Source organism: Dendrobates tinctorius, unplaced genomic scaffold, assembly GCF_039654945.1.
Source record: "Dendrobates tinctorius isolate UK_male_01 unplaced genomic scaffold, ASM3965494v1 ptg000098l, whole genome shotgun sequence".
NCBI lineage: Eukaryota > Metazoa > Chordata > Amphibia > Anura > Dendrobatidae > Dendrobates > Dendrobates tinctorius.
This window is the reverse complement of record NW_027361766.1, coordinates 14,825,318-15,113,675: the sequence shown is the minus strand read 5'-3', so window position 1 is coordinate 15,113,675 and position 288,358 is coordinate 14,825,318. Positions and strand designations below refer to the sequence as shown.

General features: G+C 43.3%; 1 protein-coding gene across 6 annotated transcripts; it reads right to left on the bottom strand.

Annotated features, from left to right (window-relative positions):
* Positions 1-106,594: 106,594 nt before the first annotated feature.
* Positions 106,595-233,525, bottom strand: NGF (nerve growth factor). Of its 6 annotated transcripts, XM_073587124.1 has the most exons (5): positions 233,084-233,215; positions 123,815-123,897; positions 118,456-118,577; positions 113,902-113,984; positions 106,595-107,445 (listed from the first exon to the last, which is right to left on the bottom strand). In XM_073587124.1, the coding sequence occupies exon 5, from the start codon at positions 107,431-107,433 to the stop codon at positions 106,735-106,737; it is 699 nt and encodes a 232-aa protein (XP_073443225.1). In that variant the 5' UTR covers positions 107,434-107,445; positions 113,902-113,984; positions 118,456-118,577; positions 123,815-123,897; positions 233,084-233,215; the 3' UTR covers positions 106,595-106,734. The 6 variants fall into 6 exon arrangements, with proteins under 6 accessions (XP_073443225.1, XP_073443221.1, XP_073443219.1 ...); XM_073587120.1 differs by lacking the exon at positions 113,902-113,984; XM_073587118.1 differs by lacking the exons at positions 113,902-113,984; positions 123,815-123,897 and having other exon boundaries at positions 233,084-233,525.
* Positions 233,526-288,358: the final 54,833 nt, after the last annotated feature.

The window sequence follows — 288,358 nt, the reverse complement described above, 5'->3', positions numbered from 1 at the left end:
TTGTATCTGGTGATATTGTACCCTTTTTCAACTTGTTATTTTATTGGGTAATCCATACAGAGCCTGTGAGCGTCTGTGTATGCCTCATGAAATATATACGGAGATTTACTGTTATCCATAAACTGTATAGAGCTGTACGCTTCCTATACAGTACCATATATCTGCTGGTATTTTGAGTGCATTTTCAAAAACATGAGGAAGTACGGTGGACGAGGATGCGGATGTGGGCATGGAGGGCCACCTGGTACTGATGGTGGTGGTGGTGCATCTGCTGGTAGCGCCAAAAACACAATAGCAGCTAAGGCAGGAGGTGTTGAGCCAGCGTCATGGTGTAGATCTGAAAGGCCTGTAAGGCTCCCTTTTCTGGGAGTAGCTAGACTGCTTTTAAAGCCAGAGTATCAGGAACTGTTTGTGGCTTACATTGCTCAAACAGCCTCCAGCTCTATCGCCTCCTCTTCTGAAGTTGTAAAAAATGGAAGCACTGAGTCGTAACTGCAGGCTTCTGGTCAGGAGCAACCCCTTTCCTTGTGTCCTTCACCCACACCAAAAGTGAAGGATGTGGAAGCACACACCTCAGATTACTCCATGGAGCTCTTTTCACATACCATGCCTGGGTTAATTAAAAATAGGGCCCATCGCATGCTGCGATTGTCTCGGTCCGAGGAAACGTTCAGAAAAAAAATCGGATGATGGGAGCTTCCCCATAGAATAACATTGGGACGAATGCAATGCGATTTTTTTATCGCATTGCATTCATCCGATTTATTCGCTAGTGTGACTCCAGCCTTAGGAAGTAAATTAAGGTTGACAAGCTTCAGTAATAAGAATTGATGTTTTTGGCACTGAAATGGGCACTGTAGGTGTGTTTACTGTCTTCCACTCCCTGCCGACTTTGCTTCCCCATTGACTTGCATTGGGTTTCGTGTTTCAGTCGGCCTCCGACTTTTCCCTATGGTCGGCCGATTTCGTTCGCCTCGACTTTTGCGAAAGTCGGGTTTCATGAAACCTGACTCAACCCGAAAAAAGGCAGTCGCTCATCTCTAGTCTTCACCATTTTTCACTATTGCTCGAGTCCCACAGCTCCATCTTTTGAGTACAGCTTCAGAAGCTACATCACACGGTCTCAATGCAAGTCTATGAGAGCCAGAACAAGACTCTCAAAGACTTATATTGATTAGTGACCTCCAGCTCGATCCATGAAACACTGGAGCAGCCAGCAGGTCACAAAGTGCAGGAGACGGACCAAAGCAATGGCAGAAACAGATGAAAATACCAGATGGTGAGTATCAGACAGGGGTTTAGGGGATTTGGATTTTAAGCACCACTCCAGTGGTGGAATTTAAAAAAAACGCTGAAAGTGATGGTATGACCCCAACAGAGACCTGTTCTCAACAAAATCAAGTATCTGTGGGATTCCATAAAGAAATCAAAGGATTTGCACAAGCCTACAACTACCAAAAATCTGCGGATAGTTTACCATGATGTTTGGAAGAACCTCCTGCCTAGATTCTTCAAAAAATGTGTCTAAGTGTACTTAAAAGAATTAATGCTGTGATGCTGTTTTGAAGGCAAAGGTTGATCACACCGAATATTGGTTTGATTTTGATCTCTCTTTTGTTCTTTCGCTTTACGTTTTGTTATTTGATTTAAAAAACTATTAGCATTTCTATTAGTGAAACCATTCTTTTATTGCAACACTTTCACCACCCCTACCAAAAAGTTTAAAACATTACCTTATAATACAGTATTTAATGCATTTAATTTGTACACAGCATACTGTATATATTATCTACCACAGTCCAAAATTACTTTTATCATTATTATACAGTAGTTATAATTTATTACTGATAATGATTATACTGTATATCTATACGGAGTCCAGATTTTCAGGACATTCATTTTAAAATCTTAAAAAACAGAAGACGGGGCTCCATAGTTCAGTTGTAACTGCTCTCGCAGCAGGCAGAAAACATGGTATTACAGCATTCGTCAAAGCTTTTCGTGGACTTCAAAGGTCTGAGAAATGTTCAGTGAGTGCTACAAGATACTCAACAGGTTGTGATATTTTTTACTGGACTAGCATGAAAATTATTTCTTGATGTTGTTATACATGACTGTATTCTCAGAAGTCTTTTATATGGAATGTTTTAGAAATTCAACAATCCACTAGTTTGCTTTGATATTTAGGATAATCTTGAGACACATTACCTTTATAGCTACGTAAAGGTGATGATCAAGAAGTCTCATAAAGACACAAAAAACAATGAATAAATATGCATTGTCAATATCGCATGAAAAAATGACTTTTAATAGATCATCACCCAAATGTATTAGAAATATGGAATTAAAATTAAATCCAATATACATGTACATAAACTTAGTTTATTGTTTGAAATTGAAAATCTTCTTCTGAAGCTTTTGAAATTGATATAGAGTATGATTAAAAATTTCACTCATTTGTACAATATATAATTTAGCATAGGTAAATTCTTATCATAGGGGTTGTCCAGATGGTACAAATTATTTTTGAAAAGGGGTTACATTGGTATTAATTAAGATCTCTCACCAATCTCCAACAACTCCTGGTCTATAACAGTTTCTGGGTCCCCCTGATGTTTGTTTCCAAATCCCATCTCAACATGTACTAAATAAAGGAAATGCCCAGAGCCAATTACTTGCAGTAGTAGTCACACCCACTAGCCAGTGAATGGGTGAGAGGGCATTTTCCGGCCATTTCTAGTATGTAGAGACAGGACCAGGAAGTGCGACTGATGGGAAGCACCAAGTAAAAGTAAAAAGGGGGCAAATGAGGATCAAGGAGGTTACATACTTCTTATTTTATACCAGTCTGAGTAGTCTTTAAAACGTTATTTAATGGCTGCCCAATCCCTTTAATGCTTTCACAATACATTGTTTTTGTAAAAAAAAATTTATAAAAACAGCACATTCTAATGTGGAAGCCTCGCATTTATAAATGGATGAGTGGCATCCTATAGGTAATATCCATTTGTTTTGGTAAATCAGGCTGCCACAGATACTTCACCTGTGCACAAAAAAAAATGAAAAATGGCAGCACTCAAGCTCACTGGCCGCTTATGATAGTAGTTTTATTCCAGTAACCTATCATCAAAAATTACAACTATCACTTTGTTGTACTTAGTGCTTCTTTTTTGGTCGACAAATGCATTGGAGCAACCCAACTAGGAGGCACTCAATTCTTTTTTATTTCATTGAGTGTTGTCTGCTCATATTTTTCACCTATGTCAACCACAGGTCGACAAACATGTTATAACCCCGGTCTCTTGAAAAGATGACAAATTGTCCCAAATGAAATAAATTCAGCCATACTGCCTCTATGTACTGATGATCCATATATTTATCTGGCATCTCTTGCCATGAATGTAATGCCCACTCTGGACGATCACACATGCATCACCAGTGCACATACTCCACACACCAGCTCAAATTTAATTCTAGGAGGACATTGTAACCCAAGGGACCACTATATATTGTATCGTAATAAGAGTAGAGAAATAGAAATAAAGCCAAAAATAAACTTTTCCACAGTGAAATATGACTGGCATCTTGACATTGGATTTTTCCAGACGGGCAATGTCTTCAAGTCTTTGCCCTCATCTGGATTTATTTAGGAAAACTGTGAACTAGTTTGACTCTGCAATCTTTTAACCATTTCTGACAAAACTCAGCTATTCGCCTTTGTAACCTGAACTTGCAGTCATTTTGAAAGAGTTTTGAAAAGTGTTATGTGCACATTTACCGATCATGTTGATGGATGCTATTAACATCTGTTCATCTGGTGCCTGTAAACCATATACATCAAACCATGTGTCGGCTTCATAAATGTTGTCTATAATAAAGACACACTTTTAATACTTTTTAGTACTTATATAAGATTTTCTGGCACTTAAGTGCATGCTAAACTCTTTTATGGAATACGGCACCTTAAAACTGACAGCGTTTGACTTTGATTGGTGCATGATGATTTAATATTCCAAGGCTCGTTTGAAGATGTAAAGGTAAAGGGGAACAGTTAAATGAGGTTGTCTACTGAGCATTACACCTTTAAAATTCATTCATTTTATGTATAAAGTGTAAATGCTTTCAAGCCTGAATATATTTACACCAAGAGAAGTGTCAATAAATCCAAAAATCCTAAATGCATTGTTGATATTTTCAGTGCACGTGTATAATATGGAATTAATAATTGTTTCAGCTATGCTTTTGCATTTTGTCTAACGGCTTTTTCACACCTCTATAATATGGGTTAGTGCTAGAATCGAATATTGGCGGATCACATACGAGGAATGCATTCCCTAAAAACAAAATACATGAAAAGAAGTAATAATGGTAATTTTGAAAACACACCTCCAGAGATATTGAATCTCAGTACATGAAGGCACACGCTAAATGATGCTTTCTATTGTAAAAATAGTTTTTGCATCACCACATTTTGAGAGCTAGATTTTTTCCATATTTTGAACCACAGAGTCATGTGAGGTCTTATTTTTTGCAGGACGAGTTGACGTTTTTATTGGTGCCATTTTCAGGCATGTGACTTTTTTTATCACATTTTATTCCGATTTTTGGGACGCAGAATGAACAAAACCAGCAATTCTTGAATTTCTTTTGGGGGTTGTGTTTACACCGTTCCGCGTGCGGTAAAATTGATAAAGGAATTTTAGTCTTCTGGTCAGTATGATTACAGCGATACCACATTTGTCTTTTTTTTAAGTCTTGTCGCTTTTATGCAATAAAAACAATTTTATATAAAAAATAATTATTTTTGCATAGCTTAATTCTGCGAGCTATAACTTTTTTATTTTTTTGCTGATGATGCTGTATGGAAGCTCATTTTTTGCAGGACAAGATGATGTTTTCAGTGGTACCATGTTTATTTATATCCGTCTTTTTGATTGTGCATTATTGCACTTTTTGCTTGGCGGTATGATAATAAAGCATTATTTTTTGCTTTGTTTTTTAAGGGGTTCACTAAAGAGGTTAACTAGTGCAATAATTTTATAGGGCGGGTCGTTATGGACGTGGTGATATGTGTACTTTTATTGTTTTTTTATTTAGAAAAAACATAATTTATTAGGGAATTTTTTTTTTTTAATTTATTTTGTGATTTTTTAAAATTATTTTTACACGTGTTTTTTTTTTTTACTTTATTATATTGTCCCGGGGGGGGGAAATCACTGTCTTTTGTCAGATTGCCGATCTGACACTTAGAACAGCGCAATGTCAGATCGGCGATCTGACAGGCGCTCTGCAGGCTTCCTCCTGCCTGATCTCAGCAGGCAGTGAGGAAGACGCCTCCTTGCAGGACCCCGAAGGCCTCCGTGGCCATATTGGATCCGGGGGCCTGCAGGGAGGAGGACTCTTGGAGTGACGCAGCACATCGTGCCGCTCCAGGGGTCCCAGGGAAGCACTCAGGGAGCCCCCTCCCTGCGCGCTTTTCTCCTATGCTCCCAGTACACTGCGATCATGTTTGATCGCAGTGTGCTAGGGGTTAAAGTGCCGGGGGCAGTCCGTGACCGCCCCTGACACATAGTGCTGGGTGTCAGCTGTGATAATCAGCTGACACCCGGCCGCGATCAGTGGTGCTCCCCCCGTGAGCGCCGCTGATCGCCTGTGACATAATATTCCATCCTTGGGACTTAGGTCCCAGGTCACATGGACGGAATATTACGTCCAATGTAGGAAAGGGGTTAAGGAAATAACAGACCAATCTGTGTTTTTTGCCACTGAACCTCCATCCAGGCATGGTCATGTGTGATAATGGGTGTAACCTGGTGTGAAGGCTGTGAAGCTTAGCAAGCTTTGCACATGTCCTCAACTTGGTAGTTCAGCGGTTTCTGGAAACATACCCATATTTGTCAGAGCTTCTGTTCAAAGTACGTTGCGTCAGCACCCATTTCCGCAAGTTGGCATCAGCTGCTACCACTCTGGCAGTGCTGCAGCAGCGCATACAAGTGCCAGCTTGATGGCTGGTGTGCAACGTCAACGCGCGCTGGAACTCTACACTGCACATGCTGGTAAGGCTTTGTGAGTAGAATAGGCCAGAGATTGAGTTCCAGGTCCAACATGTGAGTCGGTGTTGTGTTCAGCCTCCGCACATAACAACTGAAGAGTAGGCACGGATATTTGACATTTGTGCTGTTCTCCAAGAAATGAAAGACTCCACAAAGATGGTGAGCGGCAATGTCGCCATAGTCAGCACATCTATTCTGCTTCTGTGCATACATAAACAGTTGCTGCTCACAATTAAACATGAAGCTTTGCATACAGTTCAGGTGGGGATGGAAGACATAACACAGAGAGATTCTAGTCAGCCAAGCCTCACCTTATCTGCTTAGAGTGGATTGGGTAACAATGAGGAGGTGGACGGTGAGAAGCAACAGGAGCTGTTGGCTAGCACAACAGAGGCAACTAGCAACAACACATTCATCCCTTCTCTCTTACGTGAATAGGCTGAGAATGGGAATGAGGAGGAGGAGAGGGAGGAGGAGATGGAGTCATTATCACGACGGAGACAAGGAAATGTTGGCTGTATGGAGTTTTGGCACATATGGCCGACTTTACGTAATGCTGCCTTTCCCATGACCCTCGCGTTACATTCATCTTGAATAAGAAAGAGTACTGGTTGTTCACCCTGCTAGACCCACACTACAAGGAGAACTTTGCAACTTTTCTTCCTGAGGCGGAGAAGTCTTCTAAAATGGAGCTTTACCAGAAGGTCACTGTGAAAAACATGTTGAAAAAATTCCCATCAGACAACGCTATCGGCTGGGGGAAATCTTCCTTGCCTATCCAAGGAGGAGAGGTCAGGGAGACACAAAGCAGAGGCAGGGGTACACCTTCAAAGGCATGGGCCAATTTTATCACACCAGTCCAATGTACAGGGCCTGAAGACCGGGTATTTTTGACAAGGAGGGAAAAGTTTTTAAAGATGGTCAAGCAATACCTGGTCACACAAGCCAGTGTACTCCTTACTTCCTCTGCGACTTTAAACTATTGGGTCTTAAAGCTGGACACTTTGCATGAACTGTCCCTCTATGTCTTGGAGGTGTTGTGCTGCTCTGCCGCTAGTGTCTTGTCTGAGTGGGTTATTACTGTCTCCGATAGTGTAATAACAGACAGGTGCTTTTGCCTGTCAACTTAAAGTGCTGCCAGGCTCACTCTCATTAAATTAGCAAAGCCTGGATTAGCCCTCACCTTTTCACACCACCAGATGGCAGCAGCACATAAAGTGTTTTTAATATTCAATATTTGAATGAGGCCTGTCAGTTGTTGCCTTTCAGGGGTCTGTGGATGACCCTCCTTATAATTTATGATTCATCCAAAGAGCTTAAAACAGTTGTTATTGCAGTATGGTGGTATGTTAAACTCACAAAAAGCGTTTAAAAATATTTCTGGATTAGATTACTCATCCACAGATTATTATGAGCTTGCTGTCACATTTTAGTGGTATAAAACAGTATAAAAAGTAACAAATTTGGCTTGGTAACATTTCTTACACATACACTATTCTGTAGTCGGGGGTACATTTTTCGTCATTTATAACACTCAAGTAAGCTTAAACAAATTTTGCTGGGTTAAATTTTGCAGCCATAGAGTATTATGTGGTCTTGGGTACATTTCTATGGTTTGTAACACTCTCAAAAATTATTAAAAATTTAGTTACATTTAGGTTACATTTCTCACCGAAACATAATTTTGAAGTACATTTTTTATAATATACAACACTTCAAAAAAGAGTAACAAATTTTTGCTGTGTTACATTTCTCAAACATACATTATTCCGTTTCCTGGAATACATTTTGTTGTTATATAACCCTCAAAAATTTTGTTTACAAATTTATAGGTATTATATTCCCATTTTTACACTATTACTTGTTCTTGGGTACATGCTGTTGGTACAGTGGGTACAGAAAGTATTCAGAACTCTTTAAATTTTTCACTCTGTTTCATTGCAGCCATTTGATAAATTCAAAAAAGCTCATTTTTTTCTCATAAATGTACACTCTGCACCCCATCTTGACTGAAAAAAGACAGAAATGTAGAAATTTTTTGCAAATTTATTAAAAAAGAAAAATTGAAATATCACATGGTCATAAGTAGTGTTGAGCGATACCGTTCGATACCCAAAAATATCGTATTGGATGGTATCGCCCGATACGAAAAAAATATCGGGTATCGCCGATTCCGATACCGGAAGTCCCATTCAAGTCAATGGGACTTCCGGTATCGGAATTAAAAAAAGGCCTTTATTTCCTTGTTGGCTAATTCTACATAATTGAAAACAAATAAGAATCATGTAGAATGTATTGTGGGAGGTGGAGGAGACATTAAAAGCATAGTGGTTTATTCAAATCACATGGCATAGCATTAATTCCAATTTTTTTTTTCAAGACGTTCGGAGTTAAAAAGATATTGACTATGTTAACTTTTTTATATTTAGTCAGATATGTATGTTTCGCAACTTCCATGCTCTTCACCTTCTTTTGTACTTCTCCCACACTTTCTCCTTCATGATCCGCAGCATTTTTTTCATCAACTTTTTCTTCACCTTATTCATCTTCTTCTTCTTCACCTTCTTCCCATTAATTTTTTTTTTCCATTCTTCATATTCTTCTTTTTCAGCTATTATTAATTTTCATATGCTATTTCTTCATCTTCTTCCTATTCTTCTTTTTCTTCATTTTCTTATGGTGACAGGCATTCCTGTAGTACTTATCTATAAAAGTTATAAGATTACACCTTACGTTCTGCCTGTCACAAAAGATTTACAACAGGATTTGTCCTTGTTCAGTTTGGCCTGCAGCAGCAGGCATTTTCCAGGGGCACCACGAGGAGGAACGGACTCACCCCCATTTACTGCTTAGTCTTCTTCTGCTTATAATTTTGATTTCTTCTATGCTGATTTTTTGTCTTATGCTTAATGTTCTTCTGCTTTCTGTTCTTCTGCTTTTGCTTCTCCTGCTTCTTGTTCTTCTGTCTTTTGTTCTGTATCTTGGTGGTTGTCTTCATGTTCTTTGTCCTCTTGGTCTTATTATTTAGGGTCATATTTCTGGTCTTCTTTGGTGTGGTCTTCAGGGTCATCATCATCAGGGTCATCGTCATGGAGATCAATAAGGATTACCAAAGACAATTTCAAAAAGCTTGATCTCGGAAATGTAGCAGAAGGCACAAGAAGGCTGAGAAACTGGCGAGAACCAGCAGACAGTGCTGGCACCCGGATGGGTAGCAGAAGGAACAAGAGCCAATGGCACTACCGAGGACCAACTGACGGTGCTGGACAACGGTTACTAAGCAGAAGGTACCTGTGCTAAAAAGCACTACCAAGGACCAGCTGACGGTGCTGGACCTCAGATACCGAGATGGAGGCACCTAGGCCAAAGGCTGTGGCGAGAACCAGCAGACAGTGCTGGCACCCGGATGGGTAGCAGAAGGAACAAGAGCCAATGGCACTACCGAGGACCAACTGATGGTGCTGGACCACGGTTACTAAGCAGAAGGTACCTGTGCTAAAAAGCACTACCAAGGACCAGCTGACGGTGCTGGACCTCGGATACCGAGATGGAGGCACCTAGGACAAAGGCTGTGGCGAGAACCAGCAGACAGTGCTGGCACCCGGATGGGTAGCAGAAGGAACAAGAGCCAATGGCACTACCGAGGACCAACTGACGGTGCTGGACCACGGTTACTAAGCAGAAGGTACCTGTGCTAAAAAGCACTACCAAGGACCAGCTGACGGTGCTGGACCTCGGATACCGAGATGGAGGCACCTAGGCCAAAGGCTGTGGCGAGAACCAGCAGACAGTGCTGGCACCCGGATGGGTAGCAGAAGGAACAAGAGCCAATGGCACTACCGAGGACCAACTGACGGTGCTGGACCACGGTTACTAAGCAGAAGGTACCTGTGCTAAAAAGCACTACCAAGGACCAGCTGACGGTGCTGGACCTCGGATACCGAGATGGAGGCACCTAGGCCAAAGGCTGTGGCGAGAATCAGCAGACAGTGCTGGCACCCGGATGGGTAGCAGAAGGAACAAGAGCTAATGGCACTACCGAGGACCAACTGACGGTGCTGGACCACAGTTACTAAGCAGAAGGTACCTGTGCTAAAAAGCACTACCAAGGACCAGCTGACGGTGCTGGACCTCGGATACCGAGATGAAGGCACCGAGGCCAAAGGCTGTGGCGAGAACCAGCAGACAGTGCTGGAACCCGGGTGGGTAGCAGAAGATACCCATTCAAAGCAAAGTAGCCTGGCCGCAAGCCGGCCGCAGTTACCGAAACCCACAGTCCTACAAGGGTTCCATGTCCCATTGGCACTACGGATCCAGCCTTCAGTGCCAGTTCCCGCAGCCCACATAGGAGTCACCTAAACTGCAGGCACCGTAGAGTCGGCTAACCCGGCCGCAAGACGACAGGACAACGGATTGGTGGCATAGTGACCTTGACACTACCCGGAAACAGCAGGCGTGCTGGAGCCAGGCTGGGCAACAGGGAGTCCCCGTGCCAAAGACACTGCTGAGAACCAGCTGACGGTGCTGGAACCCAGATGGGTAGCAAAAGCTACAATAGCCAATGGCACTACCGAGGAACAGCTGACGGTGCTGGACCACGGTTACTAGGCAGGAGGTACCTGTGCTAGAAAGCACTACCAAGGACCAGCTGACAGTGCTGGACCTCGGATACCGAGATGGAGGCACCTAGGCCAAAGGCTCTGGCGAGAACCAGCAGACAGTGCTGGAACCCGGGTGGGTAGCAGAAGGTACCCATTCAAAGCAAAGTAGCCAGGCCGCAAGCCGGCCACAGTTACCGAAACCCACAGTCCTACAGGGGGTCCATGTCCCATTGGCACTACGGATCCAGCCTTCAGTGCCAGTTACCGCAGCCCACATAGGAGTCACCTAAACTGCAGGCACCGTAGAGTCGGCTAACCCGGCCACAAGACGACAGGACAACGGATTGGTGGCATAGTGACCTTGACACTACCCGGAAACAGCAGGCGTGCTGGAACCAGGCTGGGCAACAGGGAGTCCCCGTGCCAAAGACACTGCCAAGAACCAGCTGACGGTGCTGGAACCCAGATGGGTAGCAAAAGCTACAAGAGCCAATGGCACTACCGAGGAACAGCTGACGGTGCTGGACCACGGTTACTAGGCAGGAGGTACCTGTGCTAGAAAGCACTACCAAGGACCAGCTGACGGTGCTGGACCTCGGATACCGAGATGGAGGCACCTAGGCCAAAGGCTCTGGCGAGAACCAGCAGACAGTGCTGGAACCTGGGTGGGTAGCAGAAGGTACCCATTCAAAGCAAAGTAGCCAGGCCGCAAGCCGGCCGCAGTTACCGAAACCCACAGTCCTACAGGGGGTCAATGTCCCATTGGCACTACGGATCCAGCCTTCAGTGCCAGTTCCCGCAGCCCACATAGGAGTCACCTAAACTGCAGGCACCGTAGAGTCGGCTAACCCGGCCGCAAGACGACAGGACAACGGATTGGTGGCATAGTGACCTTGAAACAGCAGGCGTGCTGGAACCAGGCTGGGCAACAGGGAGTCCCTGTGCCAAAGACACTGCCGAGCACCAACTGGCGTTGTTGGAGCCCAGGGACAATTATGGTGTAGGCCGAGGCCTACTTGATGGTAGTTTTAGATTGTTTGTAGGCTACAACAGACTGTCAACGTGCTCCAATTAGGCATCTGTCTCCACTCTGTTTCCAGGATTTCACGTGACCAACAACACCGCCAGTTTATGCGTACAGCAGCCGTCTGCCCAATCCACACGTGTTGCTGTGTTACTGGGATTCTGTAATGTCAGCAGATCCCCTGATGTGTGTCTGCCACTGTCTCCTGCTCTGTCCACATTCCCACCGCTTGCAGTGGGAAGGTGGACAGCGCAGGAGACAGTGGCGGACACATATTGGGGGATCTGCTGACGTTACAGAACCCCAGTAACACAGGAACACGTGTGGAATGCATGGATGGCAACTGTGAGCAGGAACTGGCGGTGTTGGAGGTCAGGGGAAATACTAGAGACAGAGTGGAGACAGAGGCCAAATCAGAGAATGTTTAAATCTGAAGTAGTTACAATTTGGAGGCAGCAGCAGTTTGCCCTCCACACAGCAGGGGATTAGCTGACGTTACTGAACCCCACTTTCACATGAACGAGTGTGTTTTTCTGTGTGGACAGCACTTCCAAGCACCAACTAGCGTTGTTGGAACCCAGGGACAATCATGGTGCAGGCCGAGGCCTACTAGGAGCGAGGTGTAAAGCAGAGGTATTTTGACTTTGGAGGGAGCAGGACACTTTGCCCTCCACACAGCAGGGGATCAGCTGACGTTACTGACCCCCACTTTCACATGAACGAGTGTGTTTTTCTGTGTGGACAGCACTTCCGAGCACCAACTAGCGTTGTTGGAACCCAGGGACAATCATGGTGCAGGCCGAGGCCTACTAGGAGCCAGGTGTAAAGCTGAGGTATTTTGACTTTGGAGGGAGCAGGCCACTTTGCCCTCCACACAGCAGGGGATCAGCTGACGTTACTGACCCCCACTTTCACATGAACGAGTGTGTTTTTCTGTGTGGACAGCACTTCTGAGCACCAACTAGCGTTGTTGGAGCCCAGGGAGAACCAGGGTGCAGGCCCAGGCCTACTTGGTGGCAGTTTTAGATTGTTTGTAGGCTACAACAGACTGTCAACGTGCTCCAATTAGGCATCTGTCTCCACTCTGTTTCCAGGATTTCACGTGACTACCAACACCGCCAGTTTATGCGTACAGTAGCCGTCTGCCCAATCCACACGTGTTGCTGTGTTACTGGGATTCTGTAATGTCAACAGATCCCCTGATGTTTGTCTGCCAATGTCTCCTGCTCTGTCCACATTCCCACCACTTGCAGTGGGAAGGTGGACAGCGCAGGAGACAGTGGCGGACACATATTGGGGGATCTGCTGACGTTACAGAACCCCAGTAACACAGGAACACGTGTGGAATGCATGGACGGCATCTGTGAGCAGGAACTGGCGGTGTTGGAGGTCAGAGGAAATACTAGAGTCAGAGTGGAGACAGAGGCCAAATCAGAGAATGTTTAAATCTGAAGTAGTCACAATTTGGAGGCAGCAGCAGTTTGCCCTCCACACAGCAGGGGATCAGCTGACGTTACTGACCCCCACTTTCACATGAACGAGTGTGTTTTTCTGTGTGGACAGCACTTCCGAGCACCAACTAGCATTGTTGGAACCCAGGGACAATCATGGTGCAGGCCGAGGCCTACTAGGAGCCAGGTGTAAAGCTGAGGTATTTTGACTTTGGAGGGAGCAGGCCACTTTGCCCTCCACACAGTAGGGGATCAGCTGACGTTACTGACCCCCACTTTCACATGAACGAGTGTGTTTTTCTGTGTGGACAGCACTTCTGAGCACCAACTAGCGTTGTTGGAGCCCAGGGCGAACCAGGGTGCAGGCCGAGGCCTACTTGGTGGCAGTTTTAGATTGTTTATAGGCTACAACAGACTGTCAACGTGCTCCAATTAGGCATCTGTCTCCACTCTGTTTCCAGGATTTCATGTGACTACCAACACCGCCAGTTTATGCGTACAGTAGCCGTCTGCCCAATCCACACGTGTTGCTGTGTTACTGGGATTCTGTAATGTCAGCAGATCCCCTGATGTTTGTCTGCCAATGTCTCCTGCTCTGTCCACATTCCCACCACTTGCAGTGGGAAGGTGGACAACGCAGGAGACAGTGGCGGACACATATTGGGGGATCAGCTGACGTTACCGAACCCCACTTACACATGAGCGAGTGTTTTGTCTGTGCGGACAGCACTTCTGAGCACCAACTGGCGGTGTCAGAGCCCAGGGAAAATAAGGTAGTAGGCCGAGGCCTACTTGGTGGCAGTTTGCGATTGTTTCTAGACTACTACTAACTGTCAACGTACTCCAATTAGGCCTCTGTCTTCACTCTGTTTCGAGTATTTCCGCTGGCTTCCAACCACGCCAGTTGCTGCTCTGAAATGCCGTCTGCACAACCCACACTTGTTCCTGTGTTACTGGGGTTCTGTAACAGCAGCTTCTCCCTAGAGGTGAGTCAGGCAATGTCTCCTGCTCTGTCCACATTTCCACTACAAGTAGTGGGAATGTAGACAAAGCAGGAGACATTGCCGTGCTCAACTCTGGAGATGAGCAGATGTTACAGGACCCAGGTACCACAGGAACAAGTGTGGATTGTGCAGACGGCACTTGAGAGCAGAAACAGGCGGTGTTGTAGGCCGGAGGAAATACTCAAAACAGAGTGGAGACAGAGGGCAAATCAGAGAACATATTAAATCAGAGGTAGTCAGAAGTTGTAGGCAGCAGGAGAGTTTGCCGTACACACAGCAGGGGATCAGCTGACGTTACCGAACCCCACTTACACATGAGCGAGTGTTTTGTCTGTGCGGACAGCACTTCTGAGCAACAACGGGCATTGCTGTAGCCCAGGAAATAAAGTTCAGGTCATAGAAACATGAAGACAACAGGAGACCTGGATCCTGTTGACAGCCAATTATTTATTCTGGAAGAGGACTGGCAAATTCAGGTGAGATCCAGGCCTTGTTCATTTTCACAAAAGTAAGCCGGTCAACATTATCGGCGGATAGTCGCGTGCGACGGTCTGTTACCACACCACCTGCAGCACTAAAGACACGTTCCGATAATACACTGGCAGCAGGGCAAGCCAGCCCCTCCAATGCATACTGGCTAAGCTCTGGCCATGTATCCAGCTTAGAGACCCAATACTTGAATGGGGAAGAGCCGTCTGGGAGAACACTAACAGGGCACGACAAGTAGTCTGTCACCATCTGACGGAAACGTTGCCTCCTGCTGACTGGAGCCGTCTGTGATGGTGTAGCCGTTTGTGGCGGTCCCACAAACCTTTTTCACATTTGGGCCATACTGGCCTTGCCTTGTCCTGCGGCACTGCCTCTGCTACCTCTTTGTGCAGAGCTTCCTCCACTGCCTCTACCCACATGGCTGCTTTGAAAAGCACTACCAGCAACACTTGTGGGGGGAATGGAGAACATGATGGCCTGCACAAGTGTTTCTTGGTACTCCCGCATTTTTCGCTCCCGGTTCAACTGTGGTATGAGGCTTTGTAAGTTGTCCCGGTAGCGAGGATCTAGGAGGGTGTACACCCAATAATCAGCCGTGTGGAGAATGTTGGCGATGCGGCGGTCATTTAACAAGCACTGCAGCATGAAATCAACCATGTGCTGCAGACTGCCAACTGGACCGGAAACGCTGTCCCCAGCTTGAGGCAGCATCTCTGCCTGCTCAGCATCACCCCACCCTCGCTGTACACACTGACTACTAGAGCCTTGTGTACCTCCCTCCTCTGGAGAGATGTGTTCCTCCTCCTCCATTGACTCCTCGTCATCCTCCTCACTAAGTGTCCCCTGCCTGGGCCTTTGTGTGGAAGCACGTTGCGCAGACTTGCCAGAAGCAGATGGCATTTCTGACTGCTCATCCTCGACCTCTTCAAAAACCTCCTCACTTAGTGCTTGTAAGGTTTTTTGAAGCAGACAGATGAGGGGGACAGTCATGCTGATTAGTGCATCATCTGCACTGGCCATCCGCGTGGAGTCATCGAAGGCACGCAAAACTTGGCAGATGTCCCTCATAGTGGCCCACTCAGTGGTGGTGAAGTGTGTCCGGCGCACAGTGCGACTTGTTTGCGCCTGATGCAGCTGGTACTCCATTACTGCTGCCTGCTGCTCACACAACCGCTCCAACATATGTAACGTTGAATTCCACCTGGTGGGGAGGTCACATATGATGCGATGTTCTGGCAGGCGGAATCGGCGTTGCAGAGATGCAATGCGCGATCTTGCCATGCTGGAACGCCGCAAGTGAGCACACTCTAGGCGAACCTTGAGCAGCAGTGCATCAAGATCCGGATAGTCCCTCAGAAAGCTCTGCACGACCAAATTGAACACGTGTGCCAGACATGGTATGTGAGTGAGGTTGCCTAGGCCCAGAGCTGCCACTAGATTTTGGCCATTGTCACTCACTACCAAACCTGGCTGGAGATTCGCTGGCACAAACCACACATCGCTCTCCTGCTTGATGGCATTCCAGAGCTCCTGTGCTGTGTGGCTCCGATTCCCCAAATAAATTAATTTAAGGACGGCCTGTTGACGTTTGGCCACACCTGTGCTCATATCTGGCCTAACAGGCTCACGCAGTGCTGATTCCGAGGAACTAGAGTAGGAGGAGGACTCAATATGTACAGACTGCATTCCTGCAATCCTTGGAGTTGGCAGAATACGTACAGAGCCACTCTCCAGATCTGTACCCGGCTCCACAACATTGACCCAATGGGCAGTGAGGGAAAGGTATCGTCCCTGTCCATGGCTACTGGTCCACGCATCGGTGGTCAGGTGGACCTTGCTACCGACGGCATTTAGTAGCGCATTTTTAATTTTTCCCTCCACATGCTTTTGCAGGGCAGGGACAGCTTGCCTGCTGAAATAAAAGCGGCTGGGCACATTGTATTGTGGAACTGCCAATGACATAAAGTTCCGGAATGTGTCAGTCTCCACCAGCCTGAATGACAGCATCTCAAGGGCCAGTAGTTTGGCAATGCCAGCATTCAGAGCCAGTGCTCGGGGATGGTTTGCCGAGTATGGCCGCTTTTTCTCCCATGCCTGTGCTACCGATTGCTGGTGAGTGGCCTGGGAGGGTGCTGATGACTGCGAACGTGGTTCAGTGGGTGGAATTTCACTGGGTCTCGGGACAACAGTGGCAGTGGTTCTTCCATGGCGTTCCAGTGAGGAAGCCGAACCAGCTGTGTGTGAGCTGGAGGAAGAGGCCCCAACATGAGCTGAAGAGGTGGTAGGTGCTGCTGAAGGTTGGCCTACATCTTCAGTGTGTCTGTGTAACTCCACCTCGTGCTTGGTACGCACATGTTTCCACATATTTGTGGTATTGAGGTTGCTCACATTTTTCCCTCGTTTCACTTTCTGATGACACAGCTTGCATTTGACAAAGCAAATGTCATCTGCAACTGTGTCAAAAAAAGACCACGCACTGCAAGTCCTGGGAACACCCGTTTTGTGTTTTGGAAGAGGATTGCTCCTCACGGGTGCCAAAGTGGAGGCTACAGGCAACCAAGTCTGCCCCCGCCCTCTCCCTCCTCTTTTGGCCGTTCGGGGAATCTCTTCCTCAGAGCTGCTCCCACCACCTTCCTGTGGCTGACGCCATGATGGGTCAAGGACCTCATCATCTCCACTCCCCTCTTCAAGCACCGGCTGGTCCTGGGTTGTCTCGCCAGCACCGTACGCACCAGAAATTGGCAACTGAGTCTCATCATCATCTGATGCATACTGAGGTGTGCTGACCATAGGCACTGGCCCACCCGCCTCTTCAGATTCAGAGGGACAAAGCAGTTGCGCATCACTGCATACTCCCTCTTCTTCACGCTCTAGAATGCTGCTTGGCTGGCCACCTCTTTCCAAGCCAACAGATTCTGAGAACAGAAGTAAAGATTGAGATGGCTCCTGTCCAGGGCTCTCAGACTGCCTGGGCAATTTGGCAGGTGGTGAAGAGACAGATGGTTGCTCTTCAGTGCTCTGGCCTTGGGAGGATGCGGAAGTCATTGAAGTGGATGCGTTAGCTGCCATCCATCCGACAACGGCTTCAATTTGTTCGTCACGCAGCAGTGGGGTACGGCAAGGTCCTACAAAGCTGCGCATGAAGGACTGTTGCCTGGTAAAAGTGGGGGATGCCGGGTCACTGGTGGCCGCAGCAGATACCGAATCCCCACGTCCTCTCCCTGCTGAATCCCCCCGTCCTCTCCCTGCTGAAACTCCACGGCCACGACCACGTGCCTTACTCCCTGCCTTCTTCATCTTGGTAGACTGATAAAGATAGGCAGAAAAGTAAAAAAGGGGTGGCTTAGTGTTCTTATTCCTGAACACCTGCTAACCAGTATAAGAAACACTAATTTGGCTAAGAGTGTGTGTACTACACTTTAATATGATCTAATGTGGCCTAGACAACTGTAAAGTGGAGTGTTTGGTGAACTTTATTTCCTTTTTTTTGGGTGGGGGGAAAGGAAAGGATGTGACCAAAGTTTGAAAGCTATAGTATCACAAACTTTTTGGAGCGATTACAATGCAGGAAGCTAACCTACAATGCAATTGAAGAAGCTCCAAAAAATAGGGTGATACTAGCCTGGCTGGCCCTGAAGGGCACAAGCCAGCAAAAAGGCGCCTCTATCTAATCCTATATAGTGTTTGCAACCAACCAATGACAATGGAAGCGGTTGGAAGCACACTAATATAGGAGCAAAAATCTGGCTAAATTTGCTGCAAAAAAAGGACTATGTATGAGGCAGTGACGCACGCTGAGCGGACTACAGCTAGCAGTGGCTGTAGAACACACTGCAACGTGAGCTGCACTCACACACAGAGAGACCTATCAGACAGCCAAAAACAGTGCAGAGAAATGGGCTATAGCACTGAAAGGCTGCTGAAAGGCTGCACTGTCCACTCCTTTAGTGTTTGCAACCAACGTATATGGATACGTATGGAAGCACACTATACAGGAGAAAAAAAAAGCAGCAATAAAAGAAAAATGTGTATGAGGCAGAGACACACGCTGGCCGGCCTACAAGCAGACGTGCCTGCAGGACACACTACACAGCGTGGGTCTGCACTCACACAGCCCTTGCAGACAGCTGTGAAAACAGCGCTGCTAGGGAAAAGCAAGCTACAGTGGTGGTTTATGTAGCCTGGGTTAAGCACTATATGTTTTGTGGAATCGCTATTTCTAACTGTCCCTCACAGTCTTCAACAGCAGCCTGTCCCTAACTGAATTCACAGCAGAGTGACCAGAAATGGCGACTGCAGTGCTTTTTATAGTGCATCATGACATCATTTCAGCAGCCAATCACAGCCATGCCAGTAGTTAACATGCCTACATGCCTAACAGGATATGCCCACACTTCTGAGGATCCCCATTGGCTGAATCAAATCGAGCAGGCTCCTAGCATTATGGGAACTTCCGATTCCGGTATTCGATTTGAAAAAAGTATCGGAACTAAGTATCGGAATTCCGATACAGATAATATCGGCCGTTACCCGATACTTGCGGTATCGGAATGCTCAACACTAGTCATAAGTATTCAGACCCTTTGCTCAGTATTGAGTAGAAGCACCCTTTTGAGCTAGTACAACTATGAGTCTTCTTGGGAATAATACAAGTTTTTCCACACCTGGATTTGAGGATCCACTGCCATTCTTCCGTGCAGATGCTCCCCAGTTCTGTCAGGTTGGATGGTGAACGTTGGTGGACAGTCATTTTCAGGTGTCTCCAGAGATGCTCAATTGGGTTTAGGTCAGGGCTCTGGCTGGGCCAGTCAAGAATGGTCACATAGTTGTTCTGAAGCCACTCCTTTTTTATTTTAGCTGTGTGTTTAGGGCCATTTTCTTGCTTTCTAAGGTGAACCTTCAGCCAAGTCTGTGGTCCAGAGCACTCTGGAAGAGGTTTTCATCCAGGATATTTCTGTACTTGGCCCCACTCATGTTTCCTTCAAATGTAACCAGTCGTCCTAACCCTGAAGCTTAAAAACACCCCCATAGCATGATGCTACCACCACCATGTTTTACTGTTGGGATTGTATTGGCCAGGTGATGAGCAGTGCCTGTTTTTCTCCACACATACCACTTAGAATCACCAAAAAGTCTTATCTTCATCTCATCAGACCAGCTAATCTAATTTCTCATAGTCTGGGAGTCCTTCATTTTTTAAAAAACTCTATGTGGGCTTTCATATGTCTGGCACTGAGGAGAGGCTTCCATCTGGCCACTCAGCCGTAAAGGCCATAAAGGCCTGTGTTGTGAGTTCATTTTTCACTTCACCAGTGAGGTTTGATAAACTCCCTCTTCTGGTGAAGGAAGGTAGTGAGGCTGATTACCAAACAGCTGAGGAGGTAGATGATGACTGGGTCACAGGAACTGATGACTGGATATAAGGCAGCCAACGCCCTGCTGCCTTGCTGGTGATTTTCCTGCTGGATTCTCGGAGACCAGTCTGATTTCTGCTTCTCAAGCTAAGTTTTGCTCTGCTTTTTGTACAATTTAGTTCTGGTTTTGTTTGCCTTGCTTTTTTTGGAGTTCAGCCATCCCCGGCCGGGGGTGAGCTGAATTCCATTTTTGTCTCTGATCTGTTGATCTCTGGCTCTGTCTTCAGAATATACCTGTGTGCTGATATAGTCTTTTTGAAGCCTAGCGACTTCAGGGCCTGTTATTCCTATCAGTCTGTTGGTACATTTTTGGATAGGGTTTTTGCGGATTGCAGACAGCAGCTTTTCTACCCTGTCCTATTTAGTTAGCTTGGGCCCCATCATTTGCTCAACCTATCTTTCTATCTGGTTAGTGCTTTTCATCTTGCTTCACAGTCATTATATGTTGGGGGCTGCCTATTGCTTTGGGGTCTGCTCTGGGGCAGTTTAGATTTTCCCTTTCTGTCTTTAGGCTAATTTAGTTCTCCGGCTGTGATCGAGGGGTCTAGGGCTCCGTAGGAACCCCCCACGGCTACTCCTAGTTGTTGTAAATAGGTTCAGGGGTCTGCAATCTGATAGCTGCCAACTTCTCTGGTTTTGTGGACTTAGCTATTATTTTTGTTTTTTCCTCCTTCGGTGACTCATCCATAACAGGCCTGACTGGTGGAGGGCTGCAGTGATAGTTGACTTTGTGGAACTTTCTCCCATCTCCCTACTGCATCTGCGGAGCTCAGCCACAGTGATCTTGGGGTTCTTCTTTACCTCTCTCACCAAGGCTCTTCTCCCACAGTTGCTGAGTTTGGCTGGAAAGATTTAATATATAAAAACAAGTGCAGTGCTTAAAAAAGGTTACAAAAGATTAAATAATTGTTATGCTGGGAGCAGGTGTAATAACCTACTGCTAGACAGCAAGAGCAGTGTGGGTCACACTTTGTGTTAGCCGTCGCCCCGGCCGCACACCCAGTGGGCCGGGTATACTCTTCACTCCCTTCCCGATCCTGGCGGTGGGCTTTAACTGAGCCCTTCTCATTTGGTTGGTGACCAGACAAACAAACAGCAGACAGGGCAAATGCACCAGGAAAAGAAACCGCAATGCAACTGGAGGAACTAAGGTGCACAATAGAGATGAACGACTTTGCCTTTTTTAGGGTCGAGTCGGGTTTCATGAAACCCCACTTTCTCAAAAGTCGAGTCGAACGAAATCGGCCGACTATAGGGAAAAGTCCAGATTTTCATGTGCCCCGGGCCAAAGAGTGTCAGTGCGCCCCTTTAACACATACCACAATTCATGATGCTCCGATACGGCACAGAAATATAGATTTAGTACAATGAAAAATACTACACTTCTTACGTGACATGACTGATATCTATTTTAAATTCTACAATAGCTCAAAAAACGGACAGTATATTACTCCATACAGTATTATGGCCACCACATAGTGCGCCATACAGAATAATGAGCCCCATATATTTCTCCAAACAGAATATTTGGTCCCATATAATGTTCCATACAGTATATGATGAGCTCCACATAAAGCTACAGTATATGATGGTCCCCATGAATGATGCTCCAGTGTCTTATGGGCCCAAATAATGCTCCATATAAAATGGGCCCCATTTCTAATGCTCCAGTGTATAATGGGCGCCATAGATGCTGCTCCAGTGTCTTATCGGCACCATTTAGAATGCTCCAGTATATGATGGGCCTCATGTATGATGCTCCAGTGTCCTATGGGCCCAAATAATGCTCCATATATAATCTGCCCCATTTAGAATGCTCCAGTATATGATGGGCCTCATGGATGATGCGCCAGGGTCTTATGGGCACAAATAATGCTCCATATATAATGGGCCCCATTTCTAATGCTCCAGTGCATAATGGGCCCCATAGATGCTGCTCCAGTGTCTGATCTGCCCCATTAAGAATGCTCCAGTATATGATTGGCCCCATGGATGATGCTCCAGTGTCTTATGGGCCCAAATAATGCTCCATATATAATGGGCCCCATTTCTAATGCTCCAGTGAATAATGGGCCCCGTAAATGCTGCTCCAGTGTCTGATGTCCCCCATTTGGAATGCTCCAGTATATGATGGCCCTCATGGATGATGCTCCAGTGTATGATGGGCCCAAATAATGCTCCATATATAATTTGCCCCATTTAGAATGTTCCAGTATATGATGGGCCCCTGTTGTGAGTTCATTCTCTGGTTCACCAGTTGTGAGTTCCCCTTCTGGACTTCCTCTGGTGGTGATAGGAGGTGGTGCGGCTGGTTTGATTGGTGGAGATCTGCCACCTGAGAATGTGGATGACGATTGTATCTCAGGATTCTCAGATTAGATTTAAGACAGCCGACGCCCTATTCAGTTGCTGGTGATTTCTTCCGGCTTGTCAGCTCTTGGTTTTCAGCTCTGTTCCAGTCATCTAAAGCTAAGTTTTTCTGTTATTGTTCACACTTGATTTTGTTGGTCTATTCAGTTTTTTGTGTGGTCTGTCAGGCCCGGCTGGGGGCTGAGCTGAATTTCCACTCTTATTTATCAGTATTTTGCCAATTGGCTTTTTGTCCCTTACTAGTTCGGTCTTTTTTTGCTCTGTCTCAGAATATTTCAGAGTGCTGATATAGTGGGAGAAGTCTAGTGACTTCAGGGTTAATTTTGCTATCAGAAGTGTTGGACATTATTTTTGTAGGGTTTTTTGCAGTTTGCAGACAGTGTCTTCCCTTTCCTTTCCTGTCTAGTTAGTTTGGGCCCCATCATTTGCTCAGCCTATTTTCCTGCCTGTGTTTGTGCCTTCATCTTGTTTCACCATCAATACATGTGTGGGGGCTGTCTATTCCTTTGGAGTCTGCTCTGGGGCAGTTAGTTTTTCCTTTTCTTGCTTTAGGCTTATGTAGTCCTCCTGCCGTGACGAGGTGTCTAGGTTCATCATAGGCACGCTCCACGGCTACTGCTAGTTGTGTGGTAAGATCAGGGATCTGCAATCTGCATAGTTACCAACCACTCTGGTTTTCTGTGGCTTAGCTTATTTTGCCTTTTTCTCCTCGGTGACCCATTCATAACAGAATCACCAGCCATACCGCAGATTCTAGGGTACTCAAAAGCAGGAAAGAATTGTAAAAAGAAAAAAAAAGTGTCAGAATTTACTTTTTTATATATGTATATTTTTTCCTCTTTTTCTCTGGGGCCATAGGAAGATTTTATTTTTTAATGGAGATTAAGCAATTGTCTGATCGTGTGGAGGAGCTCACTGCTGAAGTGCGGGGAATTTCCACCTATCTCGCTCATTCTCATGCTGCTGAACCAAGGATCCATACTCCTGATGTGTTTTTTGGGGATAGTTCTAAATTTTTGAATTTTAAGAATAATTGTAAATTATTTCTTGCCTTGAAGCCTAATTCATCGGGGAGCTCTGCGCAGAAGGTTAAAATTGTCATCTCTTTGCTGAGCGGCGATCCCCAGGATTGGGCGTTTTCTTTGACACCTGAAGATCCTATTCTGACTAATGTGGATGCATTTTTTCAAGCCTTGGAGTTGTTGTATGATGAACCTAATGCTATTGATCAAGCTGAGAAAGCCGTATTGGCATTGAACCAGGGTCAGGATTCTGCAGAGTTATACTGTCAAAAATTCCGAAAGTGGGCGGTCCTTACTACCTGAAATGATGGTGCCTTGGCAGCTCTCTTTCGGAAGGGTTTGTCAGAAACCGTAAAAGATACTATGGTGGGATTTCTTGTTCCCTCTGGTCTTGACAATTCTATGTCATTAGCCATTTAAATTGATCGGCGTTTACGTGAACGCAAAACTACACGAGAGGAGTTGCCACCTTTTGGACAAATGTCTGAACCTATGCAATGTGATAGAGTTTTGTCTAGGGTGCAACATCAAGAGTTTAGAAGGCATAATAAGCTGTGTTTTTTCTGTGGAGACGTCTCTCATACTATTTCTGTCTGCCCAAAACGAGAGAAACGTTTTGCACACACATTTGCTGTGGGCAGTATACAACCTAAGTTTCTTTTGGCAATTACTCTGATCTGCTCCTTATCCACATTTTCCATGAAGGCTTGAATTTGGACTTTGCTAAACGTTGTGGTTTTTCCATGACGCCTCTGTGGACACCTATTCCTTTGAGGGGTATTGATGCTACTCCTTTGGCGGAGAATAAACCACAGTTTTGGACCCAGGTGACGATGCGGGTTGCCCCAGACCACCAAGAAAATTGTAAATTTTTGGTGCTACATAATTTGCATGATACTGTTGTTCTGGTTTTTCCTTGGTTGCAAACTCATGATCCAGTTTTGGATTGGAAATCTGGGTCTGTGGTGAGTTGGGGCTGTCAGTGTGTTCTTAGGGACTCTCCTTTTTTCTCCACCTCTACTCAGTCTCATGATATTCCTGATTATCTAGCCAATTTTGCTGATGTATTTAGTGAGAGCAAGTCTACATCTTTGCCTCCTCATAGGAGTTATAACTGTGCAATTGAGTTGATGCCTGGGTGTAAATTTCCCAAGGGTCAGCTTTTCAACTTATCAGTACCCGAACATGATGCTATGCGATCCTATATTATGGAGTCATAGGAGAAGGGTCATATTAGACCATCCTCGTCACCTTTCGGTGCTGGGTTTTTTTTGGTGGCCAAGAAAGATGGTTCATTAAGACCGTGTATTGATTATCGTTCCCTTAACAAGATGATGGTTAAATATCAATACCCGTTACCTCTGATGTCTGCTTTATTCTCCAGAGTTAAGAGTGCCTGCTGGTTTACTAAGCTTGACCTCAGGGGGGCGTATAATCTTATTCACATCAAGCACGGGTATGAATGGAAGATGGCGTTTAATACTCCGGAGGGACATTTTGAGTACCTGGTGATGCCTTTTGGGCTCACTAATGCCCCTTCTGTCTTCCAGTCCTTTATGAATGATATTTTCTGTGACTTTGTGGATAAGTTTTTGATCATCTATCTGGATGATATTTTGATCTTTTCTAGTGATTGGGATTCTCATGTGGAACACGTCCGGACTCTGTTCCGGATTTTGAGGGAGAATTCCCTGTTTGTTAAGGGATCGAAATGCCTCTTTGGTGTACAGAGGATTTCATTTTTGGGATTTATCTTATCTCCATCGACTATTGAAATGGACCTGGCCAAGGTACAGGCCATTTATGATTGGGTTCAGCCTACTTCTTTGAAGGCCCGTCAGAAGTTTTTGGGTTTTGCTAATTTCTATCGTAAATTTATAGGTAATTTTTCTGGTATTGTCAAACCACTGACTGATCTGACCAAGAAGGGTGCTGATGTGCTGAATTGGTCTCCTGAGGCTATCTCAACATTTCAGGAGCTTAAGCAGAGATTTACTTCAGCTCCAGTTTTACGGCAACCTGATGTGTCACTTCCATTTCAGGTGGAGGTAGATACTTCTGAGATTGGTGCAGGAGCTGTTTTGTCCCAAAAAGACCCTGTGACTTCTAAGATGAATCCCTGTGCCTTCTTTTCTCGAAAGTTCTCCCCATCTGAATGCAACTATGACGTGGGGACTCAGGAATTGTTGGCCATGAAGTGGGCATTTGAGGAGTGGAGACATTGGTTGGAGGGAGCTAGACATCAAGTTGTGGTCCTTACCGATCACAAGAATTTGATTTATCTGGAGTCGGCCAAACGCTTGAATCCTAGACAGGCTAGATAGGCCTTGTTTTTCACGCGTTTTAATTTTGTGGTCTCTCTTCTTCCGGGCACTAAGAATGTTAAGGCAGACACCCTTTCTAGGAGTTTCTTTGCTGATTCTCTTAGTGTGACCGAGCCTACTACCATCCTAGGTGAGGGGGTAGTTCTTTCTGCCATTTCACCCGATTTGAGACGAGCCCTGGAGGAATTTCAGGAGGATAAACCAGAAAAAATACATTTTGTAAATTTCCTTGAAAAAATGAAAAATTACTGCTACGTTTTTAAACGTCCTAGAAGGCTAACAAAATAAATTAGCGTTTTAAAAATGGTGCTTATGTAAAGCCGACATGTGGGAAATGTTATTTATTAATGTTTTTGTGTGGTATGAATATCTGGATTAAAGGGATAATCATTCAAAGTTTGAAAATTGCAATTTTTTTCATGTTTTTGTCAAATTTCTGATATTTTTTATAAATAACCACAAAACATATCAACCTAAATTTAATATTATCATAAATTATAATGTGCCACAAAAAACAATCTCAAAATCAATGGGATTTGTTGAAGCGTTCCAGAGTTATCACCATATAAACTGACAATGGTCAGAATTTAAAAAATTGGCCCTGTCACTAAGGGGTTAAATTACATGTATATTTCAGGAGTAACACACAGACTCTCACAGGCTCAGTATGGATCACACCATAATATAAAAAGAAGATCCGCAAGAAATAATCACACATGTGGGCCAATGTTCCAGGTGTCAATGATGCACTTAGAGTGGTGGGTGGAGGAGGACTTTCTGGCACAAAGGGTCCTGTATCAACAGATACCAGGTATATATAGCATAGTCTAAACATTAAAAATGTACGTATATATTTCAGGAGGCAGACACAGACACTCTCAGGCCCAGTATGGATTCGACAAGAATATAGAAAGTTGAAAAAGGGAACAGTGTCACCAGATACCAGGTATATATAGTATAGTTTAAACATTCTAAATCTCTGTATATATTTCATGAGGCAGACACAGACGCTCTCAGGCCCAGTATGGATTAGACAAGAATATAAAAAGTAGAAAAAGGGTACAGTTTCACCAGATACAAGGTATATATAGTATAGTTTAAACATTCTAAATCTCAATATTTATTTCGGGAGGTAGACACAGACGCTCTCAGGCTCAGTATGGATTACACCACAATATAAAAAGCAGTAAATGAGTAATGGATCAGAAGCATACAGCTGTATACAGTATAGGGGTAATTGTAAATCTCCGTATATATTTCCAGAGTCAGAAACAGACTTTCACTGGCTCAGTATGGATTAGACCAGAATATAAAAAGCAGTAAATGGGTAATGTATAACAAGCGTACAGCTGTATACAGTGTTGGGGTAATCTTAAATCTCCAAATATATTTCCGGAGTCACCCTCAGATGCTCACTCAGTCTGGATTTGACCATAATACAAAATGCTGAAAAAAGGTACTGGATAACAAGATAGCAAGTATATATATTATAGGGTACAATTTAAATTTAATTTAAAACGCATTTCAGATACAGTGTATCCTTCATCAGGTATCATAAAACAACACTATACAAATCCTAATACAGTAGTATAAAATTCAGTTACACTTACAGTATATATAGTAGCAACCCTTTATCCCAGTCTCAGAAACTTGATTTAGGGTGTGGACCAAATTCAGGAACACACCCACTGATTGATCCAACCTTGACAACATAGATGCAAGAAGGAAAAAAAAACCCAAAAGGAAAAAAAACCAAGAGAGAAATATCCATTTGGATATAATGTTCCCAGACGATATATCCAAAACGTTTCTTTCTGGTTTAAAAGAGCATTCCTATTTGCAACACCAGAAGGTATCTGCTCCACCGGAGTTACTTTAAGTTAAAAATTTTGTTATGTTTAATTAGCAGATGCCTTGAGAGACAATGCTTTAAAAAGCCATTTTTTGCTCTATTTCTGTGACCATTAATGCGGGACCGCAGTGTCTGCACAGTGTGTCCCACATATTGCAAACCGCAACTGCATGTGATTACATATATAACAAAATCACTGTTACAGCTGAGTCTTTGTGAAATCTCAAAGACCTCACCAGTACTATTACATTTGATAGTTTTAGCCCCATGATCTAGGATCCCACAGGTACAACATTTTTTAGAGGTGCATTTAAAAACTCCGGTTCCTTGAGAAACACCACATAAAATTTGATCCGTACTTTTTTTTATTGTTTTTTCCTTTTGAATCCAACTGTTTTCTTAATTTACAGGGGGCCACCAAATTTTTCAATGTTTTCCCCCTTCTATATGTAATCCCTGGTTTATCAGGGAGATGTTTTCCCAAAACAGGGTCACGCTTCAAAATATACCAATATTTTGAAAGTACAGTTCTTATTACTTTATTTCCCCTATTGAATGTGGTCACAAAATTCAGTTTCCAGCGATCATCACTTTTTTCTTTACCAATGGTCAAATTATCCCCCTTCCTATTTTTTCCTTTTAAACATTCCTCCTGTGTTTTTACTTTTTTATCCCTATATGCACTAATTATCAAATTTTTGGGGTATCTTTTTTCCTTAAATTTTCTTTTTAGAATTTTAGACTGAACTACATAATCAGATTCTCTTGTACAATTCTTTCTTATACGAAAAAATTGGCTGTGGGGAATACTAACCTTCCACTTCTTGTAATGTTGACAACAGCTGTTTCCTGTGACTTGCAATCGATTCAGTATTACCAGTCATGTGAGTTGTACTTGAGAAATCAGTCCACAACATGGTCATGAAACCCCTGTCTCCAACGCCAGTTCAGCTGTGTGCACCACGAACACCTCTTCCATTTTGCCCACTACGGCTCATGGGAGAGCCAGCACCGCTGCTGTGTGCTAGGAATGCCTCAAACAAACGGTTTACCAGAGTTGCTTGTTTGTTAGCCAATATTATCTCTAGGTTCTCCTGTGGCATGATGATGTGTAATTTGCCTTTATAGCGTGGATCGAGGATGCTGGCCAACCAGTAGTCATCATCCTTCATCATTTTGGCAATTCGGGGGTCCCTTTTTAGGATCTGCAAGGCATAATCTGACATGTGGGCCAATGTTCCTGGTGTCAATGATGCACTGCGAGTGCTGGGTGGAGGAGCACTTTCTGGCAAATCCACATCCCTCCAGTCACGCACAAACCCTGTACCTCAACTTAGCACGCCAACATTTTCTCTTGCCCCCTGAGAAGCATCCTCCTCCCCAAAATAATCATCCCCCTCATCCTCCTCCTCCTCTTCCTCTTCTTCCTCCACCTCGTCCAGGTCAGTAGCCCTCGCTGACAATGGCTGACTGTCATCAAGGCTTCCCTCCTCCTCTTCCTCCTCCTCTGCTGCAAACACCTGATCCTTAATGTGCATCAAAGTTTGCATGAGCAGACGCATAAGTGGGATGCTCATGCTTATGATGTCATCTGCTCTTACCAGCCGTGTGCATTCCTCAAAACACTGAAGGACTTTACAGAGGTCTTTCAGCTTTGACCACTGCACATCCGACAATTCCATGTCTGCCCTCAAACTTCCTGCCCATGTATCCTCCCACAAATGCATTACAGCCTGCCTCTGTTCGCACAGCCTCTCAACCATGTGCATGGTGGAGTTCCAACTTGTTGTAACGTCTATGATTAGGCAGTGCTTGGGGAGGAGGAGCGATCGCTGCAGCTTCTGCATGCGACTGGAGTGTACGGGCGAGCGACGGATGTGCGAGCACAGTCTTTGCACCTTATGGAGCAGGGCTGTTAACTCCGGATAATTATTAAGGATGCACTGCACCACCAGGTTCAAGTTGTGAGCCAGGCAAGGTATGTGTCTGAGTTTTGCAAGGGCTATGGCTGCCACAAAATTCTGGCCGTTATCACCTTGCCTGACTCAAGATGTAGACTGCCCAGCCATGACTCAGTTTGTCGCTGCAAGTAGTCAGCCAGTACCTCCAGTACCTCTGTGCTGTGTCTGTTGTTGCCCAAAGACATCATCTTTAAAACAGCCTGCTGCCGCTTACCACTAGCTGTTCAATAGTGGGACACCTCGTGTGCAAACACTGGCAGCTGCAGATGGAGTGCTCGTGCGACTGCGTTCTGTCGATGAGCTTTCGCTTCTGGAGGAGGAGGGTCTAACAGCTACAGCCAACTGTTTCCTATACCGTGGGCAAGGCAGCACTGTTCCACCGCCGCTGTCCCCTGTGGAGCCTGCATCCACCACATTAACCCAGTGCGCAGTGATGGACACGTAAAGGTCCTGGCCATGCCTACTGGCCCATGCATCTGTTGTGAGGTGCACCTTTCCACTCACTGATTGTTTGAGTGCATGGACAATGCGGTCTTTCACATGCTGGTGGAGGGCAGGGATGGCTTTTCGAGAAAAGAAGTGCCGACTGGGTAGGTCATAGCGTGGGAAAGAGTAGGCCATGAGCTCTCGGAATGCTTCGATTTCAACCAAACAGAAGGGCATCATCTCTAATGAGATCAGTTTGGCAATGTAGGCGTTCAAAGCCAGTGTATGCGGATGAGAGGATGAGTACTTTCCTGTCCTACTCAGAGTGTCTGGTAGGGTGAGCTGGACTTGAGAGCTTCATATGGAGGAACTAGCGGTGGACCTGACGGCTAAAGGTCCTTCCGCACTTCTTACAGATAACCTTTGCCTCATCAATAGGATTTTGGACAAAAAAGTGCCACACTGCCCTCTTCCTACTATGGTATAAATTTTCAGGGCTTGCACGCTGTGCTAATTTGACCATCTGGCCAAGCAGTCCTGCAACTCTTTTGACTTTTTTACCAGGTTTTTGAACAGCTACGGGCTTGCCAGATAACCACTCCTGCGATGTCGATGCCTGCTGTGGATCCTTCTCCTCTTCTGAGCTATTGCCAGCGGCACCCTCTTCCCCCAATGGATGCCAATCCGGGTCAACAGCTGGGTCATCCATCACCTCCTCTTCAATTTCATCTGCACTTTCCTCTGGGACTCTGTGTAAGGTGGTATAGTATACGGGAAGGGACACCTGAGTTTCATCAGGGTCTGATTCTGGCTCAGTAGACTGCGAGGGAAATGTAGTGCTCTGAGTCAATGTACTAGCAGTGGCTGTGCATCAGTGCACTCCATGTCAGATTCATCTTGGACTGGAGAATTCAGGATTTGACTTGATAACCCAGGCATGGTATGTGAAAAGAGCTCCATGGAGCAATCTGAAGTGTGGCCTGCCGCATCCTTCACTTTTGTTGGGGTTGAAGGTCACAAGGAAAGGTGTTGTTCCTGACCAGAAGCCTGCACCGACGACTCAGTGCTTACAGTTTTTGAAACTTCAGAAGAGGAGGCAATAGAGCTGTAGGCTGCTTTGGCAATGTAAGCCAAAACTTTTTCCTGATGCTCTGGCTTTAAAAGCGGTTTGCCTACTCCCAGAAAAGGGAATCTTACAGGTCTTCTTGTGCCAGAAGATGCCGCAGGCTCAACACCTCCTGCCTTACCTGCTATTGTGCTTTTGGCATAACCAGCAGATGCACCACCACCATCATCAGTACCAGCTGCCCCCCGCCCACGTCCGCAGCCTCTTCCACCATACTTCCTCATGTTTGGGAAAATGTACCAAAAATACCAGCAGATATATGGTACTGTATGAGGAGCGTACAGCTGTATAAGGTGTATTGAAAAATTTAAATCTCCGTATATATTACACATTTCTTTAGTCACAGACGCTCTCCCAGTATGTATTTGACCATAATCCAACCAGCAGATATACGGTACTGTATCAGAAGTGTACAGCTGTATGCGTTTTTGGGGAAAATGTCAATCTACGTATATTTGTTTCCGGAGTCACACACAGACGCTCTCCTAGTATGGATTTGACCGTAATCCAACCAGCAGATATACAGTACTGTATCAAAAGCAGACAGCTCTATACGGTGTATGTATGGAAAAATGAAAATCTACATCTATTTTTTTCCGTAGTCACACACAGATGCTGTCTCAGTATGGATTTTACCGTAATCTAAACAGCAGATATACGGTACTGTATCAGAAGCGGACAGCTCTACATGGTGTATGTATGGAAAAATTAAAATCTCCGTCTATTTTTTTACGGAGTCACACACAGATAGCATGTATTTGTCCATGATACCAGCCGGTACACAGTAGTGTGTGAGGAGCGTACAGCTCTATACGGTGTATGTATGGAAAAATGAAAATCTACGTCTTTTTTACATAGTCACATACAGATGCTGTCTCAGTATGGATTTTACCGTAATCTAAACAGCAGATATACGGTACTGTATCAGAAGCGGACAGCTCTATTTGGTATATGTATGGAAAAATGGAAATGTCCGTATATGTATTTACGGACTCACACACACACGCTGTCTCTGTATAGATTTGACCGTAATCCGACAGCAGATATACGATACTGTTTGAGAAGTGGACAGCTCTATATGGTGTATGGAAAAATGGAAATGTCCCTATATGTATTTCCGGAGTCTCACACACGCGCTGTCTCTGTATAGATTTGACCGTAATCCAAACAGCAGATATACGTTACTGTTTGAGAAGCGGACAGCTCTATATGGTGTATGAATGGAAAATTTTAAATCTCCATCTGTTTTTTTCCGGAGTCACACACACGCGCTGTCTCTATATAGATTTGACCATAATCCAAACGGCAGATATACGATACTGTTTGAGAAGCGGACAGCTTTATATAGTATATGGAAAAATGGAAATGTCCGTATATGTATTTACGTACTCACACACACGCTGTCTCTGTATAGATTTGACGGTAATCCAAACAGCAGATATACGATACTGTTTGAGAAGCGGACATCTCTATACTGTGTATGGAAAAATGGAAATGTCTGTGTATGTATTTCCGGAGTCTCACACACACACGCTATCTCTGTATAGATTTGACCGTAATCCAAACAGCAGATATACGATACTGTTTGAGAAGTGGACAGCTCTATACGGTGTATGGAAAAATGGAAATGTCCGTATATGTTACCCGATATTTACCTTGGATACCAGCTCTCAGCGCGAGCACGCTGGTATCCAAGGTACACAGCGGGTAACTAAGCAACGCGAGTGCTTAGTTACCCGATATTTACCTTGGATACCAGGGTCCTCGCTGGTCCTGATCACTGGTGTGTCTGCCTGTTTGGCAGCTCACCAGTGATCATGTAGTGATGCACCAGCGATCCTGACAAGGTCGTATTGTTATCGGGATCGTTGGTGCATCGTTTGGTGTGACGGGACCATTACCCTTGAAACAATTGTCAGCTACTTGATAATTACTGTGGGTACACACTGCATGTTTGCTCTCCTTCAGATGATCTGCTTCAATTACCTGTTCACAGCTGGGGGTACAGGCAATGATCTAATACTCCAAAACTTTGATTATGATTACCTCCACAGCCACCCGCACAGTATGATGCCTGACAGTCCAACATACACAGTATGATGGCCAACACAGCACCCCAGCACCCAGTTTAATCGCCTCCTAGCTTTCAGTCACAGTAAAATGGCCTCCAGAGTTGCATCCCTCACCTATACAGTATGATGGTCACCACAGCCATTAATCACAAAGTATGATGGCCCCCAACAACTATCTCACAAAGTATAATGTTCCCACATTACCCATACTTAGTATATTGGCTCTAACAGCCCATACACACAATATAATAACCCCATCATTAGTATCATGGCCCTCAAAGCTTTCACATACAGTATGATGCCACAAAATGAAAAAAATGCTCACCTAGCCTTTTTCCTCTGTTTCACTACTCCAGTTTGTGTTGTGATTGAACTGTGTCTCTGCGCAGCAGGCACAATCTAATGATGTCAATGAACCTGCTTTGTAGGGTGCCAATGGCATGCATCCTGCAAATATATATATACTATTGAATTCCAGATACTGCACATGGAAGCGTGTAGTGCCATTTGGCCATATGCACACCCAACTCAAGGGCTCCTAATGGCCACGTGGTCAACCACTATAGGCAAAAAGCCACTGTATGCACACTATATTGTAGTTCTAAAAATTACAAGTTCTCTAAATGCAAGACTGAGCATTTTATAAAGACAGGTAAACACTCACAATGTAGCAATTGTAACAACATTTTGACTTTAATCTTTTAATCAGAATATACGTAATAAACCTGAAAATTTTACAGCTTGGAAACACATTTTTCAGAGTGTTTACAACTACAGAGTTATGTCTCAAATCTGATGACGCTCGCATAAACTCCAAAAAAAAGGCTTTGGCTCAAATGCTCTACTCTCTGTACAGAGGCATGCCTCACCGTGTTCTCAAGACAAATCTTTAAGGGCAATTATCTTTAAGAGCTTAAATGGTTTCCTAAAGCAACTCTGACATCAATGAAATGAAGTTACACGTCCACACTGATATAAATATATACACTAAGGTGATGTAAAGAATGTGTTACTATGTACGCATACGTATACAAAGGGTTGTAGGGTTTGGACAACTCCTTTTCATATACCCAGTAAGAGAATTGTTACTTAAAGAGGCCATATCGTCTCCTGGGAAATTTCATGATGTAAAAAGATTAAATATTAAACATTTATACATACACTATATATATAAATAGGAAAAGTAAATAATTTATTCTATTGGTTGCTCATTACATCTTTTGGATTTTAAGAAAGGGAAAGTGGAGTCATTGTCATCTGGCTCTCCACTGACATACTATTTTGACAATTTGTGAGGGAAAACCAATGTGCAGCAATAAACACATGGACAGTCTGTGCTACTGTATTTCTTCTCGTTGGATGAAGTTATACAGTATATGTCACAATGTAAAATGGATTTCTGTGTATTATGAAGAGAAGAGAAGGCCAATAAGAGAAGGCCAAAACAGTGGCAACAGTCAACATATGTAATCATTCCCTTCATTATAAGTGATTCTGGTTATATTTGTTTGTAAGTAAGAAACTTAGATTAAACCTTTACAAGCAGCTATGTCCTCCTCCAGTGGATTGACTTTTTATAATCATTCGTGTCCTCTTCTAATATTAACCTATAAAGAAAACAGAGTCCATCGGCAAGCAAATAAGAAAATTGTATATGCTTTATTAAATGCAAACACGGTTAACATATGATAATTAAAATCCAAATCATAATGGACATAGAAACAACATCACAGGGACAATGAATGGAGAGTAGTGATGAGCGGGCCTGCTCGCCACTACTCGGTACTCGCCCGAGCATCTCACTTCTTGAGATGCTCAAAGCTCACGGAGTATTTCCGGGGTTGCTGGGCGGGAGCTTGGTTCCCCTCCCTGCATGTTTGGCTCTCTTTAGACAGCCAATAAACATACAGGGATTGTCTACCACACACTGCAATGCTGCAGCCATATTGGTTGGGGCATTACAGTGAATGGCTGGCCGAACAGCATCATCAGATTTATATCAGACTTGGCACCGCCATGCTTATCACAGTCTACTCCGGAATCAGACAGTGTAGGGAGAGTTGCTGCTGAGTTAGGGAGAGATTTTCTTGTTTCTTAAGGGCCCGTTACACATAGCGATATCGCTAGCAATATCGCTGTAATGTCACTGGTTTTGTGACGTAGCAGCGATATTGCTAGCGATATCGCTACATGTGATACATACCTCCGACCGGCTCCCCCACTGTCCATCGCTGATCGCGCGAGAACGTCCTGGACCATTTCTTGTTGGGCGCTTCCTGCTGGGCTTCCTGTGGTGCCGACGAGTGGACGCGGGCGGAAGGACATCAGGATCGCCGCGTCTGACAGGTAAGCAGCGACCCCTGACCACTGTTATGTCGCTGATGAGATCTGCCTGTGTGGCAGCTCACTAGCAACCACTTAGCGATGCACCAGCGATCCGTATCGTTGTCGGGATTGCTGGTGCATCGCTAAGTGTAACGGTACCCTTAGTTAGTGTAGGTATACCACAATATATTCTACACATATCCATCTCAACTAACAGTCCTTCTGAGGACTAATCCAGCTGCATAGATATCAGTGCTAGACAGGCATGCAGTGTATGTGGCAGACAGCAGTGCATATAGCAAGAGGGTCCTTTCCAGTTCTGTCTGCTGCTGCTTTTACAGATATTTCTATTCATAGCCCCAGGTATCAGGGGCCAGGAATAATTTTTTGGATCTTAATTCTGATTATTTGCTTAAAAAGCAATCCAGAGAACTAGGTTTTTCTGCTCCATTTGTGTGTTAGCACAACAGCATACAGTCAGACACTTTCCATATTACAGCAATAAAAATCCATCTATTTAAAACTATGGTTTGTCCGTCAAATGGATCACATATAAGTGTGCTCAAAATTGTGCCATTGCTGGCCTCCATTTAAGTTTTGTTGCAGTGTGTTAGCGAAGTTATTGACACCAGTTTGCGGTTAAAAATAGTTACCTACAGGCCAGCTATTTACAACTGTGGATTACCATCACACGGATCACATATATGTTCGCCCCAAATTCAGCCATTTGTAGTGAACGTGTAAAATATTGTCCTGCATTGAAAATGGGCAAGACGCATGGCAAGGGTTGGGGAACTGGACGTGATGGTGATGTGATGGTGCATGTAGAGGCAGAGGCTGCGGGCAAGCTAAAATTGTGCAACAACAAACACCCACATCTTCTCGCCCGACCTTCCTGTCCCAAGTACTAGGGGACCGCAGCACACCACTATTAAACCCAGAGCAGTGACAAAAGATTGTTGGTTGGATAGAGGATAATGCTTCCAGTCACTTTGCCACCACCACCACCCTGTTTTCCACACGGTCAAGTCTCAGTAGCCATGAGTTTGGACTGCATATTCCTCACCCTGATCCTCTTTTCTCCCACTGTGCCGAGTGCCCAGAGACAACTGATACCACACTTGGACACTCCGTAGAGCTGTTCACTTTTCCATTTTTAGATTTGTGCCTCTCGCCCGGTCCAAATATTTGAGCAGCCACGGTCACACAAAAGCGACAGTGTGAAAGTGTGACAAGAGGTGGACGATGGTGAGAAACAATTACGAGAAAGACAGGAGGATCAGGGTGCGAAGGGGAAGACGAGGTGGTGGATGATATAGTAACTGACCCAACCTGGCAGGAGGACATGCAGAGCGAGGATAGCAGTACACAGGGGGAGGTTGGCATAGCACCCTAACAGGCAGGAAGAAGCAGTGTGGTGGCCGCTGACAGAAGGCGGGCAACTGTTCCTTCTAACACCAACATGATGGAAGTTGCCAGTACAACTGTTAGGTCTTCCCAAGTCTGGTTGTTTTTTAAAGACTGCTGATAACACAAAAATTACCATTTGCACCACCTGCCAGGCCAGCATCACCAGGGGTAGCAAAAAATACCAGGCTGACCATCACCAGAATGATCAGGTACATGGCAGCGAAGCAAACATCTTTGTGGGCTGAACTCCAGGGTCCAGAATCATTGTCTGCGGGTGACACCACTGCTACTTCTGCTGGTGTGCATGCAAGCCAATCCCCTGCCCATGGTGCATGCGAAGATTCTTCCTGCCCTGCACCTGTCGTTGCACACACTCAACTAGCACCATCAGCAAGCACATCCATGTCCTTGTCCCAGTGCACCATTCAGTTGTCCATACTCCAGTCCTTGGAACACTAGCGCAAATACACAGCCAATGCCCCACAGGCCACACTACTAAATTCCCACATTTTGCAACTGCTTGCACTCGAAATGTTTCCTTTTAGGCTCGTGGAGACAGAAGCTTTCCAAAACCTGATGTCGGCGGCTGCCCCTCGATACTTGGTCACCAGCCGCCACTATTTCTCCCGTTGTGCCACCCCCGCATTAAACAAGCACGTGTCCCACATTATTAGCTGTGCCCTCAACAATACAGTTACTGGGAAAGTCCACCTAATCATGGACACGTGGACAAGTGCTTGTGGACAGGGACGGTACATCTCGCTGATGGCCCACTGGGTTAACAAAGTGGAAATGGGGACCCAGTTGGACTCTGGGATGAAACATTTCCTCCTGACACCGAGGATTGTGGGCCTTAGGTCAAACAGGGTTGCCCCCACAGTCTACAATTCCTGCTCCTCATCCTCCTCTACCTCCTCTTCAGCCTCCATCTTCAAAATGACCACATCAGTCACAAGCTGAAAGCACCTCAGTACTGGCCCAGCCAAGCAGCAATAGGCTGTGCTGAAGCTAATCATAGAATCATAGAATCGTAGAGTTGGAAGGGACCTCCTGGGCCATCTGGTCCAACCCCCTGCTCAAAGCAGGATTTGCTAAATCATCCCAGACAGATGTCTGTCCAGCCTCTGTTTGAAGACTTCTATTGAAGGAGAACTCACCACCTATCGTGGCAGACTGTTCCACTCATTGATCACTCTTACTGTCAAAAAGTTTTTTCTAATATCTAATCTGTGTCTCCTCCCATTCAGTTTCATCCCATTGCTTCTAGCCTTTCCTTGTGCAAATGAGAATAAAGATGATCCTTCTACAATGTGACAGCCCTTGAGATATTTGTAGAAAGCTATTAAGTCTCCTCTCAGTCTTCTCTTCAGCAAGCTAACCATTCCCAAATCCTGCAACCTTTCCTCATAAGACAGGGTTTGCAGACCGGTCACCATACTGGCCGCTCTTTTCTGAACTTGCTTCAGTTTGTTGATGTCTTTTTTAAAATGTGGTGCTCAAAACTGTACACAGTATTCCAGATGAGTTCTGACCAAAGAGGAGTAGAGGGCAATAATGACTTCACGTGATCTAGACTGTATGCTTCTGTTAATACATCCTAGAATTGCATTTGCCTTTTATGCTGCTGCATCACACTGTTGACTCATATTCAGTCTGTGATCTATTAGTATACCCAAGTCTTTTTCATATGTGCTGTTGCTTAGCCCTATTCCTCCCATTCTGTATATGCTTTTTTCATTTTTATTGCCCAGATGTAGTACTTTGCATTGTTCCCTGTTAAAAACCATTCTGTTAGTTGCTGCTCACTGCTCCAGTTTATTTATCTGTCTCTCTCCTCTAGTATTTGCTATCCCTCCTAGCTTTGTGTCATCATCAAATTTAATCAGTTTACCCTCAATTTCTTCATCTAAATCGTTGATAAAGATGTTGCACAATACAGGGTCCAGGACAGAGCCCTGTGGTACCCCACTTGAGGCATTCTTCCAACTGGATGTGCAGCCATTTACAACCACTCTTTGGGTCTGATCACTAAGCCAGTTATGAATCCACCTAACAGTTGCCTTGTCCATTCCATACTTAGCCATTTTTTCAATAAGGATTGTGTGAGATACTTTCTCAAATGCTTTGCTGAAGTCAAGATATACTATATCTACAGCATTTCCCTGATCCACCCAATCAGTGATTCTGTCATAGAAGTAAATTAAGTTAGTCTGACATAGCTTATTAGTTACAAACCCATGCTGACTCTGTTTAATCACTTCATTCTTATCCAGGTACTTACATACATGTTGTTTAATAATTTGTTCAATGATCTTTCCTGGTATAGAAGTCAGACTCATCTGCCTATAGTTGCCTGGGTCCACCTTCTTCCCCTTTTTGAAGATAGGAACAACATTTGCTCTTCTCCAGTATTCTGGGACTTCTCCTGTTCTCCAAGAATTTTCAAAGATTATGGAGGGGGGTTCAAAAATTTCTTCTGCTATCTCCTTCAGTACTCTGGGGTGTAATTCATCTGGACCTGGAGACTTGAATTCATTTAGGTTAGCTGTTTCCTCACTATCTTTCTGTTTATAGATATCCTGGATTTTTCTATTCCCTTAATAGGACAGTGAAGAACAGTTGATGTTACATTTCCTTTCTGAGAGAAAACAGATGCAAAATAGGAATTAAAAAGTTCGGCCTTCTCAACATCCTGTCTTACCATTTCATCATTTTCATCCTGTAAAAATCCTATAGCATCTTTGACTTTTCTTTTACTTTTGACATATCCCCAAAATCCTTTATTATTGCTTTTGTCGTCTCTTGCAAGCCTCAATTCATTGTCAGCTTTAATAATCTGATTTGTGCCCTGCAAGTTCTGTATACAGCATTATATTCTTCTTTAGATATGCCTCCCTCATTCCATTTTATAAACATTTCTTTCTTCCTTTTTAGCATGTGCTTAAGTTCTGTGTTCATCCATCCTGGTTTCCTTAAATGCTTCCTATTCTTCCCTCTTTTCAGAATTGTTAACAATTGTGCTTTGAGAATTTCATTTTTCAAGATTTCGCATCCTTCCTGGACATTTTTGTCCTTAAGGATATCCAGCCATTGGATCCCTCCAATTCTCTTTCTGAATCCCTTAAAATCTGCCTTTCTGAAATTTAACCTTGACGTCTGAGTCTTCACAGGTCTTCCTCCTCTAGTTATCCTAAATTCTAAAATATCATGGTCGCTACCTCCTAGGGTCCCAGCCAGTTTTACCTCTTCAACCATTTCATCCCTGTTTATAAGGATTAGATCCAAGGTAGCAGTTCCCCTTGTTTTCTCCCCTACTTTTTGGAAGATAAAGTTGTCAGCAAGAGAGGATAAGAATTTCCTTGACCTGTTAGTTTTGCCTGAGAGAGATTCCCAACAAATGTCTGGATAGTTGAAATCTCCCATGACAACTATGTCATATTTTTTGGAGAACTTGGCCAATTGATGCATAAAGAGTTCATCCATATCTTCAGCTTGCACAGGCGGCCTGTAGTAAATGCCTACAATGGTGTCCTTTCCATTGTTCTGTCCTTGTACTCTTACCCAAACAGTTTCCACAGAACTCCCAGTCTCTGAAGCTTCAATCTCTGTGCAGATATACTCATTTCTAACAAACAATGCGACACCTCCTCCTCGTTTATCAAGTCTGTTTCAAGCAAATAAGTTGTATCCTTCTAGCCTTGTATTCCAATCATGTGTATTGTCCCATCAAGTTTCAGTGATTCCAATGACATCATATTTCTTTTCCTGCGTTAGTAGTTCCAATTCTCCTTGTTTGTTGCCCATACTTTTTGCATTAGTTTCGAAAAATTTTAGTTTGTGATTGGTTTCTCTTTCTCCAATATTTTTATCATTTAGATTATTTATTATCTTTGTTCTTCCTTTCCACTTCTAATAGCAGATTTGTGAATAGCATTTGTCCGGTGTATGGATTTTTCTGGCCTTTTGATTACCTTGTCACATTGTTCTAGGTTAAAGCTCTCCTGAAATATACTTAAGTGACAAACTGCACAAGGCTGAAGAGTTGTGGACAGCTCTGAAAGAGCAGGCAGATCTATGGATAACATCGCTTACCCTACCTGAGCCATTGTGTGTGATAATAGCCGGAACCTGGTAGTGGCTCTGAGGTGAGGTGAACTCACACATGTACCATGCCTGGCCCATGTGCTTAACCTCATGGTTCAGTGGTTTTTGAAAACCTACCTGGAGCTGCTGGATCTGCTTGTCAAAGTATGCAGCCTGTGTGCCCATTTTAGAAAGTCAGCTATAGCTTCTGCAGTGTTTGTAGCTTCCTGCTCACCGACTGGTGTGTGATGTTCCCACCTGTTGGAACACTACACTGCAGATGTTGGGAAGGATTTGTAAGCAGAAGAGGGCAGTTGTTGACTACCAGCATCAACACGGCCATCAGTAATCAGTTCAGACTCCACACATAAGACTTCACAAGTGGACATATAGGCAAACATATGTACCATCCTCCAAAGCTTTGAGGACTCCACCAAGATTGTGAGTGGCGATAATGCCATAATTATTATCACCATCCCACTTCTCTGTGTTCTGAAATGCTCTCTGCTCACAATCAAAGAGGATGCATTGCAGGCGGAGCACGATGAGATGTAGGAAGGAACCATACAGGATGATTACACACAGCCCAGCCTCATCTCATCACAACATGGATTGGGTGACAATGAGGAAGACGGTACTACAAGCACAATTGTCATACTGTCTGTTCAGCGTGGATGGCCTGAGGACAGGGAGGAGAGCATGGTCAGTCGTCCTCTTGTTGAGGACATGGAAGTCTTGCCTGTTAGCAGTCTGGCAGGCATGGCTGAGTTTATGTTGCGGTGCCTTTCCCGTGACTCTCGCGCTATCAAAATTTTGGGTGACAGGCATTACTGGTTGGTGACAGTTCTGGACCCATGCTACAAGGAGAACTTTCTATCTCTTATTCCTGAGGTGGACAGGTCTGCTAAAATGGGGTAGTACCAGAAGGACCTTGTTGCAGAATTATTAAAAAAATTCCATCTGAAATTACTGGTGGCAGAGTTACAGTTCGTTGGACAACCAAGGACTACAGGCAAGAGAGACACAACTCCAATCCAGCAGAGGCAGGGGAACACTGTTAAAGTTCTGGGAGAGTTTTCTCAGACCCTTCCATCGCGCATGCCCTGAAGTATGGCGTACTCTCACAAGGAGTGCAAAGTTTGAGAAGATAGTGAGGGAGCACCTTGCTGACCGTACCAATGTCCTCCGTGATTCCTTTGTGCCTTGTAATTATTGGGTATCCAAGATGGTCACGTGGCATGAACTGGCTCTCTGCTCCTACAGATCAAGATAAGGACTTGGGTATTCTAGTTACAAGTAAGCTGAGCAACAGTACACAATGTCAAACAACAGCTGAAAAACCAAACATGATTTTAGGATATTTAAAAAGAGAGATAAAATCCCGCAATCCCAACGTCATATTACTCATTTATAAATCACTGGTGAGGCCACATCTAGAATATGGGATCCAGTTTTGGGCTCCACATTTTAAAAAGGATATTCAGAAGTTAGAATCAGTTCAATGATGGGCAACTAGATTATTACAAGGGATGGAAGGCCTCTCATATGAGGAGAGGTTGGAAAAGTTTGGCTTGTTTAGCTTAGAAAAAAGAGGGGATCTCATTTACATGTATAAATATATGTGTGACCAGTGCAAAACACTGACACATGACTTGCTCCTTTCAAGGACCATGCTGAGGATTAGGGGGCACTCATTATGGGTGGAAGAAATGTGATTCCGACAGCTAAACAGGAAAGGGTTCTTTACAGTTAGAGCAGTCAGACAGTGCAGTGCCCTACCACAGGAGGTAGTAATGACAGACACTATAACAGCTTTTAAAAAAAAGGGTTGGATGATTTCCTTGATACATATAACATTGCCGGTTATAGATAGATTAGTGAGGAAATGTACAGTTGGTGGAGAAAGGTTTATCTTGATGGACCTAGGTCTTTATTCAAACTATGTAACTATGTAGAAAGCTGCGCATTTTGGGACCTACTGAAGCCACTGCTGATACCTTTGATATGAGTACAATAAATGATTTATCTCCTTACCTGCATATTATATGTACCTTTTATTGTACTCTTCTAGCAGCAGACTATTCAACTGTGATATTATTTATTTTGTCTTTGTCAGGGGTATACAGGGGTGACACTCACTTGTATTGCTCCTTGTTTTTAACTTATATTTTATAAATAGTGTGTATTTTATTAATAAAGAATGTAATTTATTCATTGAAATGTATACATTTTCTGCTTCCAATTTTTGATAGGGTTTATACTGAAGTTGAAGTCAGCTAGTTCAGCTACTAATGTCTAACCTATAGCATTCAGCTTGGCAGTAGTGAGCACGTACTGTATGTCAGAGGGTTGTTGTTGGTATATACCTCAAACTCTTTACCGTAATCAAGATCTCTAAATAATTCACAGATAGCCCATTTTATGGCCAGGAACTCTAATTTCCCAGAATGTAAATGGTAATTCTTCCCAGCCTCTGTCAATATTCTGAAACCGTGGCCGATGAATCTCAATTTGCCACTTTGATGCTAATACAGGGCAGCTCCAAGTCCCACTTGTGAAGTATCACAATGAAAGATAAATGTTTTTTTAAAGTCAGGATATCTTATCAAGGGTGGCTTTAGAAGGTTTAGAACACTATTTCTTCCAATATCTCCTGGTGACTCAAAATCCAGATAATTGGCTGATGAGCAGAAACCGAGTTTCTTCTTTTGGACCGAATCCTGCTCTTGATATCTTTCTTCTCCATTGATGTTGCTGAATTTGTACCCTCCACACCACCCAAGAGGATGCATAGTGGAGCGGCAAACCGGGAAACGTTCTTGATGTAAGTTCAGAAGCAGGGGAGGAAACCTTACTCAACTCCCCACAGTATATGGATGCTTGTTTTTTAATGCCACTACTGGAGCAATTTCTGCTGGGTCCATGGTGTAGCCATCTCCAGACCTTAATTTTCCCAGGAATCAAACTTGTCTCTTTAACAGTTCAGACTTTTTGGGGGTTAACTTGACTCCATGTTGTTGATAATGTTGGAGTACGGTCCTCACGTCTTCAACATGTTCAGCGAAGGTCTTTCTATGTATCACATTGTCATCTAGGTACAGCTGAAAGATATCATCTCTTACCTTTTCTGCTACTCTGGAATTCTGCAGGGGCAGGGCTGAGCTCAAACGGTATATGGATCCACTCACACAATCCCTATGGTGTGATGAATGCTGTTAAGGGTCTGCTGGATTCATCGATAAAACCTTGGTGGTATGCTTAACCCTGGTCAATGAAAGAGAACCTGGTACTTCCTGACAAGCTATCCAGCATGTTTTGAATTTTTGGTATTTGGTACCGATCAGGGAATGAATATCTATTTAGTTCCCAGTAATCACAACAGAGTCACAAATTGCTGTCATTCTTCCTTAGTGCTCCTACTCACTTGCGAGAGACTCGCACGATTCAAGTGCGAGTCTCTCGCATGAAAACCTGGCACTGCCACCGGCACTGGGACCGGAGCATGCGGCTGCATAGAAATACATGTAGCCGCACGCTCCGGGTCAGAGTGCCGGCAGCAGTGCTAGGTTTTCATTCTCGTGCGAGTCTCTTGCACGTGAGTATGAGCCCTAACACAGACAATAGGAAAGGAGTAGGATGACTTAGATTTTTGGGCCCAGCCTCTGTTAATTAGATCTTGCAGGTATTATTTCACTTTGTGCTGTAATGGTTTAGACACAGAGATGTAATTTCTAGTTACTGGGATAGTGTCCTTAAGGCTGATCTACAGGTGAAATGATGAGATACAGCCTACATCAGAGTCCTTAGAGAATGGATGACACTCTTTCCTCAACATCTGTCTAGCTACTGGTAGTTCCTCCACACTGAGGTGTTCCAATTGTACTGGGGGATCCCAAGGTCCTTGGGTTGATCGTGTAGGTCTCTCCCCTGGGCAAACTTTTCTCCTTGATTGTGAAACTGTATTCTCCTTGGGAACCTGGCTAGATACACTGTCTTAATGGTTTCAATGTGACCTAACAAAGTCTTCAGGTTCAGTCTAACTTCCTGCTTTGTTGTATTCATGTGTAGCATGTTTCTACCAAACAGTTCTACTTTATCTTAATCAGACCATATGACATTCTCCCAATACTCTTCTGGATAATCCAAATGCTCTCTAGCAAACTTCAGATGGACATGTACTGGCTTACTCATGGGGACATGTCTGGCACTGCAGGATCTGAGTCCCTGGCGGCATAGTGTGTTATTGATGGTAGCCTTTGTTACGGTGGCCCCAGCTCTAATTAAGTCATTCAATAGGTCCCCCGTGTGGTCCTCAGATTTTTGCTCCCTGTTCTTGTGACCATTTTGACCCCACAGGGTGAGATCTTGCGTGGAGCCCCAGATCGAGGAAGATTAACAGTGTTCTTGTATGTCTTCCATGTTCTTATTATTGCTCCCACAGTTCATTTCATCACACCAAGCTGCTTGCCTATTGCAGATTCAGACTTCCCATCATGGTGCAGGGCTACAATTTTGTTTCTGGTGTCCTTCAACAGCTCTTTGGTCTTCATCATAGTGGAGTTTGGAATGTGACTGTTTGAGGTTGTGGACAGGTGTCTTTTATACTAATAACAAATTCAAACAGGTCTCATTACTACAGGTAATGAGTGGAAGACAGAGGAACCTCTTAAAGAAGAAGTTATAGGTCTGTGAGAGCAAGAAATCTTGCATTTATTTAGGTGACCAAATACTTATTTTCCACCATAATTTGCAAAAATAAATGTTGCCAAATCTGACAAGGTGATTTTCTGGATTTGTTTTCTCATTTTGACTCTCATAGTGGTGGTCTGCGTATGAAGTGGAAGAACTTGCACCATTGGTGGCTGACTAAATTACTTTTTCTCCCCACTGTGTATAGTATAAAGGACCCTACTTCCCAGAATATAGTATTAAGGTCCTCACTGCCCTATATACTGTAGAGTATTTTGGCACCACTGCCCCATATGTATAGTATTTAAATCCCCACTGCTTCCCACATATATATAGTATGATGGTCCACATTGCACCATACAAATAGTATGATGGCCCCAGTTCCCCCATATATATAATAGAATGGCCCCAGTTTTCCCCATATATATGTAGTAGGATGGCCACAGTTCTCCCCATATATAGAGTATGATGCCCCAGTTCCCCCATATATAGTAGGATTGCCCCAGTTCCCCATATAGTAGGATGGACCCAGTTTCCCATATATTTAATAGGATGGCCCCAGTTTCCACATATATACAGTAGGAGGGTCCCAGTTCCCCCCATATATATGGTATGATGGCCCCAGTTCCCCCACATACTTAGTAGGATGGCCCCAGTTCCCCCATATATATAGTATGATGCCCCAGTTTCCCCTTATATATAGTAGGATGGCCCCAGTTCACCCATATATACAGTAGGAGGGTCCAACTTTCCCCATATACTTAGTAGGAGGGTCCCAGTTCCCCCATATATATAATATGATGGCCCCAGTTCCCCCATATATAGAGTAGGATGGCCCCAGTTCCCCCAATATATATAATAGTATGGCCACAGTTCCCTATATATAGTAGAATGGTCTAAGTTACCCAATATATATATAGTAGGATGGCCATAATTCCCCCAATACATATATAATTGGATGGCTCCAGGTCCCTCATATAGATAGTATCATAGCCCCGTTCCCTCATATATATAGTAGGATGCCCCCAGTTCACCCATATATAAAGTAGGAGGGTCTCACTTTCCCCATATATGTAGTAGGAGGGTCCCCATTCCCCCATATATAGTTTGATGGCCCCAGTTCCCCCATATATAGAGTAGGATGGCCCTAGTTCCCTCATATAAAGAGTAGGATGACCCCAATTCCCTATATATAGTAGAATGGCCCCAGTTGCCCCATATATATTGTAGGATGGCCCCAGTCCCCCAATGTATACACTGCTCAAAAAAATAAAGGGAACACTAAAACAACATAATATAACTCCAAGTAAATCAAACTTCTGTGAAATCAAACTGTTCACTTAGGAAGCAACACTGATTGACAATCAATTTCACATGCTGTTGTACAAATGAAATAGACAAGAGAAGAAAATTATTGGCAATTATCAAGACACCCTCAATAAAGGAGTGGTTCTGCAGGTGGGGACCACAGACCACATCTCCGTACCAATGCCTTCTGGCTGATGTTTTGGTCACTTTTGAATGTTGGTTGTGCTTTCACTCTTGTGGTAGTATGAGACATACTCTACAACCAACACAAGTGGCTCAGGTAGTGCAGCTCATCCAGGATGGCACATCAATGCGAGCTGTGGCAAGAAGGTTTACTGTGTCTGTCTGGCCTGTCTCCTTTATTGAGGGTGTCTTAATAATTGCCAATAATTTCCATCTGTTGTATATTCCATTTGCACAACAGCATGTGAAATTGATTGTCAAACAGAGTTGCTTCCTAAGTGGACAGTTTGATTTCACAGAAGTTTGATTTACTTGGAGTTAAGGTACTTTCACACTTAGCGATGCACCAGCGATCCCGACCAGCGATATGACGCGGTCAGGATCGCTGGTACATCGCTAAGTGGTTGCTAGTGAGCTGCCACACAGGCAGATCTCACCAGCGACATCGCAGGGGTCGGGGGTCGCTACTTATCTGTCAGACGAAGTGATACTGACGTCCTCCCGCCCGCATCCACGTGTCGCTCGTCGTCACAGCAGGAAGCCCAGCAGGAAGCTGATGACGAGAAACAGTCCAGGACGTTCTCGCGCGATCAGCGACAACCAGCGGGGGAGCGGTCGGAGGTAAGTATCAGACATAGCGATATCGCTAGCAATATCACTATAACGTCACAAAAACCAGTGACATTATAGCGATATTGCTAGCGATATCGCTTAGTGTGACAGGCCTTTATATTCTGCTGTTTAAGTGTTCCCTTTATTTTTGAGCAGTGTATATAAATACCTGTCTGTGTTCATCATCTCATGAAATATATTTACATCATGAAATATATTTACATTTGACCAGCTTGCTTTATCTGAAATTGCCTGTGCCCCCAACGACCAATGTGCCCCAGGTCACACCATATATATAGTATGATGGCCCCAGTTCCCCCATATATATAGTAGGATGGCCCAGTCCCCCCACATATATAATGGGATGGCCCCAGTTCTCCACATATATATAGTAGGATGGCCCCAGTTCCCCCATATATATAGTAGGATGGCCCAGTCCCCCAAAATATATAATAGGATGGCCCCAGTTCTCCCCATATATAGTAGGATGGCCCCAGTTCCACCATATATAGTAGGATGGCCCCAGTTCCCCATATACAGTAGGATGGAACCAGTTCCCCCACATATAGTGTGATGGTGCCAGTTCCTCCATATGGTTCCAGCAACACATTATTAGCACAAAGGATTTATATTTAAAAATATGGGCTGGTGGCAGAAGCACAGAATTATAACAAAAGAATTTGAATATAAAATTTGGTCTGGTCCCTGTACAAGACTATTATCCCAAACTATTTGAATTATGAAATGAGGTCTGGTGCCTGCACCAGACTATTATCACAAACTGTTTGGAGTATGAAATGAGGTCTGGTGCCTGCATCAGAATATTATCCCAGATTATTTGGATTATGAAATGAGCTCTGGAGCCTGCAACAAATTATTAGCACAAAGGATCTTGTGTGATCTTGTGTGATCGAAACGTCGCCACAGAAGGCAGAATAATGGAAAATCCACGAACCTGTGAAGCGCTGTCTCTACTCTGTTTGTGATGTTTGAACAGTGATGTAGTCCCTAAAAAAAAGTTGTTGCAAAAATGAGGAGTTGCTGTTTTACTTTTAACCCTTATAACTTCCTAACAAAAAAAATTTTTGGCTCAAAAATTGTGCTAATGTAAAGTAAACATGTGAGAAATGTTACCTATTAAGTATTTTATGTGACATATCTCTGTGATTTAAGGATATGAAAATTCAAATTTGGAAAACTGCGATATTTTCTAAATTTTTGCCAAATTTCTGGGGTTTTTTTTTTCACAAATAAACTCAAGTTATATCAAAGAAATTTTACCACTATCATGAAGTACAATATGCCAAGAGAAAACATTGTCAGAATCAGTGGGATCCATTGAAGTGTTCAAGAGTTATTAACTCATAAAGGAACAGTGGTCAGAATTGTAAAAATTGGCCTGGTCAATAACATGCAGACCATACTTAGGGGTAAAGAGGCAAATGCTGGAAGATCGATTTCACACAGGACAGAAGTCTATCTAACAAACTGACAAGTTCACTCGCAGCACTATCAGGAGCACAGTGACCCTGAGAAAATGGCACCTGCAAAACAAGATTTCCACTTTTTATAAGACCAGGGACATTTAATCTTCGATACCAATCACAGAAGACGTTGTGTCATTACGTTGTGGATGGTTTTTGCACCATGTTCACAATAACCACTATGCAGTTCTGGCAAAAATTAAGAGACCACCACATCAGACCTTGGTCAGACCTCATCTGGAATATTGTGTCCAGTTTTGGGCACCACATTTTAAAAAAGACATCAACAAACTGGAGCAAGTTCAGAAAAGAGCGACCAGAATGGTGACCGGTCTGCAAACCCTGTCTTATGAGGAAGGGTTGCAGGATTTGGGAATGTTTAGTTTGCAAAAGAGAAGACTGAGAGGAGACTTAATAGCTGTCTATAAATATCTAAAGGGCTGTCACACTGTAGAAGGATCAACTTTATTCTCATTTGCACAAGGAAATACTAGAAGCAATGGGATGAAACTGAATGGGAGGAGACACAGATTAGATATTAGAGAAAACTTTTTGACAGTTAGAGTGATCAATGAGTGGAACAGGCTGCCACGAGAAGTGGTGAGTTCTCCTTCAATGGAAGTCTTCAAACAGAGGCTGGACAGACATCTGACTGGGATGATTTAGCGAATCCTGCTTTGAGCAGGGGGTTGGACCAGATGGCCCAGGACGTCCCTTCCAACTCTACGATTCTATGATTCTATGATTCTATGATCAAAACCCTGTCATGGGCAGCCCATTCTCCAGACCTGAACCCCGTTGAAAACCTCTGGAATGTAATCAAGAGGATGATGGATAGTCACAAGCCATCAAAGAAGAACTGCTTACATTTTTGCGCCAGAAGCAGTGTGAAAGACTGGTGGAAAGCATGCCAAGACGCATGAAAGCTGTTTTTAAAAATCATAGTTATTCCACAAAATATTGATTTCAGAACTCTTCATGAGCTAAAACATTAGTATTGTAGTTTCTAAATGATTATGAACTTGTTTTTGCATTATTTGAAGTCTGAAAGCACTGGGCTTTTTATTTTGACCATTTTTCTCTGTCAGGAAAAAAAATACAAAATTTATTGCTTGGAAATTCAGAGACATGTTGTCAGAAGTTTATAGACTAAAAGAACAATTTACATTTTACTCAAAAATATACCTAGAAAGAGAAAAATCAGACAAGCTGAACATTTGAAAGTGGTCTCTTAATTCTTGCTGTATATTCCATCACTTCTATTATAATATTACTGTGTATATATTCATATACTTTTCTATATACTATGGTTCTTCCTTAGAAAATATGACCTCTTCCATTAGGTTAACCCTTTGAAAACAAGTATGTTCTACGATAGTAAATGAACCCTTTAGAAAATTCAATTTCTTAATCTTTTAGCAGGGCTTCATAATTCTCTCATTCCTATTATACAGTAGGTACGGAAAGTATTCAGCCCCTTTAAATTTTTTTACTCTTTGTTTTATTGCAACCATTTGTAAATTCAAAAAAGTTCTTTTATTTCTCATTAATGTACACTCTGCACCCCATCTTGACGGGGGAAAAAAAAACAGAAATGTAGAAATTTTTGCAAATTTATTAAAAAAGAAAAACTGAAGTATCTTATGGTCATAAGTATTCAGACCCTTTGCTCAGTATTGAGGAGAAGCACCCTTTAGAGCTAGAACAGCCATGAGTCTTGGGAATGATGCAACAAGTTCTTCACACCTGGATTTGGGAATCCTCTGCCATTCTTCCTGGCAGATCCTCTCCAGTTCCATCAGGTTTGATGGTGAATGTTGGTGGAGAGACATTTCAGGTCTCTCCAGAGATGCTCAATTGGGTTTAGGTCAGGGCTCTGGCTGGACCAATCAAGAATGGTCACAGAGCTGTTCTTAAGTCATTCCTTTTTTACTTTAGCTGTGTGCTTAGGGTTATTGTCTTGTTGGAAGGTGAACTTTCGGCCAAGTCTGAGATCCAGATCAGTCTGGAAGAGGTTTTCATTCAGGATATCTCTGCACTTGGCTGCATTCATGTTTCCTTCAATTGCAACCAGTCATCCTGTCCCTGAAGTTGAAAAACATCCCAATAGCAAGATGCTGCCACCACCATGTTTCACTGTTGGTTTTATAATGGGCAGGTGATGAGTAGTGTCTAGTTTTCTCCACACATACCGCTTAGAATTATTATCAAAAAGTTCTATCTTCGTCTCATCAGACCAGAGAATCTTATTTCTCATGGTCTGGGAGTCCTTCATGTGTTTTTTAGAAAACTCTATGCTTGCTTTCATATGTCTGGCACTGAGGAGAGGCCACGAAGGCCCAACTGGTGGAGGGCTGCAGTGATAGTTGACTTTGTTGAACTTTCTCCCATCTCCCTACTGCATCTGTGGAGTATCCGTGGGGCTCAGCCAAAGTGATCTTGGGGTTCTTCTTTACCTCTCTCACCAAGGCTCTTCTCCCATGATTGCTCAGTTTGGCTGGACGGCCAGGCCTAGGAAAGTTTCTACTGGTCCCAAACTTCTTCCATTTAAGGGTAACGGGAGTCCCTTGAATACTGCAGAAATTATTTTGTAACCTTTGCCAAATGTGTGCCTTGTCACAATTCTGTCTCTGAGCTCCTTGGCCAGTTCCTTTGACCTTATAATTCTCATTTGGTCTGACGTGCACTGTGAGCCGTGAGAGAGGTGTGTGCCTTTACAAATCAAGTCCTATCAGCTTAATTAAACACAGCTGGACTCCAATTAAGTAGAAGAACCATCTCAAGGAGGATCACAAGGAAATGGATAGCATGTGACTTAACCTCTTTAATGACCGCTGATACGCCTTTTCACGGTTAAGGGTACTTAAACCACAGTGCCACTTTTTAACTGCGCTAAGGTTTCAGGTTATCGTGCCCCCCAGTGTTGGAAATTCTCTGGAGTCTCAGCTGCTGGGAGTAAACAAGACCACTTAGAACACGACTCGGGTTGGTATTTACCGACCCCGGTGTTGCGATCGCCATTATTAACAGTATTACGGCTACCGCAAAAAAAAAAAATCTGATTTGCCATTTAATTTCTCTCTCCTCTGATGTGATCTCACACCAGAGGAGAGAGAAGTAGGGTCTCCCGATCACCCCCCCCCAATACCTCCAGAGTCCCTCCATGCCCCTGTGTTGTCCCCCAGCATCTACTTCCAGGAGAAAATGGCAGGCGCATGCGCAATGTGCCCGACGACATCTGTCAGCTGGTACCCGGCAACAATAGGGAATTTTTCTTATTGGTTCATTTTGATGACTGTGATAGACCCTAGGTTACACCCCACCAGAGCATCATCGAGCATGTGGCCCAGATGCAGGATTGGATTGCAAAAGTGATGCTGATTGTGAAGGAGAGCCTCCTTCAAGCACAAGAGGCCCAGGCAAGATTCTCCAAAAAATAAGGAAAAAAGCAGCACACTCTGCTTACTGTATCATAAAAAACCTAAGTCCTTTATTTCAGAAAAACATACATGGACAAGGGTTTATGAGGGCAGGATAAGTGCAGGCATGCAGGCAAGAAACAGGACTACGGCCGTTTCGCGTTAAACACGCTTCCACAGGTCAAGATCCAGATGCAGGATTTGATTGCAAAAGTAATGCTGATTGTGATGGAGAGCCTCCTTCAAGCACAAGAGGCCCAGGCAAGGTTCTACAGTACAATCGGGCAGCGAGGCCAAGACCGTTTATCCCTGGAGACTGGGTATTGGTGTTGATACCCACTGTTGAAAGTAAATTTCTGACCAAGTGGCAGGGACTTGATGAGGTGGCAGAAAAATTAAATGATGTAAACTGCAAGGTTGAGCTGCAAGGGAGAAGATAGCCGTACCAACTGTACCACATCAATCTGCTTAAACTATGACAAGACAGAAAACTGGCAGAAGCTAAATGCCTGGGGGCCAATCATGAAGCCAGGGTCGAAGATGTCACAGTGGACAGACCCTGTCATTGGCCTAGAAACAACCTGTTTTCCGAATTACCAGAACGTACACAGGTTGTTGAGCATGAGATTTTGATGGACCATCATGTGCAGGTGAATAAAAAGCAATTTCAAATCCCCGCAGACAGCTGCAAGGTGGTTTCGAATAAGGTGAGGAGAATGTTGAACTTGGGCATCATCGAGGAGCCAAAGAGCAGCTGGTCAGCCTCACTGTACTTGTGCCGAAGCCGGATGGAGAGTGGCATTTCTGTAATACCTACAGGAAGCTATTTTGAGGTGTCCAAATTTGACGCATATCTGATGCCCCGGGTCGATAATCAGATTGAGAGGGTAGGGTCAGCCAGACATATCATTACCCTGGACCTAACGAAAGGGTACTGGCAAACTCTCCTGCACTGCAAATAGAATCTTATCAGCAGTTATTAACAAAGAGCTGCTCACCTTATGGTATAGAGCGAAAGCATGTAGTGTATGTATCAGCTGCTGCAGATCCACGAGGCTCCACCGCAACCTTTTACAGAGACGTTATAAAAGGAAAATTGTGGATTAAATCTGCGCTGCCGTAATGATACAGATTCAGAAGTAGTAAAAAACGCTTTCAAACACGTTGAAATAAACCACCAGAGTTTTTATTACTTCTGAATCTGTATCATTACGGCAGTGCGGATTTAATCCACAATTTTCCTTTTATAACATTCCAAAAAGTAAGGTGCAGCGTGTCTGGATGACATCATGATCTTAAGCCCACATTTGGAATGTCACCTGCCGAAATTCCAGGCAGTACTGGATGCACTGAGGAGGCAGGGTTTACCTTAAGCCCAAAGAAGTGCACCTGTCATGCTGCAGCACTGCAGGTAAATGCAGAGTAATGCGAACTCCACTAGATGGCAGCAGAGTGGAGAGAGGGTTGAAATCCTGCTCAGAGCAGACAATAGCAGAATAGTCAGACAAGCCGTGTAGATACCAGAGAGTAGCGAAGTACCAAGTGGAATCCCACACACAGACAGAGAAGGGCAAAAAGGTCAGTACCGGTCCGTAGCAGAAGTACCAGAAGTAAGGGGACAGAATCAGGTCAGAGCCAAAGCAGAGTAAAGTACCGGGGAGTCCAAACACACAGGGACACACAGAGTCGGGACGGGTAGGAGAGGGGTGCACAGACACGGGCAAGTAAGCTAAATGCAGAAGGACAAATCAGGGTCTCACCAGAGCCCACTACAGAAGCCATGGGCAGGAAATATAAGTGGTACTGCCTGCAGGATGCAGCATAGAGAAATAGCAGACTGTTGTGAGCTCATCTGTTCATTCATCTTTTGTGTCCAAGGATCTCCCTCTTCTGGTGAAGGAAGGTAGTGAGGCTGATTACCAAACACCTGATCAGGTGGATGGTGACTGGGTAACGGGAACTTCTGACTGGATATAAGGCAGTCGACGCCCTTCTGAGTCGCTGGTGATTTCTCTGCTGGATTCTTGGAGACCAGTCTGATTCCTGCTTCCCAAAGATAAGTTTTTGCTCTGCTATTGAACTTATTAGTTTTAGTTTTGTTTACCTTGTTTTTTGGAGTTCAGCCATCCCCGGCCGGGGGTGTGCTGGATTCTTTTTCCTTGATCAGTGTTCTCTTTTGCTCTGCTTCCAGAATATTCTGAGTGCTGATATAGGGTTTGAAGTCTAGTGACTTCAGGGTCCTTTTTGCTTATCAGTTGTGTTGGTAATATTTTTAGCAGGGTTTTCTCGGATTGCAGGCAGCAGCTTTTCTATCCTGTCCTTTTTAGTTAGCTTGGGCCCCATCGTTTGCTCAACCTATCTTTCTATCAGTGTTAGTATTTTCATCTTGCTTCACCGTCATTATATGTTGGGGGCTGCCTATTGCTTTGGGGTCTGCTCTGGGGCAGTCAGTTTTTCCCTTTTCTCTCTTTAGGCTTATGTAGATCTCCGGCTGTGACGAGGTGTCTAGGATCTTCGTAGGAACACTCCACGGCTACTGCTAGTTGTGTGATAGGATTAGGGGTCTGCAATCCGCTAGTTTCCAACCTCTCTGTTTTTCTGGGCTGAGCTTGTGTTTTGTTTTTTCCTCCTCGGTGACTCAATCATAACAGAATCATCAGCCATACCACAGATTCTAGGGTACTCAAAAGCAGGAAGGAATTGTTTAAAAAAAAAGAAAAGGTGTCAGAATCTTTTTTTTGTGTATATTTTTTCCTCTTTTTCTCTGAGGCCGTAGGAGGAATATTTTTTTTCTCTTGGAGTTTAAGCAATTGTCTGATCGTGTGGAGCAGCTTGCTGCTGAGGTGCGGTGAATTTCCGCCTATCTTGCTCGTTCACACGCTGCTGAACCAAAAATCCCTACTCCTGATGTGTTTTTTGGGGATCGGTCTAAATTTTTGAATTTTAAGAATAATTGTAAATTATTTCTTGCCTTGAAGCCTAACTCATCGGGGAGCTCTGCGCAACAGGTTAAGATTGTCATCTCCTTGCTGCGCAGCGATCCCCAGGATTGGGCGTTTTCTTTAGTACCAGATGATCCTATTCAAACTAATGTGGACGCATTTTTTCAGGCCTTGGGGTTGTTGTATGATGAACCTAATGCGATTGATCAAGCTGAACAGACCCTGTTGGCATTGAGCCAAGGTCAAGATTCTGCAGAACTGTACTGTCAAAAATTCCAAAAGTGGGCGGGCCTCACCACTTGGAATGATGGTGCCCTGGCAGCTCTCTTTCGGAAGGGTTTGTCAGAAACCGTAAAAGATACTATGGTGGGATTTCCTGTTCCCTCTGGTCTTCACGATTCTATGTCATTAGCCATTCAGGTTGATCGGCGTTTACGTGAACGTAAAATTATACGGGAAATGCTGCCACCTGTTGAACAAATGTCTGAACCTATGCAATGTGATAGAGTTTTGTCTAGGGCACAACGTCAGGAGTTTAGAAGGCGTAGTAAGCTGTGTTTTGTCTGTGGAGATGCCTCTCATATTATTTCTGTCTGCCCTAAACGAGAGAAACGTTTTGCACACACATTTGCTGTAGGTGGTGTACAACCTAAGTTTCTTCTGGCAATTACTCTGATCTGCTCCCTGTCCACATTTTCTGCTAAAGCCTTTGTGGATTCAGGAGCAGCCTTGAATCTAATGGATTTAGATTTTGCTAAACGTTGTGGTTTCCCTATGACACCCCTGCGGACGCCTATTCCTTTGAGGGGTATTGATGCTACTCCTTTCGTGAAGAATAAACCTCAGTTTTGGACCCAGGTGGTAATGCGGGTCGCCCCAGACCATCAAGAAAATTGCAGATTTTTGGTGTTGCATAATTTACATGATACCATCGTGCTGGGGTTCCCCTGGTTGCAAATCCATAATCCAGTTTTGCATTGGAAATCTGTGTCTATGGTGAGTTGGGGTTGTCGGTGTGCTCTTAGTGACACTCCTGTTTTCTCCACCTCTCCCCAGTCGCATGAGGTTCCTGACTATTTGGCTGATTTTTATGATAATAATAATAATAATAATAATAATAATAATAATTTTTATTTATATAGCGCCAACATATTCCGCAGCACTTTACAATTAAGCGGGGACATGTACAGGCAATAAATTCAATACAAGTTAAATACAAGTTAAGACAATTCAAACAGTGACATTAGGAGTGAGGTCCCTGCTCGCAAGCTTACAATCTACAAGGAAATGGGGGGACACAGTAGGTGAGAAGTGCTTGTTAATTCAGGTCTGGCAATTATAATAAATAGGGATTTTCATATAAAGCTGCATGATCCGGTCATCAGCCCGTGTGTTTAAGTGCAATAGACAAGTATCAAGTGCAGTTATCGTGTGCATGGAGGGTGTGGAGACAGATGAATAGTAGGGTGCAGATTCAGAATAATATTTGGAAGGAGGGAACAGGGCAAAGTTAGTTTGCTGAGTAGTTGATGTGGTAGGCTTGTTTGAAGAGATGGGTTTTCAAAGCGCGCTTGAATAGGTCAGGGCTAGGTATCAGTCTGATCGTCTGGGGAAGTGCATTCCAGAGAGCTGGAGCAGCACGAGAGAAGTCTTGGAGACGGAGGTGCGAGGTTCGGATTACGGGGGATGTTAGTCTTAGGTCATTTGTAGAACGGAGGGCACGTGTAGGGCGATAGACAGAGATGAGAGAGGAGATATAAGGTGGAGCAGAACAGTGGAGAGCTTTGTGGGTGAGAGAGATGAGTTTATACTGGACCCTGTAGCGAATAGGTAGCCAGTGTAATGACCGGCACAAGATGGAGGCATCGGTGAAGCGGATGGACAGAAATATGACCCTGGCTGCCGCGTTCAAGATGGATTGGAGAGGAGAAAGTTTGGTAAGAGGGAGACCGATCAGAAGAGAGTTGCAGTAGTCCAGACGAGAATGAATAAGAGCGACAGTAAGAGTCTTAGCAGTTTCAAAGGTGAGAAAAGGTCGGATTCTGGAGATGTTTTTAAGATGCAGGTGACAAGAGCGACTGAGTGATCGGATGTAGGGAGTAAAGGAAAGTTCAGTGTCGAATATGACCCCAAGACAGCGGGCATGCTGCTTGGGAGTTATGGTTGAACCCTCCAGGGTTATTTTGATGTTAGGTAGAGTGAGGTTAGTAGAGGGGAGAAACACAAGAAGTTCAGTTTTGGAGAGATTTAGTTTCAGATAGAGGGAGGACATGATGTTAGAGACAGCAGACAGACAATCCTTGGTATTTTGAATTAGGGTAGGGGTGATGTCAGGGGAAGAAGTGTATAATTGGGTGTCATCGGCATAGAGATGATACTGGAACCCAAATCTGCTGATTGTTTGTCCAATAGGGGCAGTGTATAAAGAGAAGAGGAGGGGGCCTAGCACTGAGCCCTGCGGGACCCCGATAGTAAGGGGACGAGGAGAGGAAAAGGAGCCTGAAAAAGATACAGTGAAGGAGCGGTCAGAGAGGTAGGAGGAGAACCAGGAGAGGGCTGTGTCCTTGAGGCCTATAGAGCGGAGCATAGTGAGGAGGAGCTGGTGATCCACAGTGTCAAATGCGGCAGAGAGATCCAGGAGAATCAGCAGGGAGCAATGACGTTTCGATTTAGCTGTTATTAGATCATTAGAGACTTTAGTGAGGGCAGTTTCAGTAGAGTGTAAAGAGCGGAAACCAGATTGTAAGGGGTCGAGAAGAGAGTTATCCGAGAGATAGCGGATTAGACGGGAGTGGACCAAGCGTTCCAGGAGTTTAGAGATGAAGGAAAGGTTAGAGACAGGTCTGTAGTTAGCAGTGCAGTTCTGGTCCAGGGATGGCTTTTTAAGTAAAGGGGTTATGATGGCATGTTTAAATGAGGAGGGAAATATACCTGAAGAAAGAGAGAGGTTAAATATTTTAGTCAGGTGAGTGGTGACCACTGGTGAGAGAGACTGCAGGAGCTGTGAAGGAATGGGGTCACTGCTGCAGGTTGTAGGCCAAGCAGAAGCGAGGAGCTTGGAAACTTCTTCTGAAACAGGCTCAAAGATGTCTAGTGAGCTTGAGGTGCGGCCGGGAAGGGGATCCAGGCACTGAGGAGATTGGGCTGAGATATCCTGATGGATGTGGTTGATTTTTTCTAGGAAATAAGCGGCCAGATCCTCACCGCTGAGGTTGGTGATGAGGGCCTGTACGTTAGGTTTCAGGAGGGAGTTTAAGGTTTCAAAAAGTCGTCTTGGATTGTTGGATAGTGAGGTGATGAGGGTGGTGAAGTAGGATTGTTTGGCCAGATGAAGGGCAGAGTTATAGGTTTTGAGCATGAACTTATAGTGGGTGAAGTCTTCTGCTAAGAGAGATTTTCTCCACTGCTGCTCTGCACACCTTGAGCAGCGCTGAAGAAAGCGTGTTTGCGTTGTGTTCCAGGGCTGCCGTTGTCTGTGTCGGGTCTTTCTGCGTATAGAAGGTGCTGCTTCATCTAGGGCATTCTTCAGTGTATTACTGAAGTGTGACAATGCTATGTCTGGAAAGGAGAGGGTGGAGATGGGGGCTAAAGATGTGTTTAGTGAGAGTAAGTCTGCATCTTTGCCTCCTCATAGGAGTTATGACTGTGCAATTGAGCTGAGTCCGGGGTGTAAATTTACCAAGGGTCGACTTTTTAATTTATCTGTACCCGAACATGAGGCTGTGCGTTCTTATATTAAGGAGTCGTTGGAGAAGGGTCATATTAGACCATCCTCTTCACCCTTGGGGGCTGGGTTTTTTTTTGTGGCCAAGAAGGATGGTTCATTAAGGCCCTGTATTGACTATCGCTCCCTTAACAAAATTACTGTTAAATATCAGTATCCGTTACCCCTGATTTCTGACCTATTTTCTAGAGTTGAAAGTGCTTGCTGGTTTACCAAGCTTGACCTCAGGGGGGCGTATAATCTTATTCGCATTAAGTATGGGGATGAATGGAAGACAGCGTTTAATACTCCGGAGGGACATTTTGAGTACCTGGTGATGCCTTTTGGGCTCACTAACGCCCCTTCTGTCTTCCAGTGCTTCATGAATGATATTTTCCGGGACTTTGTGGATAAGTTTCTGATCATCTATTTGGATGATATTTTGATCTTTTCCAGGGATTGGGACTCCCATGTGGAACATGTTCGGACTGTGTTCCAGATATTGAGGGAAAACTCCCTGTATGTTAAGGGATCGAAATGTCTTTTTGGTGAGCAGAGGATTTCAATTTTGGGATTTATTTTGTCTCCGTCAACTATTGAAATGGACCCGGCCAAGGTACAGGCCATTTATGATTGGGTGCAGCCCACTTCTTTGAAGGCTCTCCAGAAGTTTTTGGGTTTTGCTAATTTTTATCGTAAGTTTATAGCCAATTTTTCTGTTATTGACATGCTCTGGAGGAGTTTCAGGAGGATAAGCCTGAACGTTGTCCCAGTGGTAGGTTGTATGTTCCTGACCAGTGGAGGAGGAAAGTGATGTCTGAGGTTCATTGCTCCGCGTTGGCTGGTCATCCAGGTATTTTTGGTATTAGAGATTTGGTGAGTCGGCCTTTTTGGTGGCCTGCCTTGTCTCGTGATGTCAGAAATTTTGTGCAGTCCTGTGGGACTTGCTCCCGATCTAAGCTTTGTTCTCGTTCTAGTGGGTTGTTGATGCCTTTGCCGGTGCCCAGGAGGCCACGGACCCATATTTCAATGAATTTTATTTCTGATCTGCCTGTCTCTCAGAGGATGACTGTTATCTGGGTGATTTGTGATAGATTCTCTAAGATGGTCCATCTTGTACCACTCCCTAAGTTGCCATCTTCCTCAGAGTTGGTGCCCTTGTTTTTACAACTGGTGGTTCACTTGCACGGGATTCCTGAGAACATTGTATCGGACAGAGGAGTTCAGTTTGTCTCTAGATTCTGGAGGACCTTTTGTTCCAAGTTGGGAATTCAGTTGTCCTTCTCCTCTGCATTTCACCCTCAGACCAATGGGCAGACAGAGAGAACAAACCAGACTTTGGAGGCTTATTTGAGATGTTTTATATCTGCTGATCAGGATGATTGGGTCTCATTTTTACCCTTGGCCGAATTTGCTTTAAATAATAGAGCTAGTTCTGCCACTTTGATGTCATCCTTTTTCTGTAACTTTGGGTTTCATCCTTGATTTTCTTCAGGGCAGGTGGAGTCTTCTGCCTGTCCAGGGGTTGACACTGTGGTGGAAAGAATGCAGCAGATTTGGGACCAAGTGGTAGATAAGTTGTCTCTTTCCCAGGAAAAGGCCCAGCGGTTTTCTAACCAGGATAGGACCATTGTTCCCCGGTTTAAGGTGGGTGATATGGTCTGGTTGTCATCAAAGAATATCTCTATGAAAGTGACTTCTCCAAAGTTTAAACCTAGATTTATTTGACCTTACAAGATTTTGGAGATTATTAATCCGGTCTCTTTTCGGTTGGCTCTTCCTGTCACATTTAAGATTCATAATGTGTTTCATAAGTCCTTGTTGAAGAGGTTTGTTGAACCAGTGGTTCCTATGGCGGCACCTCCTGACCCTGTGTTGGTTGAAGGTAACATGGAATATGAGGTAGAGAAGATACTGGATTCCCGTCTGGCTAGACGGAGACTCCAGTATTTGGTTAAATGGAAGGGTTATGGTCAGGAGGATAATTCCTGGGTCTCTGCCTTGGATATTCATGCCGAAAGATTGGTGCGTGCTGTTCATTGAGCTCATCCTGATCAGCCCGGTGGCTTGGATGAGGGTTCGGTGACCCCTCCTCAAGGGGGAGGTACTGTTGTGAGCTCATCTGTTCATTCATCTTTTGTGTCCGAGGATCTCCCTCTTCTGGTGAAGGAAGGTAGTGAGGCTGATTACCAAACACCTGATCAGGTGGATGGTAACTGGGTAACGGGAACTTCTGACTGGATATAAGGCAGCCGACGCCCTTCTGAGTCGCTGGTGATTTCTCTGCTGGATTCTTGGAGACCAGTCTGATTCCTGCTTCCCAAAGATAAGTTTTTGCACTGCTATTGAACTTATTAGTTTTGGTTTTGTTTACCTTGTTTTTTGGAGTTCAGCCATCCCCGGCCGGGGGTGTGCTGGATTCTTTTTCCTTGATCAGTGTTCTCTTTTGCTCTGCTTCCAGAATATTCTGAGTGCTGATATAGGGTTTGAAGTCTAGTGACTTCAGGGTCCTTTTTGCTTATCAGTTGTGTTGGTAATATTTTTAGCAGGGTTTTCTCGGATTGCAGACAGCAGCTTTTCTATCCTGTCCTTTTTAGTTAGCTTGGGCCCCATCGTTTGCTCAACCTATCTTTCTATCTGTGTTAGTGTTTTCATCTTGCTTCACCATCATTATATGTTGGGGGCTGCCTATTGCTTTGGGGTCTGCTCTGGGGCAGTCAGTTTTTCCCTTTTCTCTCTTTTGGCTTATGTAGATCTCCGGCTGTGACGAGGTGTCTAGGATCTCCGTAGGAACACTCCACGGCTACTGCTAGTTGTGTGATAGGATTAGGGGTCTGCAATCCGCTAGTTTCCAACCTCTCTGTTTTTCTGGGCTGAGCTTGTGTTTTGTTTTTTCCTCCTCGGTGACTCAATCATAACAGCAGACCTGACACCGGAACCACGCAGAGAAAGTTAACCCCTGAATGACCAGACCAGGAAAGGAGAAACAAGACCCAAAGCCCGGTCTGGATCATGACAGCACCATGTCAAAATGAGAGACAAAATATTTTGGCTACATTGTTGGAAGAGGTGAAATAAAACCACAAGTAAATAAGTTGGAGGCAATCCAAAATTGGTCGCAACCAATCTCCAAGAAACAAGTTTGAGCATTTCGAATTTCACGATGATAACCGCCCCTGACTGATCTTCTAAAGGGCACGAAGACATCAATAGCCAAATTGTCCTCTGAAGTGGAGATGGCGTTCCAGGAATTGAAGCTCGCCCTATGTAAACAGCCAGTCTTGGTCACACCTGACTTCACTAAGTAATTTGTGGTCTAAACGGATGCCTCCAAGGTCAGCTTGGGAGTTGTTTTGTCCCAGGAAATAGATGAGGACGAACATCCAGTCCTATACCTGAGTAGGAAGCTCTCCTCCTATGAAAAGATCTAAGTAGATAAAGAGTGCTTGGTCATCATATGGGCATTTGACATGCTGAGGCCTGTTAGGCCGTAAGTTTAGGCAAGTGTCAGATTATGCACCCCTGAGATGGATGAGGGAAAGGAATGGGAAGAATGCTTGGGTGACAAGGAGGTTTCAAGCGCTACAGGACTTTAGTAGTTTTCATGTGGATTAATGGCCCAGGAAACTTTATGATAACGTAAGTGCCCTGTCCATACTTCCCTTTTAGTGAGTGAAGGTGCCAAAACCTGCGACTTTGGGCAGAGGGGGATATGTGACGAAGTCACTGGCAAAGTACTGGAGGTGAGATATGTTTCACTGAGGCTATTAGCTTCAGTGATTTGAAACCCAGAAGTTGTGCTTCATCACACAAAGTGTTGAGAGGGGTTAAGCAGACATTTTAAAATGGCTGGGTTTTTGAGAACAACCAAAGAACGAGTGGGAGATTCTTCTCCACATCTCCACCCCAGGGTGTGATCTCTGATTTAAATAGCCAGCCTTTTGAGTCATTAGGTGTCTGGTACATCTGGACAGTGCAACTCCAGTGCTATGTTTCCTGACAAGGAAGCTGAACCTGTGTATGTTGATTTTCCCTGAATGGGCGGATCTGTGGCGCCCTCAGGAGTATGGTCGCCACAGTGGCTTTGCCTTCCTCCAGGGGAGGGTAATGCCAGGCTTGGAGGCAATGATGGGTCTCTCTCACAGTCAATCTATGCATGCAACACAGTTCCACTCCAGGCCAGCAGGGGGAACTCTGAACCGGGATTAAGGGGAGGAGTGCTCTCTGAGGGCCAAGAGGATGGGGTGGTTAGTTAGTTAGTCTGCGGAGGGTGAAGTGTGCAGACGTGTGGAAGGAGCACTGAGATAGAGTATAGAGGACGAGCTCATCTCTGGAGAGAGTGCATTAACTGGAGCGTGGTCTCCACAGTTGTACGGATACTAACGGCCCTGCAACAGACACCAGAGGATTAGAAGGCTGTAAATGCCCTGCTCCCATCTAAGACTTGAGGGCACAACAGCAGCTTGGATAGTGAGCCGGGACTCAGGAGAGAGGAGTCCCCAAGAGAGGCTACAGCTGTCTGCCGTGCAAGTGAGGTTCTTGAGAACATCTGTCCGGAGGAACTCCAGTGTAACTCAGTACTGGGAGTACTTCATTTGAATAAGCGCTAGTAAGGAGACTGCACAGCCCATCTGCTGAGAGAGAATCCCAGAATTGCGTCCAGGCTAGCCTGCTCCAATACATCTGTAATCAGGACCCTGGACTGCAGTTACCAAGTAAAGGTACAGAAATTGCACCCCGCTGTGTCTTGTCTGCTTCCTACCTTTCTGGCATCGCTACATCCCCGTGCCAACCACATCTACACTGCCCTGGGACTATAGCTACACCTGTGGGGAGCTTTTACATCTTTGCTGCACCATACCATCAGTCCCAGCGGATCTGCATGCAGCGTCGGCTTAACACCTCCCTTGCCAAGCACCACAGGTGGTGTCACGAACTATTCATCTAACTACATTCCACCATTTACAACATCTTCCTATTACTTGGGTGCCCAGGGCCACGGTCCGGGTCACCACTGCTGTGACACATCCCACTGAGACCGGCCCGGTACCGAGTACCCTGCAGCCCTGGGAGGGCGACCCAACTTGGCGTCATGAACAGGATTACGGAGCCCGGTATCCCCGGGTCCTGTGTGCCATAGACTGTGTTTGTGTAAAAGACTGTGTGTGATATTGGCACCAATTGCCGCCATTGCCGCGTTGCTTGGCGCGTGCGGGAAGAAAAAGGGGCAGGCCTTCATGGGCGGAGCCTACCACAGAGCGCGAAGAAGTGAAGTGAAGAGGAGGAGCTGACGCCTACAGCCCGGAGCATTGGGCCTGTGAAGCGGTCGCCGGTGAGCTCACACAACACCCGGCCCTGGCTAACGTTAACTAGGGGGGAAGAGAATGTTCTCGCCACACGACAATGCAGCAGTGGACGCCGCCGCCAACCCCGCAGCGCCGCAAGGAGAAGCTCCCGCCGCAGCGGTCCCCATAATGCCGCTGTCTATGCCCTACATACCGGGAGCGGCCTGGTTACCGCATTACTCGAGTGAGTCACATACCCTGAGTGAATTTAAAGAGAGACTGTGCAGTTGGTTTAAAGTCTACCCTCTGTCTGAGAGCCAGAAAGTGAATATCCTGATAGGACAGCTAATGGGTGCAGCGCAGAGAGAACCTGCAGGAGGTGCTGCAAGCAGTTAAGCAAGTTGATCCTGACAGTGTGAAGGAGGAGGATAAGCTGTTAAAGGAGCAGTTCATTGAAGGACTCCTATCCAGTACCCTTAGAGGACATTTGCGTATCATAACCCTGCAAAACCCTGATCTGGACTTTGCTGATTTTAAGGACAGGGCTATTCGGGTACTGCAGGAATCCACTGACAGCCGTCCAGCGCCCCCTAGGCGCCCAGCGATCACTTACCACCAGGAAGCAACATCTTTCCCTTCCATCCCTGTAGAGGCTGATGCACAGACTCTGGATAAAGATCCAACTGAGGAGCTGCGTCTTCAGATCCAGGAGTTGACCAAAGGGATAGCTGCACTTACCAAAACCGTGCAGTCCCTTCAGGTGGCCTCCAAGGAGAAGATCCAGCTTGCTTCCCGTCCAGAGGATGTCCCGTGGCTCCGGAGGAGTAGAACTCCGCCACTTCGAGGGAGGAACAACGATCGCTGTGACCAGGACGGACGTCCCATCTGTCGTCGCTGCTACAAGGCAGGCCATCTTGCAAGAATTTGTCCTTTAAACGAGCAACCCCTGGGGCAGAGGGCCAACCCCCAGGAGTAGGACCACAAGGCCCAAGGAACTGGTGAGCCAAGTATGTGGGAGGGAGACCGATCCTTCCTGTGGTGATTGACGGCATCCCCATGAACGCTTTGCTGGACACTGGCTCCCAGGTGACCACTATGCCGTACATTCTTTACAAGAGGTATTGGGCTGATTCAGAACTTACCCGTGGCCCAACTGATGAACTGACAGTAGTTGCCAGTAATGGTCAGTCTTTGCCACAGATAGGATATAAAGAAAATACTGTTAAAGTGATCGGGTAGAGCTGAACTCTCAAGGTCTGTTAGTTGTTGATATTGACCGACGTGAATGTAATCCCATGATGACTCTTGGTACAAATGTAATTGAAAACTGTCTGTCCGAGGTTATTGTCTTGTTGCAACAGGTGGCTGAGACTGCTGGTTCCAGTGAGCAACGAGTCCTGCAGAAGGAGATCAGAGCCCTGATGCAAAGACAACAGGTGGAACTCTCTGGCGGAGAAATTGGCAGTGTCAGAGTGAGTGTTCCCTTCCCCATTGCAATTCCCCCAGATGTGAAATGTTGGTTTGGTGTCGGGCAGCTATAGGTCTTAGAGGGAGAGATTACCAGGCATTGGTAGAACCAGTATACTCTGATAGCAGGCCCACTGTTCTGACAGCCAGAGGGGTGGTTGATGTACGAAAGGGGAGAGTACCTGTACGCCTTTTGAATTGTAGGGAAGAGGAGGCCACGATACCTCGGTACGCCACAGTTGCTAAGCTGCTCACTGTCAATAATAACTCTTTGCAGGCAGCAGAAACCCTTGGTGTCATCCGATCAGCTGGAGGACAATGGCTCTGTAAAGCAGATGGAGGAGTGGTGCCAGCAACTGCAGGTGGGAACTGACTCTACACCCTCCTACCAGAAAAATGGGGTATACAGAGTGACACAAGAGTATGAGCGGGTATTCAGCAAACACCCACTAGATTTTGGGCAGGCAAAAGGGGTTCAACATCACATCCCCACTGGAGACCATCCACCCATAAAGGAGAGGTACCAACCTATACCCCCAACACAATACCAATGTGCTAAGAGTATGTTGAGGAAGATGAAGGAAGCAGGCGTTATCAGAGACAGTTGTAGCCCATGGGCAGCTCCCATAGTTTTTGTAAAGAAAAAGGGTGGAACCATGAGCATGTGTGTTGATTACAGGAAAATTAACAGCATTACACATAAAGACGCCTACCCACTACCTAGAATTGAGGAATTATTAGCTGCACTTAAAACTGCTAATTACTTTTCCACCTTAGATCTCACTAGTAGGTATTGGCATGTTCCTGTGGCAGAGGCAGACAAGGAGAAGACAGCGTTTACCACTCCAATAGGTCACTGTGAATTCAATTACATGCCATTTGGACTCTGCACAGACCCAGGAACATTTCAACGGCTGATGGAGTGCTGAATGGGACACATGAACTTTGAGACGGTCCTGTTGTACCTGGATGATGTCATTGTTTTCTCCAAAACCTATGAAGATCATCTGGAACACCTGGCTGAAGTGTTTGAAGCTTTGTCCAATTTTGGCCTGAAGGTGAAGCCCTCCAAGTGCCACCTCCTGAAGCCCAAGGTGCAGTACCTCGGTCATGTGGTCAGTGCAGAAGGTGTGGCACCAGATCCTGATGAGGTCACAGTCATCCGGGACTGGCTGAAGCCCAGCAACCTTCATGAAGTAAGCCAATTCCTTGGACTGGTAGGCTACTACCAAAGATTCATCAAAGGCTTCACTGAAATAGCCACCCCTATGCAAAATCTTCTGGTGGGGCAGTCCAAGAAGACCAAACAGAAAAATTCCACCTTTGAATGGACTGAAGAGTTGGAAAGGTCCATCACCAGATTGAAGGTGGCTCTCACAGGAGATGAAGTTCTGGCCTACCCAGATTATGACAAACCCTTTGTGCTGTACACTGATGCCAGCAACGTGGGACTAGGAGCAGTACTGTCGCAGGTACAGAATGGGAAAGAAAGAGTGATCTCCTACGCCAGCAGGAAGCTGCGCCCCACTGAAAGGAACCCTGACAACTACAGTTCTTTCAAACTGGAGTTCCTTGCCATAGTCTGGGCTGTCACCGAAAGGTTCAAACATTACCTAGCCTCCACCAGGTTCACTATCTTCACGGACAACAACCCGTTGACGCACTTGGACACTGTAAAACTAGGAGCACCTGAACAGCGATGGATGGCCCGGGTGTCTAACTATGAGTTTACCATCAAGTACTGGGCAGGGCACAAGAATGCCAATGCTGATGTGCTGTCCAGAATGCCTAACCTACCAGATGCAGGAGAAGACCCTGAGGCTCTTGAGGAAATAGCGTTACCTCCCTTCCACCGGCCACTTGCGCCCAGCGTGCTCAAGGAGTGAGAAACCGACGGTCTGGCTTGAAGGAGGTCACCCTGAATCCATTGCCCCATCATGACTGGGCAGAAACGCAAGATAGTGACCCTGCAGTCCGCCTGGTGAAGGAGCTACTGTCACAAGCTGACTCACGCCCAGAGTCAGATGCTCCTGAAGAAACCCAGCAGTTGTGGAAGGAAAGAGGTCGGCTGTTCATTTATGAAGGGAAGCTGTGTCGGAGGAGTATCAATGCCTGCACTCATGAGCTGGTTTGGCAGGTGATAGTCCCAAAGAGAGAGGCATCAATGGTCCTGGAAGCATACCACAATGGAGCTGGACACTTCGGATGGAAGAAGTTGGAAGCATTGCTCCGAGAGAGGTTTTACTCTGCTGGTATGAAGATAGCCATTGAGAGGTGGTGCCGGGAGTGTGGACAATGTAACCTGCGCAGAAAGGATCGAAACAGCCAGAGAGCTCCTCTGCAGCCAATCATCACCAAACAGCCACTTGAGTTGGTAGCCCTGGACCATGTGAAGCAGGTTCCAAGCCGGTCAGGCTACATCTATGCTCTTACCATTGTGGACCACTACTCAAGATTCCTGGTAGTTGTGCCTTTCAAAGATCAGACAGCCAGGATAGCAGCCAGAGCATTCCAACAGCACTTCTGTAGACCACATAGATATCCTGAAAGAGTGCTTACAGATCAAGGTGCAGCTTTCGATGCAGAAGTGTTCCAAGAATTCTGTAACTTGTATGGTTGTAAGAAGATCCGGACAACACCGTACCACCCACAGACCAATGGCATGTGTGAGAAGATGAACCAGGTAGTGATTGACCTACTGAAGACTTTGCCCTTGGAGGAGAGTAATCTGTGGCCAGAGAAGTTGCCAGAACTGGTAGACCTCTACAACCATATTCTAGTGAATTCCACCAACTGTACCCCAGCCTACTTAATGAGAGCAAAACCTGGTAAACTGCCTATTGATTTGGACATGGGAGTCCTTACGCCCAAAGTAACGTCACCAGATGCTGACTGGGATACAGGAAGACAACAACAGTACAGAAGAGTTCAAGAATGTGTGGAAAAGAGTCTAGCCCAGGCAAGACAAAAGCATGAAAAGCTTTACAATCAACATCCACCTGCCGTTCCTTTGTCGCCAGGAGAACAAGTCTTAAAAAGGAAGAGAAGATTGCACAAATTGGATGATCAGTGGGAATCTGAACCTTATACCATTCTGCCCTCAAACTTTGATATTACCAAGGTATGCCTTATTAGCAAAGATGGAGGAGAAACCTCAGCAGCAATATCAAGAGATCGCCTGAAAATATGTCCTGACCTGCTGAAGGAAAGAGTGGAAGAACCAGATAACATCCAACCTATAGAGGAAGAAGAAAAGGTCAGCACCATACTTGGAATACTGCGAATTGGACCAAAGTAAATGATGCTATAGTGGTGCCAGTGTTGACATTTCCCCAATTGGTAGCACAGGAAGACGTGACTCAAGGAAATCCTGAGGATCAGGAAAATCAGGCAGCAGATGCCACACCAGCAGTGGAGCCAGAGAACCCTCTCCCTGCCAGTGGTGAACCTGTTATGCCCCTGGTGAGTCTAAGAGTTCACAGACAATCTAGGATCTCTGTGCCATGCAGAACCCACAGTAGTGTATCCAGTACATTACCCACTACACCAGTATTACGCAGGTCTACCCGCATTACACAAGGGATACCACCCATCAGATATCGTATATAGATAAATGTAAATGTTGAAATTGTATGTGTATATATGTAACTGTTTTTCAAGTTTTGTGCCTACAGGTAACCTGTAAGAGTTTCCTTTAGATTTGCCAGTTTTATTTTATGGACATTGTACCACAGGACTTGTGTGGTCAAAAACTTTCCTGTATATATTTCAACATTTGCCCAGGAATGGACCATGGACATTGATGCTGGACTTATCATCATAGGACCATTTTTGAAGCTCTTGGTTTTTGTAACTTTTTCATTTTTAACTCTTGTACAATTATTATTGTTTAACGGTTTATATTTGTCATGTTTTTGTTCAGCCCAGGAGTGCTGACTTGCACTAGGGGGGAATGTGGCACCCCCAGGAGTATGGTCACCACAGTGGCTTTGCCTTCCTCCAGGGGAGGGTAATGCCAGGCTTGGAGGCAATGATGGGTCTCTCTCACAGTCAATCTATGCATGCAACACAGTTCCACTCTGGGCCAGCAGGGGGAACTCTGAACCGGGATTAAGGGGAGGAGTGCTCTCTGAGGGCCAAGAGGAAGGGGTGGTTAGTTAGTTAGTCTGCGGAGGGTGAAGTGTGCAGACGTGTGGAAGGAGTGCTGAGATAGAGCGTAGAGGACGAGCTCATCTCTGGAGAGAGCGCATGAACTGGAGTCTGGTCTCCACGGTTGTACGGATACTAACGGTCCTGCAACAGACACCAGAGGAGTAGGAGGCTGTAAATGTCCTGCTCCCATCTAAGACTTGAGGGCACAACAGCAGCTTGGATAGTGAGCCGGGACTCAGGAGAGAGGAGTCCCCGAGAGAGGCTACAGCTGTCTGCTGTGCAAGTGAGGTTCTTGAGAACATCTGTCTGGAGGAACTCCAGTGTAACTAAGTACTGGGAGTACTTCATTTGAATAAGCGCTAGTAAGGAGACTGCACAGCCCATCTGCTGAGAGAGAATCCCAGAATTGCTTCCAGGCTAGCCTGCTCCAATACCATCTGTAATCAGGACCCTGGACTGCAGTTACCAAATAAAGGTACAGAAATTGCACCCTGCTGTGTCTTGTCTGCTTCCTACCTTCCCGGCACCGCTACATCCCCGTGCCAACCACATCTACACTGCCCTGGGACTATAGCTTCACCTGTGGGGAGCTTTTACACCTTTGCTGCACCATACCATCATTCCCAGCGGATCTCCATGCAGCGTCGGCTTAACACCTCCCTTGCCAAGCACCACAGGTGGCGTCACGAACTATTCATCTAACTACATTCCACCATTCACAACATCTTCCTATTACTTGGGCGCCCAGGGCCACGGTCCGGGTTACCGCTGCTGTGACACATCCCACTGAGACCGGCCCGGTACCGAGTACCCCGCATCCCTGGGAGGGCGACCCAGATCCCCACAACCACACAGACTGTGCTGTTTGTTACATTTTGTTTTCACTTAAGGGGACTTTACACAGAGATATCGCTAGCGATATCGCTAAAGCGTCACCGATTTTGTGACGCAGCAGCGATATCGCCAGCGATATCGCTACATGTGATACTTACCTCCGACCGGCTCACTCACTTGCTATCGCTGATCGCGCAAGATCGTCCACATCCATTTCTCGTCATTGGCTTCCTGCTGGCGCCGACGAGCGAGCTATGGACACGGGCGGAAGACGGCGGTCATCGCTTCGTCTGAAAGGTAAGTAGGACCGCCGAGCATCGCTACATTGCTGGTGAGATCTGCCTGTGTGGCAGCTCACTAGTGACCATTTAGCGATGCACCAGCGATCCTGACCGGGTCGTATCGTGGTCGGGATCGCTGGTGCATCGCTAAATATAAAGGGGCCTTTAGGCCAGAAAGGCCTTGTTTATTTTTGCTAACTCTGCAGTGGCTTATGCAGCATTCTTAATAAACCAGTGGGAGTTTTAAAGAGACAGTATTCCTTAGTCTTCCTATGTGGGCAGCAGAGTGCCATAGTTTGCAAAATTGCCCCACTGAATTATTGGAGCTCAGCTAAAGTGCTGGAGCATGATGGTCAATAAAATTAAAAGAAGTTTTCAAAGAGTGGACTGGAAATTTTGTGCAAATGGCAATTTAGACAAGACCATGTTACTGTATGTTCAGAATAAATTCTTTAGAAAAATAATGTAATGGTGACTCAGAATTTGAGACGGCAGATAAGTTTAAATGTTATCTAAAGTTAATGGTTGTGTAACCAGTTATTTCACACGAATGAAAACTGCCAGAGGCCTAATATAAAAGCCAGCTTCACAGGGTCTGTTTCAGCAATGTCTCTAATGTAACACGTTAATAGGAATGTAAACTGAAACCTGATATTACGTTCTTCACATGGGTGGCATTTTCCCTCAGAGTATTAACGTGTGTTCCCATGATTTACTTTTCATGCATATAAGAAAAGAAAGAAATACCCGTATTACTTGCTGGGAGGGTGCTTGTATGATCATTTATTTCTAAAACTTGCAGTATGTTTTATATTTATGAGACATCAAATGCATTTTATAATCCATGAGTCTTATTACTGAGCCTTCAACAACTGCATACTGCCATTAGTGCATACTGCAGCCCTCCACCAATTGGCCTTTATGGCAGAGTGGCCCGACGGAAGCCTCTCTTCATTGCAAGACATATGAAAGCCTGCACAGAGTTTGCTAAAAAATGCATGAAGGACTCCCAGACTATGAGAAATAAGATTGCTTCTATTATAAAAGTGATTTCTCAATGTGAACCGCTAAATTGGATTAGAAGTCTTGTGACTGAGAAGTGGACCTGAGCGGCACTAGACACCAAGGAAGATTGAGATTGTTGAGTATAGTACACCACACATACACTACACCATATATATATTTACATAAATAAAAAGTGCTGAGGGCGTGCTTCCTTAATATTTTGATTAATGAAAATCTATGCTGCAGCCACACTAAATTTGGATTTAGTTTACAGCTAGTAAAACATTTTTAGTTTTTGTTTTCCAAACTAAGCGTTGAGTTAGGTACAGTTCTAAGTCTAAAACAGAAAAAACCTATTTTATAATAGTAAATGCTTGAATAGATATACATAAAAAACTAGAAAAATTGTATCTATCTATCTATTGTATATACTGTATATATATATATATATATATATATATATATATGTATATATATATATATACACAGTCATATGTTAAAGTTTGGGCACCCCTATTAATGTTAACCTTTTTTCTTTATAACAAATTTGGTTTTTGCAACAGCTATTTCAGTTTCATATATCTAATAACTGATGGACTCAGTTATATTTCTGGATTCAAATGAGGTTTATTGTACTAACAGAAAATGTGCAATCTACATTTAAACAAAATTTGACCGGTGCAAAAGTATAGGCACCTCAACATAAAAGTGACATTAATATTTTGTAGATCCTCCTTTTGCAAAAATAACAGCCTCTAGTCGCTTCCTGTAGCTATTAATGAGTTCCTGGATCCTGGATGAAGGTATTTGTGACCATTCCTGTTTACAAAACAATTCCAGTTCAGTTAAGTTTGATGGTGCCGAGCATGGACAGCCCGCTTCAAATCATCCCACAGATGTTCAATGATATTCAGGTCTGGGGACTGGGATGGCCATTCCAGAACATTGTAATTGTTCCTCTGCATGAGCGCCTGAGTAGATTTGGAGCGGTGTTTTGGATCATCGTCTTGCTGAAATATCCATCCCCTGTGTAACTTCAACTTCGTCACTGATTCTTGCACATTATTGTCAAGAATCTGCTGATACTGAGTTGAATCCATGCGACTCTCAACTTTAACAAGATTCCCGGTGTCGGCATTGGCCACACAGCCCCAAAGCATGATGGAACCTCCACCAAATATTACTGTGGGTAGCAAGTGTTTTTCTTGGAATGCTGTGTTTTTAGCCTCCATGCATAACGCCTTTTTGTATGACCAAACAACTCAATCTTTGTTTCATCAGTCCACAGGACCTTCTTCCAAAATGTAACTGGCTTGTCCAAATGTGCTTTTGCATACCTCAGGTGACTCTGTTTGTGGCGTGCTTGCAGAAACGGCTTCTTTCGCATCATTCTCCCATACAGCTTCTCCTTGTGCAAAGTGCGCTGTATTGTTGACCGATGCACAGTGACACCATCTGCAGCAAGATGATGCTGCAGGTCTTTGGAGGTGGTCTGTGGATTGTCCTTGACTATTCTCACCGTTCTTCTTCTCTGCCTTTCTGATATTTTTCTTGGCCTGCCACTTCTGGGCTTAACAAGAACTGTACCTGTGTTCTTCCATTTCCTTACTATGGTCCTCACAGTGGAAACTGACAGGTTAACTCTCTGAGACAACTTTTTGTATCCTTCCCCTGAAAAGCTATGTTGAATAACCTTTGTTTTCAGATCATTTGAGCGTTGTTTTGAGGAGCCCATGATGCCACTCTTCATAGGAGAATCAAATAGGAGAACTACTTGCAAGTGGCCACCTTAAATACCTTTTCTCATGATTTGATACACCTGAAGTTCAAAGCTCAATGAGGTTACAAAACCAATTTAGTGCTTCAGGAAGTCAGTAAAAAGTATTTAGGAGTGTTCAAATCAAGAAAATGATAAGGGTGCCCATACTTTTGCACCGGTCAAATTTTGTTTAAATGCAGATTGCACATTTTCTGTTAGTAAAATAAACCTCATTTGAATCCAGAAATATAACTGAGTCCATCAGTTATTAGATATATGAAACTGAAATAGCTGTTGCAAAAACCAAAATTGTTATAAAGAAAAAAGGTTAACATTAATAGGGGTGCCCAAACTTTAACCCCTTAAGCCCCAAGGGTGGTTTGCACGTTAATGACCAGGCCAATTTTTACAATTCTGACCACTGTCACTTTATGAGGTAATAACTCTGAAACGCTTCCATGGATCCCGGTGATTCTGACACTGTTTTCTCGTGACATATTGTACTTCATGTTAGTGGTAAAATTTCATTCAAATAACTTGCGTTTATTTATGAAAAAAACGGAAATTTGGCAAAAATTTTGAAAATTTCGCAATTTTCCAACTTTGAATTTTTATGCCCTTAAATCACAGAGATACGGCACACAAAAAACTTGATAAGTAACATTTCCCACATGTTTACTTTACATCAGCACAATTTTGGAGCCAAAATTTTTTTTTGTTAGGAAGTTATAAGGGTTAAAAATTGACCAGCGATTTCTCATTTTTGCAACACCATTTTATTTTTACGGCCCATATCACATTTGAAGCCACTTTGAGGGGTCTATATGATAGAAAATACCCAAAAGTGACACCATTCTAAAAACTGCACCCCTTAGGGTGCTCAAACCCTCATTCAAGAAGTTTATTAACCCTTTAGGAATTTTTTGAATATTTAAAAAAAATGAACATTTAAGTTTTTTTCACAAAAAAAATATTCAGGTTCAATTTTTTTTATTTTACCAAGGGTAACAGGAGAAATTGGACTGCAAAAGTTATTGTGCAATCTGTCCTGAGTACGCTGATACCTGATATGTGGGGTGGACCACTGTTTCGGCGCATGGCAGACCTCAGCAGGGAAGGAGCGCCGTTTGACTTTTTCAATGCAAAATTGGCTGGAATTCAGATCGGACGCCATGTCTCATTTGGAGAGCCCCTGATGTACCTAAACAGTGGAAACCCCCCACAAGTGACCCCATTTTGGAAACTAGACCCCCCAAGGAACTTACAGCGGTACAATTAAAAAATCATATTTTTTCCACAAAAATGATCTTTTCACCCCCAATTTTTATTTTGCTAAGGGTAACAGGACCATAAAAGTTATTGTGCAATTTGTCCTGAGTATGCTGATACCCCATATGTGGGTGTAAATGACTATTTGGGCGCATGGCAGAGCTCGGAAGGGAAGCAGCGCCATTTGACGTTTTTGGCAGGAATTGAGATCGAACACCATGTCGCGATTGGAAAACCCCTGATGTACCAAAACAGTGGAAACCCCCCACAAATGACACCATTTTGGAAACTAGACCCCCCAAGGAACTTATCTAGATGTGTGGTGAGAACTTTGAACCCCCAAGTGCGTCACAGAAGTTTATAACGACCGGGCGTGAAAATAAAAATATCGTATTTTTTCAACAAACATCATCTTTTAGTCTCCAATTTTTTTATTTTCCCAAGGGTAACAGGAGAAATTGGACCCCAAAAGTTGTTGTGCAATTTGTCCTGAGTATGCTAATACCTCATATGTGGGAGAAAACTACTGTATGGGCACACGTCGGGGCTCGGAAGGGAAGTAGCGACGTTTTGGAACGCAGACTTTGATGGATTGGTCTGCGGGTGTCATGTGCGTTTGGAGAGCCCCTGATGTACCTAAACTATAGAAACTCCCCACAAGTGACCCCATTTTGGAAACTAGACCCCCCATGGAACTTATCTAGATGTGTGGTGAGCACTTTGAACCCCCAAGTGCTTCACAGAAGTATATAACGCCTGGGCTTGAAAATAAAAAAATAATTTTTTTCCACAAAAATTATACTTTTGCCCCCAATTTTTTATTTTCCTAAGGGTAAAAGGAGAAATTGGACCCTGAAAGTTGTTTTGCAATTTGTCCTGAGTATGCTGATACCCTATATGTGGGGGTAAAACACTGGGCGCATGGCAGAGCTTGGAAGGGAAGGAGCACCATTTGACTTTTTCAACGCAGAATTGGCTGGAATTGAGATCAGACGCCATGTTGCATTTGGAGAGCCCCTGATGTTCCCAAACAGTGGAAACCCCTCAATTATAACTCCAACCCTAACCCCAACACACCCCTAACCCTAATCTGAGTCCTAGCCCTAACCCTAGCCCTAACCCTAGCCCTAGCCCTAACCCTAACCCTAGCCCTAACCCTAACCCTAATGGGAAAATGGAAATAAATACATTTTTTTAATTTATTATTTTTCCCTAACTAAGGGGGTGATAATGGGGGGGTTTGATTTACTATTTATGGCAGTTTTTATGTTTGGCGGCTGTCGCACGCTAAAAGACGCTTTTTATTGTAAAAATAGTTTTTGCATCACCACATATTGAGAGAGATAATTTTTCCGTATTTTGACCCACCGAGTCATGTGAGGTCTTATTCTTTGCGGGACGAGTTGACATTTTTATTGGTATCATTTTCGGGCACAAGACATTTTTTGATCGCTTTTTATTCCGATTTTTGGGATGCCGAATGAACAAAAACCAGCGTTTCATGAATTTCTTTTGGGGGGGTGCGTTTACACCGTTCCGCGTGTGGTAAAATTGATAAAGCGGTTTCTTCGGGTCAGTACGGTTACAGCGATACCTCATTTAGGTCTTTTTTTATGTTTTGTCGGTTTTTTGCAATGAAAATAATTTTATATAAAAAAATAGTTATTTTTGCATCGCTTTATTCTGCGAGCTATAACTTTTCTATTTTTTTGCGGATGATGCTGTATGGCAGCTCGTTTTTTGCGGACAAGATAACGTTTTCAGTGGTACCATGGATATTTATATGTGTCTTCTTGATCGCGCGTTATTGCACTTTTTGTTCGGTGGTATGATAATAAATCATTATTTTTTGCTTTGTTTTTTATTTTTTAAGGGGTTCGCTAAAGGGGTTAACTAATGGGACAGTTTTATAGAGTGGGTCGCTATGGACGTGGTGATACCAAATATGTGTACTTTTATTGTTTTTTTTATTTTCAAAAAATGAATTTATTGGGGAATATTTTTTTTTTTTTTTACTAATTTATTTAGCGATTTTTTTAAAATTATTTTTACACTTTTTTTTTTTTTTTAATTTTATTACATAGTCCCAGGTGGGATATCACTGTTCTGTGACAGATCGCTGATCTGTCACATCACAGATCACTGTGACAGATCAGCAATCTGTCACAGGCAGTTCTGCAGACTTCCTAATGCCTGCGCTTTGCAGGCAGTAAGGAAGTCAGCTCCCTACAGGCCCCCGAAGGCCCCGTCACCATCTTGGATCCAGGGGCCTGTAGGGAAGGAGTCCCCTGCAGCAGCGCTGTACATTGCGCTGCTGTGGGGGGCTCAGGGAAACACTGACGGAGCCCCCTCCCTGCCGATGCTTCCCTTTAACCCCCGGTACACCGCAATCGTGTTTGATCGTGGTGTACAAGGGGTTAACATGTCGGGGCGGTCCGTGACTGCCCCTGACACATTGTGCCGGGTGTCAGCTGTGATAATCAGCTGACACCTGGCCGCGATTAGCGGCTCTCACCACGTGGGCGCCGCTGACGCATTAGACGTACTATCCCGTCCTTGGGAATTAAGTAAATTAAGTCCCAGGGCACATGGACGGGATAGTACATCTAATGGCAGAAAGGGGTTAACATATGACTGTATATATATATAAATATATATTCACTAGCTGAAGAGCCCGGCGCTGCCCAGGCATAGTAACTAACTACGGTTAGTTATAACAAATTATAATGAATATGTATATATATACATATATATATATATAAAGCTGAGTGTAGAGCCCCGCCCACTCGGCATAGTCACATAGTCACATTCACTATAATATCCCACATCATCCCGTCAGCCAGAGCCACCGGACAACTACCCCTAATATCCCACATCATCCTGTCAGCCAGGGCCACCAGACAACTACCAGTAATATCCCACATCATCCTGTCACAGATGCCGGACTACTCCACCTAATATCTCACATCACCCCATCAGCCAGAGCCACCTGACTACTACCACTAATATCCCACATCATCCCGTCAGCCAGAGCCACCGGTGTTATGATTGAGTCACCGTAGGAGGCAAAAACAGAAATGCTAGCTAAGTCCAGAAAACCAGAGCAGTTGGAAGCTATCGGATTGCAGACCCCTGATCCTATCACAACAACTAACAGTAGCCGTGGGGGGTTCCTACGATGCCCTAGACCCCTTGATCACAGCCGGAGAAATAAATAGGCCTACAGAAAGAAAGGGGAAATCTAAACTGCCCCAGAGCAGACCCCAAAGCAATAGGCAGCCCCCAACATATAATGATGGTGAAGCAAGAAGAAAACACTAACACAGACAGAAAGACAGACTGAGCAAAAACGGGGCCCAAACTACCTAGATAGGAAAGGACAGGAAGGCTGCTGTCTGCAATCCGTGAAAAACCCTATGAAAATAAGAGCCAACAGACTGACAGTGAAAAAGGCCCTGAAGACGCTAGGCTTCAAAAAAGCTATGTCAGCACTCAGGAATATTCTGAAGACAGAGCAAAAGGCAAAAGGAGATTCAGCTCATCCCAGCAGGGAATGGCAGAATCCAGAAAAGCAAGGAAAACAAAAACAAAACATAAATGCAAACAGGCAAAGCAGAAAATTTAGCTTTAGGGAAGCAGGAATCAGACTGGTGTCCTAGAAGTCCACAGAGAAATCACCCGCAGGGCAGAAGGGCGTCGGCAGCCTTATATCCAGTCAGTGACTCCACTCAGCCAGTCATCCTCATTAGTCTCAGGTGCCTGATAATCAGGCTCATTACCTTCCTTTACCAGAATAGGGAGTTCACCAGATCTCAGTGACGAAGGGGAAAATGAACTCACAACACACCGGACTACTCCCCCTAATATCCCACATCATCCAGCCAGCCAAAGCTACCGGACTACTACCACTGATATTCCGCATCATTCCATTAGCCAGAGCAACCGGACTACTACCCCTAGTATCCCACATCATCCCGTCAGCCTGGGGTCAGAACCAGAGCACTGATTGGAACGTCCTAACTTCCATACTGGGAATCTCTTTAAGGGAGGCCTGGGGTCAGAACAAGAGTTCTGAGTGGATTTGTCCTGACTTCCATACCAATGATCCCTTTAATAGAAGCCTGGGGTGAGAATCAGAGCACTGAGGGATTTACCCTAACTTCCATACCGGAGATCCCTTTAAGAGAGGCCTGGGGTCAGTATCAAAGCGCAGTGTGGATTTGCCCTCACTTCCATACCGGGGATCCCTTTAAGAGAGACTGGGATCAGAACCAGAGCGCTGAGTGAATTTGCCGTGACTTGCATACCAATGATCCCTTTAACAGAACCCTGGGGTCAGAATCAGAGCGTTGAGGGATTTGCCCTATCTTCCATACAGGAGATCCCTTTATGAAAGCGTGGGGTGAAAATCAAAGCGCTGGATGGATTTGCCCTGACTTCCATACTGGAGATCCCTTTAGGAAAGGCCTGGGGTCAGTACCAAAGGGCAGAGTGGATTTGAACTAACTTCCATACCAATGATCCCTTTAAGAGACCCTGGGGTCAGAACCACAGAGCTGAGTGGAACGGTCCTAACTTCCATACCAGGGATCCCTTTAAGAGGGAAGATGTGCATATGGGATGGAGGATGTATTATGGGGCAGGGAGGGGGGGATTCATTTCTGTCATGTGCGCTCTGCTCCTTTCAGGGGGGCAGACAATGGCTGGGAGCTTATGTTCCCCAAGATGCTAGATTTCTTCCACCATGTCAGTGTCTGCTGAGGTGTTGTCAAGTGGGAAAACTTGCTCATAGCAACCAATCACAGCTCAGCTACTTTTAACCAGCTCTGGTGAAATGAGAGATGCTTATTGATTGGTTGCAATGAAAACTGTTGCTCATAGCAACCAATCACAGCTCAAATTCTTTTGAACAGCTCTGGTAAAATGAAAGATGCTTCGTGATTGGTTGGTGGTTGGTGATACACACACACATACATACATTCATATACGAGGGGAGATCCAAAAGTAATGATAATCAATAATAAACACAATGAATATAGTAAAAAAAAAAATTATTTTTCTACATAGTCTCCTAACAAGTCTATACATTTAGTCCATCTCTTTTCTAACCTTAGAATTCCCTTCGAAAAAAATTCTTGATCTTGACCCTCAAAAAACTCCCCAACAGCGGTTATCACGTCGCTATTGTCGTCAAATTTCTTGCCCCGGAGGTGTTCCTTGAGCCGAGGAAAGAGAAAGAAGTCACTGGGGGCTAGATCTGGTGAATAGGGGGGGTGTTCCACCAGTTCAAAGCCCGCTTCTTGAATGGTAGCCATGGCAACTGCAGCTTTGTGAGCCGGTGCGTTATCTTGGTGAAACAGCACTCCAGTCCGCAGTTTGCCGTGCCTTTTCTTCTTGATAGTCTCCCGCAATCTTCTTATTTGTTCTGCGTAGTAGGAGCCCGTAATAGTGGCTCACTTCTCCAAATAGTCCACCATAATAATTCCTTCAGCGTCCCAAAAAACGGACGCCATAACCTTCCCTGCTGAGCTTGACACTTTGAATTTCTTCGGCGTCGGTTCGTCGGCTCGTTTCCATGTCATCGATTGTTTAGTTTCGGGATCAAAGTGGTGGATCCAGGTCTCATCCATGGTCAAAAAACGTGACAAAAAATTCTCCTTGTCTGCTTGGAACTTTTCGAGATTTGCTATTGAAATGTCAACTCGTTTCTTCTTTTGCTCGTCGGTTAACATTTATGGCACCCAACGTGCGGAGACCTTTCTCATATGCAATTCTTTTGCAAGGATTCTTTGAATACTGCCATATGAGATCCCTGTGACCTCAGCTACATGCCTGATAGTCACTCTTCGATCTGCCAACACAACTTCTTCAACTTTTTTCACGTTTTCTTCATTGAGGGACGTGGATGGGCGTCCTTCGCGATGTTCATCTTCCGTCAATGTTCTTCCCAGCTTAAATTCCTTGGCCCAGCGTGCAACTGTGGAATATGGAGGATAAGAGTCCCCCAATGTTTCCACCATGTCGCTGTGTATGTCTTTGGTAGACATTTTTTTCAAGCAGAGGTATTTGATGACAGCTCTGAGCTCGTTTGTTTCCATTTTGATGTTCACTCCTTGGCAGTTCATATTCAAATGAATGTAGCTCCCGGGAATCGTGGCCTATTTAAGTGATATTTTTTTCCTGGACTAGTGGGTACCTAAGAGAGAAGAAAACATTTTATTTTAATTTCTGTGTGCAATAGAAATAACCGATTATCATTACTTTTGGATCGCCCCTCGTATATATATACATATATATATACTAGCTGATGAGCCTGGCATTGCCTGGGCATAGTAACCAACTGTGCTTAGTTATAACAAATTATGATTATATTGCACATAAAACATCTCACATCATATATTCAACACTACAGATTTGCAACACAAATTAGCTAAACAATTACCCAAGTATTGATAGTATTTTATTTTCAACTCATTCAAGAGCCTTTTGATAAACAGCATTTTTGGTTTTTCCTTTCAGTGCAAAGATGAACAGATTTTTGGCAGTTCCAACTCTTGAACAGAACACGTAAAGTTGACCATGAGAAAAGCATGGAGATTGCAAATCGATCCCTAGTACTTTCAAGGACTGTCCCTGAGCATTGTTAATGGACATTGCAAATAATAGTTGAACTGGAAACTGGAGGCGTTTAAATTAAAAAAACAAATCAGATGGAATGAGTGGAATTCTTGGTATGAAAATGTCCTCTCCTTTGGCACATCCTGTTTCTGAGCTGTATATCTAACCCTATCCTGTGTGATAATGTCTGCTGAGCTGTGTACCTAATCCTCTTCTGTGTGATACTTTCTGCTGAGCTGTGCATCTAATCCTATCGTGTGTTACTGACTGCTCAGCCGTGCATCTAATCCTATCCTGTGTGATACTGACTGCTGAGCAGTGTATCTAATCCTATCCTGTGTGATACCATCTGCTGAGCCGCGTACCTAATCCTATCATGTGTGTTACAGACTGCTCAGCCGTGTATCTAATCCTATTCTGTGTGATACTGACTGCTGAGCCGTGTATCTAATCCTATCCTGTGTGATACTGACTGCTGAGCTGTGTATCTAATCCTATTCTATTTGAACTGGAAACTGGAGGCGCTTAAAATAAAAAAAAACAAATCAGATGGAATGAGTGGAATTCTTGGAATGAAAATGTCCTCTCCTTTGGCACATCCTTTTTCTGAGCTGTGTATCTAACCCTATCCTGTGTGATAATGTCTGCTGAGCTGTGTACCTAATCCTCTCCTGTGTGATACTTTCTGCTGAGTTGTGTATCTAATCCTATCCTGTGTGATACTGACTGCTGAGCCATGTATCTAATCCTATCCTGTGTGATACTGACTGCTGAGCCGTCTATCTAATACTGTTCTGTGTGATACTGTGTGATGAGCTGTGTATCTAATCCTATCCTGTGTGATACTGTCTGCTGAGCCGTGTATCTATTCCTATCCTGTGTGATATTGACTGCTGAGCTATGTATCTAATCCTATCCTGTGTGATATTGACTGCCGAGCTGTGTATCTAATCCTATCCTGTGTGATACTGACTGCTGAGCTGTGTATCTAATCCTATCCTGTGTGATACTGGGCTCCCCCTGCAGTCGGTGTCAGAGGTTGTTCAGTGTTGGCACGGTAATAAATTATGTTATTTCCAGCTTTACAGAAGGACGATAACACCATAGAAAAAAGAATAATAGGCAAACTTGTTTGGTGAATTGGAATGCGTGGGATTAAATTTTCACCTCATAACATAGTCTATGACGCTCTCAGGGTCCAGACGTGTGACTGTGCAAAATTTTGTGTCTGTAGCTGCGATGGTGCAGATGCCATTCCCGGACATACATACATACAAACATACACACACACATTGCGCTAAATATATATATATATATATATATATACACACTAGCTGAAGAGCCCGGTGCTGCCCGGGCATAGTAACTAACTGTGGTTAGTTATAGCAAATTAAAATTATCCTCCATCCCATAGTCCCGTGCCCATATACCCACCATACATATCCACGATCCCATAGGCCCGTGCCCGTATACCCATCATGCATATCCTCCATCCCATAGTCGAGTGCCCATATACCCATCACACATCCTTCATCTCATAGTCCCATGCCCATATACCCGTCATACATATCCTCCATCCCATAGTCCAGTGCCCATATACCCATCACACATCCTCCATCCCATAGTCAACCATTATGACATCTTAATGAGCAGCGGGGCTTGCAACCTATGATGACATCAGCATCGCCATGGCAACCATTATGACATCATAATGAGGGGCGGGGCTTGATACACACACACTTTTTCCCCATTATATAGATAGGGGCAAAACTGTTTGGTGAATTGGAACGCACGGGGGTTAAAATTTCACCTCACAACATAGATTAGGACGCTCTTGGGGTCCAGACTAGTATTGATCATTCCGATAACGCAAATATCGGGTATCTGCCGATATTCGCGGTATCGGAATTCCGATACCGAGTACCGATATTTTTACAATATCGAATACCGGAATCGGAAGTTTCCATAATGCTATCAGCCAATTGTGTTAGCCATGTTAACTAATGGCATGGCTGTGATTGGCTGCTGAAATGATGTCCTCATGATGCGCGGTCTGAGCGGGCCTGCCGTGGGTCTGTACGGGCCTGCCGGGGGTCTGTGTGGGCCTGCCGGGGGTTTGTGCAGGCCTGCCGGGGGTCTGTGCGGGCCTGCCGGGGGTCTGTGCGGGCTGCCGGGGGTTTATGAGGGCCTGCCGGGGGTTTGTGAGGGCCTGCCGGGGGTCTGTACGGGCCTGTCGGAGGTCTGTACAGGCCTGTCGGGGGTCTGTGCGGGCCTGCCGTGGGTCTGTGTGGGCTGCCGGGTATCTGTACGGGCCTGCCGGGGGTCTGTGCAGGCCTACCAGGGGTCTGTGCGGTCTGCCGGGGGTCTGTGCGGGCCTGCCGGGGGTCTGTGCGGGCCTGCCGGAGGTCTATGTGGGCTGCCAGGGGTCTGTGCGGGCCTGCCGGGGGTCTGTGCGGGCTGCCGGGGGTCTGTACGCGTCTGCCGGGGGTCTGTACGGGCTCCCGGGGGTCTATGCGGGCCTGCCGGGGGTCTGTACGGGCCTGCCGGGCTTATGTGTGGGCCTGCCGGGGGTTGTGTGTGTGCAGGCATCGTCTGATGGGACTACAAGTCCCATCGGGCTATGCCTGCTACAATGACAGTGATTGACACATTAGCCAATGATGGGACAGTAGTAGTCCCATCATCCGGCTAATGTGTTGAATGTAAAAAAAAAAATCCATACATACTACTTACATACATACTACATTCATACAACATACATACATACTTCATATATACTACATTCATACAACATACATACATACTACATACATGCTACATATATACTACATTCATACAACATACATACATACTACATACATGCTACACATATACTATATTCATACAACATACATACATACTACATACTACATACATACTACATATAAACTAAATTCATACATCATACATACTACATAATACATACATACTACATATATACTACATTCATACAACATACATACTACATACATACTACATATATACAACATTCATACAGCATACATACTACATAATACATACATACTACATATATACTACATTCATACAACATGCATACTACATACAAACTACATATATACTACATTCATACAACATACATAATGCATAATACATATTACATACATGCTACATATATACCACATTCATACAACATACATACTACATACTTACTACATACATACAACATACATACTACATACTAGATACTTACTACATACATACATACAACATGCTACATACATACAACATACATACCACATAAAATACATTCATACATTCATACAATACATACATATAGACATACAGTACATATAACATAGAGTACATACTCACCATCACTTGTCACTTTGATCCCCGAAGCCAGTGTCATCTCACTGTAAAAAATATTAAAATAACAAACAAGCAATATACTCCCTGATCCGCAGAAATCCACGAGTGTCCCACAACGATCTCCTGCAGTGCATCACTGAGAGGTTACTATAGTTCACTGGTCTCACTTTATGCAAAAGCTGCGTGGGAACTTTCTCACACAGCAATGCCAAAAGTGAGACTAGGGACTATTTATTACAGTGAAGGAGGAATACAGTGCGGAAGGATACCTACCTACCGTCATTGTATTCCTGGTGCCCCTAGAGAGCGGTCGAATCAGCTGATGCTGATGTTCTCCACGGGAGATCGTCGTGGGACACTCGTGGATTTCTGCGGATCAGGGAGTATATCGGTTGTTTGTTATTTTAATACTTTTTACAGATGACACTGGCTTCGGGGATCAAAGTGACAAGTGTGGTGAGCATGTACTCTGTTATATGTACTGTATGTCTATATGTATGTATTGAATGTATGAATATATTGTATGTAGTATGTATGTAGTATGAATGTTGTATGTCTGTAGCATGTTTTATGCATGTTGTATGTCTGTAGTGTGTATGTAGTATGTACTATGTATGTATGTTGTATGAATGTAGTATATATGTAGTATGTATGTATGTATGTTGTATGAATGTAGTATATATGTAGTATGTATGTAGTATGTATGTATGTTGTATGAATGTAGTATATATGTAGTATGTATGTATGTATGTAGTATGTATGTATGTTGTATGAATGTAGTATGTTGTGAGTTCATTTTCCCCTTCACTACTGAGGCCCGAGGAACTCCCTCTTCTGGTGAAGAAAGGTAGTGAGCCTGATTGTCAAGCACCTGGGGCTGATGATGATGACTGGCTGAGTGGAGTTAATGACTGGATATAAGGCTGCCGACGCCCTTCTGGCCTGCGGGTGATTTCTCTGTGGACTTCTAGGAAACCAGTCTGATTCCTGCTCATCTAAAGCTAAGATTTCTGCTTTGCCTTTTTGCATTAGTGTTTTGTTTTCCTTGCTTTTCTGGATTCTGCCATTCCCTGCTGGGGTGAGCTGAATCTCCTTTTGCCTGTTGCTCTGTCTTCAGAATATTCCTGAGTACTGACATAGCTTTTTTGAAGCCTAGCGTCTTCAGGGCTTTTTTTACTGTCAGTTTGTTGGCTCTTATTTTCATAGGGTTTTTCACGGATTGCAGACAGCAGCCTTCCTGTCCTTTCCTATCTAAGCTAGCGTGGGCCCCATCTTTGCTCAGTCTATCTTTCTGTCTGTGTTTTGTTCTTTCTTCTTGCTTCACCGTCATTATATGTGGGGGGCTGCCTTTTGCTTTGGGGTCTGCTACGGGGCAGTTTAGATTTCCCTTTCTGTCTTTAGGCTATGTAGTCCTCCGGCTGTGATCGAGGGGCCTAGGGCATCATAGGAGCCCCTCACGGCTACTGCTAGTTGTGTTGATAGGTTCAGGGGTCTGCAATCCGATAGCTGCCAACTTCTCTGGTTTTCTGGACTTAGCTAGCATTTCTATTTTTGCCTCCTACGGTGACTCAATTATAACAGTAGTATATATGTAGTATGTATGTAGTATGTAGTATGTATGTATGTTGTATGAATGTAGTATGTATGTATGTTGTATGAATGTAGTATATATGAAGTATGTATGTAGTATGTATGTATTATGTAGTATGTATGTATGTTGTATGAATGTAGTATATATGAAGTATGTATGTAGTATGTATGAATGTAGTATATATGAAGTATGTATGTAGTATGTATGTATTATGTAGTATGTATGTATGTTGTATGAATGTAGTATATATGAAGTATGTATGTAGTATGTATGTATGTTGTATGAATGTAGTATATATGTGTAGTATGTATGTATGCATGTTGTATGAATGTAGTATATATGTAGTATGCATGTATGTAGTATGTATGGGTTTTTTTTTTACATTCAACACATTAGCCGGATGATGGGACTACTACTGTCCCATCATTGGCTAATGTGTCAATCACTGTCATTGTAGCAGGCATAGCCCGATGGGCCTGCTCACACACACAACCCCCGGCAGGCCCGCACAGACCCCCGGCAGCCCGCAGAGACCCCCGGCAGGCCCGCACAGACCCCAGCAGCCCGCACAGACCCTCGGCAGGCCCGCACAGACCCCTGGCAGGCCCGCACAGACCCTCGGCAGGCCACACAGACCCCCGGCAGGCCCGCACAGACCCCCGGCAGGCCTGTACAGACCCCCGAGGGGCCCGTACAAACCCCGCCCGCACACACAGACACACACAGTGTCCGCACACGCACCACCCACACTCTTCCCCCTCCCGACCTGGATGTGCAAGTAAAGAAAGGGTTTATTTTCATTCCGATATTTGTGCCCCATTGACTTGCATGGGTTTCCGGTTTCGAATCGGCGATACCCGATACTTTTTAGGTATCGGTCCGATCCGATCCAATCCGATCCGATACTTCATGATATCGGATGGTATCGCTCAACACTAGTCCAGACGTGTGACTGTGCCAAATTTTGTGGCTGTAGCTGCGACAGTGCGGATGTCAATCCAGAACATACACACACACATACATACATACATACACACACTTGAGCTTTATATATATATATATATATATGTAGTATATATAGTGGTGAAAATAAGTATTTTGCAAGTTTTCCCATGTAGAAAGAATGGAGAGATGTATAAATTTTATCGTAGGGACTCTTCAACTGTGGGAGACAATCTAAAAATAAAAAGCAGAAAATCACAGTGTATGATTTTTTTTAGAAAACTAAACTACATTTTATGGCATGAAATAAAGTATTTGAGATAATGGAAATTAATATCTGGTACAGAAATTTTATATGGAATTACAGAGGTCAGATGTTTCCTGTAGTTCTTTTTTTTTTTTAACCATACAATACCAGTGATTAGTGTCATAATAACATCCAAATAAACAAAAAATAGACTTACAAACTTGAGCTCAGTCTAATGAAGGTGCTCCCACCACCCCAACACACGTTTCGTGATAGTCACTTCCTCAGGAGTCACGTGTTGGGGAGGGGGGATAAGTGTATTATAGTGCAGACAAACCAATGAAATTGTGATAACGCATGTGTAAGTTCTTGACGCATCCTGTAGTTCTTGATCATGTTTGCACACACTGCAGAAGGGATTTTGGCCCACTCCTCCATACAGATCTTCTCCAGATCTTTCAGATTTCAGGGCTGTTGCTGGGCAACATTGAGTTTCAGCTCCCTCCTAAGATTTTCTATTGGGTTCAGTTCTAAAGACTGGCTACACCACTCCAGGACCTTGAAATGCTTCTTATGGAGCCACTTCTTAGTTGCCTTGGCTGTGTGTTTTGGGTCATTGTCATGCTGGAAGACCAAGCCACAACCCATCTTCAATGCTCTTAATTCAATATGGTGCAGTTGTCCTGCCCACTTTGCAGAAAAGCACCACCAAAGTATAATGTTTCCTCCACCATGGTTCATGGTTGGCACGGTGTTCTTGGGGTTGTACTCATCCGTCTTCTTCCTCCAAACACAGTGAGTGGAGTTGATGCCAAAAAGTTTTATATTGGTCACTTGTGACCACATGACCTTCTCCCATGCCTCCTCTTAACAAACTTCAAATGGGGGGTGACATGCGCTGGAGTGAGCAAGGGAACCTTGCATGCCCTGCAGGATTTTAATCAATGACGGCACAGTGTGTAACTAACGATAATGTTTGAGACCGTGGCCCAAGCTCTCTTCAGGTCATTGACCAGTTGCTCCCAGGTAGTTCTGGGATGCTTCCTGACCTTTCTGAGAATCATCCTTACCCCACAGGCGAGATCTTTCATGGAGGCCCAGACAAAGGAATATTGACATTCATCTTGTGTTTCTTCCATTCTCAAATAATTGTGCCAACAGTTGTTGCCTTTTCACCAAGCTGCTTGCCTATTGTCCTGTAGCCCATCCCAGCCTTGTGCAGCTCTACAATTTTGCCCCTGGTGTCCTTAGACAGCTCTTTGGTCTTGGCCATGGTATAATCATGTATGGTCTAATGAATTGTGAAACCATGCAGAAGAGCAACAATATATTTTTTTTTTAAAAAGCAGTTCAAAAGAAGTAAAGATTCATAAGTGAAAAGATGCTAGTTGTACTTCCCTCAGTTGATGCCCAAATTTGCAGTATCCCGAAACACAGTGTCTGCAAATTGAGATTCTGGCTTGGCTTTTATCCTAAGTCATGTGACAAGGCTCATTAAAGGGTCAACATTGACTTTTAGGATTGCTACTTCCAATAGGTGGCACTAGAGTTCTAGTCCTCTTCCTCTCTGAAGAGGCAATTTGCATAATTAGCACATTTCCCAGAGGAGCTTTGCGGCTTTAAGTCTCCTCATCTCAACATGCTTAGCATGTCATTCTCCGCAAGGAGAAATGATACTTCTTGGATATCGGTCAGACGTCTCTCTCACAGCCAAACCAGATCTCACACTTTGCACTGACGAGGGGCAGTAACCTGAAACACAGTGCCTGCAAATTGAGATTCTGGCTTGGCTTTTATCCTAAGTCATGTGACAAGGCTCATTAAAGGGTCAAACATTGACTTTTAGGATTGCTACTTCCAATAGGTGGCACTAGAGTTCTAGTCCTCTTCCTCTCTGAAGAGACAATTTGCATAATTAGCATATTTCCCAGAGGAGCATTGCGGCTCTCCTCAACTCGACATGCTTAGCATGTCATTCTCCGCAAGGAGAAAAGATACTTCTTAGATATTGATTTGGTAAGGTACACACCGGTCTATATAAGATCTCACAGCGCACGTCAGATTAAATGAGAATCATGAGGTCAAATGAATTGTCCAAGGAGCTCAGAGACAGAATTGTGGCAAGGCACAGATCTGGCCAATAATTTTTGCAGTACTCAAGGTTCCCAAGAGCAGAGTGGCCTCCATAATCCTTAAATTGAAGAAGTTTGGGACCACCAGAAATCTTCCTAAACCTGGCCATCCAGGCAAACTGAGCAAATGTGGGAGTAGAGCCTTGGTGAGAGAGGTAGAGAAGAACCCCAAGACCACTGTGGCTGAGCTGCACAGATGCAGTAGGGAGATGGGAGAAGTTTCCCAAATAAACTATCACTGCAGCCATCCATCAGTCAGGCCTTTATGGCAGCATGACCTGATGGAAGCCTCTCCTCACTGTAAAATATATGAAAGCCAGCATAGAGTTTGCTAAAAAACACAAACACATGAATGACTCTCAGACTATGAGAAATAAGATTCTTTGATCTGATGAGACGAAAATAGAAAATTGTTGGTGATAATTCAAAGCGTTATGTGCGGAGAAAACCAGGCACTGCTCTTGATCTGCCCAATACAATTCCAACAGTGAAACATGGTGGTGGCAACATCATGCGGGGGGTGTTTTCCAGCTGCAGCGGCAGGGCAACTGGTTGCAATTGAAGGAAACATGAATGCGGTCAAGTACAAAGATATTCTGGATGAAAACCTCTTCCAGAGTGTTCTGGACCTCAGTCTTGGCTGAAGGTTCACCTTCCAACAAGACAATGACCCTAAGCACACAGCTAAAATAACAAAGGAGTGGCTTCAGAACAACTCTGTGACCATTCTTCACTGGCCCAGCCAGAGTCCTGACCTAAACCCAATTGATCATCTCTGGAGAGACCTGAAAATGGCTGTCCACCAACGTTCACCATCCAACCTGACAGAATTGGAGAGGATTTGCAAGGAAGAATGCAGAGGATCCCCAAATCCAGGTGTTAAAATCTTGTTACATCATTCCCAAGAAGAGTCATGGGTGTACTAGCTCAAAATGGTGCTTCTACTCAATACTGAGAAAAGGGTCTGAATACTTATGACCATGTGATATTTCAGTTTTTCCTTTTTAAGAAATGTCTCCATTTTTTTGCAAAAAATTCTACATTACTGTTTTTTTCAGCCAAGATGGGGTGCAGAGTGTACATTAATGAGAAAAAAATGAACTTTTTTGAATTTACCAAATGGCTGCAATGAAACAAGGAATGAAAAATTTAAAGGGGTCTAACTCCTGTAGATATCAGATACTTTGCTGGCATGGTGTGCTGGCCAAAAGAAGAGATGGAAGCTGCAGATGTGAAGATCCAGAAGTTCCTTACAATGCAAGGAGGTTTCCACCCCAAGTCTAACACCCAAAAATTGTATAAAAACAGAAAAGAGGGTGGTCGAGGCTTGATATGTGTCCAAGCTAGAGTAGAGCGAAACGGGTCGAAAAAATTCAAAAGTCGCCGACTTTTGGCAAAGTCGGGTTTCATGAAACGAAACCCGACCCTAGGATGAGGTCGGCCACGAGGTCGGCGACTTACGCGCCAAAGTCGCGTTTCAAAAGTTTGTTTTGCGCTCTTTTTCAGCCAATCAGGATCCACGGACAATGTGGGCAACGTGATGACCTAGGCACGGGTCACCACCATCTTTCAGAAGGGCATGCAAGTGATTGGCTTGCTTTGGTGGGCGTCACAGGGGGTATAAAAGGGCGTGCACGCCGACCGCCATCTTACTTCTGCCGATCTTAGTATAGGGAGAGGTTGCTGCTGATTCTGTAGGGAGAGCGTTAGGCAGGGAAGAAGACAAAAGAACTGCTTCTGCTGCTAGCGATTTGGCCTGCACAACACACAAGTCACTGTGTGTGCAGTGCAAGGGGAGGCTATATTGTGGTGTATCAGTGGTGTTGGTTGTTGGGCTGCCTTCTAAGGCTTCCTGACACGCTGGCATTGCTGTTTACCCACTGCTCCGCAAACTGCTTTTTTAAAAGCAATCCAATCTCCCTTATCCTCTAGTCACTTTGGTCACAGCTGTGCCATCGAGCGTGTCACATAGCGCTCAGATATCAGTGGGCCTCACACAATCCACAAGTGTCCAAAAGTGTACGCAGAGATTCAAAATCTCCATTATCCTCTCGTCACTTTGGTCACAGGCAGCTGTGCCATCGAGCCTGTCACATAGCGCTCAGATATCAGTGGGCCTCACACAATCCACAAGTGTCCAGTGTCCAAAAGTGTACGCAGAGATTCAAAATCTCCATTATCCTCTCGTCACTTTGGTCACAGGCAGCTGTGCCATCGAGCCTGTCACATAGCGCTCAGATATCAGTGGGCCTCACACAATCCACAAGTGTCCAGTGTCCAAAAGTGAACGCAGAGATTCAAAATCTCCATTATCCTCTCGTCACTTTGGTCACAGGCAGCTGTGCCATCGAGACTGTCACATAGCGCTCAGATATCAGTGGGCCTCACACAATCCACAAGTGTCCAGTGTCCAAAAGTGTACGCAGAGATTCAAAATCTCCATTATCCTCTCGTCACTTTGGTCACAGGCAGCTGTGCCATCGAGCCTGTCACATAGCGCTCAGATATCAGTGGGCCTCACACAATCCACAAGTGTCCAGTGTCCAAAAGTGTACGCAGAGATTCAAAATCTCCATTATCCTCTCGTCACTTTGTTCACAGGCAGCTGTGCCATCGAGCCTGTCACATAGCGCTCAGATATCAGTGGGCCTCACACAATCCACAAGTGTCCAGTGTCCAAAAGTGTACGCAGAGATTCAAAATCTCCATTATCCTCTCGTCACTTTGGTCACAGGCAGCTGTGCCATCGAGCCTGTCACATAGCGCTCAGATATCAGTGGGCCTCAAACAATCCACAAGTGTCCAGTGTCCAAAAGTGTACGCAGAGATTCAAAATCTCCCTTATCCTCTCGTCACTTTGGTCACAGGCAGCTGTGCCATCGAGCCTGTCACATAGCGCTCAGATATCAGTGGGCCTCACACAATCCACAAGTGTCCAGTGTCCAAAAGTGTACGCAGAGATTCAAAATCTCCATTATCCTCTCGTCACTTTGGTCACAGGCAGCTGTGCCATCGAGCCTGTCACATAGCGCTCAGATATCAGTGGGCCTCACACAATCCACAAGTGTCCAGTGTCCAAAAGTGTACGCAGAGATTCAAAATCTCCATTATCCTCTTGTCACTTTGTTTACAGGCAGCTGTGCCATCGAGCCTGTCACATAGCGCTCAGATATCAGTGGGCCTCACACGATCCACAAGTGTCCAGTGTCCAAAAGTGTACGCAGAGATTCAAAATCTCCATTATCCTCTCGTCACTTTGGTCACAGGCAGCTGTGCCATCGAGCCTGTCACATAGCGCTCAGATATCAGTGGGCCTCACACAATCCACAAGTGTCCAGTGTCCAAAAGTGTACGCAGAGATTCAAAATCTCCATTATCCTCTCGTCACTTTGGTCACAGGCAGCTGTGCCATCGAGCCTGTCACATAGCGCTCAGATATCAGTGGGCCTCACACAATCCACAAGTGTCCAGTGTCCAAAAGTGTACGCAGAGATTCAAAATCTCCATTATCCTCTTGTCACTTTGTTTACAGGCAGCTGTGCCATCGAGCCTGTCACATAGCGCTCAGATATCAGTGGGCCTCACACGATCCACAAGTGTCCAGTGTCCAAAAGTGTACGCAGAGATTCAAAATCTCCATTATCCTCTCGTCACTTTGGTCACAGGCAGCTGTGCCATCGAGCCTGTCACATAGCGCTCAGATATCAGTGGGCCTCACACAATCCACAAGTGTCCAGTGTCCAAAAGTGTACGCAGAGATTCAAAATCTCCATTATCCTCTCGTCACTTTGGTCACAGGCAGCTGTGCCATCGAGCCTGTCACATAGCGCTCAGATATCAGTGGGCCTCACACAATCCACAAGTGTCCAGTGTCCAAAAGTGTACGCAGAGATTCAAAATCTCCATTATCCTCTCGTCACTTTGGTCACAGGCAGCTGTGCCATCGAGACTGTCACATAGCGCTCAGATATCAGTGGGCCTCACACAATCCACAAGTGTCCAGTGTCCAAAAGTGTACGCAGAGATTCAAAATCTCCATTATCCTCTCGTCACTTTGGTCACAGGCAGCTGTGCCATCGAGCCTGTCACATAGCGCTCAGATATCAGTGGGCCTCACACAATCCAAAAGTGTCCACTGTCCACAAGTGTACGCAGAGATTCAAAATCTCCATTATCCTCTCGTCACTTTGGTCACAGGCAGCTGTGCCATCGAGACTGTCACATAGCGCTCAGATATCAGTGGGCCTCAAACAATCCACAAGTGTCCAGTGTCCAAAAGTGTACGCAGAGATTCAAAATCTCCCTTATCCTCTCGTCACTTTGGTCACAGGCAGCTGTGCCATCGAGCCTGTCACATAGCGCTCAGATATCAGTGGGCCTCACACAATCCACAAGTGTCCAGTGTCCAAAAGTGTACGCAGAGATTCAAAATCTCCATTATCCTCTCGTCACTTTGGTCACAGGCAGCTGTGCCATCGAGCCTGTCACATAGCGCTCAGATATCAGTGGGCCTCACACAATCCACAAGTGTCCAGTGTCCAAAAGTGTACGCAGAGATTCAAAATCTCCATTATCCTCTTGTCACTTTGTTTACAGGCAGCTGTGCCATCGAGCCTGTCACATAGCGCTCAGATATCAGTGGGCCTCACACAATCCACAAGTGTCCAGTGTCCAAAAGTGTACGCAGAGATTCAAAATCTCCATTATCCTCTCGTCACTTTGGTCACAGGCAGCTGTGCCATCGAGCCTGTCACATAGCGCTCAGATATCAGTGGGCCTCACACAATCCACAAGTGTCCAGTGTCCAAAAGTGTACGCAGAGATTCAAAATCTCCATTATCCTCTCGTCACTTTGGTCACAGGCAGCTGTGCCATCGAGCCTGTCACATAGCGCTCAGATATCAGTGGGCCTCACACAATCCACAAGTGTCCAGTGTCCAAAAGTGTACGCAGAGATTCAAAATCTCCATTATCCTCTCGTCACTTTGGTCACAGGCAGCTGTGCCATCGAGACTGTCACATAGCGCTCAGATATCAGTGGGCCTCACACAATCCACAAGTGTCCAGTGTCCAAAAGTGTACGCAGAGATTCAAAATCTCCATTATCCTCTCGTCACTTTGGTCACAGGCAGCTGTGCCATCGAGCCTGTCACATAGCGCTCAGATATCAGTGTGCCTCACACAATCCAAAAGTGTCCACTGTCCACAAGTGTGTGCAGAAATTCTAAATCTCCCCTGTCCTATAGACACCTTTTACCTTGTTTTACATTACTATATAGTTTGTTGGATTTTGTCTACATTTCTACCAAAAATGAGGAAGGCTGGTGGAAGAGGCCGTGGAATTGGGCGGGGGTTGGCAGCTGGTAATGATGGTGTTGGTGGTGGATCTGATGGTAGTGGCAAGAGCAAAATAGGACCGAATGCAGGAGGTGCTGACCCTGCGTCATCGTCTGGCTACATAAGGCCTCGAACGCTTAGTTTTCTAGGAGTTGGCAAACCGCTTTTAAAGGCAGAGCATCAGGAAAAAGTTTTGTCTTACATTGCTGACTCAGCCTCCAGCTTTATCGCCTCCTCTTCTTCAGTTGTAAAAAGTAAAAGCACTGAGTCGTCATTGGAGGCTCATGTTCATGAACCACACCTTTCCTTGTGTCCTTCACCCCAACCAAGATTGAAGGATGACGCAGGCCATACTACTGATTACTCCATGGAGCTGTTTTCACATACCATGCCTGGATTATCAAGTGAAATGGTGAATTACCCAGGCCAAGATGAATCTGACATGGAGTGCACTGATGCACAGCCGCTGATGGATGATTCTGCTGGTACATTCACTCAGAGCACTACATTGTCCTCGCAGTGTACAGAGCCAGATTTTGACCCTGATGAGACTCAGGTGCCCCTTCCCGCACACTATACCACCATACACGGTGACACAGAGAAAGGTGCACATGACATAGAAGAGGAGGTGATGGATGACCCAGTTGTTGACCCAGATTGGCATCCATTGGGGGAAGAGGGTGCTGCTTCAATAGCTCAGATGAGGAGCATCCACAGCAGACATCGACATCGCAACAGCTGTTATCTGGCAGGCCCGGAGAACTCCAAAGACAGGTTCCAAACATCAAAAGAGTTGCTGGACAGCTTGTCCAGAGGGTCAAAAGATCACAGCGTGCTAGGCCGCAAAATGTCTGCCAAAGTAGGAAGAGTGCAGTGTGGCACTTTTTTGAACAAAATCCTCATGATCAGGCCAAGGTTATCTGTAAGAAGTGCGCAAAGACCTTTAGCCGAGGGAAAAATCTGAAAAATTTGAATACCAGTTGCATGCTTAGACATTTAACCATCATGCACTTGCAAGCGTGGACACAACACCAAACCTCAAGTGCCACATGTGCAACTGATCACAACGAAGGTAGTCAGCAACGCTACATTGTTTCCCCCACTGTAAGCCCACCGGTTAGCACAGCAGCAAATGTTGAGGTGTCGTTGCAAGGCCACAGCAGTCAGGGAATCCCACTGTTATATCAACGAAAGACTGATTCTAGGCCATCAGAAAGAACACCAACTCCATCACCATCATCAACCCTCTCTCAGTCCGCCCTGTCCACCGCTACTTCCACCATATGCAGCTCTCAAGTCCAGCTCACCCTCCCAGACACTATGAGTAGGTCAAGAAAGTACTCAGTCTCTCATCCACGTACACTGGGTTTGAACGCCCACATTGCCAAACTAATCTCGTTTGAGATGATGCCCTTTCGGTTGGTGGAAAGCACAGCTTTCCGCGAACTCATGGCCTATGCAGTACCACGCTATGACCTACCCAGTCGCCACTTCTTCTCTCGCAAAGCCATCCCAGCCCTCCACCATCATGTGAAAGACCGCATTGTCCATGCACTCAAGCAGTCAGTGAGCGGAAAGGTGCACCTCACAACTGATGCATGGTCCAGTCGGCATGGCCAGGGCCGTTACGTGTCCATCACTGCGCACTGGGTTAATGTGGTGGATGCAGGGTCCACAGGGGACAGCGGTGGTGGGACAGTGCTGCCTAGCCCATGGTATAGGAAACAGTTGGCTGTAGGCGTTCGACCCTCCTCCTCCTCCTCCTCCTCCTCCAGAAGCGAAAGCTCGTCCACAGAGCGCAGTCGAACGAGCACTCCATCTGCAGCTGCCACTGTTGCACATGATGTGTCCCCCTATCGAGCAGCTAGTGGAAAGCGTCAGCAGGCTGTGTTGCAGATGATGTGTTTGGGCGACAGACACACCGCCGAGGTGCTGGCCGAGTACTTGAAGTGACAAACTGAGTCATGGCTGGGCAGTGTACATCTTGAGGCAGGCAAGGTAGTTAGTGATAACGGCCGTAATTTTGTGGCAGCCATAGCCCTTTCAAAACTCAGCCACATACCTTGCTTGGCTCACACATTGAACCTGGTGGTGCAGTGCTTCCTCAAAAATTATCCGGAGTTAACAGCCCTGCTCCAGAAGGTGCGAAGACTGTGCGCGCACATCCGCTGGTCGCCTGTACACTCCATTCGTATGCAGAAGCTGCAGTGATTGCTCCACCTTCCCAACCACCGCCTCATTATCGACATTGCAACAAGGTGGAACTCCACCCTGCACATGGTGGAGCGGCTGTGCGAGCAGAGGCAGGCCATAATGCATTTGTGGGAGGATACACGGCCAGGCACTTTGAGAGCAGACATGGAGTTGACAGGCGTGCAGTGGTCGAAGCTGAAAGACCTTTGTAAAGTCCTTCAGTGTTTTGAGGAATGCACACGGCTGGTAAGCGCAGACGACGCCATCCTAAGCATGAGCATCCCACTTATGCGTCTGCTCATGCAAACTTTGACGCACCTTAAGGAGCAGGCGTCTGCAGCCAATGTTGATGAGGAGGAAGAGGAGGAGGGAATCCTTGATGACATTCAGCCATTGTCTGCTCAGGGACCTCTCCTGGACGAGGTGGAGGAAGAAGAGGAGGAGGAGGATGATGGGGATGATTACTTAGGGGAGGAGGATGCATCTCGTGGGGCAAGTGAAAATGTTGGCGTGGCAAGGTCTGGTACAGGGTTTGTGCGTGACTGGAGGGATGTGGATTTGCCAGAAAGTGCTCCTCCACCCAGCACTCGCAGTGCATCATTGACACCGGGAACATTGGCCCACATGTCAGATTATGCCTTGCGGATCCTAAAAAGGGACCCCCGCATTGCCAAAATGATGAACAATGACGACTACTGGTTGGCCAGCATCCTGGATCCACGCTATAAAGGCAAATTACAAAACATCATGCCACAGGAGAACCTTGACCTAATATTGGCTAATAAACAAGCAACTCTGGTAAATCGGTTGCTTGAGGCATTCTCAGCACACAGCAGCGGTGATGGTTCTCACACGAGCCGTACGGGCCGGGGGCAGCTTGGCAGAGGTGTTCGTGGTGCACATAGCAGAAGTGGCGTTGGAGACAGGGGTTTCATGACAATGTTGTGGACTGATTTTTCAAATACCGCTCACACAACTGGTAATACTGCATCGATGGAAAGTGACAGGAGACAGCAGTTGTCAACTATGGTTACAAACTACTTTTCCTCCCATATCGATGTTCTCCCACACAGGTCATTCCCCTTTGACTATTGGGCCGCTAAACTGGACACCTGGCCTGAATTGGCCCAATATGCCTTACAGGAGCTCGCTTGCCCAGCTGCAAGTGTGCTATCGGAAAGAGTCTTCAGTGCAGCTGGATCAATCCTGACAGAAAAAAGGACCCGTCTGTCAACCCAAAATGTGGATGATCTAACCTTCATTAAAATGAACCACGCATGGGTTTCCAAGGATTTTGTCCCACCTTCCCCTGATGACACATAGGGTGACAGAAAAATGGCTTGCTTTGGTCCACCTCTTCCTGGTACTTCACCTATTTCGCCTTTTGCATCAGTTGAATGTCCAACATCAACATATGCCACTTTCTAAAACTCCCTAACTGTGCTGCCTCCCCCCCCATGGCCGGGGTCACCACCTAGCGCACGACACCGTGCGAGTGCCGTTGCCCTGGACAGGTGGGTAGGCCGACTCTTGGGCGCGGGCACTGGCACAGGGTCCCTCATAGTGCAATCAAGTGTCTCTGACGGTGGTGGTGCACACCCGCCGTCAGACACACCGCTGTACTATGAGTGGCCCAGTGCCAGTACCGACGCCCACGAGTGGGCCCCCCTTGCTTGGCCAGGGCCCCAGCATTTGCAATCTTTACCTCTTCCTGCTCCTCCGCTGTGTAATCTGGGCGTCAAATCCATACTGTGCCTGACACCGTCTGAGCCTGCCTCCTGAGACATATATTTTGAATGTGTACGCTATCCATACATGTTATCCGGGGATACGGTACCCCTTCTAACCTTTGTGCAATGACGTGCAATCCATACTGGGCCTAACACCGTCTGAGCCTGCCTCATGCTGTATAGACATATATTTTGAATGTGTACGCTATCCATACATGTTATCCGGGGATACAGTACCCCTTCAAACCTTTGTGCAATGACGTGCAATCCATACTGGGCCTAACACCGTCTGAGCCTGCCTCATGCTGTATAGACATATATTTTGAATGTGTACGCTATCCATACATGTTATCCGGGGATACGGTACCCCTTCTAACCTTTGTGCAATGACGTGCAATCCATACTGGGCCTAACACCGTCTGAGCCTGCCTCATGCTGTATAGACATATATTTTGAATGTGTACGCTATCCATACATGTTATCCGGGGATACGGTACCCCTTCTAACCTTTGTGCAATGACGTGCAATCCATACTGGGCCTAACACCGTCTGAGCCTGCCTCATGCTGTATAGACATATATTTTGAATGTGTACGCTATCCATACATGTTATCCAGGGATACGGTACCCCTTCTAACCTTTGTGCAATGACGTGCAATCCATACTGGGCCTAACACCGTCTGAGCCTGCCTCATGCTGTATAGACATATATTTTGAATGTGTACGCTATCCATACATGTTATCCAGGGATACGGTACCCCTTCTAACCTTTGTGCAATGACGTGCAATCCATACTGGGCCTAACACCGTCTGAGCCTGCCTCATGCTGTATAGACATATATTTTGAATGTGTACGCTATCCATACATGTTATCCGGGGATACGGTACCCCTTCTAACCTTTGTGCAATGACGTGCAATCCATACTGGGCCTAACACCGTCTGAGCCTGCCTCATGCTGTATAGACATATATTTTGAATGTGTACGCTATCCATACATGTTATCCGGGGATACGGTACCCCTTCTAACCTTTGTGCAATGACGTGCAATCCATACTGGGCCTAACACCGTCTGAGCCTGCCTCATGCTGTATAGACATATATTTTGAATGTGTACGCTATCCATACATGTTATCCAGGGATACGGTACCCTTTCTAACCTTTGTGCAATCACGTGCAATCCATACTGGGCGTGAGAACGGCTGGCGAGCTGTTAAGCAAGCTACAGCACCTGTCCAGACAAGTACAGGGATTCCCTAGCGAGGAGACTTATTTGATTGTTTTCTATGTTGGGACAGCAATTTTTGGGGAGCACTATACTCTGGAGAATGATAGATGGGGCCCACCATACACTGGAACATTCCAAAGGTGGACATCAGACACTGGAGCAGCATTTACAGGGCCCATTATACACTAGAGCAGTAGAAATGGGGCCCATTTTGTTTGGAGCATTATTTGGGCCCATAAGACAGTGGAGCTTCATCCATGGGGACCAACATATACTGTAGCATTATGTGGAGCTCATCATATACTGTTTCAAACATTATATGGGACCAATGATTTTGTATGGAGAAATAGATGGGCCTCGTCATGAGATGTAAAAAGTGAGGTATTTTTCATTGTACTATACCGCTATTTCTCTGCCGTATCGGAGCATGATGAGTTGTGGTATGTGTTAAAGGGGCGCTCTTTCGCCCAGGGCACATGAAAACCTGCAGCCAGCCCTCCCCCCCCCACAAATTTAGCCAAATAACCCCCATTTTTCAGTGCGTAACTTGTATTATGAAGTTAATTAAGGTTGACAAGCTTAAGTAAGAAGAATTGATGCTTTTGGCATTCAAATGGGCACTGTAGGTGTGTTTCCTGTCCTCCTCTCACTGCCGACTTTTATTCCCCATTGACTTACATTGGGTTTCGTGTTTCGGGACGACCCCGACTTTTCCCTATAATCGGACGATCTTGCTCGACCCGACTTTTGGAAAAGTCGGGTTTTACGAAACGAAACGCGACCCTAAAAAAACAAAAGTCGCTCAACTCTAGTCCAAGCCATCATCACGGTTGAAACAAAGAGTATCGAGTAATATATAATTTAAATGGTGCCAAAGGGAGAGATACTGAGAGAGAGTCTAAGGCAGCAACAACAACATTCCTGGAATGAAGAACAGGAATATAAAATACCATGGCAAGCAGCTGCACAGGATGTACGATTGATAGAAAGCCGAGGTGGCTAATATGGGAAAAATCTTACTAATGGCTGGTAAAAGCTGGGCTCCAAGTTAGTACAGATGAACTGATCATAGTGGCACAAGAACCATCACCAAATGCCAGATCCATAGAAACAGGGATCTACCATACAAGACAAGACCTAGGTGCAGTCTAAGCAAAAAAGGCCTTGGAAATAGTCCAACTCATAGTTGCAGGATGCAACATTCAAGCAGAAAAGCCTTAGGCTGTGTTCACACACAGCGTATTTTAGCGGTTTTTACCGCGGTTTTCACTATAAAACCGCTAAAAATAAGCTTCCCAGTCATTTCTATGCATTTTGCACTTTGTGCACATTGATGCGTTTTTTACCGTGAAAAAAAAACGCATCGCGATAAAAAACGCAGCATGCTCATTAATTTTGCGGATTTTTCCGCGGTTTTGGGTTCTTCCATGCGGTTTGAAACCGCTGCGGAAAAAAATGCATCAAAACCGCTCAAAAACCACCGCGGAAAAAGAGGTGCGGTTTCTGGGAAGGGATTCAGGTTTTTGAGCAGAAATTTTCTGCAACGTGTGCACTTAGCCTTATACCGAACAGCACAACCAAGTAGTGGGAATTGTATACCGGAACATCTGCACAGCAAATGAGCTAAGTCCTCCTGAGTCCAGATGGGAGACCCCAGAAAAAGTTATGGAGAATGTAAGGGCTAAAATCTTGTGGGATTTCAAGATGCAGATGGATAAGCAAGTGTTGTCTGGTCTTCTACTGATGGCTGTGAGGTTTTTTTCATCCATAATGTTTTTTTCTTGCACTGTTAAATCTCTGTTGTTGTTGTTATGTAATTGTGTATATTTTTTCTACAACTGTATTATGTTTTGTGGTTCCATGGTCATTCTGTTTCTTGTCTGTGAGAGCTTTATTTGTTATTTTAGCTTGACTATTTATTTTGCCCATAGGATACGCCACTCTATTTGGTCATTCAACCATACATTTAATTAGCCTTTCTTGGGCACCTTTCCACTTTAGTAAGTTTTGAATATTTTTACTTGATGTATATTGCAAAAACACTAATTTTCACATATTTTATTGTTGTTTCAAAAACACTTTTCATTACACAAAATAACTTTAACCCCTTCACGCCGCAACCCTTTTTCGTTTTTGCTTTTGTTTTTCGTTCCCCTTTTTCCCAGTGCCATAACTTTTTTATTTTCTGGTCAATATGGTCATGTGAGGGCTTATTTTTTGCAGAACGAGTTGTACTTTTGAAGGACACTATTGGTTTCACCATATCTTGTACTCGAAAACAGGAAAAAAAAATCCAAGTGCAGTGAAATTGCAAAAAAAGTGCAATTCCACAACAGTTTTTTTTATTTTTATTTACCATGTTCACCAAATGCTAAAACTGACCTGGCATTATGATTCTCTGGGTCATTATGAATTTGTACATGCCAAACATGTAAAGATTCTTCTTGTTTAATTCTGAATGGGGCGAGAGGGAGGGTGATTTGAAATTTTACATTTTTTTAGATTTTTAAGGGGGCCAACACTATCATTTTTTAGTTTCTTACTATTTATGTAGTTAAAGAATAAATTGTGAAGTTGAACGAAATGTATTGGTTATTTTAAATTTTTGTGGAAATTCAAAAACTGAAAAGAGGGGCGTGCAATATTATTCGGCCCCTTTACTTTCAGTGCAGCAAACTCACTCCAGAAGTTCATTGTGGATCTCTGAATGATCCAATGTTGTCCTAAATGACTAATGATGATAAATATATTCCACCTGTGTGTAATCAAGTCTCTGTATAAATGCACCAGCTCTGTGATAGCCTCAGGGTTCTGTTTGAAACACAGAGAGCATCATGAAAACCAAGGAACACAACAGGCAGGTCCGTGATACTATTGTGGCAAAGTTTAAAGCCTGATTTGGATACAAAATGACTTCCAAAACTTTAAACATCCCAAGGAGCACTGTGCAAGCGATCATATTGAAATGGAAGGAGTATCATACCACTGCAAATCTATCAAGACCCAGCCGTCCTTCTAAACTTTCATCTCAAACAAAGAGAAGACTGATCAGAGATGCAGCCAAGAGGCCCATGATCACTCTGGATGAACTGCAGAGATCTACAGCTGAGGTGGGACAGTAGGATAACATTCAGTCATACACTGGCAAGAAGAAAGCCATTTCTCAAAGACATCCACAAAAAGTATTACTTAAAGTTTGCAACAAGCCATCTAGGAGTCACACCAAACATGTTGAAGAAGATGCTCTGGTCAGATGTAACCAAAATCGAACATTTTGGCAACAATGCCAAACGATATGTTTGGCGTAAAGGCAACACAGCTCATCACCCTGAACACACCATCCCCACTGTCAAACATGGTGGTGGCAGCATCATGGTTTGGGCCTGCTTTTCTTCAGCAGGGACAGGGAAGATGGTTAAAATTGATGGTAAGATGGATGGAGCAAAATACAGGACCAAAAGACCTGAGACTGGGATGGAGATTTGTCTTCCAACAAGACAATATTCCCAAACATAAAGCAAAATCTACAATGGAATGGTTTACAAATAAACATATTCAGGTGTTAGAATGGCCAAGTCAAAGTCCAGACCTGAATCCAACCGAGAATCTGTGGAAAGAGCTGAAAACTGCTGTTCACAAATGATCTCCATCAAACCTCACTGAGCTCGAGCTATTTGCCAAGGAAGAATGGGCAAGAATTTCAGTCTCTCGATGTACAAAACTGATAGAGACATACCCCAAGTGACTTGCAGCTGTAATCGCAGCAAAAGGTGGTGCAACAAAGTATTACGTTAAAGGGGCCAAATAATATTGCATGCCCCACTTTTCAGTTTTCCCCAAAAATTTAAAATAACCAATAAATTTTGTTCAACTCCAAAATTGTGTCCCTCTTGCTGTTGATTCTTCACCAAAATTTACATTTGGTATCTTTATGTTTGAAGCATATGATGTGGGAAAAGGTTGAAAAGTTCCAGGGGGCCGAATACTTTCGCAAGGCACTGTAAGTGATTAGAGGACTTTATTCTTCGGGTCGGTGTGATTACAGCGATACCCGATTTATATTGGGTTTTTATGTTTGACTGCTATCACACACTTAAAAACTCTTTTTTTTGCCAAATAAAGTTTTTGCATCGCCATATTTACAGAGCTATCATTTTTCTTTTTATCTGCTAGCTGAGTCATAATAGGGCGTTTTTTGCTGAACAAGTTGATGTTTTTATTGGTACAATTTTTGGACACAGTACATTTTTTGATCACTTTCCTATTCCAATTTTTGGGAGGCAAAATGAACAAAATGCAGCAGTTCAGAAATTTTATTAATGCCGTTCAACATGTGATAAATTTGATAAGACAATTTTAATCTTCGGGTCAGTACAATTAGAGAGATACCTCATTTATTTCATTCTTTTTTATTTTTTGTGCTTTTAGAACTTGAAAACTATGTTATAGAAAAAATAATTGTTTTTGCATCATTCTAGTCTGATAGGTGTAGCTTTTTTTTTTCCTCTGATAGAACTGTATGGCAACTTGTTTTTTTTGCATGACAAGATGATGTATTCAGCGATACCATTTTTATTTCTATTTATGCTACTTTTTTATGGCATTCACTCAAGGGGTTAACTAGCGGGGCAGATTTATAGGTCAGGTCGTACCAGATGTGGGGATATCAAATATGTGTACTTTATTTTTTTTTCTTTTGTTTTTTTAAATAAATACATGTATTTATTAGACTAATGTTTTTCTTTTTTTATTCTTTATTTTGTGATTATGTTTATAAATGTTTACAATTTTTTAAAACTTTTTTTTTAATTTTTTTTTTCCTAGTTCCAGGATGGGACATCAACTTTCCCGTCCTGATTACTGACCTAAGGGCTCATCCTCACTTGTCAGAGACTCGCTCGATTCTCGTGCAAGTCTCTCGCATGAAAACCTGGCACTGCCGCCGGCACTGAGACTGGAGCGTGCGGCTACATGTATTTCTATGCAGTTGCACGCTCCGGTCTAAGTGCCGGCGGCAGTGGCAGGTTTTCATGCGAGAGACTCGTACGAGAATCGTGCGAGTCTCTCGCAAGTGAGTATGAGCCCTAATACTAATACTCTACATTGCTTTTGATTGTGATCGGCACTTCGTACTTGTACATCGGTTTTACATGTACAGCGAATGTCGTAAAGGGGATATTGGTACTCTTACCACAATGTAAACAGGGAGGAGAAAAATCCTAAACTTTTTTTCCCCCTCAAGAGTTGGAACGATGTTGGCAATATTATTATATTTTTTACATGACTTATTGATCTTTTTTTATATGCTCATATAGAGGAAGATCAGTCTATCAAATGGAGAGAGGCGGGGAGAAGCCAGTTGGGGACTGCATTGAATTAGCCAGCTGAAACACCATAGTCCCCTGTTTGCCCTTCAATGTATGTTTCCTCTGAAACACTTTTGCGTTTCAAATTAAAACATGCCTGGCAAAAAAAATAAAATAAAAATAACATATAAATGCACGATGTATAATATTTATTTTTTATAGCTTGCCAGCCTGTTTCCTCATGCCTTCTGGTGTTCTCAATTACCTTTTACGAAGTCAATTTTGCAAGAAATAAAATCTGACAATATTCATGCAATCAGTGAGGAACATCAATGCAAACGATTTCTTTTTGTCAAATGGATCATAAGAAAAAAAACACCAACTTCTATTAAATCGTTGTGGCATCCTTTTTAGTTTTTTTTTTTTTATTTCAAATTTGTAAATTAAAGGGGTAAACCTCAAAATGTTATAACCAGAATAGTAAAGCATAAAAAAAAAAACCAACCCATTTTGAAAAGTATTTAATAAATAGTCTCTTTTTTTTACAGTAAAAATTTTAAATATATCATGCAGTCCATATAATTTAAAATAATTTACAGGCTGAGGTAGGGGTGGGGAGAGGATGGAACAGCAAGAAGTGTCTACTTATGGTCGGCCCTTCCTGCTGAGTACACAGACACATGCTGTATCTATCCGAATGAACCTCCACGCTGCTTGCTTCCCTTCCATCGTCAAAGCTTTGACAAATGTATGCGTCGTGGTGCAATAGGAGTTCCAATGCTTTGAATCAATACCACGACATCCACTTGAAACTGGCTTTGGATCTCTACACCTGGTTTCAAAAAAGTACTGCTTAAAAACGTTATTATTAATATTGACTTCCCCCAACACAGTTACTTCTTTGCCCTTGATATCAGTGGCCGTGGTTTTTTCACCAACCCACATACTGACGCTATCGCATACTGAATACTCCCCACGATGAAGCACTGGATGCACCGTTCTTTTCGCTCTGATAGTTTTATTGAGCGATTCCTCATCATCCAAATATTCCAAGTTTCGTAGGTCCTCCGACAATGGTGGAGGTTGGGTGCTAAATAAAACCCTGGGAGAGCGAAATTTCCTCTTTCTGAAAAGTTTAGGGTCAACTGTAATGTTGTGAGAAGATGCAGGTTCATTTGTCTCTAGTCTTCCATGATGTCGGTGAAGAGACTTCGTTCGATGCGTGTGATGATGCTGAATACGATGTTTTGCTGATGAGCCGGCTGGGGCATGGTCTTTAGTCTTTGGTGCAGCCTGTATGCCGATCAGAAATGCAATAATCAGAGTGTAGTACAACATGGACATTACTCTTTCCGCCTAGAAATGAAAAAAAAGAAAAAAACATAGTAAAAAATATGACAATAACATTGATTGCACATTGTCAGTAACATTATCAGCAATAGTCCTGTGTTGCACAATTCAGTAAGATATTTGTATGCAAAAATTAGGGGAACCATTCCTAAAATTGCATTAGTGAGTACCTGTTCAAATTAGAAATTTTAAAGGGAAAATATAAAAATAACAAATAACCCTGATGTTATATGATAAAATTTTGGCTACCCCAACAATACAATATGCATAGAACATGAAAGAGGTTGTCCACGTTTATCAAACGTCTGCCCATAGGCTCAGATAAATAAGACAACTAAAAGAAACGGTAACTGGCTGCAGCTCCATTGATCTCACGGCCACAGCCAAACAAAGACCAGGACAGCAGTGTTGGATCTAGCTGGGGCAAGTAAATCTCAATTTAATTTTTTTTTCTTTTGCACCAAATAGAGCTTGTTGGCAGAAGATAGCTGAAAGCAGACAACCACTTTAATAATAAAATGGTGTGCAGTAAGTTATAGAGCTCCTGGTAGAACACGTGTAGCAGCAATTATGACTTGATGTTTTAGACTGGTCCTCCATGTCCCAGGCCTCGCTCAGCACTGTATCTCAGGCTTCGTGTAAATACATAAATAAAAAGGTGAGTCCAAAACATGAAAATGTTACCTGGTTTTGTCTTCCCTGCTATTGTATACAGCTAAAAATATGGAAACTGCTAGAAAGAAGGTTAAATAGAGTCTTAAGTTTTATATTTTAGATCAGAACATGGCGTGAACCCAAATTTAGAAAACTACATCTAACTGCCCTTAAATGGTCACTGTTATTTATTCCATTGGATGTAACATAAATCAATACTCCAACCAAATAAATATATATTATCTAAACTTATGAGCCATTTCTTTCACTTTTGTTGAACCCATTAATCTAACTAAAAATAAAATAAAATCCATATTTCTGAAAGCAAAGATGCCATATGAATAGGTAACTATAATTTGGTCTCTCAGTGGAGTCAATGGAGATAGGAGGATATGCGAGTAGCAGAGAGACTTTCTAGAATTGATTATTTATCTCAGCTTATGCTGTATTCACAGCTACACTGGTCAGACCTGCTCTGCAATATCATCCATGGTGCCACTGGCCTCTGAAAGAGAGCTATATAGAGATAGAGGAGCAATAACTAACTCGGAGACAACTGAAAACTACAGATAGAGAATGGAAGAATTCAATGTGAAAATGTTCCTATATATTGATGGCAATAAAACTATAGCAAATATAACGGTTTAAAAGCAGATTAAATTGGTCTACTGTATAGTCATTTTATGTATTATACTTAGGTCACCACTTAAGTGGTCTCTTCTCGTGACATTTAGCTCCCTTTTATCCATTGATAAGGTAAGGGGAATCAGTCATCACAGGGAAAATGGTCATTGTATTCTCACTTCTGTCCGTGAAAATAAAGCCTTACATTTCTCAATAAAATAAATTGCTTAAACCAATTGGTTAGAAGAGACGGAAAAGGCCTTTATGGTGCAAGCCTTTGATTACCAGTAGAAAGTCCGGAGAGATCATTTTCTATGCCCTATTAGGTTATGCGAAGCAGACAACCTCTTATAAAGGAACCTTTCACCATAAAATTGCAGTTCAGTCTGCAGGCATTATGCTATAAAGCAGGGAGAGCGGAGCAGATCAATATATAGTTTTGTGAGAAAAGATTCAGTATAATCTGTGTCTTAGTCATTTAAATCTCTGCTCATTCTGGGATTTTTGGTCCAGTGGTCGGTGCTATCATTGATTGACAGCTATATGTATACCCGATACCTTCCCTCACGTAATCTCCGGTCCTCCCAAGACCTCCTTCTCTCCTCCACACTTATTCGCTCCTCACCCAACCGCCTCCAAGACTTCTCCCGAATTGCCCCTATTCTCTGGAATTCTTTGCCCCAACAAGTCCGACTATCAACCACATTTGAATCTTTCAGACGGAACCTGAAAACCCACCTCTTCAAGAAAGCCTACAGCCTGCAATGACCCCGCTACCTCCTTCTCTCTCACCACTACCGGTGATATCACCTCAACCAACATCGGAACCGCTGCAACCCCCCAACCTACTGTCTCCTTCCCCACCATCCTGTAGCATGTAAGCCCGAAAGGGCAGAGTCCTCTCCCCTCTGTATCAGTCTGTCATTGTTAGTTTGTTTACTGTAAGTGATATCTGTAATTTTTATGTACAGCACCATGGAATCAATGGTGCTATATAAATATAATAATAATAATAATAATAATAATAATAATAATATTATGTATACTTATACAAAGAAAGCTGTCAATCACTGATAGCACAACCTACTGGACCAAAAATCCAAGAACGAGCAGAGGATTAAATGATGAAAATACAGGTTGTACTGAATCTTTTCTCACAAAGCTATATATAATCAATCGTCTCAGTCCCTCCTGCTCTATAACATCGTGCCTGAAGACAGGGCTGCATTTTATGGTGACAGGTTCCTTTCAAGTTCCTAAATATTATCCAGTGACATGTCTTTGTAAAAGAACTAACATAATAATAACTAGATAAAAAGAATCATTCTACTTGATTCTGAAAAACATAGACAAAACCTAAGATGAAAACAAAATAACCAAATACCCTGTAGTGAACAACAAAATAGTGCATGAAAATCATATAGGATACTTGTTAACTAAGTACCCTAAGTATCCTATGTTGTTTTCACGCATTATTGCCAATTATTTATTTACTGAAGGGTATTTGCTTAATTTGTTTTCATCTTCGGTTTTGTCTGATTAGTGTGAACATGCGCCTACATGTTGCATGCACACCAACTTATATTGGAGTTCATCGCTTTAGGTTTTTGTTTAAAAAAAAAATAACAGGTAAAAGTTAAATAAACATTTTGTAAAAACAGAATATAATTATGCTGTCAGTTTGTATTAATGACAGGAATTGAGATAAATGGAAAGAATGCCTTCTATAGCCTGAATCACTGGTGATACTAATAAGATTTCCTTTACAATACGTAACACACATTCACTGCAGATTTACTCCGATATAGAGACAAAGACAAAAGATCAAAACTTGTCAATCAATCCGTGGTTGATAAACAAAGATTCTCTTTTCTAACCCTTTAATCCTATAAATTTGCTGCAATCCCATAATCCACCTGTTGAAAAATGATTACGTTGTCTGTAAAAAGTCATTTATAGATGTTTGTCTTGCCCAGAATTATTATGTCTACTACCACCTACACACATTGCTTACTCTCCTTATGGCCAAAGTAATACAGATCAGATGGCAAATTATGTGTGCCTGAATTTTAGCCCTGTTAAAGTTAACAAGTGACCTATTTGTCATGAGGAAGCTATTATGGAGGCCAGAAAATCAAAGCGTGGCCAGTTTTATACAGCACATCAAACACTTTCTGCATTTTTTTTTCTTGTGTGGAAATATCTGCAATATTCTAGTGTATAATCCAGAACAGCACTCACAGCGAGAGCTAGTCCAGCAAAGCAAAGCCGTATATATACACACTGCTGCATCTGTTTTGTTACTGTAAATACTGTACATATATAGCCGTGGAACAAAGCAAGAAAATAAAACACATCAATGAAAAAAGTAAATAAAATAGGCAAAGCGCACATTTACATGGCACCTTGCATATCAAGGTATCGGGAAGTTAAAGTATTAGGCAAAGATCACAGTTCAGTAATATACAGTATGTGCTCAGATCGGTATACCCAGCCTGACTGGTGTGTCTTCTTACCAGAGCTAACTGCCTGATTTAGGCCGCGTTCACACGATCAGTATTTGGACAGTATTTCACATCGGTATCTGTAAGCCAAAACCAGGAGTGGGTGATAAATACAGAAGTGGTGACGTGTTTCTATTAGACCGAGTTCACACGTGGCGTTTTTTTTGCATTTCCACGGCGGTTTTAACCGCGCGATTTTGCCGCGAAAATGCAAAAAATAAGCATCCCATGCATTCCTATGGGATTCCGCAATGCTGTGCTAATGCTGCGGTTTTTACCGCGGCGGAATCGCTTCGCGGTAAAAACCGCAGCATGCTCATTAATTTTGCGGAATCGCGGCGATCCCGCACCCATAGGAATGCATTGTTCTGCTTACTTCCCGCATGTGGCTGTGCACACCATGCGAAAAGTAAGCAGAACATTTGCAGATGGTACCCACGGTCCGGAGGAGAGGAGACTGTCCTCCGGGCTTTGGGTACCATATCCCTGTAAAAAATAGAATTTAAAATAAAAAATATTGTTATTCTTACCTTCCGGCATCCCGCGCAGCCTTCCCGCCTCTCTCCACGCTCCCGTTCCCAGTAATCCTTCGCGAAAATGCCCGCGATGACGTCCGTTCTCGCGGGATCGCGAAGTCTCGCGGTCATTTGCGCGACGTCATCGGGAATGACCGCGAGACATCACAATCCCGCGAGAACGGACGTCATCGCAGGCATTTTCGCAAAGGATTACTGGGAACGGCTGCGCGGGACGTCGGAAGGTAAGAATAACATCATTTTTTATTTTTTTTACATTTCATCTTTTACTACTGATGCTGCATAGGTGGCCTCAGTAGTAAAAAGTTGGTCACACTTGTCAAACACTATGTTTGACGAGTGTGACCAACCTGTCAATCAGTTCTCCAAGCGATGCTACAGATCGCTTGAAAAACGCTAGCATTTTGCAAGCTAAATACGCTTGCAAAATGCTAGTTTTTCTACGGGAAAATCGCGGGAATTTAAAATGCGATTTTCCCGCGGAATGGAATTCCGGAATTCTCGCGGTAATTTCCGCGAGAGTTCCAGTACGTGTGAACTTAGCCTTATACTTTTCCTCTGATTGTTCCACTCCTAGTTTACAAATGCTGTTGTAAAATACTGATTAAATACTGAAGGTGTGAACTTGGCCTTGGATTTATAAAAAGAAAACCCTCTCTCTGAAAATACCGATATAAAGCAAAAAAAAACAAACAAAAAAAACATTTTTTCTCAAAATTCTCATATTTTTCATCACTTAAATAGAAAAAAATAATGAAATTTTATCCCTGAAAATTGCAATAACCTGGACAATCATATTTCCAGATCAATTTTACAGCAAAATTAACACTGTATAAACAACTGCATTCCCAACCAAAAGAAAACAAAAAACATCTCGGAATTGCATTTTTGTTGCTACTTCATCCCTCTTGGAATTCTGAATTTTAGTATAATAAATGGTGCCATTCAAAATGACAGAGCTGGGTGCAGCAAAAAAAAAAAAAAAACAAGCCCTAGCTACGTCAACAAAGAAATAAAACAGTTCTGGCTCTTTGAAAAATGTCCCCATCGTTAAAGAATTAAAAACAATTAAACAGCTTCCAACATAATAACTAATAATATCTAAGCTTGTGTTAGAGTGCGAAAGGCTGTAGAGAAAATGTTAAGGGGTACTGTATGCCAAGGAAGGAAGAAGATGGAGCACTAGAATCACTTGACCAAACGTAAAAAAAATATGTCATTCTTAAAAATTGCACAATGCTTTAGTCAAGTGTATTTGTTGGAAAATGTTTGGTGCAACAACTCCATTCCTGTCTATGAGTGTTTAGTTGCTACATATTTATGCTGTTTATAAAGTAAGAACAAAAAAACTCCCAAAGGCTCACACAGGGAGAGAATGTGACTGTATTTCCTGTTTTCCTGTGTCTGTGTATGAGAGAAGCAGCCTGCTGTAGATGATGCACAGATAGAGACACACAAATGATTTATTCCTGATCTATTAAGCTTATCATATATTGTTCCGGTTTGTTCCTGAATAAAGAAGCTCTGTTATCACACGCTTGGAGAATATCCTGAATAATCCACTGCCAACAATATTGTTGGAGTTTTAGACGCTAAAAGATAAAAATAAGCTGAAAAGGAACCTGTCATGTACAGAAACATTATTTATTTGCAGATATGGGGTTAATCAGTAGTTAAATGGCATGACAGAACCTGTCACATGCTGCCATGCTGGATGTATCAGGCACTAGCTGCATTATCTCATCCAAAGGAATACATACAGTGCTGTGCAAATTAATTGGGATAAAGCATTTTTTTTAAGTAAAATCATAAGTTGGTTACCAGTCAGTGATTCAAACCAGTTTTAACTGCTTTGAACAGGCACTCACACCTGTTCAAAGCAGTTAAAACTGGTTTGAATCACTGACTGGTAACCAACTTACAATTTTACTTAAAAAAATGCTTTTTCCCAATTAATTTGCACAGCACTGTACTTGTAATAGCTGCTATAGGCAGACACCTGTCAATTACAACATACTTAAACTAAAAAAGACCCTCCTACTATATGCAAAAATGTATTAAAAATCATAAAAAGAGTGAGACATAAATATAATAGGGTCACAGAGGAAAAGTGGGCCTATAACAACCTCAAAAAATGCCCCTACCTTGCCGTGGAAGTTGGCACCCTAATATAGCGATATGGTGTCCCCGCTCATCGTCGTTTCTCCCTCCCTGACTCTTTTGGGCACTAGATATAAACACCAGAAAAGTGTGATAAGGTGACAATAATAGTGAAAACAATAAAGTAATTTTCACATTGCAAAAAAGAAGCCATCAATAAGATGGTTTTTGAGCATTAATAAAAAAATTGTATTTGGTCACTGTTACAAAAGAGGACCAAGTTAGCTCAAATACCGTACTTTGTGGATTATAAAATGCACTGGATTATAAGATGCACCCCAAATTTTGAGTAGAGAAATAGGAAAAAAAAACTTTTTTTAATAAAATGGTAGTGGCTGCGGTGAAGCGGGGTCCCAGGCAAGAGTGGCGTGTTGCTGCAGGCCGCAGGCTGGGATGAGGGGGTGGTTCCGATGTGCATGGCTGCAGATGAAAATGACTGCGGTGTTCTGAGGTCCGCGGCGCTCCGCCGGCATTTTGTGAATCCCGGAGCCCCCTCGCATATCCATTACTGGGATGTGGTGGCTTCTGGGAAAATGGTCGCTGGGGGCGGCACATGCTCAGATTGAGATCTTGGCAGCAAGATCTTTGGTACCGAGATCTCGGGACAAAATCTCGTTGCCGAGATCTCAATCTGAGAATGCGCTACCTTGGCGGCCATTTTCCCAGAGGCCACTGCATCGCAGTAATGAATATGCGATGGGGCTCTGGGATTCACAAAATGCTGGTGGAGCCTCCCTGCACCACAGAGCTGCACAGCCATTTTCACCTGCAGCAGCGCACATCAGAACACTCCCTCATCCCAGCCTCCAGCAATGCGCCACTCTTTCCTCCTCCAGGAGTGACCCTGTGACCCCACTTCACTGCAGCCTGCAAGGTATATCCTCCTTATAAGGCGCACCCCCATTTTCCCCCAAAATTTTGGTGAAAAAAGTGTGTCCTATAATCTGAAAAATACAATAGATAAAAATACTAAAGGGTCACAATCCCTAAAAGATGTTATCAGATTACTTGCTGGTATACAGATATATAGATACAGTGCAATGATATTACTAGATAGTTTAAAAGTCAGTGGTATGTCAGGTAGAAAGGTTAGATAGACCACCTCAATCAGGTCAGATGATACAGATACATCTTATATATTCAGCCAGCAAGTTTCACAGTGACCAAAGGATATTTCTGGACTCAAAATATACAAATATTAGGATTTAGTATATACTAGCTGAAGAGCCCGACGCTGCCCGGGCATAGTAACTAACTACGGTTCGTTATAACAAATTATAATGATTATATCTATATATAAAGCTGAGTGTAGAGCCCCGCCCACTCCGCATAGCCACATTCACTATAATATCCCACATCATCCCGTCAACCAGAGCAACCGGACTACTACCCCTAATATCCCACATCATCCCGTCAAAGCCAGTAAAAGTAGAATAGTGAAATTGCACAGAAACGTGGTTCACTAAGATCCCAGGTTTTCTACTGATCAGGCTGATAATCTCACTTATTAGTAAAGTAGAGAAAACTTCACACACATTTTCATGCACCAAAAACTTGTAATTTGTCCGGCTGAGTTGCTCATGGATGTACAGCATCTGTATGCAGTATAGTATCATATTTAATGGGTTGTTATGGGAAAAGCATTACGTGTTATATGGGTATATTCAGGTGAATTACGGGGAAAGTAGCACTTTAAAAAAACTAACAGCATCGGAGCACAATAACACATCAATAATGCATAAAAGTGTCTGTGAGAAAATATTAAATCCACATGACATTTAATATGTGCACTTTCCTACATTCATGTGTGTCACTTAATGATACCACACGGGAGGGGGGTATTAATTTCTGTCATGTGCTCTCTGCTCCTTTCTGGGGGGGACAGACGATGGCTGGAGCTTACGCTCCTGGGGATGCTAGATTTCTCTCACCATGTCAGTGTCTGCTGAGGTGTTGTCAAGTGGGAAAACTTGCGCATAACAACCAATCACAGCTCAGCTACTTTTAACCAGCTCTGGTGAAATGAGAGATGCTTAGTGATTGGTTGCAAGGAAAACTGTTGGTCATAGCAACCAATCACAGCTTAACTTCTTTTTATCAGCGCTGGTGAAATGAAAGATGCTTCATGATTGGTTGGTAACGCACACACTTACACACACATTGATTTTTATATATAGAGATAGTATACTCCCACATCCAATATAAATATTATGCAGGAATGCAGGGAGTCACCTAAACATTATTATTAAATATCCAGATACAAACACAAGAAGAGACAAAGGGATAATATTCTCTAAAACTCAGATTAATGATCACTGGTTTATGCACAACTTCATCAATCAAATAAACAATGGTGCATAAATACTGTTGTGCTCAAAAGTTTACATACCATGGCAGAATTTTTGTATTTTTGGCCTTTTTTCAGAGACTATAAATGATAACACCAAAACTTTTTCTCCACTCATGGTTAGTGGTTGGGTGAAGCCATTTATTGTCAACTACTGTGTTTCCTATTTTAAATCATAATGACAACCCAAAACATCCAAAAGACCCTAATCAAAAGTTTAGATACCCTGGTGATTTTGGCCTGATAACATGCACAGAAGTTGACACAAATGGATTTGAATGGCTGCTAAAGGTAACATCCTCACCTGTGACCTGTTTGCTTGTATTCAGTGTGTGTGCATAAAAGCTGAGTGAGTTTCTGGGATCCAGACAGACTCTTGCATATTTCATCCAGCCACTGTTTCTGTATTGAGAGTCATGGATGTGTGCACATTCCCGGAGGAAGACGCAGCGTCCACTGCTTGTCAGTTTGTTTACCATTGGGTTTTTCCTCTTTAATGCCCCATATTCTTGTGAAAGTGACCATACCAAGACGTGCCTCACTAAATATCCACAGGATTCCCACGAATCCTTGACACTCCTGTATTGTTTGTAATTGATAAAGGCCAATGTGGCCGAAAGGTTTTGCCTTGACTACATTAAAAAGTCAAAAAATTCATCTTTAAGTTGAGTGCCTAGTTTATTTTTATTACTTCATGGTGTGGGATCCTACTATGGCACCTTTCTTAGTAGTGCGCACGGTTCTCTACTGGTTTGATTCTCTGACTGTGAATTAGATGGGTTGTTAGCAACATCTGGTGAGAATTTCATGTCAATAGCACCTTTAGAAATATATTTACTTAGAAAGTTGGTGACATGTTCAATACTTATTTCACCCGCTGTATGTTGTCAAAATTTATTGTTTAGGCACATAGCATAGCATGCAAAAAATGGAGGTTTTTTTTACTCCTGTAGCATAAATTTGGATTGAATAGATTGCAAATACCATGTCACATTTAGCGAGCCCGGTTGGTACAAAAATACAGCAGAAATATACCACATGTGACCCTATTTTGGAGAATACACCCCCTTTAAGGACATCTTTGGTTTGATCTCTTTGCCTTTGTGGAATGGATGGGCTGATAACGACATCTTATGAGAATTTCATGTCAATATTACCTTTAGAAATATATTTATTTATAAAACTGGTGACATGTTCAATACTTATTTCATACTTTGTAAGTTAATTTTCTCCCTGTAGCTGCTGCTTATGTAAGGAAACATGATTTTAACACTATTTACCTGCAGATTAATCCTATATCCAGGCTCTGACAGGCTGACAGAGACACAGTTGAATCTCTCTTTGGACCTTTGTGAAGACGCGTACCGCCATCTCCCTATATGAGCAGTAGTTGGCCAATATAGATGATTCTTTGAGTACAGTCAAGGCAACATCTCATCCATCATTTAACAAACAGTTTCTTCTTATGTTGAAGCAGAGATATATGTGAATGAGGGTATTTGCATGTAGCAGTGGGCCCCAGAGTCAGTGTTACTGGTGGGATCTTGCCATCCTAGTCTGACACTGCCTATATTTGCTGTTAAAAACTATTCTGGACGGCCATGTTCCCTTGAAAATCAGGTTTTGTTTTAAAATAACTTCAGCATTATTAAAAAGTAATAAAAGTATTTTACAAGTAAAACAATACATTGACTAAACATTTCAATCTGCTTAGATTAAATTAATAAATTATCTGTGATTTTGTGTGGAAAACTCAACTTCTCCATAATTAATAATACTAGTAGTAATAATTAAATAATGGGTCTAGAGAAATATATAAAGTTGTCTATATTGATTTTCATATTATGACTGGTTGCGATAACATTTATCAAAATTTGAGTTATCCAACTGGGGCTCTTATTGCTCTTCCAAAGTTTTTCGTTAAAAGAACAATGTGTACACACAGTGTTCTGTAGCTAATAAAGAACATTTATAACTTGCAGTTGTAAGTCAAAAAATGACTCAAGTTAAGCAGTAATTCTTGAGATTTAATTTTTGCACAGATTTTTACAATCAAATCGAAAAAGGTAAGAAACAAACCAGGCCTGGACAAACTATCTTCAAAGACCCTATTTCAGCTGTATTGGTTTCCTCTATACTAGATTTGTCCTCAGTTGTATTCTTCATAGATATAAACTGTCAAATTTCTTACCTTTGGGTGTACAGTGTACAAAGCTGCTCTGTCCACGAGGCCTTTATTCCATCCAAACACTGGGCTGAGTTGAGGCCCAGCATACCATCTGTACAGGGAGGTGTCTTGGAGGGGCCTTGCTGCTAATGGAATACAACAAATGACAGTTAACTAGTTGAAAAGCAAAATATTATGGAGAATCCATACAACATTATAAAATTGAAGCAAAAAAAAAAAGTTTACCAACATAGTGTTAGCTTAGCCCTTGTCCTCTAAAAGGAAGAGATTAGAATGAGACAGAAATGAATCCTTCAAGGTCTGACTATTGGGCTACACCATTTCCATAAGTGTCTTTCATTTCTAAAGGAGTTAGAAAAACAACTCATCAGAACCAGAGCTTCCAGTGGTCCTAGTTGAATGGAATTTCTCTTTTCTCAGCCATGAAAGGCTGGATATTCCTACACAGAGAATAAAAGAATATTCAGAATTGAGAGCCCTCAGTGGTTGATACATTTTAATGGCTAACTGAAAAGATGGTAACACATTGCAAGCTTTCTAGACTACTCAGGTCTCTTCATCAGGCTAACCTAAATATTATTCTATCTACTGGTTAACATGGCACAAAGATATATATCTTTCCTGTACACAGAGAATAGACATTTTAAATTATTCCATAGACTATGCTGAACATTATCTGAATAACTTACAGTTTGTTAATTTAAAGCAACATAAGAAAAGTACTGGTTCTTCTTAAAAGCGGCTAAGTATAAAGTCTTACAGACAATGCTCCATGGCAGAAAAGCACGTAAATTATTTCTAAGAGAGCATTAATTAGAAACAAAAAGTTATGAAAGCATTCTGGCAACTAAAAGTGTCTATGTGGAATTATTATTGAGTAACGAAATGATCAATAACCTCATGTTCTACAAATACAATTTCCAAGAATGCTTTCCTTACAGATGGAGATTTACATTTGCGCTCCAAATAGTTTTGCTTTAGAGCCAGAGGAAATGATCTGATATCACGCTCCTGTTTTTATTGGAGGTGTAAACTGCCAGCGTGCTCCAATGTCTCGTTCTAATGCCAGATCTCAGGGCTTGAAACCGTGCCGAATCTTGATGTGGTTTGTGTTTTTCAAGCGTCATATTGAGTAATCATTTTTAGCGGTCATTCTTTTCATTGAGCACGGATATATTCAACTGTTAAACTATGCATTATTTTATTTTACTAACAGCATTTCTTGACCTTTTGTTCATTCCTTCAAAATGCTAAATTCTTAACTGAAAAAAAAAAAATCACTTATATTTCAGGTGTACAGTTTCATACCAAACCTGTGTGTCAAACAAACCCTATTTCCGCAGATGCTGCATGCAAGTTACCTCTTCAGAAGAAAAAAAAAAATTATCTAGTGCACCTATTAGCAGTAACTTCTCTTAACCTGAATTTACACTTAAACTGATCCAACAGACTCCTACAGTAACAACCCCTCGTTGATAATAGTTTAACGTGTTTGGGTTGAACAATGTGTCCAAAAATGCTCCTTCATCATGCGAATGAGCAAATGAATTCTAGTTCAACTTTCAAAAATTATGAAATGTAAAATGGAGATTTGCCCGTTCAACGATTAAACCGACCAAAAGGAGGAGTGGAAATTCAAGTCCTAAATAAGGTTGACCATGACCAAGGCTTGTTCAGTAGCAAAATTTTTGCTTTGCTAATTTCATAAAAGTTTCTTTGTACAGTATTATACAAACATTTCTGTTGATACATTATGAATGTATTCAGAATAAATAGTATCACTTTTATGATTTGAACATTAAACACACCTACACTGGAGATTAAGACTGTGTGAAGACCGTGCACAATGATCGATGACTATTCAACCATTTTTTTTTCAATTCTTGTTTTGTATAAACACTTTCAGACATCATTTATAAGTCATGAGTTACAATCACATGATTATTCATCAATGAAACGATTATCTGCTTGCATGAATGAACCGTTAGTCAATGCAGACCCATAAACGAGCCTTGCAACCTAAGATCATTAGACAACTCAGTATCATTCTAAAGGAAAATACACTCATCTGTAGATAGCTGCTTCAGGGTTCTTGACTCTTCTCAGCACAAAACAGGGTACTGGTGGGTCAAGTAAGTGACAAGTCTTTGATGTTCTTTTAAAGAGAGTTTTGTTTGTTCTTACAGAGACCATCAGCTGGCATAGGAAGTCTAGAACCCTCTCATACAAATTAGATGACTGTGAGCAGCTATCTTAATTGTCTCTCAAAAAAATGCATAGGAGCACTTCCTTGACTGAGCGGTCTTCTGCTCTGTACCAGACAAGTCTGAAGGAAGTTTATCTTACGAATAAAACAAGGATCAGAAGTCTGATATTAGACAAGGCCTTTGCTCACACGACAATCAATTGTCCAAGACTCCCAGCTGAACCCATTGTTATTGGTAGTGTCAGCTGAGTTTAGGCTAATGTATATTTAGTCTAATGTGGGGGCTTAACAGGACAGGCAGTGCGCCATGAGAAAAAATATGCAAATTAGTTATCTTAAAGGGAATCTGTCATCAATTTTTTTGCCTATCAGCTGCGGCCACCGGCATCAGGGGCTTATCTACAGCATTCTGAAATGCTGTAGATAAGCCCCCGATGTTGCATGAAAGATAAGAAAAAAAGAGTTAGATTATACTCACCCAGGGGCGTTCAGGGTCCGGTTTGGGTCCGAAGGGAGTTGCAGTCCAGTCCGGCGCCTCCCATCTTACAGTATTGATGTCCTCTTCATTCCTGGCCATCGCGACTCTGGCGCAGGCGCATTGCTCTTTCCTGTTGAGGGCAGAGCAGAGTCCTGCAGTGCGCAGGCGCAGGACCTCTTCCGGATGTCTTCACATGCAGGACACACTTCCGGGGCATAGCCTGCCCTGGTAAAATACCGACGCATGCGCAGTAGCGATTATACGTTTCGCCCACAGTTGGGCAAAGCATACTGCACAGGTGCCGGTGGCCTTTACAATGCGCAAGCGCGGAAACCAACCTTATCTGTGCTATTCACAGATCAAGATTACGTGCAGCAAGCCGAGGAGGGGGCGGAAAGAAGGCGACTAAGCCACGCCCATCGGATCGGACCGCGGCGATTTGCATACATCCCCAACAAGATAAAAAAGGTATTTATGCCTCAAAGGTCCAGGGTCAGGGGAGTCAAAAGCCCTAATAGAATCCTTATGGGATGCGCAATTGGGTGATATCTTTACATGATATCACTAAATATGGGTGACAGATTCCCTTTAATTTACCAAATGGCTGCAATGAAATAAAGAGTGAAAAATGTAAAGGTTTCTGAATACTTTCTGCTCCCACTGTAAATGATCTTTACAGAACTGTGGAATATGTTGATGCTACTAATGCAAATAATAAATCAAATTAAAATTGAAGTTTAGGCTACAAAATATCTGCAATCATTTTCAATACGTAGCATATTTTTGGAATTTATTTTATCATTTAATGCTAAGTATATGTATCAAATTTAAATATATGACCCAATAAAAATTCAGATTTTTTTAGTTGCATGAATAATTTAGATTTTTAATAGAAAAATTACATAATAGTATTAGAAACCCGACTATAGTTGGAAATTCTACTTATTTTAACACATTTTATTTCTGCAGGAGAAGATTTATTTCTGGCCCCTGAAAATTGGATTTTATGTAGCCTATATGGAAATTATACAATGGTTTATTATACTCTCTGAGCCAATATAAGAAGCTATTTCACCAACTATAATTGAAACCATGTCCATGTTCTATACGTGTACTCATTGAGACAGTCTGGTTTACAGTGGTAATAGCTTTTTAAAGTGTCTGTTGGCACAGAATCAAACAGGTGGAGAAAAATCAACGGGATAGCCACTTATTGTCTCAGGGAACATTCACACCTCTTTTGAAGTATGTTACCCAGATATGGCAAATTTTAAAAGTTTTGTTGTAGTTTATTTTCTTTTTGCTATGTTTTAACATTTTTAAAATAGGATGCAAATCACTGATAAATACTTATAATCATAACTATAAATTGGGCACTAATAACCTGCCTTAATAACAGTCATTAATCGCAGTTGGTCTGTGTTTATAAACCGTTAATAGGAAGTCTGAAAAGGTTTCCTTTATTTAATCTAGCATAAACATAAGAATGGGTAATTAAGTATCACTGAGTTATTGCAAATGTTGTCAGATGTCAAGGATCCAAGGAAGGAAATCGAGTGAGGAACGGCAAGTAAGCTGCAGTTAACGTTATTGAGGTTTCTGATGATTTAACTGTAACTGACAAGCAACTAATTTAGTCACATTCCACTAAGGTCTGATTTTATGGGTTGATTGCAATTGCAAACAATCTATTAGACTTTGGGTCCTCTGGAAAAATTAGACAGGACAGAGTCCATAATTTACTGAAGATACAATTTTTCACTCTCAAGAAAATAGATCTTTAAAGCAGCTAATCTTACCAAATAACTCATCTCAGCTCCCAGTATTTTGGGTATGGTGTGATATAAATGCCCCACGTTTGCTTTACACATGTGCAAGACATATGACATGTACTGTTACATGTGCTTGCCTTTATTCTGCATGCTGCAGATATTTTTAGGAGGTGATCCAGCCATTTTGGAAAGCATGGTAAACAACTGCAATAAAAAAAGTAGTTTACCAACTCACCGCTACAAACTGGATAAAAGGATGAATGCCTGCATTTCACTGGTGTGTCAAGTCATCATGTGACTCCTGGGGGATCTGGGATCAGAAAGTCACAACGTTTGTTAGATCGAAGGTCCTTTTCAGGATCCGTTGGTTGTTTGCTTTGAATTGGAGTTGATTTACTTTCAATCAGTGCTGAAAGGGTTAATAACCTTTTTCCTTCTGGCTGTGAACTTGGAGCTTGAGTACTCAGCTACAGCACCTTGTGACCACTCCCTTTCACTGTATAAACCCACTGATAGCTTCATTCCTTGCCCATTATAGTTGATCCATACTGACCTCTTTGAGGGAACCAGTCTCTTGATAAGCTGAGGTGTGCGTTACTGCTACAGTTGCAGTAATGAAGTTTCCTGTTGGAGGAGCTAGGTAGTGTTATTTGTTGTGTGTTTTCCCACTGTTTGTCATACCTTCCTTGTGTCGTCTTATTGTAGTAGTGGGACAATTGTCCGCTGGCCTGTGCACTAGACAGGGTAAGTTCAGGGCAAGTGAGGGCTTAGGCATGTGGTCTCGCATGGGGGGGGGGAATTACCCATCTAGGGACAATAGAGAGGGCAGGGATCAGACTCAGGTTTATGTTAGGAGATAACCCCTATCCCTTCTTCCTATTGTCAGGGTCTCTTTGTACATCTTACCTGGCACTGTGGTGCACACTGGTCATCCTCTTTTGCCCCATCGAGACACTGCAGCAGTGGAACATTTCAAAGGCTGTAGACTTCTGTTTAAAGTATAAATCTATAAATATTCTACATATATAAATCTCTAAAAAGGAGAAAACGGAGTAACGGATACAAAATATATGCAAAAGTATAAATTTTATTAATACTCACATCAAGTGCTGACAAGTATACAAGTTGACTAAAATAGGGGGGATAAGCCCCAATGATACAACAATCAGGACAGACAAGGACAGGGTAAATAAAATGATACCAGTGCTCGAAATCTACATGGCACAACATACAGTCAGCCCATGGGCATTGCACATAACAGACATGTGTCTAATGGTAAAAGATAGTCAAATATGGCATACTCAATTAAATGTGTATTGTACATAGTTGTACATGTCCAGAGCGCCAAAAAAAAAAAAACCATCCAGAGGGGTCAATGTGCAAGTCCAATGGACACTGAACATAAATGAATCAATGACATGTGGAAGGATTCTTACATAGTAAATAACATATGTATCAACATATCAAAACTGCGCAATTGTGCCAGAGAGAACCCGGGAGACGACCCGCCCAGCGGTCCAAATGACCGAAGTGTGGAAACAAGTAAAGGCAGGCTGCTTACCGGGGAGCAGAGGAGGTGAAGGCCCATGCAACGACACCCGACGTACGTTTCGCGCCCGCCACAGGCGCTTTATCAAGGGAGTGTTGACTGAGGTGAACCACCATGTTTTTATGCAGAAAGACCTCCCACTTGAAAGCGGTCACATGGGGCAGGTCTACCAACCAAAGGCAGCGGACAGAGCATGCGCAGTGCAGCTCACTCAAACCAGGAAGTGATCAATAGTATGGTCACAAAAAAAAAAAAAAAAATATGGCGGGACAAAACCGCACTCATATAAAAACTAGATAGCATCGTTACCCTAGACGCCTGCGCAGTGTATTGCGTTGACAAAAAGTGTCAGAGCTCAATGAATGATAAAGATGTAATCAGACCATAATAGCGGCGCATACTCAGTGCAACACCTCAGTCCTCCAGGAGATGGGGCAGGCGTCACGCGTCAGGGAAAACAGAGGGAATTTAACCCCGTGTATAACCTGAGGCGGGCAGACGCCCAAACCCATATCGGAACAACGGGTGAGCGCAGGTATGCGCACTAAGGTCACAGCATAAAGAATCAGGAGAAGAAAATTAAAAAAAAAAAACAAAAAACAAGTAAAAAATAAAAAATAAATAATAAACCAAGACATCTTTGAGATGGAATTTTTCCATTGAATCAAAATTAAATTGCTGTAGACAAATTGTATGAGATGTGTATATAAAACTGAGAATTTAATATGTGAAATTGTAACAGTGGTGGTTGTGGACCTGCTGCGCCACGGAGAAGAGAGATCAGGAAAAACGAGAAGGCAAGCAGAGTCGATATCAGGTGAGACAAAATAAGGAATACGCCAATACAGGAAGCTAGAGTCTGAGCTATTAGAACCTGAGCTCAGGCGAGGAATGGAGGGTAGAGTCGCTAGATACATCATCTGCTGACAGGTGATAGACCAGAGAAACAGATCTCTGCAGGAGCAAATGGATAAAAGTTCCGGCAGAGTTTACCTGCACCCCCTTTTGACTCACAAACAGCAGAGCTGGAAGAGAAGCAGAAGGCAGCTCAGAGCGATGGTCAGGTACTGGCTGGAGCAGAGCAAAACACGTGTTGAGTAGGACAATGCTTGTTACGGGCTGGCGGAACTCGCCAAATAATAAAGATGGCATTTAGGTGCGTTCGCAGCCCGGGGTCCACCGTGCAGATGTGTTAACTGCTGCTCGGTAATGGCGGATGCGATATGATGGTATAATATTGGAACACATGGGGTTAACCTCACCCAATGTGTACAGAGGCGTACTCCGTTATCTCACAGAGCCGCACAACCGCCAAATAATAAATGCCGTAGCCTGTTATTGCTCACAGAGCTCAGCAGTGTGAGCGCTAGCGTATAGTCACAGAACTCAGCCCTTAGACCGCAGGACTGAAGTCCCTCTAGACCGCTAGCGCTCGGCACCGTGACTGCGATGCCAGCAAGGGTTAAATAAATTATGCGTGCAAGTGTGCACAGTGCCGCTCAGGTGGACGCCACTAATCGCCCTGGGTTGGGCCAGATAAGCGCACAGGTTGCGCAAGGCATTGCACCGGCGTGGCTGTCACTTGCCGCGGTTCAATAGTGCCCTGCAGTGGGCGACACCATCAGACGCAGACGGCTGGTATGCACTGTGGCCTATAGACTAGCCACTGACAGGCCCTGACTCGGACTCCAAACCCTACCAACATACGTATCAAAAGGGAAGGGGTTTCATAATGAGTCAATCACCAGATATATGCATCCATCATCATACACTCCAAACTATTTGAGTCTATACTAGCGCATGGCCGAGTGGCAATGCAACCCTTTTATAGCAGCGTCCTTCCGGAACCTTCCTGACCTTCCTGATGGTCCAATCTGAGCTGGAGAAGGACCTGGAGCATGTGTCTCTGATCTCCAATGAGAGATCATCCCATGGGCATGCTCAGTGGACCGAAAGGAGGCCTTAGTCCCTGGAGTAGCTCGCTGCTGACCAGCCTCCGTTGTTATAGTTGGACCAGAGGTGGCAGCAGCAACTAAAGCTACAGAGCTGGTCTGAGCAGAGCGCCTGGATCGACGAGTCTGCTGAGCAGCCTCCTGTGCAGCCGGAGAGGAATGGGAGACTGCAGAATGCAAGACTCGGGATTTCTGCTGTGCAGCGACCGGAACCCGACGCCTAGGGCCAGGGTAACAGAAATTATCTTAACGCTCTATTAAAATAGTGACTTTTGCTAGCTATTGTATGTCCTCAAGTTGATAGAAATGATAATCGATTTGTATTTTTTGCACTGGAGCTATAAGAATGTAGTTTTCATTTTAAAGAGTTCCCACTTGAGCAAGAGAAAAGCTTTCCAGTCCTCTCTCCCCTCTGTTTGGAGGCATGACTGGCCTTTGCATTAGTTTTCTTGAACTACTGAAATAAAAGGGAAGCACTTACAGTATAAGTTGGAGGGAGCACATATACAGCATGTCTATCAAAGTCCAAAACACAGAGAATAAGTATGGGTTATTGTGTTTCTGAGTTGCAGATGAGCAGTAATATTTCCTCTGGGTCAACCATATTTAAAAATAGCTTTTAGAAACAGAAAGACTTCTGTTTTAAAAGTAACCTTTTGGCAATTTCAAAAAAATCTTACCCTGTCAGATGTTTTGCAAATTTGACAATCACTTGTCACCCAGAAGCCATGGCAACGCTGTGATTTTACTTGTATCTCTACTTGCCCTATATTGCTGTGACGTTCCATCTTTACTTTTCTTTTGTGTTGTGTTAATTGTTATACCAGAACAGGAATGTTTGGCAGAACCTAAGTTCAGAAATAAATTATCCTGTTACCTTCTCACATAAAAGCCAATGTTCAAGTCAGTTTATAGCAGACCCTAATAAAAATGCTGCACTGGCTAGTAAGTAATGAGTAGGTTATAACTTTAAAGGGACTGTCAGTGCAGAATGACTGTTCAAACCAAGTACAGGTGATTGATGCGTCATGGTGTGGCCAAACATTTAAAGGGAACCTGTCAGCAGGATTGTGCTCAGTAACCTACAGACAGTGTCAGGTTGGCACCATTATACTGCCCCCTTCATCAAGCAGGTGCCTGCACTGTAGCATGATAAATTGCCTGTTTTCATGTTAGACAATTTTTTAAAACATTTTTACAACCAAACTTTATCTCTATCAAAATGGCGGCAGTGGCCATGCCTGCGCAGTGGCACCTATCGCTACATTGATACATGCTACACACCGCCGTAATTTTTGGAAGAGAAAAAAAAAATAGGTTTCATCAAGATGGCATTGGCGGCGCCTGCGCAGTAGCATCTATCGCGTTACAATAGATGCTACTGCACAGGCGCAGTCACCAGTGCCATTTTGATTAAGCTATAGTTCTGTTATAAAAAAAATAAAATTATGTCTAAATAAAATGAAAACAGGCATATTACCCACTGCATTAAGCTACAGTGCAAGCACCGCCGCCTGTGCCTATCTGATTGTCAATTTTCTTTTTCAAACCATAATTCTATGCAGTATGTAAAATAGGGGACAGGTCACTGAGGGATCAGTGACTTGTCATAAGCCATACAGATGAATATCTAAGCAGAGCACCACATAAAGACCCCCCCCAGGCCCATCCCAAAATACGAGAATCTCTAACTGAAAATTGCAAATAAAGATTAAACAACAATCACAAGACGGATTTCATCAACCAAGGTATAACAGAGCCAACCTGACAGTGTCTGTAGGTTACCGAGCATAATCCTGCTTTAATTGCACTGTCCAATCTACCTCCTCCCTTCTCAGGCTCCACTAAGCCAGAGAGCTCAATCAAAGAAGAGCAGGATGGAAGGGATGGGTGGAGATAGAGGAAATACAAGCAAGATGGAAGGTGTAGTTTCATGTTTAGCCACATCATGATGCAATGAATGCCTGTACTTGGTTTCAAGTCATTCTGTGCTGACAGAATCCATTTAAGTACATCATGGTCTTTTTCAGTTATATTACACACTTTCACAATAAGCCATATTAATGGTCAATCACTTTAAGGGGCTTTTCCATCGTAGCAAATTATCATCTATCCAATGAATAGGTGATTACTTTTCACCTTCTGACACACCCATTGGCCTAGAGACGTAGCTCTTAATGGGGTATTTTCACAATTCCACAGCTTAGTGTGTCTTGGATGTAGTGACTGACAGTTTAGTAGTCCAATCTAGTGCAGGGACATGCTGAGCGGTCTGTATTTTGATTGACAGCTCAGCCATCCAATCAGACTGGGAGGTGCTGAGCTTCCTTCAGGTGCTCCCTGTTTCAAATGATTGCTTAACTAATCTGTCAGTTCCAGATAGCTGCCAGTCATAGCTTTCAGCTTAGTGTGCTGTTTTCTCTATGCTTTGTGCTCTTAATTCAGACATTCTGATCTTCTGTTGCCGGACCCAGTATTTGCCTATTGACTACCCATTTGTATTACCCCCTTTGCCCTCACGCACTCTTACTTTGGAATACCGACTCTGGACTATGACCTTACTTCGCCTCTGTCTGTTCCCTCTATTTATCACGTACGCTCCTGGCTCTAGACCTCGGACTCCTTGACTAACCTGGCTCACGGCTTGTCCGTGAGAAAGGACACAGTGTCACGGATTTTCCCATCTCCAAGATCCTATTTCAATATGAAATTTCAATTAGAAATTTAGTATAGTTCTTTTGATTGTTTACTCCATGTGCAGGAAATTGCAGTAACTTGGGTATCCATGGTTACAACCACTCTCAACTAATTGTTACTATATCAGTGGTTGTAACTAGTGATGGGCAGGAGTACCTGAGTAGGGTGCTCAGGTATGCACAAAGTATTACGGGTGCTTGAGTGAGTGACATGTTCGAGTCCCTGCAGCCACATGTTTCACGGCTATTGCCTGTGTTTGTCAGGCAATACTCACATGTTTTGTGGCTTTTTAACAGTCGTGAAACATGCGGCTGTGGAGACTCGAACATGTCACTCAAGTACCCGTGATACTCCGTACATACCTGAGCACACTAGATTTACTCGAGTAACGTGCATTTGATCACCTCACTAGTAATAACCGTGGACACCTAAGCTACTGCATTGCCCTGTACATGAGCAATATAGCGCATCAGAAGAAATATATTACATTTCTAATTGGAAGTATTTGCTAATGTTATTATTACACCCACTACACCTTGGGATAAGATATTGAAGATGGGAATATCCCTTTAGGTTTCCAGTTTGGGACTGAGAACAGTAGCCAAGTACAGTGCAAGCATCTAAGCACCTAAATACTTGTACATACTTTTCGTTTGTATTCTGTATACTGCAGAAGTAAAAGAAAAAAAAATACAACTAAATGAATACTAGATGTATTATTTTTCCAAATCTATTCTGAGTCCAAGCTTCCTCCTGCCTGCTGCTGATACAGATTTTGAATTTACAGCATTACAAATGAATTTGCACAGTACAGCCAAGTGTGAATCGCACCTATATTTGCAGAATTCTGGAGAGCTTGTGAATATTTGTGGTTTTGTCTTACAATGAAGAGCCAGTTTTACTGCTTTTACTGAAGGTTGACTGCAAGCAATGGATCTTTAAATGATTAAAGCAAAAAGTATTAATTGACAATGGGAAATTGAAAAAAAACCAGACCACTTTGTGAATTACTGGTTCATAGGATGACTATCAAATACTCATATCTCCAATGTGAAAAATAAGTGCCATTAGCATATGTAAACAAAATTTTTAAGGTTATTTTTTATAAACGGTTGTCCTATGAACAATACATTAGTAAGAAAAATTTATTTTCCATGTTTTATTATTTCTTATTCAGATTTAACTAGATTTTTCACCTGACTGTCATGATAGCACTGTTCATGGAAGCCAGGCAAGGTAGTGGTTAATAGAGCTCCCAAGGTCCCAGAGTCTGGGGGGAAGAGTGGAGAGGCACACAATCCAAACTGCTTGAGGTCTAGTGTGAAGTTTCCACAATCAGTAATGGTTTGGGGAGCCATGTCATCTGCTGGTGTAGGTCCACTGTGTTTTATCAAGACCAAAGTCAGCGCGGCCATCTACCAGGAAATTTTAAAGCACTTCATATTGGTCTCTGCAGACAAGCTTTTTGGAGATGGAAATTTCATTCTCCAGCAGGACTTAGCACCTGTCCACACTGCCGAAAGTACCAATACCTGGTTTAAAAACAATAGTATCACTGTGCTCGATTGGCCAGCAAACTGGCCTGACCTTAACCCCATAGAGAATCTATGGAGTATTGACAAGAGGAAGATGAGAGGTACCAGACCCAAAAATGCAGATGAGCTGAAGGCTGCTACCAAAACAACCTAGGCTTCCATAATCACCTCAGCAGTACCACAGGCTGATCGCCTCCATGTCACACTGTATTGATGCAGTAATTGATGCAAAAGGTGCCCCAAGTATTGAGTGCATTTACTGAACATACATTTCAGTAGGCCAACATTTTGGATTTTAAAATCATTTTTCAAGCTGCTGTTAGTAAATTAGAATACTTTATGAGATAATGACTTTTGGGCTTTCATTGACTGTAAGCCATAATAATCAACAGAAATAAACATAGATCTCTCTGTTTGTAATGACTCTACAGTTGTGCTCAAAAGTTTACATACTACAGCAGATTTTTTGCTTTATTGGCCTTTTTTCAGAGAATATAAATGATAACACCAAACCTTTTTCTCCACTTATGGTTAGTGGTTGGGTGAAGCCATTTAATTTATTGTCAAACTACTGTGTTTTCTCTTTTTAAATCATAATGACAACTCAAAACATTCAAATGATCAAAAGTTCACATACCCCATTTCTTAATACCGTGTATTACCCCCTCTAACATCAATAACAGCTTGAAGTCTTTTGTGGTAGTTGTGGAGGAGGTTCTTTATTTTCTCAGAAGGTAAAGCTACCCACTCTTCTTGGCAAAAAAGCCTCCAGTTCTTGTAAATTCTTGAGCTGTCTAGCATGAACTGTGCACTTGAGATCCCCCCAGAGTGGCTCAATGATATTGAGGTCAGGAGACTGAGATGGCCACTCCAGAACCTTCACTTTGTTCTACTGTAGCCAATGACAGGCCAAATTGGCCTGACGTTTTGGATCATTGTCATGTTGGAACGTTATCAGGTCAAAATCACCAGGGTATGTAAACTTTTGATCAGGGTCATTTGGATGTTTTCGGCTGTCATTAAGATTTAAAAAGAGAAAACACAGTAGTTTGACAATAAATCGCTTAACCCAACCACTAACCATGAGTGGAGAACAAGTTTTAGTGTTATCATTCATATTCTCTGAAAAAAGGCAAAGAAAACAAAAATTCTGCCAGGGTATGTAAATTTTTGAGCAAAACTATAGTTAATATGAGATTCACTTTTTGTATTGAAGAATTGAAATAATTTAACTTTACTATGATATTCTAATTTTGTTAGGAGCACCTGTAGATTGTGAGCATCAATGAGGACAGCAATGATAATGTCTACACAGCACTGGTGAAACTAAATAAACAAAATAATTATATTCTGTAATTCCGTGGTTTTTTCTTCTTGGTGTTGCAATTTTAATGCTTAGGAGTGTATTTTGGTGTGGATATGTTAGAGTGTTTACCTTGCTTATTTAGTGGTTTTGTCTTACAACACATCTTATTTTATGCTTTCTTGCATGTACTGATCCAGTATTATTTCCCTTGTTATTGATATTGCGATATGCCCGGTACATTCCCGATTAACTTTTTTCACACTTCAATTTATATCACAGTGATCCTGCTTACATTATTGTGTAATTTTTTTTAATAATTACCTTGAAATCCTTGTACATCACTTCTTACATTTGCTATATAATGTACATGACTATTTGTATTTACCCACTCCCTAGGATTAGGATTACCAATTGTTAACCATTCCTTTTCATCTACGCTCTACACAACATTTAGAGATATGCATATATGTATATATCATTCTGAATTTTGCACAGATGTATCCATGTATGTTTCTTCCAAAGTATCTTGCATTTAATTTCAGTGACTTTGAGAAAACCCCACGAGAAGGTCTGAATGTCGCACTAGGTCACCATATGCTTATGTTTCAATAGATTTCTGATCAGGTTTGTCTACTGTATGTAAATAAAGTAAACATTTACTGGACTTATACAGGGGTCACGCTAGTCACCTCTTTCTTCCTCCCGCTACATCTTGTGTATAGTCCTATCCTGCTATACTTCTGAAACATCTATATATTTTACCTCTCCATAGAGAACCTAACAACAAATCACAAAAACAAGACCATATCTGCTGAGCAAAGCTCTCTTTACTTTGATTTACCTGTTTTTTTATACTCAGAGATACTTTGAGATATTACAGAGCATAATAATTCATGTTTCCGGCCTAAATCGAACGAACCCACCAAATTTGAATTTCAACAGATTCATTAATCCTTACTTATGATATTAAGGAATAGGACAAAAGTTGTTTAATGGGATAGTAGCAAATCAAAAATCTACTGTTCCTCCTGATATCTGACTATGTTTTACAGGAAGATCAACCCCTTAACGACCGCATATATGCATTAAAATTATGGCCGTTAAGGGTTCTTATTCCCTCTCTGTTATTTTTAAACGGCTCTGGGGAATAAGGGATTAGCACCTCCGAAATGTACATTATAGAGAACACCCTCCAGTATCAGCAACAGTTGGTTTAGCAACCGATCGAGGCCGATTAACCCCTTAAATACCGCTGTCAGTCGTGAAGGCGGTATTTAAGTTGTTGCAAAGGGGTCACAAGAGCCGCTTAGTAACTATCGAACCCCTGCAATGAGAATTACGGGTCCCGATACTTACCAACCCCAGGCTACTGTGGCCTGTGAGATCAAGCAATAAGCTGGCTCTCACAGGCACCAGTCAGTGAGTCACTGACCATCTGTTACACTGCTGTACATGAGAACAGCAGTATATTAGACAAGTGATCAAAAGAACAATTATATATGTCCCACAGTGCAACTAAGTAAAAAAGTGAAAAAGTAAAATAAAATGTCAAAGTAAAATACACAAAAAAGAGTGCACACAAATCCCTAAAATCTGTTTTGCCCCTCAAAGCGCAGCATCTGTGATAAAACAAAAATAAACAAAAAAAGTACACATAATTGGTATTGCCGCATCCAGAATGACTCGCTCTATAAAAGTGAAGAAAGGTAGGTTTTATGTGGTACCACAATTAAGACGCATGTCGAAACGCGTTGGTCCTAATGCTGCTTTGTATGCACTGTGCTGCTATGTGCTAGTGTTGTATTTGATGGATCACTATGCTATGATGTCTGCATTTTAAATGGCCCATTAAAAGCTATATTTTACTACAAGGTCACAGTCTCTTGCTGGATCCTACCTTTCTTCTGTTCCTGCACCGGCTGCTCAGCCTATATCTGTGCGAGTCCTGGACCTTAGAAATCCATGCATTAGCATGGTGAGCTGCCTTATTTCACTTTTTGCACTCTATAAAACTGGCACATCATTTATTCCGTATGGTGAACGCCGTAAAAAAAAATAAAAATATGCCAAAAAAAGTCGCTTTTTCATCATACTGACTCACAAAAAAGTGAATAAAAACATCAAATCGTCCTGCAAAAATCAAGCCCTAATATGGCTCATTCAGCAAAAAAAGTTACAGCTCTCAGAATATAACGATGCAAAAGAGTTTGTAAAAAGAGCAAACCCCAACTTAAATGCTCTGCGTAGAACAAGAATGTGATCCAACCTTATTCTGCAATTGATCAAAATATGTTATGTACCCCAAAGTGTTAGCAATAATAACCCTACTTTATCCCGCACAAAACCAGTCCCTGCTCAGGTCTGTCACCTGTTACTGGAACTATAAGGGGTTTCCACGTTACTGGTAGAACAAAGTATCTGGAGAAGCGACATGGCTCCTGCCCCTTCAAATAAAATCCAGTGAATTCCGCTCTCTCAAATCCAAATGCCCTCTACTGAGCCCCACTTTGCCTAACCCACAGTACGTGGCCACGCTTCACATTATTGTAATGGAGAGAAGGCACTTAATTTATGTGTGCGTATCGGAAGAAGCACAAGCTGGGCACAATGTATGGGGGTTCCCCAATATATAGGAACTCTACACTGAATGGGGGCATAATGTATGGGTAGTAGAATGCCAGATTTGCATATCTCCAGAAAAAAAGCCTCGCTTGGATGTTACAAAATAGTCACTGCAGCATAGATGAATTCATTTAGAGGTGCAGTTTTGGGTTTTTTGCTGCTGTTCTGTCACCTTAGGGGCCCTGCAAATTTGTGATAAAGCTCTATATTTTCAATATAGTAGGACTTGGAATATCTTTTTTTGGATTATTACTTGTTTTGGTATTCTTAGTTTGGTATTATCAATATATTTATGATATTTCTTTTCTATGTAGGTGGTTTACCTTGCAAATGTAGCCCACAAACTATTCTAGCAAAATCTGTGCTCCAAAAGCCAAATAGCGCTCCTTCCTCTTCAGCCCTAATGTGTGGCTGAAGAGTAATTTCTGACATCATATGTGACATCACCGTGTTTGGGAGAAATTGCGCAAGAAATTGTGGGATCTACTTTCACCTAGTAATTCTTGTGTACTTGACAAATTTGCAGCAAATAAAAAAATTACATTTTTTCAACTAAAATGTCATATTTCCACATACCAATGGTATAAAATTCTGTGAGGCACTTATGGGTTCAAAATACTCACTACACCATTAGATGAATTCCTTGAGGGTTCAAGTTTCCAAAATAAGGTCACTTTTTGGGGGGGTTATGCTGTTTTCACATGTCAGGGGCTCCTCAAATGCAACATGGCAATCACAATCTGTCCCAGACAAATAGCGCTTTTTCCTTTCCTAGCTCTGACATGTGCCCTAGAAGAAGTTTTTGACCATATATGGGGTACAGGCGTGTTTGGGACAAATTGTGCAACAAATTTTGGGGTCCGTTTTCTCTTTTTATCCATTGTGAAAATTACAAATTTAGGACAAAATCAAGTTTCATGAAAAAAAATGAAAATGTTTTCATTATGATGATCTAACATTATCAAATTTATCAAATTCTTTGCAGTACATGTGGGTTCAGAATGCTCACTTGAGTCCTTAAGGGCTCTCCAAATGCGACATGATGCTCACAGATCATTCCATCAAATTCTGCATTCCAAAATGTCCCTCCTTTTTCGAGCACTGACGTGCACCCAAGCAGTAGTTTTACTCCACACATAGGGTATCCGCGTACTCAGAAGAAATTGCGCAGCAAATTTTGGGGTCCATTTTCTCCTGTTACCATTGTGAAAATACAAAAATTGGGGCTAAAAGTACATTTTTGTGAGTAAAATGTGATTTTTTTTATTTATATTCACATCTCTAGGTTATAAACTTCTTAGAAGCACCTGGCGAATCAAGGTGCTCACCACACATCTAAATACATTGCTTCAGGGGTCTACTAAAACAAAATTGGGTCACTTTTGTGGGGTTTTCCATGTTTAGGCACATCAGGGGCTCGCCAAATGTGACATGCCTTCCGCTCTCGATTACAGCTATTTTTGTGCTCAAAAAGTCAAACAGTGCTACTTCCTTTCCAAGCCTGCACCCAAATTGTGGATTTCCCCCACATAAGTTGTATCAGCATATGCAGGAGAAATTGCAGAAAAAATTTTAGGCTTCATTTTTTTCCTGTTACCCTTGTGAAAATAACAAATTTAGAGCTAAAGTAAAATTTTTGTGATGAGTTAAAAGTTCATTTTTTTCTTCCACATTGCTTTAGTACCTGGGAAGCACTGGAAGGGTTAATAAACTTGGATGTGGTTTTCAGTACTTTGAGGGGTGCAGTTTTTAGAATGGTGTCACTTTTGGGTATTTTCTGACATCTAGGCCCCTAAAGTCACTTTAAATGGATGCAGTCCCTAAAAAAATGGTTTTCTAAATTATGTTGGAAAAATGAGAAATTGCTGCTGAACTTTTAACTCTTCTAACTTACTAGCAAAAAATGTTTTAAAACTGATGCAGATGTAAAGCAGACATTTGGGATATGTTATTGATTAACTATTCTGTGTAACATAACTGATTTAAGGGCATAAGAATTAAAAGTTTGATCATTGCAAATATTTTCGCCAAATATAAGATTTTTTCAAGTAATATCGAACAAATGTTACAAGTATTATGAAGTACAATAAGTCACGAGAAAACAATCTCAGAATCAGTGGGATCCGTTGAAGTGTTCCAGAGTTATAACCACATAAAGTTTCAAATATTTGGCATGGTCATTAAGTAGTTAAGTAGGACTATGGCAAGTGCAGGTTACACATTAGTTCAGTGTTGCCAAAAGAGACTCATATTGCAGCCCAGTCAAAAAGTAATATAAAAAAATGTCAAAAAACACTTTACCAAGCGGAGACACTGCATGGTGTCTCCATATCTGTTTGACATTTTGGTGGAGTTTCCCCTTCTTTCCCCTGTGCAGATGCACAATCCACCATACTGTATAATGTCTGAAAACAAATATAGATAAACATATGTACTGTATTCACAAATTCCACTTTTTGGACCACCGATATACATTAACCCCTTTCCGACATCAGGCGTAATAGTAAGCCAATGTCGTACTCCCTCCCTTTGATGTGCACTCTGGCACTGAGCCCACATCTTTCCCGACACATGACAGCTGTTTTGAACAGCTGACATGTACCTCTAACAGCCACGGGTGGAATTGCGATCTAACTGGGGCTGTTAATCCATTAAATGCCACTGTCAATCTCTGACAGCAGCATTTTAATTCGCGCTTCTGGCAAGCATGCCAGAAATCCCGCCCATCTGCGCCCATTAGATCTCCGCGAGTCACTGATGGGTTGGCATGACAACCAGAGGTCTCCAGCTTATCATCGCCTGTATGTAGCAGAGCTGATCCGATTATGGCAGCTTCTAGACTATTGAAGCATGTCAAAAGTAAGAAAAAAATGTTTTTTCAAAATATTGAAAAAATAAAAATAAAAGTTCAAATCACCCCCCTTTCACCCCATTCAAAATAAAACAATAAAAAACAATGAAACACAATTGGTATGGCCATGTTCAGAAATGCTGATCTATCAATATAAAAAAAATTAACCCGAACGCTAAACGGCGTAACGAGAAAAAGTCAAAACGCCAGAATTACATTTTTTTTGTCCCTGCAACATTGCATTAAAAAGCAATAACGGGTGATCAACAGATCATATCTGTATGGTATCATTAAAAACATCACCTCGGTGTGCAAAAAATAAGCTCTCACGAACCCAAGATAATGAAAAATGGAGACGCTATGGGTATCGGAAAATGGCGCAATTTTTTTTTTTTTAGCAAGCATTGCAATTTTTTTTCACCACTTAGATATAAAAGAACCTAGACATGTTTGCTGTCTATGAACTCGTAATGACCTGGAGAATCATAATGGCAGGTCAATTTTAGCATTTCATGAACGTGGTAAAAAAAAAAACAACTGTGGGATTGCACTTTTTTTGCAATTTCATCGCACTTGGAATTTTTTTCCCATTTTCCAGTACATGATATGTTAAAATCCAATTGTGTCATTCAAAATTACCACTCATCCCACAAAAAACAAGCCATCACTTGGCTGTATTGAGCAAAAAAAATCAAATAGTTATGGCTCTGGGAAGAAGGGGAGCAAAAAACAAAAATGCAAAATGAAAATACCTCTAGCGGTTTAGGGATTAAAGATGATTGATTCTTTTGAAATTCAAATTAATAAGATTCATCCAATATTAAACCCCTTAACGACCGCTGATATGCCTTTTAATGGCGTCAGATAAGGGTACTTATTCCTCAGCGCCGCTTTTTAACGGCGCCTAGAAATAAGGTTGAAGGGCCCCCCAGCGTCAAAACATCTCCGGGGTCTCTGCTTAAAAGGGTAGCTGAGACCCTGAAGAGCATGCGTTGGGTTGGTTTTTATGGACCCCAGTGTTGCGATCATCGTTATTCACGGAATAACGGCAACAGCAAAAAAAGTCTGAAATCATATTTATTTCTCGATCACATCAGAGGAGAGAGAAAGTAAATGCAAAATTGCGGCTTTTTTTTCCGGTCGTCGTTATATACGGTTAATAACGGTGATCACAAAAGCGGGGTCCATAAAAACTGACCCGAATCATGTTCTCTGGGGGGGTAGCCGAGACCCCGAGAAATCCAACTCTGGCGGGCGCTATACACTTTTTCCACAGCACCGTTAATTAACAGCGCTGTGGTTTAAGTACCCTTAACTACCACCGTTAAAAGGCATATCGGCGGTCGTTAAGGGGTTAAGGGCATAAAAATTAAAAGTTTGAAAATTGCTAAGTTTTCAAAATTTTTGCCAAATTTCCATTTTTCATAAATAAATGCAAGTCATATCAAAGATAACAAGAAGTACAATATGTCACGAAAAAACAATCTCCGAATCAGTGGGATCCATTGAAGTGTTCTAGAAGTATAAGCTCAAAGTGACAGTGGTCAGAATTGTAGAAATTAGTTTGGTCATTAAGTACCAAATTGGCTTGGTCTTAAGGGGTTAAAAAAATCTTGAAGAAGACAGGCAATATGTGCATTGGGGTAAGGGATGCAGATGGCACTTTGTTTCCAAAGGCCTTTATCTAGTTAATGTTTTGACCATATATACGGCGATTATATGGCTACAACATTTATACTGCACTATTAGCTTCATATAATATTCCTCTGGCTATAACACTAATCACTTTTGGATCCAACTCTCTTGCTTATATGCTTCACCATACCAATTTAATTCCATCATAAATGACCACTTGGTTTGATGCCTATTTATTATTGTTTGTTGGTATACATCTCTGTATATTTTTGTGGAGATTATCCAAGTCAGCAGTATGTATATTTTGCTGTGTCCTCTTTTTGGCATGAGGCGCCAAAGACAGCTGCTTAACGGGCAATGCCATAAATTAAAGACTGAATGAATCTACTTGCTATATCCATGGGACAATTAATACAGATCTTTCATGATATGGACACATGCTAAATTCTTTATAACACATATGGTGAGGGCAATTTACTTCTCATTTCTAACATTAGTATGCCATTTATATTTTATGTTTAGCAACCTTATATTTTTATTTATTCTGCGATACAGACGTCATTTTCCTACGAGGTGCTCCTTAAATTGCCAGCTATTAGTAGCAATTTAAACAGGTTGATGCTTTTTAGCCGTTATCTTTGGTGTGTGGAATTGATGATTAAGCAGTTGCCTTCATTATAGTAATAGTGCAGAGATTCTTTGTATTCAGATCGCTCCCCATCCATCCCATCATTCGTGTCAGTGAGGGGGAGTAGGGATAAACTTTAAAAGTTTATTGTCAGGGCTGGTGTTCTGGTGCTTTAGGTAATTACTTCTATTCCCTGCAGTGTCCTATACAGGAGAACCTGCTGGGGCTATGTGTGAAGCTGGAGGAGTAGGACGGGATTAGGTGGAGATACAGGTCTGTTCTCACTTCTGGTTTGCAGCCCAGCACGAGACATGATGGGAGACATAGCCAGAAGAGAGCAGATGATTCAGACTAGGTAATGATCATTATGACAAAAGAGCTGGTGCCATGGGACAGGAAGTAAATCAAAAAGGCATAAAACAAAATGAAACTTTAACAACTTGGCAGAAAAGGTATATGGGGTTTATTTAGGGGAATTATCCTTAAAACAACACTCAAGCGTTTTTTCCATCACTGGAGTGGTACTTTACATGTAAGCCCCATGCCCTCATTTTTTACTTACCTTCCATCGGCTTCACCTTCTGCCAATGTTGCTCCGGTCCCACGGCGCTATCTTGTGCCTGTAACTTCTGACTGTCTGGAAGTCAGAACTTACGACACAAGAGCTCAATGCAAGTTTATAAGAGCCAGAATGAGGCTTTCAAAGAAAAGTATTGAAAAGTGACCTTCAACATGCTGGATGAAACACTGGAGCTGCCCGGCAGGTAGCTTTTCGCCAGAGACTGATGGGAGCAACAATGGAAAAAGATCAAGGTGGCAGCCGGTGAGTATGAAACGGGGGCAGAGGAATTACATTAAAAGCACCACTCTTGGGGTGCAATAAAAAAATGCTTGAGTGGTTCTTTAAATCATTTATAGCAAACTAGTAACTGAGTAAAGGTAGTGGGTAACCTCTTTAAACGTGACAAAAATGCTAAATGATCATAGAGAAACTAAATGCTAATACATTTATTTAATAACACAGTTATTGAAGGAACATAGCATGACACTTATTCTAAGTATCTTAGAGTAATTTGCACTAGAAGATATGTGGTTAGTCCTCTGTCTCTTCATGTAATCCCAGATAGACTCCATGTTGAGATCAGTGCTTTGTGGGGGGGTCACAATATCACTTCCAGGATTTAAACTTCCAGGTAGTATCCTTCTGTATCTCTCCGAATTGAGAACATCATTTATTGTGACCACATTTCCAACTCCATTTGCTGTAATGCAGCCCCAAACTTACAAGGAACCTCCACCATGCTTCACCGATGCCTGCAGACATCGAATATTATATAGCTCTGCATGGGATTACATAAAGAGACAGAAGGATGTGCTAAAACCGACATCAACAGAAAAACTGTGGTTAGTTCACCAAAATGTTTGGAACAATTTAGCTGCAAAGTTCCTTTAAAAAAACTGTGTGCAAGAGTGGATGCTGTTTTATAAACTAAGGGTGGTCACAACAAATATTGATTTGATTTAGATTACCCTCTTGCTCCTTCGCTTAAAATTTTGTTCATTGAAAATAAACCATTAACTTTTATTTGTAAATCATTCTTACTTGGCAGCATTTTTTCCAAACTTGCCTAAAACGTTTGCATAGTACCATATGTGAAAAAACAGATTACGTGTTCACGGTAATACTAGGCAAATATAATACTGCTCTCCTTCTGCCCAGTGTAGATGGTTAAGCAGTAGGGCTTTTAGTAACCAAACTGATGTACACCGATAATACAGGTGCAAGGGGACAGTATATAGTCAATACACAATGATTTGTAGCATGTTCCAACATTAAGATTTCTAAAAAGATGCAGAGAGCCCATGAGCATGACAAATTAACATGTAAAAGGTTATTTCCACTGAAGGACAGTTTGATAATTGCAACAGCATGCCCTGTGGTTTATAGAAGAGAGCTTTAGTGGCTAATTAGAGCAGAAAGCCCTTGGATCTGAGCCTTGAGCTTCCAATTAAACAAAGGGAATCAATTACCCAATTAGAGTCTATAGAGATCAAAATCTAAAAAGAAAATTTAAACCAAACTCTGGTAAGCTTGGAGGCAAAAATGTTGACCATATTATTAAAGTGAAAGAGAATTTGAAACACAAATGTCAAACTTCAATTGGAGAAGTTTTCTGGGCCGAGAAGAAAATTTTCCAGTGACTTTATGTGACTGGAGACTGCTGAATCACGCTGCCAAGATACATCAGTTTTCCACGTGCAAACAAGAGGTCATTTCACTGCATTTTTGCAATTTGCATACTTCTAGAAACATGCCGACTGGAGTATCCCTCACTTTTCAATTATAGTATCAGAGGACAGTCTAGTTGGCCCATGACCGCAAGTATGTAATCCACATGCAAGAAGTTACTTGACCTCACACATTCATATTACGAATGAATAATATGTGCTAATAAATCATATCATATTTCTCCTGTACAAAATTTAAGATATTCTGAAAACTACATACAAAACAATAAAAACCATAAAAGGGGCAAACAGATAAACAAAATGTACAAGGATTCAATAATCAGCTCTATTGCACATTTTTGTGAGGACACCTGTAGAAAAAAATGCAGTGGAAAGGAAAGCTGCATTTTTGGATGAGGAAATATGGCTTTTATTGTCTTATACATGCAAAATAGGCATCTATTGTGCAGTGTGAGCGCATTTTTAGGCATGATTTGAATAAGCCTTCATGGGAAGTCAAATTCCAGAGCACTGCCCTGTAGGCACTTAAGAAGATGCATGCACTAGAGTAGAAGTCAAGGGCAACTTGCAAAGTCTGTAATTAGATTATTCACAGCTGCACCAACTGGTCCATTTAAAAAAACGCAGGTTACCATAAACATCATGGTTTCTGCTCACAGCACGTGTTTAGCAGGGAATTTTAATTTCTTGAAGCTTGGTCAGATTGTTATAAAAAAATTACTCCCAAAGAGATTTTTTTAACCACAACAACTCATTGTTAAAGAGCTCCATATTAGAAGAAATAACATATATTATGCACATTCCCAGATGTCTTGATCCATATTAACACCTCTACCTATCTATTTCTGTTATTTCTACTTCTGACCGCTACTATGAAACCAGCATTCCCAATTGTCTTGATCATATATTCACACTTCTACCTATCTGGGTGTCTGTTTTAATTTCCTTCCCTGCTGTGTAACTAGCAAATTGTTTATATCTACTCCCTTAGTATGCTTACATATACCATTACAATTTTGGCTACACTAATCCATATTCTCCATCAATATCCCCAAAGCCCATCACCTACCACATCTGCCATCATCCTCCTAAACATCAGTTCTCTCCTTTTAAAAGAAAAAACAAACCAAGCACTTTTCTTCTTACTTGTGCTCCCTGTTTCACCTCACTGCTGGCGATATACCTCCCAATCCTGGACCTCCACAGTTAATGTACTCTATTATTTGTGTTTCCATTCATTTTTGAGCTACCAGAAACTACAACCACCTCTACAATCTAAAACTCATCCACTTGACCATTGCTCCACTGCTGCCCCTTTCTGAAACACTATGAAATGCCTGTTCTAAGCTCCATGTCATTTACAGCTTCTTTATTTCTTGCAATAAGAAACATGGCTGAAATCCACTGATGCAGCCTCTCCTGCTGCGCTATGTTATGGTGGTCTTCACTTCACCCACATGTCTATCCATCTAAATAAACGAGGTGGAGGAGTTGGCTTTCACCTTTCTAACAACTGCACCTTCAATCCTATCCCACCTCCAAACTCCCTTATCCTGACTTCTTTTGAAGTGAACTCTGCCCATATCCATTATCCATCCAATCTCCAACTGGCCAACATACTGTATACCAACTTCCAGTTCCTGCCATCGCATTTATTGACCATTTAGCCATTTGGCTTCTTCACTGTATTGGTTCTGACATTCTCAAAATCATAATGGGCAACTTCAATAGTCCACTTGACATTTACTATTTGGCAGCCTCCAAACTCTTGTCACTTGCTTCCTCCCTTGGTCTCACACAATGGTCCCCATATCCACCTAGTCAGACATAGACTAGACCTCATCTGCACCCATTTATTTCCTATCTAACCTAACCTCTCCCCCTATCTGATCACCATGTACTCACTTTGTCATCCCTGTCCTCTTCACCTGCTGCCCAGATTCAACACCTAGCACACCCCTATAGAAACCTCTCACATCTTGACACATACTCTTTCTGACTTTCTTCCACCACAGTCTATCATATCATAGCTTTTTGGCATAGATACAGCTACTATTTTCCACAATGCCAAACTTGTAGCAGCTAATGATTTGGCCGCCCCTCTTGTACATAATGAAGGGTGATAAATAGAGAACTCAGGCACACCAACTACACGAAAAAAGCTTAGGCAAGTGTCCAGGGTTGGGGAGCGGTGCTGGACGAAAATACTCTCACAGGAAGCCTTTACCACATTTAAACCAGCAATTCTCATATTCAAGTTGGCACCCAACTCTGACAAAACATGACTACTCTGCAACCCTAATATCTCTTTATTCCATAACCTCAAACAATTACTCAATACTTATCTCCCTTTTCCATTCACCATTGCCCACTTAGACCTCCCACATTTCTGTAGAAGGCTGTCACACTTTTCAATTATAAGATCGACCAAATCATACAAGTCTTTCTGTTCAATCATCACAATCCCTTCATATAACTGACCAATGCCTTCACCTCATAACCTCCCATCCAATCAGTGAAGGAAAGTTTACTTCTCTCCAAATCACACCTCAGGACTTATTCTTTTGACCTTGTCCCACCCTACCTTCTCTCTACCTCATCACCCTGCTTATCCAAGTCGAAACCCATGTCTTCAACCTATCGTTAACCTCTAGTATTTTCTCTTCTGCTCAGTGCTACCTGAGGTGAACTGACAGCATGGGAAAAAGTTCAGAAACTTTTCCACACTAATCAGTTAATCTCCGGTCAGCCGGAGCACCTGCGCAGACATGATTTAAATCATTCTGCAGTGGTTTATAGCGGGACGGTAGCATTAGCACCAATCCCCATTGTAAACTAGTTAACCCCTTGTGATGGATTGCAGCGGGGGACCTGACTGAACGGCGGAGAGATATTTATATTGCTGTTTTTCTATTTTATTTTTTTTACAGAACAAGGGCTTTTTTTGGATTGGCAGAATAATAAATTTGGTCAAAAACTTTGTGTATTTATTTCATTAAAAGAATTTTTAATTAATGTGTGTGTCTTTAACCCTTTACTATTCTAGGGATAATAATGGATAGGTGTCTTATGGACACCTCTCCATTATTAACCCAGCTTAATGTCACCTTTCAATATCAAGGTGACATTAGCCCATTATTATTAACCCATGAGGCATTGCTAAAGGCCATGGGAATAGAGAGGCTAAGTGCCAGAAAAGGTGCATCTTATAGATGCACCTTTTCTGGGGTGGCTGGGGGCAGATTTTTTTTAGCCGGGGGGGGCAAAAACAATGGTCCCTGTCTAGGCTATTAATATCTGTCCTCACTCACTGGCTCTCTCTCTGGCAGAGAAAATTGCCAAGCAATTTTTTTCCGCAATTGTAGCCTTAAATTTATCTCCTAGAGTTCCAAATTTTTCCTAACAAAAACTACTAAATTGATTAAACACTGACATATATAAATTGCTTTGATATGACACGGTTTACTATATGTAAACCATATGACATATCATATCGGGTTCGGGAATGATTTTACAGAAGGCGGCAATTGATTTAGGCTGGTTTCACATTTGTGGATGGAGGAGCTGCAGACTTCCTCTGTGAAGCTCTGCCCCCTGCCGCGCCTCCTCCGGTCAGCTCCGCCTACATCTGCATGCGGCCTGCTTTACCTATCTTTAGCATTGGGTATGCAGGCCATGCGAATGTATGCTGATGCCTTCGCATGAATCATTCTAACTATGCGGTAACTAGCGTCGAACGCAACAAGTTGGAATTTTGTTTCGGTGCCGCATTGCCAAAACGATGCATGCAAAGGCAACTGCATACAGCGGCATGGCCTGCGTACCCAATGCTAAAGATAGGGTACGCAGGCCGCATGCTGATGGAGGTGGAGCTTCACGGAGGAGGTGCAGCAGGGGGAAGAGCTTCACGGAGGAAATCCACAGCCCTTCTCAGCACCTCCGTATGCTAGTGTGAAACTAGCCTTAGCAGCTATTATGCCATGTAGAACTCTATGAACTATAAATATATATATGTGTGTCTCAATGACATGTGTATGTATATATATACTAGCTGAAGAGCCCGGCGCTGCCCGGGCATAGTAACTAACTGTGGTTAGTTATAGCAAATTATAATTATCCTCCATCCCATAGTCCCGTGCCCATATACCCATCATACATATCCACGATCCCAAAGTCCCGTGCCCATATACCCATCATACATATCCTCCATCCCATAGTCCAGTGCCCATATACCCATCATACATATCCGCCATCCCAAAGTCCCGTGCCCATATACCCATCATACATCCTTCATCTCATAGTCCCATGCCCATATACCCATCATACATATCCGCCATCCCAAAGTCCCGTGCCCATATACCCATCATACATATCCTCCATCCCATAGTCCAGTGCCCATATACCCATCACACATCCTCCATCCCATAGTCAACCATTATGACATCATAATGAGCGGTGGGGCTTGCAATCTATGATGACATCAGTGTCGCCATGACAACCATTATGACATCATAATGAGGGGCGGGGCTTGATACACACACTTTTTCCCCAAAATTGTTTGGTGAATTGGAACGCGCGGGGTTAAAATTTCGCCTCACAACATAGCCTAGGACACTCTCGGGGTCCAGACGTGTGACTGTGCCAATTTTGTGGCTGTAGCTGCGACGGTGCAGATGCCAAACCCGGACATACACACATACATACATACATACATACATACACACACACACTTGAGCTTTATATATATATATATATATATATATATATATATAAAGCTCAAGTGTGTGTGTATGTATGTATGTATGTATGTCCGGGTTTGGCATCTGCACCGTATATATATATGTGTTTTCTATGTGTATATATCTATTCTTTCGTTTCTAACATCAGTGTGATTTTACTGTACAGCGCACTGAATTGCCTGCTTTTAAAAAAAAAAATGGTTCCGTCGAAAAACTGAAGAAACGGTTGGAAAAATGATGCGACGGATCAGTTTTTTTGCCAGATCCGCTAGCCAACGGATTGTGACCGATGGCAAAAAACGGAAGTGTGAAAGGGGCCTTACGTGGATCATTGTCATTTTTATTTGTATTTTGCATGTAAACCAGTTTCCCATGTACAGCAACATGGAATAAATTGTGCTCTAGAAATAAATAATATCAAATTAAAATTGGTAAAAATGTACAATCTTAGTTAGTTATGAACAAACCGATTTGATGCTAATCAAAATTGTGTCAAATTTTTGGGAACAAGCTGAACCCAGGGAATATAACCATTTAGACATTGTAAAAGATTGCACCAGCCAGACAAAGAGAACATGACCTTGAGTAAGCTTCATCAAAATGCCTTTCATCCATCTCTTCTCATAGCCTCAACTCATTTGCCATGCTATGCTATCACAACCTGCATGAAGGCAGAAGAAGGAAATGCAAAAGCCATTTTGTGGTGAATCTGGATGTGAGCTGATGTTACAGCTCACAATTTTGCCATAGAGCTAGGGAGAGAAAGCTATAAAACACTGAATAAACTGTATAAATAGTGCATGTATGACAGCACATCAATGAAGATTAGTGTGAGGAATAGAGACCATTATTAAACATTTTTCTTGGAAATTGGAGGATTTGGATCTTATTTAATTTGCAACAAATAGATTTAAAGGCAATGAATACCAGAGAAAAAAAAGAGAAAAAAGTGACTTTAAGAAAAATGAAAACAACATAAGATGATAACTGAAGTGTTTACACCATTTAGGACAGACGCATGGGGACTTAAGAGTGATATTATGCATGAACTCTTAACCCCTTCCCGACCTTTGATGTACAGGATACCACCTGATGATTTTGTGCTCACAGAAGCTGTTCAGTTAACATCTTAGTTGACATCCGGCTCTCACTGCCAATAGCGGTGCCGACACTGCTCCCAACAGTTTAGCCCCATAAATTTTTTTACCAAAATTAATCGTTGCATTTAGAAATCAGGGCGAGGGAAGGGGCTCCCCTATGAACGGTGCCTCAGCAACATCATCTTGAGGGCTCGATCTTTACCATGGTGACCCGAGGTCATCATGACAACATTTGGATCACCAGACTAATAAGCTTGTTAGACTATACTCAGAGCATGATCTAATAAGTTTGTGTGTCACTGCAGTGCTGACAGTTATAAAACGATGCCGACAAAATTTTTTTCTATAAGATAGTTTTCACTGTGTAAAAGCACCAAAAGCATAAATATATATATATATATATATATATATATATATATATATATATATATATATATAAATAAATGTGGTGTTGTTGTAATCGTTCTGACCCAAAGAATAAAGCAGCCTTATTATTACTAACACTCCTGAATTGTTATTTTGTGTTCATTCTGCCTCCCAAAGATCACTGTAGGGCTCAGCTCACATTTATTCTGCGCTCTGCTGAACACTTATACCGAGGTTTTCATATAAATCCCTGAGATACGTGATTCATACACAACCTCTTGGTGGAAGATTCCCTATAATGGGGAGACCGGGTACGCCTGCTGGTCTGTGATCAGGCGGTCTGTCTTTTTAGGCATGCATAAAAACTTGATCGGCCAGTTTTCTTAAAAGAAAGACAACGCTGAACACAGTCCAGACAGAGTTGAGAGTAACTTTGCTGCCTCATTATTGTGAGTGGATCCCTCTGGGGTTTCATCTGAATCATGTCATTCAGAAATTTAGATGGAAACCTCAAAGTAAGTGCTCAGCGTAGAGCACAGAATAAATGTGATTCAAAATGTTATGTAAAATGTTCCCAATAAAAGCTTCAACTCAATCCACAAAAAAGCATGTTGCCACTCAGGTCCATCATCTGTTAATGGAAGTATGTATCTTCCATGTTACTGGAAATACAATGGATCTGGAAAAGTAAAATGGCTCCTTGTCCACCAAAAGAAATTCAGCAAATTCTGTGCTCGAAAATCCAAATTCTCTCCCTTCTGAGACCCACAGTGTGCCTAAACCACATTTAAAAGTAGTGGAGAAACAAATTGCTGTTGTCCTGAAGAAAAAGTTGAATACTTCGAAGCTTGTTGAGAAATAAACCTCTTATACCCGAATTTATACCCGAATGGACATCTTTCACCTTTTTCCTACAGCAGCAAAAAGTAACCCATTTGTTTCTCCACTACTTTTGCTTTTACCTTCTTGAGGGTCTGCAGCAGCATTTTCTTTTCAGTGGTTGTGTGCACACAACCTGACCAGCTGAGCATAATTGTGCAATTCTTTTAATGTTTTTACCCAGACAATACCCTATATGTGCTTTGTGGCTCTCCAGCTCTTTCCCATTTAAACTACATTTAGCGTCCACATGTTTGACATTTCCGCAGAAATGAGATATTATAATATATATATATATATATATATATCGGTGCATGTCTTCAGAAGCACTAGCTGGGCATTATGTATTGAGCATTACAAAAGCAGTTTGCAATTTTCACTCAGCAACATCCACTGCTGCTTGTTTCAGGAAAACACCCATGGAGCCATAATCATCACTACAGCTGTAGATAAATTCCCAAAGAGGTATAATTTCCAAAATGGGGTCAATTGAGGGTGACCCAGCTCTTCTAGCATTTAGGAGCTCTGTACATGGAGTCCACAAATTTATTCTAGGAAAATCTGTGATCCAGGAGGCAAATAGAACTCTGTCCCTCCCAAGTCTCACCCTGTGGCTTCGGCCTGTTTCACATTTCAGTTTTTTGACGTCAGTCAAAATCCGCCAGTGTGTGAAAAAACGGATCCGTTTCCGTTTTGCCACAAACGGATGACACAGGATCCATTTTTTGACGGATCCGTTTTTAGCTGATAGTTCATGAAATTTAAAGTGACATGACGAGAGAGAGAGATTTTTTTGCTGCCAGAATGGAATTTGTGGTTAAAATTCAAGAAAGGAAATTGGTTTTGGCATGCTCAGTATAGAAAGGCAGATCCATTGGCGGATTCCGTCAATTAACAGCTGCCAACGGATCCGCCGCCCATAGGTGTCCATTATAACGCATGGCGGACAGCGACAGATCCGTTGCTATCCGCTTTTTCGACGAACACAGAAAAACGTTTCATTGTCCGTCCACCCAAGACAGCAGACACCAAAATTATGATGGATCCGTCAAAAAGTAGATGCAACGGATGACCATCCGTCAAAATCCACCGCAATGCAAGTCAATGGGAAAAAAAAAGGATCCGCAAAAAAAATGGCGGAGCCATTTTTTTTGCAAAACGACGGATTTTGACTGACATAAAAAAAAAAGAAGTGTGAAACAGGCCTAAGCAGTACTGTACAGCCACATATGGGGTATTTCCAAGTTCAGTAGAAATTGTGGGACAAATTTTGGTGCTATTATTAGCCATTTCCTCATGTGACAATCAAAAATCTGGAGCTAAAACAAAATTTTGGTAAACATGTAATTACTTCTTTTCTTTCAGTGCACAATGGTAAAAAAAAATCTGTGACACACCTATGATGTAAATATGATCATTTTACCCATACATGAATTCATTGAGAGGTGTAGTTTGTAAAATGGGGTCACTAATGTAAGGTTCTGCTGTTCTGGCACATCAGTGGCTCGCTCAGTGGGGCATGGCACCCGGAAACCATAACAATAACATCTCTACTATTATACGGCACTCCTTCTCTTCTGAGCTTTGCACTGTGCCTGAAAAGCATTTCTTGATTACATGTAGGGTATTGGCACACTCAGGAGAAATTGCACAGCAAACTGAGGTCTATTTTTTGCCATTAACCCTAATAAAAATTAAAAACTTGGAGCTAAAATAATTTAGGGTTAAAAATGTAATTTATATTTCTTCAATGGTAAAATTCTGTGAGGCACCTGTGGTGTCAAGATGCACACTGCACTCCTACATGGATTCATTTGGGGATGTAGTTTTCTAAATGAGGCACCCTCAATCCATTCCATCAAAATCTGAACTCTACCGTTGCGCTTCTACCCTTCTGAGCTTTGCATTGTGACTCAAAAGTAGTTTTACACCACATCTGGGGTATCGGGGTATTCAGGAGAAATTGCATAAAAAGTTATAAATAAAGTGGGTATAACTTTATTGAATATAAGCACAGTAAAAGTCATTTAAATTAAACATAGGGAAGTGACAAAGAGGCTCCGTACATCAAGGTCAGTAGAACAGTTCTAAATAAAACAGCAAATTCCATACACAAGAGGCTAGTGCTGTGAATGAGTGGTATGGAAAATCAATATAAACAAAGAATTAAATACCCAAGTGCGATATCAGCATAGAGGTGAATAAGGTAGTTACCAGACCTCTTGAAATAAAAAGCCCTCTGCATTATATATCAATGGTCAGAGACAGATCAGCAATGCTAGGGCATGTTTCCACGTAGCGGAAACATTCAGTATTTGCTGCGGATTAAACCTGCGTACAGCCGCAGCGTTTAATCCGCAGCGGCCAGATGCTACAGCATAGTGGAGGGGATTTTATGAAATCCTGTCTCTACTATGTGCCCGAATACGCGGGTGACACACCCGCTAAATCTTGACATGCGGCGTATCTTTTTAGACCGCAGCATGTCAGTTTACCTTAGTCTCTGCAAGGTAAACAGCCTACTGTATGGATGCGCTGCGGCGATTCCGGATGTGTTCAATGAGCACATCTGGAATCACCGCATGGTCAGAAGGGGGTGGAGCAGGGTTTCCGTTCCATCCAAAGCACAGACTTTATGGGACGTGCAAACGTACCCTAAAGTTAGAGTAGATATGATGGATCCCACTCCGGTACAAAGACACATACAAAATGGTATAGACGTGTCATAAATAGGCGCTGTAAGTCTATAAAACCTTGATTACTGCTGCTCTCCAGAGTTATCATTTATTTTTTTGTATGCAACATGGTTACAGAAATATGGGTCTTTAGTCAAGGGGCCTGGCTCACAGGACTCTGCAGGGGGAATGTCTTTATACTGTTCTGCAGAACCACACAGTGATCAACATTCTTTTGGTTTGGATCTTAAAAAACAGCACTAAATAAAATGACCCAGAACTCTAGAACAGCATCAAATAATAATAAAAAAAAAACCTCAGGGGAGCAGTAAGAATAAAATAAGATGAGAAACTGCCCATTTCTGACTGATTATAGATTGGTCTATAGAGGAGCTGTCACTAATATTTTTAGACTATATTATTATATAGGGTCAGTAATAAAATTATTTTCTACAAACTTCTGTCAAAGGGCATCAGTAGGCACATATTTCAAAAGCAATATTGAACACTGAAAGTTTTACAACAATTGTTATATGTGATAAATTAATACCACAATGGGAAGATTTTCTTTTTTAGAAAATTCTCAGGTTGATTCTTCAGCCAGGAAGAGACATGTTGAGACACCAAGCAGCGCAAAGAATTGCTAAGGGGCTTGAGAAATACAGTAACGTATACCATTTCTCCTTATAAGTACATATTTCCAAAAACTTTTTCTAAATGATCTGTCTGCTGGAACGAATACAAAAGCAGAAAAGGAGTCTTCACAATAATTTCACTGTGAATAATTTCTAACTGAAATATGATAACATGCTATATCTACGTTTCTGCTAAAGATCTTGATTGCGAAATAACTTTCTGAATTTGCAAATAGCTGGTTTCCATGAAATTGAAACACAAGTGGCCTTAGGTATAAAAATATTTAATTGGTAATTGCTTATCATATTGAGTGAGGGATCATGCACACAGCAGCCTAGTGCATGGACAGCTTACTGCTGTTTGACTCCATACATACAGTGGGGAAAAAAAATTATCTAGTCAGTCAGTCACAAAATGTGCAAGTTCTCTCACTTAAAAAGTTGAGAGAGGCCTGTAATTGACATCATATGTAGACAACAACTATGAGAGTAAAAATAAGAAAGCAAATCCAGAAAATCAACTGTTGCTCAGTAATGAGACAAGGACCATCCTTGAAGAAGGAAAATGCCATTTTCCGAAACGCGTAGGAACTGGTCCTAATTGTTCTTTGCACTAAGAAGGAAGTACCATGCGACCGCTAAGTGTCACGTGACTGAAGATGTCACGCAGGTCCTACAGGTCCTTGAGGCATACACGTACCTACGCGAGTACCATTGGACGCTGCATCCAAGCGCTTGTCACCAGTCGGGACAGCACTCTCTGCATTTGGAAGCTAGTGAAAACTTCACTTATCTGCAAGCTACCAGCGATCAATATTATAAGACCAATTCTGTTTGACTAAATACTTTTCTTTTCCCCACTGTATTTGAAAGATTCTCCCTTGGAAATTGACATATATGGCACAACTTTTTTGTTTTATTTGTCTCATACAGAATTGGACTTAAAAAAAAACAACTGTATAACGCCTTATGATATTGAAATCAAAAGCCAAAAATGTTAATGGCCTCAAGTATCTTTATGTGATCCCTATTGTAAAACCCTAGAAATGAAGACAGTCATATGTACATAAGTTCTCTGGAATGCAGGGGTCTAAATGTTTAGCATGTGATAACAGTCATTATTAAACCATGTTGGATAGCATGGGCAGTAGCGAGAATTCACAAATGAATCATCAATGCCTTGTAATATTCTGTGTGCTTCTATGTAAAGTTTTAATGTATAACCACCACATGCCTTCTCTATAACAAATCAATGCCCTTACCACATAAATTTCTTTATCACCATCACTGATGAAAAACATACTATTTTTTTCTCCAAATAAAACCTCACCACTTCATTACATTCCATCTCCACTCTAACCTCACCACAATGCTTATTCCAGCCCTAACCCTCTCTCTAACCTCTCATTATGCTGTAGTGCTTTCCCTTCTGCTTTCAAACATGCAACAATGACACCTATTTTGAAGTAGCCATTCCTTGATCCAACCTTAACGCCCAGCTATCACCTCGTATTGCTACTCCCGTTTGCCTCTAAAGTTCTTGAAAATCACGTCTATATTGAACTTTCATCCACCTTCTCATGTAACTTTTTGACAACCTAAAATCTGGCTTTCGCCCTCACCACACCACTGAAACCACCTTAACCAAAGTTACAAATGACTTACTAATTATTTACCAATACTCTATACTCCTTTTTGACCTGTCCTCTGCCTTTGACATGGTTGACCACTCCCTCCTACTACAGATCCTCTCTTCCCTTGGCATCAAAGATCTCCTGGATCTCCTCATACTGCACATTTAGAGTCGCCTATTCCCAAACGATCTCCTTATTTCACCCTCTCTGTGATAGTGTGTCTCATGGCTCAGTCCTGGGACCCCTGCCCTTCTCCATCTATACTTTTGGCCTGGGAAAAGTTAAAGTCCCATGGCTTCCAGTACATGATGATGACACTCAAATCTACTTGTCTGGCCAGGATGTCACTTCTCCGCTGTCCAAAATCCCAATGTGTTTTATAAAACGCCATGTGGACAAAACCAAACACATCACCTTTCTTCCTTCTCAATCAGCACCTCTAACAGACCTATCATTAATGACATACTGCAATTATTTCCCCTTTACCACTAGTTTGCTAGCTTGGTTTAGCCCTACAATCTGCCCTGTCAGTCAAACCCCATATGCAAGCCTTTTCCACCACTTGCTGCCTACAGCTCAAAAATATTTCCAGAGTTTGTCCTTTTCTCAAAATGAATCTACTAAAATATTTGTAAATATCCTCATCCTCCACCTTCCCCTTGATTACTGCAACATCCTCATCTGTGGCCATCTGACTAACACTCTCGCACCTCTCAAGTCTGTCGTTATTTCTGTAACCCAATTAATCCACCTCTAAACCCACTACTCCTCTGACAATCTCTTCAATGGTTTCCAGTTCCCCTCTGGTTTCTAGTTCACGTGTCCATATCACGTGTCCATTATCTGTCTCTCCCATATATCTCCAAACTAATTTCCCCATATGTGATCTTCAGTAATCACAAGCCCTCCTTCTGTCCTCTACTCCTGGACGTCCATCAGTGTGTGGAACTCAGTGCCTCCACTTGCCCAATTTATCTCCCACATTTAGTACCTCATCCATTCAAAAAAGGCTACAGCCTGCAATAACCCCAAAGTCACCTCACTACCACAAGAGGTTTTGCAACATGCAGGTTGTAAGTCAATAAATACAGGGTCCTCTCTCCTTCAGTACCTATCTGTTATTTACCTAAAATGTTTTAAAGGGAATCTGTCAACCCATGGGACATTTATAACCTATTAATATGGGCATACAGGTGATATAACTGTTAAACTAGCCCTACCTGTATGCCTCATTTTAGCAGTCCTGCTGTTGGGAAAACATATTTTAATAGTTTATGCTAATGATTTCTTCCAGGCTTCATGGCTAGGATTATATATATACTGTATATGTATATACATATATACAAAAACACTCACACATGATTCCTAGTGAAGACTATGCAGGGAGGAAGTGGGGGGGAGCACCTCATAGTTGCATATGCCTGACGTCACTGGAGCTGAAGTCTCAATGACTCGTCAGCATCTGTGCAGAAGATTCCTGAATACGTGACCCATAGAAGGGAGGAAAAGGTATGGATTGTCGTGGGCATGCAGGGTGCAGGCATAGAATTTTTGGGCATATGGTGCGTAGAAGAAATACCTGCCTCCTGTCTTCATTATAATATCACCCCACTCCCATACACATCAGTGTCCTGTGATGTACAGTTGTGGTACCGGAATCCCGTGCCTGAACCGTGAACTCCCTCCACAATCCTTAGTTTTTCCTCCCTTCTATTAGCAGTGTATTCAGGGATCTTCTATGCAGGAGCCAGTGAGTCACTTCAACTTCTTCTCCAGTGGCCTCCGGTGTATACGAAAGACAGGAATCAGGGATTGCTTCAAGGCACCATATGCCCCGAAGCCTGGAAGAAATCATTAGCATAAAGAAATAAAATAAGTTTTCTAAACAACAAGACCACTAATCTGAGCTATACAGGTAGGACTTCTTTAAAATTTCTATCACCTGTATGCCCATATTAATAGGTTATATATGTTTGAGGGGGTGAAAGAATCCCTTTAAATATTCAGCTCCTTTTTCACATGTACAGGACCCTGAAATAAAGTGTGCTTTAAAAATATTAATTCTATACAATGAATAAAAAATACTTTGGCACAAAAGTGAAGAATGTAGGTAGAATCTTTTTTTCTTACAATATGAATTTATTCAAACGAGCCCGTTCAAAACAGAAAAAAAAAGCCAATGTTTCGGCTAATTAAGGTGTTTGTCAAGGTATATCTGTATTAGGAGGATCTAGAGTGTTGCGTAAATAGTCTCACTGTGGCCATAATTTTATTTCCTTACTTTAAATTAATGCATCAATATACATGGCGTGCACCATATGAATTTTTTGCTGGGCCCAGCATACTCTGAAAGTATGCAGTGAAAGGTATTTATGGTGTAATTGCACATTTTCAACCGCCACTATAATACTTCCATTTTCCGGCACTGCTCTTTCTGCCGATTTTAAACAGGAAGTCGGAAGAAAAAAAGATCACCTACATCTCTACCTATGATATCCACTGCAGCCTAAGATATTCATAGGAAATTATCAGGTAGGCTCAATTTTCCATAAATACAGAAGATATACTTGCCAACTGTCCTTAAACATACCCAAGTCACCCAGGACTGACCTTTTGGACAAGTTGGCAAGTCTCTTAGACACCACATAAATCTCCTGCAAGGAGTGCCCCAGTGTCCAGACACAGAGGGCAAGAATGAGCTCATTTTCTATACCAAGTAACAATTATTGTGTGCTTCTTGTGACGGCATACTAGTGTTTATTTCCATGTTGCAATTAGTCCCTTTACAAAGATAGTTAGAAAATATTTGCAAAAAAAATGTCAGCAGCATCATTTTTAAAATAAAAACAGGAAAAAAACAAGATAAAAAAATAAATAGGAAAAAAAAAAGAGAAATTAAAAAGCCAAAACAGAAAATCCATCACATTGCCTGATCATCATGTTTCATTTATGATATAACAGTTAATCCCTTTTAGCCTAGGAATACACTTATTATCTCAGTTCACATTCCATTACTTTAACTCCTTGTTGTAGAGGTTATTATTATTATTAAATGTTTAAAGGTAGCCAGGCCATGGATTTCCTTTCAACCCCATAATACTTTTCAATAGAATTCCAATTATTTAAAAGGGACTGTAAAATTACAGCCAACAACTTTTAAAATGTGTTTCCCACTTAGTAAATAGTAGAGTTGAGCGACTTTTGGTTTTTTAGGGTCGCGTTTCGTTTCGTGAAACCCGACTTTTCCAAAAGTCGGGTCGAGCAAGATCGTCCGATTATAGGGAAAAGTCGGGGTCGTCCCGAAACACGAAACCCAATATAAGTCAATGGGGAATAAAAGTCGGCAGTGAGAGGAGGACAGGAAACACACCTACAGTGCCCATTTGAATGCCAAAAGCATCAATTCTTCTTACTTAAGCTTGTCAACCTTAATTAACTTCATAATACAAGTTACGCACTGAAAAATGGGGGTTATTTGGCTAAAGTTGTGGGGGGGGTGGGCTGGCTGCAGGTTTTCATGTGCCCTGGGCGAAAGAGCGCCCCTTTAACACATACCACAACTCATCATGCTCCGATACGGCAGAGAAATAGCGGTATAGTACAATGAAAAATACCTCACTTTTTACATCTCATGACGAGGCCCATCTATTTCTCCATACAGAATCATTGGTCCCATATAATGTTTGAAACAGTATATGATGAGCTCCACATAATGCTACAGTATATGTTGGTCCCCATGGATGAAGCTCCACTGTCTTATGGGCCCAAATAATGCTCCAAACATAATGGGCCCCATTTCTAATGCTCTAGTGTATAATGGGCCCTGTAAATGCTGCTCCAGTGTCTGATGTCCACCTTTGGAATGTCCCAGTGTATGGTGGGCCCCATCTATCATTCTCCAGAGTATAGTGCTCCCCAAAAATTACTGTCCCAACATTGAAAACAATCAAATAAGTCTCCTCGCTAGGGAATCCCTGTACTTGTCTGGATTCCTCGTCGTCCCCATCTTCCATCTCACTGCACAGTATTTCAACTTTGCAAGTGCTGTGATCCTGAGCAAGCAGGGGGGGCCCACTCGTTGGCGACGGCACTGGCACAGGGCCCCTGATAGTACGGTGGTGTGTCTGATGGCGGGTGGGCCGAACCTGCACTTTCATCTGCAGCTTCCTCTTTGTCACCGTGTAAGATGGAACTGTATATGGGAAGGGTAACCTGAGTTTCATCAGGGTCAGATTCAGGTCGTGTAGCGTGCGAGGGGAATGTAGTGGTCTGGGTCAATGTACCAGCAGATTCATCGAGCAGTGGCTGGGCATCAATGCACTTGTGTCGCCCCCAGGAGTACGGTCGCCACAGTGGCATTACCTTCTTCCTAGGGAGTGTGATGTCATGCTTGGGAGCAACGAACAATCTCTCTAGCAGGTTTACTGATTGGGCGGCGTTATTCCCACGAGTCATGACCCTCCAAACAGCGTTCATGAAGGCAAAGTGTTTGTTTTACGTGGGCAGTATGGTTGCAAAGCTGAACCTTAAAGGAATGTCCAGAAGGGCACCACCAGGAGTGGAGCCTACGGTTAAATTCGACTCCACCTGGGAAACCTCAACCATGCCAGCTACAGAACAGATGCACACATTGCAAGCTTAATTCCGTTAACGAACGAGACGCCGTCATGCCCCGCGGTCCGAGTCCGGCTTACTAGAGGGACACGTGAGGCTCTGGCACATGAGATTGGCCAATAACTGGTGTGTCATGCCCTTACATGTCCGTGGCTGCATGTGTGCTACACTGAAAAGGCCAGCGTTTGTCGCTTACAGGTGCAGATAACCCGCTGAACAACGTTAGTGATGGGGATCACTGATTACAATTATTACCTGCGAACAAGGATTTCCCAGTAAGTGCAGGTCAACCGCAGTTCCGGAATTAGGCCTAACCGTCATTCCTGAAAAAATGAAAAACTTACGTATGCAAACCACAGGTGCTGTAGCTTGCTTAACAGCTCGTCAGCCGTTCTCACGCCCAGTATGGATTACACGTGATTGCACAAAGGTGAGAAAGGGTACCGTATCCCCAGATAACATGTATGGATAGCGTACACATTCAAAATATATGTCTATACATCAGGAGGCAGGCTCAGACGGTGTTAGGCCCAGTATGGATTGCACGTGATTGCACAAAGGTTAGAAAGGGTACCGTATCCCCAGATAACATGTATGGATAGCGTACACATTCAAAATATATGTCAATACATCAGGAGGCAGGCTCAGACGGTGTTAGGCCCAGTATGGATTGCACGTGATTGCACAAAGGTTAGAAAGGGTACCGTTTCCCCGGATAACATGTATGGATAGCGTACAAATTCAAAATATATGTCTATACATCAGGAGGCAGGCTCAGACGGTGTTAGGCCCAGTATGGATTGCACGTGATTGCACAAAGGTTAGAAAGGGTACCGTTTCCCCGGATAACATGTATGGATAGCGTACACATTCAAAATATATGTCTATACATCAGGAGGCAGGCTCAGACGGTGTTAGGCCCAGTATGGATTGCACGTGATTGCACAAAGGTTAGAAAGGGTACCGTTTCCCCGGATAACATGTATGGATAGCGTACACATTCAAAATATATGTCTATACATCAGGAGGCAGGCTCAGACGGTATTAGGCCCAGTATGGATTGCACAAAGGTTAGAAAGGGTACCGTTTCCCCGGATAACATGTATGGATAGCGTACACATTCAAAATATATGTCTATACATCAGGAGGCAGGCTCAGACGGTGTTAGGCCCAGTATGGATTGCACGTGATTGCACAAAGGTTAGAAAGGGTACCGTATCCCCAGATAACATGTATGGATAGCGTACACATTCAAAATATATGTCTATACATCAGGAGGCAGGCTCAGACGGTGTTAGGCCCAGTATGGATTGCATGTGATTGCACAAAGGTTAGAAAGGGTACCGTATCCCCAGATAACATGTATGGATAGCGTACACATTCAAAATATAGGTCTATACTTCAGGAGGCAGGCTCAGACGGTGTCAGGCACAGTATGGATTTGACGGCCCAGACTACACAGCGGAGGAGCAGGGAGAGGTAAAGATTGCAAATGCTGGGGCCCTGCCCAAGCAAGGGGGGCCCACTCTTGGGCGTCGGTACTGGCACTGGGCCCCTCATAGTACGGCGGTGTGTCTGACGGCGGGTGTGCACCACCACCGTCAGAGACACTTGATTGCACTATGAAGGACCCTGTACCAGTGCCGGCGCCCAAGAGTCGGCCTACCCACCTGTCCAGGGCAACGGCACTCGCACGGTGTCGTGCGCTAGGTGGTGACCCCGGCCATGGGGGGGGAGGCAGCACAGTTAGGGAGTTTTAGAAAGTGGCATATGTTGATGTTGGACATTCAGCTGATGCAAAAGGTGAAATAGGTCAAGTCCCAGGAAGAGGTGGACCAAAGCAAGCCATTTTTCTGTCACCCTATGTGTCATCAGAGGAAGGTGAGACAAAATCCTTGGAAACCCATGCGTGGTTCATTTTAATGAAGGTTAGATCATCCACATTTTGGGTTGAGAGACGGGTCCTTTTTTCTGTCAGGATTGATCCAGCTGCACTGAAGACACTTTCCGATAGCACACTTGCAGCTGGGCAAGCGAGCTCCTGTAAGGCATATTGTGCCAATTCAGGCCAGGTGTCCAGTTTAGCGGCCCAATAGTCAAAGGGGAATGACCTGTGTGGGAGAACATCGATATGGGAGGAAAAGTAGTTTGTAACCATAGTTGACAACTGCTGTCTCCTGTCACTTTCCATCGATGCAGTATTACCAGTTGTGTGAGCGGTACTTGAAAAATCAGTCCACAACATTGTCATGAAACCCCTGTCTCCAACGCCACTTCTGCTGTGTGCACCACGAACACCTCTGCCAAGCTGCCCCCGGCCCGTACGGCTCGTGTGAGAACCATCACCGCTGCTGTGTGCTGGGAATGCCTCAAGCAACCGATTTAACAGAGTTGCTTGTTTATTAGCCAATATTAGGTCAAGGTTCTCCTGTGGCATGATGTTTTGTAATTTGCCTTTATAGCGTGGATCCAGGATGCTGGCCAACCAGTAGTCGTCATCGTTCATCATTTTGGCAATGCGTGGGTCCCTTTTTAGGATCTGCAAGGCATAATCTGACATGTGGGCCAATGTTCCCGGTGTCAATGATGCACTGCGAGTGCTGGTTGGAGGAGCACTTTCTGGCAAATCCACATCCCTCCAGTCACGCACAAACCCTGTACCAGACCTTGCCACGCCAACATTTTCACTTGCCCCACGAGATGCATCCTCCTCCCCTAAGTAATCATCCCCATCATCCTCCTCCTCTTCTTCCTCCACCTCGTCCAGGAGAGGTCCCTGAGCAGACAATGGCTGAATGTCATCAAGGATTCCCTCCTCCTCTTCCTCCTCATCAACATTGGCTGCAGACGCCTGCTCCTTAAGGTGCGTCAAAGTTTGCATGAGCAGACGCATAAGTGGGATGCTCATGCTTAGGATGGCGTCGTCTGCGCTTACCAGCCGTGTGTATTCCTCAAAACACTGAAGGACTTTACAGAGGTCTTTCAGCTTCGACCACTGCACACCTGTCAACTCCATGTCTGCTCTCAAAGTGCCTGGCCGTGTATCCTCCCACAAATGCATTATGGCCTGCCTCTGCTCGCACAGCCGCTCCACCATGTGCAGGGTGGAGTTCCACCTTGTTGCAATGTCGATAATGAGGCGGTGGTTGGGAAGGTGGAGCAATCGCTGCAGCTTCTGCATACGAACGGAGTGTACAGGCGACCGGCGGATGTGCGCGCACAGTCTTCGCACCTTCTGGAGCAGGGCTGTTAACTCCGGATAATTTTTGAGGAAGCACTGCACCACCAGGTTCAAGGTGTGAGCCAAGCAAGGTATATGGCTGAGTTTTGAAAGGGCTATGGCTGCCACAAAATTACGGCCGTTATCACTAACTACCTTGCCTGCCTCAAGATGTACACTGCCCAGCCATGACTCAGTTTGTCGCTTCAAGTACTCGGCCAGCACCTCGGCGGTGTGTCTGTTGCCCAAACACATCATCTGCAACACAGCCTGCTGACGCTTTCCACTAGCTGCTCAATAGGGGGACACATCGTGTGCAACAGTGGCAGCTGCAGATGGAGTGCTCGTACGACTGCGCTCTGTGGACGAGCTTTCGCTTCTGGAGGAGGAGGAGGAGGAGGGTCGAACGCCTACAGCCAACTGTTTCCTATACCGTGGACTAGGCAGCACTGTCCCACCACCGCTGTCCCCTGTGGACCCTGCATCCACCACATTAACCCAGTGCGCAGTGAAGGACACGTAACGCCCTGGCCATGCCGACTGGACCATGCATCAGTTGTGAGGTGCACCTTTCCGCTCACTGACTGCTTGAGTGCATGGACAATGCGGTCTTTCACATGATGGTGGAGGGCTGGGATGGCTTTGCGAGAGAAGAAGTGGCGACTGGGTAGGTCATAGCGTGGTACTGCATAGGCCACGAGTTCGCGGAAAGCTGTGCTTTCCACCAACCGAAAGGGCATCATCTCAAACGAGATTAGTTTGGCAATGTGGGCGTTCAAACCCAGTGTACGCGGATGAGAGACTGAGTACTTTCTTGACCTACTCATAGTGTCTGGGAGGGTGAGCTGGACTTGAGAGCTGCATATGGTGGAAGTAGCGGTGGACAGGGCGGACTGAGAGAGGGTTGATGATGGTGATGGAGTTGGTGTTCTTTCTGATGGCCTAGAATCAGTCTTTCGTTGATATAACAGTGGGATTCCCTGACTGCTTTGGCCTTGCAACGACACCTCAATATTTGCTGCTGTGCTAACCGGTGGGCTTACAGTGGGGGAAACAATGTAGCGTTGCTGACTACCTTCGTTGTGATCAGTTGCACATGTGGCACTTGAGGTTTGGTGTTGTGTCCATGCTTGCAAGTGCATGCTGGTTAAATGTCTAAGCATGCAACTGGTATTCAAATTTTTCAGATTTTTCCCTCGGCTAAAGGTCTTTGCGCACTTCTTACAGATAACCTTGGCCTGATCATGAGGATTTTGTTCAAAAAAGTGCCACACTGCACTCTTCCTACTTTGGCAGACATTTTGCGGCCTAGCATGCTGTGATCTTTTGACCCTCTGGACAAGCTGTCCAGCAACTCTTTTGATGTTTGGAACCTGTCTTTGGAGTGCTCCGGGCCTGCCAGATAACAGCTGTTGCGATGTCGATGTCTGCTGTGGATGCTCCTCATCTGAGCTATTGGAAGCAGCACCCTCTTCCCCCAATGGATGCCAATCTGGGTCAACAACTGGGTCATCCATCACCTCCTCTTCTATGTCATGTGCACCTTCCTCTGTGTCACCGTGTATGGTGGTATAGTGTGCGGGAAGGGGCACCTGAGTCTCATCAGGGTCAGAATCTGGCTCTGTTCACTGCGAGGACAATGTAGTGCTCTGAGTGAATGTACCAGCAGAATCATCCATCAGCGGCTGTGCATCAGTGCACTCCAAGTCAGATTCATCTTGGCCTGGGTAATTCACCATTTCACTTGATAATCCAGGCATGGTATGTGAAAACAGCTCCATGGAGTAATCAGTAGTATGGCCTGCGTCATCCTTCAATCTTGGTTGGGGTGAAGGACACAAGGAAAGGTGTGGTTCATGAACATGAGCCTCCAATGACGACTCAGTGCTTTTACTTTTTACAACTGAAGAAGAGGAGGCGATAGAGATGGAGGCTGAGTCAGCAATGTAAGACAAAACTTTTTCCTGATGCTCTGGCTTTAAAAGCGGTTTGCCAACTCCTAGAAAACTAAGCGTTCGAGGCCTTATGTAGCCAGACGATGACGCAGGCTCAACACCTCCTGCATTCGGTCCTATTTTGCTCTTGCCACTACCATCAGATCCACCACCAACACCATCATTACCAGCTGCCAACCACCGCCCAATTCCACGGCCTCTTCCACCAGCCTTCCTCATTTTTGGTAGAAATGTAGACAAAATCCAACAAACTATATAGTAATGTAAAACAAGGTACAAGGTGTCTATAGGACAGGGGAGATTTTGAATTTCTGCACACACTTGTGGACACTTTTTGATTGTGTGAGGCCCAATGAATATCTGAGGGCTATGTGACAGGCTCGATGGCACAGCTGTGACAAAAGTGACTAGAGGATAAGGGAGATTTTGAATTTCTGCACACACTTGTGGACACTGGACACTTTTGGATTGTGTGAGGCCCAATGAATATCTGAGCGCTATGTGACAGGCTCGATGGCACAGCTGTGACCAAAGTGACTAGAGGATAAGGGAGATTTTGAATTTCTGCACACACTTGTGGACACTGGACACTTTTGGATTGTGTGAGGCCCAATGAATATCTGAGCGCTATGTGACAGGCTCGATGGCACAGCTGTGACCAAAGTGACTAGAGGATAAGGGAGATTTTGAAAATCTGCACACACTTGTGGACACTTTTGGATTGTGTGAGGCCCAATGAATATCTGAGCGCTATGTGACAGGCTCGATGGCACAGCTGTGACCAAAGTTACTAGAGGATAAGGGAGATTTTGAATTTCTGCAGACACTTGTGGACACTGGACACTTTTGGATTGTGTGAGGCCCAATGAATATCTGAGCGCTATGTGACAGGCTCGATGGCACAGCTGTGACCAAAGTGACTAGAGGAGGAGGGAGATTTTGAATTTCTGCACACACTTGTGGACACTGGACACTTTTGGATTGTGTGAGGTCCAATGAATATCTGAGCGCTATGTGACAGGCTCGATGGCACAGCTGTGACCAAAGTGACTAGAGGATAAGGGAGATTTTGAATTTCTGCACACACTTGTGGACACTGGACACTTTTGGATTGTGTGAGGGCCACTGATATCTGAGCGCTATGTCACAGTCTCGATGGCACAGCTGTGGCAAAAGTGACGAGAGGATAAGGGAGATTTTGAATTTCTGCAGACACTTGTGGACACTGGACACTTTTGGATTGTGTGAGGCCCACTGATATCTGAGCGCTATGTCACAGGCTCGATGGCACAGCTGTGACAAAAGTGACTAGAGGTTAAGGGAGATTGGATTGCTTTTAAAAAAGCAGTTTGCAGAGCAGTGGGTAAACAGCAATGCCAGCCTGTCAGGAAGCCTTAAAAGGCAGCCCAACAACCAACACCACTGATACACCACAATATAGCCTCCCCTTGCACTGCACACACAGTGACTGGTGTGTTGTGCAGGCCAAATCGCTAGCAGCAGAAGCAGTTTTTTTTTCTTCTCAGCAGGACAAAAAAAAAAAAATTGGGATTGCTTTTAAAAAAGCAGTTTGCGGAGCAGTGGGTAAACAGCAATGCAGGAATGTCAGGAAGCCTTAGAAGGCAGCCCAACAACCAACACCACTGATACACCACTATATAGCCTCCCCTTGCACTGCACACACAGTGACTGGTGTGTTGTACAGGCCAAATCACTAGCAGCAGAAGCAGTTTTTTTTTCTTCTCAGCAGGACAAAAAAAAAAAAATTGAGATTGCTTTTAAAAAAGCAGTTTGCGGAGCAGTGGGTAAACAGCAATGCAGGAATGTCAGGAAGTCTTAGAAGGCAGCCCATCAACCAACACCACTGATACACCACTATATAGCCTCCCCTTGCACTGCACACACAGTGACTGGTGTGTTGTGCAGGCCAAATCGCTAGCAGCAGAAGCAGTTTTTTTGTCTTCTAATCTTCCCTGCCTAACGCTCTCCCTACAGAATCAGCAGCAACCTCTCCCTATACTGAGATCGGCAGAAGTAAGATGGCGGTCGGCGTGCACGCCCTTTTATACCCCCTGTGACGCCCACCAAAGCAAGCCAATCACTTGCATGCCCTTCTGAAAGATGGTGGTGACCCCTGCCTATGTCATCACGTTGCCCACAGTGTCCGTGGATCCTGATTGGCTGAAAAAGAGCGCAAAACAAACTTTTGAAACGCGACTTTGGCGCGTAAGTCGCCGACCTCGTGGCCGACCTCATCCTAGGGTCGGGTTTCGTTTCATGAAACCCGACTTTGCCAAAAGTCGGCAACTTTTGAAATTTTTCGACCCGTTTCGCTCAACTCTAGTAAATAGGCAATCAAGTTGGTTTCTAGTAACAAATTCCATTGATGCATTTTACAATGAATCATATTCATAATCTCTGAAGTCACATTAGTATACAGAGCTCCATTTTAACACATAGGATGAAAGCTCTTTAGAGAAATTTGACCAACATCAATTAAATAAATGCTAGTTCACAATACTAAAGTATAAGGTATACACTTCACAGCATGGACAGCAACTGCAAGGGATAAATTATCTCCTTTGACTCAATCTTGCACCTTTTGTTGTAAGCTGCAAAGTGAGCATAAATCACACCTGAACACAGTCCACACTCCCCAGACACACAACATGCTGCTACCATTCATCAATCACAGGAGTCCTCAAAAAATTATAATTGTCCAATAATCTTAAAGCCATACTTTCTGAAAGGCTATGTATTCTTTAGAGCAAAAGGACCAACCTTATTAAAGTTGTAAGCTTTAACATAAAAAATACACTGTTTATAAAAAAGGTATACAAGAAAAAACGTTATAAAAGGAAAAGTAGCAGAAATATCTAAAAGTTTCCATCTAAAATTATTCTTCTGTTTCCTTGAGGGAAGGAGAAAGGATTAAAGGATCACAGCAAGGTGAAGCTGATCCCAACATGCGAACACATTTTCCTTGTGTAACCCATATTTTTATATTCTAGGTCCTAGTTTCCAGCATGGTTTAATTTGCAATATTTAAATTCCAGATCTGTTACTGGACTGTGAGCTAATTAGGGGAGAGAACCTTGAATATTAAATACCTTATTTCTTCTGAACAAGCCCCTCCCTATAGTAAATAGAAAATGCACAGCCTGGCCACAAAGGAGAATCTGCCCAAGCTTTGAAGCTCAGGTTCACCAGGCTAAGATGTCAGATATGACAGCTTCTGTAGTCTCAGGGATGCCCTTCAAGATTCCAAGTTCCTGTAGTAAGAATAAATAAAGGTTATATGTAAATTGCCTCTTCAGAGAGGAAGAGGACTTGAACTCTATAGCGCCACCTGTTGGTAGTAGCGATCCTACAAGTCACAATCAACCCTTTAACGAGTCTTGTAATATGACTTAGGATAAAAGCCAAATCAGAATCAGAATAAAGGTTATGCTCTTTGTGTAGTGTCAATCATATGAATGTCAAACTTAAACTAATGTCATTTGTCTGATATTATATTTTCCCTTACATACAGTAAATACTATAGCTACTGTACATTAAAGTAGCAAGTCCATAGGACTCATTTTTACCTCAGATCTTACAAATCTGCTACTTTATTCTTGCACCTCCTTTTGCCAACCTAAAAACAGGGCCACCTTCTAAAGGAGAGGGGGCAAATAAGAGTGGAGTAGCATATAAGAAGTATCGAAAATCTCATGTGAGTGTCGGTGTTCTAAGCATTAAAAATAAATGTTTATTCATCGCACAGAACTAAAACTAATAGAAGAATATAAGGAGAAGTCAAGAGTTAAAACTAACAAACCTTCAAGTCTAGAAAAGAATGTAAAAAATGCCTCCACCACCAAGAACAAAAAAAAGCCTGCAGAGTTTGTTAATCAAATGCATTTGGTTTACTTTGAAAAGTATTTCATGTGTTTTGGGAGGTCTTGGTAGATGATAAAAGTTGAATAGTTTTACAAACTAGAAGAAAATTGATCAAACACTACATTACAAAACTTGGGTACATCCAGACAAAGAAATGTTCATAAGCTGTATTATAAGTGAAGAAGAGCTGATAAAGGGGGCAGTAAGAAACATAGGGTTAATGCCTTAAGCTGGTCATACACTGGAAATTTTAGTCTTCTAAGCAACTTATCTTTTTGGGTTACTCTGTAAATGTTGTCATTCCTGAAATAAAAAGACAAATTGACAATCTTGGCTTCTGCCTTGATGTATGAGACAGACATCAATAGGAAACAAAAATGTTGCTTGGCACAAACAAGTATTACTATCAACTGTGTTTGACAAAGAGCAAATAATGTCTAGCACATGGATCCTTTTTTTTATTATAGGACTGACTTGTGGTCAGTATCTGACAGTCTTTCATGTCACAGACTCATCATTAAGAGGCCAACAAGAGTCATAATACATGACAAAACCACTACTGTATAGCCAGCTTTAGGTCAGTTCTGAAGACTCTTATAAGGGCTTTTCTTTCTACCACATTTAATCAAGAGGATAGAAATTCAGAGGTCGAAAGGTTGTGTTAGTGGTGGGGAGTTAACATTTTGTGCTTTTGCTCTTTTTTTGGATTTCATGGGTGCAAGAGATACGCAAAAATCTTCATGTGAAAACATTATGTTAACAGTCTGACTTGAGCATAGTCTCTTCTTCCACTGTGTGAGAAAATTTGTATCATGATAAATCTTCAATAACTTCTGTATTTGTTTAGTATATCTATCTCACCAAGACAGCTTGCCCCATTAATCATCCATTACCATTTCATCATTCAGAATTATTGATGTCATAAGCAGAATGATAATGTGGAAATGATCAATTTTACAGTGGAATTTGTAGCTGCATTTAGATTTTGCAATTTCATGTGGATTCTCTAGATTCCTTTGAGATCTTCACAAACCGCAGTGATGAACACATTAAAAACAAAACAAATATGCAATTATCTAGTTTAGTCCTTGCAGCAGGTTTAAGATTTTACATGATGGAGGGGGTTGAATAACTAAGCACCAACAAACCATTAGAAAACGATATCTCATTAAGGTGTATTGTCTCGTTTGATCAACAAGATAAGTTGTCAATCTAAAGCCCCCGTCACACACAGCGAGATCGCTGCTGAGTCACAAGTTTTGTGACTTTTTTTTTATATTTGGTCTCCCGCTGGCCAGCACGCATCACTGAGTGTGGCAGGAGTGTGGCAGGAGAGCAACGATCAGCGAGCTCCCAGCTCGTATCCAAGGTAAACAGTGGGTTTCTAAGCACCGCGCATCGCTTAGAAACCCTCAGTGTACCTTAGATACCAACGCGCTGGTGCAGGAAGCTGACAACCAAGGTAAACAGCAGGTTTCTAAATGCCGCGTGGTGCTTAGAAACCCAATGTTTACCTTGGTTACCAGCTCCCTGCACCAGCGCGCTGGTATCTTAGGTAATAATAATAATCTTTATTTTTATATAGCGCTAACATATTCCGCAGCGCTTTACATTATTCATCACTGTCCCCGATGGGGCTCACAATCTAAATTCCCTATCAGTATGTCTTTGGAGTGTGGGAGGAAACCGGAGTACTCGGAGGAAACCCACGCAAACACGGGGAGAACATACAAACTCCTTGCAGATGTTGTCCTTGGTGGGATTCGAACCCAGGACCCCAGCGCTGCAAGGCTGCAGCGCTAACCACTGAGCCACCGTGCTGCCCAGGTACACAGGTACACAGGTACACAGCGACGTGCGCGCTTGGCATCACTGGTGCTGATCGCTGGTGAAGCTGCCTTTTTGGAAGCTCACCAGCGATTCTGTAGTGTCACACCAGCGATCCTGACAAGTTCATATCGTTGTTGGGATCGCTGGTGAGTCGCTATGTGCGACGGGGCCCTTAGTTATGCTATACCATGCAATAAACACATGAATAAAATATATCCATAATTTTACCCACAGACGCGAATATGTTCACTGATCATGGATATATCCATGGATTGTGGCAAACTCAGAATATATAGAGTGGCATGTAAAAGTTTACGCACAGTTATTGTGAGCAAATTGAAGATTAAATGATCTCTAAATTTAAAGATGACATTTCCTTTGACATGTTAAAAATTACAAAAAAGAAAATGGACTTATACAAAAGTTTCACCACCTTTGGAGATGTGTGTGCTCAGATAAATTTGACTAAGGTTTCAGACCTTAATTAGAATGTTAGGGTTATGGCTTGTTCACTATCATTGTTAGGAAAGGTCAGGTAAAGCAAATCTCCCAGCTTTACCCAGCCTCCTCTAACCTTGTGCCAAAAAACAGCAGCCACAGGTTCTTCTAAGCAGCTGCCTAGCACTCTGAATTGTGGAGGCTCACAAAGCAGAAGGCTATAAGAAAATAGCAAAGTGTTTTCAAGTTGCCCTTTCCTCAATTCAAAAGGTAATTAAGAAATTGCAGTTAATAGGAGCAGCGAAAGTCAAGATAAGGTTTGGAAGACTAAGCAAAATTTCACCGAGAGCTACTCGTAGGATTGCTAGAGAGGCAAGTCAGAACCCCCGCTTGACTGCAAAAGACCTTCAAAAAGATTTAGCAGACTCTTGAGTTGTGTTACACTGTTCTCCGGTTAAAAGACCTCTGCATATGATGGCCTTCTTGGAAGAGTCATCAGAAGAAAACATCTCCTGCTGTCTCAACATAAAATACAATATCAGAAGTATGCAAAATAACATGTAAACAAGTTTGATGCATTTTAGAAACAAGTCCTGTGGACTGATGAGGTTAAAATAGAACTCACAATGATTAAAAGGTATGTGTGGAGAAAAAAAGTACAGAATTTCAGGAAAAGAACATTTCGCCAACCAGTAAGCATGGGGGTGGATCAATTATGCTTTGTGGTTGTATTGCAGACAATGGCACGGGGAACATTTCATGAGCAGAGGGAAGAATGGATGCAATGAAATTTCAACAAATTCTTGATGCAAACATAACACCATCTGTAAAAAAGTTGAATTTGAAAAGAGGATGGCATCTACAAATGGACAATGATCATAAACACACTTCAAAATCCACAATAGACTACCTCAAAAGGCACAAGCTGGAGGTTTTACAATGGCCCTCACAGTTCGCTGATCTGAACATTATTGAAAATCTGTGGCTAGACCTCAAAATAGCAAGGCATGCAAGACGACCCAGGAATCTCAGAGAACTAAAAGAATTTTCCAAGGAAAAAAGGATGAAAATCCCTCAAACATGAAATGAAAGATTCTTGTGTGACAACAAAATGCGTTTACAAGCTGTGATACTTTCAAAAGGGGGTGGTACTGGGTACTAACCATGCAGTATGCCCAAACTTTTGCATTGGTCCATTTTCCTTTTTTTGACATTTTTAAAATTTAAAAGATGAGAATATATATTTTTTTTTTCCTAAAATAGAAACAAAATGTGTCATCTTCAACTTTGGGCCTTTTAGAGATCATTTAATCTTCAGCTTGCTTAACTGTTAATAATAGCAGCAATTTCTTATTTTTTTTAAACTCTTTTTATTGAAGGATTCCACATGATAAGATTACAAACATAACAATGCAGTGTAAAGTCAAAATAATCCATACCATCACCGTCCACAATGACATAAATGTGAATAAACAAACAAAACAAATGGAACATACCATTTGAGATAATGTCCACTATGAAGCATTGCACCCACAAACCAACAGGTTTTTTATCAGAGTTCTGAACTCGTACCAGGTTAAGTTATTATGGAAACGCACCCGAAACCCACATATACCATCACTTTCATACCCTGGGAGGGATATACATAAGGGTTTGTATCGCAAGATTGATGAAATCATGGCATTATGAGTCAAGTGCGTTAAGGGTGAGTCACAATCTCTCCCAAATCTTATGGAACTTCTGGGGATATCCTCCGTTTCTATATAATATGTTCTCATATGGCTTCAAATCGTTCACTAATTTTTTTCCATTGATTAAATCGAAGGAGACTTCCCCCCCATCCACCTCAATGCTATTGCTTTCCTAGCCATAAAGAGAACTTCCCCAAGAAATATTCTATCATAATGCACAAACATCTCCTAATCCACAACCTCCAGAATACACAACTCCGTACTACACTCCATTGGTATCCCAATTATCTGTTCTTGTGTAGTTATTACATCACTCCAATATCTTCGTATTATTCTACAATTCCAAATAAGATGCCAGAAGTTCGCTCCGGTTTCCCCACACCCATGACATTCATCAGTTGCCCGTCTACAAAATTTATGTAATCTACTTGGGGTCAGATAGGATTGGTGAAGTATATATAATTGAATTAGCTTATTATTTGCAGCTGGCAACACTATCGTTTGTGCCTCTAGGGTATCATTCCACTGATCATTAATGATAGAGGGGATTAAGTTCTGCTATTTACCTTCTACAGCAAGTTGAGTGGATGCAATTCTGGAATTTAGCAAAAAGGTATATAGGGAGAATACCACACCTGTGGGTCCTTGAGTTGATAATACTCCTATCATTGAATAGATATTTGCCTTCAAAGAAATGGGACCTGGTACATTATGGCGTGTCTCAATTGCAGATATCTATAAAAATCACTATGAGGGATCCCGAACTTTACATGAATTTGATCAAATGATAATAAAGTTTCATTTTCAAAAATCTGATTGAGTGTTGTTATTCCATTTTGTTTCCAGAAAATGGGGTCTTGTAGATTTTGGAGGTGCGGGAACTCGGGATCATCCCACATCTGAGTTTCCTCAACTTTATCAAAATAGCAGCAATTTTGACCAGGGGTGACCAAACTTTTACAGGCCACTGTAGATATAGCATGGAAAATATTACACTTCCATTGTCATATAAAGCCTTTTGACACAGAGCTACTTTGTCCACCTGTGAAGCAGTATTTGTCACTTTGCTTTGATTTGCACCTCTTTAGTCATACAAAATATACATCCAGCAGGGGTGGAGTTGCTGTGATGTGACATACTAATGTTTTCTTTATAAGTTGATTTTTGATTGTATAGTATATTATTAGAGATGAGCGAGAACTAAAATGCCAGGGTGCTCGTTACTTGTAAAGAACATTTCCTAATGCTTGGATGCTCATTTCGAGTAACGAGCATTAAGGGAGTCAATGGGAAAACCAAGCTTTTTTTCTGGCAAGACCCTGCAACAAGATTCGGGAGGTCAGTGAAAATGGTAAAATGGATGGGAAAAGAGCGGAATGGAAGTAGAAGAGCATGGTTAAGACCCCTGGCAGCATCACTGACTCCCAGATCGCTGCTGAGAACAATGGGGTCACACTTTTACTCCACTTAAAGGACTGACAATAAAACATTCCAAACCGACGAGAATTGCAATTAACAGGAAAATAATTTTAAGAAGTATTTTATCGTTTATAATGACTTGTATATAAAGCAAAATTTTAAAAGGATTTCTAAAACATATATAATTTAAGTAAACCAAAATTGATTATTTATTAAAAAATAGGAAATGTCTGGGTAATTTATAAAGGAAGCAAGAAATGCCAAAAAAGGGACTCAGATCCACCCTGTATTAGTCATAAAGGAGGGCCTCATATACATTCTGTTCAAATTGTTACATATTTGTGCTCCTTGACTCGTAAAGGCTATGCACTTTTGAAGGTTATATACCAAGGAAATATACTCCAGACCACGGAATAGTCTATGGGCGAGTAATATAATACCGATAAGGGTATATGCACATGGAGAGTAAAATTTTTGCACCATTTCTGCATCTCTTGGCAGGAAAAATGCAACTGCAAAAACACAAAAGTTTTGGTTCTTTTTTACCTACATTTTTGATTGATTTGAATGATGTGAATGGTGAAAAATATACAAAAAAATGGATATGCTGCAGATTATTTTGTGCACCAAATCTGCAACTCAAAAATACTCAGGTTTTGCTTAAGGTTTTGTCACAAATCGGCACATAAAAACACGACAAAAAAACACCAAATCTCCAATGTGTGCACACAGTCCAATTTTTTTAAAAAGCGTTTTCGAGTATACCCTATGCAATGCAATACACTATGGATGAGCAATATAATACCGATATATTTTTTAACAACTGTTTTGAGGCTTTTATAGTAGCGAAATGTACCAAAGAAGATTCAATACCCTATGAGTGAACAATATGATACTGATAAATTTGGAATAAGTTTTTTGAGGGTAATATACCATCAAAATGTTTTCCAGATCATGGAATAGACTATAGGTGAGCAACGAAATGAACCCAAGAAGATGTAATACCCTATGGGTGAGTAATTTAATACCAATAAATATGGAACAAGTTTTTTGAGCGTTATATATTAAACGAAATGTATTCCAGACCACGGGATAGTCTATATGTGAGCATTAAAATACAGATACATTTTAAAAAAGTTTTTGGAGGTTTATATAACACTGAAATCTACCCAAGAATATATACAATAATAAGAATAAGAAACAGAATATTGATACATTTTGTAAACAGGTTTTGGGAGGTTTATATACAAATGAAATGTACTCCAGACTATGGAATAATCTATGGATGAGCAATATAATACCGATAATATTTTGAACTAATCTTTTACGCTTACATAGCAAAGAAATTTATCCAAGATGAGGAACAAAAACTCTAGACCACGGAATAGTCTATGGGTGATCAATACCAATAAAATTTTGCACAAGTTTTTTCAGGGTTATATATGAATGAAATGTATCCAACAACACATAATAATACTGAAGTTTGTGTGGCTACTAACCTCTGTTGCGCTAGCCACCAGTTCCTCCTTTTCCTCCTCCTCAGCATCCACCACCTCACTGTTACCCAAATCGCACTGAGCAGATGACACGAGGCTGGTGTGGTGATGTTGTTGCTGCAGCACTACCAGAGCGTCAGCAGTTGTAGCTGACTTGCAGAAATGGGCGCCGAGAAGGCGTACCTTGAGCAGAAGCTCTGGAACTTTTGTTTGTTTTCAGAAACCACTGAACTACTAAGTTGAGCACATGTGACAAACATGGTATGAGTGTGAGCTTGACAAGCTTCACAGCCACCAATTTACGCCCATTATCACACATGACTATGCCTGGTTGGAGGATCAGTGGCAAAAACCACAGATCTGTCTGGTCTATTATTGCTGCTGATTTTTGCATGGCACAGGTTGCAAATGGCCATTTTCTTTGTCTCAGAAATCTATTTAATCTCTTTCCAAAAGTTGGGTGCAATAATATGCCCAGGTCGGACTCTCCATGTTTGGTGCAGGCTCCGGGGCTGAGCCCACACCTTTCCGGGCCCATGTCAGCTGATCTATACAGCAACAGCCGTGGGTGGGATCACGATCCACCCGTGGCTGTTAACTAGTTAAATGCCACTGTCAATTTCTGACAGTGGCATTTAATTCACACTTACCAGAAGTGCGTCTGCGTCCTTTATCCCGCACATCGTTGACCCAGTCACATGATTGTGAGTCACCGATGGGCAGGCATTACAACCAGAGGTCTCCAGCAGACCTCTATGGTTGTCATAGCCAGATTACTCTGAGCACCACCCAATGGACAGCGCTCATAGCAAGTAAGCATTTCTGCTACAAACAGGTGATCTGATCATCGCCTGTGTGTAGCAGAGGAGACTAGACTATTGTAGCTATACAAATAAAGGTTCAAATCACCCCCCTTTCACCCCATTCAAAATGAAACAAAGATAATCAAATATACACATATTTGGTATCGCCGTGCTCAGAATCGCCTGATCGATTACAATTTATATATTTGATCCAAAAAAGTAGGCAGTGTTTTTAAAAAAATATGAAAAGATGTTACAAAATGGGAACAAAACAATATAGTATATATAATCACATAAAATAAGAAGGATAACAAAAGACTAGGTGCTAAGTCTCTATTATTATTATTATTATGCATTTATATAGGGCCATTTATTCCATGGCGCTTTACATGTGAAAAAGGAGAAATATAGACAAGTATAATAAACTGGTGTAAGACAAGGGACACACACATACATAAGGAGAGGGGACCCTGCCTGTGAGGGCTCACAGTCTACAGGGATGGGTGAGGATACAGTAGGAGAGGGTAGAGCAGGTCGTGCGGTGGTTCAGTAGACTGAGGATCATTGCAGGCTGTAGGCTTGTCGGAACAGGTGGGTCTTCAGGTTCTTTTTGAAGGTTTCCGTTGATGGTGAGAGGTTGATGTGTTGCGGCAGAGAGTTACAGAGTATGGGGGATGCACGGGAGAAGTCTTATATGCGGTTGTGGGAAGAAGAGATAAGGGGGGAGTAGAGAAGGAGATCTTGAGATGATCAAAGGTTGCGTGTGGGTAGGTACCTAGAGACCATGTCACAGATGTATGGAGGAGACAGGTTGTGGATGGCTTTGTAAGCAATGGTTAGGGTTTTGAATTGGAGCCTCTGGGCCATGGGAAGCCAGTGAAGGGCCTGGCATAGGGGGGAAGCTGGGGAATAGTGGGGAGGCAGGTGGATTAGTTGGGCAGCAGAGTGTAGGATGGACTGGAGCCGAGCCAGAGCGCTAGAGGAGAGGCCAGAGAGTAGGAGGTTGCAGTAGTCGAGGCGGGAGATAAGAGCATGCACTAGTGTTTTTGTTGTTTCGTAATTGTGGAATGAGCAGATCCGGGAAATATTTTTGAGTTTGAGGTGGCAGGAGGAGGCGAGGGCTTGGATATGTAGTTTGAAAGAGAGCGCAGAGTCGAGGATCACCCTAAGGCACCGAGTGTGCGGGACTGGGGAAAGAGAGCAGCCATTGACATTGATGCATAGGTCAGGTGGAGGGGTAGAGTGAGATGGGGGAAAGATGATGAATTCTGTTTCGTCCATGTTCAGTTTGAGAAAGCGAGCAGAGAAGAAGGCTGAGATAGCAGACAGACATTGTGGGATTTCAGTCAGTAAGGAGGCGAGGTTGGGTCCAGATAGGTAGATCTGCGTGTCATCGGCGTAGAGGTGATACTGCAAACCGTGGGATTCTATGAGCTGTCCCAAGCCAAAGGTGTAGATGGAGAATAGTAGGGGTCCTAGGACAGAGCCTTGAGGAACACCAACAGACAGGGGGCGAAGTAAGGAGGTGGTGTGTGAGAGGGAGACACTAAATGTTCGGTCTGTTAGGTATGATGAGATCCAGGATAGTGCCAAGTCTGTGATGCCAAGATATGAGAGAGTCTGTAGCAGGAGGGAGTGGTCTACGGTGTGGAAGGCAGAGTACAGGTCCAGGAGAAGGACAAAGTAGTGTCGCTTGCTCTTGGCGGTTAGTAAGTTGTTAGTGACTTTAGTTAGGGCAGTTTCAGTTGATTGATGTGGTTGGAAGCCAGATTGTAACCGGTCAAAGAGGGAACAGAAGGAGAGGTGGGAGGACAGTTCAAGATATACATGCTGTTACAGTAGTTTTGAGGCGTAAGGGAGAAGAGATATCGGGCGATAGTTAGACACAGAGGATGGATCAAGTGAGGGCTTTTTGAGGATGGGTGTGATTGAGGCATGTTTGACGGATGAGGGAAAGACACCATTTGTAAGTGAAAGGTTGAAGAGGTGTGTTAGAGATGGGATGAAGACTGTGGCCAAGTTAGGGATGAGGTGAGACGGGAGTGGGTTGAGGGCACAAGTGGTGAGGTGTGATCTTGACAGAAGGGTGGAGAGCTGATCTTCTGTCATGGTAGAGAAGCTGGCTTTTGCAGAACAGGGCTGAGCGGCTAAGAGGGGCATTGGGGGCTGCGGGCCAAAGTTTCATCTGATCTTGTCGATCTTCTGCTTAAAGAAGGAGGCAAAGTCTTCAGCAGAAATGAGAGGAGGGGGAGGAGGTGTTGTGGGACGGAGCAGAGAATTGAAGGTGTTGAAGAGCTGTTCAGGGTTGTGAGACAGGGACTATATGAGAGTTGCGAAGCAAGTTTGTTTTGTGGCAATGGCTTAGAGCTTATCAGAGGGAAGCACTCCTAAGAGCATTTCCTTAAAGCAACCGACAGAACCGCAGAGCTCTGCTTCTTCTAGAACTGACAAATGACAAAAACCCAAACTATGATTTTTATTAGATCAAGATTATGCCCACATACCTTCCCTTGGTGAGCTCATATGGGGGGCTGGTCATGGGATGCGCTAGGTGTTTAGAAGATTATGAGATCCCCAACTTTCAATATATCTTCACCCTTGGGGGTCCCAGGTGGAAGATATTGTTTTCATGTTTCCTATCATGATTCTACCTTTCTATAGAAATGAAACATGGCAAGGATAGCATCATCCATCTACGATATTAAGTTGGAGATATTAGTGTAGCCTTATGGTGATGTGAATGAATACATCATGTTCATCACCTAGCCATGATGCCAAAAGTATACCTCGCATGAATATCTGATCAATGCAAAACCACAGTTCATCACTGTCTCCAGAATGTCAGAGATCATTCATCTGAAGAGAGAAAGCCATTGCCTCGGGAATTTTACTTCTCTGCCTATACAAATCCTAGACTGTCACACACTTAACATTATGGCTGGTCCATACAATCAGGGCAACTGTTACCACCCATCTTTCGTGTCTACCTCTTTCCTCATAGACTGTAAGCTTGCGAGCAGGGCCCTCATTCCTCTTGGCATTTGTTATAATCTACTGTATGTGATTATTGCTATGCTGTAATGTCTATTGTCTGTACAAATCCCCTCTGAAATGTAAAGTGCTGCGGAATATGTTGGCGCTATAAAAATAAAATTTATTATTATTATTATTATTATTATTAGACTTGGTCGCTGGCTCTCAGCAGATCCCCTGTTGTAATTACCTATTTACAGCAAGAGGTCTTACGTCTATGGAGTTTGAAGTGTCAGCTCTTTCTGACTTACCCAGTTATAATTATCGCCATATATTCAATGTGAGGGTAATATGTCCCCTCTCCTGAGAGGTCTTTATGGATTTTACAGTTTTTCTCTACGACAGCTAGTGTCACAGCAGAACAGATCGGCATGCGCGACCATTATGTATGCCAATGAAGTGGCACGTTTGAAAGTTTCAAAGAAAGAAAAAGCAAGGTCTGAAAAGACCAGAAACAGAAACCTATGAGTGAAGCCACATGAGTATAGATGATTTATGGTTTTAAAAAATAAACTCACAAATTCTATCAGTGCCATAATTTGAAGTGCATTTAGAATACAGCATGGTGGCTCAGTGTTTAGAACTGCAGTCTTGCGTTGCCGGGGTCCTGGGTTCAAATTCCACCAAGGACAACATCTGCAAGGAGTTTGTATGTTCTCCCTGTGTTTGCATGGCTTTCCTTTGGGTTCTCCAGTTTCCTCCCACATTCCAAAGACATACTGATAGAGAATTTAGATTCTTCTAGACCCATTGGGGACAGTGATGATAATGTATATAAAGCGCTGCAGAATAGGTTAGCGCTATACATGCAAAGCATAAATAATAAAAGGATCCATTTTTGGTGTATTCGCACTTTAAGACAATGAGAGTACAGAGCTTGATGAATTGCTTCAGGAAAGCTTTTGAAGACATCTTCATGTTTAAGCATTTAGGGAAATATTTCTACAGTGAAAGCCAAAAGTTCTTTGCTTGTAAATCCAAACTGCAATCAATGTTTCTTCAGCAGCCAAAGTGTTTTTTTGTAAATACATCTCCTACACAGCAGGTGCAAAAAAAAAAAAAAACGCACAGCCTTCTGGCACAATGTAAAAACTTCAATATTTGACACGCATAGAAAGATGTACTGGAACAACAGACTATACAATAATCAAGTGCAGCATTTCACATTGGCAAGAAGTAAAAAAAAAATTGTCAGTGCTGGCCATATACTGATATATAACAGCCTTGGTTCAGGCGTATTTGTATAGACTCATCAAACAATATACAGGGCTTATGTTTGCCATATAGAATAGTGCATGTACGTGATCTGTATGATCATTGTGAGAGTTAATTTTTTTTTATTGCTGAACCAAACACAACCGCTCTGAAATTCTGTCCTGTGCAGAAGGCATTGTATGTGAATGCATTATAAAATAACAAGTAATCTGTCTGGTCAAACAAGTGGTTGAGCAATTGGGAGGTTTCCCAAACCATTCTCTATGACGTTTCCATGGCTTGTCACAGCATGTTACCGCATAGTGATATACAGAGATTTTTGGATAGGTGCAAGACGTCACTTTGCTGTGCATTGTTATTATAGTGCTATTATATGCGCTCAGTTTTCCAGTAATTATACAGAAATACTAGTGGCGCTTAATTAATTTATTAGTATTACAAATAGGCTTAAAACCAATCCTGACAACTCAGTGTAGAAAAAAAAAGAAAAAGAAAATTACAAGTGGTTGTGGTTTCTATTACAGTTTATAAAGGTCCTAAGCTTAGTATTCTGTCTAAACTTCTAAATCTTTACTAACTCAAAATCATTTAGTAATTGGCAGTATTAGAAATGCTTACTAACACTTAGTAGAATATTCTGGGTGTAGAAATTTGGATTGCCAAGCAACTACCTAGCTTCCGGTCTAGAGGGGGGCATCAAAATATTTGCCCTATTAACTGCAAGTGGTTTGATGAGGCTAAAGGCCCCGTCACACATAGCGATCTCGCTAGCGAGATTGCTGCTGAGTCACAAGTTTTGTGACACAACAGCGATCTCACCAGCGAGATTGCTGTGTGTGACAGCGATCAGCGACCGGCCCCCCTGCAGGTATCGCTGATCGCTCTTGGAAACCTCTGGACATTTCTTCCATCGCTGGTCTCCCGCTGGCCAGCACGCATCGCTGCATGTGACAGGCTGGAGACCAGCGATCAGCTGGTAACTAACGTACACATCGGGTATCCAAGGGACGCAAGTCCCATAGAAACCCATAGAAAGTCCCATAGAAACCCGATGTGTACGTTAGTTACCAGCGTGCTGATGCAGGGAACTGGTAACTAACGTACACATCGGGTATCTAATGGACGCACATCCCTTAGATATCCAATGTGTACGTTAGTTACCAGCTCCCTGCATCAGCGCGCTGGTAACTAACGAACACAGCGACGCCGCGTGCTCGGAGTCGCTGTGCTGATCGCTGGTGAAGCTGTCTGTGTGACAGCTCACCAGTGCTCATGTAGCGACTCACCAGCGATCCTGACACGTTGATATCGTTGTCGGGATCGCTGGTGAGTTGCTATGTGTGACTCCAGCTTAACGTCCCGAGAGTCTCACCAATCACTCAGCTCAGGAATATGGATACAACAGAAAGTACAGGCCTATTATTTATTGTATGAACAATGGGGTCTTAAATCAAGGATCTCCTTCGATCTTTGAGTGGTATCGTACTGGAGAAAAAAAGCATGGAGAAAGGCTAAATTTATAGACAAGATATATTTGCAGTTTTAAAGGTAGGTTTTTGAATAAAATAGGGTAACATTTTAGGTAGGACAATATTAACCCCTTTCTGTCATGTGACGTACTATCCCGTCCATGTGCCCTGGGACTTTATTCCCAGGGACGGGATAGTATGTCACAGCAATCAGCGGCGCCCACGTGGTGAGCGCCGCTGATCGCGGCCGGGTGTCAGCTGATTATCACAGCTGACACCCTGCACAATGTGTCAGGGGTGGTCACGGACCACCCCGACACATTAACCCCTTGCACACGGCGACCAGACACGATCGCGGTGTACCATGGGTTAAAGGGAAGCATCGGCAGGGAGGGGGCTCCCTCCCTGCTTCCCTGAGCCCCCCACAGCAGTGCAATTTGCAGTGCTGCTGCAGGGGGCTCCAGGTCCCCGAATCCAAGATGGCGACGGGGACCTTCGGGGGCCTGCAGGGAGCTGGCTTCCTCAGTGCCTGCAAAGCGCAGGCATGAGGAAAGCCTGTGCAGTGCCTGTGACAGATCGCTGATCTGTCACAGTGATCTGTGATGTGACAGATCAGCGATCTGTCACATGACAGGTATGTCCCCCCTGGGACATTGTAATAAAGTTAAAAAAAAACAAGTGTAAAAATAATTAAAAAAAAAAAAAAAAAAATCGCTAAATAAATAAAAAAAAAATATTCCCTAATAATTTTTTTTTTATTTCCAAAAAATGAAACAATAAAAGTAAACATATTTGGTATCGCCACGTCCGTAACAACCCGCCCTATAAAACTGTCCCACTAGTTAACCCCTTTAGCGAACCCCTTAAATAAAAAACTATGCAAAAAATAATGATTTATTATCATACCGCCAAACAAAAAGTGCAATATCGCGCAATCAAAAAGGCGCATATAAATATTCATGGTACCGCTGAAAATGTCATCTTGTCTCGCAAAAAACGAGCTGCTATACAGCATCATCAGCAAAAAAATAAAAAAGTTATATCTCACAGAATAAAGCGATGCAAAAATAATTATTATTTATATAAAATTGTTTTCATTGTATAAAAGCGCCAAAACATAAAAAAAGACCTAAATGAGGTATCGCTGTAACCGTACTGACTCGAAGAATAAAAGGACTTTATCAATTTTACCGCAGGCGGAACGGTGTAAACGCACCCCTCAAAAGAAATTTATGAAACGCTTTTTTTTGTTCATTCTGCGTCCCAAAAATCAGAATAAAAAGCGATCAAAAGAAGTCACATGCCCGAAAATGATACCAATAAAATCGTCAACTCGTCCCGCAAAAAATAAGACCTCACATGACTCGGTGGGTCAAAATATGGAAAAATTATAGCTCTCAATATGTGGTGATGCAAAAACCATTTTTACAATAAAAAGCGTCTTTTAGCGTGTGACAGCTGCCAAAAATAAAAACCCGCTATAAATAGTAAATCAAACCCCCAGTTATCACCCCCTTAGTTAGGGAAAAATAATAAAATTAAAAGAAAATGTATTTATTTCCATTTTCCCATTAGGGTTAGGGCTAGGGCTAGGGTTAGGGCTGAGATTAGGGTTAGGGGTGTGCTGGGGTTAGGGTTGGAGTTATAATTAGGGGGTTTCCACTGTTTGGGCACATCAGGTGCTCTCCAAATGTAGCATGGCGTCTGATCTCAATTCCAGCCAATTCTGCATTGAAAAAGTCAAATGGTGCTCTGTTGTGAGTTCATTTTCCCCTTCACCATTGAGGTCTGATGAACTCCCTCTTCTGGTGAAGGAAGGTAGTGAGGCTGATTACAAAGCACCGAGCAGAATGATGATGACTGGGTGACTGGGATTGCTGACAGGATATAAGGCAGCCGACGCCCTTCTGCCTTGCGGGTGATTACTCTGAGGGATTCTTGGAGACCAGTCTGATTCCTGCTCCTCAAAAGCTGTTTTCTGCTCTACTTTTTGCATTTGTGTTTTGGTTTTGTTTTGCCTTGTTTTTCTGGATTTCTGCCTTTCCCTGCTGGGTGAGCTGATTTCCTTTTTGCTCTGTCTTCAGATAATACCTGAGTACTGATATAGTCTTTTTGAAGCATAGCGTCTTCAGGGCCGTTTTCCCTATCAGTCTGTTGGCTCTTGTTTTTGAGAGGGTTTTGGCGGATTGCAGACAGCAGCTTTTCTATTCTGTCCTATTTAGTTAGCTTGGGCCCCATCATTTGCTCAGCCTATCTTTCTATCTGTGTGAGTGTTTTTTCATCTTGCTTCACCGTCATTATATGTTGGGGGCTGCCTATTGCTTTGGGGTCTGCTCTGGGGCAGTTTAGATTTCCCTTTTTGTCTTTAGGCTATGTAGATCTCCGGCTGTGATCGAGGGGTCTAGGGCACCGTAACAACCCCCCACGGCTACTGCTAGTTGTTATTGTTAGGTTCAGGGGTCTGCAATCCGATAGCTGCCAACTTCTCTGGTTTTCTGGACTTGGCTAGTATTTCTGTTTTTGCCTCCTACGGTGACTCATTCATAACAGTGCTCCTTCCCTTCCAAGCTCTGCCATGCCCCCAAACAATGTTTTACCCCCACATATGGGGTATCAGCCTACTCAGGACAAATTGCAAAACAACTTTTGGGGTCCAATTTCTCCTGTTACCCTTGGGAAAATAAAAAATTGGGGGCAAAAATATCATTTTTGTGGAAAAAAATGATTTTTTTATTTTCACGCACAGGCGTTATAAACTTCTGTGAAGCACTTGGGGGTTCAAAGTGCTCACCACACATCTAGATAAGTTCCGTAGGGGGCCTAGTTTCCTAAATGGGGTCACTTGTGGGGAGTTTCAATAGTTTAGGTACATCAGGGGCTCTCCAAAGGCAACATGACACCCTCAGACCATTCCATCAAAGTCTGCATTTCAAAACGTCACTACTTCCCTTTCGAGCCCCGACGTGTGCCCATACAGTAATTTTCTCCCACATATGGGTTATCAGCGTACTCAGGACAAATTGGATAACAACTTTTGGGGTCCAATTTCTCCTCTTACCCTTGGGAAAATAAAAAAAATGGGAACTAAAAGATCATGTTTGTTGAAAAAATACAATTTTTTTATTTTCACGCCCGGGCGTTATAAACTTCTGTGAAGCACGGGGGGGTTCAAAGTGCTCTCCACACATCTAGATAAGTTCCTTGGGGGGGGTCTAGTTTATAAAAAATGTTGTCATTTGTTGGGTGTTTTCACTGTTTTAGTACATCAGGGGCTTTCCAAACGCGACATGGTGTCCGATCTCAATTCCAGCCAAAAACGTCAAACGACGCTGCTTCCCTTCCGAGCTCTGCCATGCACCCAAATAGCGGTTTACAGCCACATTTGGGGTATCAGCGTACTCAGGACAAATTGCACAATAACTTTTAGGGTCCTGTTACCCTTGGAAAAATAAGAATTGAGGGTGAAAAGACCCATTTTTGTGGAAAAAATATGATTGTTTAATTGTACGGCTGTACGTTATAAACTTCTGTGAAGCCCTTGGGGGTTCAAAGTTCTCACCACACATCTAGATAAGTTCCTTGGGGGGGTCTAGCTTCCAAAATGGGGTCACTTGTGGGGGTTTCCACTGTTTAAGTACATCAGGGGCTCTCCAAACGTGACATGGCGTCCGATCTGAATTCCAGCCAAAGTCAAACGGCTCTCATTCCCTTCTGAGCTCTGCCATGCGCCGACACAGTGGTTCCCCCCCACATATCAGGTATCATCGTACTCAGGACAAACTGCACAATAACTTTTGCAGTCCAATTTCTCCTGTTACCCTTGGTAAAATAAAAAAAATTGAACCTGAAGTATTTTTTTGTGAAAAAAAGTTAAGTTCATTTTTTTAAATATTCAAAAAATTCCTGTGACGCACCTGAAGGGTTAATAAACTTCTTGAATGTGGTTTTAAGCACCTTAAGTGGTGCAGTTTTTAGAATGGTGTCACTTTTGGGTATTTTCTATCATATAGACCCCTCAAAGTGTCTTCAAATGTGATGTGGTCAGTAAAAATAAAATGGTGTTGCAAAAATGAGAAATCGCTGGTCAACTTTTAACCCTTATAACTTCCTAACAAAAAAAAAATTTTGTTCCAAAATTGTGCTGCTGTAAAGTAAACATGTGGGAAATGTTACTTAAGTTTTTTATGTGCCGTAGCTCTGTGATTTAAGGGCATAAAAATTCAAATTTGGAAAATTGCAAAATTTTCAAAATTTTTGCCAAATTTCCATTTTTTTCACAAATAAACGCAAGTTATATGAATGAAATTTTACCACTATCATGAAGTACAATATGTCGTGAGAAAGCAATGTCAGAATCACCAGGATCCATGGAAGCATTTCAGAGTTATGACCTCATAAAGGGACAGTGGTCGGAATTGTAAAAATTGGCCCGGTCATGAACGTGCAAACCACCCTTGGGGGTAAAGGGGTTAAGCGCCAATATTGTTGATCAAATAGGGTTTTCTTAGAGTTTATAAACTGATCCTTATGATAGGTCAGCAACATCAAAGCTCTTGGATTCTGACTCCCTGCACCTCATTGATCAGTTGATTGAAGGGTCCACAGCTCATCAGAACTGGCAATGCTTTGCACATTTTATATTGGCTGAGAATGGTACTGCCACTGTCCTTCAAGTGCCAGTACCTTTGTGCAACAGACCCTTCTAAAATCTCTGATCATAGGAGTGTTGAAGTCAGATCTTCACCGATCTGATTACCTATGCTGAAGAAAGTACAGTGCAGGAAAACAATGAGCAAGGCACATAATTAAGCTCATGCCTAGTTGTACATACAGTATGTTATTGTGTGAATGTCTACAATATTTTATGGCTGCATGGTACACATATACACAAAACACACTACAAACTGTAAGAAATGTTGAGCTAAAAGGTGCCAGAATTTGGCACAAATTGCACAAAAAAAATGGTGTATATAGTGTATGCCAAATGTATGATGTATGATTAATACCTCTTAGAAAATACCTCTAGGAAAGAGCCTAGAAAGATGAGTGTGAGTAATATATTTTGGAAAAAACTTCAATTCAAAGAATGCCATCCATGAGGTGGTATAATGGTAAGACTTGTCTGCTAATGTTTTCGCATGTCACACAATATGCTTCGTCATGATAAATATGGCTTACTTTTTGTTTGTCTAGGTTAGTTTTACCCTGTCTATCTTTATAAGAAAAAAATGGGCAGATTTATTAAGTGTCATAAAACAGGCAGTCTGCACTTCGGAGACAAAAATAAACACATCTAATTGCACCGGTGTTAATTGATGTCTAGCATTTCCATGGGTTAATACTTAATAATACTTAGTAATTGCGCCATGTGAAAGCTAAGTAGGCACCATATAGTGCCATGAACTTAAATAGGTTCTAAAAATACACAAGAAAAAATTAAAGCGGACAAGGAAAGACTTAAGCTGGAGTCACACATAGCGACTTACCAGCGATCCCGACAACGATATCAACGTGTCAGGATCGCTGGTAAGTCGCTATGTGATCGCTGGTGAGCTGTGAAACAGACAGCTTCACCAGCGATCAGCACAGCGATGCCGAGCGCCCGGCATCGCTGTGTTCGTTAGCGCTGATGCCATATCCCTGTAAAAAAATAGAATTAAAATAAAAAATATTGTTATTCTCACCTTCCGACGTCCCGCGCAGCCATTCTCCCTCTCTCCACGCTCCGATCCCAGTAATCCTTTGCGAGAATGACAGCGAGAATGTCACGGTCTCGCGGCAGCGCGACGTCTCGCAGTCATTCGTGCAAAGGATCACTGGGACCGGAGCGTGGAGAAAGGAAGGCTGCGCGGGATGTCGGAAGGTGAGAATAACAATATTTTTTATTTTTTTAATTATTTTTTACAGCTGATCGCTGGTCTCCTGCCTGTCACACGCAGCGATGCGTGCTGGCCAGCGGGAGACCAGCGACGAAAAATATGTCACAAAAGTTGTGACTCAGCAGCGATCTCGCTAGCGAGATTGCTATGTGTGACTCCCGCTTTAGGCCTCTTTCACACTTCAGTCTTCTTTTTTTTTTTTAAGTCAAAATCCATTATTTTGTGAAAAAAAACGTATCCAGCAAGTTTGCCCACTAGATCCGTTTTTTTCTCATAGACTTGTATTAGTGATGGATTGTGACGGATGGCCGTCCGTTTCACCCGTCATTTCACGGATCCGTCAGCCAGAGATAACGGACAAAGTAACGTTTTTTTGTGTACGTCGAAGAGTCGGACAGCGACGGATCCAGCGCTGTCCGTCGTTGGTTATAATGGAAGCCTATGGGCACAAGATCCGTCGCTGGATTCCGTTTTTTCAAACTGAGCATGTCCGAAACAATTTCTCTTCCTTTAATTTAACCCTCACAGCCATTCTGGCACATAAGAATTCTCTCTCTCTCTAGAATTCTGTTCCTTTAAATTTCCTACAACTCCTGCTTTGACGGATCAGTCGAAAAAACGGATCCAATGCTTAAGTTTTTTACAATCTGCACAGGATTCTCTTTTTCAAAACTTTGACGGATTGTGACTGATTCTAAAAGACTGAAGTGTGAAAGAGGCCTTAAAATAAACTTGTAAATACAATTTTATTCATTTCTTGAAAATGTATTTTTAAACAAACAGTGATAGAAGTTATTGGCTTCCTTTTTCTGGTTCTAATAACTATATAGAATTATTGGAAAACCAGTTGGGCTCCAGTCGCTAAATGTAATTGCTCATGTGCAGCAGCAATATTTGCAGGTAGAGTTAAAATAATGTTAGGCAGCTTTACTGGAGCAACAGCTAAAGGGGGAAAATAACTTATATTCTCCCTGTAGCTCTCTTCCAGTTTACAGGGTAGTGCAGGGAGCAGACCTCAAACTACACATCGAGCGCAGCTGTAATCACTCCCCAACACTTTGCTTGATAGTCTGCTATGAAAACGCATGCTGCAGAGCAGGCTGCCACTGAAACAGCTGGGAAGTGATGATGCCTGTATAGTGAGCGGAAACAAGGTGCTTCCGACACCAAAGTGATTGAAAGTGAGCAGACCTTTACATCCCCCTACCATTCTGTAAGTTGCATGCCTAAAAAAACACTTCTGTAAAAACACCCTGCAGCCTACAGAATGGAAAGCAGTTCTACAACAGAGTTTAATTTCATATGGATGCTATGCAAGATGATACACTTATCGTCAATTATCACTCTGGGTGGGCTAAACCATTGACCCAAATAGTATCCAAGGTTCATGGTATTATGACTTTATGCCCTCAGAGACCACATGTGCATTTGTTCCACCCTTCTTGAAGGCTGGATACATACACAAAATGCAAAAATAAAAAAAACTGTTCAGTTTTGATTAGTTTGCAAAATATTAAAGTGAACCACAACTTTTTGAAAGTTAAATGAACATGATAGGAATTCATACACATAATCCTATTGACAGTACACCTTTGTTTTGTTATGTCAGCTTAGTGGGGTTTGGTTGGAGCATGGGGTTGTCAGCAGAATACTTCTGGTAGTATGTATGAATAATGGGCAGCAAGTATTAAATAGCCTACTACTAGTGTTGAGCATTCCGATACTGCAATATCGGGTATCGGCCAATATTCGCGGTATCGGAGTTCCGATACTTTTAGAATATCGAATAACGGAATCGGAAGTTCCCATAATGCAATGAGCCAGTTTGATTTTATTCAGCTAATGAGGAATCCTAAGAAGTGTGGGCACATCCTATTATGCATGTTAGGCATGTTAACTAATGGCATGGCTGTGATTGGCTGCTGAAATGATGTCATGATGCACTATAAAAGCTGCCGCTGCCATTTTGGGTTCATTCTGCTGTGATTTACTTAGGGACAGTACGCTGCTGTTCTGACTCTGAGCTAGCGATTTGCTTTATTGTGCTTCACCCTTGCTACTTTAGCAACCACTGTATGAGAAGCTTTCTTTTGCCTTGCAGCGCTGTTCACGGCTGTCTGCGAGGTCTCTGTGTGTGAGTGCAGCTCATGCTGTAGTGTATTCTGCAGCCACCTCCAGTTATAGTCTACTCAGTGTGCGTCACTGCCTCATACATTGTCCTTTTTTGCGTTAGTGTGATTCATTTTTCCAGATATCTCCTTTTAGTGTGGTTCCATCCGTATCCAGCTAGAATATTTGCAAACACTTTATAGGAGTAGAGAGGAGCCTTTCTGCTGGCTTGAGCCCTGCAGCCCCAGCCAGATTAGTATTAGCATATTTTTTGGAGCCTCACCTATTGCATTGTAGGTTACCTTCCTGCATTGTAATAGCTACAAAAAGTTTGTGATACTATCGGTTTTACATCTTTGGGCACATCCAGTGTCTTTTTGTGAAAAAAAAAAGTTAATAAAGTTCATCAAACACTCCACTTTACAGTTGTGTAGGCCACATTAGCTCATATTAAAGTCTAGTCCACACTTAATAAAATTAGTGTTTCTTATACCTGTTAGCAGCTGTTCAGGAATAAGCACACTTAGCCCTTAGTACTTTTCTGCCTATCTTTATCAGTCTACCAAGATGAAGAAGGCAGGGAGTAAGGCATGTGGTCGTGGGCGTGGAGTTTCAGCAGGGAGAGGATGTGGGGATTCTGTGCCTGCTCCGGGCACCAGTGACTCAGCATCCCCCAGTTTTACCAGGGAACAGTCCTTTATGCGCAGCTTTGTAGGAGCTCGCCGTACCCCACTGCTGCGGGACGAACAAATTGAAGCCGTTGTCGGATGGATCGCAGCTAACGCATCGACTTCAATTAGTTCCAGATCCTCTCAGGTCCAGAGCACTGAAGAGCACCCATCTGTCTCTTCACCACCTGCCAAATTGCCCAGGCAGTCAGAGAGCCCTGGACAGGAGCCATCTCTACTTCTGTTCTCTGAATCTGTTGGCTTGGAAAGAGGGGGCCAGCCAAGCAGCATTCGAGAATTTGAAGAAGAGGTAGTATGCAGTGATGCGCAACAGCTTTGTCTCTCTGAATCTGAAGAGGCGGGTGGGCCAGTGCCTATGGTCAGCACACTTCAGTACGCATCTGATGATGAGACTCAGGTGCCACTTTCTGGTGCGTACTGTGCTGTCGAGACTACCCAGGAGAAGCAGTCGTTTGAAGAGGGTAGTGTAGATGATGAGGTCCTTGACCCATCATGGCGTGAGGTACAGGAAGGTGGTGGGAGCAGCTCTGAGGAAGAGATTCCCCGAACGGCCAAAAAAGGAGGGAGAGGGAGGGGGCAGACTCGGTTGCCTGTAGCCTCCACTTCGGCACCCATTAGGAGCATGCCTCTTCCAAAACCCAAAACGGGCATTCCCAAGACTTGCAGTGCCTGGTCCTTTTTGGACACAGTTGCAGATGACGTTTGCTTTGTCAAATGCAAGCTGTGTAATCAGAAAGTCAAAAGAGGGAAAAGTGTCAGCAACCTCAATACCACAAATATGTGGAAACATGTGTGGACCAAGCACGTGGTGGAGCTACAAAGACACACTGAAGACCTAGGCCAACCTACAGCACCACCTACCACCTCTTCAGCTCGTGTTGTAGCCTCTTCTTGCAGCTCACACACAGCTGGTTCAGCTTCCTCACAGGATCGCCATGGAAGAACCTCTGGCACTGTTGTACAGAGACACAGTGTCATTCCACCCACAGCACCATGTTCCCTGTCATCCTCACACTCCCAGGCCAGTCTACAGCCATCTGTAGCACAGGCATGGGAGAAAAGGCGCCCATACTTGGCAAACCACCCCCGAGCACAGGCTCTGAATGCTGTCATTGCAAAACTACTGTCCCTTGAAATGATCTCATTCAGGCTGGTGAAGACTGACACCTTCCGTAACTTCATGGCATTGGCAGTCCCACAATACGTTCCCAGCTGCTTTTATTTCAGCAGGCAAGCCATCCCTGTCCTGCAAAAGCATGTGGAGGGAAAAATTAAACATGCACTACTAAACGCCGTCAGTAGCAAGTTCCACCTGACCACCGATGCGTGGACCAGTAACCACGGACAGGGACGATATCTTTCCCTCACTGCCCATTGGGTAAATTATGTGGAGCCGGGTACAGATCTTGAGAGTGACGCTGTACGTGTTCTGCCAACTCCAAGGATTGCAGGAATCCAGTCTGTGCACATTGACTCCTCCTCATACTCCAGTTCCTCTGAATCAGCGCTGCAGGAGCCGTCACAGTCTACCTCCACATGGACCCATGAACGCTTACCTGTTACGACCGATATGAGCACAGCCGTGGCCAAACGTCAACAGGCCATATTGAAATTAATTTCTTTGGGGAATCGAAACCACACAGTGCAGGAGCTCTGGAATGCCATCAAGCAGGAGAGCAATGTGTGGTTTGTGCCAGCGAATCTCCAGCCAGGCATGGTAGTGTGTGACAATGGCCGAAATCTGGTGGCATCTCTGAACCTAGGCAACCTCACTCACATCCCATGTCTGGCACATGTGCTTAACTTGGTCATGCAGAGTTTTTTGAGGGACTATCCGGATCTTGATGCACTGCTGCACAAGGTCCGCATAGAGTGCTCTCACTTGCGGCGTTCCAGCATGGCAAGATCACGCATTGCAGCTCTGCAGCGCCGATTCTGCCTTCCGGAACATCGCATCATATGTGACCTACCCACCAGGTGGAATTCAACGTTACATATGTTGGAGAGGTTGTGTGAGCAGCAGGCAGCAGTAATGGAGTACCAGCTGTATCAAGCGCAAACAAGTCGCACTGCGCGCCGTTCACACTTCACCACCACTGAGTGGGCCTCTATGAAGGACATCTGCCACGTTTCGCGTGCCAGCGATGATTCCACGTGGATGGTGAGTGCAGATGATGCACTAGTCAGCATGACTATCCCCCTTATCTGCCTGCTTGAAAAAACACTGCAAGCACTAAGGGAGGAGGTTTTGGAAGAAGTGGAGGATGAGGAGTCACAAATGCCATCTGCTTCTGGACAGTCTGCGCAACGTGGTTCCTCACGAAGGCCTAGGCAGGGGACACTTTGTGAGGAGGATGAGGAGGAGTCAATGGAGGAGGAAGACATCTGTCCAGAGAAGGGAAGTACACAATGCTCTAGTAGTCAGTATGTAGAGCGAGGGTGGGGTGATGCAGAGCAGGCAGAGATGATGCCTCAAGCAGGAGACAGTGTTTCTTGGCCAGTTGGCAGTCTGCAGCACATGGTTGATTTCATGCTGCAGTGCCTGAGAAACAACCGCCGCATCGCCCACATTCTCAACACGGCTGATTATTGGGTGTACACCCTCTTAGATCCTCGCTACCGGGACAACTTATAAAGTCTCATAACATCGTTGAACCGGGAGCGTAAAATACGGGAGTACCAAGACACACTGGTGCATTCCATCATGTTCTCCATTCCACCCGAGAGCAGTGCTGCTAGTGTTTTACAAAGCAGCTCAGTGGGTCGAGGCAGTGGAGGAAGCTCTGCACAAAGAGGGAGCAGAAGCAGCACCTCAGCACAAGGCAAGACCAGTATGGCCCAAATGTGGCAAAGTTTTGTGTCCCCGCCACAAATGTCTACACCATCACAGACAGCTCCAGTCAGCAGGAGGCAACGTTTCCGTCAGATGGTGACAGACTACATGTCTTGCCCTCTCAGTGTTCTCGAACACGGCTCTTCCCCCTTCAAATTTTGGGTCTCTAAGCTGGACACATGGCCAGAGCTTAGGCAGTATGCATTGGAGGTGCTGGCTTACCCTGCTGCTAGTGTATTATTGGAACGAGTCTTTAGTGCCGCAGGTGGTGTACTAACAGACCGTCGCAAGCGACTATCCTCCGATAACATTGACCGGCTTACTTTTCTGAAAATGAACAAGGCCTGGATCTCGCAGGAATTTGCCAGTCCTCTTCCAGATTAAATAATTGGTTGGCAACAGTATCCAGGTCTCCTGTTGTGTTCATGTTTCTACCACCTGAACTGTAATCCCTGGGCTCCAACACTGCCAGTTGCTGCTCAGAAGTGCCGTCTGCACAGTCAACACATGCTCCAGCGTTATTGGGGTTCAGTAACGTCAGCTGATCCCCTGCTGTGTGTCCGGCAATTTTGCCTGCTCTGTCCACATTCACACTACTACAGATATTAAACTTGCCCCAATTAGGCCTCTGGCTACACTCTGTTTTTACTGTAATCCCTGGGCTCCAACACCGCTAGTTGCTTCTCAGAAGTGTCTTTGGCACAGGTACTCCCTCCTGCCCAGCCTGGTTCCAGCACGCCAGCTGTTTCCGGGCAGTGTTAACGTCACTTTGCCTCCAATACGTTGTCCAGTCATGTTGCGGTCGGGTTAGCCGACTCTATGGTGCCTGCAGTTTAGGTGCTTCCTATGTGGGCTGCGGGATCTGGCAATGAAGGCTGGTTCCGTAGTGCCAATAGGACAAGCTCCCCCTGTAGGACTGTGGGTTTCGGTAACTCCGGCCGGCTCGCGGCCTTGCAACTTTTTTTTTCATGTGTACCTTCTGCTGCCTATCTGAGTTCCAGTACCATTAGCTGGTTCTTTGGAAGTCAATCTTGAATATGTCCCCCTGGGTTCCAGTAACGTCAGCTGGTTCCAGGCAGAGCCTTTGGCTTAGGTGCCTCCTTCTCGGTATCCGAGTTCCACCAACGTCTGCTGGTCCTTGGTAGAGCTTTCTGGCACAGGTACCTCCTGCTTAGTAACCAGGTTCCAGTACCATCAGCTGGTCCTCGGTAGTTCCATTGGCTCTTGTACTTTCGGCTACCCATCCAGGTTCCAGTACCGTCAGCTGGTTCTCAGCAGTTCCTCAGCCTTCTTGTACCTTCTGCTACATTTCCAAGTTCAAGCTTTTTGAAATGGTTTTTGGTAATCACTCTGGATCTCCCTGACAACGACCCTAATGACGACGACCCTGAAGACCACCCCAATGAAGATGACGAAACGTCTTAAAAAAAATTAATTCCTGCTATTCCATTTGATTGGGCTAAACCTCTATGCCTTTAATGTCTCCTCCACCTCCCCCAATACATTCTACATTATTCTTAGTTGTTTTCCTTCATGTAGAATTAACTTACAAGGAAAGTAAGGGTTTATTTTCTTTCCGATATTTGTGTCCCATTGACTTGCATTGGTTTCCGGTATCGGAATCGGCGATATCCGATATTTTTGGGGTATCGGTCCGATCCAATCCGATCCGATATTTCCCGATATTGGAAGGTATCGCTCAACAGTACCTGCTACTACTGATCCACCCTTCAATAGGAGCTCTATTCCAGGTCTGGGAATGTAAGGAATCATTATTTCAAGTATATGAGACTAAATAATGTGATTAGAACAAAGAAGCAGGCAGTTGGGTAAAAAGGAAAATAAAAAGCAAAAACAAACCACATGGATCAGGTTTCATCAAACTGAAAAAGGGACTTGTATTGTCAGCTGTGTTCCAGTATATTTGGTACACAGTACACCCATCATACAGTATGTACACCATCTTAGCACGGTGTGTCTTTAAACTACCTTCACCTTAACAATGCTTCTTATTTTTGCTCTAGGCCAAGGTGTCACATTTAATTATTGTTGTGCATTCACATTTTGAAGGCAAAGAAGTCACAGATTAATTCAGCTAAACAACTATAGTGGAATCTTTCAGCACACAAAACTTTGCAGACAATGCACGAAAGGTGTGGCAAAACCTTTTAGGAAAGCAGCTATTGTACAAAATGACATTCAGTCATTAATAATTCTACAAATTTTGTTCTGAGTGCCCTTGAATCCTAGTAAAAAGTGCTCTAAGTAGTAGACTTGGGGTATAATGCGATTCGCAATACCTGGTCCATTGGCTACCTCGTTAATCTGTGGCAGAAAGGCAGAAACCCTGAGAGCCATGGTTTACCTGCAGTCATCCGCGGCTTCAGGTTATCCTGGCATTACATCATCATTATGGTGTGATGCAGATGTGATGTCACGCTAGCCTGGCTAAGCAAAAGAAGAGCCATGAATGGTAAAAGGCAGTTCATCCAGCACCTACAGACTACTAACTTAGCAGTGGACTGAGTACTGTAAATCCATTGTGTAACACTTGAAAGTAGTCCCTGCCACAATTCTATAGTTTATGAAGTTGTAAACACATTTTTTCTTTAACTCAAAAAAAAGCGTACATCTAAAGGTGACGAAAGTATCAGAAAATTCATGTCCTCAACCAAGATGTCTACTCATCAGATATATTGTTCTGATCTTAAGGGCTTGTTCACATGACCGTATTTTCAGTCCAACTGCGGTCCATAAAAATGAATGAATTATTTGAATTATTTGCTGCCATTGTAGTGTGTGAATAATTCATACATAGAGCCACACTAGTTAATTATTTTGAGGAATATGAAGTGTTCAGAGATTAAATTTAGTTTTAGACCTTTTTTGCTAATGAGTGAAAAGTACAAAGCACATTTGATTATTGGAGACCAGAGGTAACTCTAAAATAGACCCAAAGTGAAGGTTAAGGATAGGCACAATATTTACATTGGTAAAAGTCAAGCATTAACTAATTATCTAAATACATAAGTGATAATAAAGCATAAACATTACTGATAGAGAATGACTACGGAGATTGGAGAAATTACTACAAGATGGTGAACCAAGAAGGCAGAATGATACTGGCATGAAATAAAACAGGTCTATAAAAAATCCCTTTGTGATGTTGAAGGGAAATAAACGGAAATAAAATATGGTAAAAACTATATTTACAAAGTAATAGTGACTGTTACTCATACTGGTGACCACAGATCATGTTGGATACATTGTAAATTAGTGCAAACATCTTAATAGAAAAGGGAGCATTACATAATTATGTCTGATTCAGAGGAATTTAATAAAATTGCAAGATTTTGTTAATTTTAGACTGCACTTACACATCCATTTTTCTCATCAGTGTGTTGTCCAGTTTTTAAAATTAATAGCACACTGTCCCATATAATTTAAAGGAACCATTCGTGCAACAGTTTTTTATTTTATATCAAATCTGCAGTGGCTCAGCGGTAGCACTGTTTCCTTGCAGGGCTGGGTTCCTGGTTTCAAATCCCACCAAGAACGTCTGCAAAGAGTTTTTAGGGTCTCCATGCTTTCATGTGGGATTCCTCCGACATTCTATAGACATACTGATTTGGGCTCACAAGTGCTGTGAAAATTTATTGCGCTATAGAAACACATAAAATATTCAAATCGATATCCATTTTTGTAGACCAGACTTGGCACTAAACAGCAATAGCACAAAAAGAGGCTTAAAAATCCTCCAAAAATTAAAAAACTCAGCAAAAAAGGCAGAGATGCTTACCTGCCCAGGCCCCTAAACAAATGCAGTGCAGTAGACCTATATAGTTAAGATGGTGGCAACACAGCTGCAAGAATACTGATGAGACAACCGCTCACAGCCTACCGTGTGGCCGCCATCTTAACTATATGGGTCCACTGCATCCTGTTTAGAGGCCTGGGCAGGTAAGCATCTCTGCCTTTTTGCTGTGTTTTAGACCAGACTTAACCATTCAAAGCTTTATCGATCCATCAAAACTGGAAACCATCTGTTATTGCCAAGTATCAATGGAAAAACAAATAGTTCAGTTTGCCTTCTTGGGTTTTTTAAACGAATTAAATACAACATGAATGCAAAACATATTGGATGCAACATGGGCGAAAAAAAAAAAACCTGCGACATTGGTGTCAGAGTTTTCCATATAGTTCAAAACATAAGTTTCCGAAATTCATCAGTTTTTATTCATAGTAAATATTCAATTTAAATATATTGAGTCAGATTTATTGAGGGCAGGCAGCAAAATTCTATCCTGTAATGTGCCAAAAAATTCAGATCCAAATGTCATACAGCATATTTATTGTCCACAGACACAGCTAGCGTCTTGCTAGATGCTTTTCAAAAAGTAGAAAAAAATGACGGATTGATGCATCAGGTTATAAAATACACCAGATTTGTTTATGTTGAATGCCAACTTTTTGATGCAAAATATTGGTCTAAAAGTAAGCAGACTTAGAGATGATGTAAGGGCACAGTCAAACGGCCATATAAATCGAACCGCAATGCATGGACCGGCCGGTGGCTCTTCCAACCCGAGAGCGACAGCTTTATGTATTTCTATGAAGCTGTCAGGTTGGGAGAGCCGCTGCCAGTCTAAGCATTGCGTTCCAATCGATTTTGTATGATTTATATAGGTGTCTGACTACACCCTAAGGCCACGTTCACATCATGAGTAATTGGTCAGTATTTTACATCAGTATTTGTAAGCCAAAACCAGGAGTGGGTGATAAATACAGAAGTGGTGACGTGTTTCTATTATACTTTTACTCTGATTGTTCCTCTCCTAGTTTTATCTTACAGATACTGATGTAAAATACTGACCACATACTGAACAGGTGAACATGGCCTGAAAGTAAGAAAAGTGTCTAACTTCTCACGTAACATCTCTCATACAACATGCTCCACAGTGATGAATTTGTACATCTTCTTACGGCCTGGTCTAGGTTTAAATTGTCTAAATATTAAATAGGTAAATCCGCACAAATATATAAATTTCTATTACTTGACCAATTATAAGTGCTGGTTTCATTGAGAACTAGAATGAGAAGTTGTTGAATGCTTGGAGGAGTGATGAGAATTTTTTTTATATATGTTTGTTATTTTATATCTTCCATACACTCATGATGCAACATAAAATAAATCTATTCACAGTTTAATATTAGAATTGTTGATTTGGCACAAAAACGTGATGATAACTTAGCTTTGACATCATTATCACCACTTTAATGGGTGGAATACGTGCTGCGTGCAGGAACAGGAAAAGAACATTCAATTTCCTCTTTTGTTCTATGGCCTGTGGTTATTTCCACTCATCTCTATCGAAGTTGTGTTAATGTGGTAATACAGATGTGTTTTAAAGATATAATAATTTATGCATGGCTATCTGAAGTTAATAAAATGTCATCATTTTCTTCTGCATGAGATAGCACCTTCAGACAAATTTTGCAAAAGGAATTCTGTCATCTTAAAAGGAACATATGCCCCATTCACTCTGCCATATCTTGTTTTGTAGGCTTTGTTTTATAGCTGTCATATAAACTAAAAATATCTATGATATTAGAAGACCTCATACAAGTCTGTGTATCCATAACAGAAGCATATAGAAATGAAGATTCCATCATTCTGCTCCTTGATCTACATTTAATCACTTTTACTGATTAAAAACAAGGTTTAGGAAGAATGTTTTTATCTTGGGATCAAAGTAGAAGAGCTGCTCTGAGCAAATATGAGAACAGTTTTGGCTAGCACTGCCAACTCTCTTGTGTTGTTACTTGCAATACTAATCTGCAGGCAACATTGTGTGTCCCTCCCATGTCAATCATACTTCTAATGTATTAGATATATTTACACTATAAGCAATGGAACAGCAAGGCATATGTACAATTGGTTGCTTTATTCTCTTACTCCTGACCATGGTCATGTGCCAAGGGGTGAACTCGTCCCTTGTTCTGGCAGGATTCCAGTCATTAACCTCTATAATAAAATTATACCGCCCTTTTATTTCTGTAGGTTCCTGTCCTGGCTGGGCAGATCCCTCTCTCAGGTGTGCTGTCATGGGTGAAGGGAAAATTATCATTATATTACTTCAGCATTGTGATTGAACATAGAATACAACATCATATAACAAAATAAAAGTAAAAAAAGTTAAAGTTTCCTCACTATGCAATGTAGATTTCAATTTTGAAACATTGTGCAATGGTGAGACTTCTTGTAAGTTGGACATTAACATGCATATTGCCTTATCAAAACACAAATGCACAATTCTGCAGACAGATTTTACATTTTAGAAAAGAACTGAAAAACAATTCCCAAACTTTGATGCACTCACTGTTTTGGGGGGCAGTTTTTACAAAAGTGATCATATTCTTCAGAGACCTTGCTTTGGCTGTAGCATTTCAGTTTTAACTATGATTAGTTTAGAGGGGTTGTCCTACACTTTCCTAATTTTTGGCTATGGGCCTAAGAACTTACAGGAGTGAGTTACTAACCACCTGCCTGTTCTGTCGGGAGTCTCTCTCTCCCGGCTGAGAGCCGCCAACGAATGCTCCTACCGGCGATTCTGTAACTTCCAATGACATCAGGCCAACAGAGGAGACCCCGTTTTTTATATTTTATTGGTTGAAATGACAGAACATCCTGTGTAAACAGGACTTATGCTACTTAGAACAATGACAGTCTATGCACACAGAATGATCTATTACTGCTTGTTCTGTACACATGGAAATTGTAGCAGGCCTGATCAGTCAGTGTAAATGCACTCAAAATTATTTAACCTACATGTCATTGGATGTTCAAGTACTAAGACCCTCACCTATTTCTTGAAAACCCACTCTGTGACAGTCTGCATATCAGTTACAAGCTCAGAGTTCCTGCATTAAATCATAGAATCGTAGAGTTGGAAGGGACCTCCTGGGCCATCTGGTCCAACCCCCTGCTCAAAGCAGGATTCGCTAAATCATCCCAGTCAGATGTCTGTCCAGCCTCTGTTTGAAGACTTCCATTGAAGGAGAACTCACCACTTCTCGTGGCAGCCTGAATGCACACGGCTGAGTACAGTCTCAATAAAAAGTCTATAAACCCAAACATCACTATGTGCCAGAATCCGTTGACTCATGCAAAGAAGATGGACATTCGTTAATCCTTGTAGGTCCTATTAAATAGATATTATATGTTACAGTATAGTGCCCTATAAAATATGTTTTATTTCTATCCAAAAATAAGTGAAAGGTTGGTTTGCCAAACAAATTTTTTTGGTTTGTAAAAAAGTATGGTTCAGGTACCAGAAAGGTACCCGAACTTGATCTCGGGGAGCCTGAACATCCGCCGTTTCCCACAATGTTATCTGTGTGACTGTGGGAAACACTGGCTCTGACCGGTAGCATCCTTACTGAAGTCACTTCCGGTGACAGCGGCTGGGTATCGCAGTTCCCACACTGTCACACAGAGGACGGCGTGTGAGCCAGCAGCCATGACAGAGGGTGAATAGGTTACTGTCGGGCAGGCGTCGGCTGATGGCTACTATTCTCATTATCATACGCCTGGTTTCACTGATAGCAGCAAGAGCAGGTGATGCTGATGCGAGAATTCAACAGCCGGTGACTATGCATAGTAAAAATATTGTCAATGAGATACATAATTATTGCAGTGTGTGTGTACTTTACTATACATGTATTTAGCTAATAAAGAAATAAAAGAAAAAAATGGAGTGGGATCCCCCTTATCTTTAATTTCCAGCTGAGGGAAAGCAGACAGCTGGGGGCTGGTGTTATGAATCTGGAAGAGGCCAATATCCATGGATCTTCCCAGGCTATTAATATCAGCTCACAGCTGTCCTGCATAGCATTTACTAGTTATTAAAAAGGGGGACACCCAAAAATGATGTGAGGTCCCTCCTATTTTAGTATTCAGTAAAGGCAAAGCAGACAGCTGTGGGCTAATATTGATAGGCTGGGAAGAGGTCATGGATATTGACCCCCTCTCAGACTAATAACACCCCCCCATCAGCAGCTCCAGGAATGATGCATCCATTAGATGAGCCAATTCTGCCACTTAGCCTATAGTTCTTCCTGCTTGCCCTGGTGTGTTGGCAAGCAGGGTAATGGTTTTGTGGCTTTCTAAAACCACTGACATCAATCACAAAGATTAGTATTGAACAGGCATCTATAAGACACCCCCATTGCTAACCCCATAGTCAAAAGTAATAAACACATAGACGCATAGAAAAGTCCATTAATTGTATAAAACACTTTTGGATCCTCTTTTACTATTTATTACCTTTAAAAAATAAAACAATCCACCTAAAATCTATCCCATGTACCATGATGGAACTCTGAAGACTGGATGAAAATGGCACCTCCATTTGGACTACAGTGGACTGGTGTGTATTTTGTTTATTTTTTATAAATAAATGGGGGAAAGAGGTACATTTTCCGTGAGTTTTTTTTCAAATTAAATTTCTTTTGTTTTTTCCAAATAAAGATTTTTTTCCTGTTTTTTTTTAATTTTTACATACAGGGTTAGTAAAGGGGGTGTCTGATAGACGCCGGCCTACTACTAACCTCTGGGCTTGATGTCACCGGACGTTGCACAGCTGACATCAACCTCAAAATATTAACCCTCTTGTGAACACACCAGGGCAAGTGGGAAGAGCAGAGCAAAGTGCCAGATTTGGTGCATATAATGGATACGCCGTTTCTGTGGTGGTTGCAGGCTACTATTGTTAGGCTGGGGAGGGCCAAATATCCATAGGCCTTCCCAGCCTGAGAATGCCAGCCCCTCAGCTATATGCTTTAGCTTGGCTGGTTATCAAAAATGGGGGAGACCCCACACAGTTTTTATTATTTAAGTAATTTGAAAAAACGGTATGGGGGTCCCTCTGTTTTTGATAACCAGCCAAGACAAAGCAGACAGCCGATGGCTGAAGCCCGTAGCTGTATGTTTAACCTATCAAAAATAGGGGAAATCCCACTTTTTATTTTTATTTTTTTACATGGTTTGCTGCCCAATCACAGCCATGCCAATACTTGACATGGCTGTGATGAGGGCCGGAAGTGCCCATATAGTGACAGCTTTTTGATTTTCAAAACCTTTCAACATGCTTTGTTTGGGCTGCCGAACCTAAACAGTCACACGGATCTCCGTGAGAAGTCCTTATTCACTTGTTCAAGGTCTGTGCACAGGACACTGGGTGTCCAGAATGGATCCCGAACTTTCCTGCTCAAGTTCACCCATTTTCTAGGATGAGAGCAGGTAGGAACTTTGAAGAAACTCTTTTCAAGCCCTTTCAATAAAATTTCCACATTAACGAATCTTCAAAAATGTAATATCATTTATTTTTAATAAAACATTCACTACGTGCTGGATTAAAAGTATGAAAAAATGTATTGATGGAAAACTTTAATCCAATAATTACCCAATGGAATTAGCACACAGTATTTTATTCTGTCTTCTCTTTCTGTGACCTTATCAGAATGCACAGAACATTCAATAGAAGGGAATTTAGGGGTCACATCAAATACCTATTAGCTAAATCCTATTGCTGTGCTTTGTAGAGGCTTTAGTATTTGATTTAGAAAAGTTCACAACCACAAAGACATCCATTCATTCAGTCAGATCCTCGTTTTGTCTACAGTTCTTGGCATCATATCCAAGCTAATTTTTTTTCAATATTCATAAGACTAAGTCACGCAACACAGTCATAAAATATATAGCCATACATAATATACATTTGTTCATGGTCCATTACCCAAAGAGATAGTCTTGTGTCTTCCGTACAAGAAGAGAATTGTACATTTACATGGTACAGTAGCACAGGAAGCAAGTAATAAAAACGAACAACAGTTGCATGTTCTGAAGGGTGAAGAATACAATTGGAAATTTGGGTGTAAATTAATTTGTTCCTCTAATGTGTCATGTCCCTCAAACATTGTTGACTTTTTTCTCATGTTATTGATTTGCTTAACAGTCTGTTTCAGCCATCATTAACGCAGATGTAGGGGTAGTGGAAATGCCTCTCCACTGCCATATTCCACCTCCTTTAAGCACCATTTCTTAGAATGGAAGGCACTGTGGTTCCCTGTTTTGTTGATTCAGAAGATGTGCTTCTAGTGGTTGGACATTCAGCAATCTAGCACTTATAACTGTCAAGGAGTGAAGAAGCTGGTCGACACCCCTCCTGAAGATGTCATAGATAAAACAACATACAACACAGATCAATGCATTATATTACTATTTTGTTGACTGCAGAACTTAGTTAGCCTGTAGGAAGGGTTAATTATTAGGCCAGACCATAGTGGGAGAATTTAAGAGGGCATAGGGACTTTGTTCCTGTTTGTTCTTCAGTTGTTGGAAAGTACTGAAAGGAGAAAGAACTATTGTTGGCAGACTAGCATTGATCAAGGTTGTTGTGTGTGAAGACAAGAGAAAACTAAACTCAGGTAGTAAGTTCTGAAGTAAGGCCAGGTTCACATAGCGTTAATGCAGTCCGTTCAATGCATAGCATTGACGGGCTGCATTAACGCTACTCACATAACGCAATCACGTTATGTGAGCCCGCTAGCGCAGATGCTTCATCTGCGCTAGCAGTGATGGCCCCCCGGATGCTGCAGCCCGCGTCCGAGTGTCCGTCACAGAATGATGGCACATTGCTAGCGCATGCCGATTTATGGCATGCGCTAGCGATGTGCTCCTAATGGAAGTGAATGGCAACGTTAACAGATTGCGTTACGCCGCGATGTAACACAGTCCGTTAAACGCACTGCATTAACGCAGTGTGACCCCAGCCTAACCAAGTACTAAGTGGCAGAACTAGTCCTATACCAGCAGGAAAGTGGGGCATCTATGGGAAATGTCATTTATACTAGATAAAGATGGTCAAGTGTTATCCAGACCCGAGGATCCTAGTGTAGACTGGCCAGTCTGGGACATGTTATCTTCTAAGGAGTTGTAACTTGTAACTAGTGTAAATAAATGTGAAGATGCAGCGGTGGCCCATATGAATGGGAAGTTGAGCAACCTGCTCCTTCAGTGCAATAAGTATTATTAGAAATATGCTGCCAAATGTCAGTTCCTTTAGTCAAAAAAATACTTATTTTCTTACTCTTGGCACTCTCATTCAGGTCTAGTTTGTTGGGTCCTGGCAACCATGTCAAGTGGCAGCATGTGATCTGCAGTTGATTCTATAAGAGGCAACATTACACATTCATACAGGTACCCTTTTCTGTTGTGCTTACAAAAACAGAAACAACCTATGGCCATGGTGTCCCGAGCATTACATCATCATCTATACAGGCTTACTGAAATATCTTATAAGCAACTGTGTACTATACTCAAGCTTATCTGAATGCAGACTTTGGCCTGGTTGTCTCAGATTAGCCTTCTGCTACTGGTATTATCGGTTTCCATACAATTGTGCACCCTCTCCTCTAAATCAGTGCCTGACTTTCATAATTTATTCTTATTTACTACAGCACATAGAGGCCTTTGCTGTACCCCTAATTTCATACAGAGACACTTTTCTGTTTTTTAACTCCATAGATCGCTAACCGAAAAAAAATGGTGGCATTCCCATTAAATTTGTATGTACGTGAAACATGGAGCAAGAAAGAGGTATAACACAGAGGGGGTTTTGCAGGAAAACAATTGGGGCATAGAGGGGATAGAAAATGCCTGCACACAGAGAAGTGTTTGTAAGTTTAGTCACGTACGCATATGGTTAGGTACTAGAAAGGTATCTAAGGAGAAGAGGGGGGAAGAGATACAAAGAAGTGTAGAAAGTCATCAATGGGAGTCAGCCTCACCCCCTCACTCCTAAGATTGGTTTTGATAAATGGAGTGCATTGTTTTTCAGGCTGAGTTTGGTGTTGAAATGAAGGGCATTTTGGAATTAGCCACAAGGCATTTAAATGGAAGATAAAAAATAGTTGATATGGGACTAACTGGGTATTGGGCCTCCTGTTGTTACAAGCTGTAGGAGATTTTTGGGTGCATATAGAGCACCTGGTTTTTAAATTGATGCCTTGGGTCAAGTGGAAGTGTGCGAGAGCTGTGAAAAAAAATTGGTGTGAGTGCCAACAGGGATCCTTACTGCCTCAAAGTTTTCATTGTTTAGATGATATTGTATTGTTTATTAATGATCTGTTGTAATAAAGGTGACTGCTGCGGGAGCCTTTTTAACCACAATTTATATTGGGTGTTTTTTTTTGTTACTACAATAGGGGGTAGTGTTTTAAAAGGGAGTGATAAGTATCAAGCAAGGTTTAAAAATGAGGCTGAGATGTAAAAAGTAACGTTGTTCATAGAAGTGACAAACTTTAAAACACCCACAAGTCAATATTCCACCCTAGAAACCCTATTTTATGGGCAGAACATCTCATGCAGAGTACAATGTAACCTGTGGGGCTGTGAGTGCACAGAAGCTGTAGGACTCCATACTAAAAAGTTGTACAGCCTCCATGCAGTGTCATGGGGACTAATATTCCTAAGGCATATTTGGTGAAAGAAGTGATCAGATTTATTTTTTTTTATTTGTCATGTCCGCATTTTTGCTAAAATCCTTTTGAGATATTAGTTTGTAAAAGTTTGAGTCAAACTCACATTGTTAACGTCACTTGCTTTTCTACAATCCACACGGATTTGTCCTGTGAGAGAATTGCTTTAATGCATCTAAGCACGTCATACACTGTTCTAACTTGGCAGACATTCTCACAATATTTTTTTTTCTGTACGTGGCTGTATAATATATTTATCACATTGTAAATAGTTGGAGAAAAAAATCTAACACTATTAAAAAAGACAATATCAAAACTTGGCAATTGAGCACGGACATTTTTTTTTTAAAACTATAGTCATCACAAATTGATAATGGGTCAGAGGAAAAGCTTATATACAGGGTGGGCCATGTATATGGAAACACCTAAATAAAATGGGAATGGTTGGTGATATCAACTTCCTGTTTGTGACACATTAGTATATGTGAGGGGGAAAACTTTTCAAGATGGGAGGTGACCATGGCTGTCATTTTGAAGTTGGCTATTTTGGATCCAACTTTATAAATGGCCCACCCAGGTGTATCCATATAAATGGCCCACCCTATATAATGATACTTATTTTTATGTCATAAAAGGATTTTCTCGCTTTACAATTTTTTGAGCACTGGCTTACTTTTGTTACATCATGACCTTTGCAGCCAATCACTAGCCTAATCATTCTTGTGCCATGTTCCACGGCGCGACTGCTGTACCCTGTGATTGGCTGCAGAGGTCACATGCTGCTGCCATGTGACCAAAGTCTTGGGGCAGTGGCAAAGAGGTAGAACTGGAGCGGCAAAGAATAAGGATTTATTTTGGTTTTAACACAGTGAAAGCCTAGTCACTTCCCTCTCTTCATTGTGTCCCTGTGATGTCAGGTGGGCAGCCGTAAATCCCTCACCTGCGCATTCTGTCTACTGTCACTCCTCCTAACTGTTCTGCCCTTTTATGGGAACTGGTTTCATTTTTCTTCTGCACAGACACCAGAGACTCACTGTAACTTCCAATCCCAGTTTTCTCCAGCAAGAAGAAAAGGTGCAAATGACGCTTACTATTTATGGTGTTGACGGAAGGATGTCAAGAGTTTACCTTTTCTGTGCTCCAGAGAACACTGGGGCAAGAAGTTATTTCCTAGGCAGCCCCATAGCCTGGAAGAACTAATTAATATAAAGAGATAAAAGATTTTTACAGAATAAGGCATCATAAATGAGGTATGCAGGTATGACGCTTCAGCTGTCTGTAATCTGTATGCCCATATTAATAGATAATAGTCGTCCAAATGTGATGACAGATTCCCTGTTAAAAAAATTAAACCTGTAAACTGAAGCCTCTGTGTATTGTAATCAATCATATCTTGATGCAGACATTGGCTTGGTGGTGGTTTTAGTTTAGTCTTGCGCACTGGTCTTATGAGTTTCAATATCAATATGCACACTTTCCTAGAAACCAGTATCTTGCCTTCTTAACTTATGAAATATCAAAGGCTGAAATATCATACACCTTTCTTTATTACAGCCCATATAAAACTTCACAATGTATGTAGCTGAGTTTCATGGACAGTAACCAATTACCATTTCAAAGTTCCAAGTTTTTAACAATTGGTCACTGTAAATAAAGGCGATGGATCATTGTTTTTGTTGATCTTGCTTGACAGTCCAGAAATGGCTTTTAAAGCCATATATGGTAAACATAGATAGTGCTCATATTGACATTTAAACTTTGATAGAGAATTGCATGACTTCTGATAATTAAAATTCTCATAACAAGCCCCCTAAGCCATCTAATATGGGCATCTAGCTCATGGAACGTTGAAAAAAGGTGATGCCTTGGTATATGCATTTGAATGTCTTACTCCAGAAAAATCCATGTTTTTCTTATATGTAAATGAGCTGTTAAGATCTATAGCCCAGACATAGATCTCCCTGAGAATCTACTTTAGAGATAACTTTAAATAAAAAAAGAATGTTACCAGTGTGATGTGTAATGTCTGCTCTCTGCTCTCCTTATCTCACTGCAGAGCTGTATGTGATTATAACTGACAAATCTGCAGGTTCCTCTCAGCTTCAGCTTCCATCTCACTGGCAGAGAGGGTTGCAATACAGCAGAGCTCTGAGAGCTGCAGCTGCAAAGTTTTTGTAAAGACAAAATTCTGTTCTCGTGTTCTGTGTTAGTTACATGTCTCACACTGGTAACACTCCCTTTCATTTAAGATAATCTGCAGAGGCAGATTCACATGCAGATATGTGTTCTACCCACAGTTCTTAACAGCTGATTTACATATTAATAAAATATGGATTTCTCTGGAATTAAACATCAGATCACAGATATCAAGGTATTATTGTATTCATCTTATTATGACCTGCATGCCCATATAGATGGCTAAGGAGGGTTGATCTTACTTACAGATTCCCACTAATGGAAAATAATCACCAGATCCTCTCTTACGACTTTCAAAACTAGCAGTAGTTTATCTATTACTATTGTGCTTTTCTAGTTTAGAAAAACAATTAATGTCAATTAAAATTTGAAAGTTTGCAGTTAACAAAGGGGGTCCCTTAGTTGTACTCTCCTTGTGTAGTGTGGTATTACAAGCTCTCCGTACACTGTAGATAGCTGTCAACCGCATGATGGCTCAGCTGGAAACTATCTCATTTGGCTATCCTATACACTGGAGTGTTCACTCTGCTATGATAGAGAGCACTGAAAGACATCTCTGGCGGTGGCTTATTAAAGATCAATAGAACCGGAAATCAAACATGCCAGATCCTTAACATCCCGATAATCACCTGTCAAGTGCCACATAGCACCATGAAACACTTTATTTCCAATGTGATTTTTAACCACTCACTGACAGGATTCCCCACAGATTACGCTGATCAATTTGGTACCCATCAAGGAGACACTTTTGTAATCAGCTTATGATACCCATCTAGGAGACATAGTGGACAATCCCTTCAAGGAAAGAGGAAACCTGAAATAATACAAAAGCATTCCTTGCAATTACATACTGCACTGTATCCTGATCACACAAAATTGCCATGAGAAATGAACAAATCAAGACTTAGAGAATTACTGTTATAAAAAAAAAAGACTAAAAGAAATAAGGCGACCACTAAATAGCTTGTTGTACTGCACTCCAGATTCAGGAATGCTTTGATGCATAGTATAATTCATAACATAAAATAATAGGATAAGCAGTATCTAAGAGAACGAACAACATGTACATGTCGGGGCCTGTTGGAAAATATATACTTAAAATCAATTTCAAGTAAATTGGGCGCATCTTGTTAAAATCAATTTACGGCTTATTCTTGGTGAATATCCTCTTCAAAATCTGTCAATAAAGCCTGAAGTCACCGAATGACCAGATAATAAGCAACTCTGAAAGACTTTCCTTACTAATTGGTTTTGGGTGGTTCTAAGCCCTACTGTATTGGTCATTAACTAGTTGTATTATCACTCTTCACGCTCTACATGGCTCTTTGATCCCGTCTTATACAGTAGCAATCTGCTATTATGAAATCCTACAGTATTATATAGAACACTTGATATTGACAATATAAACTGTACAAGCAGAAATTGGGTTTCTACAAATGGGGGCACTCCCCTTGCTCTTGATGTTATAGGGGAGAAGGATCAGCCATATTAAATTACAAAGCCAATCAATTTGTTTCTACAGGAAGTAAACTACAACCAGAGGCATCTGTCAGAGACTTACGCTGCTCTCCTGATTGAAAAAATATGCACGTAAAATGAAAATATTTATGGTGGAATATGCAAATGAAATTTTTATTTTCCTGACTCCTGTAGATTAATTATGTTATTATGGTCAAAGGAATTGTAACATAGTTTTGAAGGCTGAAGGAAGACCTTATGTCCATCTAGTTCAGCCTATTTTTAGTGCAGCTGTTCTGCATTGTTGATCCTGGGGAAGGCAAAAACCCACAGAGTAGAAGCCAATTTTTTTAAACAGGGAAAAAAATTCCTTCCCCTAAGCTGGATCAACCATCTACCTATAATATTCTGTTATTCGTAACCGTCTATACTGTTACTCACAAGAAAAGCATCCTTTCCTTTCTTAAATTCATTCAGTGAGTTGGCCATCACCACTTCCTCAGGAAGAGAATTCCAGAGCCTCACTGCTCTTACCGTGAAGAACCCTCTTCTATGCTGGTGCAGAAATTGTCTTTCCTCCAAACGAAGAGAATGCCCCCTTGTTCTTGTCACAGTCCTTGGTACAAACCGTTCATTGGAGAGATCTCTGTATTGCCCTCTGATATATTTGTACATATATATTAAGTCTCCCCTGAGTCTTCTCTTTTCTAGAGTAAATAGACCAAATTTTGATAACCTTTCTGGGTATTGTAGTGAACCAACTCCATTTATCATTTTAGTAGCCCGCCTTTGAACCCTTTCAAGTTCAGTAATGTCTTTCTTGAGCACCGGCGTCCAAAATTGCACACAATACTCCAAGTGTGGTCTGACGAGTGATTTGTACAGAGAGAGAATTATGTTTTCATCTCGTGTCCCCAGACCTCTTCTAATGCATCCCATGACCCTATTTGCTTTGGTGGCAGCTGCCTGACACTGGGCACTCCAATTTAGCTTCTTATTGACTAAGATGCCTAAGTCTTTTTCCATGTCTGATTTCCCCAGCAGTTTCCCATTTAGTAAGTAATTGTAGCATCTGTTTCTCCTTCCCATGTGCATAACCTTACTCTTATCTGTGTTAAACCTCATTTGCCATTTTTCAGCCCAATTCTCCAATTTACTCAAATCTGTCGGTAGTTGCAAACTGTCCTCCTTTGTGTTAACTACCTTACATAGTTTTGTATCATCTGCAAATACTGATATTTTACTGTGTAAGCCATCCACTAGATCATTAATAAATATATTAAATAGTAGGGGACCCAATACAGAACCCTGTGGTACCCCACTAGTAACCCTTGCCCAATCTGAGTATGCACCATTAATAACCACCCTTTGTTTTTTATCACTAAGGCTGGTTTCACATTTGCGTTTTTTTTTCGCGGTATTTTAGCGCTAAATAGCACATGCGTTTTTTTTTCCTATACTTTGCATGGGATGCGCTTATGTGTGCATACACATGCGTTTGTACGCGTTTTACCGCGCATGCGGTTTTTTGCGGTATGCGCTCGGGCGCACAAAATGCAACCTGTTGCATTTTTTGAGCGTCCGACTTGCCTCAAAAAAACGCATGCGTGCGCAATGCGTTTTTTTACAGCAAGACACCCATTATAAGTCTATGGTGAGCATATGTGCGCATTGGCATGCTTATGTATGCGTTTTTTTGCACATGCGTTTTTTTTTTACCATTAGTTTAGACAATGGAATTTAGGGGTTTGGGTTAGAGTTAGGGTTAGTTAAGGGGGTTTAGGGTTAGGGTTAGGGTCAGGGTTAGGGTATGGTTTGGTTAAGGGTTAGGGTTAGGGTCAGGGTCAGGGTCAGGGTTAGGATCAGGGTATGGTTTGGTTAAGGGTTAGGGTTAGGGTCAGGGTTAGGGTCAGGGTCAGGGTTAGGGTATGGTTTGGTTAAGGGTTAGGGTTAGGGTTAGGGTCAGGGTTAGGGTTAGGGTCAGGGTTAGGGTTAGGGTTAAGGGCAGGGTATGGTTTGGTTAAGGGTTAGGGTCAGGGTCAGGGTATGGTTTGGTTAAGGGTTAGGGATAGGGTTAGGGTCAGGGTTAGGGTTAGGATCAGGGTATGGTTTGGTTAAGGGTTAGGGTTAGGGTCAGGGTCAGGGTTAGGGTTAGGGTTAGGGTTAGGGTCAGGGTCAGGGTATGGTTTGGTTAAGGGTTAGGGTTAGGATCAGGGTATGGTTTGGTTAAGGGTTAGGGTCAGGGTCAGGGTTAGGGTTAGGGTTAGGGTCAGGGTTAGGGTTAGTAAAGTCATGGTTTGGGTTAGTGTGAGGGGCCACCTAATGTTGGAAAAAAACGCAAACGCGGTAAAAACGCACTAAAAACGCATACAAACGCATAAAAACGCTGAGTTTTTTTCATGCATGCTCATAAAAATGCTTGAAAAAAACGCAGCATCTGTATGCGTTTGTATGCATTTTTTCAATGCGTTTTTTTGCGGGAAAAACGCGCTGCAAAAAAAAGCAAGTGTGAAACTAGCCTAAGCCAGCTACCTACCCATCTACACACATTTTCCCCTAGCCCAAGCTTTCTCATCTTACTTACCAATCTTTTATGTGGGACAGTGTGAAATGCTTTAGAGAAGTCGAGATAAATGACATCCAATGATTCTCCTTGGTCCATTTGAGAGCTTACATCCTCTTAGAAGCTGATCAGGTTAGTTTGACAGGAGCGATCCTTCATAAATCCATGTTGATATGGAGTTAAACATTTATTAACATTGAGATATTCCATAATGGTATCCCTTAGAAACCCTTCAAAAATTTCACCCACAACAGATGTTAAGCTTACCGGCCTATAGTTTCCAGGTTCCCTTTTACACCCCTTTTTGAATATTGGTACCACATTTGCTTGCCGCCAATCAAAAGGAACAGACCCTGTTTCTATAGAGTCTTTAAATAAAAGGAATAGAGGCCTGTCTATCACATTACTTAACTCCCTTAATACCCAAGGGTGAATGCCATCAGGGCCTGGTGATTTGTCAATTTTAATCTTACTAAGGCTGTTCTGCACTTCTTCCTGGGTTAGGCAGGTAATACCTAATGGGGAGTTTACATTATCACTCTGCATTTCCCCTGTCAAATCTTTTTCCTGTGTGAACATTGTTGAGAAAAAAGTATTTAAAACATTTGCTTTTCCCACATTGCTCTCTCTGATTTCACCCTCATTGTTCTTTAAAGGGCCGACACCATCAATTTTAATCATTTTACTGTTTATATAAAGAATAGTTTTGGGTTTGTTTTACTTCCCTTACCAATGAGTCTCTCAGTTTCCACTTTTGCTAAATGTATTTTTTTTTTTTTTTTTTTAACACATTTTATTTTCTTCTCTATAACTTTTTAATGCTGCTTCATTGCCTTCTTGTTTTAGCTTCTTAAATGCCTTGTTCTTGTTATTTATTGCCCTTTTTACATCCTTATTTAGCCACATTGGTGTTCTCCTGTTCCTAGCCCTTTTATTTCTGTACGGTATGGCTAGCTCGCAGTGGGTGTGTAAAACTGATTTAAATATTTCCCATTTATTTTCTTTGCTCCTATTTTTGAGGACATTGTCCCAATCAATTCGGCGAAGGTCCTCGCTAAGCTGATCAAACTTTTCTTTCCTGAAATTCAGCGTTTTTGTAACCCCCTTCCAGGGCACCTTACTGAAGGACAAGTGGAATTGTATTATATTGTGGTCACTGTTCCCTAGATGCCCATCGACTTGTACTTCTGTTATTCTAATCTGGCCTGTTGCTTAAAATTAAGTCCAGAAGGGCTGTCCCTCTAGTTGGGCCCTGCACAAGTTGTGACAGATAATTATCCTTGGTCACTGACAGAAATTGGTTTCCTTTCTGAGATACACAGGTTTCAGTTTCCCAGTTTATGTCGGGGTAGTTGAAGTCCCCCATAATAATCACCTCATTGTGATTTGCTGCTTTGTCTATTTGTTTCAATAATACATTTTCAGTGGCTTCTGTTATATTTGGTTGTTTATATCAAACCCCTATGAGGATTTTATTACTTTTCCCTCCTTGTATCTCCACCCATAGAGACTCCACCTCTTCATTTCCCTCTTGTATATCTTCTCTTAGTGTGGGCTTTAAAGTGGACTTTATATATAGACAGACTCCACCCCCTTTCCTTTTTTATGATCCCTCCTAAACAAATCATATCCTTGCAAGTTAGCCACCCAGTCATAGCTGTCGTCTAACCATGTCTCAGTTATTCCTACTATGTCGTATTTTTCCTCATACATTACCAACTCCAGATCTTCAATCTTATTGGTCAGGCTTCTTGCGTTGGTCAGCATGCAGGAAAGAAGTTTTGCTTCCTTTTTCTTAGCTTCCTTCTGAGTACCCTGGCTTGGGTCCTCTTTACCGCATCTAGTATCCTTGATTAGTTTGTCCTTCTGCTGCATGTTCTTGTCTGCTGTTTTTCCTCCCATCCCCTCTTCTTCTAGTTTAAAGCCCTCCTGATAAGTGTGGCAAGTCTTCTGGCGAATGTGTGTTTCCCAGGTTTTATGAGGTGTATCCCATCTCTTGCGAGAAGTCCATCGTAGAGGAAATTCATGCCATGGTCCAAGAATCCAAATCCTTGCTGCCTGCACCACCGTCGTAGCCAGTTGTTCACCTCTAGTATCCTATTCCATCTTCTGATGTCATGACCATCGACTGGGAGGATTGATGAGAAAACAACCTGTACATTCCGTTCCTTTATTTTCTTCCCCAGAATTCCAATTCAGGCAATAGACTGTGTATATTCCCCGAAACCTGCACTGTTTTATCTGTGATCTGCTTACAGAGTCGATTGAGTATGATTTATGAAGAAAGTGCATGTGTCGGTGCCTGTGTTGAATATCTTGCAGTTGCAGCAAAGCCCGAAATTCCTAAAGATCTCCTATAATGTGATGATTTTGTTACAAACTGCTTGGTTTTCTACTTTAGATGATTATTAACCCCAAAATATTACAAAATTGTTAAAACTGTGTGTATACTTCAAAGGGAACCATCATCAGGTTCTCCCAATATAAAGTATGGCTATCCTTAAGACCTCTTTTACAGTATTCTAGTAAGCCCTCAGTCTCTTCTGCATAGTACAAAACATATTTTAATATATCCCATGTGGTGTGATCTGGTCCAATTGGTGTCGCTGGTCTTGCTTCCGCACCTCCTCTGTCGTTGCAATCGTCGGTCTCCTTCTTACTTCATATGGATGACGCATTCTATGCCATCCACTTGGTGTCCCCCAATCGTGCTTCTGCACCAGTGTACTTTTCTTTGCCCTGTTAAGGTCAGAGCAAAGAACTGTAATGTGCGTGTGCTGGCATTACTTCCAGGTCATCGGCGCTCTTCCGGCACATGCATATTACAGTACTTTGACATCAGCAGAGTAGAGAGAAGTGCGCCTACACAGGAGCGTGTTTGGAGGATAACTATGTGAATGATGTAGGATGTGTCATCCATGTGAAGCGAGCGACAGAACAAGAAATAAGGTGGTACCAAAGAAGACCAACAATGCCCTCTGGATCGGATTGCAACATATGGGGGTATAATAAAATTTTGTGCTATGCAGAGGGGATTGGAGCTTACTAGAATATTGTAAAAGGGGCCTTAGAGGTGATGGCCATGCTTTATATTGGGAAAACCTGGTAGCAGATCCCCTTTAAGAAGTTAGCAATATGTGTTTGGTTTGAAAATATGTTTCTTAATTAATCTGATGTAATTCACACCCAACAATTTTCTAGGAACTCTGCAACTCTGCATTGTGCCATCTCTCCTGAAACTATATGAATAAATTAACAGCTGGGTGTTACTGTTCTCCTAGTTAATAGGATGTGTCTCTGCACAATCTGCCGCTGTCAGCACAGAATGGACAGCAAGAGGGTGTGTAGGGAAACAAACCATAAAACACAGGAAATTTCAACACCTAGCTATCAATTTATTTATCCTTTACCAGGGAGAACAACAGAGGAAAGGTCAAATGTACCGTTCAGACAATTATTTGCTCTGGAACGTAGATACTTTCTCAAACAAACAAGTCAGCAAAACTTATAGATCCACTTTAAGACAAAATTCTTGGCTTTCTACTATATAATATAGTATCAACCATACAAATGTTTTCTTTAATGAATAAAATGTTTATACTAGAGACTATTGTACTTTTAGCCAAACTCAATAGCAGACAACTTTAAATGGATATGGAAAGTTACGCATTGAATAATTATTGGATAAGGATGAAATATTCCATCAATCATTATGACAACATTAAAAGTGAATGTCTATACAAGGAATAGAAGACTTTTTATCCTACGGAGGAAAGAAAGCAGTAAGAAGTCTAGAGTGCTTATTCTGAGCGGTGATGCATGGTTCAGGGGTAATTGTGTTTAGAATTCAGCGATAACTTTAGTGATATTATGTTTGGTAGCCTCCAAGCTCAAATGACAAAAAAAAGGACAGGGCTACGTGCAGTCCTTCCCGATCATTTTATTGTAGAGAAAAAAAAAGCACAAGCAAACCTAATTTGCTCTTCATGGACAAATTAGTTTCAGCATCTTAACTCCATTGAGTCAGCAATATTAATAATGAACCATTCTGCGCAAGCCTAGGGATTCATGACATCAGCAGAATGTAGGATTACACATATATATTTCACTGCTTTTTAAATTACATATATTATATGCACTTTCTATAATGTGTATAATTAAATTTATGATAGTAAAGAATGAGGCATGTTGAGAGGGGTTGTCCAGGTTTAGCACAACAGTCTGCAGTATGTGACTGCAGACTTGCGAATCCTCACATTGCGCACTGTCAGGATTCTCAGTTGCCAACTAGATGTGCACAGCCTCAGTCAGTACCAGTGAGTTTAGCAAGGCTACACATGTCCACTCAGAATGTGTCCAGAAGTGTGCATATCACATACTTGTGGTCTCCTAATCTACCAGTCTCACCACTGGCAATGGAGAATCCTCAAAGCACGTGCTGTGAGGATTCACAAGTCTGCAGTCACAGAGTGCCTGCAGACTTTCATGCTAAACCTGGACAACTCCGTTATCTACATACAAAAGATGTATCCACTGATCTCCAACCTCCATATATATGAAAAAAAAAAAACTGGGTGTTAGAATCATAGAATCATAGAATCATAGAATCGTAGAGTTGGAAGGGACCTCCTGGGCCATCTGGTCCAACCCCCTGCTCAAAGCAGGATTCGCTAAATCATCCCAGTCAGATGTCTGTCCAGCCTCTGTTTGAAGACTTCCATTGAAGAAAAACTCACAACTTCTCGTGGCAGCCTGTTCCACTCATTGATCACTCTAACTGTCAAAAAGTTTTTTCTAATATCTAATCTGTGTCTCTTCCCATTCAGTTTCATCCCATTGCTTCTAGTCTTTCCTTGTGCAAATGAGAATAAAGTTGATCCTTCTACAATGTGACAGCCCTTTAGATATTTGTAGACAGCTATTAAGTCTCCTCTCAGTCTTCTCTTTTGCAAACTAAACATTCCCAAATCCTGCAACCTTTCCTCATAAGACAGGGTTTGCAGACCGGTCACCATTCTGGTCGCTCTTTTCTGAACTTGCTCCAGTTTGTTGATGTCTTTTTTAAAATGTGGTGCCCAAAACTGGACACAATATTCCAGATGAGGTCTGACCAAAGAGGAGTAGAGGGAAATAATGACTTCACGTGATCTAGACTGTATGCTTCTGTTAATACATCCTAGAATTGCATTTGCCTTTTTTGCTGCTGCATCACACTGTTGACTCATATTCAGTCTGTGATCTATTAGTATACCCAAGTCTTTTTCACATGTGCTGTCACTTAGCCCTATTCCTCCCATTCTATATATGCTTTTTTCATTTTTATTGCCCAGATGTAGTACTTTGCATTTCTCCCTGTTAAAAACCATTCTGTTAGTTGCTGCCCACTTCTCCAGTTTATTTAAATCTTTTTGAATCCTCTCTCTCTCTTCTCTAGTATTAGCTATCCCTCCTAGCTTTGTGTCATCAGCAAATTTAATCAGTTTACCCTCAATTCCTTCATCTAAATCGTTGATAAAGATGTTGAACAATACAGGGCCCAGGACAGAGCCCTGTGGTACCCCACTTGAGACATTCTTCCAACTGGATGTGCAGCCATTTACGACCACTCTTTGGGTCCGATCACTAAGCCAGTTATGAATCCACCTAACAGTTGCCTTGTCCATTCCATACTTAATCATTTTTTCAATAAGGATTGTATGAGAGACTTTGTCAAATGCTTTGCTGAAGTCAAGATATACTATATCTACAGCATTTCCTTGATCCACCCAATCAGTGATACCGTCATAGAAGGAAATTAAGTTAGTCTGACATGACTTATTAGTTAAAAACCCATGCTGACTCTGTTTAATCACTTCATTCTTATCCAGGTATTGACATACATGTTGTTTAATAATTTGTTCAAAGATCTTTCCTGGTATAGAAGTCAGACTCACCGGCCTATAGTTGCCTGGGTCCACCTTCTTCCCCTTTTTGAAGATAGGAGCAACATTTGCTCTTCTCCAGTCTTCTGGCACTTCTCCTGTTCTCCAAGAATTTTCAAAGATTATGGAGAGGGGTTCAAAAATTTCTTCTGCTATCTCCTTCAGTACTCTGGGGTGTAATTCATCTGGACCTGGAGACTTGAATTCATTTAGGTTAGCTAAGTGTTTCCTCACTATCTTTCTGTTTATAGATATCCTGGATTCTTCTATTCCCTTAATAGGACAGTGAATAACAGTTGATGTTGCATTTCCTTTCTGAGAGAAAACAGTTGCAAAATAGGAATTTAAAAGTTCAGCCTTCTCAACATCCTGTCTTACCATTTCATCATTTTCATCCTGTAAAAATCCTATAGCATCTTTGACTTTTCTTTTACTTTTGACATATCCCCAAAATCCTTTATTATTGCTTTTGACATCTCTTGCAAGCCTCAGTTCATTTTCAGCTTTAGATAATCTGATTTGTGCCCTGCAGGTTCTGCAGACAGCATTATATTCTTCTTTAGATATGCCTCCCTCTTTCCATTTTATAAACATTTTTTTCTTCCTTTTTAGCATGTGCTTAAGTTCTGTGTTCATCCATCCTGGTTTCCTTAAATGCTTCCTATTCTTCCCTCTTTTCGGAATTGTTAACAACTGTGCTTTGAGAATTTCATTTTTCAAGATTTCCCATCCTTCCTGGACATTTTTGTCTTTAAGGATATCCAGCCATTGGATCCCTCCAATTCTCTTTCTGAATCCCTTAAAATCTGCCTTTCTGAAATCTAACCTTGACGTCTGAGTCTTCACAGGTCTTCCACCTCTAGTTATCCAAAATTCTAAAATAGCATGGTCGCTACCTCCTAGGGTCCCAGCCACTTTTACCTCCTCAACCATTTCCTCCCTGTTTATAAGGATTAGATCCAAGGTAGCAGTTCCCCTTGTTTTCTCCCCTACCTTTTGGAAGATAAAGTTGTCAGCAAGAGAGGATAAGAATTTCCTTGACCTGTTAGTTTTGCCTGAGAGAGATTCCCAACAAATGTCTGGATAGTTGAAATCTCCCATGACAACTATGTCATATTTTTTGGAGAACTTGGCCATCTGATGCATAAAGAGTTCATCTATATCTTCGGCTTGCACAGGCGGCCTGTAGTAAATGCCTACAATGGTGTCCTTTCCATTGTTCCATCCTTGTATTCTTACCCAAACAGTTTCCACAGAACTCCCGGTCTCTGAAGCTTCAATCTCTGTGCAGATATACGCGTTTCGAACATACAATGCGACACCCCCTCCTCGTTTATCAAGTCTGTTTCTTGCAAATAAGTTGTATCCTTCTAGTCTTGTATTCCAATCATGTGTATTGTCCCACCAAGTTTCAGTGATTCCAATGACATCATATTTCTTTTCCTGTGTTAGTAGTTCCAATTCTCCTTGTTTGTTGCCCATGCTTTGTGCATTAGTATAGAAACATTTTAGTTTGTGATTGGTTTCTCTTTCTCCAATATTTTTATTAATTAGATTCTTTCGTCTTTGTTCTTCCTTTCCACTTCTAATAGCAGAGTTCTCAATAGCATTTGTCAGGTGTATGGCTTTTTCTGGTCTTTTGCTTCCCTTCCTATGTTGTTCTAGTTTAAAGCTCTCCTCTCCTTACAAGTGTAGCAAGGCGACTTCCAAATACATGCTTTCCAGTCTTCGTAAGGTGCACCCCATCTCTAGCAAGTAGTCCATCGTATAAGTAGTTCACTCCGTGATCCAGAAATCCAAATCGTTGCTGACGGCACCATCGACGTAGCCAGTTGTTCACCTGCAGAATCTTATTCCACCTCCTTGTTCCATGGCCATACACTGGGAGGATGGAAGAGAAGACCACCTGCGCTCCCAGTTCTTTCACTTTCTTGCCTAAGTCTTCAAAGTCTCTGCAGATGGTTTCCAGGTCGTTTCTTGCGGTGTCATTTGTCCCCACATGTAGTAGCAGGAATGGGTAGTCATCTGTAGGTCTGAAGAGTCCTGATATCCTGTCAGACACATCTTTAATTTTTGCACCTGGAAGACAGCACATTTCTCTTGAAGTTATATCCGGTCTGCAGATAGTGGCCTCAGTTCCTCTCTCTTAGTCAATATGGCATGTTTCTGCAACCTGACCTGAACTAATATCATGCCAAGACTACTGGAGGAGATAGGGCTTTCTGAGAGTTGAATTTTAGAATAGCTAGAAAACCACAAGCTGACGATAAAAAAAAAGTAAAGTAAAAAAAAAAGCATAAATCTTTTACTATAATTTTATACAGCATCTTTAATAGTATTTTATCAAAGAGGAAACAAACTAACAAATGGCTTTCTGTGGAATGATATATTGGTCATCATTAATGGAGTGCAAGTTATTATCTTGCACATTGTCTCATACCAGAAGAGGTCAGTGTTGCCTTTGAACAGCAACACACACAAAAAACATAAATCAGCAAAATATGTATAAACATGCTGTTTAGAAATTAAATATATTTTACATTCCTGTCGTATATTAGGAAATTGCCTATTTAAGACTATAATGCGGAAACTCAAGTAGGACTATTATTAATATTTCATTCTGAAAAAGGGCAAGCAATAAAAGTCAATTTGATGGTTTGGCGTACAAACCAAAATCACAATAAAATAGCCAATATTGATAGTCTCTTCTAAAGTAATGTCGTTATGTTTTAAATGCATCATATCTTCTTTTTTAGATTCTATACTTGAACCAAAATGTTGGGTTATCCCAGAATAAAAAAACACAACAAACAAAAAAATGCTTACACATTACTCTGGATCAATCATAACTATAGTAGTTCTTACACCGAAACCGCCCTCTTCCCCCCCAAAAAACGGTTTATTTATCTAGTTCCTCTCAGAGGAGTTTTCACTCAATAGTTTAAGGAGTCGTCCGGCCCAAAAGCGATAAGCCTGCAGTCACTCTGTGTGACCGCAGACTTATGAATCCCCACAGAGCATGCCCTGTGTGCTGTGGGGATTTGACGGTTTCTGACTAGAGATGAACAAATTTCATGGGGTCCCTGCTTATTCGGCAAGCTATAGCGCTTACCGAATAAACTGCAGAGGGAACCCGGCTTTTTGGATCGCTCCGGCTGATTAGCTGTTTGGCTCCGCAGCTGCATATGTCGCAGCTGTGTCACAGTCACAACATATGTATTGAGTGTTTGTTGGGCTCTTCATGCATGTGTTGAGACAGCTTATTCATTAAGCGCTATAGCTTGCTGAATAAGCAGGGACGCGATCAAGTTTGCTTATCTCTATTTCTGACCTGGCTCTGGATGATATGTATGAGCTATACATACATACGGGAATTTATTTAATTCATACATACCCTCTGGTGCTAGCCCAGAAAACAGCAAATGACTGCAGACTTATCAATTTGGACCAGACAACCCCTTTCAGTTAGTTTTATATCTCACTATAGTACAAAAAAAACTTTAATTTTGCAAACTATTTATACTAATTATAAATCTCACTATCACCCAACCTGTTGACTAGGTCTTTTTTGAAGGAAATTTGTCAGATGGATCAACTCTACTGAGCAGTACACCTGGTTACACAGGACATAGGAAGCTGAATAAAATGACACCTTGATATTTGTGATCGGATATTTTATTCAGGAGAATTCCACATTTTTTCATACTATGTAAATGAGCTGTTCCAGGCTATGGGCCGGACATTGATCTGTTTCAGAATCTTCATCCGTAGATTATTGTAAATAAAAAGGGGGAGTCAGTCATTACATGTCTCAGACTTTTAACGCCCCCATTTACTTAATATAATCTGGAGGCAGATTCTCAGGGAGATTTATGTCTGGCCTGAACACCTTATTTACTTATGAAGAACAGTACAGATTTCTCTGGAATAAGACATTGGCTTGCAGATATCAACTTATATCATATTGTTCAAATTTCTATGACCTGCATGCCCATGTAGACGGCTTAGAAGGGTTTATCCAACTACTGATAGATTTCTTTTAAGTAGGTGAAGAAAATAAATTTTCAAACACCTAATTAAAAGTACGACACCTATTCTAGCACTGATATATGTTCAAAAGCATATAACATCAATAAAAAATAATCATGTCTGGACATTCCGATAATTCAAAATGGCACCTCGATTTTCCTCACTGTTCTACAGGAGAACAAATAATGTGTTATCACTTAATTGTGCAAATACAGATAAATGATCTACCCATCACCTTTCACAATAAATAACACTTCAATGGATATTGCAAACCTCTGGGAGTGGTTTGTGAATATCATTGTCATGAAAGATATCTTTCTTGCATGTATATTTTAGGTTATAATAGGAAAGAATATTAAGATGGAGGGACAGTAGATCACAGATATTCTTCTCATGCAACTTGACGTGAAATATGTAGTCATTTTAGATCCAAAAACTCTTTCCAAAAATGCCCTGTATGAAAATATGCAGAACTTTCTGGGTGTCTCCTAAACACGGTACACTCAGCTCCTAAGATTTCACCGTCACTGGCGTAAAGCTAACCTTCGTCATTGTAGAGAGACAGAGGCCGTAAGATTCAATTGTCAAGTTAAGGAATAGTAAAATAATTGTTTTGTGTGGTTGATAACCAATTTGCTGTAACCACAATGGGACAATTAAAATAGCTTATTGCAGTGATGAAATCCCCCAAATGACGCATGAAACCGCTGACACTGCCCCGAGGTGGAAGCATTATACAGTAGAATCACTTTTATAAAGCCATTAATCACCATTATACATCAGTGTTACAGTAGGGTGGTAGGTCTGAATTCACTGGAATAAATAGGAGTTTATTCATGTTCTCACATACTAAAAGTGGTTTCCAACCTTAAAGAGGACCAGTCACTTGCCATAAATGTTTTTTTTTTTACTTTTACCTGATGTAAATGCCACTTTTTTAAGCTGCCATTGCTTCTTTCTGTCCCTGCACATCTCCATTCCGAATATTCATTTCACTGTACGTAAATCTATTCTTGTTAGCCAAGTGGATGTGATTCTCAACTCCTCCTCTGTGAGTCCACTTGAAGACCATGACCAGTTGATTAAAAAGTTTAAATTTATATTCAGGGAAAATGTGCCAGAATTTACACAAAGTGAGAAAGTTATATATGGCAAGTGACAGCTCCTCTTTAAAAGTGACATATGTCACTTGATGTCAGAGTCAGAGTTTTTACATATTACCTATCCATATGAAAGGTGATAGCAATTGATGTGGTGGTGGTCATGCATACAAATAATGAATGCTTTGATTATGAAAAAAATCCTTTAAAGCAGAACTCCAAATTTTCGATTACCGTAGCTCATGTTTTCCCTGCAGATTTCATTGCTTAGTAATATCCAATCATTACAGTAAAAAGAGCTTTAGTCAGTCTTAGCCAATCATAACTATCTAGATTGCAGTATAAAAGCATAATTAAGGGAAAGAACTACACAATGAGCCATGGAAGAGGCAGGTGGTGTATTTTACACCTTCATAGTCTTCCTTTGCAACTTAATAACCAGATGGCTAAAAGTAGAAAACACTGAAGAAATACAAAACATACATAATTTTTAACACCAGCTTTCAAATTATAATATGATTATAAGGGTATGTTCCCATGGTCAGTATTAGGCAGCACTTTGGGCGCAGCACATGTCCGATCCATCCAAAGAGCTGGCGGCTTTAGAACGCAGGTGATTCTGCATGTGTTCGTTGAACTGTGCGGAATCACCGCGTCCTATGCATTGTACGAGTGAGTTTATCTTGCGGAGACTGAGTGTCTCCACAAGATAAATAGACATGCAGTGGTCTGGAAAGACACGCCGCATGTGGTGTATGCAGGGAAGCCGGAAGCGTCCCTGCACGCATAGTGGATATAGGATTTCATGGAATCCCATCCTCTATGCTGTAACACCTGACCACTGCAGGTTGGATGCTGCGGATGTACAGAGCATCCAACCCACAGTGTTTACTGACCATGGGAACATACCCTAACACATATATTCGTTGAAACTTTATTAACACGTGGCTGGAAAAAAATAAATATATCAAAGTCAAAGAGAGAAATAATGCTTGTAGTGTTGAAAGCATAAAAAAACATTCTAGGTTATCAAGAAAGTAAAAAAAACAAAATAAAAAAAGAAAACCCTTGTGCCAGTTACACGGCAAGTAACAAGCCAATTTATAAGAGGAGCACCATTCTATCCCTTTAGTGGTTCTACATAACCAGACTTAACACAAACAGAAATATGGTGTGAAATGTTGGTTATTTGATATGGGATTTTATCTCCTGCCGGATAAAGGAGTTTTATTTTTATTTTATGGTATTGATTTACTTATCAGGATAGTATGTTATTATACTATTTTATATGAAGCTCTGCACAAAATTATGAAATTAAAAATAAGCAACCTTCAGGCCTTAGATTAGACTTTTGAAGTACTGTGTATAAGGCACTCTGATATACAGACAATGTAGTATCACTGTAGAATAAATAGCTTAATTTGGCAAGAACATGCTAACTTATGCCAATTTTCACACCACTCATTGCCTCTGATATACTAGTAATCATCCCATCACAACCTTTTTGAGATCGAAGTGTTTGTGTTCTGCATTGAGCAAATACCTAAATGATATATGTTATAATACAAAGGCCATAGCCCTTTGGAATCCTTGTACAAAGTTGATAGAAAAAATGACTCAGCCTTTCTGTCACTACTTATCTACAGATTGACATGTGTCATAGACTGGTCAATGAGAATGATGGGGAATATAACTCCATAGCTTTATCTTGCTTGCTTTGCATAGCCTTGTAGCATATAGCTGACATATACACACACACCTGCCAACATTTCTGATATCTGAAGTGGGACACTTAAGGACAGCATGGAAAAAAAAAGTTAAACTTTATCTATGGAAATGTCTGGATTTTCTAAAGAAATAATCCACCTATTTATGGTTTTGTATTATTAAGATTAGCCTCCGAATGTACTTTGTAAAGTTACTGGACTTTACTTATGCACGTAAAGTGTTGCCTTCTAAGTACGACACTATCAAAAATTTCCATCTGAATTTTTTCAGATGTTGGGACTATGCAATTGCCAATATTAGGAGTTGTATATAAAACTATTCACCAGCAATAATTAGTGAACGATATAGCATGGAAAAGTATTTTTAAAGTTTAAGAAGCCCACATAATGCAGGACATACCCCATCTATATAATATTCCTTTGGTTACTTTAGATACTAAAAGTTTAGCTTAGTGCAAGAATTGCTAATCATTAAAAAGCTTAAGGACGACTGTAGACAAGCGTATAAGAAATCGTCAGAGTTTGATTCTGAAAATTATTTTCTAATTTTCATATGTGACCTATTAATGTGTCCGTTTTCATACATCAACACTAAAAAACGTACATGATGAAATACAGTTTTCTAGAATTATATTAGAAATGTATCTGCATGTTGCATGTGGGATCAGTTTTTTCCCTCTTTTAAATACCTATAAAACTTAAAGAGAGAGTCTCAGCTGAGACTCAAAAGACAGGGCGACAATCGATCATCTGAACAGTACTATTGAATAATATGGGTCACTGTGCTGTCCGTGGCCTATCTGAATAAAAGTCGGACACCACAAGCCAAAATTTATATGCTCGTCTGCATGAGCTCTAAACCAGGGGGAGGCTGTAGATGGGCCCAGTCATGGCTGTGCCTACAATTAGCTTTATGGACACTAGAGAGTAGCTATAGTTTTGACCAAGTGGGTTCAGTTGGGTAATGCTCAAATCATTTGTCTATAAGGACTGGCTGATGTGAAAAACACTATTGAGAATATTGCCTGGACAGAAAGGGCCAAGACCCTTGAAACAAGACAACGGAATGAAGAGGTAGAACTCTGCAGAGGAGCAGCACTCTTGAGAATAAGGCATGGGTAGAGAAACATCTACAGTATCGCGTATTCAGTTGAAGATGGATTGGCAATTCAGGCCTGTGTTAAGTTATACAGCCCTTAGAGCGTGGTCCAGGCAATGAAAAGGAATCCCTCAGATAGGAGGTTACCAGTTTGTTCAGTGTAACATTCTGTTCAGTTTGTTTTTTTCAACATTAAGCTATAGTACCATCTTATAGTACCAGTAAGTTCTCATACTTAAATATTGTAACAAATAAGAGTATTGAAGTTTTGGTGGTACCTTATGTGCATTGTGCAGTAAAGTTGAACTGTTTCAACTTCATGTTTCCAGTAACAGCCTTGCAGTCCGAATTACGTTCACTCCAGAGATCCCCACAGATGGCATCTCCTAATAACGTTAAGTCACCGATGACACTTAATTGTCTATTTAAATGCCTCTTACTATTCACGTGGTTTCAACAATATTTTTTCAGTGAATAAATCCGTAAATATGTTTTTTAAATTGGACATTTAATATCAACACATACCATCTGCTTACAAGGTAAAGTGTATAGAAACTGCAAATTACCCAAGATATCTTCTCTGATAAGGATCAGCACATTAATATGTGCTGTTGGATATATTTCGGGTAATTTATATTACCTCTGACCCCTTCTTTTTGCAGAGACATTAAAATGCACGTTAGGAAAAACAAAGAAAAAAAAATCAGGAATGATGGCAAATATCTATGGATATCTTCTCAAATACTAATACAGAAGTTGTAGGGTCTACTAGACTATTACCTGCATTAAGATTCTGCAGCACAGATGCTGTGCAGATGTTAGATGCATGAAGAGAAGATAAATCTTTATTGCCAGTGTGTGGCACATACCACAAAATGGGTCCATAAATGTTGAGAAACTTCCTGAACTGCTAACGTTAATACTTGGTCTATCATTAATAATAGTACTAAGGTTTATGTTACTATAGCTCTGGTATATTAATAAGCCCAATACCAAAAAAAGTTGTAAAGCTTGGAAACATGGGAGGAAAACAAGAATACAATGATTTTGAAATCTCTTTTGGAAGTATTTTATTCACATGCGCAGTGCGTGCTGCCCGAGAACTGACATCAGGCTACTGCGCCTGCGTGTTGTGGAGGCCCCAGATCCCACCCTGCAGTGTGTTATGATGTATTCACACTGTGGGGCTGGGGCCTCCGCAACACGCAGGCGCAGTAGCCTGATGTCGGTTCTCGGGCAGCGCATGCCCGAGAACTCTTGTCACAGCGGAGGCGCCATCATTCAAAACAGGAGGAGGAGGCAGCGAAGCACAAGGGCATCATGATGGATGGATGGTGGGCGGTGCCCAGACACAGGACAGAGGCATGATGGACAGATGGTAGGCGGCTGATTTAGGGGGACACACCATACCTATGGGACACATTACAGGTATGAGGAGCTATTTATAAAAGTCGATATTTTAGCATTACTGGGGGTCAGAAACAGAAGAGCCACATTCACAGAATGCAGCCTTAGTGCTACTGAAGGTGGCTCTTTAACTTAAAAACACCCTGGGGGGTGACAGGTCCCTTTAAATCAGTGAGGGCATTATAAAATGTAGTGTACAACTCCTTTAAGGCCGGGGTCACATTAACCAACGCAAAATACGGTCAGTATTTTACATGCGTAATACGGATGAATGGCCCCTAAATAGTGCTCCGTATGTCATCCGTAATCAAGGTGTGGTCGCGTATTTTGCGCATGTCAGCATCCGTATGTAATCTGTATGGCGAGATTTTCTCGCAGGCTTGCAAAATGGACATATAATGGAGCCCTATGACAGGGTTTCTAACAGAAACCAAAGAATAGATATAGACACATAGATTACATATATATATATGCATTCTATGTGTCTATATCTATTCTTTCGTTTCTTTATTAAAACTGAGTGTGAGCTTACTGTATAGCGCACTGAATTGCCGACTTTGCTAAAAGACACCTGGTGCGTATCTCTCGCAAGTCACATGTGTGGTCCGTGTGTAATCCGTATTTTTTGCGCACCCATAGACTTGCATTGGCGTATTACGGGCGTAGTACGCTGACAATCGCAGCATGCTGCGATTGGCACGGAGCGTAGAATACGGATGAGAAATATACGGCTGTTGAGGGCTGCCCCATAGAGAATCATTGGTCCGTGTCTAATGCGTGCTTTTAGCGCCTCTCACTCGGCCGTATTCCTCGCCAGTGTGACCCCGGCCTAAAAGTAAAATGCCACAAAATCATCTTCCCAAAAATTTTTAAAGGATTGGCTACTTTATTTTTATTTTAAGTGCAAAAATGAAATACAATCTTGCAATGTTGCACAAATTTTTGATAAGTCTGCTGTGTGAACAAAGCCTAACGTAAATCTCTTCAAGTATTTGTGTAGATCGTATTGGCAATTTCAAATGGTTTTGCCCTAAAATAACAAGCACTGCAGGAATGTCTACATTTTTATAGAGAATCTGTCAGGAGATACTTGATGTCCGAACAATGAACAGTATAAGCAAAAGTAGACTTCTTAGTTACCAATAGCTATGTTTTACCCTCAAAAAAAATGTGTAAAAAGAGTCAGCTGGTTCCCTGTGACTTCTTCATTTCTAGGCTAGCTTTGCTCAGAGTCTCTCCTGTTTTGTGTGTAGAGAAAAATGGTCATAAAAACAACACACACAGGGAGAAGGCAATGGGAAGCTGTCCACAAGAGTCTTCTCCTTTATTTTTTTATTTCTTTCTGATAAAACTTTGCAGCACTTTAAAGTAGACCATAATGGTTTGTAATGAGTGAGCTTGCTCCATTGGCTTCCACTTTGGCTTCATACAGTATATACTGATTGCAAACATTATCCATGTAACCATTGGCCAACATTTATTAGTGTGGTTGCACCAGAAGTCTAGCTTATGCCTTACAATTGGCAAAAATCAAATTTAGACAAATATATTATAGATTTTCACCAGAAGAACAAATGTGAGTCTGAAATTCACAAATTAGTCACCTAAAGAAAGCCAACTAAGACTTGGCTAGCTTTACCTTATGCTAGATGTGCCAAAATTCAAACAATGTGCGTCACGGTATTCTTACAGTGTTAAATGTAAACAGCGTCCCATAGTTATTAAGCAGTTTACACCAATTTTGGCCATAAACTAAGCCCCCAAAAGATGCAATTTGCACATAGTTTTGATTTTCTTGCTCAATGCTCATCAAAAGTTGGAAAAAAAGCGAGCACTGAGTAGGAGGTATGACCAACAACTTTTAGGGCTCGCTCACACAATTGCATTACCCAGCCATGTTGTAGCCAATATTTTGTCGGATAGCACACGACCCAATGTTATACTGCAGATCAGCAATTTTTTTTCACATGCTTAATCGGGATGAGAACGCAATCGCAGCATGCTGCGAATGCATCCAATAATCGGATCGCACTCACCCATACATGTCTATGGGTGCATGTGTAGCCGTGGGCTGCAGTTGGATGTTATCCGAGTGCGGTTCAATTACTACAGACATATAATTTCTCCATTTTAAGTTCTTTTTCTTCTCTGTACCTGTGCTGCAATTCTGTCATGCAAGAGAATCAGCTCAAAAATAGGTGACACTCATGTTAAACTCTGACAGAGTTTGAACCAAGTGTCATTATCGTAATCAGCCGATTCTCTCGCATTAGAGAATCTATGCTAGTTTGACCCCAATTAAGCTTTATCCCATAAACTGTCACTAATTTTTATGCAAATCTTTACCTATATATGGTAGGTGCAAATTTTATTTTTGGATTTTAAGAAGGCGTAAAACTGCCAAAAATTTGTCTCAATTCACTCCAATGTTTCATTTTTTGCAGAAAAATGTATGTAATGCCATTCTTGATAAATCCTACAGCAGTATGTGTATTCCAATTGTAAAAGTGATAGAGATGTTAACGCGGAAGTGAGGAAATTGAGTGACATACGGTAGATTCAAAGGAAAATGACATTGGAGTGGATTTCCATCATACACACACAGGATGTCTCCTAACCTTGGTTGCAAGTTTAAAAATCGATACAGAGCACAAAATCAATTGCAACTAAATTAAATACTTGGACTAATCAATATTCAGCTTCAACGTTCAATGTGCACTATGGTCGAACAGTATCCCTAACTAGACTGTCTTTTTGCTTCATATTGAAACTCCTTTTTTGAAAATGTGAATTTTATTCTTGGAAAAAATTGACATTTGAATCCAGGCAAAAAAAATGTAATAGTGAACCATAATGGCCATTCTCCATTGAAAACCAAGTATTTCAATGCAATTTCTTTGGACCATCACCTAGCACATGGAGTGATCTTGTTTCTTGGAAAAATGTGGACACAAAATAGCAGATAGGAAAGGCCAAGAAGTATAGGTGTTCTGAAATATCAGTGATAGTTGACTATATGGACAGTGGGTGTAGTTCTATAGAGTTAATAATGGAAGGTTGATACAAGTTTTTGATCACACGTTACTGATTACTGTGATCTACGATGCAACTACATAGGCTTATAAATGATGGTTGAAGGTTTTACTACTTGGTGCCTAGAGAGTGTAGGAAAATGTGTGATATGATACAGCTAAAATTCACCTAAAACCTGGGGTCATTTATGGATCTTAGCGGAAACCACATTTTTAGGAACAGTTACGTTCACCTACCAGAAGTAAGCTCCAATCCATAGGTTATGATGGTCCACTTTATGTTTGCTTGTAACCTGAAGAATTTCCATAATCCACTTAATTCAATCAGAAATCACAATCTTCTGTTGAGATGCTTTTCTCAAGTTATCCCCAGATGAAAAAAAAAAAACAAAAACAGAAACTTTAAAAATAAAGATGTCCGATTCTGCAGACATCCAGGGTTGTTCTCCAGAACCTCATATGAGCAGACGAATGTTACCAGACATTAGAGTCCTTCAGAGACTGAACAGCAGACCCCATTGGTGATATTGAATATCTCCTCTCATGGGTTCTCCTATGCAACTGCTACTGGAGGAGGTAATGTCTGAGGGGCTGGGTTTCACTAAGAGACCACTTCTTAAGATTTAAGGCTAGAAAAAAAAAGGAGGGTACACTGAGCACGTTCAATGGCCTACACATCTGATGCTTTAAGATATTTTGTTTTGTGTGTATCATTGATTGAACAACACTTGTTTGTATGAAGTGTTGTATTTGATGTCTCTACTAGAGAGAGAATCCCCCCTAAAAAAAAGAAAAATATGACCAAACCAACTATCTTGTTTGATGAATGAAAATACCAAGTTCAATACAACGGCAAATAAAAACTACCATTGTATAAAATAACTTATGCTAAATTACCATCCACGATTGGATGGTTATTCGAGAACACACAGTTCCACCAAAGCATCCAATGGATCCTTTTTGAAAAGTCATCACCGTAGAACATTTTTTCTGCTGGTCATTGCTGTCTATGTATAATTGTTCTATGCTTTTATTAGATGCTGAATTCATTCTTAAACATGATCTTAGAAAAATATATATCAATATCTACGGAATATGGCTTTCAGTCAGTGAATTGTAAGGAGCTTATATAGCTGAAACAGCTGCACATATAGTCCAATATTTAATCAGAAAACTACATGAGACTATTGAAGATATTAGTATATCGTACAATAAGGTTTTAGAGTCTCGGGAATGAGAGACCACCAGATTTTCAGATTTCTACATCTGATAATCCCTTAACACATCTGCATCCAGCAGATAATCCAGATACGACCCATTCATTTTATGGCTTCATTCCTACAGCTGAAACTACAGAAGTTTAAACAGTAAGAACATTGATTACGGGTTGTGTTTTCCTGAAGTCAGGAAGACATCTATTTTTTCCCTTTTTTAGACAGGAACTAGCCAAGTATGCTCCAAGGTATTTCTAACTGCTTCTGGATACAAGGTGATTAATCCCAAAGGCCAAATCCACTCATGCCTAAACACAGGCGTCTCTCCGAAGCCTAAAACTGAACTATTCTATTTAGAAACAGATTTTCTAATAAACTTCAAATGCGCGCTACAACTTCAGCACTTTAGACGCGTCACCATAATCCATCAATATACAAATGTAACAGCATCTGTACGCCATAGCAGCCTGCTCCAACCATTGCATTGCTCCATATAATCACTATCATATGTCAGCTTTAACAATACTGTCATTAATGCATAATGTTCACCAGATCACCCAAGCAACTTTATTTTCTGTAGGTTCATTTAACCTCTCGCTCATCCTTCCTGATGTTGTGCCATTGCTTGCAAAGACAGGGTTAATAACTATTGGCAAGGTAAACAGGGTTAGTATGGGAACAATCCAATCCCCCAAGCTGTCTCTGTCTGCAACAGATTCATATGAAAAAAAATGAAAAGGACGCAGCGATATGTGCCTTTGGCATCAACAGAAGAGCTATTTGCAGGCATGTGTTGTATACAATAGGCACACTTGCTGAGCAGACTCCCACAGCACAGACCTCTTACTACAGAGATAGGCTCCCGACTGCCACATACGGGATCTAGTTTATACTCTCCTTTTGTTTCATGGAACACATAGTATTCTGGCGATATAAAAAATTCTATAAAACACATTAAAAAAAAGATACTGCACCCCTATTTTACCGTAATACTTCCCCAATAGCCTGTAGATTGTAACCGGTCAGGGTCTCCCACTTTGTACCAGTCTGTCACTGTTAGTGCTTTTACAGTAGTTTGAATATCTTGTATGTGAGTCCTCATTACATATCCAGAACCATGGGACTAATAGTGCTTGATAAAAAATATAATAATAATAATAATAATAATAATAATAAATTTGTCCATGTCTGAAACACAAGTAAATGACAGCAGCAAAAACTATCCCAGAATAGTTTTGCCTTCTCCATTGCATCCTAAAACCAGAATGACAAGTTGCTATTTGCCAAATGTTTGCACTTTCCAGGTTGATATGATTATATAGTAAAAGAGCAGCATTACCCAGGTCTTGGTGTGTAGACTAAAGCTGGCAGACTTTACATTGACTAATACTCCACGAGGTTTAGCTTAATGCGCTTTAATGCGTGAAAACACCCAATATTTATCCCGTAAGAAGTTACTTTCCGATCCACCAGCTTTGCAGGCAGAACACTGGCAACCAAAGAAGATTACCCACTTAATAGCCTGCGCTTCTTAACTCTTGAGGGAGTTGTGATGCACAGGACAACTCTTTGATCTGTGCCTTTAAAATCATCTAGCTCATTGGAATATCAAAAAATATAATAATTAATAGATATCCATGTATGGGGATGCACTTAACGCAGAGACAGTGAACCTGCACCACACCTTCTTGTTCATGGGACAGCTCGTACAACGTAAGCAACCGGCGGCTACCTACAATGTAAAGCTAGGTTAAAACATGATATCAGAAGGATCAATGTATAAAAGGTGAAAGAACACCTGCTGCGAGACTAAACGCGTTCCTACGGCATCTTATCATTTGTAGGTTACTTCGATACAGATCACAAGTAACTGGTAGCACCCATGCAGCAGGGATGGCTCTGCTGTTTGGAGCAACCAACTTTTGCTACCTGGAGTAGCAGGTAACCCAGAGAGTTCTGGTACTTTGGATGATACAGAGTTTAATGACGAGCACTGCGCTGCTTTATCAGCATATGCAAGTAAAATCATAAAGCTCTTCATGGAAAGGAATGCAGAAAATGTTCTAATACAGGATTTCTAGAGACTTAAAGACCACCCGCCAAAAAATAAAAAAGCTTTAGGTTTAGGGGTGCCTGATCCTGACTTCAAGAATCAGTGCAGAATTGTAAATCAAGGGCTAGACTTTAGTACTTCTCTCAGAAAAGTTTATGGAAGAAGTGATTTACTAGCAAGAGACTGGAGCATGCAGGTTGAACCTCACCTGAGCTTGAGTAGACCTGACAGTCACAAGGTGCTGAAATCCTGGATGACCCAGATGTTTCGTAGCCTCTCGCAGAGCAGTCCACAAAGTGCTTGGAAACCCAGCTGAGCCATTCACATGTCTGTCCTCTCATTCACTGGTTTCAGGAGTTGTGAGCTGGAGATCTAAGGCTGACTCATAAGGCAGGACTATTCTTCAAGGTCCTAGTGCCTTTCTGACATAAACCAGGTGTGCTTCACATTCTTGCCCTCTATTCCTCCCTGTTCAGCCAGTGCAGAAATGCTCCAAATTCAATTTCGCTTATACGTACGGAATGGAAATAGAAGTGAAACGCAGGAGGTTTTGCGCATAAACGTTCAGCTCTCGAACGCATCGTCTCTGGTCTGCAGAAGAACAGCTGATAATAACCCCCTATAGTGATTGTGGAGTTTAAACCGGGATTACGTCTGAACCTATCAGCTTCATCCCAGCAGTGGTGTTTTCGAATAATCGCTAGTCACAATGGCTTAACCCCTCCGCTCCTGAAGGGGCTTATCAAGAATAATCCGACAACGATGAAATAACTATTCCTGAATGAATTTCTGCTGATACATCAAGGAAGGAAAATGACTTTACGGCTTTTAAATAATGATTAATCTCGGTCAAAAAATCTGTGAATAAAGTCATGAAGTTCCAATTTGTCTGCGTACATTGAATGCACTACAGAGACACGTTTTATATTCCGCCGTGATATTTTTTTTTTGGGATATGATTCATAATTTATTGAGTTGCACATTTTATTACATTTGGATTATTAACACACCGTAATTGACATTTGTAATATATAATAAATTAAGGTATTTATATCATCATGTGACAGTTACTAATTGTTTGTAGTTATTAGAATAGTCTCTACCTGATCTTATTTCTATTACTTTGGGTTTGTTTAAATTGGATGCCAATTTTTCTCATACTTATAAGGGCTCATACTCACTTGCGAGAGTCTCTCGCATGAAAACCTGGCACTGCCGCCGGCACTCGGACCGGAACGTGCGGCTACATGTATTTCTATGCAGCCGCATGCTCCAGTCCCAGTACCGGCGGCAGTGCCAGGTTTTCATGCGAGAGACACGCACGAGAATCGTGCGAGTCTCTCACAAGTGAGTATGAGCCCTTATAGTCTGTTCACTTGTCTGTGTATTTTCTCAGCCTTAGTTGTCCACACAAAATTGCAGAGACATGGTCGATTTTGATTTGAGTCTCGCATCAAATTCACCAATTCAAGTCTATGGGTCTGCAAAAATAAATGAGGCAGCACTCAGATGCCATCCGAGTGCTGTCCATTTTTCACTGACTGATAGGAGAAAAACTGATCAAACTCTAAACAAGCTCTGATGGGAAAAGCTGACAGACTGACCAAACTCTTATGACACTGATCACAGCATTGATGACACTCAGACCGCTTTTTTTTTTTTTTTTGCATACAAGAAAAGTCACTGAGGTCTGGATGAGCCCAATGTTATGGGCAGCATGAATCAGAAATAACATACATTTAAAGGCTTGTTTACATGGCCGTATTTTCGATCCAAGTGCTGTCTGTGGATAAAACAGGCAATACTCGGACCAATGTTATTCAGTGGGGTTGGGCAGATTAATTTTGTTTTTAGTGAACGAATCCATATGTGAACAAAATGGCAGCATGCACTAGTTTCTTCTGTAAATCGGATGAGACAAGTCTACGGGTGCACAGAAAAAACTGAATGCCATAAAGAGCTACAGTATAGCATCCGATTTTTACAAAATTGCAATTCTGTAACAGCAAACTGTGAATGGTCTTGTAAATGATTAATAGCTGCTGCTGTAGAAAAAAAACAAACATATTGCTTGTAGATAACAAGTGAAAAAAAGGATCATCTCACTTTTCTGGATGAAAATCAACGTTTTTTATATGCTCGTAGGAACCTATCCCAATAGACACTTGGCAGCTCCACGCTCCGCTCCCCTAGACTGACCACTCACTCCCTAGCCAAATCAGTTCTCATACTTTGCACTGACGAGGGCTAATAGCCTGGAACACCGTGTCTGCAAATTGAGATTCTGATTTGGCTTTTATCCTGTCATATTACAAGACTCGTTAAAGGGTTGATTGATTGTGACTTGTAGGATCACTGCTACCAACAGGTGGCACAAGAGTTCAAGTCCTCTTTCTTTCTGAAGAGGCAATTTGCATAGCTCACTCCCTATACACACATGTAAGGAGAGACCTGTCACTCAAGGAGAGAAGCCTCCAAAGACCCGCCTCTTGGACTAGTCATCTGAGCTACATGGTCCTCGGCCGGTTGTTTACACCACCATAATTTTGGTACAACTGCTGTCCATGGAAGACACTGACAGCACTGGGTTATTTAGCTTAGCAGTTCAGATAACCCTTTTTTTTATACAGACCGAATGTCTGCGTGTAAAATGTTGTAGCATTCAGTAGTTTCAGTGTTTCATAGGAAATCACAACTGGCTGAAATGTATCAGCTGTCCGGCTCCCGTTCAATGCAATATGCATTTTTGTGGTGTTTTTAAGGCCCTGTAGAGAAGCTTATAGAAATATTCAAAAATTTGCTATATCTAGATTAAGAAACCTTTGTATTGTACTTTGTTTTGTATTTATATTGAATTTAAGAAAATCTGGCCACAAAAAAGCTTTAAAAAAGGCCTATCCTCACCGTTAGGCCGGGGTCACAGTTGCGAGAAACTTGCTCGAGTGTCACGTCTCAATACCTGGCACTTATAGTGACTTTTCAAACTAGCGGCAACAAAGAGTCTATGATGCTAATTAGCCCAATGGTGGGGACACACAACTGTAGCAGAGGTAGTACGATTCGTCTGCATTACCTCAGTAGGGGCAGATTCATGTAAGCTATCTCACAGCAACCAATCACAGCACTGCTTTCATTTTTCAAGAGCAATATAGAAAATTAATGCTGTACTATCATTGGTTGCTATGGGCAACAATTACTGTGTCATCATTAGCCAGTTTTCATGAGTCTTTTATTTGTATTGTGAGTTGTGACACTTTAAAATATAGCGCAAAATGTGCTGTCATCAATACTAGTAGTGTGGAACTACAAGTTCCAGAAATTCTGTTTTGTTTTTAAAGGAAATGTCTGGCCAAAATGAATCATCACCTATCCAGGATGATCTCTATACAGGTGATAACTTACTGATTAGTGGGAAGTTTTATTTCCTTGTTACAAAATGGCACCTCCGCTGCTCCGCTGTTCATCACTACAGGACTGCCGTAAAAAGCCAATTAATGGAGCAGACGAGTACATGCACATTGCGGCTCCATTCTAAGGTCTTGTGCACACGTTCAGTATTTGTAAGATAAAACCAGGTGTGGGTGATAAATACAGAAGTGGTGACGTGTTTCTATTATACTTTTCCTCTGATTGTTCTTCTCTTGGTTTTGGCTTACAAATACTGAGGTAAAATACTGAAAAAATACTGAATGTGTGCATGTGGTCTTAGGGTACCGTTACACTAAGCGATGCACCAGCGATCCCGACAACGATATGGATCGCTGGTGTATCGCTAAGTGGTCGCTAGTGAGCTGCCACACAGGCAGATCTCACCAGCGACATAGCAGTGGTTGGGGGTCGCTACTTACCTGTCAGACGAGGCGATCCTGCGTCCTCCCGCCCGCGTCCACGCGTCGCTCGTTGGCACCACAGGAAGCCCAGCAGGAAGCGCCCGACGAGAAACATTCCAGGACCTTCTCGCACGATCAGCGATAATCAGCGGGGGAGCCGGTCGCAGGTAAGTATCAGACATAGCGATATCGCTGCTGCGTCACAAAGCCAGTGACGTTTCAGCGATATTGCTAGCGATCTCGCTGTGTGTAACGGGGGCTTTAGTGTTGAAATGTCCCCATTCTTCTGATTGGTGCAGGTCCCAGTGGTCAGACCTCCACTGATCAACAAAATATCACCTTTCTTCAAACCTTAACTCAACAGCATGAGTGCAATGCGAATGCAACTGACATGTCATGTATGGTACCCCCTTGGGTTCAATTAGTGCAAGAAGAGAAATTAGGGATCAGCGAATAATCAATTATCTATAGTTCTCCTATACTTGTGTTCTGCAATAGAACAAGTTCATTTGATGCTTCATTACAAGGTAGATCCTGATGTTGGACTCCAGCCAAACTGATCATGGCAGTGACCTTAGAAGATGTCTTTATTTGTAATCTTTTGCTAAAATATTATTTCTAAAAATTTGATTGATTGATTACACCTCTAAAATATACCTCTATATATGATGGCACGGTTGCATCTGAGTTTATGTTTGGATGCTGTTATATGAGGTCATAACAGTGGATTACGGAAAATCAGTTCCTTAATTCATCTGCGTTCTCACTAGCTGCCAAGTAAAAAGAATTTTCCCAAGAGATTTGAAACATGGGAATTTGTAACTAAAATCTGTGGAGCTCTAAAACTTACAAACGGATGATTCCAGTGATAAAATATTAGAGCACATTCAGATTATGTCTTTTTAATTGTGCGAACTGTCATTTATCCTGGTTAAAGGGTAGAGCTGCCGGGACCAATGATTGGTTGCAGCGGTCAAGTGTGCTGTAGTCATGATGTCATTGCAATCACCAATAAACAATCACCAGAAGCAGTGGTGGATAGCTTGTGCTGTAAGTAAAGCTCCAACGCTGCAGTGCCATCCACTGAGCCACCGTGATTACATTTTCATTACATTGTACCATGTAGGTTTCATATCTTTTCAGGTTTTCTCTTTCCTAAAAGGGAAGGTGCCATCGAAAAAAAAAAATTCAGCAATTCAAAAAATGTAAAGAATTAATTTTTAAATTTGGTTAAAAATTATTATCATTTGTTTATAATTTAGTAAAATGTGAAAAATTATTTAAAAAGGTTTTGGTATTTCCACTTTTTAACAGTAGGGGGAGCAGTTACTGAAATTTGACACAAAAACCTAGTGTACAATTAGCTCACATTACGATTGCACTAAATATGGGCTGAATCTGCTTACCTGTGTGTGATGTCACTCATCCCCTCTCCTTCTGGGTGTTTGCTAAGGAATAAGAGAGGATGAGACTTGGGATCACAGTGCGGATCCATTTTGTTGGGCGGCAGGGCGGCACAGTGGCTCAGTGGTTAGTGGTCCTGGGTTCAAATCCCACCAAGGACAACATCTGCAAGGAGTTTGTATGTTCTCCCCGTGTTTGTGTGGGTTTCCTCGGGGTACTCCGGTTTCCTCCCACATTCCAAAGACATACTGATAGGGAATTTAGATTGTGAGCCCCATTGGGGACAGTGATGGTAATGTGTGAAAACTGTAAAGCGCTGCGGAATTTGTTAGCGCTATATAAAAATAAAGATTATTATTATTATTATTATTATTTTGTTGATGACTACAAACTGACAAGTAGACGGTCACCAAGGACGGCCGGCAACAATAATTCTGTTAGTTGGTGCTGCTCGTTGTATCATAAATTAGGGAATATACATGCACGCTCACACTCAGGAAAATATGCACGCTCACACACAGGAAAATACACATGCATGCTCACATCTAGTAAAATATGCATGCTCACACACACATGCACACTCACACATAGAGTAGTATAAAAACAAATATTTACTAAGAGATCCTACGTGCTTGTTCTTGAAGATCACTTCAATAAAAATCAGGAAGAGGAACCTGCAACCTGTTAAGAGTTGTCCAAAGTGGACCACTCTATTACATACGCCAGTTATAGGTATTAGATTTTAATAGGCAAATTTGATAATATCAGGGAGATTTGCAGATAGACTAATAACAATAGATTCTATTATGCAGCGTCCGGAAATTAGCGATGACTGGACTTTTAAGGGTTCCCTTAGAAATAACTGGAGCCAGATGTTTATTGCCTTTATGTTGTACTGTTTGTTATTTTGGAAATAAGGGACACCATCCCAATCTCTGGTGGTCCAACTTCTTTTGAGAACCAGAGCCCGGTGTGAGTCGAGTGGGGGTTGATCATGTGCACTGCTGCTCCATTTGTACTTAGGGGGGTGCTGAAGATCAGCCAAGTGCAGCGCTCGGGTATCATCGGTGGTTCCATTAAAAAAGAATGGAACTGCAGTGCACATGATCGACAACCGCTCCATTTACATGGGAAGAGCCCAGGTTTTCAAAATCAGTGGGGGTCCCAACAGTCAGACCCCTAGCGATCAGGAAGTTATTTCCATTCACAATGCAAGTCAATGTAGTAGTCACATGAACATTTTACACATGGACTGATGGTCTGCGTATAAAAAAAATTGCAACATGCATTACCTATTTCCTGTTCATATTCTGGATCAGAACTGCCCATTTTAAGTCAATCATTAAGGTATCACATGCGGGTTATTATTTGTCCTTCATGCGCTTTCCATCACAGTCAGAAAGGAAGGAAACTATATCTGTCCTTTATTATTCATTAACTTGGTCATGTATAACATGGATGCCAGGTGGAGAAACCAAACTGACATACGGATTGCATACGGACCTAAATGCAAGATGGCATTCAGATGCTAACACGGTACAAAGATATATATCTTTCCGGCATTCAGATGAAAATTCATCATTTTTGCATACGCTTGTGTGAACTGGGCCTTAGAATCCTTGCTGCATGTACGACCCAGATGCATGAATATCTATGCCTATTCCGTAGCGCTTGTCTGTCTATGACTCCAACTCAGCCTACACTGTGCAGCCTTCTTTCCTCCACACAGTTGTATTGAAAAGCATAACTGACATAGCAAGGTGTATACTCGATTGTACAAACATTTAGGATACTCTGCAAAACATTAAGAATTGCATTGTAAATATTCAAGATAGTATTTGTAGAATGATTTTGTCCTACATTGTAAAATGGTGTCGTGATGTCACAGCTCCTAGGCACATACATCACACCGAATCAATGACAACAGCTTGGCGTGTTTGCGCCCCCTAGTGGATAACATGGAAAAAAAACATTAAAATGTCTGGGCAAACAAGGCCACGTACACCCACTCTTAGCTGCCAGACAGATGAACACCCACACTTCAAGGACAAAAAGTCAATTAGAACAAGACTCGGTTATTTTCACTGTAGCCGGTGTTTTATTTTCCTCCCTGTGTCTTTTCCTCGTTCTGTCCTTCTGGAGTATATTCATTATAGAGTTACTATAGTGTGCAATGTGCCCGAGCCTTCTGCAGTCTTCATTTCTCACTGCGTATTTATAGCATCGTTGTCTGGTCTCGTGAATGGCACTCGCCGCTTAAAACCATATTCCGACGTGCTGGAGATAAGAGGCCCTGTGGGAAGTAAATGGTAGCTCTAACTCGTCTGCTGCGGTTGGGATAGCAGCATGTAACATGGCATAAAGATAACACAGAAGTCTAAACACGTACAGCTCAAATGTGCGTTGTATTAACGGTGACGGGGTCTTGGGTGTATGAAGGCGATGGAGGAGCTTCACCTTTTAATAAATATAGTTTACATATACGTATAGATCTCTGTAAAAGCAATTATATATCTTGTGATTTCTTACTTAACATTTGTACATGTCCCCTCTGAAGTGTAAAGAGCTGCGGAATATGTTGGCGCTATAGAAATAAGAATTATTATTACTTTACTATCAACATTGCTATATATATATATATATATATATATATATATATATATCTAAATCACGGAACTATATTTCGTTTAACAATAATGTATTTCAGATATAATGTATTCAGTGCATGCATACACTTTGGCCCTTACAGATGTCACGGATGTGTCAGAGGCTGCAGACCGTTGCACTGCATCTGTCTGCAGACTAGTGGCCACCTCCCCCGGTGCTAATGACCACACCTGGACCTGGGTGTTTCTAAAGGCCCCTTTACATTTAGCGATGCACCAGCGATCCCAACCACGATACGACCCGGTCAGGAACGCTGGTGCATCGCTAAAAGGTCGCTAGTGAGCTGCCAAACAGGCAGATCTCACTAGCGATGCAGCAGCGGTCGGCGGTCGCACTTACCTTTCAGACGCGGTGAGAGTGTCCATCTTCCGCTTGCATCCATGGCTCACTCATCGGCGCCAGCAGGAAGCCGATGACGAGAAATGGACCAGGCCGATCTCGCACGATCAGCGATAGCCAGCGGGGGAGCCGGTTGGAGGTAAGTATCACACATAGTGATATCGCTAGCAATATTGCTGCTGCGTCACAAAATCGGTGACGCTTTAGCGATATTGCTAGCGATATTGCTATGTGTAAAGCCCCATTAACTCCCTTCTTCCAGTTGGGAGGTGCCGGTATTATTTCCTATTTGCACTTCTCTGTTGAAGCTTGGAGCTGTAGCAGTCTGCTAGTGTCCTCTTGGAGTTTGGAGTGCATCGGCGTTTCTATCTGAGTCTACTCAAACTAAGTGTTCCCCTTTTTTAATTTATCCTTACTTTATTTAGTGTTAGTGGGATTGACTAGCGCTAATCCTGGCCTTCTCGGTGCAGATCTTATTGCCAGGGTCACACAGGGATTAGGTATCCTGCTCGGCGATAGGTGAGGAACCTATATAGGGATGGTAGGAGAGACAGGGTGACGTTAGATCTGTCTAGAGTTCTCCACTTCCATCTTCCGTAGTGTTTGATTCCCCTTCTCTTATCCCTTTGTGTTGCACTTAGTCTGTCCTACACTGTGCGTGACAACAGAATGCTGCTGTGCACTTTTTTAAAACAAAATAATAAAGCAGCACTCTGTAAGTGCTAAGATATTGGCACATATTGCATATATGAAAATTGAACTACATAGTATAAACTTATCTATTGAAGGTACTTAGCACATAAATTGTCCAATTCATGAGAGCCCACAGCGACAGCACTCTCCTTTCTTTGGTATGCACCCAAAACCTAATATTTATCAAAAATACCTCACCCAGGCTAAAAACACACAAATCAATCTATCTATCTATCGATCTATCTATCTATCTATCTATCTATCTATCTACCTATCTATCTGTATTAGTGGTTCCCAACCTCTACTTTAAGAGGTTGTCCCATGATCGAAATACATCTTAATTACTAGATCTTGTAATAATAGTAAGTTCCACAATTGAATGTATAAATAAAATAAAAGTTTCTGTGCTAAGATAATCTTATAAATGTGTGTCTGCTATATACTGTGTCAGTGATATACATAGAATTTAAAGGACTTATAGGAAAGGTCGTAATTGCACCTCTTCTCTACTCACACCCTCCCCCCAAAAAATGGCAGAGTAAGGCTGGTTTCACACTTGCATAGCTGCGGAGGGCTGTGTAATTCCTCCGTTAAGCCCTGCCCACTGTTGTACCTCTTCCATTTAGCTCCGCCTACGTCGGCATGTGTCCTGCGTACCTATCCTTAACATAGGGTACACAGGCCATGCAAATGTTTGCGGATGCCTCCTCATGTGTCGTTTTGATGCTGCACCGACCGCAATAAAATGCAACATGTTGCATTCAATGCAGTTCGGCGCAGCGTCAAAACGATGCATGCGGAGGCATCCACATACATTCGCATGGCCTGCATACCCAATGTTAGCGATAGGTACGCAGGACGCATGCCGACATAGGCAGAGCTGAATGGAAGAGGTGCGGCAGTGGGCAGGGTTTAACAGAGGAAGTCCACAGCCCTCCGCAGCTATGCCCTACGCAAGTGTGCAATCAGCCTTAGTGAGTCATACATCCAGACTTTTAAAATTAGGAAGAGGGACACCTAGAAAAGCAGGTTCCCAGTGATTGTGCTAATATTAAAGCCCCTTAGTATTCTCACCCACTACCATACCCCTTTCATGGTCTTTATAGAGTATAATCCCTTAACAAATGCCCCCACATACTACTTTATAATATACCCACAAAGTGAATTCCCCCCATGCATATTATGATGATACTGACGTGCATCCAGCAAAATTTTATGCCTACACAGTAACCCCAACAAAGTATAATTCCTCCACCTTTTTCCGGAGTGGCATGGAACCAGTCCTACTCGGTTAGGACCCTGGAACTACAACTGCTCAAGTCGCTTTAACCCAGCAACAATCCTTTGTGTTAACATTGGCCCTAGTTTTGCAAGGGCCCACAAGCCAATAACACAGCTCCATCAAATAATGGGCACAGTCCATTTACCTTCAACCCTGTTGGATCATCACGTCGTCCACGTATCTTCATATGTCCGCATCACCCTGGTCTCACAAGTTTGGAGACCCTAACACAGCATGTCTAAGTTCCTTTCAATCACATGTCCATTGGCCAACACAGCAACTGCTCCAGTGGTTCTGGAGCCTAGTTCATATAGTTCCTCATCTGTCTTTTTAAAACACGGGTGCAATTAACACAGTCCTGACCTGGATAAATCCTCAGGCCATCTGTTTCTATTCCTCCTCTCCCCTGTAGTGAACAGCAGTCCCTTTAAGTTGCACAGTCCATAGGGACAGAAAAGGGTTTCCAGCCCTTTAAGAGTTCACAGTTCCACAATCTAGCAGGGGGGTATGCAACATGCATAAGACAAACTTGGGGGGAGGCACAAACTTTTATGTCTTCCTGGCCAATATCTGGCTGTTCCAAACACACTTAGGGCCTCCTGCCCTCTGGAACGCACAACAGTTCCTCTAGTGGCTCTCTTTCCGTGCAACAGGCACAACTGAGCTTAAAGGGTTGCCTTCACATTCAGGTCCTCTGGCAGCACTTCACCCACTGGCCGCAAGCTTGTAACTCTTGAATGAAGAAATCTCTTCCGGATCCTGAGGTGCGTCATGGCCCCACTTTTCACTGGCTGGAGTCCACCCTGATTCACCACAGCTCGGTTCGTCAGCCTCATCAATTTCCATTTGTGCCTCCTCTGGCACACTCTGATCACCCCAGTAGATGCTGTACTCACGGACCACTATCTGCATGTCCTCTCCAAGGCTTCATTCCATCGCTTTCTGGGCCTTCGTCACCGTTGTGACATTATTCAGATTACACATCACATTATACACAACAGTCATGTCTTTAAGGGGGAGCAGGGCAATATCTCCATCTCCTTACAGCTATTCGAGCGTGCTTTTTTTTCTCACCTAGCATGTGAGGAAATGTCATTTCCAGTTAGTTTTCAAACAATTTAAACAATGTTCTATATAGGTAGATGATAGATAGTTAAATATATATAGCTATGATTCAGATATAAATCTGTGCAGTGCATGTGTAGCTTACTGTATGTGTATTTAGCTAATAATTAAATAAATAAAAGAAAAAAATGGCTTGGGGTTCTGTTGTAGCTGTTTTAATTCTGACCCAAAGTCAGGCATGCCAGATCACCAGTGAGGCTAAATTAGGAGTTTACACCCTTAATTTACAAGCGTGCTTGGAGACAAAGGAGACTGCACACAGGTCGTGGGCTAATCACTTTATCTGATCTACTAAAAACACAAGCCAATATTTTATACCATTTACAACAAATGTAACTCAATGCAGCTCATGTAGCCCCCACCGTGACCCAGGGTCATACTATATTTACCATGTACCCAGAACATGTTGTGGCTGACTATTGAGAATATATATGATAAGAAGTACAGTCTCCTTGAAGAGGAGAAAAAAAGGGGGGGTAGGGAGCACCACTAAAGGGAAAAATGATCAATTTTCAAAAATATGTAAGGTGTGCTGCACAGTGCACAGGCAGAAGCATAATTCAAAAAGGAGAACAAAGAACCCAGCATATTAGGCGCACACCCAAGACAATAGAGGTATATGAAAAAATGTATATACGTTTTATTGAAAGACAGAAAAAAAAAGCACAATAAAAGCATTTAATAGGCAAAGCACACCCCCAGATGTCCCAAGTTAGTCTAACAATAAGTACTAATAGACACAAACCCCATGGTTGAAAAAGCAAGATGTTAGCCTAAATGTACATAATAATACATAAGACACATGACCCAAAGACCCCAAATCTGGGCGTCCCCAGAAAAACAATAACATACAAACGCTCACTCCAAGCGGCCTCAGAAAAAAACCAGGGGGCCCTGTAAGTGGCCCTGTAAGGGAGGGAGTGAGATGAACATCCACTATAGGGATAAGAGAAAATAATATACCAACACTCAGTCCAAGAGGCCTAATGAAGGCCAAAGGGCACTGTAGGTAACCCTGGTAGACAGAGAGTAAAAAACCATCCACTATAAGGATAGGGAGGAGGTCTGAACTGGAGGAAAATGCAGGAGGCAGAAATTATATGCCAAAATATAAAAATGGGAAAAGTAGAATCACCATAGAGAGCAGTCCAGCATGGAGCGTCAGGGGTCAGGCCGTCAGAGGAATATATTCCCGGGACAAGGGCAGTGTGGTGAGCCTCCTAAGGGGGCAGTCAGGCAGCCGCATTTCTCGTGCAAGGATCCCATTGGAATCCTCGCATTTACCATCGGCTGTCCTAACCTGAGTATGACAGCTGCATAGAAAAAAATCACTCTCAGGTCAGGAGAGGTGCTGGGCCAGTCCGAGCACTGAGATGCGATCATCACACGAGAAATAGGGCCATCTTCTGCCCCATAACTAGCAGTATCATCCTATCTGCAATTTATTCTAGTTATCCTTCCATTCCCACTAGTATATATGCATCTAGATCTGTTCATCTGTGTAGGGCTACTCACAAAAGTCACTATCTGAAGACCTCCTCTTCACAGTTTTGTTCTAAAACTGGCTCTAATGAAGGAAGGACCTGGCAGGTCAAATCAAGCCGCACAACATGGGCCCACGAGCCTCATGTGGCTCGTCGTGAGCCATAGGTTGGGAATCCCTGATCTAAATCATTAACATAGGGGAAAAACACCACAATCTGAAATAATCAATATTTTTGTACCTATCAGTAATCTGGGTCTAGTTGAAGACAGCTGATGTCTATTTTCTGGTTTTCTATAGTCCTGTCTCTCAACAGAGGGATCATATATGGCAGCAGGTTCTGAAGGGGAACCTGTCTCCATGAAAGTTCAGTACAATTTGATGGCATCATGTGGAGCAGGGGAAGCTGAATAGATTGATATATATTTTTGGGAAAAAAGATTCAGCACAAAGCTGTGTTTTCATCATTTAAACCTCTGCTCTTCTGGGATTTTTGGTCGAATGAGTGGTCCTGTCAGGGACTGACAACTTTCTTTGTATTAATGAACATTCAGAGATAGCAATTACCGTAATCAACAGGGCTGCTCACTGGACCTGGAAATACCAGAAAAAGCAGAGGTTTAAATAATTAAAACAGAGGTTATACAGAATCTTCCAAAACTGTATGTCAATCTGCTCAGCTCCTCCTGCTCAGTAAGGCTAGTTTCACTTTGGCTACACAGGCCTTACCGATGTATGAGGCGACCACACCAAAATGCAGCACGTTGCGTTCGGCACAGGACGCCGCAATGTCAAAACAACGCATGCGGAGGCATCCGCATACGTCGGCACGGCCTGCATACCCAATGCTAAAGATAGGGTAAGCATATTGACGGAAGCGGAGCTGACCGGAGGAGGTGCAGCCGTGGGCAGAGCTTGTACCTCCTCTTAGTGATTAGCAGGAGTCTCCATTTCCAAATTTATGACACGTACCGTACCTAAAGCAATTCTGCCTTTTGTTCTAACGTTTATCTCTGACATACTGAAATAAACTATGCTGTACATACACACCGAGTGTTATGTGCCCAGACATTCAGCAATATGTTACAGTTAGAGTTGAGTGAAACGAGTCGGCCAAATTTAGAATCCGCTGACTTTTGCTAAAGTCGGGTTTCGCTGATCGAAACCCGACCATAGCATGAGGTCGGCCATGAGGTCAACGACTTGAGCGCCAAAGTCGCATTTCCCACAATCCTTCCAGCGCCTATTTCCAGCCAATCATGAAGGACGCACACTGTGGGCAACGCGATTACATTGGCAGCGGCCCCCACCATGTTAGAGAAGGGCATGCAAGTGATTAGCTGGCTTTGTGTGGCGTCACAGTGCCTATAATAGGCCATGACCGCCGACCGCCATCTTACTTCTGCCGATCTTAGCATAGGGAGAGGTTGCTGCTGATCATTCTCAATAGGGAGAGTGTTTAGGCAGGGAAAAAGTCAAAAAATTGCTTGTGCTGATAGCGAATGTCACTGTAAGACACAACTGTATAGTGTGCAGTGACAGGGGAGGATATATTGTGTGCAGCAGCTCTGTTCGTGATTAGGCTGCTTTATAAAGCTCCCTGATAGCTGCATTGCTGTTTGCACACTGCTGTGCAGACTGCTTTTTTAAAAGCAAAAAACCTTTTATTCCTTTTTTTCTGCACAGTAGATACTGAGTGTAAATTTTTTCACACACCGTATAGAGGTGTACGCTCCTCACTTACTACTGTGTACTGCGTGGTATCACGGACAAATACATGCTATATGTGTGTGGCTCCGTAAAAAAATACACAGAGATTAACATTTTTCCATACATACACCGAATAGAGGTGTCCGATTATCAAACAACATCGGATATCTAGTGTTCTTATAACGGTCACATCTACACAGAGTCAGCGTGTGTGTGTGACATTCCATAAATACAAATACGGACATTTCCATTTTTCTATACACTGTATAGAGGTGTCCGATTATCAAACAGTATCGGATATCTGGTGTTCTTATTGCTGTCACATCTACACAGAGTCAGTGTGTGTGTGACACTCCGTAAATACATATACGGACATTTCCATTTCTTTATACACCGTATTGAGCAGTCCAATTGTCAAACACTATCGGATATCTGGTGTTCTTATTACTGTCACATATACAAAGAATCAGCGTGTGTGTGTGACACTCCATAAATACATATACGGACATCTCCATTTCTTTATACACCATATTGAGCAGTCCGATTGTCAAACACTATCGGATATCTGGAGTTCTTATTACTGTCACATATACAAAAAATCAGCGTGTGTGTGTGACACTCCATAAATACATATACGGACATTTCCATTTCTCTATACACCACATTGAGCTGTCCGATTCTCAAACAGTATCGGATATCTGGTGTTCTTATTATGGTCACATCTACACAGAGTCAGTGTGTGTGTGTGACATTCCGTAAATACATATACGGAGATTGACAGTTTCACCAACAACGTATACAGCTGTACACCTCTGATACAGTGCCGTATATCTGCTTGTTGGATTACGGTGAAATACATACTGTGTGAGCGTCTGTGACTCACAAAATATATACGGAGATTTCACTTCTTACATACACCTTAAACAGCTATACGCTACTCATACAGCACCATTTTTCTGCTGGTATTTATGGTACATTTTCCCAAACATGAGGAAGTCTGGTGGAAGAGGCCGCAGACGTGTGCAGGGGGGCACAGCTGGTACTGACGGTGGTGGTGCATCGGCTGGTTCTGGCAAAAGCAAAATAGCAGCTAAGGCAGGAGGTGTTGAGCCTGCATCATCGTCTGGCACAAGAAGGCCTTTAAGGTTCCCTTTTCTGGGAGTAGGTAAACCGCTTTTAAAGCCGGAGCATCAGGAACAGGTTTTGGCTTACATCGCCAAAACAGCCTCCAGCTCTATTGCCTCCTCTTCTGAAGTTACAAAAACTGCAAGCACAGAGTCGTCAGTGCAGGCCTCTGGTCAGGAACAACACCTTTCGTTATATCCTTCACCCACACCAAAAGTGAAGGATGCTGCAGCACACACTTCAGATTACTCCATGGAGCTCTTTTCACATACCATTCCTGGGTTATCAAGTCAAATCATGAATTCCCCAGTCCAAGATGAATCCAAGATGAATCTGACATGGAGTGCACTGATGCACAGCCACTGCTAGACGAATCTGCTGGTACATTCACCCACAGCACTACATTGCCCTCGCAGTCTACTGAGCCCGAATCAGACCCTGATGAAACTCAGGTGCCCCTTCCTGCATACTATACCACCTTACACGGTGACACAGAGGAAGGTACAGAGGAAGGTGCAGATGATATTGAAGACGAGGTCATGGATGACCCAATTGTTGACCCAGATTGGCATCCATTGGGGGAAGAGGGTGCTGGTGACAGTAGGTCAGAACAGGGCAAGCATCCGCAGCAGGCATTGTCATCGCAGCAGCGGTTATCCGGCAGGCCCGTAGCTGTCAAAAAACTTGGCAAGAAAACTAAAAGAGGTGCAGGACAGCTTGGCAAGAAATGTTGAGGTGTCGTCGCTAGGCCAAACCATTCATGCAAACACAATATTTTCGCAAGGAAACACTGAATCTAGGCCATCAACACCCTCACCATCACCAACCCCTTCTCAGTCCGTCATGTCCAATGCTAGTTCCCCCATATGCAGCTCTCAAGTCCAGCTCACCCTACCAGACACTCTGAGTAGGGCAAGAAAGTACTCATCCTCTCATCCGCGTACACTGGCTTTGAACGCCTACATTGCCAAACTGATCTCATTAGAGATGATGCCCTTCTGTTTGGTAGAAAGCAAAGTTTTCCAAGAGCTCATGTCCTGCGCTGTCCCACGCTGTGACCTACCCAGTCGGCACTTCTTTTCTCGAAAAGCCATCCCTGCCCTCCACCGACATGTGAAAGACCGCATTGTCCATGCACTAAAACACAATCATTGAGTGGAAAGGTGCACCTAACAACAGATGCATAGACCAGTAGGCATGGCCAGGGCCATTACGTGTCCATCACTGCGCACTGGGTTAATGTGGTGGATGCAGGCTCCACAGGGGACAGCGACGGTAGAACAATGCTGCATATCCCACGGTATAGGAAACAGTTGGGTGTAGGCTTTCGCTCCTCCTCCTCCTCCAGAAGCGAAAGCTCATCGACAGAGCGCAGTCGCACGAGCACTCCATCCACATCTGTCAGTGTTGCACACGAGGTGTCCCACGATCGAACAGCTAGTGGTAAGCGGCAGCAGGCTGTTTTAAAAATGATGTCTTTGGGCGACAACAGACACACGGTGGAGGTACTGGCCGACTACTTGCATCGACAAACTGAGTCATGGCTGGGCAGTCTACATCTTGAGCCAGGCAAGGTAGTCAGTGATAATGGGCGGAATGTTGTGGCAGCCATAGCCCTTTCAAAACTCACACACATACCTTGCCTGGCTCACACCTTGAACCTGGTGGTGCAGTGCTTCCTAAATAATTATCCGTAGTTAACAGCCCTGCTCCATAATGTGCGAAGACTGTGCTCGCACATCCATCGCTCAAACGTCCACTCCAGTGATATGCAGAAGCTGCAGCGATCACTCAACCTCCCCAAGCACTGCCTAATCATAGACGTGTTAGGGCTGGCAGAATGCACCAGATTATAAAATAGTATAGAGTCCGTTCGCAGTCCAGGGTCCACCGTGCAGAGGTGGTACACTGCTGCTAGGTAATGGCGGAAGGGAAGATGTTGTGAGTTCATTTTCCCCTTCATTACTGAGGCCCGAGGAACTCCCTCTTCTGGTAAAGAAAGGTAGTGAGCCTGATTATCAAACACCTGAGTCTGATGATGATGACTGGCTGAGTGGAGTTACTGACTGGATATAAGGCTGCCGACGCCCTTCTGCCCTGCGGGTGATTTCTCTGTGGGATCCTTGGAGACCAGTCTGAATTCCTGCTCCTCTAAAGCTAAGTTTTCTGCTCGGCCTTTTGCATTTGTGCTTTGAATTTGTTTTGCTTTGTTTTTCTGGATTTCTGCCATTCCCTGCTGGGGTGTGCTGAATTCCTTTAGCTCTGTCTTCTGAAAATACCTGAGTGCTGATTTAGTTTTTGAAGCCTAGCTGCTTCAGGGTCTTTTTCATATCAGCTTGTTGGCTTATGTCTTTGATAGGGTTTTGGCAGATTGCAGACAGCAACCTTCCTTTCCTGTTCTGTTTAGCTAGCTTGGGCCCCATCATTTGCTCAGCCTATCTTTCTTTCTGCGTGAGTGTTTTTTCATCTTGCTTCACCGTCATTATATGTTGTGGGCTGCCTTTTACTTTGGGGTCTGCTCTGGGGCAGTTTAGATTTCCTTTTCTGTCTTTAGGCTATTTAGCGCTCCGGCTGTGATCGAGGGGTCTAGGGCATCGTAGCAACCCCCCACGGCTACTGCTAGTTGTGTTGATAGGTTCAGGGGTCTGCAATCTGATAGTTGCCAACTTCTCTGGTTTTCTGGACGTAGCTTCTATTTTTGTGTCTGCCTCCTACGGTGACTCAATCATAACAGGAAGAGCGGCGTGAAAACAGTCACACGTGGGTTACGTCACCCAGTGTGAACAGGAGCGGATTCTGTTACTTCACAGAACTGCACAGCCGCTTGAAAGTGAATGCCGGAGCCTGTTTAGTTCACAGAGCCCGGCCACAGAGCGCACAGCAAACAGCCACAGAACTCCAACCTAAGGCACGGGGTTAGAGTCCTTCTAGGCCACTGAGCGCGCGGCGTCGCTGCCACAAACGCCGCTATAGATGCTGACTAATGAGTGCGGAGCACTTGCTCTGAGGCATGCCGAGTCACTGATAGTGACTAATATCTGACTCAACTCTGTCCTACCTACGCCTAAGTCTGGGCGCTAGCAGGCTAGGCTGCGCAACACATGCGTACCAAGGGTAGGGGTTTCATAATGAGTCAGTCACCAGAGACATTCATATGTGCATCTCACATCTCACTCCTTATAGTCAAAAAATACTGGCTATCCTAGCGCATGGCCGAGCGGCCATGCAAACCTTTTATAGCCGCGAGCGTCCGGGACCTTCCTGGCTTCTCGGAGGGGCCAATCTGAACACGAGCAGGACCTGAGCACGTGACCTTCGATCTCCAATGGGAGATCACACCACGGGCATGCTCAGTGGCCCAACATGAGGACTTAGTCCTTGGAGAATCTCACTGCTGAGCAGCATGCATTGCCATAGCTGTGCCAGAGGTGACAGCAACAAGCAAACCCACAGAGCTGGTCTGGGCAGAGTGCTGGGACCGACGAATTTGCTGAGCAAGCTCCTCTGCGGGTGGAGAGGAATGAGAGACCGCCGGAAGTAAGGCTCGGGATTCTCGCTGTGCAGCGACAGAAATCCGATGCCTAACATTACCCCCCTAGGGCCCCCGCCTCACTCCGCTCAAACTCTGCAATGAGAAGAGGAGTGTGGATGTTCTCCACTGGCTCCCAGGTCCAAGCCTCTGGACCATGACCCTTCCAATCCACCAAATAAAACTTTTTGCCCCGCATCACCTTGCTTCTCACGATGGCATTGACCTCAAACTCGTCAGACGACAGGTCTGATGTCCTGGCAGATGGCTCAGAAAACCGGGACATGTGTACCGGCTTAAGGAGAGACACATGAAATGTGTCCGAGATAGCCAAATGTGATGGAAGGGTCAGACGGTAGACCACAGGATTAACCTGCTCGAGGACCTTGAAAGGGCCAATATAGAGCGAACTTAGTGGATTCCACCCGCAGCCTGATGTTTCGAGCAGAGAGCCACACTAAGTCGCCAGGAGCGAAGGTCAGAGCAGGGCGCCGGCGAGAATCAGCGGAGGACCTCATTCTCTCCTTGGAGGCACAGATAGCATCCTGCGTGTGATCCCAAATGTCACATGCCACCACCGCCCAGTCTGCCACCCTACAGTCGGTGGACGACACGGGCATGGGCACAGGGACGCGCGGATGCTGACCTTAACTTAAGAGGAATGGGGACTGACCGGTGGAGTCGGCCACAGCGTTGTTTAAGGCGAACTCCGCCCATGGCAGCAAGGATGCCCAATCATCCTGCCTGGCCGAGACAAAATGTTGCAGATATGTCACCAGGGTCTGGTTGGCTCTCTCAACCAACCCATTCGTCTCGGGATGATAGGCCGAGGAGAGATTTAGCTCAATGATGAGCAGGGAAAAAAGCTCTCTCCAGAACCGAGATGCAAAATGACGACCCCGGTCGCTGACATTTTTATCCGGCATGCCGTGCAGGCGGAAAACATGTTTAATAAACAACGCTGCCAGACCCCGTGCCGATGGTAGCCGAGAGAGTGGTACCAGATGCACCATCTTGGAGAAATGATCGGTGACCACCCAAATGACAGTGCTGCCGCTGGACTTGGGCATACCCACCACAAAGTCCATACCGACCATATCCCAGGGCCTGTCCGCAACCGGCAGAGGATAGAGTAACCCAGCGGGCCGCTGCTGAGAGGACCGATTCTGGGCGCCAGAGACGCACGTCTGAATATAGTCCCTGAGGTCACGGGCCATATGCAGCCACCAGTACGTCCTCGCCAGGTGTTCATAGGTCCGTTTGATTCCAAAATGGCCACCCACCCTGGACGAATGGGCCCAAGCGAGGACCTCCGGTCGCAGATGGGCAGGAACTAAAGTCTTGCCCGGAGGTACAGACTCGAGAGCAACCTGAGCCACGGTCCTCAGGCTCTCTGATGGAACTAGCAACCGAGGCTCCTCCTCCTCCGATGACACCACGGAGCAGGAAAGAGCATCGGCCCGGACGTTCTTCTCCCCGGAGAGAAAATGCAGCGTGAAATGGAATCGGGAGAAGAACAAGGACCATCTGGCCTGGCAATAATTCAGCCGCTGAGCTGTCTGTAAATAGACCAAATTTTTGTGGTCGGTGAACACCTGGAATGCGTGGCGAGCCCCCTCCAGGAGGTGTCTCCACTCTGAGAAGGCCAGCTTCATTGCTAGCAACTCCCTGTCCCCGACGATGGAATAATTCCTCTCCGCCGGTGTGAAGGTCTTAGAGAAGAAGAAGCATGGGTGCTTCCGACCTTGTGAGTCCTTCTGAAAAAGGACCGCTCCAGCACCGACGGAGGAGGCATCCACCTCCAAGATGAAGGGCTTATCTACATCAGGGCGATGTAGAATGGGAGCGCTAGCGAAGTGGGATTTAATGGAGGCGAAGGCCTTGGAGACAGTCTCCGACCACAGTTTGGGATTTGCACCCTTCTTGGTGAGGGCAACCAAGGGCGCGACCAAAGTTGAGAAATGGGGAATGAATTGGCGATAGTAATTTATGAACCCCATAAAGCAATGCACCGCTTTGAGAGAATGGGGTTCCTGCCAATCCATCACTGCCTGTAGCTTGGCAGGATCCATGGCCAAACCCTGGGCTCAGATGATGTAGCCCAGGAAAGGCAAGGACTCCTGCTCAAACACACATTTCTCCAATTTGGCATAAAGAGTGTTGGCCCACAGGAGATCGAAAACTTTGCGAACATCTCTCCAGTGGGAGTCAATATCTGGAGAGTAAATGAGAATATCATCCAGATAAACTACTACCGAGGTGGTAAGCATATCCCGGAATATGTCGTTGACAAAGTCTTGGAAGACGGCTGGCGCGTTACATAGCCCGAAGGGCATCACTAGGTATTCATAGTGCCCGTCTCTGGTGTTAAAAGCCGTCTTCCATTCGTCCCCCTCATAGATGCGAATCAGGTTATAGGTTCCCCGCAGATCGAGCTTAGTAAACACTCTCACTCCCCGTAGCCTATCAAACAGTTCCGATATCAGGGGCAAAGGATACTTGTTCTTAGTGGTTATAGCGTTAAGACCCCTGTAATCGATGCATGGATGTAATTCTCCATTCTTCTTTTGGACAAAGAAGAATCCCGCACCCGCCGGAGACACCGACTTCCTAATGAATCCTCTTGCCAGATTCTCCATGATATACTGAGACATGGCCTCTGTCTCTGGGAGAGATAGTGGATATACTTGACCCCGGGGAGGCTCAGCACCGGGCAAGAGGTCAATAGGTCAGTCGTATGGGCAGTGCGGTGGAAGGGTCTCTGCCGCCTTCTTGGAGAATACGTCTGCATACTGTCGATATGGCCTGGGAAGCGAGGAGAGATCTGCAGGAACCTCAAAAGTGGCGACCTGTACGCAGTCCCTCAGACACCTACCCTCGCAGGCCTTGCTCAAGCTGAGAATTTTTCCCGAAGACCACTCTATATGGGGAGAGTGAGATCGCAACCAGGGAACCCCTAGGAGGACCTTGTCGATCCCTTCGGGCATAACAAGCAGAGACAGCATCTCCTGATGAGAAGGAGACAAAGACAGTCTCAGTGGAGCCGTCTTGTGGGTGATTTGGGATGGGAGTGTCGCCCCATTCACCACTCTGATGGTGACTGGTTGAGGTAGCAAGACCAGGGGGACTGCGTGTTGTTGAGCGAAGGCAGATGACATGAAATTGCCCTCTGCCCCTGAGTCCACACAAACCTCCACCATCAGAGTGGAGGAATTAAATTCTAATGCCTCTTTAAACAGGAGCTTGGAGGAGAAAGTCGCGGTGTCTAGTAGGCCCCCTCCGATAACCACTAGACGGGAGCGTTTCCCGAGCTCTGTGGGCACTGGTTAGCAAGATGCCCTGTCTGCCGACAGCGGAAACAGACTGGAAACACACGCGCAGACCTAGTCCTGGACCCCGTGCAGGACACCTCCATGGCCTCTGGAGGCTCGGGAGGCTGACCGGAAGGTTCCAGAGGTCTCGCGAAATCTGGAGCCAACTTATAACTTTGGCGGGACCTGGAACACTCCAGCCCTCGCTCCGTGAAGCGAATGTCTATTCGGGTAGCGACCATAATGAGCTCCTCTAAAGTGGTGGGCACCTCCCTGGTGGCCAGGGCATCTTTGACGTGATCAGTCAGGCCTCTCCAGAATATGGGTATGAGATCCTTATCTGGCCACTCCAACTCCGAGACCAGAGTTCTGAAGAGGAAGGCATACTGGCTGACCAAAGATGCACCCTGGGTCAGAGCCAGCAACTGAAGTGCGGTGTCGTGCATGACCCGAGGACCCAGGAACACCTGCTTCAGAGTGACCAGGAAATGGGTGGCACTCTGTACCAGGGGATCCCCGCGCTCCCACAGCGGGGTGGCCCACTCCAGGGCCCTGCTCAGCAGGAGGGAGATGATAAACCCCACCTTGGCCCGCTCGGAGGGGAATCGTGTGGCCAGCAACTCCAGGTGAATGGAGCACTGACTCACGAAACCCCTGCATGAAGCACTATCGCCGAGAACTTCTCGGGCAGCCGGAGGCGGGACAAGGTCGGGGCAGGACTGGCCATGTCGACACGGCTGACAGTCTCTGTAGCTGCTTGGACGGCGACCGAAGTAACATCCGGAGCTGAGGTGGAACGCTCTAGCGCTGCCAACCTACCCTCCAGCTGCTGGATGTATCTATGCAGTCGCTGTTCGTCCACCATTACTAGCCAGACCCTGGCGCTAGGATAATGTTAGGGCTGGAGGAATGCACCAGATTATAAAATAGTAGAGAGTGCGATCGCAGCCCGGGGTCCACCGTGCAGTGGTGGTACACTGCTGCTAGGTAATGGCCGAAGGGAAGAGCGGCGTGAAAACAGTCACACGTGGGTTACGTCACCCAGTGTGAACAGGAGCGGATTCTGTTACTTCACAGAACCGCACAGCCGCTTGAAAGTGAATGCCGGAGCCTGTTTAGCTCACAGAGCCCAGCCACAGAGCACACAGCAAATAGCCACAGAACTCCTCCCCAAGGCACGGGCTTTGAGTCCTTCTAGGCCACTGAGCGTGCCGCGTGGCTGCCACGAACGCCGCTATAGACGCTGACTAAGGAGTGCGGAGCACTTGCTCTGAGGCGTGCCGAGTCACTTATAGTGACTAATATCTGACTCAACTCTGTCCTACCTACGCCTAAGCCTGGGCGCTAGCAGGCTAGGCTGCACAACACATGCGTACCAAGGGTAGGGGTTTCATAATGAGTCAGTCACCAGAGACATTCATACGTGCATCCATGACTCACTCCTTATAGTCAGAAAATACTGGCTAGCCTAGCGCATGGCCGAGCGGTCATGCGAACCATTTATAGCCGCGAGCATCCGGGACCTTCCTGGCTTCTCGGATGGGCCAATCCGAACACGAGCAGGACCTGAGCACGTGACCTTCGATCTCCAATGGGAGATCACACCACGGGCATGCTCAGTGGCCTGACATGAGGACTTAGTCCCTGTAGAATCTCGCTGCTGAGCAGCATGCATTGCCATAGCTGTGCCAGAGGTAGCAGCACCAAGCAAACCCACGGAGCTGGTCTTGGCAGAGCGCCGGGACCGATGAGTTTGCTGAGCAAGCTCCTCTGTGGCTGGAAAGGAATGGGAGACCGCTGGAAGTAAGGCTCGGGATTCTCGCTGTGCAGTGACAGAAACAAGATGTTGCTACAAGATGGAGCTCCACCATGCACATGGTTGAGAAGCTGTGCGAACAGAGGCAGGCTGTAATGCATTTGTGAGAGGATACACAGGCAGGCAGTTTGAGGGCAGACATGGAATTGTCGGGTGGGCAGTGGTCAAAGCTGAAAGACCTGTAAAGTCCTTCAGTGTTTTGAGGAATGCACACGGCTGGTAAGCACAGACATCGCCATCATGAGCATACCACTTATGCATCTGCTCATGCAAACTTTGACACACATCAAAGATCAGGCGTCTATAGCTGAGGAGGAGGGAAGCCTTGATGACAGTCAACCATTGTCTGTGTCATGGTTAGGACATGGTTAATGTCCTGTTCTCACAGGGTTAACTTTTGTCGGCCTCTCTTTGGATCTGGGAGCGGTATTTATACTCACTCCAGACTAGAATTCCCTGTCAGCTATACTGTTATTCTGGCTGTGCGTCTGACCCCCCTAGTGTGTGTATACTGCAGTGCTTGTTTGATTCCCGTGTATGACCCGGTCTGTCCCCTCACTCTGTACTCCCCCTCTCGTTTTGGTACTATTGTCTTCTCCGGTTCTGACCTCCTGGCTTGGCTATTGTTACTCCGTTACAGTTTGTCCCTATTGTACTGTCCATTGCCCGTTCTGGTTTTCTGATCTATTGCTATGTCCTGACTATTTGCTCTGTCTAACCCTTTGGTACTGCCCTGCTATCTCATGCTTTGACCCGGCTAGATCTGGTTTACGTCCCTGTCTATGCCCCTTGGTAACTTGTCCCGTAGTTACCTTTCTAGGAGTTTCCCTGCAGCTCCTAGCTCTGTGGAGCTTAGGTCACGCCCCAGCAGTCACATGCTTCAGGCCCTGTTAGTCTGAAGCACGCATCGTCACTGCTGCTGCCCCGCTCCACAGGTATCTTTGAGCACTGTTTTTGTACTCAGGACATGCGCACTGGCTCAGTGAGCAAGTGCAGTGCGGTGTTCCTGACATTATAGCTGACCATTTCAGTTTTTTTTCCTTTGAAGGAAAAAGAAGCGTGTTATCCTCATGGATCCTATACAAGCTTTGGCTAATCAGGTCAAGCGCCTGACCCAAATGTTCCACAAACTTAATGTGGAACAGCGCACGATGGCCCATACCCAGCAACAGTTGGTGGATACTGTGCAGGGGGCTGTCACTGCAGGGGCTCCTAGGGCTGGGGATAGAGATGTGTCATTGGCATCCCCCGAATCTCCGGTCAAATTGCCAGACCCTTTCTCAGGGGATAAAAGGGAGTTCAGATCGTTCAGAGAAGGATGCAAGCTTTTTTTTTCTCTGAGGCCCCGCTCCTCCGGGGATGGGTTCCAGAGGGTGGGGGTCGTCATTTCCCTACTTCGGGGGGCTCCACAGGCAATGGGCTTTCTCTCTCTCTTCCTCTGCTCCTGAATGTATGTCTGTAAATTTGTTCTTTGAGGCTCTGGGGCACATTTATGATGAACCTAATAGAGTGCGTCTGGCAGAGGATATGGTGATGAGTGTGACACAGGGGAGGCACTCTGCTGAATAGTTCTGCTCAGAGTTTAGACGTTGGACCACCGAAGTATCCTGGAATGATGCCGCTCTGAGGGGGTTTTTCCACAGGGGCCTGTCTGACCGTCTGCAGGAAGCTCTGGCATTACATCCTCCCCCTGATACCCTGGAGGATGCCATGATGCAGGCGGTCCGTATGGACCGGAGACTCCGTGCTAGAGGAATGATGCAACAAGAGTCTCCCTTGTACCCCAAATTGTGTGACACTGCACCTGTATCTGAGCCCATGGAGGTTGGGTCAGTCTCGGTTAAGAAGAAAGAGAGAAGGCACCGTAGAGACAAACTACTATGCTTTTACTGTGGAGCCTCTGGACACTGGAAAAGGAATTGCCCCTCCTGCCCTTCTTCAGAGAAACCATCAGAGAAACGACTGAGTCTGGGCAACAATCGAGGAGGTTGTCGAGATTCCCAGGTACATTTTTTCTCATGTACAAAGATGGTGCTCCAGGTTGAATTGGAACTTGCTCGCGGTCCTGTTATGATCACTGCCTTTGTTGACTGTGGTTCCTCCATTAATCTGATTGATGCCCAAGTTGTGACTCTTAATAAGATAGGGACAGTCAGGTTAAAAGACCATGTTAAAATTGTGGCTGTGGATTCATCCCCTCTTACCCAGGATGGTATTTGCTTTATGTCTGTAGTTTTTTCTATGAAAATGGGTTCCACTCACGTGGAAAAGTTAAGTTGTTTCGTTATGAATAATCTGCCTGCAGGTGTCATGGTCATGCGTGGCTGGACACTGCCTCCAGCAGGGTGGATTTAGATGACCCTGGATACACCACCTCCAGTTGGGCGAATTTAAATAATAAAACGTGCAGCTGGATACGCCGCCTCCAACAGGCGAATTTCGGAAATACATGTATGTCTGGAAACCCCGCCTCCAGTAAGGCGAATTTAAACAATAAAAGGGAAAACCTGGGTAACAATAACAATTGTGGCCCTTTCGATAGGGAACGGGGAAGTGAAGACCTCCTGCACTCCCCTGAGTCAGTGTCTCTACACTCCTAATGTTCCCTAGGCCGGCTCCGCACCGAGCGCCGCTCTGGATACCTTTAAACCCTAGTTTGCCCTCCACCTACCCCTTTCTAGTGTAATGACCGGTGCAGAAACTAATCCCACCACTGCACTAAAACACACATAAGGAAAAGAGACAAAACAGGGAAACACCACTTAGCTTTGCTCTGTTGCTTACGCTCCCAGCAACAGAGCCCACCACCTGCATGCATGTTTTCCTCCAACCAGATCCAACACCATAGTGCAGCCTTGGAGCAAACAGAGTCCACCACCTGCGTGCAGCTGTCCAGAAACAGAGTCCAGCATATGAGTCCAGCTTTCCAGCAAAAGAGTCCAGCACCTTGAGTCCAGCTTTCCAGCAACCGAGTCCAGCATCATGAGGGCAGCTCTACACCATAGCTGCCACTCCACCAAGCTATGCAAGAACTCCTTGCTGACACCATAGCTGCAACTCCACCAAGCCATGCCAACCCTCCTCGCAGACACCATAACTGCCACTCCAGGACTCTCACTGAGCTGCCTGGGACTCTCCTTCAGCTCCATCCGTCACCCAGGCTTGCTTGTAACTGAGGACTATCACCAACACTGATTACCACACCTGACACTCTTTTATAGAGCAATCACACCTGTTTTTTAATTACGTGCACAAAACTAAAGTAACCAAAGTGCAATGACCCTAATGGCCACCGGGGGGGAAACTAGGAAAAAGACACCACTGTGTAATAACCCTTAATGGCCACCGGGGGCAAAACCAACCCTGAGCAAACAGCTCACAGAAAAAAAAGGTTACTTGTGCATTTTCTCTGTCATATCCAACCTGGATCATGACAGCAGGACTGGTATTGAGGATGCCCTGGTTGCAACGCCACAATCCTCTCATTGATTGGGTGAAAGGGCAGATCATCCAATGGGGATGTAATGATAATGGTCTGTGTTGTAACCCGGTTGCTTTTGTCAATCCGATAAGATCTGTATCTGTGTCGTCTGTCGGTCTGGAGGGTATTCTGGAGTACCTGAGAGACTTTGAAGATGTGTTTTCCGAAAGCGAGGCTGAGGTGCTCCCACCACATAGACCATTTGATTGTGCTTTCAATTTAGTACTTGGAGCCAAATTACCCAAGACTCGTTTGTTTAATTTGTCTGGGCCTGAGCAACAAGCTATGAAAGAGTATATCAAAGGGAGCCTTCATAAGGGGCATATTCGGCCCTCGGTCTCACCCGTGGCAGTGGGGTTTTTCTTTGTAAAGAAAAAAGATGGTGGGTTGCGACCGTGCCTCGACTTTCGGGAACTGAACAAAATTACTGTTAAGAACATGTACCCTCTCCCGTTGATTCCTGATCTATGCAACCAACTCATGGCGGCCACATGGTTTTCTAAGCTCGATCTACGAGAGGCTTACAACCTTATAAGGATCCGGGAGGGGGACGAATGGAAAACAGCGTTCCTGACAACTGAGGGGCTGTTTGAAAACCTGGTTATGCCCTTCGGCCTCACTAACGCTCCTGCTGTTTTTCAGAACTTCATTAATTTTGTTTTTTCCGACTTGATTGGGCATTATGTAGTCATCTACTTGGATGACATCTTGATATACTCTGAGGACAGTCAGTCACACTTACACCATTTACGTATGGTTCTTATGAGACTCCGGGAGAACCATTTGTATGCTAAGCTGGAGAAGTGCTCATTTTTTATGCAAGAACTGTCTTTTCTGGGTGTAATTGTATCCGGGGAGGGATTCCGCATGGATCCAGGGAAGGTTCAGGCCATTACCGATTGGGTGCAGTCTCATGACCTGAAAGGGTTGCAGCGATTTCTGGGCTTCGCTAATTATTATAGGAAGTTCATTAAAGGGTTCTCGCAAGTGGTGAAACCCTTGATGGACCTCACTCTTAAAGGGGCAGATGTAAAAAATTGGTCCGTGGCCACAAAAATTTCCTTCCTTACATTAAAGAAGTGTTTTACCACAGCCCCTGTGTTGGTACAACCCGATTCGTCAAGACCTTTTATCGTCGAGGTCGACGCTTCGGAGGTGGGGGTGCGGGCAGTATTGTCACAGGGCCCCTCTACCCTGACTAACCTCAAATTCTGTGCCCTTTTCTCTAAGAAGTTCTCTTCAGCCGAGAGAAACTATCATGTCGGTAACAGGGAATTGTTAGCGGTTAAATTGGCCTTCGAAGAATGGAGGGATTTTTTGGAGGGGGCCGTTCATCCCATTATGGTCATCTCTGATCATAAAAACCTGGCCTATATTGAGTCTGCTAAGAGATTGACCCCCAGACAGGCTCGGTGGGCACTTTTTTTTTCTCGATTTCATTTTACCATCATGTTTCAACCAGGGTCTAAAAATATAAAGGCGGATGCCTTATCCCGAAGTTTTGATTCTGTGTCCCCTCCAGAACCTCCTTCCTCCATTCTTCAACCGGGAGTGGTTGTAGCCGAAATCTCCTCTGAGTTACAGAGAGAGATTCTGGAAGCACAAGCACAAACTCCCAGGAATAAACCCCCAGGTAAATTGTTTGTACCCGAACAATTCCGGCTCACACTCCTTCAAGAATTTCATGATTCTGTGTTAAGTGCACACCCTGGTATTGCAGCTCTCTGGGGGGCAGTAGCTAGGGGTTTTTGGTGGCCCTCTATGGATACTCATATAAAAAGGTTTGTAAATATTTGTGGGGTGTGCGCGCGCTCTAAAAGTTCTCAGGTCCGGCTGGCCGGGGAATTGGTGCCTTTGCCAATTCCGGATAAACCATGGACACACCTGTCCATGGACTTTATCACTAATCTTCCATCTTCCAAGGGCAACTCAGTGGTATGGGTAGTGGTTGATAGATTTTCTAAGCAAGCCCACTTTGTGCCATTACCTGCGCTACCATCTGCTGAAACCTTGGCCCGCTTGTTTATACAGCAAATTGGTCGATTGCATGGAGTGCCCGTGAACGTGGTGTCAGACAAGGGTGTGCAATTTGTGGTCAGGTTTTGGAAAGCATTTTGTATGAAGTTAGGGGTCACGTTGTCATTCACCTCTGCCTATCACCCGGAATCCAATGGACAGACTGAATGCACCAACCAGTCGTTAGAGCAGATTCTGAGATGCCTGGCCTCCATGTTGTATTGCCCATGGCAGAATTTGCCTTCAACTGACATATTAATCAGTCTACCAGAAAGTCTCCCTTTCAGGTCAATTATGGGTTTGTTCCGCAGTTTGGGGAATTTTCCCGTATGGATTTGGATTGCCCTGGTGCCGAGGGGATGGTACAACAGTTAAAAACCCTCTGGAGGGAGGTGCAGGGGAACATCTCCAAAGCTCAGAAGAAGTACAAACATTTTGCGGACAGGAGGAGGGAGTTGGGTCCTGTGTTAACAGTGGGGGAAAAAGTCTGGTTGTCCACCCGTAACATCAAACTTAAAATACCCTCTATGAAGTTGGGCCCAAAATTTATTGGCCCATACAAGATAGTAGAGGTGATCAACCCGGTGGCATACAGATTACAGTTGCCCACCTCCATCAAAATATCTAACGTCTTCCACAGGTCCCTATTAAAACCTGTGGGGACAGTTAGAGAAGATCCCTCATCTGTGGCTCCACCAGTGTTGGTAGAGGGTCAACTGGAGTATGAGGTAGGGCGCATCATTGATTCACGTGGGTGCGCTGGAGCCTTCAGTACCTTATTCATTGGAAGGGATATTCCGTTGAGGATCGGTCATGGGTTCCGGCCAGTTCAGTGCACGCTGATCAACTGGTGTGGGCTTTTCATGCCAGATACCCTGATAAACCTGGGGGTCCAGTGGCCCCCCATTAAGAGGGGGGTACTGTCATGGTTAGGACATGGTTAATGTCCTGTTCTCACAGGGTTAACTTTTGCTGGCCTCTCTTTGGATCTGGGAGGGGTATTTATACTCACTCCAGACTAGGATTCCCTATCAGCTATACTGTTATTCTCGCTGTGTGTCTGACCCCCCTGGTGTGCGTGTATACTGCATTGCTTGCTTGATTCCCGTGTATGACCCGGTCTGTCCCCTCACTCTGTACTCTGTCTCTCGTTTTGGTACTAAAGTATTGTCTTCTCCGGTTCTGACCTCCCGGCTTGGCTATTGTTACTCCGTTACAGTTTGTCCCTTTTGTACCGTCCATTGCCCGTTCTTGTTTTCTGATCTATTGCTATGTCCTGACTATTCGCTCTGTCTAACCCTTTGGTACTGTCCTGCTATCTCATGCTTTGACCCGGCTTCATCTGGTTTACGTCCCTGTCTATGCCCCTTGGTAACTTGTCCCGTAGTTACCTTTCTTGAAGTTTCCCTGCAGCTCCTAGCTCTGTGGAGCTTAGGTCACGCCCCCAGCAGTCACATGCTTCAGGCCCTGTTAGTCTGAAGCATGCATCGTCATCACTGCTGCCCAACTCCACAGGTATCATTGAGCACTGTTTTTGTACTCAGGACACGCGCACTGGCTCAGTGAGCAAGTGCAGTGCAGTGTTCCTGACAGTCTGGTCAGGGAACTGTCGTGGACAAGGTGGAGGAAGAAGAGGAAGATGAGGAGGAGGATGAGGGGATGATTATTTTGGGGAGGAGGATGCTTCTCGGGGGGCAAGAGAACATGTGGACATGCCAAGGTCAGGTACAGGGTTTGTGCGTGACTGGAGGGATGTGGATTTGCCAGAAAGTGCTCCTCCACCCAGCACTCGCAGTGCAGCAGGGACACCTGGAACATTGGCCCACATGTGTAACTATGCCTTGCGGATCCTAAAAAGGGACCCCCGAATTGCCAAAATGATGAGGGATGACGACTACTGGTTGGCCAGCATCCTCAATCCATGCTATAAAGGCAAATTACACAACATCAGGCCACAGGAGAACCTAGAGCTAATATTGGCTAACAAACAAGCAACTCTGGTAAACAGGTTGGTTGAGGCATTCCCAGCACACAGCAGCAGAGTTGGTTCTCCCATGAGCCGTAGTGGGCAAAATGGAAGAGGTGTTCGTGGTGCACACAGCCGAACTGGCATTGGAGACAGGGGTTTCCTGACCATGTTGTGGTCTGATTTCTCAAGTCCCGTGCACACGACAGCTAATACAGAATCGATTGCAAGTGACAGGAGACAGCAGTTGTTAACTATGGTTACAAACTACTTCTCCTCCCATATCGATGTTCTCCCTCACAGGTCATTCCCCTTTGATGATTGGGCCTCAAAACTGGACACATGGCCTGAATTGGCACAATATGCCTTACAGGAGCTCGCTTGCTCTGCTAGTAGTGTGCTATCTGAAAGAGTCTTCAGTGCTGCTGGATCAATCCTGACAGAAAAAAGGACCCGTCTGTCGACCCAAAATGTTGATGATGTTACCTTCATTAAAATGAACCATGCATGGGTTTCAAAAGATTTTGTCCCACCCTTCCCTGATAACACATAGGTTGCCAGAAAAAAGGCTCGCTTTTGTCCTCCTCTTCCTCTGACTTCTCCAATTCCTCCATTTGCAGCAGCTGAAAGTCCAGCCTACACATCAACATATGCCATTTTTTAAAACACCCAAAATGGGCTGCCCCCCCACCCCAGGGCTGGGGTCAACACCTGCCGCACCCCAGCAAGTGCTGTTGCCCTGAACAGGTGTGTGGCCCAACCCTTGGGCGACGGCACTGGCACAGGGCCTCTCATAGTACAATAAAGTGTCTCTGACGGTGAGGGGCCCACTAGCCATCAGACACACTGGCGTACTATGAGGGGCCCTGGGCCAGTACCGGCACCCATGAATGGGTCCCCCCTGCTTGCTCAGGGACACAGCACTTGCATTACTTACCTCTCCCTGCTCCACCGCTGTGTAGTCTGCCCAGTTAAATCCGTCACAGGGACAGCCACTACAAATTTGGTGTACTGATCGATGATGGTTAAGATGTAGCTATGTCCTGTCCTGCTGACCTCTACCTTCAGATTACCAATATCTACCATTTGCAATGGATGTCAACTCCCAATCGGATGCAATGGTGCTTTATGATCACCTTTCACATTTTTCATAGTCACAGACGTGTGACATTCCTGTCACCATTTTTCAATGTGTCCTCTCATGGCACTCCAATAGAATCCCCTACGGCCTGTGGCTTGTGTGTTTTGCACTCCAAAGTTACCAGACAGATCATGATAGGCAGTGAGGACCATGTCTACAGCTCTCCTTGTGATCACAAGTTGATGGAGACGAGTTACGGTGATGGGATCGACGTAATTTGTGTTTTAGCTGTATCCACAGTTAAAGTTATTGAGGGTCAGCATCGCCTCTGCGAATTCTCCCGGGAGGTTTTCCCGTGATTACAAATTCAAAAACATATAAAATCACTCGACTTTACGTCTGTACTTTTATCCATCTACCTTCCTGTAGCAGAGAGTCTGGACTGGCAGACTGACACTGAAATATAAGCAAAGATTTCAAAGTACTTCAACACTGTTCACTGGTGTACGTTTCGAATACATTTCCCTTTTTATCATTTTTATATTCGGGTGTAATCCATACTGAGCCTGTGAGAGTTTGTGTCTTACTCTGATAAAATATAAGGAGATTTAAAATAACACCAACACTGTATGCAGCTGACTGATTGTAAAACATTACCCTTTTTCCAGTTTTTATATTCTTGTGTAATCCATACTGAGCCTAAGAATGTCTGTCTGTAACTCCAGAAATATATTTATAGATTTAAGATTAGCCCAACACTGTATACAGCTGTACGCTTGTGATACCTTACCCATTTACTGCTTTTTATATAGTGGTGTAATCCACACTGGGCCAGTGAGAGTCTGTTTCTGACTCTGGAAATATCTACGAGATTTACAATTACCCCAACACTGTATGCAGCTGTACGCTTCAGATCCATTACCCTTTTACTGCTTTTTATATTGTGTAATCCATATTGACCCTGACAGCATCTGTGTCTGCCTCCTGAAAAAAATAAGGAGATTTATAATGTTTAAACAATACTATATGTACCTTGTATCTGGTGATACAGTAACCTTTTTATACTTTTTATATTGTTGGCTAATGCATACTGGGACTGAGAGTGTCTGTGTCTGCCTCTTGAAATGTCTACGGAGATTTAGAATGTTTAAACTATACTATATATACACCTTGTATCTGGTCATACTGTACCCTTTTTCACCTTGTTACATTATTGTCAAATCCATACTGAGCGTGTGAGCATATGTGTCTGCCTCCTGAAATACATACAGACATTTTTTTGTATTTTAAGTAGACTATATATACCTTGTATCTGTTGATCCAGTACCCATTGTGCCCGAAATTCATCCTCCACCCATCACTCAAAGTGCATCATTGACACCTGGAACATTGACACACATGTGATTATTTCTTGCGGATCTTCTTTTTATATTATGGTGTGATCCATACTGAGCCTGTGAGAGGCTGTGTGTTACTCTTGAAATATATATTTAGATTGCCAAATGACCCCAACACTGTATACAGCAGTACGCTTGGGATCCATTCCCATTTAACTGCTTTTTATATTGTTGTGTAATCCATACTCTGTGTCTGCCTCCTGAAATAAATACGGAGATTTTGAATGTTGAAACTATACTATATATACCTTGGATCTGGTGATACTGTACTCTTTTTCTACTTTTTAGTTTGTTGTCGAATCCATACTGGCCATGACAGCATCTGTGTCTGCCTCCTTAAATATATACGTAGATATATAATGTTGAAACTATACAATATATCCCTGTTATCTGGTGTTAAAATGAAATGCCACGCAGGGCCAGGGGTTACTCAGTGCCGGGCCTTTCAGGCTCTTTAAGGGGGAAGTATGTTACGGTGGTGATTGTGACCCGGTCCGTGGCCCTGGGTGTCCAACAAAGAAGATGACAGTTCAGATGAGGGGGAAGATGGTGTGATAATTAATTTGGTAAAGGGGGATCGTGACGCCGCCCGTGGTACTCGGCTAGGGTAGCCGACGCTGCAATGCAGATCCTCTGTGCCAGTGTTAAAGCAGACAAGATGATGAAGCTCTCCACGGGCAGAGCTGTATCCCAGGGCAGTTGAGATGGTGTTTGAGAGCCGTTGACGGTGATGGTGAGTGTAGCGTGTGTAGCAGGCGAGTTGCAAAAGCCACCAAGGACGCAGTTGGGTGCAGTTTCTTAGTTTTTCCTCAAAAGTTTTGTGCACATGATGACCCGATTGGCACTGTGTCATCCGAGGGAGGGGTCGGCAAACTCAAAGGTAGATCAGGAACACCTGTTCAAGACTCCTCCTTGTGTATCCTTTCTAGGCCATGTCTCTGCGCTGATCTCTCCCTTCCTTCCTGCTGTGGGCCTTCGCAAACAGTGTCCCAAGCCGGCAGCCACGGATCACACCGGGCGACATGGGTCAGGCTCCGGGGTCCTTTATTCCAACTGCTGCCTTTTTGAGTATTGAATGCAGCTGCGACTGAGGCACTTAAAGTTACCTCAGCCTCCATCTTTCTAGCTGAGCCCTGTATTTCTCCACTACCTTTAGGAGCCACCTTCCCCAACGAGGCCTGGTCCTTCCTTCTCCAGAAACGGTCTTCATAGGTGGCTTATTGCACTTCCCGTGCCCCAAGGACCCCTTCCTTCCAGTCTAGGAGCTTGGACAAGATTTTTTTCTCTTCTCTGACCCTCAGTCCTCTCACAGCAATCCTGCTCTTACTCTGTCCTGTCACCGACTGACAACTTTCTAGAAAGATCCATTTACGTCAGACTAGCTCCCCCCATCAACTGTCAGCTTGCTCTCTCTGATTGGATGCCCACAATCACTCCACTACCTAAGCTCCTCCCACTGTACCTACCTTCCATACTAACCCCAACACCCTTTCCTAGTCAGTCTGGGATGAGGCCATCCTCCAGCCGGGTACACCCAAAAAGCAATGACTAACATGTATGTGTGTTGAGTGCAGGGTTAGGAGTTCTGAGTGGTGATCCCTCCTTACCTGAGGGTGGGATACCACAGCTTTTGATGAGGTGCAGTACCTCTGTGGCGACCGTACCCTCAGGGGTGCCATAGTACCCTTTCTCAACTTTCTGTATTGCTGTCGGATCCATACTGGGCCTGAGAGCGTCTGTGCTTGCCTCCTGAAATGTATACGGAGATTCAGTATGTTTAAACTGTACTATATATATCTTGAATCTAGTGATACAATACCCTTTTGCAAATTTTTATATTATTGTCTAATCCATACTGAGCCTGTGACCATCTGTGTCTGATTCATGAAATATATACGGAGATTTACAATTATCCCTAGACTGTATAGAGCTGTCCGCTTCTGAAACAGTACCATATATCTGCTGGTATTTTTAGTCCATTTTCACAAAAATATTACGTATTGTGGAAGAGACCGCGGACGTGGGTGTGGGGGGGCCAGCTGGTACTGATAGTGGTGGTGGTGGTGCATCGGCTGGTTCTGGCAAAAGCACAATAGCAGCTAAGGCAGGAAGTCTTGAGCTTGGGTCCTCAGCTGGCACAAGAAGGCCTTTAAGGCTCCCTTTTCTGGGAGTAGGTAAACTGCTTTTAAAGCCGGAGCATCAGGAACTGGTTTTGCCTTACTTTGCCAAAAAAGCCTCCAGCTCTATCGCCTCCTCTTCTGAAGTTTAAAAAAATGCAAGCACTGAGTCATCAGTGCAGGCTTCAGGTCAGGAACCACCCCTTTCCTTGTCTCCTTCATCCCCACTAAAAGTGAAGGATGCGGCAGCCCACACTTCTGATTACTCCATGGAGCTCTTTTCACAGGCTATGCCTGTGTTATCAAGTGAAAATCAGAATTCCCCAGTCCAACATGAATTGGAGATGGAGTGCACTGATGCACAGCCACTGCTAGATGATTCTGCTGGTACATTGACCCACAGCACTACATTCCCCTCGCACTCTTCAGAGCCAGAATGTGACACTGATGAAACTCAGGTGTCCCTTCCCGCATGCTATACCACCTTACACGGTGACACAGAGGAAGGTGCAGATGAAAGTGCCAGTTCCCTGAGCAGGTGGGGGGTCCTACTCGTGGGCGACAGCAGTGGCACAGGGCCCCTCATAGTACGCAAAAGTGTCTCTGCTGGTGGGAGGGCCCACTCACCATAAGACATACCGTCGTACTATGAGGGGCCCTGTGCCAGTGCCGTCGCCCATGAGTGGGCCCCCCCATGCTTGCTCAGGGTCACCACACTTGCAATACTTACCTCTCCCTGCTCCACCGCCGTGACGTCTAACGCCTTTCCTGACAGTGACATTCAGGTTACAGAGCGCAATGACATCACGTCTGTATGCCCTCTACCGAAACAGTACAAGTGCAGAGAGCTTTAAAATGGCAATTCTGAGGAGTCCAGAGTAGAGCAGTGCCCAGCGAGGACAGGTATTTAATTTTTTAAATGTTGGGAGCATTTTTTGGGGAGCAATATACACTGGAGAATGATATATGGGGCCCATCATACACTGGAGCATTCCAAATGGGGAACACCAGACACTGGAGCAGCATTTACGGGGCCCATTATACACTGGAGCATTAGAAATGGGGCCCATTATATGTGGAGCATTATTTGGGCCCATAACACACTGGAGCATCGTCCATGGGGACCAACATATACTGGAGCATTCCAAATGGGGGACATCAGACACTGGAGCAGCATTTATGGGGCACATTATACACTGGAGCATTAGAAATGGGGCCCATTATATATGAAGCATTATTTGGGCCCATAAGACACTGGAGCATCATCCATGGGGACCAACATATACTGTAGCATTATGTGGAGCTCATCATATACTGTATGGAACATTATATGGGACCAATTATTCTGTATGGAGAAATACATGGGGCTGATTATTCTGTATGGCGCACTATGTGGTGGCCATAATACTGTATGGAGTAATATACTGTTTGTTTTTTGAGCTATTGTAGAATTTAAAATAGATATCAGTCATGTCATGTAAGCAGTGAAGTATTTTTCATTGTACTATACCTACTGTATATTTCTGTGCCGTATCGGAGCATTATGAATTGTGGTATGTGTTAAAAGGGCGCACTGACACTCTTTGGCCAAGGGCACACGAAAACCTGGCGCCAGCCCTACCCCCCACAACTTTAGCCAAATAACCCCCAGTTTTCAATGCCTATTATTATAAAGTAAATTAAGGTTGCCAAGCTTAAGTAATAAGAATTGATGTCGTGTTGGTATTGAAATGGGCACTGTAGGTGTGTTTACTGTCCTCCACTCCATGCCGACTTTGCTTCCCAATTGACTTGCATTGGGTTTCATGTTTCAGTCGGACCCCGACTTTTCCCTATAGTCGGCCGATTTCGTTCGACCTGACTTTATAGAAAGTCGGGTTTCATGAAACCCGACTCGACCCGAAAAAAGGAAAAGTCGCTCATCTCTAGGTACAGTACCAGCTACACTTTGCTTATACTGACTTGCATTTCGATTATTTATAATATACATGAACAGAGAGGAGGGCATCATCATATAACAGGAGGGATGTCTGGAAAACTAGCAATTTATGAACAGAAGAAAGGAGACATGTATGGAAACAGGGACCACCATATTCCAGAGTTCATTTGTATCTTGTGATCACATTTCGATCTTTGCCTTGTTGTGGCCCCTGTTCCACTTGCTATCTTGTAGCCAGGTCTGCCGCTCTATAATTATACCATCGGCTGCTATTGTGGTTCAGTGTTTGTTTAGCCAAACTCTATTATTATTATTGTGATAGCTTGTATCTATAGCCTCACATTTACAGGTATCAGTTGGTCAGGTTGGGTTATTGCCCTTAGATGGGTGTGAATCACATATATGTGTTCTCTTTTTAAATGTTTTTTAATTAATTTTGTCTTTTGTATACTTTAAATAAAATATTAGATTTTTGTGGTGATTATTTAAAATATGCAATACGTCGGTATGTTACATATTTCCACTTCTGTAATGGAAATAATGAAATCTCATGAAAATAACAGCAAATTTGCTATGTATTAACATACCCTAAAAGGAATTGTTTATTCAACCACACACCCATTATATATGTCTTTCTAGTAGTTAGAGACTCATTGACTAGTGTTGAGCATTCCGATACCGCAAGTATCGGGTATCGGCCGATATTAGCGGTATCGGAATTCCGATACGGACTTCCGATACTTTTGTCATATCGGATTCCGGAATCGGAATCGGAAGTTCCCATCATGCTATGAGCCTGCTTGCTTTGATTAAGCCAATGGGAATCCTCCGAAGTGTGGGCACATCCTGTTAGGCATGTAGGCATGTTAACTATTGGCATGGCTGTGATTGGCTGCCGAAATGATGTCATGATGCACTATAAAAGCCACCGCAGCCGCCATTTCTGGTCACTCTGCTGTGAATTCAGTTAGGGACAGGCTGCTGTAGAAGACTGTGAGGGACAGTTAGAAATAGCGATTCCACCAAACATCTAGTGCTTTACCCAGGCTACATAAACCACCACTGTAGCCTTCTTTGCCCTAGCAGCAGTGTTCACAGCTGTCTGCAAGGGCTGTGTGAGTGCAGCTCACGCTGTGGAGTGGGTCCTGCAGCCACGTCAGGCTGTAGGCCACCCAGTGTGATCACTGCTGCCTCATACATCTTTTATTTTTTGAGCTGCATTTTTTACATAATTTCAATCTAGTGTGCTTCCATCCGTATCCATATACGTTGGTTGCAAACACTAGTAGTAGACAGCGGAGCCTTTCTGCAGCCTTTCAGTGCTAGTGTCCACTTTGCTGCACTGTTCACGGCTGTCTGAGAGGTCTCTGACTGTGTGTGAGTGCAGCTCACGCTGAGTAGTGTGTCCTGCAGCTACGTCTGGCTGTAGGACGCTCAGCGTGCGTCAGTGCCTCACACATATTTTTATTTGAGTGCAGCTCATTTTTTCTTCTATTAGTGTGCATCCATCCGTCTCCATCTACGGTGGTTGCAAACACTATATAGGAGTACACAGCGGAGCCTTTCTGCAGCCTGTCAGTGCCAGTGCCCACTTAGCTGCACTGTTGACGGCTGTCTGAGAGGTCTCTGACTGTGTGTGAGTGCAGCTCACGCTGAGTAGAGTGTCCTGCAGCTACGTCTGGTTGTAGGACGCTCAACGTGCGTCACTGCCTCACACATATTTGTCTTTGAGTGCAGCTCATTTTTTCTTCTCCTATTAGTGTGCATCCATCCGTATCCATCAACATTGGTTGGTTGCAAACACTATATAGGAGTAGATAGAGGAGCCTTTTTTTCTGGCTTGTGCCCTGCCGGCGCAGCCAGATTAGTATTACCCAACTTTTTTGGAGCCTCATCTTTTGCATTGTAGGTTACCTGCCTGCATTGTAATAGCTCCAAAAAGTTGGTGATACTATCAGTTTCAATTCTTTGTTCACATACTTTGAGTTTGTTTCCAACAAAGAAACCACAAAAAAAGTTCACCAAACACTACATTTGGAACTTGTGTAGGCCACATCAGCTCCTATTAAAGTGTAGTCCACACACACACACTTCATAAAATTAGTGTTTCTTGTACCTGTAACCAGCTGTTCAGGAATAAGCACACTAAGGCCCCCCTTTGTACTTTTCTGCCTATCTTAAGCAGTCTTGCAAGATGAAGAAGGCAGGGAGTAAGGCGCGTGGGCGTGGGCGTGGAGTTTCAGCAGGGAGAGGACGTGGGGATTCTGCAGGGAGAGGACGTGGGGATTCTACAGGTAGAGGACGTGGGGATTCTGGGCCTGCTGCGGGCACCAGTGGATCAGCATCCCCCAGTTTTAGCAGGCAACAGTCCTTTATGCGCAGCTTTGTAGGACCTCAACGTACCCCACTGCTGCGGGAGGAACAAATTGAAGCCGTTGTCGGATGGATGGCAGCTAACGCATCGACTTCAATTACTTCCGCATCCTCTCAGGGTCAGAGCACCGAAGAGCAACCATCTGTCTCTTCACCACCTGCCAAAGTGCCCAGGCAGTCAGAGAGACATGGACAGGAGCCATCACAGTCTCTACTTCTGTTCTCGGAATCTGTTGGCTTGGAAAGAGGGGGCCAGCCAAGCAGCATTCCTGAATGTGAAGAAGAGGGAGTATGCAGTGATGCGCAACTTCTTTGTCCCTCTGAATCTGAAGAGGCGAGTGGGCCAGTGCCTATGGTCAGCACACCTCAGTACGCATCAGATGATGACGAGACTCAGTTGCCACTTTCTGGTGCGTACGGTGCTGGCGAGACAACCCCGGAGAAGCAGCTGTTTGAAGAGGGGAGGGAAGATGATGAGGTCCTTGACCCATCATGGCGTGAGGAACAGGAAGGTGGTGGGAGCAGCTCGGAGGAAGAGATTCCCCTACCGGCCAAAACAGTAGGCAGAGGGAGGGGGAAGACTTGGTTGCCTGTACCCTCCACTTCGGCACCCGTTAGGAGCATTCCTCATTCCAAAGGCAAACCGGGCGCTCCCAAGAGTTGCAGTGCGTGGTCCTTTTTTGACACAGTTGCAGATGACATTTGCTTTGTCAAATGCAAGCTGTGTCATCAGAGAGTCAAAAGAGGGAGAAATGTCAGCAACCTCAATACCACAAATATGTGGAAACATGTGCGCACCAAGCACGAGTTGGAGTTGCAGAGACACCCTGAAGACGTAGGCCAACGTACAGCACCACCTACCACCTCTTCAGTTCGTGTTGGGGCCTCTTCCTCCAGCTCACACACTGCTGGTTCGGCTTCCTCACAGGATCGCCAAGGAAGAACCTCTGCCACTGTTGTCCGGAGACCCTGTCAGAATACACCCATAGCAGCACGTTCCCATCCATCACAGCCATCGGTAGCACAGGCATGGGATAAAAGGCGCCCTTACTCGGCAAACCATCCCCAAGCACAGTCTCTGAATGCTGGCATTGCCAAACTTCTGGCAGTTGAAATGCTGTCATTCAGGCTGGTGGACACTGACACCTTCCGGGACTTAATGGCATTGGCAGTCAACCCCATACAACGTGCCCAGCCGCTTTTATTTCAGCAGGCGAGCCGTCCCTGCCCTGCAGAAACATGTTGAGGGCAAAATAAAACATGCGCTACTAAACGCCGTTAGTAGCAAGGTCCACCTGACCACCGATGCGTGGACCAGTAACCATGGACAGGGACGATACCTTTCCCTCACTGCCCACTGGGTCAATGTTGTGGAGCCGGGTACGGATCTGGAGAGTGGCGCTGTACGTGTTCTTCCAACGCCACGGATTGCAGGACTCCAGTCTGTACACATAGACTCCTCCTCCTACTCAAGTTCCTCAGAAACAGCAGAGCAGGAGCCTGTTACGACCGATATGAGCACAGCCGTGGCCAAACGTCAACAGGCTGTACTCAAATTAATTTCTTTGGGGAATCGAAGCCACACAGCGCAGGAGCTCTGGAATGCTATCAAGCTGGAGAGCGATGTGTGGTTTGGGCCAGCGAATCTCCAGCCGGGCTTGGTAGTGTGTGACAATGGCCGAAATCTGGTGGCAGCTCTTGGCCTAGGCAACCTCACACACATCCCATGTCTGGCACATGTTCTTAACTTGGTCGTGCAGAGCTTTCTGAGGGACTATCCGGATCTTGATGCACTGTTGCACAAGGTCCGCATAGAGTGCGCTCACTTGCGACGTTCCAGCACGGCAAGATCGCGCCTCGCTGCTCTGCAGCGACGATTTGGCCTTCCGGAACATCGCATCATATGTGACCTACCCACCCGGTGGAATTCAACGTTACATATGTTGGAGCGGTTGTGTGAGCAGCAGGCAGCAGTCATGGAGTACCAGCTGCATCAGGCGCAAACAAGTCGCACTGTGCGCCGTTCACACTTCAGCACCATTGAGTGGGCCTCTATGAAGGACATCTGCCTCGTTTTGCGTGCCTTCGATGAATCCACGCGGATGGCGAGTGCAGATGATGCACTAGTCAGCATGACTGTCCCCCTTATCTGCCTGCTTCAACAAACACTGCAAGCACTAAGGGATGAGGTTTCGGAAGAGGTGGAGGATGAGGAGTCCCAAATGCCATCTGCTTCTGGACAGTCTGCGCTACGTGTTTCCTCACAAAGGCCTAGGCAGGGGACACTTTGTGAGGAGGATGAGGAGGAGTCGATGGAGGAGGAAGACATCTCTCCAGAGGAGGGAGGTACACAAACCTCTACTCAGTATGTACAGCGAGGGTGGGGTGATGCAGAGCAGGCCGAGGTCACGCCTCAAACAGGGGACAGCGGTTCTTTGGCAGTTGGGAGTCTGCAGCACATGGTTGATTTCATGCTGCAGTGCCTGAGAAACGACCGCCGCATCGCCCACATTCTCGTCTTGGCTGATTATTGGGTGTACACCCTCCTAGATCCTCGCTACCGGGACAGCGTACAAAGGCTCATACCAACGTTGAACCGGGAGCGTAAAATGCGGGAGTACGAAGAGTCACTGGTGCAGTCCATAATGTTTTCCATTCCACCCGACAGCATTGTTGCTATTGCTTTAAAAAGCAGCTCTGTGCGTCGAGGCAGTGGAGGAAACTCTGCACAAAGAGGGAGCAGAGGCAGCGCCGCAGCACAAGGCAAGACCACTATGGCCCAAATGTGGCAAAGTTTTGTGTGTCCACCACAATTGTCTACACCATCAGCGACGCCTCGAGTCAGCAGGAGGCAACGCTTCCGTCAGATGGTGTCAGACTACATGTCTTGCCCTGTCGCTGTACTCCCAGATGGCTCTTCCCCCTTCAAGTTTTGGGTCTCTAAGCTGGATACATGGCCAGAGCTTAGCCAGTATGCATTGGAGGTGCTGGCTTGCCCTGCTGCCAGTGTATTATCGGAACGTGTCTTTAGTGCCGCAGGTGGTGTACTAACAGACCGTCGCACGCGACTATCTTCCGATAATGTTGACCGGCTGACTTTTCTGAAAATGAACAAGGACTGGATCTCAAAAGACTTTGCCATTCCTCTTACAGACTAAATTAGTGGTTGGCAACTGTATCCAGGTCTGCTGGTGTGTTCATTTTTCTACCACCTGAACTATAATCCCTGTGCTTCAACACAGCCAGTTGTCGCTCAGATGTGTCGTCTGCACAGAGAAACACACTAGCTCCTGTGTTAGTGGGGTTCAGTAATGCCAGATGATCCCCTGCTGTGTGGACGGCAAAGTCACCAGTTCCATCAACATTCAAACCACTACTGATTTTTAACCGTGCCCAACTTAGGTCTCTGGCTCCACTGTCTCTACTATTTCCCCTGACCTCCAACCCCGCCATCTACATCTCTGAAGTGGCGTCAGCACAATCTACACTTGTTCCTGTGTTCCTGTGGCTCAGTCCCATCAGTTTATCCCCTGATGTGTGTCCGGCAAGGTCTCCTGCTCTGTCCACATTCCCATAACCAGTAGTGGGAATGAGGACAGAGCTGGCGAACTTGCCGGACAAACATCAGGGGATCAACTGACGGGACTGAGCACCAGTAACACAGGAACAAGTGTAGATTGTGCTGACGCCACTTCAGAGATGTAGCTGGTGGGGTTGGAGGCCAGGGTAAATAGTAGAGACAGTGGAGCCAGAGGCCTAAGTGGAGCATGGTTAGAATCAGTAGTAGTCCACAACCTCCATAAAAACCGCTGCCCATTGGCCTCTGCATGCGGCATGCGTAATCCTGGGCTCCAACAGTGTCAGTTGGTGTTCAGAAGTGTCGTCTCCACAGAGCCAAACACATTCGTTCGAGTGTTAGTGGGTTTCAGCACTGCCAGCTGTTCCCCTGCTGTGGAGATGGCAAGTCTCCTGCTGCCTTCACCTGCCAAAAACAACAGGCCCCAGCCTTCTCCTCGCCTAATCCTGGGCTCCAACAGCGTCAGTTGGTGTTCAGAAGTGTCGTCTCCACAGAGCCAAACACATTCGTTCAAGTGTTAGTGGGGTTCAGCACTGCCAGCTGTTCCCCTGCTGTGGAGATGGCAAGTCTCCTGCTGCCTTCACCTGCCAAAATCCAGTAGGCCCCAGCCTGCTCCTCGCCTAATCCTGGGCTCCATCAGCATCAGTTGGTGTTCAGAAGTGTCGTCTCCACAGAGCCAGACACATTCGTTCGAGTGTTAGTGGGTTTCAGCACTGCCAGCTGTTCCCCTGCTGTGGAGATGGCAAGTCTCCTGCTGCCTTCACCTGCCAAAATCCAGTAGGCCCCAGCCTGCTCCACGCCTAATCCTGGGCTCCAACAGCGTCAGTTGGTGTTCAGAAGTGTCGTCTCCACAGAGCCAGACACATTCGTTCGAGTGTTAGTGGGTTTCAGCACTGCCAGCTGTTCCCCTGCTGTGGAGATGGCAAGTCTCCTGCTGCCTTCACCTGCCAAAATCCAGTAGGCCCCAGCCTGCTCCATGCCTAATCCTGGGCTCCAACAGCGTCAGTTGGTGTTCAGAAGTGTCGTCTCCACAGAGCCAAACACATTCGTTCAAGTGTTAGTGGGGTTCAGCACTGCCAGCTGTTCCCCTGCTGTGGAGATGGCAAGTCTCCTGCTGCCTTCACCTGCCAAAATCCAGTAGGCCCCAGCCTGCTCCTCGCCTAATCCTGGGCTCCAACAGCGTCAGTTGGTGTTCAGAAGTGTCGTCTCCACAGAGCCAAACACATTCGTTCGAGTGTTAGTGGGTTTCAGCACTGCCAGCTGTTCCCCTGCTGTGGAGATGGCAAGTCTCCTGCTGCCTTCACCTGCCAAAATCCAGTAGGCCCCAGCCTGCTCCACACCTAGTCCTGGGCTCCAACAGCGTCAGTTGGTGTTCAGAAGTGTCGTCTCCACAGAGCCAAACACATTCGTTCAAGTGTTAGTGGGGTTCAGCACTGCCAGCTGTTCCCCTGCTGTGGAGATGGCAAGTCTCCTGCTGCCTTCACCTGCCAAAATCCAGTAGGCCCCAGCCTGCTCCACGCCTAATCCTGGGCTCCAACAGCGTCAGTTGGTGTTCAGAAGTGTCGTCTCCACAGAGCCAGACACATTCGTTCGAGTGTTAGTGGGTTTCAGCACTGCCAGCTGTTCCCCTGCTGTGGAGATGGCAAGTCTCCTGCTGCCTTCACCTGCCAAAATCCAGTAGGCCCCAGCCTGCTCCACGCCTAATCCTGGGCTCCAACAGCGTCAGTTGGTGTTCAGAAGTGTCGTCTCCACAGAGCCAAACACATTCGTTCAAGTGTTAGTGGGGTTCAGCAATGCCAGCTGTTCCCCTGCTGTGGAGATGGCAGTCTCTCCTGCTGTCTCCGCATTCCAAAGACTGTAGGCCTCTGCCTACACCCTCCTATTTCCTTGGCTTCAACACAGCCAGTTGTAGTTCGGAAGCGCCATCCACACGGAAAGAGATACTTGCTCCCGTGTCTCAGTGGGGTTCAGTAACGTCAGCTGATCCCCTGCTGTGTGGATGGCAGTCTCTCCTGCTGTCACCTCATTCAAAATACAGTAGGCCTCTGCCTACACCCTCCTATTTCCTTGGCTTCAACACAGCCAGTTGTAGTTCGGAAGCGCCATCCACACGGAAAGAGATACTTGCTCCCGTGTCTCAGTGGGGTTCAGTAACGTCAGCTGATCCCCTGCTGTGTGGATGGCAGTCTCTCCTGCTGTCACCTCATTCAAAATACAGTAGGCCTCTGCCTACACCCTCCAATTTCCTGGGCTTCAACACAGCCAGTTGTAGTTCGGAAGTGCCGTCCACACGGAAAGAGATACTTGCTCCCGTGTCTCAGTGGGGTTCAGTTACGTCAGCTGATCCCCTGCTGTGTGGATGGCAGTCTCTCCTGCTGTCACCTCATTCAAAATACAGTAGGCCTCTGCCTACACCCTCCAATTTCCTGGGCTTCAACACAGCCAGTTGTAGTTCGGAAGTGCCGTCCACACGGAAAGAGATACTTGCTCCCGTGTCTCAGTGGGGTTCAGTAACGTCAGCTGATCCCCTGCTGTGTGGATGGCAGTCTCTCCTGCTGTCACCTCATTCAAAATACAGTAGGCCTCTGCCTACACCCTCCAATTTCCTGGGCTTCAACACAGCCAGTTGTAGTTCGGAAGTGCCGTCCACACGGAAAGAGACACTTGCTCCCGTGTCTCAGTGGGGTTCAGTAACGTCAGCTGATCCCCTGCTGTGTGGATGGCAGTCTCTCCTGCTGTCACCTCATTCAAAATACAGTAGGCCTCTGCCTACACCCTCCTATTTCCTGGGCTTCAACACAGCCAGTTGTAGTTCGGAAGTGCCGTCCACACGGAAAGAGATACTTGCTCCCGTGTCTCAGTGGGGTTCAGTAACGTCAGCTGATCCCCTGCTGTGTGGATGGCAGTCTCTCCTGCTGTCACCTCATTCAAAATACAGTAGGCCTCTGCCTACACCCTCCAATTTCCTGGGCTTCAACACAGCCAGTTGTAGTTCGGAAGTGCCGTCCACACGGAAAGAGATACTTGCTCCCGTGTCTCAGTGGGGTTCAGTAACGTCAGCTGATCCCCTGCTGTGTGGATGGCAGTCTCTCCTGCTGTCACCTCATTCAAAATACAGTAGGCCTCTGCCTACACCCTCCTATTTCCTGGGCTTCAACACAGCCAGTTGTAGTTCGGAAGTGCCGTCCACACGGAAAGAGATACTTGCTCCCGTGTCTCAGTGGGGTTCAGTAACGTCAGCTGATCCCCTGCTGTGTGGATGGCAGTCTCTCCTGCTGTCACCTCATTCAAAATACAGTAGGCCTCTGCCTACACCCTCCTATTTCCTGGGCTTCAACACAGCCAGTTGTAGTTTGGAAGTGCCGTCCACACGGAAAGAGATACTTGCTCCCGTGTCTCAGTGGGGTTCAGTAACGTCAGCTGATCCCCTGCTGTGTGGATGGCAGTCTCTCCTGCTGTCACCTCATTCAAAATACAGTAGGCCTCTGCCTACACCCTCCAATTTCCTGGGCTTCAACACAGCCAGTTGTAGTTCGGAAGTGCCGTCCACACGGAAAGAGATACTTGCTCCCGTGTCTCAGTGGGGTTCAGTAACGTCAGCTGATCCCCTGCTGTGTGGATGGCAGTCTCTCCTGCTGTCACCTCATTCAAAATACAGTAGGCCTCTGCCTACACCCTCCTATTTCCTGGGCTTCAACACAGCCAGTTGTAGTTCGGAAGTGCCGTCCACACGGAAAGAGATACTTGCTCCCGTGTCTCAGTGGGGTTCAGTAACGTCAGCTGATCCCCTGCTGTGTGGATGGCAGTCTCTCCTGCTGTCACCTCATTCAAAATACAGTAGGCCTCTGCCTACACCCTCCAATTTCCTGGGCTTCAACACAGCCAGTTGTAGTTCGGAAGTGCCGTCCACACGGAAAGAGACACTTGCTCCCGTGTCTCAGTGGGGTTCAGTAACGTCAGCTGATCCCCTGCTGTGTAGATGGCAAAGTCTCCTGCTGCCTACACAGTCGTACCACTACTGATTTTTAACCGTGCTCCAATTAGGCCTGTGGCTCCACTGTCTCTCGTATTTCCCCTGTCCTCCAACCCTGCCAGTTACAGCTCCGAAGTGGCATCTGCACAATCCACACTTGTTCCTGTGTTACAGGTGTTCAGTCCGGTCAGTTAATCCCCTGATGTGTGTCCGGCAATGTCGCCTGCTCTGTCCACATTCCCATTATGGGAATGTGGACAGAGCAGGCGACATTGCCGGACACACATCAGGGGATTAACTGACCGGACTGAACACCTGTAACACAGGAACAAGTGTGGATTGTGCAGACGCCACTTCGGAGCTGTAACTGGCGGGGTTGGAGGACAGGGGAAATACGAAAATCAGTGAAGCCACAGGCCTAAGTGGAGCTTGGTTAAAATTAGTAGTCTACAACCGATCTTAAAATTTCTTCAATGCAGCCTCAGCCTGCTCCGTGCTTGTCCCTGGGCTTCAACACAGCCAGTTGTTGCTCGGAAGTGCTGTCTTCACAGAGTAAAACACTAGCTCCTGTGTTTGTGGGGTTCAGTAACGTCAGCTGTTCCCCTGCTGTTTTGATGGCAATCTGTCCTGCTGCCTCCCAATTGACAGCACATCAGGCCTCAGCCTGCTAAGTGCTTGTCCTGGGCTCCAACATCGCCAGTTGCTGCTCATAACTGACTTTGGCACGGGTACTCCCTCCTGCCCAGCTTGGTTCCAGCCCTGCCTGCTGTTTCCGGGAAGTGTTAATGTCAGTTTGCCACCCCAAGTTGCCATGTCGTGTTGCGGTTGGGTTAGCCGAGGCTAGGGTGCCAGCAGTTTAGGTGCTTCCTATGTGGACTGCGGGTTCTGGTAAGAAAGGCTTGTTCCATAGTGCCAGTAGGACAAGCACCCCCTGTAGGACTGTGTGATTCGGTAACTGCGGCCAGCTTGCGGCATGCCAACTTTGCTTTTCAGGGGTAACTTCTGATACCCCTCCGGGTTCCAGCACCGTCAGCTGGTTCTCGTCAGAGCCTTTGGCCTAGGTGCCTCCATCTCGGTATCCGAGTTCCGGCAACGTCTGCTGGTCCTTGGTAGTGCTTTGTAGCACAGGTACCTCCTGCTTAGTAACCGGGTTCCAGCACCGTCAGCTGGTCCTCGGTTGTGCCATTGGCTCTTATTCCTTCTGCTGCCCCTCCGGGTGCCAGCACTGTCAGCTGGTCCTCGCTATTTCCATTTGCTCTTGCAACTTATGCTACCCCTCCGGGTTCCAGCACCGTCAGCTGGTTCTCGTCAGAGCCTTTGGCCTAGGTGCCTCCATCTTGGTATCCGAGTTCCGGCAACGTCTGCTGGTCCTTGGTAGTGCTTTGTAGCACAGGTACCTCCTGCTTAGTAACCGGGTTCCAGCACCGTCAGCTGGTCCTCGGTTGTGCCATTGGCTCTTATTCCTTCTGCTGCCCCTCCGGGTGCCAGCACTGTCAGCTGGTCCTCGCTATTTACATTTGCTCTTGCAGCTTATGCTACCCCTCCGGGTTCCAGCACCGTCAGCTGGTTCTCGTCAGAGCCTTTGGCCTAGGTGCCTCCATCTCGGTATCCGAGTTCCGGCAACGTCTGCTGGTCCTTGGTAGTGCTTTGTAGCACAGGTACCTCCTGCTTAGTAACCGGGTTCCAGCACCGTCAGCTGGTCCTCGGTAGTGCCATTGGCTCTTGTTCCTTCTGCTGCCCCTCCGGGTGCCAGTACCGTCAGCTGGTTCAAGAGGACAAAGAACAGGAAGACAACCACCAAGATGCAGAACAACAAGAGAGAGAAGACAAAGAAGCATAAAAAAAAACAAAGCAGAAGAACATTAAGCATAAGACTAATACTCTGAGCAAATAATATTATCTTATTTATAAGCAGAAGAAGACTAAGCAGTGTATGGGGGTGAGTCCGTTCCTCCTCGTGGTGCCCCTGGAAAAGGCCTGCTGCTGCAGGCCAAACTGAACGCGGACAAATCCTGTTGTAAATCTTTTGTGACAGGCAGAACGGAAGGTGTAAACTTCTAACTTTTCTAGATAACAACTACAGGAATGCCTGACACAAACAAGAATATGATGAAGAAGAATAGGAAGAAGATGAAGAAGTTGAATATGTAGAATAATAATTGTTGAATAAGAAGAATATGAAGAATGTAAGAAAAGGAAGAAGAAGAAGAAGAATGTAAAAAAAGGAAGTAGAAGAATTTAAAAAAGGAAGAAGAAGAATGTAAAAAAAGGAATAAGAAGAAGAATGTAAAAAAAGGAAGAAGAAGAAGAATGTAAAAAAAGGAAGTAGAAGAATGTAAAAAAAGGAAGAAGAAGAAGAAGAATGTAAAAAAAGGAATAAGAAGAAGAAGAAGAAGAAGGTAAAAAAGGGAAGAAGAATAAGAAAGAAGAAGAAAGAAGAAGAAGACATACATGTCTGGCAAAATATAAATGAGGCTAACATAGTCAATGTCTTTGTAACTCCTAACGTCTTTAAAAAAAAAGTTTAATTCCTGCTATTCCTTTTGATTGGGCTAAAACTCTATGGCTTTAATGTCTCCTCCACCTCCCACAATACATTCTACATTATTCTTAGTTGTTTTTCTTCATGTAGAATTAACCTACAAGGAAAGAAAGGTTTTTTTTTAATTCCGATATTTTGGCCCCATTGACTTGCATTGGTTCCCGTATCGGAATCGGCGATACCGATATTTTTTTTTAAGATCGGCCGATCCATTCCGATCCGATATTTTCAAGTATCGGCTGGTATCGCTCAACTCTATCATTGACTTTAATCATGTTAATCATCATATTCTATTTTGCTCTTTAGTAGCCATCAAAAGTAATCTGGATTTGCACTAATTAGATTGTCCTCAATCTGGCATTAAAGGGTTGTTTCAAAAATGACAATGTGAACTTATAATAATACATATATATATTTATTCATTTGTGCCAATATAACTCATTGTTAAATATGCCCCATTTTCACCTATCATCCCTGAAAGGATGCCCCTCCATGTGCAGATCACCCTCTAGGTGCCATTTGATCTGTCCTGCTGTACACAGTTCTGCAACGCCACATGGGCAGTAAATGCAGTCTGTCCCAGCAGCCTTCCAGCATATCTCTCTATACTCCACCACTGATATACAATATATTCTACATTTATAATACGCACTCTTCTTCTGTGCAATGTATGGTTCAGTTCTGTAGTCTGTCAGCTTGATTTCATCTTGTGCTGTCTACATCAACATAACTGCATGTCGGTTTTTACATCACTGATCTGTTAGCTGGTTTACACCAGAGATCAAGAGTCCTGCCACTCTAATCTACGCTGCCTGCACAACACAGCTCTGCAGAGCTGACACATGCAGGACTCAACTGTGTTTCATGCTTGCGGCTACCAGGAGTGAAACTGCAAGTGCCACTTTGCTGATTCATATGGAAGAACATAATGCTCTGTTATATGATCACTTAGCAGCATGAATTAAACAAATCTCAACTATGCTTGTGACAGCTCTGCTGCACCTAGTTATTACATGCTCTGATGTCCAGGCAAAGCAGAAAAAAGTCAGCTGTGTGGATGTAGATAGTACAGACTAATGTACAGGACCACACATTGCACAGAAGAATGAGAGTGCATTCTAACTATAGATTCGCTTGATGATGTGCCAATGTGCCAATTTGGTATATGCAGCTATGCTGAGCACAGAAATGCATTACTGTGCTATAAGTCTGGTATATTTTACACATTGAGCAGTCTGTCAGCTTTCAGCATAGATCTGAGTCATCAATTCAGAGAAGTGTGACTAGTCAAGAGAACACAGGAGAGGGATTAAGGGGTCTGCAGCACTGAGAAGAAGCAAGGTGCTGCTGAGAAAGATTGTTTTACCAGTGTAAGAATCGGACATCCCATTCAGCTATGTAAAGCTAGAAGCACAGAGGGGCAGATGGAAATGAAAAAAGACACAGTGGCCTCTTTATATTAGGCTTGGTCTATGTATTAACGATAAGTAGGCATTTGTATTTTGTGAAAATAACCTTTTAATCTGGAAATCAGTTGTCATTATAAAGCACTCAACCCCTTATTTCACTTTTACCTTATGACAAGATATATTTAATAATCGCTTCCCTTTCTCATCTAAACAGGAGGTCTACATCATCTTGATTAAGATAATTTGGAAAAGGTCTAAATTATCACCACATATCTCCATTTTCTGCCTCAATTTCCGGCAGTTTTTAAAACAGGGGCATTGTAAAAGGATGGCCATATGCTGACTTGTGTATGACCTTGTCTGCTCCAGCTTTTTCTGCCAAATGATGACACACGTATAAAAAAGAGGACTTGTCAGAGGCCTTCTTATAGTTCAAACTGCAATAAATTTATTAGGTGTCCTACAATATTTGCAGCTGCAGCCCTGATGAGCAGTACTTGGGGACTGTAAGCATGTACTTATACATGCATTTCTAGGTCTAGAGGTCATTTTGATTCAAGGGATTTTCACACATTAAGTGAGCACTAGCTCAAAATTATTGATAGACAGGAAAACTGAAAAATATAGTCTTTTTAATATAGGCTTTTGAAGTAAGCACAACAGTCTCATCTGATCGAAGAGATCCATTTAATATATGAAGTTTGAATTGTGAAATCTAGTGACAAATCCCACTTTCAACAGCTTTTGACTTTTAAAAAAATTATGAGAGCAAAAATATGTGTATTAGGTTATGTGCTTCTACTGCATATGCAATAGACCCTTTACATAACATTATTGATCTTTGAGATTGGTATGGCTACACTCTATACTTTAAGGCCCAGTGGTATAACTTGAATCTTATGGGCGTTAGTGCAAAATTGGAACATGGGCACCCGTCAGCATGTTGGTCAGATGTAATATTGTCCTTCACCTGGCCCCTATCTTTCCATAATCTCCTCCAAATTGCCCTTTAGCCTTTAATAATGTTCCAGGTCCTGGCCCCCATCCTGTAATAATGTCCCCATCCTGGCCCTTTCATGTTTTAATAGCCACCATCCTTTGTTAATGTCTGCCATCCAGGCCCTCACCTTAATGTTCCTTGTCCTGGCCCTTTTCTGTAATAATGTCCCCCATCTTGTAATAATGTCCTCCATCATGGCCCCCATGCTATAATATTATGCCCCATCCTGTAATAATGTCCTCTGACCTTGCCCCTTCCTGAAATAATGTCCTCATCCTGTATTAATGGCCTGACTCATATACTGTAATATTGCTCTACATCTTTTCTCCATCCTGCAATAATGTCCCCCATCCTGTAACAATGTCCCTCAATCCTTACTCCCTTCCTGTAATAATGTCGTTCAATCCTGACTCCCTTCCTGTAATAATGTCCTTCATCCTGTAATAATGTCCCACATCATATATTGATGTGCCTGGCCTGGCCCATATCCAGCAATAATGTTCCCCATTTTTCTCCATGCTGTAATAATGTCCCGCATCCTGCAATAATACCCAGATCCAGCAATAATATCCCCCATCCGGTAATAATGTCCCTCAATTCTGTCTCCCTTCCTTTAATAATGTCCTCTGTCCTGGCACTTTCTTGTAATATTGGCCTACATCCTGTAATAATATAATTCTGGCCCTTTCCTCTAACAATAACCTCTTTCTTGGCCCCTTTCTGTAATAATGGTTCCTTCCTGTAATTATATCCCTTATTCTGGCCCCTTCCCTTCCAGATGAATTACACCCCAGAGTACTGAAGGAGATAGCAGAAGAAATTTTTGAACCCCTCTCCATAATCTTTGAAAATTCTTGGAGAACAGGAAAAGTCCCAGAAGACTGGAGAAGAGCAAATGTTGTTCCTATCTTCAAAAAGGGGAAGAAGGTGGACCCAGGCAACTATAGGCCGGTGAGTCTGACTTCTATACCAGGAAAGATCTTTGAACAAATTATTAAACAACATGTATGTCAGTACCTGGATAAGAATGAAGTGATTAAACAGAGTCAGCATGGGTTTGTAACTAATAAGTCATGTCAGACTAACTTAATTTCCTTCTATGATGGAATCACTGATTGGGTGGATCAAGGAAATGCTGTAGATATAGTATATCTTGACTTCAGCAAAGCATTTGACAAAGTCTCTCATACAATCCTTATTGAAAAAATGACTAAGTATGGAATGGACAAGGCAACTGTTAGGTGGATTCATAACTGGCTTAGTGATCGGACCCAAAGAGTGGTCGTAAATGGCTGCACATCCAGCTGGAAGAATGTCTCAAGTGGGGTACCACAGGGCTCTGTCCTGGGCCCTGTATTGTTCAGCATCTTTATCAACGATTTAGATGAAGGAATTGAGGGTAAACTGATTAAATTTGCTGATGACACAAAGCTAGGAGGGATAGCTAATACTAGAGAAGAGAGAGAGAGGATTCAAAAAGATATAAATAAACTGGAGAAGTGGGCAGCAACTAACAGAATGGTTTTTAACAGGGAGAAATGCAAAGTACTACATCTGGGCAATAAAAATGAAAAAAGCATATACAGAATGGGAGGAATAGGGCTAAGTGACAGCACATGTGAAAAAGACTTGGGTATACTAATAGATCACAGACTGAATATGAGTCAACAGTGTGATGCAGCAGCAAAAAAGGCAAATGCAATTCTAGGATGCATTAACAGAAGCATACAGTCTAGATCACGTGAAGTCATTATTTCCCTCTACTCCTCTTTGGTCAGACCTCATCTGGAATATTGTGTCCAGTTTTGGGCACCACATTTTAAAAAAGACATCAACAAACTGGAGCAAGTTCAGAAAAGAGCGACCAGAATGGTGACGGGTCTGCAAACCCTGTCTCATGAGGAAAGGTTGCAGGATTTGGGAATGTTTAGTTTGCAAAAGAGAAGACTGAGAGGAGACTTAATAGCTGTCTATAAATATCTAAAGGGCTGTCACATTGTAGAAGGATCAACTTTATTCTCATTTGCACAAGGAAAGACTAGAAGCAATGGGATGAAACTGAATGGGAGGAGACACAGATTAGATATTAGAAAAAACTTTTTGACAGTTAGAGTGATCAATGAGTGGAACAGGCTGCCACGAGAGGTGGTGAGTTCTCCTTCAATGGAAGTCTTCAAACAGAGGCTGGACAGACATCTGACTGGGATGATTTAGCGAATCCTGCTTTGAGCAGGGGGTTGGACCAGATGGCCCAGGAGGTCCCTTCCAACTCTACGATTCTATGATTCTATGATTCCT

Excerpts from the sequence above, each read along its gene's own strand:
- NGF (XM_073587118.1), bottom strand. The coding sequence starts at position 233,216 with ATGAGAGGACAGACATGTGAATGGCTCAGCTGGGTTTCCAAGCACTTT. Across the intron at positions 118,578-233,083 it reads TCAGGTCTACTCAAGCTCAG|CAGCAAGGCCCCTCCAAGAC; the intron begins GTGAGGTTCAAC and ends GTATTCCATTAG. Across the intron at positions 107,446-118,455 it reads TGTACACTGTACACCCAAAG|GCGGAAAGAGTAATGTCCAT; the intron begins GTAAGAAATTTG and ends TTTCATTTCTAG.